This window comes from Martes martes (assembly GCF_963455335.1).
Source record: "Martes martes genome assembly, chromosome: 6".
Taxonomy (NCBI): domain Eukaryota; kingdom Metazoa; phylum Chordata; class Mammalia; order Carnivora; family Mustelidae; genus Martes; species Martes martes.
In genome coordinates, this window is record NC_137893.1 from 92,567,358 (window position 1) to 92,855,715 (window position 288,358).

Consider the following 288,358-nt stretch of genomic DNA (forward strand, 5'->3'; position numbering starts at 1 on the left):
AGTATTGCTTTCAGAATTAAGAATAGAACATTTCTGTTTCTTCAGGAAAATAGTTGGCAGTAAAGAGATACATCCCTGGATAAGAATCAAGAGCTTTTCTAAACATACAGCCAGACAACAATTGCTTATTTGGTTTTGTGACCAGGATCCACGGGTCTACCCTCAGCATTTGTCTCTCATCCGGCCAGACAGGGGACATGGACTTAGTAATCATGTGTGGTGATTGGGAAAAAGCTTTGGAACATGTTGTTTCCATTTGCTCAGCCATGTAACAGTCCAAATCCGAAGCAGATGGTTGGGTCTTCTCTAAAACATGTGGTCCTAGGACCGCGAAACCCCACCTGAGCCTCAGAAGCTGCCCTTCTTACAAGATCAAAATCTAAGCTGTTATAAGACCCATGAAATCAAATTCATCCTAGGCCTCTGATATGAGATAGTGGGGTCCTCAGTGTAGAAACAATGACAGTTAAAGTACATCTTTACAAAGCATTTGATACATGGGAAAACATTTCTCCAGATTTAAAATTCTCTTGACACAGTAAAAAAAGAGGCAGAACAAATCCCATATTATAAAAGAATGAACCAAAATATAGATTGAGTATTTTGCCCAACGTTGTCTTGTACATTCGTGGAAGAGGTGGGATGTAGACCCCAGAGTTCCTGATTTTTTAAGTCCGTCGTACAGAGATATAATTTACATACAATAATATCTACGAATTTTGAGCATACAATCCCTTGATTTTTGACAATTCATACAGTTACATAACCACCAACACAGGATACAGAATATTTTCAGTACCACACAAGTTTCTCTTTTTCCTTGGTAGCCAGTCTCCTTCTAGACTGGCCATGCTTTGCTCCCATGCATGGAGCTCCCCTTTCTCCCCAAAGCTCCCATGCTTTGCTCCCTGGCAACTGCCGAACTGGGCTCTATTACTAGAGTTGTGCCTTTTCTGGAATTTGATGTAAGTGGAATCATACAGCGTATGCTCTTGTATCTAACTTCAAGAGCTTACTTAGCCCAGCACTTTTGAGATTTCTCTATGTTGTTGTGTGTGTCAGTAGTCCAACCGTTTTTTATTGCTTAGTAGTAGTCCACGGTGACAGTATTTTATTTATTGTGCATTCTAATTTATTCTAGTAGAAGTCTATTGTGATCTATGAATATGTCACCATCTGTTCATCTGTTTACCTTTGATCCATCTTTACTTTGGGATCTACTAACATATTGGGGGATGTTTGACCTCCCTCCCCCATGATGTTCACCTCTGCATGGGGCAAGGAGAGTGCCTGTCTGGTTCATGGCTGTTTCCCTAGTGCATAACACAATGCCTGGCACAGAAGACATGCTCAATAAAAAATTTGTGGACAAATGCCTGGATGAACAAATGAATGAATGAACACAGTATGGAAATCCACCTAATCAACTGGGAAGGGAGATCGCTCTGGAAAAAGAACCACATTAAACTCATTTTGATATTTTTCAGGTTTTGGGTACCATATCCAACCTTTCTGAGTTCAGTCTTATAAAATGAGAACAATAATTTTTACCTTATGGGTTTGTTATGAGAATTTAATGAAATGGCTTACAGAAAGCATCTTATACAGGGCCTGCCATGTGATGAGTGCCTACCAGGTCATCTGGTTACTATCGTAATGATTGCTATTATTTACCTAAGAAGAAAAGGCATTCGAGGTAGGAAACTTTATAGGCAGTTAGCAAACTGCTCTTCCCAGAAATGCAACTGAAAGACCCAAGGGCTGTCTAGCGCTCTTCCCTTCCCGTTATGTAGAGTCACTTAGCCCATCCGTTCACAGGCGGTCAGTGACTGGCTTCCCTGCTTGAGCATCTGTGCAGAGCTGTCCTCCCGTGTGCTTTGCAAAGTGGTTGCCACGGTAGTCTTCCTGTTCTCACCATTGGTGACTAGAAGATGAATTTATGTTTTACAAATTTGATTTAGCACGTGACTGTGAGCAGACCTGCTGCTAATTCAAGAAGGCATCTCTGCTAGTCTACTTTGACTAATGACCCTTAGAATTTCCAATAACGCCCCAACACAGGCCCTCTTATTACCTTCCTCCTGTGCTGACTCAGACTCCTAATAAGGTGTCAGGCAATACAGCTGGCCCTGACCAGAGCTGCTGGCCACTTGCATGAAAGAATCTGCTGTCCCCAAAACAATTTTGTGGTTTTAAAGGGGAAATGGGATTATAATTCCCATTTGTTTTCTAAGAGGGTTAGCTTCCTTATTCTCTGGATCAAGTTACACGTGTGACTTCCCATCAGCTTGCTTCCATTAAATGACCTCAAAACTGAATGACTTCTCCCAGAACAAAGAAAAATACCCAAAAACAAGGCCCACGCATCCTTTCTCCAACATCATGTCTTTCTGAAGAATTTCATATGTTGGCGCTTGCCTCACTGCAGCCTGTAGCTTTGGCATCATTCTCCATGACGAACGCTGTCTCCCTCCTTAAAATGCTTTAGAGTCCAAAAATCCTCAGATGACCAGGAAGGTCTTTATCGCTAATAATTAAATGTCCCTTTTGCAATTTAAACTTGACTTCTTCATACCTTAACTTCGGGGCCAATAATGTTGAAATAAATTTCCAAGGCTAAATGGCGCCACTCTCGTCCAGGTTGCCACATCCGTAGACCCAGCTTCTGTGATCCGTAAGTGTCTCACTTGACCAGAAATGCAGTGTAGCCAGTTAGCCAATCCCCAAAGCCCAAGCCAGCTCTGGGCTCTATACTTACCTCCTTGTGCCTTGATCTTTCTAAATAAGGCCAGATAAGCCACCCCAGTTGATCATGCCCTGTTTCTGTGTTGCTGCTTCTAATGCTTTGTAAAACTTGTTCCTGCCCTCAAATCTGTTGGGAATAGCATTCCACTGCTTATGAGACACAGTGCTCCCCCAATCTGTGGACTGTTTTCCCTTGAATAAAAGATGTCAAATTTATTGCTCAATTGTTTTGGTTGTGGCATTTGACAGTAGAAAACAGTTGGACCTCTTTCTCTTTAGAATAGCATTTCCTTTCAAAGGAAAGCCCATTCCCAACTGTGGCTTCCCTTTACTCAACAGTTCCCATGTGTTTGGTCTTTCTCCCAGATGCCATCATCAAACTTAGGCAGTGATGACCCTTGTAATTAGCAGAGGTTATAGACTTTTTCTAAAATCAGGAGGCAATCCTGTAGCTCTCCACTGATTCTATTTCAATGGCAAGTACTCTACGAGGGCTCAGTAAGTGGGAAAAGGATTGGCAAACAATGAAGCAAGCCTCCTGTCTGATTCTTCCCTGCAGCGTGAAATATGGGTGACCATGTGCTCTTTAGGTCCTCTAAAGGAGGAAAAGCTGAAGCCAAACCCACTGAATGCCCACCTGGGCACGGAGAGGAGTTTATCAGGGATCTCGGTGCCCAGGACCGGAGGACGTCTCTGCTTGGCTCTCCAGGGAAGGCCGCTGGAATTGGTGTTGGTGCAGTGCAAACGGAGTTGCCTGCAAAGCCGAGTGGGTCTCCATTTCCCACGTAGGGTTCACCTTCATGCTTGTCAAAAAGTGAGTTTTCAAGCTACTCCCAGAGGGGATGTTCCTAGAGGTGTTTGAAGTGGATTTCTACACTGAAGATCTTTCTAATTCTTAATGTCTTACATATCCCCACTAGGAAATTGGAGGCTGCTACGATCTTTTGGTTTTCCTATAAAAAAGAAACAGGGGGTAAGCTAACTGCTAAGTGCCATCAGAGTGGAAGCATCTGGTTAACATCGACGTGCTAGAGCCCTGTTTATCACAGGGCATTCCAGAGATGGTCTGCGTGGGAATCATGAGGGTGTTTATTGAATATGCAGATTCCTGGCTCTCAGCCCTCACCTGAATTGGAATTTCCAAATTCCAGGCCCAGGAATCTGTGATTTAACGCACTTTCCAGGGGAGTTGGAAAGATGCTATAGCTTGAGAACTGTTTTCCTCTGGGCTGAGTCTTCTTAGTAAAGGGTGGAGATGGATGCTATGGAACGTGGGGCCTGCATGCTGAAGCTTGGTGGCAGAGGCCTCACCCTTGGGCTCCTGTGGCCCCTGTAGGCAGAGAAAGCTGCCTCTCAGGTGGTATTCTAGAAACGTTGCCAGGAGCTGTGTGGCTTTGGGCAGGTTTCTCAATCTTTCTGTGTCAGTTTTTTAACCTTTAAAACAGGCATAATAGTAGTGCCTGCTTCATAGAATTGTTGTGAGGACTAAATGTATAATACACTTTAAATCCTCCCAACAGTGTCCCGCCTACAGGAAGAACTATGTACATATCTGTTGCTGCTGCTCCTACGTCTGTTATTATTTTTATCCCAATCTCCACTGCCTAGGGTGTCCGTTCTCTAAAACCCAGGAATCATGGGTGATTTATGTGTTGGCCCTTTATCTGTTTTTATAAATAAAGTTTTATTGGAATGCAGCCATGCTCATTCCTTTATGTTATTATCTACGGCTGCTCTCTTGCTGCAACAGCAGAGTTAAATGGTTGCCACAAGGACCACATGACCTACAAAGTTTAAAATATTTAGTCTTTGACCCCCTTCAGAAAAAGCTTACCAACTCTTGCTCTAAACGCCTTTGAGGTCCTCTTAAATGTTGATCACCCAAAGGAACAGCAAAGACGGTTGCGTCAGAGGTTAACTGATAGTCTGATAGTCTGTTCAGGGCGAGCCCTGTGAGTGAAGCAGAAAGCAGCAAGTGGATGAAGTAGAGGGCAGAGGACATCCCTGAGAAGAGCCTGGAGGGATAGGACTTGGCCAGTCTCGAGGGGGTCCTGGCCTCAGCTTTTATGAGGCTGGAGCCTGCCTGACAACAAGAGAGGGCGTTCCTTTTCCCACCTGCCAATGGCTTCTCTCTTCCAATCTTCATACCACTTCCTCCACTGGTCAGTTTCTAAAACATCCTCACTGAGATCAAAGCAAACCACTACATGCAATAGCTTCAAAGAAAATGATATTTTACTGTATTTCATCCAGCATGATTAGTAAGTGCGCACCGTGTGCTAGACCCTGGGGCAGGTACAGAAAATAAAACCTGGCCCTTGCCCTGTGAAGTCCCTAATCTATCTTTGAACTGCAAAGCCATAAACTCTTCAAACCCAGGACTTAAGACTCCAGCCTCGCTCACTGAACACCCTGGGACGTAAAGTGCCTAGGATAGCAAATCATTGGTAACTAATTAACACCCAGAGTCAAGATCATAAATGAAAATCACCTGGGGCAGGTTATGTCTGTTGAAGACCTATGATCCCATTAGTGGACGTTTGGCTGGGTAAGAAGTGTGCTGGGCACAGTGTTCTTCTTGCCTGTCTTTTGCCAGAAGGCAGTGTGCATGGACAGAAAGAGCTATAGTTGCCCAAACCTTCCTCTGTCTCTTGCACCTGTGTTTTCCATAGGTTATCTCACTGAATCCTTATACTAATCCCATTAAATAGGCACCACTACCCAATTTACATGAGGAAAGCGGGTGCTCCAAACAGCCCATCTAGTCAGCGGCAGAAGTGGGATTTAAATTCCTGTCCATCTGACTCCAAAGCTGTTGCTGTAGTATATCAGTTAGGTAAGTCTGAGAAAGAAAGGAAAGACAAAAGCCTATCAGGGGGCAGGGAAAGGTGGAGAGAATTCAACAGCCCCGCGACTGCCTGTTTGAAGAACTAAAGTCTGAGATTAAGCAGGAAGGTACCAAGGCAAGAGTGTTGCCCTTTTCTTTAGAAAACAAAACAGCAAAGTCCTAAACCCCTACTTCCTGGCTCCAGAATGAACGATATCCATTCTTTCAATTACATTTAAGAACTAAAATTCTCCTGGGTGTTCCTCCCATATCCTTAGAGCCATTATTCTCATGAAGTTGATGTTCATCAAGTCCGTCCCCAACCATTTTTTAATCGTTAAGATTGCATTTGCTGACATAAGCCCTGTTAGCTGTTGGGCGAGTTCAGGTTCTTTTGATGAACACTGGTGGCTTCCCGTGGTTGGAGAGCTCGGGAGATGGCTCTCCACACCCTCTTACAACCTCACGGTCTGTGGCTAGAGTGGAAAGGAAGCCATGGCAGATCTCCTCAGCCCATTCGAGGTGAGCCTCTGGCTGTCACGCCTCCTGTTTTATAGCTCAGGAAGCCCCACGTTCTGCCTCGGGAGATGCTTTTCTGACAGAGAGTGCTCTTCTGACCACAGGACTGGCCCATCTGCCTACACAGTAGGTCTGAGGTGGAGATAGGCAGGGCCTGGACCTTGAAGATTGCCCTGATACCGCAGACTCTTATACCTCTTGTATGCAAGAGTAGGACGGTGTTTAAGTACACGCAGTATCGTGCTGGGCAGGTAGGGCCCATTGTGCACACCTCTCTCCAGCCCGCATTCAGTAACATGACAGTGGTAGCTTGAAATTGACCACGGTGGAGGCCTTTACACCCCGGAAATAAGCAAACACTACGTATAAGGGCTTGTTCCCTCTGAGAACTGGTTGTTGAACATTTCTCTATGCATGACTGAATATACCCCATTGTTTTCTTCCAGTATGAATATATTTTTCTAGTTCTTTACTATTACAAAAAAATACCACGATGAATATGTTATATGGTACTTTGTATACATATGTGTGTATGTCTTTAGGGTATATACCTGGAAGTTGACTTAACTTATAAACAATGCACATTTCAATTTACAGGATAGCATCAGATGGCTGGTCTACCAGCAGTATGTGAGACTTCCTGTTCCCTCACATTCTTGTTGACACTTGGTATGGCCAGCCTTCTTCATTTATGCCAATCTGAGCTTGAGGTAGCATTTCACTTGCATTTGAGCTGATATTTTTTTCTTTTTTATGTCCTTTGATAATTGCCTTAAAATATTCCCATAAAGTGTTTATTCATTCTTTATTGGACTTAACGACTTTATGGTTATTTTATAGATTATTTTTATATCTATCGTGAAGTGAATATTTTATCTGTTACAGAAATAGTTTTTGATGCTGTCAAGGAATGTTACTGCTGGTGTGCAGAAACGTTACTGATTTTTATATGCTCATCTCAGCATTAACCTTTTCAAACCTTTCCCAGGTCTGGGGAGCTTGAGATTTTATGTTAAACTTAGTATCTGTCCTTAAAAGGGTCAATGACATTTTCTTCAGTTACTTTTTTTAATGCCACGGTACATATGGGAGGGTCAAAGTTTCTAAGATGATAGCCAGGGCAAGGTCCAAAAAGTATTTATCACAAGGTGTCTTTGTCTTTGGTGAGTCTATTCACTCGCAACAATGGTTTGGATGAAATTCACTTGTGTTCTCCCTTTCATCTTGTTTTTTGCCCACATAGCAGCTGTATCAGTAAGTAGAGTTCTGCTTTTCTGGATGTTTAGAAATACTAATTCTAGTCTATGTTAAATATTTTCTGTATGTTCATTTTCTTTCAGATTAATCATCTCTCTAAAGAAAATGGTAAGAATCAATTGAAGTGCACAGAATGTTTTCTGAACTTTCTTTTGTTCATCAAGATTAATAATAATTTGTTTCCTACTTTTAACAGTACATGATGAAGAGTTTCATGAACAGAAGGATATTTCAGAAATCAACTTAGGTGGGTTGAATTTTTGCCTTACTAATGCTTTGAAATACTTTTAAATCTTGTGCTACAATTGCTGTAAAGCTCTTACCTTCAAGATAGAGTATTGGGTAACTTTAAGGGAGAAATATCTATTGGTACTTCATTCGAATTTGCAGAGTTTCTGAAAAATGGAAATGTGGAAAGAGAATGATGGTTAGACCAAATTTTCTAGAGGAACTAGTGAGTGTTCTGTAGATCTAGAAATGGATCACATGATTTTTGTTTATAAAAATGTTGATTTTCCTGTTTCTATTTTGAAAAAGAAAAGTGGATGATTATTTCACTTGCTACATATACACATGCATATGTATGTATGTATACATGTGTAGTATATGCTCGGGTTATATTTAGTGGGGGGAAGCCCTAGCCCCTCTACTGGTGCATCATATTCATTAACACCTGTTTGCTCAGGACTAAGGGAGGGTTGTAAAGGTGTTTCCATCTCAATGTCTTGTCTACAAACATTTTTCTTGAAGAATTCCATCGATCTGCTCCATTAATGAGAGGAGAGAGAAGCGGGGTTATCATCTCTTTTCTCTCTCATCCAGTTTCTACAATGAGGGAGAAGACTTTACATTCTGGGTATCTTTGGTGAGGATTAGCAAGCTGCAAACATAGTCATGATCTTAAACACTATATGGTCTACAAAAGCTTTATTATCAATTTTATGTTTATTTGTCAAATACTACCATAGAGTAAGGACTGTTTTCATTCTGTAGGAAGAGACAGGAATTTCCTTGTGGTTGAGGTGACCTGCCCAGATCTCAGATGGCAGTGATGGGGCTCACTCCGGGTCTTCTGATTCAACTCAGTGCTATTGAAGGACTACAAAACTGAAAAAATCCATACCTAAGGGTCGAATTTCTTTGACTTTGTCCCATTTACAGGGAAGGCAGGCTCCATGATACATAATTGGAAAAGCTTGAAATGGTTTTAAAGAAATAGTTTGGTAAGGTAAATGGGTGAATGGGCCCCAAGACGTCGGCCAGGCTCAAATGATCTGTTTTTAGTGTCAGGCAATCAAGGTATATACGGATTCGAGAGGATCTGCTGTAGTTTAAAACTGGGTTGGGACTAAAATGAGAGTTTACCTGATCTCATCCTTATTTGTCTAGACCAAATAATTTTTTTTTTTTTACCTTAGAGCCATTGTTAATGCTTCTTCTGAGTTGTGACTCCAATGAAGAAATCTTACTATGTGGGGTTTTTGTTTTTTTTTTTTTCTTTTTTAGGTCATTCCAACCCAGCTTCCACAATTGTTAGTGTTGGCCATACAGCCAGTTCCTGTATCATAAAAACTGTTCAGGGAAAATCAAAGAGAGGGAATTGTTACCTTTTCCCCTGTCTTCTCTCCATGCCTCACAACTTAGCCTCTAGCCAAGGACTGTTGCTTTCAGTCTTCATTTCAGTAAAAGCAATTCCCCCCTTCTAGATTCAGAGGCTCAGAACCTCTGAGTCTTATCTTCCTCTCAAGGTACACACCATCTATCAGCAAATGATATTAGATCTAACATCAAATTATATCATGGGTTGTGACTGCTCAGCACTTTCTCTTTTCCTATTCCTGTCCAAGCCACCTGGTCTGGCCACGTCTGGCAATCTTGTAACTGGTCTTGCCTTTCTGCCCTCACTCCACGCAGGCTATGGCTCAGAGTAGGCAGAGCTCTTCTTCTGATAGGATTCAGGCCATGTCACTTCTCTTATCCAATCTTCCAGTCTTCCAACACTGGCCAGTGTTGACTGACATCTCTTCCAGTGCAGAACAGAGGCCCTAGAACCTTAATTCCCAAGGTGTGTTCCACAGGTCAGTTTCACCTGTACCACCCAAGAGTTTCCTAGAAATACAGAATCTTTGGTCTCGTCTCAGCACCTTCATGTTGATGGACCCCAGCTGATTCCCTGTACATTAAAGTTTGAGATGAGCTGACCCCAGCCAGCCATCTGATCTCACTTCTTACTGCTCTCTCCCCTCTTTACTTGGGCTCTCCAGCCACCCTGATCTCCCAGCTGTTCCTCTACAAAGGAGGTTCTCAGTGTGTGCCTCTCCCCTCCCCACCGGAAGCATCAGCATCACCTGAGACTGAGAACTTGTTGGAAGTGAACATTCTTGGGCTCTGTCCCAGACTTGCTGACTTGAAAAACCCTGAAGGTGGGGATCAGCAGTCTGGGTTTAACAAGCTCTCAGGAGATTCTTGTGCTAAAGTTTGGAATGTTGCTCTAAGGCTTTCCTGCCTCATTTCTTTCTTCTTCTTCTTCTTTAGATTTTATTTATTTATTTATTTGAGGAAGGGAGAGAGAGAAAACACAAAGCAAGAGGGAGAGGGAGAAACAGACTCCCTGCTGAGCTGGATTCCAGGCCTCTGGGATCATGACCTGAGCCAAAGGCAATCACTTAAAGGAATGAGCCCCCAGGGGCCCCCTGCCTCATTTCTATTTGCTGTTGCCTTTGCCCTCCATACTCTTCCTTTATTCCCCACTCCATCAGATTTCTGCTTCAATGCCACCTTCCCCAGGGAACTTCCCTGACCACCCTTTATAAAATATCAAACTCCCTAACTCTCACCGCTTTTCTTCCCTACTGTTCTTTTTTAAATTATTCTTGCTTGTTACAATCTGCTACTTAAAATTTATTTATTTGTCTCTCCTTCCTCCCCAGTCAAGAATGTCACCTTGTGAAGGCTTTGTTTTATTCTCTGCTATATCCCTAGCATGTAGACCGAAGTCTAGCACACAGTAGGAGCTTAATAAGTATATGCTGCCTGAGCAAACTGGTTAGTGAATCTCCTGAGGCTTATTTTTTTTAAAATTTTATTCTTTAGAAAGAGAGTGCATATGTACTCTCGCACATGAACTGGGGGATGGGGTGGGCACAGGGAGAGAGAGCAAGGTCCAGGGACAGGGGTTCTATCCCACAATTCTGAGATCATGACCCGAGCCGAAATCAAGAGTGAGATGCCCAACTGGTTGAGCCACACAGGCACCCCTCCTGAGGCTTATTTTTAGTGGATATACGCTTCTTTGGGATGTGTTTCTCCTCCCACCAACTGCTGCACTCTCTTACCCCTCCATGACCCAATCTACACTGACCAACTTGGGGGCCAAGGTCTAAATGAGCTTGTTCACGTCACTGTAGAAGAGCCCAGCTCTCACCTCCATCCCTAAACCAGGCCTGTGTCAGAAAATGCATGTGTTTGTTCATGGCAAGCCTGAGCCTGAGTATGGATAGACTTGTATATATTACTCCTACTGAAAAGGCAATTCAAAACCTGGGTCCTAATCCCATGGGGCAGGGTATCAATGCTATTTGTTTTTGTTTAATTGTGCCATTTTCATGTACATAGGTGAGGTTTATGGAGCTTAAGAAATAAGGGCATGGGGAAAGGGATCATGATATCTTAGTCAGTCATTAGCAAGGGAAACCATGACTTCTCCTAATACCTAAAACCCCAATGATGTCATTTACCATGAACGAGCCATCATCTTGGCCAAACGGTACCTCTGTTACTATGTGAGGCCGTGGTGATAATTCTTTAGCTAGATTTCCCCGCTGTAAATCAGGTGCTGTTCTCAGAATTAAGTACAATCCCCTGACCTTGTTTGAAGTACTTTGTGATTTACAGGGAAGGCTGTTTGTCAAACATGAGGGATGTCATAAAAAGAGACATTCTTTTAAATGCTCATAAATTTTTCCCACAAGGATCTTCCCTTTTAAGAATTCTATTTGCTAAACGCTATGAGGCCAAAATCAAGGAATAGCAAAAAGGAGAAAGTTTATCATGCTAAGCTCCTGATAGCAGGTATCTGGAGATACAGTTTAAATGGATTCATCCATATTTGCCTGGTCTTTATTGCAAGGGCATTATCTTGAGCTTGGCTTTTAGAGGGTACCATTGTTTTTTCACAGGACAGAGCAAAACCAGCCCATTTACCTAGAGTCATGAAGAAGGATGGAATGATAGCAGAAAGGGCACTGGATAGGAGGTCAGGATTCTCAAGCCCACTCAAATGCTGATGACCCCGTGCATTACTTCTTGTCTCAAGACTCCCTTGTGTCCCCCTAAAGTACAAGAGGTTTGGAGTCGATGATCAAAAAGATCCCTCCTAACTCACTTCTTACTTTTAAGATTCTTGGACAAGGTTTCTTGTTCCAAAATGAAGACAGAGGATGTGAAAATACATGATATTGGTGGGCTATTTACATTTACTCAGAGGGAATTTTGCATTGTTGGGAAAAGACGTTGACCAAAGATTAACAATGCAAAGTTTACAATGGAAAATATTAATTTTATTATGAGAAATGCATTTAGTTAGTAACACTCATTCAAATATTTCTTTCTTTCTTTTTATTTATTTATTTTTTTTCCAATCTGTGTCTAGCTGCGGGCTTGGACCTCTTTCAAGGAGACATCCTCCTGCAGGTGAGTATCTGCCAAGGACACAACTAATATTCCTCAGGACTGGCTGTTTTTTATGACTGGGAGGCTCTGCTGTCTCCAGCCCTGGGCTAGACACTGTGGAGGACATGAAAGAATCTAATCTATCATCTGTACCCACAAGGGCTTCCACTTTGGTTGATGATGACAAAAACAGATGAAAAATTAGCAAACAGTACAAAGAATCTATAATTATCACATTACTTGTTCACCCAATTTTCCTAGTAAGTGAAGAATGAGAGAAGGAAATGCACCAATATGTTTGAAGTCGCAATCTCAGTTTTTGGAGATTGCGGATCTTTGAAGTTTTGTTTTTGATGATTTCTCTGAAGTTTCCAAATTGTCTGTGATGAACTTGTATTGTTGTACAATCAGAATACAAATGCTATTTGAATTGTATGATGGGTTGTTTGTGGTGTGAAAGTTTAGCGAAGACGGAAGCCAGAGGGCCTTGAGGACTCACCTTCCCAGTCATCTTTGTCTTTTTCCACAGAGCTCCAGAAATGGCCTGAGAGACCCTAGCACCAGGTGGAAGTTCCCCATTCCTTACATTCTGGCTGACAATCTGGGTAATATTAATTGTTTTAATTAGGAGTTTTGGGCTTTGCTCTTCTACCTCTGCGCTCCTCCAGTTCATAGGTTTCAGATTGGGAGTAACACCAATGCATATGGGGGTTTCCAAGCCCTGATAATTCTTTATCCCATGGGATGAAAGGCATGACCTTATATTGACCTAGTGCTACTTAACGAGTCTGAGATACAGTGTATCAGATAGTAATTTTAAAAGTTACAGAGTATCAAATAATAAGTTTAAAAGTACAGAACACATTAACGTGTGAATAAAACAAAAAACACTCCCAAAGAACAAAAATGCAATGAAATATAATTTGGCTTCACAACCATGACAAATTTATGCTTTAAGTAATAGTTTGGGTCAATCTACATAGATTTTCAGCATCCTGATTTCATCCCCTTTTGTTAGGAGACAAACATTCCACACTTTTGAGAACTAGAAAAGTCTATATTTCCCATGCTAGGAGTCCTTGTTCCTCAGTATTAATAATTTCAATTCTTTTCTCTCTCAAGATGAAGGACTGGTTAAGTCATAGTTCACTCATTGTTGGGAATAATACTCAGGAGAAATAAATGATTATTCAAAGCCACTTGTGGACACTGGCTGACCCCAAGCTGGTGACTGACAGCTGGGCAGCCAGATGAGGCAATGCCCGCGAGGCCCATCTCACACGGATGCAGGAGGATCAGAGGAGAGGGGAAGCTGGGACAAGCTCGCTCAATCTTAATGCACTGCGAGGCTACGCCCTCAGGAGACACAGCTCATGTTTCAATATTTTCCATCACTGTTAGTAGTGCTGATCCCTTTTCTGGAGGACAGCTAGATATATACAAATGTTGTTGTTCTCAGTGAATCTTTTGGAAATTTGAGGTTTTATTCCTACCCACCAGTGTTGCCCACACCCTTGCAAATTCACAGAGCACCCATATTCACTGGAATGTGATTTAAGAAACATCACCTTTTGCGAGGGTACTTTCCCCCACTCCAATTTTTCTTCCTGCCTGTTGCACCTACGCCAGCCCCCCTTCCATCAAGATAGAGGCACACCAGTATATGCCGGACATGTGCCTTCACCTAATTTTTGGTTGAAGCTTCACCAGGCCTCTGTGAGGCGTTAAGTCCGTGCCTCTCAGACTTTTGTGTGCATAAGGGTTCCCTGAGGATCTTCTGAAACTGCGGAGTAGATCAGGGTCGGGGTCTCGGATTCTGCACAATCCCCCAGGTGATGCTGATGCTTTCGGTCTGCTGGGCCCAGCTTGAGTAGCAGGTGTGTTAACCTGTAAGCTGGTGACTGATGAAGAGAGAAAGATGGAAGACAGGTGGCCTTAAATAAGGTAACAACAGTAAGGACGCAGTTGTGGTTCTCAGCACCATGTGAGAATCACCTTTAGTGTTAAAATAAGTGTAGACACCCGGGTCTATACCATTGCAGAAAGTAGACATTGCAGAGTTTCATATTTGTATACAATTTTTAAATTAAAATTAAACTTACCCAGAGTAAAATACACAACTCAGTGTAAAAGTCAATGGCTTTTGGTAAATGCACATACGTATGTGACCCAATCTCCCGTCACTCCAGAAATTTCCATGTGCTTATTTCCAGCCAATCTCTACCCCCACCCCAAGACACTACCGTTCTAATTTTTCTCCCTATCAATTAGTTTTACCTGATTTATAGATAAATAGAATCCTTCAGTGTTTACTCTTTTGTATCTGGATTCTTTTGCGTAACGTGTTTTTGATGTTTTTCCATATCATTGTAGACCAGTAGTTAATTCTTTTTTTTTTTTTTAACCACTCAGTAATAGGGCAATTGTTCATCCATTTTTCAGTTGATGGATATTGGGTTGTGCCAAGTTACATATATATGTGTGTGTGTGTATAATTATTTGTCTTGAGCAAATGTCTAGAAATAACATTGCTTGATTATACGGCAAGTATATGTTTAACCTTAGTAAAAAATGCCAAGCAGTTTTCCAAAGCGGCTATACCATTTTTCACTCTCACAATGTAGCTATGTCCCATTTGCCCCACATTTTCAGTAGCATTGGTGGAATTAATCTTTTTTAATTGTAGCCATTCTGGCGTTACAAAATGGAATTTCACTGTGATTTTAATTTCCATTTCCCTAATGACTAATGGTATTTCCCACATTTTCATGTGCTATTGGTCATTGGTGTGTGTTCTTTTACGGAATGTCTGTTCAACTCTTATCATGCTTTTTTTATTGTATTGTTTGTCTTTTCATTATTTGTAGAAGAACTTCATATACTATGGATGAAGTCATTTGTCAGAGATAGGTAGATAGATATCTTGAATATTTTCTCTCAGTCTGTGACTTCCCTTTTTGTTTGTTTGTTGTTTTGTTTTTTGTTTTTGTTTTTATTTTTTAGGCAGTGTATTTGTTTATTAATCTTTTCAAAGAAGTAACTTTTGACTTGTTAATTTTCCCTTTCTTCTCTGCTTTCTATTTGGTTGCTTTTTGTTTGTCTTTATTATTTCCTTTCTTCTACTTAATTCCAGTTTATTTTGCTCTTCTTTTTTGGATTAAAGGTGGAAATTTATATCATTGATTTTAAACTTTCATTTTTCTAATAAAATATGTTATAATATGGCATCTAAAGCTATAAATTTTATTTGAAGTTCTGCTTTAGCTGTTCTCCCTAAATTTTGATATGGTTGTATCTTTACTAAAGTTTAGATATGTTCTAATACCTATTGCACTTTTTTGAAATCCATGGGTCAATTACAAGTGTGTTTTTTAAATATACAAGTGTCTATAGCGCTTCTAGATATTGTATTATTGGTTTCTAGTTTAATTTTGTTGAGGTCAGAGAACATATTCTATAAGATTTTGGTCTTTTGAAATTTACTGAGACATATTTTGTGGCCTCTCTTTATGATTGATCCATGTATGCTGGAAAAGAACTTACATTTGGCTGGTGTGGGTGTGTTATTTTATCAAAGTCAAATAAGTCAAGGTGATTGTTTGTGTTGTTCAAATATTTTTATCTGCAAGGAGTTTTGGATCGTTTTATCTGCTACTGGGAGACAGTTGTTAATAACTATAATTGTGTGTTTATTTATTCTTTTAGCATTTTCATGAAACTGCTCTTTTGGGCAAGTACATTACTCTATCATCTTGCTAAATTGACCCATTGTTTAGGGAAATTTCTCTTTATGTCTGGTAATCCTCTTTATTTTGAAGTCTACTTTGTCTAATTTAAATATAGCTACACCAGTTTTTTTTTAAAACTTACTGTTTTCACTGTGTATCTTTTTTAGTTTTTTATTCCTAACCTATCATTGTCTTTATATTTAAAGTGTCTCTTTTTTAGGCAGTATGTATCTGGGTCCCACATTTTTTTTTTTTTAAGATTTTTTATTTATTTATTTGATAGACAGATCACAAGTAGTCAGAGAGGCAGGCACAGAGAGAGGAGGAAGCAGGCTCACCACTGAGCAGAGAGCTTGATGCGGGGCTTGATCCCAGGACCCTGGATCATGACCTGAGTGGAAGGCAGAGGCTTTAACCCAGTGAGCCACCCAGGCGCCCCTGGGTCCCACATTTTTATTCAGTGTATCAACTTCTGAATTTCAATTGAAACATTTGGTCTATTTACTTTTTTTCAGTTTTTTAATTTTAATTTTTTCTATTTATTTTTTAATATGAATTCAATTAATTAATATATAATGTACTATTTGTTTCAGGGGTACAGGTCTGTGATTCATCAGTCTTATATAATAGCCAGTGCTTATTACAGCACATACCCTCCCCAATGTCCATCACCCAGTTACCCCCCACCCCCCCGCCACTCCAGCAACCCTCAGTTTGTTTCCTAAGATTAAGAGTTTCTTATGGCTTGTCTCCCTCTCTGGTTTCGTCCTGTTTTACTTTTTCCTCTCTTCCCCTATTTATATTTAATGTAATAATTGATATAGTTTGATTTAGAACTATGAGTTATTATTTGCCTTCTATTTTTCTTTTATTTCTTCTTTTTCTGGCTTCTTTTGGTTAGATCCAACAATTTAATATTTCATTTGGTTCTTGTGGTGGCTTTTTAGCTCAATCCCTTTGTATTATTTTGAAAGGTTTTGCTGTAGGGATTACAATTGTAACCTTAAAATGTGACAGTGTACTTAGACTTAATATTATGCCATTTTGCATAAAATGTAAGCATTTTACACCACTATAATTCCATTTATACCCCTTTCTTTTGTACTATTGTTGGCTTATACTTTTCAACTATATATTTTATAAACCTCACAATAGAGTTATCATTTTTTTCTTTAATCAGTTGTCACTGAAAGTAATTAATGAAGAAAAGTAGTCTTTATATTTACTTTTATACTTGGAATTTCTGGTGTTGTTCACTCTTCCTGGAGATTTAAGTTTCTATGTGGTGTCATTTCTCTTTAGCCTAAAGAACTTCCTTTAGCAATATATTTTTTTTCTTTTTAAGTAGGCTACATAACCAGCATGGAGCCCAACATGGGGCTTGAACTCACAACCCTGAGATCAAGCCCTGAGCTAGATTAATAGTTGGATGCTTAACTGACTGAGCCACCCAGGTGCCCCTTCCTTTGGCACTTCTTATAGATCAAAACTGTTGGTGACAAATTCTCTTCTTTCTCCAAAATAACTTCCTTATTGCATTCATTTTGAAGGGCATTTTTTAAAAAACTGGAAACAGAATTTAAATTAACAGGTATTTTTCCCTTCTTTAAAGTTTGTAATTATTGTCTTTTTCTTTTCCACATTTTATTATGAAAAATTTTAAATATATAAAAAGCTGAAACAACTGTGCAGTGAACACTCGTGTACTCATCAACCTACATTATACAAACATCATTCTGCTACATTTGCTCTGTCTTATGGAACTATCCTGTCCATCCTTGTATCCTTCTATCAATACATTCTATTTCTGACATATTTCAAAGTAAATTTCATGGACCAGTATGCCTTACCCCAAACACTGCAGCATGTGTATCTTTAACTAAACTTTAATGTTTGTTTATAGTTCTTTTTAATGTAAAATATACATACAGTAAAATGCATGGAGTCTTAAGTGTACAGTTCAATGAGTTTTAAAATATTTATATACCTTATAATTTATACATTACACTTATACAATGTAAAAATATTCATACAAATTCTATTAAGATATGGAGCCCTTTTATTATCCCAGAAATTTCTCCTACCTACTTTCATAGTACTCTCACCCTTCCAGAAATAACTTTTTCATTGTTTTAATCATAGGTGCATTTTGCCTGTTCTAGAATCTCATACAAATAGAATCATATTTTATTCCTTTTTTGATTACTCAGTAAAATGTTTTCAAGATTCACCAGTGTTGTGGACATCAGTAATTTGTTCCTTCTTCTTATTGAGTGGCATTCCATTGCTTGAATACAGAATATCACAGCGTGTTCAACTGATCCCCTATTGATAGCCACCTGGGTTGATTCTGTGCTTGAGTTATTATGACTAAAGCTACTATGAACATTCCTGTACATTCCCATTTTGAATATATGTTTTTATGTCTCTGGTATAAACATCTAAAGTGAAATTGCTGGGTTATAATATAGAGGTAGGTTTAGTGTTAGATCTCTTTCAAAGTGCTTGTACCATTTTACAAACTTCCATGAACAATGAATGAAAGTTCATTTACTACACATCTTTGCCAGTATTCGTTGTTGTTAATCTTTTCAATTTTAGCCATGCTGGTGGACATGTAGTGGTATTTAATGGTTGTTTTAGTTTACTTATTGTTTCACTTTCTTTTTTGTTTGCTTATTGGTCGTTTGTAGGAAGACATTATATGTCTTCCTTTGTGAAATACCAGTTTAAATAGTTTGACCATTTAAAAAAATTGTGATTTGTCTATTTTCCTTTGAGTTGTAGTTCTTTATATATTCTAGACACAAGTCTTTTGTCAGATTTGTATTTTGCAAATATTTTGCCCCAGTTACATTGTCTCTGGTCTTTTTTCTTAAACTTTTGTGACAACTAGTCTGTCTTGGGTACAAATATTCATATTCTAGCTGCCACAAAGAATAGGTAAAATTTCATAAAAGTCTTTCAGTAGGCCTAATGCATACTCTTGTTGTTACCCGTGTTGTGTCCACAAGTCATTTACTGATCATTCCACTGATATTTATTTAACGACCTTAGTATAATCCTGTGACATCTGAACTGTGGAATCTCCAATTTGGTGGTTTATTAAATGAAATAAGGGCCAGGAAAACATAAAGTAAGTACTTGGTAAACTGCCAAGAATTATAAACTCTTTGAGAGAGTGCACAAAATCAAATATACAACAAATACAATTTAACTTTATATAACTGAGCTTAATTTTTAACTTAGAGCTCCACCTTCAGTGAGTTGAGGGGAGGGAAAAAAGCAAAACATAACCACATACTAAGTGAAACGTAATCTCTGTTCCTCTGGAGTATCTTTCCTCCCCACCCCATGCTTGTCTTGTGCAATGCCACGGCATGTGTATGTTAGGGGAAAGAAAAGACATTTGATCTTTGGTCACTGATCCTAACCTACAGATTACTGGAAAGCATCTACCGTTCCAGCCACTTCAGATCCATTAGGCTTCTGCTGCTTTGGATCCAAGACTGAGTCATAAAAATCTTTTCCAAGGTTGTTTTCTGGGCTACCTGTGTAGTCTTGCCATCTCCCCAGGGCTCTCGCAGGGCAACAGGGTGGCATACCATCTGTGCTCCATGTGCCTTCAGACCCCATACACCTCTCCAATCTCTGCTCTCTTCCTCCAGCAAGAGGGTGAATCTTTTTAGACTGGTATACACACCATTCTCACTGCTTTTCTCCAGGTGCTTTATTCACTCAGAAGACAGAAATGGCTTGCAGTCCCTTCTGTCTTCTGCTCTGTGGCTTAACTCTCCTGGGGCAGTGCCCTCAGGATCTCCCCTTGAGTTGGGAAGGGGAAGGGAGGAAATGAGGAAGTGAGTTCATAATTTTGTTCAGCTACACACACGAGTATATTCTTATTTTGTAGGTATATTACATCATGTATTTAAAGTTCATAAATAATGTTTATATATGTAAGTAGTTTTATAGTTTTAGTTTTCAAGGAATCTGCTTACTACCAAAAAATATATCATGGACCTCTGGATTTCATGTGCCGTCAAGATTTTCTCCAACTATGTTATGTATATTATCTAAGATCTAAGTAATGCTCGTTGATATTTTTACTGATTTCTGCAGGGCTGAATGCCAAAGGAGCCATTCTTTATGCCTTTGAAATGTTCCGCCTCAAGTCCTGTGTGGATTTCAAGCCCTACGAAGGAGAAAGCTCATACATCATATTTCAGAAGTTTGAAGGGTAAGAATGAAATTTTACAAAGTGTGTAGTCATACCTCTTTTTGTTTATAAAAGTGATACATGTCTTTCAAAAGAAGAAACTGGAAAGAAACTATAAGCAAAATCAAATCTTTCTCTGTGAGTTTTTAAAGTCTGTAATGTTTTTAATGATCTAGATGGAGAATGAGGTTTTTTTTGGATACCTCTGGGCCTAGGAAGATTCATTTTGATTTTTTTCCTGGGTTTAGGTCATGTTTTAAATTATAGTACTTTTTCTTCTAAGTCAGGTGTATTAAAGTATAAATTATACAGCCTTTTTTACAGTACTCATTTAAATTATGGTGTGTTGTTGGCTGGATCTCTTTGAAAAGCTCTAGATGTAGTGTGTAGTTATTTATTTCCCAGGAGAAATAAAAGGTATATCAAGAAAGAAGCTCTTTTTTTTTCCCCCCAGTGATATTTATGTCAACGAACCTGGGCTAGATGAGGTTGGGAAGCCAAGTGACCACCAGCTGTGACCACAAATGTGTGTGTCTTTAAGGCCTACCTGGAGACATTTCCTCCTGCTGCAGTTCCCCGCACTGCCTCTAGAAGTTGCCTGGATTTGGTTGTCTAGTTCTGTCCGCATTTTTGTTCATCATGGATGGATAACACAGAGGAAGAAGGAACTTAGCACATGATTTAGCCTCTTAAGAAAAAAAAAATGCCAAAAATAGTAGTAACAAAAGTTAAGTTGTGATGATTACTTAGATAAAGGTCAAGTACCTTTACTTACTTGAGTAATTGCTTTCTTGGCTCAGACTCTTATTACAAATGAAGTTTTTGTACAGCTACTAAGTGCCAGGAAGTGTACCCATCTCTGGATACAAAGAAGCAAGAGACAGTCTTAGACCTCACAAGGTTTAGAGTAGGCACTTGGGAGTGGTGGAGAAACAACGAGTAAATAGTTATACACACTGAAGGGAGTGCATGGGCTGTAAGAGGAAAGGGAAGGACAGAATGGGGGGTGGGAAGAGAGGGAGATAAGAGAGAAAGGGGAAGGAAGAAGGAGGAAGAAAAAGAGGAAGAGAGAGACAGAAGGGAAAAACAAACCTAAATGTGAATCTGGCTTACTTGGAGAACGCATTCAGTTCTGAGTGTGTAAGGGGCAGAGGGGTGAGCCACGGAACCAGGATGATAAAGAGGAGTCTGGTAAAAGACAAACCACGTGTGAGGGAATCCACTGTTTAGGGCATGACTCATTATATGTTCAGTTTTCCATTTTAGAAAGATTACTCTAGCAACAGTGGAAAAAGAATTGATGTATGGGCACGAGTGGTGGCAGGAGACCAATGATAGAATGTCCCAATTGTCCAGGGTAGAAAGAAAAGGCGACCCATACGAATGAAGAGGCAGTCGAAATGAAGAGGAGTGAATGGATTTCAGAACTATGAAAACGGGGAGGCTTCTCAAAAGCTGGGTGTCTGTCTACGTGAGGGGTTAAGAAGAAAGAGGAATCAAAGAAGTCTCTGATTTTTGATTCAATGATGGGCGAGTGGTAACTTTATTCACCGAGTTTGGGAATGTTGCCAGGAGAACCACTTTAGGAGTAAGATAGTGAATGTGTTTCTGGACATGTCCTGAGGTTCTTGCGTGTTACGTAAGCGAAGATAACCAGTAGTATTTGCACAGTTTCTTTTTATGTGAAGGAAAAACATGTAAGGTATACCTTGGGCCTTGCCAAGTGTACCGATTTAAGAGGTTCTCTATTTTTGACCTTTTCATCTTGTTCCTTGGCAACCTTTGTGCTTCTAGAAAGTACCAAAGCCTTTAACTATTTATTTAAGATTTCAGGAAAAAAACTCTTCATTTTCTTAACATTTTTATTTCCATTTTTAGCTACCACTTTTTCTTTTCTTTTCTTTTCTTTTTCTCTTAAAAATAAAATGAAACTAATGAGATCACTCTCTAAAAGTTCTCTTTTTGCTAGTAAAATTCTCAGGGCTTCTTTTTAGTTTGTAACTCAATCTGCAAGTACTTGATGAAGGGGTAGGTCGGCTTTGAGGGACGTTGGCTGGAAACCCTGAGTCTGGGAAATTCTGACTGCCCATGGCCAGGAGGTGTCTCTGTTACATTTAAGTTAGGAGAAGGGAAAGGGGAGGAAGATGGTCTGGGGCAATAAACTGCCCTAAACTGGCCCCAAACTCTTCTGGGCTAAGGTCGCCTGAAGTGCTAAGTTAACAGGGCTCTTTTAGAAAGACAAGGGAAAAGACTGAGAGCTGCAGAGTTGTGGCATTTTTGCAACTTACACGTTTCCTTTGGAGGAGGGATGCTTTTTAAAAAAAGATAGATAAAAGTGCTTCCTCTGGACTTGGGCTATCTCAGAGTCAACCGATTTGGTAATGAAATGCCTCTGTCAGAGAGGCAAATTGATGGCTGTGATGTTTGCTTAGCTCAGTGAAGTTACAAAAGATCATTGATTGTATTCTTAAAATTGGTGAATTTCATGGTATGTAAATTACCCCTTAAAATGTTGCCAGAAGATAATTAAGATCTGCCTTTGAGTAGAAGTCAGATCCACTAACATTTGAAGGCATATGATATTAGTAATCTCCGGGAAAACACAGGTAAGACAATGTGATTGTCACCAAAGAACTTGGAATCCATCAGTCACATTTAAAAGTGTGGGCAAATCTCTGATTCTGTTGAGCACTGGTTCAAGAACGGATCCTCTTTCACAACTTAAAGCAGATGAGGAAACAATTCGTGGGAAGCTTCAGATTTGTTTAATGGAGGAGGAAAGTCGGATTTATGAAAAAAGACAAAAAATAGTTGGGAAATAAAGGGGGCAAGAGGCTGCACTATGAGGAATTTGGAGAATCTGCCAGGAGTTCCTCAGTCTCCTGTCTTCTGTGGGAAGTGTTGGGTCCTTCTGGCTGGGAGCCTTTCAGAAATGATAGGCGGCCAGCTCCGTGCTTTCAGAATGCTGTGCATCGGCTAATAGCCAAAGAAATGGACTTGCTTCTTTAATGAGGTTCTTTTTCATGATCATAAAACTTACACCTGCTCACTGTAGGAAATTTGGAAATTCATTTCAGTATAAAGGAGAAAATTTAAATCAACCATAGCCACCACCCAGAGACAACTTAATATTGTGGTACAAAACAATATGTTATTCTGTAGAATGCCCTTTGGGCTTGTGAAGGTGAGAAAGAATGCCAATTTTTACATCTTTCTACTTGGTGCACTATTAGGATTGATTTGCCTCTGAGTATATTATTACTTCTATAATGGACCACCACTTTTTTTTTTTAAAGATTTTATTTATTTGTTTGACAGACAGAGATCACAAGTAGGCAGAGAGGCAGGCAGAGAGAGAGGAGGAAGCAGGCTCCCTGCTGAGCAGAGAGCGCGATGCGGGGGTCGATTGATTCCAGGATCCTGGGATCATGACCTGAGCCTAAGGCAGAGGCTTTAATTCGCTGAGCCACCCAGGCGCCCCATGGACCACCACTTTTTTTTTTTTTTTTTTTTTTTTTTTTTGGACCACCACTTTTAAAGCCTACTGATTATTCCCTTCAGGAAACGTTGTTCATTTAACCAGTCCCCTATTTTGAACTGTTAGCTCATGAGAATGCTATTGATAATTTCTTTTTCTAATCAAACCTAACTTCCTTCAAATTTGTGTTCTGGAACACTGTGAATTACATCCACTTGATAGTTCATTAGGAGAAAATTTCCCTCTTCTCTTCTTTAAAGGTGCTGGTCTGAGGTTGGTGATCATCACGTGGGACAGAACCTCTCCATTGGCCAGGGATGTGACTATAAGGCCATCATTGAGCATGAGATCCTCCATGCTTTGGGATTTTACCATGAGCAGTCAAGAACTGACCGAGATGACTATGTGAACATCTGGTGGGATGAAATTCTTCCAGGTGGGTAGAAACCCAAGGAACTTGGGGATGGGATTTGCTCTTATATTTATCACTTGCTGGGACCGACCCTGGGATGTCCGGGCAGCATCTGTGTGTGGATAGAAGCCTCAGCTGGGAACACAGAATAGGAAAAGGTATGATTTGTTGGCCTTTCCTGGGACCTGTGCTCATCTGATCATAACTGACCCCAGATAAAGGCCTTAGGGAATTGTATATGTTGGCTAACTCAATGTTAATTGGAAGTTATCAGAAGCCTTTGCTTTGTTTCAGTGTTTTTGTTGAAAATCTACCTAAAATGCTATTTTCCTGTCGTAGTCACCTGACATCCCCTGAAGATGTCATAATCATTTTTCTGGATGTGAGATCACATGTAGGCCTGGGAGTCTGCATGGAGTTTAGTTGAACCTATGATGACCCTGATATAAACTCAAGAAACTTTTCGGTGCTTTGACAAATCATTGACAGGTGTTTAAAAACAAAATAAAACGACAACAAAAATGAATTCTTTCATCTGAAATTGTCACCCCAATTGTGTTCATTCTGACTGATAGTCTGAGTTCTAGTTAATCAAAATTTGCTGGCCTTTCTTCCTCCTGTCCTCTTCCTTCCTCCTTTGTAAGTACCTTTATCCTTCTGCCTCCAGCCATATTATGCAAAGGACAGCACAGTCTTATTTTACTTATTGTTATGCAGGGGTGTTATTCTAATGATCTCTATGTTCTTTAGTTTCTTTAGACTTCCTTGGACACCACCTTTCCCAGTTGTTTGAGACAACTAAGTAGATAGTTTTTGAGTATACTAAAACATTTCTTTTTGAAAGATTTTACTGATTTATTGGAGAGAGAGAGAGAGAGGGAGAATGCATGAGCAGGGGGAGGCGCAGAGGGAGAAGCAGACTCCCGGGTATGCAGGGAGCCCAGTGCCTTGGGGCTGATCCCAGGACCCTGAGATCATGACCTGAGCCCAAGGCAGACATTAAACCAATTAAGCCACCCAGGTACCCCTGTTCCCCCCTTTTTAAAAAGTTTTTATTTAATATTTTCATAGGAGGGGAGAAAAAACAATTTTATTGAACAGTTTCCCAATGTGCTAGGAAAAAAAATCAATACTGTATTTCTGAAAACACCTAGTTTTTAATTAGGAATGAGTTGAGGAAGTGGAAAAACATTCTTTTTGGTAGCAATAGATGAATAAAACCTTGACGTATTAAAATGCCTCAACTATTACCATATGTGATTTTCACGAGGCGAGTGATTATCTGTTTTATTAAGATTCCAATTTCATATATGGGTTCATATATAACAACGCGTCTATAATAATTTTACTTTTAAGGACTTGTAAGATCTTGTCATACATTAAAATTAAATACAAATCCCCCAAGGACTTCTGCCAGAACTAGCTCATTTTGAAGTATGGTGGATCAAAATCACCTCAGGGGTTTCTTGATCTGGGTCCCTCGTATTCTGATATGTCTACGAATGTGAAGTGGTGGGGAAAGGAGGAAAGCTGTATCATTTGTAGAAACCTAATACAACCAGGATTGAACCTCCACCCCTGCACACACTTTCACCCATCCTACCACCCAACCACTGAGCTAGAGGTCAAGTAATATTCTTCTTACTTGAAATAATATATAAAATATAATGTAGTTGTCTCCTGGATGTAATTGTGTTATAACTGGGTCTGTGCAGGTGGAGAAGGAGAGTGGGGTCATTGGTGATAGGACCTAATATCCCCTTGCAAGACTCAGGGCACTATTAGATTTTGTCTCTATTTGCCTAGAGGCTTGGATTTCTTACCCTCCTGTACATAAACTTGGTTCTGCTGAGCATTAAGTAATGATGTAGAGAACATTCACACTTTTAAGCTTTGAAGAACACAATGATTAGTGCTTTTAGAATGATTTTCAGCCAAATGAGTTTCCCTTTCTCAGAGGGAACCAGCACATTTGCCCAGGTAATTTTCAGACTTGCTAAGTTCTTGGTTGAGAATGAGTTACTCAACATATATTGCTTATCTCTTACCTATATTTTCATCAGGTATAATTCCATATATCTAAATTTCCTGCTATTACTGGAGAACTTTTCTCCAATGACATGTCAGATTATTAAGATGGTAATCAAGGGCAGTATTATTGCTCAGGGTAACTTAAAACATTTACTGCATCTTGTCTTCTGTTGATGACCATATTACCCTTCAACCGAAGATGATACAGTGTCAGCAACGTAGTTCTCTCCCCAACTATGTCTCCATCTCTTAAGCCAGAATTGTGTTTTTTGGATCTGTTCTCTTCAACCAAAGAAAGACTTCAATTTCTAGGGTCCAGCAGGAGTACGCACACGACAGCCCATGGTCCATATTTGCTTGCTTTTTGTAAGTAAAGTTTCATGGGAGCACAGCCATGCTCATGTATTTACATATTTCCATGGCTGCTTTTGTGCTGCAGTGACAGAGTTGAGTAGCATGACAGAGACCACATGACTTGCAAAGTCAAAAATATTTTCCTTTATACAAAGGATTTGCCAACTGGCCTCCGGTTTATAATGTCACTTCCTCTTCAAGGCTCTCAGCTTCGAGTTCCCTGAAAACAGGACCTCGCCTGTTCTGTTGCTGCCAGGGGCCACCACCACTGAGCACAGCTCCCAGTACATAGACAGTAGGCACAGCAAAAAGGTGTTGCATAACATCTTAAAAAATTATTCAAAACATGTATTTGGTAAAGCTTTCGGATAAGAATCCTTGAATAATAAAGAATAAAAGGATCTATTCTAACCTGATGATTTTAGTGAAAGTTAAGGAAAAACTATCCAGTGAATTCGAATGTGCTGTTTTTAAGATTGCAGCAGGAGTCACAAGGAGAGCCCAGACAAAGCCCCAGTCCTCACACTGGTCGGATATTCTTTACGGTTCTATCCCTTAGGGTAGGACAACCTAAGACCAAATGGTTTTCCCTTCCCTGTTTGGGTCATTTATTTATTACAGTCCTGTGCCAACTTTGAATATGCTTTGATCCCTTTCAAGTGCGGTCTCCATGAAATCCCATGATTTAGGAGGATGAAGCACTGGTATTCTCATTTTACAGCTAAAGTGTTGATCAACAGGGTTCTTTGGCTTTTCCAAAAGCATTTAGAGACTCCCTGTCTAGCACCTGCTGGCCCACATTGTGTGGCTCATCTTCAGTCCTAAATGCACCTGTGTTGATGTCTTTCCATGGTGGTTACATGTTCTTCCCTTTAATTGTTACAAACAGCTGGATGGGAAGATAGAAAGGAAGACCATGAAGATGGGAAGTCATGATGGGGGAGTCAAAAGCATTCTCACTCGGTTTTCCTTTCACTCCCTAAGAAGGAAATTAAAAATCTGTGAACTCCCCATTAATGCAACTGAAACAGTAAAATCCTGATGGCTCATGGATTAAAAGAACATCGGACCGGTTTCTCATTTCAGCGTTCCACATGGCAGCATGGATTATCTTGGGCTGATCCCCTAAAAGTATTTTCCTTTTCTATTTTGAAAGGAAAGTCGGTTTTATTCTTCCTATTTTATTTTTCTCTCCATGAGGCTATTTCTGAAAAAGTGTGTGAGCCTCGATTGCCAAGATACCCCTTTCTTGACAGCTGTTTCCCTTTCCCTCTGCCCCTTGGATTTCCTTTTGTTAACCCATGGAAGAGCTGGCCAGGTACAGCTCTTGGTGGATGAGGTACTTGCCTGTTAGCAAGATGTATCAATCCTGAGTATTTTCCTGAATCCAGAAATTCCTCTTCCTCCTGTTGGGGATACATACCTCCACTTGGACATTTTCTCTTCTCTTCCTTAAAACCTTATACATATACATACACACACATTTATTCATTTATTTGTTTATTTGTAAAATGAATCTTTGATTTAAATATATACATATATTTGTGGTGGGTGGGAGGTTGGGTGATCCCGGTGGTGGGTGTTAGGGAGGGCACGTATTGCATGGAGCACTGGGTGTGGTGCATAAATAATGAATTCTGGAACACTGAAAAGAAATTTAAAAAATAAATAAAAATTTAAAAAATACATATATACATATATTTAATAATTTGTATGTAAAATTTATCTATTAATTATAACATGGCTTTTTATTTTTAATGCATTTTTTATTTTTATAAGTGTATATACTATTATAGAATTCAGTATCATCATATTATTTGTTACTATTAATAATGTGTGTTAATTTCATGTACCTCATGCTAATTATTAAACATGTTAAATATGTATATATATTTAAATCAACTATTCATTCTTTTTCTCTTCTTTTCTTTCTTCTTTTGGGTCACTGGGTCTCTGCTTAAAATCTAGTTAAAGAGGGCAGGACAGAAGAAACAATGTAACTGAAGGGGACCTGTGGCTTCTCTCTCTGTTAGGTTTTGAGCACAACTTTAACACCTATGATGACACCTTCATCACAGACCTCAATACGCCCTATGACTATGAATCTTTGATGCACTATGAGCCTTTCTCATTTAACAAGAACGACAGTGCTCCTACCATCACGGCCAAGATCCCTGAGTTCAACACCATCATTGGGCAGCGTCTGGATTTCAGTGCCACTGATTTAGAGAGGCTGAACCGAATGTACAATTGCAGTGAGTACCGCTGGGTCTGAAAAGTAGGTAAACAAACCTCAACAGAGTTTCTGCCCGGCCCTTCAGTTTCCCCTACATTTCCCTTCACTGTTCCTTCCTGTTCTAGTTAAGGATAATGGACAAACTACATAACCTTAGTTTATCTCTGGCGTAGAAAAAATTGTAACACCTGCCTTGTTACAGGAGGGTTATGAAAATCAATTATGTGTCATATTTTACAAAGTAAAATTCTTGGACCGATGATGTAAGAGGCTGTAATTGTCCAGCTTCTTCAGTGTCATTTTGAAGGGTATATCCTTGTGTAAAGCTCAGGATAGGGGATGGTCTTGAAAGTATCTTTTATCCTGAAAAGTTCTTTACCCAAGTTAGTTGTTCTAGAGTCATCTAGTGCTCAAAGATGGGTTGTTTTCTAAAATGACCCTTTAGTCTTCAGGACATATATATATATTTTTAAAGATTTTATTTATTTATTTGACAGGCAGAGATCACAAGTAGGCAGGGAGGCAGGCAGAGAGAGAGGAGGAAGCAGGCTCCCTGCAGAGCAGAGAGCCCCATGTGGGGCTCGATCCCAGGACCCTGAGATCATGACCTGAACCGAAGGCAGAGGCTTTAACCCACTGAGCCACCCAGGCACCCCAGGGACACATTTTTAAATTCTGTTCAGTATGCACGGACAGAAGACGTATTAAATACAAAGATCTACCAGGTACCTCCTTCTTGACCTAAAGGAGTTCTTGGTTGACATTTACAGCAAAGCACAACGACAGGCCTTTTTATCCTTTGACTCTGGGAGGTGGGTAGGGCTGCAGCTACGTTGGATGTTCTAAGATGTAATGGGTGACAGCAGGATTTGCATTAAGGAAAAGTCAAGAAAATGTGCAGTGTCTAAACAATGAGGTCTTTTTAGCTTAAGACATTAGGTCTGTGAAATAAGATGACTTAAATTTTTAACCAAGGGACAAAAATATCATTTGCAGCTACAACTCACACGCTTTTGGACCATTGTGATTTTGAGAAAGCAAACATCTGTGGGATGATTCAGGGTACCAGAGATGATGCTGACTGGGTCCATGAGGACGGCACTCAGTCTGGACAAGTGGATCACACCTTGGTGGGACGATGCAGAGGTGAGTGAAGGCAGAAATTAAGCACACTGAGGTGGTTCACCAGGTTCAATTAGGGAATGACAACAGGCAGGTTTTGCCTCAAATGCAATGTTAGTTATCAAACTTGGAAATCCAAGCAAGCACAAAGAACATTTCTCATATCTTAATTATCAACTCAATGAAAAGTATGCCGTTTCTGGGCATGCAAAAGAAAAATGCCTTTAAATGATGATAAAACTAATATAGATATATGGTTGATAAGACATGGTTTTGTAAATGGTAAGACATAGTTTGTAAAGGTAACGTCTCTAGAGCAGTACCCTACAATACAGTTATAAGGCAAGCCACATATGCAATGTGAAATCTCTAGGAGCCACATAAAAAAGAAACAAGAGAAATTCTTTTTAACCATACATTTTATTTAACCCAATATATTAGCATTCAAATATTAGCATTTTGACATGTAATTAATAGTAAAGTTATTAATGAGTTACTCCACATTTTTTATACTCGGTATTATAGCACATGTCCATTTGGACTGGCCACCATTCAAGGGCTCAGTGACCACATATGTTGGGTAGCCCCCTATTGGATGGCATGGCTTCAGATAGTTCTTATGAGTGGTTTGTGTAGTGGAAAGACCACAAAATCAGACCGACCTGGATTTGAAACCTGGCTCTAGCCCTTGCTAATTCTAACCACAGGTAGTTGTTTTTGTCAGTGTCCTTTTTTTAAGTCTTCACTTTTGTAAATCTCTCTAACTGGTCCAGGATATTGATACTTACCAGCAAAGATAGAAGGAGCTAACGTATAGAAAACCTCCAGCTGTAGACCAGCAGCTTCCCTCTCCATTTTTTCCCATCTTCCCTTTCTGTCTAGAGGTTCCATTTATTTTTTTATTTCTATATTAACTTCCTTTTATGTTGCGCCTGTCTCAGAAAGAATCTTGACCCTGTAGATCATAATCAGTTTTTAAAGATTAGGCTGTTACAAAATCCCTCAGTCTCAGCCGGTGTGAGTTAATCGGATTTCCTTCACAGAAGGGACCCAGCTGGTCACCCAGAAGCCAGGCCACTGGGGTCAGAGGTCACAAACAATGGCTGCTCTTCCTCCGATCATGGCAATGGGTGAAAGTCTATGCCACCCATCATCTTATCAAACACATAATCTCCAGTGTCCAAAGGGTGATCTCAGTCTGAAGTTCCCTCTAAATTTCCATCATAGTATCTCATCCAGTGTCTCCTGCGGACTTTTGCTAGGCTACTATACAATTTCCAGCTGAACAGAAGAATGACCGTCCTATGAGGGAAACGTGTTAGAACAGTGTTCCAGCACCTTGATAGGAAAGGAAAGGACCACACCCCAGCAGAAATATCTAGAAAAGTTTTACCAGGTGAACTTGGGCAGCCATTATGCTTCTTCCACAGGAAACATTTAATGGTGGTGTGTTCCCTCTGCTAGAGACCACTGGTAGTGTTGCGGTAGATGTAGAGACTCAAAGAGCATGAAGGATCCTTGGGATAGAAGCCACCTCCCATTTGAAACCAGGAGAGATGAATGGACACCTTCAAATTAGCGGCCCCAGGTGGGCAAGAATTCAGGTTTCCCAACACCCAAACCTGGGTTATTAGACTCTCATTTCCTATCCCTGAGTACACCCAGGTGGAATTCCTCAGAAAGGACCATCTGGGGACCTTCTTAGCCATGTGAGCTAATCCAAGCACTGGTTTTATTTAACCAAAGCACTCAGTAATTCACAATGCCGAGAGCTCAAACTAGTAAGCTCAAGTACCGAGAATAACATGCAAGAAAGTATAATTTTTCCTAATATAATATTAAAGCCATTAGATATTTTTAAAACTTTGTAGGGAGCCCATTCAAACAGTGATGCTTGTTGCCATCATGGAAGGTACAATGCCCCACATATGAGGCTGGACGAAGTGGAGAGCCATAGGGCCAAAATACCTAAAACTGTTCTAGGTGCTCACTTTGTTTTTACTTTATGAGATATTTTGAGTGGATACTTTGGTAAGAAGTTGAATTCTGGAGTACAATTTAAAGGACTTCTTTATATGCAAGAATCATTCTTTGTGCTTCCCTGCGATGTGCCGATTTTCCAAATGATGTATTCCTTTACCTGCCTGCCATTTTGCGGGAAGAGAGCTCTAAGATATAGGAGTTGAGCAGACCTCATGTTGGTTATAAACCCAGACACTTCTCACCCTCCTTTTCAGTGTTCTTTCAAAGCTTTCTTTATGTTCAGGACAAATCCTCAACTAGTCCCGTAATAAGCCTTGAATGCCCCTTCTCACCTCACGGTAAAGATAACTTTGCCGCTGATAACGCATCCAATTAAGGCTAGAAACAGGAGAGACAGAACCTTAGCATTGCAAATATTTCAATTCCAGTCCCTAAACATTGGAATCCCATTGTCTCTCTACAGCTAGGAAATCAGCTCTTTTTCTTGGAATGGGTCTCTAAACAAGAAAACAGATAAGGAAAATAGTATTCAATTCAAAGATGCTACATTCCATCAAGCTTTGCTTGAAGTCCATATCTCATTAAGTCAGAGGAGTACATTTCATGAGCTTGGGGACAAAGGCAATGGGGATCTGGGGCTTTCACCAGGGAGTCTGTCCATGGAGGGAGAAAGAAGACACACCACTTTCTTTTCATTTCTTTTAGTTTTCCCCAGAAGGGTTCTGGCTTTGTTGCCTGGGTAATGGCTGTTGTTCCCTGATTCACTTTACGGGAGCCCAGGGTGCCCCGGGGTGGGGGCCACTGGAGATGGCTCACTGGGCTGCTCCTCCCAACAGGCGCCGGCTACTTCATGCACTTCAGCACCAGCTCGGGGATGACAGAAGAGGCAGCCCTCCTAGAGTCCCGGATTCTCTACCCAAAGAGGAAGCAGCAGTGCCTGCAGTTTTTCTATAAAATGACGGGAAGCCCTTTGGATCGACTCGTCATCTGGGTCAAGAGGGATGACAGCACAGGCAATGTTCACAAGCTGGTGAAGTTGCAGACCTTCCAAGGTACCTGGAGACATTCATGCAGGGGCTGGTTTGGCTTACGTCTGGAATCCTGCTTTGTCTTCTCCTTCCCTTTCCCCTTCCTTGGCTCCCTTCCTCCCCTCTCTTTGTGCCTTCCTCTCCTCTTCCCCTCCCCTCCCCCTTTTTCCTCCCTTTTCTTCCAGCCCCCTCTTCCTTATCTAAGGGCCCACTATAATATCTGGTATGTTTTAAGCCCTCCATGAATATTTATAGCCCTCAGAAATCAGAAACCACGTTGAAAATTTAGGTGAGGCTGAAATATACTTTTGAAAGAGGCCAATCAGAATATAGAAATCCGGTTTTCACTGCAGCTCTGGAGACAGCCAGGGCAGAGAAAATGGGTGATTCGGGGGTAGAGCTGGAAATAAAAGGGAAGCGGGAGATGGTGCTGCTAGAGAGAGTGGTTTGGTAGTTGACAAGTGTTTCTGCACCTGTTTCATTTATTTATTTATTTATTTATTTATTACTTTTTATTACATTCAATTAGCCAACATCTAGTACCGTTATTTAATACACTGGACTAACGTGAAGCCTACTTGTGAAGTTGGAGGGAAACAGGATGTGTGTAAATATTAACTTAATTATATCGTTTCTATATTCCTAAGGATAATTTTAGGTATCTCTACAAGAGGGTCAGCATGAAAACCTTAAAATACTAAGGGAAATAGTTGGATTTGAGGTTAATCTGCGTGTAAATCAAGATCCAGGGTTATAAAGATTCCTTTTTACATTCTTTTGTGGTGGTGGGGTTCATTCGCAACCAGAAGAGACACACATTCATCTCCATTCAATGAAGAAGTTCTCCATTAAAATGAGTCCTGACAGACGAAGCATCATTTGAGTCCTTCCAGAAGAAGCTGCTGCTCTTGAAGCCGGGAAGCTTCCTTAGAGGTCACTCCTGAGAACAGGTGTCTGAATCACCTCTACCCAGGCCCTCCGTAGGCTACCTGGGAGTACAACAGATAATGGTTTGGAGGGTTCACTTTTCTGGCTGAAATGTACAGAGCATCTCTATCAAATGGAGGGATGACAGCTAGGTGCTCTTCAAGAGTTGGGAATTTGCTATATTACCAAGGATTGTGCTTTTTTAATGAGACAATGAATTAGAATCTCAGTAACCCTGATGGGATCTATTATGGCTCACTTCTATATAAAGCTGGCAATGTCAGCTTCATAAGCACAGAATCAACCAAGCAACCGTCTCACGTTTCACTTATTTCCTGACACTGCTCTGCTTTGAGTTCCATTGACTTCAAAGTGTGTCTCTGTTCAGAGTTTCCTAAGAGTGCCACAGGAGTGGATTTCTAAAGTAGCTCATTCTGATCCTGACTTGTAAATGAAGCTTTTCTAAAACATTAGTTGAATATCCTTTAATGTTTGTGTGGTATTCAACTTAAGATAGTTACAACTTTTTAAAATTTTAAATATATGGAAACTTTATTTCTTTATTTATACTTTTTCCAGGTCTTTATTTTATTTCTTTAAATTTTTTTTTAATTTTTTTTTAAGATTTTATTTATTTATTCGACAAAGAGAAATCACAAGTAGGCAGAGAGGCAGGCAGAGAGAGAGAGAGGAGGAAGCAGGCTCCCTGCTGAGAAGAGAGCCCGATGCGGGGCTCAATCCCAAGACCCTGAGATCATGACCTGAGCCGAAGGCAGAGGCTTTAACCCACTGAGCCACCCAGGCGCCCCTATTTCTTTAAATTTAAATTTTGTTAGTTACCTTGCGGTGCAATGTTGGTTTCAGGAGTAGAATTTAGGGATTCATCACTTACATACAATACCCAGTGCTCATCACAAGTGCTGTCCTTAACGTTCATCACCCTTCTAGCCCCTCCCCCGCCCACCTGCCTCTATCAACCCTCAGTTCGTTCTCTATCGTTAAGAGTCATTTATGGCTTGTTTTGAATAGCTCTTCACTTCAGCAAGTTATATTTTTTAACTGAAATACTTACATAAAAATGTGTCTACCTCTTTCCGTGTATATACACACATCAATGTTTATGTATGATCTTAAATGCAAAATGCTGGCATACAGATATGTGTATGTATGCACACATTTCTGCTTTTACTGAAGCTAGGATCCCCTTATAGGTGACAAATTGGAACAAACAAGGATGAGATTTGCGTCCCAAACAATCTTAGTACTACTTATCATCTGCCTGATTCAGCAGCTCTGTGGAAGCATGGAAAGGAAGCATTCTTAAAGACTTTACGGTTGAGTCTCTGCCTACATGGTAATGGGCCCTCGGGTCTTCCTTCTAGTACCATGTTCCCACATTTCAATCTTAAGGTGACAATCCATATGAAGATAGTTCAACCCTGTTGAGTAAACAGTGAAAATCTTGTATGTCTGTCCCTATTCCAGACATCCTACACCCATTACATCTCAGATCCGTGTGTCCTCCATGTGACTGCAGTCCTGTCCCCAGGAGATGGTATTTACATCTGTTTATTGGTTATAGATGTGGCCAGTGTGCCCTCCCAAGCCCTCTTCTCTGTGTGCAGGAAACCTAATCACACAGGCCATAACCAGCTCCACTCCAGAAGACAGAATGTTAGACCTGTCCCTTGAAGTCATCCTTAGAGAGAGTGACTGACAACAAAGGGAGATAAAGGCATTCTTCAGTCTGGTGAAAACAGAGCTCTGTATGTAGATTTCTGGTCATAACATACAGAAGGAGGAAAAGTACTTCCGAAGCCCTCTGGCCAATTGCATTTCAGACTAAACTTCTGTAACACTCATCTGTTTAAATTCCTCTGTTGAAATTCATTTTAGCCAACAGGATCCCCACTTGGGATTTAGCATTTTTCTTTCCCTTTCAGAGTCCAGGGCTAAGGCACACTCTGTCTGACTGCCAACGTAGGAGCAAATCCTTAACCAATTCTGAGTTGCTGTGTGGTCTGGAGGTTTCCTCTGCCCAGACCTTCAAGCTCCTTTCTGGTTTCTTATGCTGAGCAACAGGAACCCATGTTCGAGAACAGCCTTCTCAACTTCTTACCTCGGGTCTTTATTCAAAATTCTCACTTCTAGCTCAGTCTCAGGAGAAAACAACAACCAAAAAACAGTAGAACTAATTTTCACTAGAATGTGACTATCTGGATAGTGGCAACTTTTTTTGTATTATTATTATTTTTTAAAAGTATGGATCCCCTACTTGTTGGGATTTCAGATAAGACTAAGAGAAAAATTTGGATGTTAGTGGGTGAGTTGGTCTTGAGTAGGGGAGATCCAACTTGTCCTGTATGTGAATATTCACTCCAGAACATACCATATACTTCTCTGGCACCAAGTCATGGGTTGGACCATATGAAATCACCATTATTTGACTTTGAGCTTACAAAATGGCTATTTTAATGGTTCAGCTCATTACTTGGGTATTCAGTGCAAACATTAGGGGATGGGGTGCCTTTATACTATGGAGCCCAGGGGGAAACACTGAACCTCTGGAATTGAATGATAATGGAAAATAAATTTTGATTAAGATTTGAATATGAGGGGCGCCTGGGTGGCTCAGTCCTTGGGCGTTTGCCTTTGGCCCAATTCATGATCCCAGGGTCCCAGGATCGAGCCCCACATTGGGCTCCCGGCTCAATGGGAAGCCTGCTTTCCCTCTCCCACTTCCCCTGCTTGTGTTCCTGCTGCTCTTGCCGTCTCTCTGTCCGATAAATAAATAAAATCTTAAAAAAAGATTTAAATGTGAATATTAAAATAAACCATAGGGTATCTTTTTATAGTTATTTTCCCTCAGTAGATATGTGACTTTGGAAAAGTTCCTCAACCAGTTTATAACAGTACCTGTCTCATAGGGATATTGTGAGGATTAAATTAGATAATTCGTATAAAGCAGTTGGCATGCAGGGCGCCTGGGTGGCTCAGTCAGTAAGGTGTCTGACTCTTGATTTCAGCTTGGGTTATGATCTCATGGTCTTGCTCAGTGCAGAGTGTGTTTGTCCCTCTCCCTCTGCTGCCCCCGCCCCAGCTCTCTCTCTCACTCTCCTTCTCTCTCACACAAATAAATAAATAAAATCTTTAAAGCACTCGGCGTGCTCCAGGCTTATAGGCCACACTTAAATGTTGAACACAGTTGTCACCAACCTTCTCCTCTGTCCTCAGGAGATTTGGACCAAAATTGGAAAATTGCCCATGTGACGCTCAGAGAAGAAAAGAAGTTTCGCTACCTATTCCAGGGCACAAAAGGCGACCCCCAGAACTCGAATGGGGGAATTTACCTGGATGATGTCACTCTGACGGAAACCCCATGTCCTGCAGGCGTTTGGACCATACGGAATATCTCCCAGGTCCTTCAGAACACGGTTCCAGGGCAGAGGCTCCGGAGCCCTCGATTCTACAACTCAGAGGGATATGGTTTTGGGTTGACCTTATACCCCAATGGCAGACTCAACTCCAGTAGCCCTGGCTACTTAGGACTTACTTTTCACCTGTACAGTGGGGAGAATGATGCTATCCTGGAGTGGCCAGTGGAAAACAGACAGGCGATAATGACCATCCTCGACCAGGAACCTGATGCTAGAAATAGAATGTCCTCGAGCATGGTGTTCACTACCTCCAGGTCCCATACATCTTCAGGTAGGTGCTCTGAAATCTGCTGCTCAACCTGGAAGGGCCAGTGGATGTGATTCCCGTGTGGATACAAGAGATGAACATTCCTCTTGCATTTCCTCCTTGAGTACATCAGCAACATAGTCATGTTGGAATATTAAGTCACATTTTCAACGTTATCTTATCTCCCTTCTCTTTTCCAAATTCACTTATCAAGCATTTATTAAGGGCTTTCCCTCTGCCAAACTCAGTGCCAGTACCTAGAATATAAGCCAACAAGGCAGTTCCTGCTTCCTCGAATGCAGTCTACATGAGAAGACAGATACTGTTTGTCTGTTAGCAATTGCTCAGAATTTGCTAGCCTCCATGCAGAACTAATGCACTGACTCCTAAAATACCAGTGATCATCGACATGTTAATGGAATAAACTCATATCAAAAAGAAATGGGCGGGGAACCTGGGTGGCTCAGTGGGTTAAAGCCTCTGTTTTCGGCTCAGGTCATGATCCCAGCGTCCTGGGATCGAGTCCCGCATCGGACTCTCTGCTCAGCCGGGAGCCTGCTTCCTCCTCTCTCTCTGCCTGCCTCTCTGCCTACTTGTGATCTCTCTCTGTCAAATAAATAAATAAAAATAAAAAAAATAACATACCAAATGTTTAAAAAAAAAAGAAATGGGCAGGAGGGTATGTGCTATGATGAGTGCTGTGAAGTGTGTTAAGCCTGGTGATTCACAGACCCGTACTCCTGGGGCAAAGAATACATTATATGTTAGTAAAAATAGTTTTAAAAAATTAAAAAAAAAAGAAATGGGCAGATTTTTAAATTTTTCTCATGAAAAGTCTTAAGCCTTAAAAGGAAGAGGCTCTCATTGTCCCTTTGTCTTCACTGAGGAAGTGACTTGGTAGTGGACAATTCAACCCTTCAGAGCTCTGGTTCTCTGCCCTTCCCCCTTACCAATTCTGAGTTTTAATTGTCCTGGAAAATAGAAATCATCTGATATTTTTCCAACATATTTTTTTTAAACAAAGCTTTATCTACTCATTAAAGGGAAGTTGGAGAATGAAGTATAAAGAGATAATGTGATGTTATGTTACTTATAACTTTGCAGCAATAAATGGCTCCGTCATCTGGGACAGGCCATCCATTGTGGGAACCCATGATAAGGACTGTGATTGTTTCAGAAGCATCGACTGGGGCTGGAGTAATGTCATCTCCCACCAAATGCTAAAAAGGAAGAGTTTCCTTAAAAATGATGACCTTATACTTTTTGTGGACTTTGAAGGTACTTTTGCAGATCTTCCTGAATAACTAATCCTATGTTCTGGGACCTCTACTGATTTTGCACTGATTTTTGAGCATCTCATGGAGGGTGGGGAATTTTTTTTTTTTTTTTTTTTTTGAGGACCAGGTTTTTAAAAAAAAGATGACCTCTAGGAGAGCTATTGCTCAAGGACTCACATCTTTAACTATCCTTGGGAGAAACTAAAACTTTGGTGTCATCTTTTTGATAATTTATCAAATATGATAGTTTGCTGACTTCAGTTTAGTTTTGATCACTCTAGCTGTGCTAGCTTTGTGCTTCCTTTTTCAAGTTATAATAAATAAATATGTGAATGGATTACTTTGAAAATAAAAATAGCTAGCATGAGAATCAGCTGGATTCCAACCACCTTTCCATGTCACTGAAGGTGGCGTCCGTGAGGGATGGAGGTGGCCCAGGGAACTCTCTCCAGAAGAGAAAGTTAATCTAATCAGATGTTAATTGCCTTTCTTCCTCACCGCCCTTTGTCTATTTCCTCAAGATATCACCTACCTTAACCAGACTGAAGTCCCAACCCAAGGCACAAGGCTGACTCCCCAAGGCCTTGTTCTCCAGGACCAGGAGCAGCAGGCCTCAGAAGAATATTCAGGAAAGGTCTTGTTAGAGAATGCACCCCCCGGCGGCCTGGAGCAGGGGCAGCCTGGCCGACAGAAGCGATCCGTGGAGAACACAGGTCCTCTGGAAGACCACAACTGGCCACAGTACTTCAGAGATCCGTGTGACCCGAACCCTTGCCAAAATGAAGGCATCTGTGTGAACGTGAAGGGGATGGCGAGCTGCAGGTAGGCTCTGCGGCTGGTGGGGAGGTAGGGAGTGGGTCAGCAGCGGTGAGCCAAACATTTGCCTCGCCTGGGAAAAGACACTGTTCTCAGGTTAGGGCGATGACTACATCAGAGGGTCACTTTGACCCCACAAAGCTGTGCTCTGAATCAGCGGGCTTGTGCTGTCAGGGCATAGCCGGGGTCCTGCCAGGGCAGAGAGGTCCTAAATCTCCCAACACTTGGCTTTCATCCCTTGCCCACCTCTAGGACGTGGTCAACAACATCTTGAATATTGTTGGGATTTTGAACTCCCCTGCAGTGGTCACAAATGTTCCAGAGCTTTTAGCCCAGGAACGGCATGACCTGCCTCAGTGGGAATGAAGACCAAGCTTAAATCTTTACTGACTGCCGGTGTTACTGTTAATTGTGACTAATTATTATTTCTATCGTCTATTTGTTCTGTTGTACTATGATTATAGTTACGTTTTCAGTAATAGTAATACGAATATCTGATAGTTTTTGACAGCTTGCTATATAGGTCATGTGCTTTCCTGAGCAGTATACATGCATGATCCAAGTTATTCCTCATGACCAACCCGTGACATAAGGACTCTTGTTCTCCCCATTTGGCACATAAAGAAGTTGAAGCTTAGAGAGGCTAAATAATAAGACTAACATTTCCCAGATGGCAAATACCAGAGCTGAGAGTTGCATCCATGTCTGTCTGCACAGTTTGCTAGATTTAATATTTCTTTTTATAGTGTTTGTTGTTTGCATAAAATATTTCATAAAAGGATATACATGTTGAAAGCATCAGTTTCATGCGGCAAAATAACGGCAGAGGTAGCGACTGGCCTTCTTGGCTCAAAAGACCTAGGTTTCTTCAGAGTCCTTTTCGATCTCCACTTTGTTTCTTCTTTTTTAAGCTTTGTGTTGAAATGATTTTAGATTTACAGGTACATTTGCAAAAATACTGTGGACCTTCCCATTCACAAATGTTCACATCTTACACAATCGTAGCAAAATTAACAAAGCCGAGAAATGAGCATTAATGCAACTAAATGCAATTAATAATAGCATTTGCTAAACCACAGACTTCATTCAGATCTCTCCACTCTTTTCGCCAATGTCCTTTTTTTGTTCTGGGATCTAATTCAGGGCCCCTCATTATATTCGGTTTCACGTCTCCTTAACCTCCTTCACACTGGGACAACCCCTCAGTCTTCCCCCCTCTTTCACTACCTTGACACTTTCGAAGAGTCCTGCTCAGTTATTTTGTAAATTGCTCCTCCATTTGGGAGTGTCTGATGTTTTCTCATGGTTATATTGAGATCGTACATTTTTGGCAAGAAGAGCAAAGAAGAGGTACACCCTTTCTCGGTGGACCATATGAGGGGCACGTGATGTCCAAGGAATTATGAATGGTGATTGTAACCTTGATTCCCGGGCCACGGGGTGTCCGTTCCTCACTCTGCTGTTAAGACGTGTCTTGGGAGAGACATTCAGAGACCATGCAGGCATCCTGCTTTTTCTAGAATCCTCACCTGCTAATGTCATCGTCCATTGGCGGACCTGTTGCCACAATTGCCCTGAAATAGCCCAGTGGCGATTTCCCATCTCCCCCACTCCCTCCGTGTTCAGTAAGTGGAGTTCTGCTGCAAAGAATAAGGGTCCACTCCTCCCGATTCATTGATTCATGCAACTCTTTATCTATATCACGAAGGGCACATAAATGTTTACTTTCTTCCCTGGGCCATAGTTCCATAATGCCAGTCTTGCCTTTGTTGCTCATGGTGTCCCGGCCTTGAACTTTGGGGGCTCTTCCAGATTGGCTCCTGTGCCATCTCAGCACCTGCTCCTTGTTTTGTGAACAGTCTTACTTTCTGGCACCACAGGATACTCTAGGCTTATCTTTTATTTTCCATGTCCCAGGAATAAACCACTTTTCCAAAGAGTGCTGCTTTCTTTAATCGGAGAATGCCCTCGTCGTTTCTTGAGGGTTCCACAGCTGTGGGTCTGTGCCTCTCAGCTGATGGGGCCTTGAATACCAGATTTCCATATGTGTCCCAGCTGGCTTTACCCTCAGAGTAAGGAAGGCCGTGGTTCCCACTTGTGTATCACCCTCTACTCAGCCAAATCATCCCTTTTCCACAAACCTGCAACTTGCGGGATAAGTTCCTCTAAGGGAATCCTCGAGAATATCATTAAACTGTATTTTGGAGGGGACTAGGCCAGGGAAAAATTGAACAAACTTCTTGCTTTGAACTGATTTTTTAAAAAAGATTTTATTGATTCATTTGACAGAAAGAGAGAGAGAGAGAAAGAGGGCATGCACAAGCTGGGGCGGGGCAGCAGAGGGATAGGGAGAAGAAGACCCCCCACTGTGCAGGGGGCCCAATGCAGGAATTGATCCCAGGACCCTGGGATCATGACCTGAGCCGAACACAGACATTTAACTGACCAAGCCACCCAGGAGCCCCTATTACACACTGACTTTTAAGAAGCTGATGTCTAGGCTAGTGATGAGGGAGGTAAAATAGTGCCAGAATGAGTAAAAGGAGTAACTTTTTTACTTCTGTCACCTTCGGCTCTGTGGTTAGACTTTGTGATGAGAACGTTGTTTGAAGCAAAGGCTGCCATCGCCCCAGAAGCGAGGAAACATCACCCTCCATGCCTTGGGTCTGACACTGGGAGAGATCTGGTGATCTCTCCACCAGATGACATTAAAACACAAACAAGCAAACCCAAGGTATGGCCTCTGTGGGTCTGTGTACCAAACAGGGCAGGAGACAGTGTGCTCAGGATCTCACAGATTTCGGGGTGGCCTGGGAGATAGATGGCAGGATCCTCACCTTACAGCAACATTTTAATTGATACCATCTGGAAGTTCTCGAGCTCTGCCTGATGCTCAGGGTCAGACTCTTATGGAGAATTTCCCTTGTAACTTACAGTCTGAAGTGGTGGCGGCCATACATTCTTTAAATGCCCCCAAACCTTCCTCCTGAGCCTCGCACGTGATGACCAGGGCACCGGGTCCAGAGACAGGCTTCCAGGGATTAGACATCAAGTGTGAAGCACTGAGTAACCCTGTGACCTTGAGCACGTGATTTAACCTCTCTGCAAAATGAGGATATGAGAAGGGTAATAAGCACCCCCTCCTTGGGCTGTTGCAAGATTGAATTGACTCATAAAAAGCCTTTGGAATGGGGCCAGGCATATGGGGCCACTGACTTCGTGTCCCCTGACACTGTGGCAGTCGGTGCTGGCTGCTACAGAGCGCTCGAGGCTCGGGTGCATCCCACACTCCTCTTGTGTCCTGTCCCCCCAGGTGTGTCTCCAGTCATGCCTTCTTCTACACGGGGGAGCGCTGCCAGGCCATGCAAGTGCACGGCAGCGTCCTGGGCCTGCTGATCGGGGGCACGGCCGGCGTGATCTTCTTGACCTTCACCATCATCTCCATGCTTTCCCAAAAGGCAAGGCAGTGACCTGCCTGCTGACCTCGGCCAGATCACAGAAGCACCTTCTCTACTCAGACCTTCCTTTCTGGGCCTCAGTGCAGACTGGGGCGGTTTTCGTCAGTTCTGCTTTGAAAGGCCTCCAAGGACCTTGGCCTCCAGCCTCCTGTGTGATCATTCTGGTTATTCTGCCCACCCCACCACCCACCCATCCTCACATGGTTCTGTTACCCTGCTCTGTGCTCCGAATGTAGCTCATGTGGCCTGGGACAGTCCTCATTACACTTCATTGTCAATCCCTTGTTTAATCCACCGTCTTTCCCACATGGGCGGGCCTGAATTTACCATGTTCGCTCTAATGCCCCGATGTGTGCCTGCCTGGCTGGCCCATCGTGAGAACTCAAAAAAATGTGAATGAATGAACTGATAACGAATGCAGAACTAAGTTATAGAAACTCTCATTTCCACTGCAAATAAAATATATGTGATGAAACCTGCATGCTGTTTATATTAAAATCGAATAATTCTTTTGCGTCAGACACGATAGTACTCTTTTTTTTTTTTTTAAGATTTTATTTATTCATTTGACAGAGATCGTAAGTAGGCAGAGAGGCAGGCAGAGAGAGAGGAGGAAGCAGGCTCCCCGCTGAGCAGAGAGCCCCATGCGGGGCTTGATCCCAGGACCCTAGTATCATGACCTGAGCAGAAAGCAGAGGCTTTAACCCACTGAGCCACCCAGGTGCCACCATGATAGTATTCTTTAAGGGCTTATGTGTTAGAGGAAAGATTCCTTCTTACAGCAGCACTTTCAGACATTTGATCTCCTTCTTCTCTGATTCTAAAAATAGGTCTTCAAATATTTATAAATTCAATAAATATTTAGTCGATACCTTCTGTGTGTCCAGCATTGTGTGTGTGTGTGTGTGTGTGTGTAGAGGGAGAGCTGTCCAAAGCTCTTCGCCAGATCTTTTTAAGTCTAAAGCATATTTTACATACTATTCATGTAGAAAATTATTATATTAGCAAATTGACAGGAGCTAGTAGAAGAAAGTTTCAAAGAAGTAGCTTTAGACACACTTTCTTTCCACAGTTCCTAAGGAGATAAAACTATTTGGGGCAAGAAATTTCCAAGATAGATCAAGTCAAAGGAAATCTGGTCAGTACAAGCTCCACAGAGAGATGGCTCTGGATGTTTAATAAAAGAAAATGTTTCAGGGCGCCTGGGTGGCTCAGTGGGTTAAGCCTCTGCCTTCAGCTCAGGTCATGATCTCAGGGTCCTGGGATAAAGCCCCGCATCGGGCTCTCTGCTTGGCAGGGAGCCTGATTCCCCCTCCCCCTCTGCCTGCCTTTCTGCCTAGTTGTGATCTCTCTCTGTGTCAAATAAATAAAATCTTTAAAAAAATAAATAAAAGAATATGTTTCAAGGAGCCTGAGTAGCTCCAGCCTTAAGGGTACCAGCTTCCCAAGTACACACTTTATGGCCATTCTGGAAACAACATGATGGGTTAAGAAGACTCCATTGCATGTAAAGGTGTGAGGAGAGTTTGTAACAGGTGCAAACAGCACCCCTCGGGGCCCGACTCTCCAGCCTGAGGTCCCCGGTACCCCCTGGAGGGCTGGTTGAAGGCACCACCTGCTCCAATGGAAAATGGATCTGGAAGTCAAGTAGGCCAGACAGGCACATCCAACCAACTGAGCAATTTTAGTAAAATCACATAAGCTCTTGGTCATAGTCCTCTAATCTGTCAAATGGAAGTAATAGTTAGCCACCTCCTCCCACCCCACTTTAACACGTCCAGAGTTGCAGAGTAATAAAATGGGGTAGTGGGTAAGAACATATTTTAGAGCCAAATACATGCAAATGTTACTGTTCAATTTTCAGACTACACGAGACACTATCCAGGCCCCAGCCTAGACTTCTGTCTTCCAAGACCAAATTAAAAATAGACCGCTTTTTCTCCATGGGCCTCACAGCCTGTAAGCCCACACTGCCTTTCCAGCTAGGCCTGGAGAAGGTTGTGGCCTCCACAATTTCGCACTGTCTCACTTTAGAAGGGAACTCCAGGCTCCGGGCTGTAAATGCTATTGTTGTTTTCCTTCGTTTTATTAGAAAGAAATGTGCTCTGGGCTATGCCTGACTTAGATGTGATCTGGTTCAAAGGGAGAGGCCCCATTCCAAGCCAAAGACAACATTGCTTGTACACGTGAGTTCTGTCTGGAAGCAGCAGAAGCTCGAATATCAAGGGTAATCTAGGGTTTTGATCTAGTATTCTAAATTAAAACAGCACGTCAAAACAATGGTAAGAAGGTACCAGACTGAGGGTCAAATGTTTTGCTATTTCTCTGCAGGTTCTCAGATCCAGCAACACACCCACTACCCACATGCATCTCTGAATGATGACTGATGGGCATTTCTGTTGATCGACTGACTAAGAACCCATCACATCATAGATGGGACATTGCACTCAGCTTTTCTTTGAGCCTGAAGTTCTCAGTCATTCCAGGAGAATTAGCAGATACTTTTTTCTTTTGAGGTGTTGGGATGCTGATGGAAAAGTGGGCGTTCATGTTGGGAGAGAGACAGAGAAATACCCATTACATCATCTCTAGGCATTGTGGTATTTGAGATTTAGATGAGTGACGTGAAAAAGCAAGAAATTTTCTCTGCATCTGGGTGCTTGGTTCCTTGGTCAACATAGTGGGTCAACATAGTGGGAAGGAGTCAGAGTAGTTTGAAAGTCTGAAAAATGTCTCACATTCCCCCCCACCCCATCCTTCATCCTTCCCCCTTTCTTCTTCTGTCTTGTTTCCTTCTGTGAACTGGCCTGAGCCAATCTGGCCATTCTCTAATGTCAAGTTCTTTGGTACTATCTGGAGCCTGTGATAGTAGAAGTGGGTAGGACTCCTACCCCCCTACCCCAAAGGCCACAGTGAACATTAACATATTTATTATCTATCAAGCCCCACAAAAGCCACCAAACCTATTTTGTGAATGTGGGACCCTCTCTGCTCCATGATTTCGCTTTCTAACAAACATCTTGGATTAAATGTTCACTCTAGTCACGTGAAACCGAATAATCTGGCAACCAGGAAGAGACAATCGGCTACCCCAGGGTCTCTCATCCTGGACATGACTGACATTTTGAACGAGATTCCCTTTTTCATGATTGTTGTGCTGCACCCTGTGGGATGTTAGCAGCGTCCTGGCCTCTGCCCACGAGATGCCAGCAGTGCCACCTCCCTGATGACAAAAACTAAAAACGCCTCTAGATGTTGCCAAATGTCCCTGGGCGAGGGGAGTAAAGTCATCCTGGTTGAGAACCACCTGCCCAACTGGATCAGCCAATGGAACGTTCTAGCAAGTGAGGGAGGTGAGAACCAAATAGAGCTGTAATCCAAGATTCCACTCCAAAGTTAGTTCACTGGGCCTGCTGGCGTGTTGTACCTATAGCTGTTTGAGAATCCCAGGTTACTAACATAAAGATGGTTTCTAGCATCCTTTAAACTAATGAAAACCCTCTGCTGTGGTTTGGGATAGCAATATATACTTTTTAAGATTTTATTTATTTATTTGAGAGAGAGAGGATGAGAGAGAGTGAGAGCATGAGAGGAGAAGGCTCAGACGGAGAAGCAGACTCCCTGCAGAGCAGGGAACCCTGTGCGGGAGTCGATCCCAGGACTCCATGAACATGACCTGAGCCGAAGGATGTCGCTTAGCCAACTGAGCCACCCAAGCGTTCCCGGGATAGTAATGTTGAAAAGTTTTTGCTTTGGATATTTCTGCCGCACAGACTTTTGTTTAGGGTGCCTCAGTACTAAGGACCATGAGAATGTTGCTGAATCCTTCGACGAGCATCTAACCTCCTCCAGCTCTGCGTTACGGCGGACCTGGATACCATGTCCAGTGTAGTATGATACTGACGCGTCTCTGCAAGCAAATTACAGCCAGTCGAACACCTTCTCTTCTCCGGCTCTTCCTTCCTGATGAATTACGTCATTCATCTCAGGGCTTGAGGCAGACCTGGGGATCTGGAAGTTCTACTCGGATATTTGAGTAAAGTGAGCATATTCTAGAGAGAATGAGTGCTTCAGTCGGCTCCAATAGAAGGAGACTCTATTGTCCCCTTTTGGCTACCAGGGTAGTTTACTAAGACCAGTGAGTGGTTTGGGGGTGGGACATTGAATGTGATGGGAGGATCCTTTTTGCTTGGTTTTCTTTATTACAAATGTGATGTGACGTCTAATTGGCCACCTCCTCACATTTCCACGTATTTATGAATATGGCTAACATGGCTTTCCCATGTTATTTATATAAACATAATATTTTTTTACCAAGATCTTTAAGCAAAATTAGTTTTCAAAGACAGGTATTGTGTTTAGCTATGAGTACTTTGCAAAAGATCACAAACCCTAATGGGTGGGGGATGGGAGAAACTGGGACAGGATGGTAGCAATCTCTAATGAGTACTGATGCAGAAGCAATGACAGAAGACAGGGAAATACAAAGCAAAACCACAACGAGATAGCACCTCACACCTGTCAGAATGGCTAACATTAACAAGACAGGAAACGACAATTGCTGGCAAAGATGTGGAGAAATGGGAACCCTCTTACGCTGTTGGTGGGAATGCAAGCTGGTACAGCCACTCTGGAAAACAGTATGGAGGTTCCTCAAGATGTTAAAAATAGAGCTACCCTACCACCCAGCAATTGCACTCCCAGGTATTTATCCAAAGGAGACAAACATAGTGATTCAAAGGGCACGTGCACCCCAATGTTTACAGCAGCAATGTCCACAATAGCCAAACTATGGAAAGAGCCCAGACGTCCTGGATGAATGAATGGATAAAGAAGATGTGTTATAAAAAAAAAAAAAAAAAAAAAAGAAGATGTGTTATATACATACAATGGAGTACTACTCAGCCATCAAAAAGAACGAAATCTTACCATTTACGACAATGTGGTTGGAAATAGAGGGTATTATGCTAAGCAAAATAAGTCAGTCAGAGAAAGACAGATATTATATGATTTCATTCATATGTGGAATTTAAGAAACAAAACAGATGAACGTGGGGAAGGGAAGGAAAAATAAAATAAGATGAAATCAGAGAGGGAGGCAAACCGTAAGAGACTCTTTTTTGTTATTATTATTTATTATTCATTTTTTATTTATTTTTAAAAGATTTTCCTTGTCAGAGAGAGAGTGAGTGAGAGAGAGCACAAGCAGGTGGAGCAGCAGAGGGAGAGGGAGAAGCAGGCTTCCCACTGAGCAGGGAGCCTGATGCGGGTCTCAATTCCAGGACCTGGGGATCATGACCTGAGCAGAAGGCAGTTGCGTAAGGGACTGAGCCACCCAGGTGTCCCAAGAGACTCTTAATCATAGGAAATAAACTGAGGGTTGCTGGAGGGGAGGAAGGTGGGAGGATGGGGTAACCGGGTGATGAGCATTAAGGAGGGCACATGATGGCATAAGCAATCAGTGTTATATGCAACTGATGAATCACTGAAATCTACCTCTGAAATTAATAACATGCTCTCTTTTAATTGGTTTTAAATAAAAATAAAAATAAAAAACGAAATGACAGAAGAGATTTGACATGGATGAGGTAGCCCAACAGGGTTTCCGGGTATGTGTCTGTGTGTGTGCCTGTGTGTGTGCAGGCGCACGTATATGCATATTGGTGTATGTAAGAGATAGACCTAAAGGTCAGAAAGATAGTGAAGACACGGCCCACTTCTCTCCACCTTTCACAATTTGGCCTAGAGCTGGTTCTGCAGCCCCAACATGGACTGAGACATGGCCTCATGTGGGACACAGATTCCCTCCGGTCTAGACAGATTTATGTCAGTTTGACCCAAGCATGACTCAGCAGCTCAGTGGAAATCATCAGTAACATTTCAAGATTTCTGTCTGGTCAAGAGAGTTAAAGGAGAGTAGAAAAGTGGGCTCACCACTCTCTACTCCCTCAGCTGGCTGTCAGTCAGTGCTGGAGACGGCGCGATGCTCTGGCCTGTGCAGAAGGAAGCAAAACGCCCAGATAACTCTCTTAGCAGATCAGCTGCTCGGCCGTCTGCACTCACCACGGCCATCACCATGTAGCCAAGCTGTGTAGGACAAATGCCTCAATTTCTCACTTGTGCTTAAACACCATGTTAGACACGTACTTTGTTTCAGAGAACTCCTACTTTTCTCGTGCGTGTTTAAATGACGTCCAACACTGTGAGAATGCTTGGTAGACTTCCAGCAAGAGGAAAAGTACATCCACGTGCGATGGGAACCTCGGGAAAACTCATTTGAATGAAGATGAAGGATAAAAATGGCAGGTGCCCTCAGGCTGCTCCATTTGGGGGTCAAGTAGGCGGCAAATGTGAGATCTACTTTCACTAAAGCAACACGGTGGGAGTCCTTTCATGCTCCATCAGAGACTGAAGAGGGAAGGGGGCCAACCCCCAAGAGGGCCCAGAGGACCGGCCACTGTGTTCTGGGCTGCCCCTATGTGGCTTCATAAAGTGACACTAAGGGTGGAGACGGTTTACCTTCTCTACCCTTCCCATGGCTGTGTTCTCCCTCTCTCAGTCTGGGTACCCAGAACTGCTCCCCGCCCGAGCCATCGGAGGGTACCTGCATCAGACTGCATAAAGGGGGACAGAGTGAGGTGGGGACATGCCCATATTCCAGGTCAGACCTTCTGCACTCGGCACCTGGCTCTACCATTCCTGAGCTGCGTGACCCTGGGCAAGTTGTTAACTTCTCTGTGCTTGGTTTATTCATCTGTAAAATAAAAAAGAGCATCTTCTCAAGCCTGGGTTGATATAATCTCAAGACATAATCTTAAAGGAGATTATATGCATGAAGAGTTTAGGACAGGCATCAAATACATGGTAAACAGCTCAATAAATGTTGGCCTAGTGCCTTAGCGATCAGCCATTTTCACTGGAGGGTGAATTTTATTTCCTTTGCTGTGCACCTCTCTCCCAGAAGTTTTTGTGTGGTAAACCTCATCTCCCCTTGAGATTTGGTTTCCTGTTAGATGGATGTCCGATATAAGCTAGAAGGTGAGAGAGCTAATTTGGGGGGGGGGGTGGAGCAGTATGCCAAAGCATATGATATTCTCACATGTTCAGAAGCTGTGTGCCCATGACATAAGGCAGGTCAGCATGTCCCCCTGCTCCAAGGATCAGCCTTCTTGGCTGTGGGTACTGTTTACTTCTTCTGGGTCTCTCTGGATCACACTTTGGCTGGCAAAGCCAGCAGGTCCTCTTGAGTGTGTGTCCAGAACCTCGACTAGAAACTTCCCAGGTGGCCTCAGGGTGGGCTGGTGTATCAGACAGCCCTGGGGCAGCTGCGGGTCCAGCGTGGACTAAAAATGAAAACCCAGCTTGGCAGGAATAGTTTCCCGTGGATGAATTATAATAGGGAAGGGGCTCATCCTAGTTCATCCTTTTGAAGGTTCATTGACGGGGAAAATGTTTAAGGCCCTGGGACACATGGAAGGCACCCGTTTTGTTTCCTCAAACTACCTCCCTTCTGGAATGGGGAAACCAGGTGATGGCACGGGGCTGCCTTTAACTTTGCCTTTGGTTCCATAAATAAGATTTGGTCAGTAGGGAGGAAAGAAACAGAAGGGGGGAGCTATCCTGGCAAGTTTGTCTCAGAAAGGTACACCTGACTGCAAATCCATCACGGACGCTTGAACTCTGTGACTGCAATGTCTGCTCTCCCCGTACCTCCTCAAAGCTTTCTGGCTTCCTCGTCTCCTGCAAGGACCATAGCCTAAAACGTGTCAGGAGGTAGGGAGTGAGGGTGATCCTTGCATTCCTGGTGTCTGTCATCTAGCAGGCTTCCATCCCACCTTCGCACCAAATTACTTCCCCGCACGTCGCCCTCCAGGCACATCAGCGGCCTGAACGCTCCTGCCGTCTTGAAGGTGGGACGCGGAGGCGGCGCTCCCCGCGATGACCACAAGGAGGCGATCGAGCCTCAGGAGAAGCCGGCGGGCCGGGCGAGGAAAGCCCCGCGCGGGCCGCGGGCGGTCGCTCAGGAGCCCAGCTGGAGATGCCTGTCGGTTCCGCTTTGACTGGGACAGCTGCGAGAGAGCTCCTCGGGGCCTGGGAACAGCTCGCTGCTCCAGAAAAACAGTGAGTGGATGTGCGATTCTTCCCCGGTGATTCCAAATCGAACACCTCCTTCCACCGCACCCGGGGGCGGGCGAGGCCGGCCGGCAGGATGGAGGACACGAGACGGGACCAATTACCATCGCTTCCCCGGAGGCAGGGCCCACAGTCGCTCTTGTATCGCGCTGCGCTGCGAAGGAAGTGGGCTGCAACAGCCGTCTTCCCACGACTTGCCCAATCAGTTCCTGTTGCTTTTCATGCTGAGAAAAAGCCTCCCCCCCACCCCGCCCCCCAGGGCTCCTGGGTTGCTTCTGTTTTCGTTTGTAACAATCTCCAGCAATACCTCCTCCTTGGGACTTGGCTCTGCATGAAAGAAGGAAAACCGCGGGGTGTGAAGGGTTGCACGTCTCCCAGACCCACGGCCCATGTGTGCAGAGGGAACGCGGGGGACCTTGTGACTCCTCCCCTCAAAGTTTAAAGGGAATAGTTTAGGAAGGGGTGTCTAGAAAGCAGAAAGGTGGCTTCAGCTGAGTCGTCCCCCCCCCCCAAAGGAAAATGGTATTTGGAGAGAAAGAACAGGGGTCTGGCACAGGACGCGTCTCAGTGATTGTGCGCCTCGTCTCCCTTCTTGTACTATCAGCTCATAGTCACCGAGCCCAGCAAATTTAGGAAAAGTGGTTCCCTCTCTAGAATGTGCTAGAGGATAAACTTCAGTATCCATCTATCAGGACACAAGGATAGTGTGTGTGGGGTGGGGTGGGGGGAGGGCGGATGGAGCCCTAAGCCCTGAGGTTGGTAAATGGGAACTAATCGGGAGCTTTCCGGCTGCCGCACCCCTGCAGAATGACTGAAGGGAACGGAGAGAGGGGTGGGTACATGACAGGCCTGGCCCACGGGGCTGGGTCCACTCTCTCAAAGCCCACTGGCTTGGCACCTGCTGTCTTGAGGGGTACTTTCCCCTGAGTGTCCGCAGGGGCAGAGCTGTGTCCGGGTGTCACTGCGAAGAAAGGGACACCTGGAACTCTGCCACGCAGACCCATGTGATGCCAGGAAAGCCTTCCTCAGAGCAGGGCTCCCCTGGGAACGCTCTCATCACACTTGTGAAATTTTCCTGCTTCCCCAACTGTCATCCTCCAGGACCATCTGGTCTCCAGGCTGGAGCTCAAAGGGCCTAAGGTTTTGCAGCCGGAAGTTGACCTGCAGGGGCGCCCGTGTCCTCGAGGGCTTCTGAAGGCCCCTGGGGTTCTGGGACTGGTCTGGGTCTTCCTATACTCATGCGATGGCAGGGATCCCCTGTGGGGATCTGGGCCCTGTGCCTGAGGGGCTGAGTCGTGACCTGTGACCCAGATTCTGAGGGTTGGACTGTTGCAGGAAGCGCAGAGGGTCTGTGTGGAGGCCTGTCTGCGGATGTGCTTGGGGCCTGGTAAAAGAAGTCATGTTGTTACACACAAGATTGGCTTAAAGGACTTCTGCAGGGTCGGTAAGTTGTTTGGGACTGCTCCATTTCCTCATAGACGCCTGATGAACTGTGTCCTCGCTTTTCTGATCCAGGGTCCTCCTGATGACCACCTCGATGCCCAGGGCTTACAAGACCCCTGGAATCCCACTGGAGTCACCAGAGCTTAATGCCCCGCACGGCTCTCTGTGGTCAGCCTCTATCTGCCTTTCAAAGAGAGATCGGAAATAGTCTTTTGTTTGCATAATACGTGACAGTGTGAGAAACCCATTGATGTAAACTGTGCTTTTTGAGCCTGACAACGGCCTTGAGTGGGAATTTGAATGATCCCTGTTCTTTAGGTGAGCAAAGACCAGAGAGTGTAGGGAAAGGCTCAGGTGAGTGAGGAAACGTGTTTTTTTGTTCCAGGAGCCATGTTCTTCCTGCCATACTGCTCTGATGAGACTGTAAGCTCATTCTCCAAGAAAGAAGGCTGATGGCGATTCCAGACACTTCCTCCTTCCTCGAGATGTGGGACTGTGATTTCTGGGGCGCAAATGCCCCATGCTTGTCAGAAATCTCAGAGGAGAGTTTTGAACAGTGTGGCTTTCGGCCAGCTTGGGGGGTGTGGTGGCATTGACGGGGGTATTTGGGGCCTTATGGATTTCTACCCACAACTCCCTCCCCCCCCATCCCCCAGTATGTGTAGGGTCTCTGCACAGACCAGCTAGGATGGAGTGGTACAGGCCTTGTTTTAAATTCATTCTGCTGTCAGTACACAGAAGGCAGAATGGCAGAAGGCATTTCCCTCTGATTGTTACTTTAAAGCTCTGATGGGCAGCACCTGGGTGCCTCGGTCAGTTAAGCGTCTGCCTTCGGCTCAGGGCATAATCCCAGGATCCAGGGATCGAGTCCTGCATCCGGCTCCTTGCTCAGTGGGGAGCCTGCTTCTCCCTCTGCCTGCCGCTCCTCCTGTTCCTGCTCTCTCTCTCCAACAAAAAAATAAATACAATCTTTAAAGCTCTGTTGTGCAATGCAGTAGCCTTTAGATACCTGTGGCTATTGAACATTTGAAATGTGGCTGGACAATGGAGATGTCTGGTCAGTGTAAACTACACACTGGAATTCCAACCCTTAGTACAAAAAAAAAAATCGAAAGGAGTGTACAATGTCTCTTTAGCAAGCTTACATTAGTTACATCTGGAAATGATAATATTTTGGATATACTTGGTTACATAGAATTACTATTGCAATTGGTTTTACCAATTTACTTTTTTTTAATGTGGCTAACTCAAAATTTAAAAGCTTGTGACCCACGTTCTTGTTCCTCTAGACCATGCAGCTTCTACGGAGTCACTGAATAGTTCAAAGAAAGCTGCATTCATGTTACAGAAAGTATTCATGGGAAGCACGCTTTTCTTCCTGTTTATATGAAGAAAGTATAAACTTCATAAAGCCTGGTTAGGGGGAAGTCTTCAAAACACAAAAATAAACCTCTTCCTTCTGAATGATGTATATGTTATCTTACAAAGAAAAAAAAAAAACCAGCACAAAAGAGCAGAAAAGTCCAGACAAGGACTGGACCTGTGACCCAGGTGACATAGGAGGGGTGTGTGGGTCTGTTAGGGAGGAGTCTTCCCAGCACCGGGCATGACCTGTGGGCTGCCGGTGGCAGCATTTCATGGGAAGCCAGCATTTTGACTTTATTTTTAAGGAGGGGGAGGTCAGAGGTACAATGTGTAGAGGACTGGCTGGCACCTGTCTGCTTCAGTCTCTGATCGGTTGGCCTGAGCGTCCAGGGAACATCAGCTCCTGAACTGACTACACCTGCAGCCCAGACACACACCACGGCTGGGCAAGATCCTCGGCCCTGGCGTTGGGGGGCCTCTTTTAGCTGAACAAATTAGGTTTCTCCAAACAGTACCCTTTCCCTGAATACCCACAGAGCTGGATGCCATCCCCTCGGAAAGGTGACTTCTTTCCCATTTGCATAGTCAGTAGACAGACTCAAGGCTACAGTATTTGCATTACACGGGGTTTATTCATGGTACAGCCGGAGAGCCCCTTCTCCGTGTGATTAGTGCTGTGGATAAAGAAATGTTTACAGGTCACAAAGCCACACGAACATCTCAGACAGAATCTGCAGAGCAGCATTGTGTCCTTAATGTTGTTTGTTTAAACAATCTGATGAAATATCCTGTATAATCCTCTCCAATTCACTGTGGACAGGACCTGCAACCACGTCACTCCCAGGACTAGAATATATTATATGGCAAAGGTGAAGGAATCTGCTGATGTAATCAAGGCCCCTGAATCACCTGAATCACCCAGGGTGATTATCCTGGGTGGGTCTGACCTAATCAGTTGAGTCCTTTAAAAGGAGGTTTAGGATCGGAAACTGAAGAAGTCAGAGATTCAAAGAAGCACAGAATTTCTGCTGCTGAATCTAAAAAAGCAAAGGTCCACATTGTAGAGAAGGCCACATGGCAGGGGATGGCAGGGGATGGCCTCTAGATGCTGAGCGCCTCTGTCTTATACCTCCAAAGAATGGACTTCTGCCTGACAACCAATGAGCTTGGATGGGGAGCTCAGCTTTCAGATGAATCCACAGCTGCCAGCCTGAGTTCCACCTTGCCAGACCCTGAGCAGAGGACCCAAGTGAAGCCATGCCCAGACTTCTGACCCCCAGAAACCATGCAATCATAAATGGGTGCTATTTTAAGCCTCTAAGTTTTGTGGCAACATGTTACGCAGCAATAGAATATGAAAACAGGAAATATGGACCCACGTTGCAGAAAGAATCTGTGGCTAACAGAGCTCACAGGGCTCTGTTTTCAGCCGCCCATGAAAATTCCAACCAAGCCAACACACAAATGTTAGAACACATATCTGTTTATTTGTTTCCTGGGCAGTTAGGTCCGGAAAGTGTTGCTTCAAGGTCCCTCCTTTCAACCCACTGTAACCTTCCAGGCTTCACATGGTGCACGGGAGTGTGGATGGCGGGAGGAAAGATGTTGGCACTGTCAACCAAGTGAGCTCAGCTGGAAGCTTCTGGTTCCCCTGGCCTCCGCCACCCCCCACTATGCCTGGAGAACGGAAGCAGCCATTCACTGTTTAAAGAATGCTATTAAATGCTGGTTGGATTTCTGGTAGGGAAGCCTGAAACAGCAGCACTGGCCTAGTTACAAAAGAGCAGACAATTTATATAAAGAAAGCTTCATGAGATCTCACTAGATATTTTATTGTTATAAGCATGGACAGGACACATAGCTGTGTGCTGGCGTACTATGATGACATGATTTCATATCCCAGGTCACACTGTTAGAAATCTGTAGCCTCTCATTCCAAAGCTAACATCTGTCAAATGATGAGACACTATTTTCATAGACATTTTAAAAAAATACATAAGAAAGATAACATCCATTGTAAGCCCCTCCTTTATTTTGGGCACTCAGGGAAACAGACTTCCATTGGCTTGGGTCACGGCTCTCTTTGGGGTGCACAATTTCTGTCTGACATCACCTTCATGTGCCACAGATCAAATGCTTTCCATCTACACGGGATTTCTGGGACCATACTTGTTTCCTTTTGTCTTCTTCAATGGTTGTGACTTTCTTCTCCTCTCACCTCAGAATAACTCCCTCCCCTGCATTTACACTGACAGGTCGCTATGCTCTTTCTCATCCCCATGTCACTTTTTTTTTTTTTTTTTGACCTTCCAACACTGATCTTTCTGAAGTTCTCTACACAAATGACAAAAGACTAAAATTTCCCAGTGTTTCTTAATTTCTGGCCTTAGCAACTTATATCCTGAAAACCCCATGGGTCTTATTTATCTCTTTTTCCATCTATAAGAAATGGGGAGGAGGATGGCAGACATGACTCCTTCAAGACATGATGTGTTACAGTGGACTTAACAATATTCCCAGAGAATATTTCTGTAGCTCAGATTAGTTGCTCCTTTGTGAATGCTCTCACCTCACAACCTCTGAAGCATTAGCACAGACCCCTTTGCAAGAAACTGACTTGATAGAAGGCCCTTTAACGCAAGTTAAGTTTTGGCCACTGACAGGTCAGGCACATGGGAAAGCACTGAGCACTTCGAGAGCAGGGCAGACCATATATCTCACTTTGTACCAACATCAGAGCTCACATTCCTTCCTCCTCTTCCTCAGAAATCTGCTGCTAAAATCCTTGCAGTTATTGTTGATGGAGAACTTGTGAACACAGGACCAGGCAGGGCTCCTGCTTTCACGGACCTCACAGACTCACGGACGGCTCTTTTTACAATATTGAATTCTATTGTTTCTTTTAGGATATTCTTGGCAAACAGCAGTGGTTAAACTATATTGCAGTTGAGCAAGTACGTCTCTAAGTTTTTGTTTTCATAGGTTTTCTGGAATATCGATCTGGTGTGGTGGCTTGAAAGCTAAAAACCACATGCACATATGTGTGTGTGTGTGTGTGTGTGTGCACGCAGGTGTGTGTTGCGGGTAAGGAAACGTGCCCCAGTAAATGGACGTGGGCAAAGGGCCAAACCCACATCCTATGAATGCTGCGAAGGTTCCTGCCATTATAGAGGTTCCTTCACAACACAACGATTCCCAAAGGATCCCTGCTGTCGTGGCTGGAAGGTCAGTGCTTCTTGTCCCATTGTCATCTTGGAGCTCCTCCTGAAGGCTCCGCTTTCTTTGGCCGGTCATGTCACGATGGCCAGGCTCACACATTGTACTATATAACCTTGCCTCCGTTATCCTTGAGATCACTCCAGGAACCATAGCGGTCAAAGCCATTCTCTCTCGAACCTCTAATTCTCATCCCATTGATCCTCCAACCTAGCCTCTGGCTCTGTCACCTCGGTACTGATTTCTGCCCCAAGCTGACCATCCCTGGAGAATTTTATAGCTTCATCATTTCCTTTGTGACAATTTCCAGACAAACGTGGGAGTAGATGTCTACATCATTGGTGAATGTATAGAAACGAGCAGCTCATTTACTTGAAACACTATTAAGACTTCTATCTGCCCCACCTGCTTCTCCCCCTGAGGAAAAGAGAGGTAAAAGTGGAATTTAAAATAAAAAATAAAAAGAAGAAATGTTAAAGAGTTAAAATGTTACAAGAGAACTCTTTCAAAACTCAATGAATAAAAGGTTACTACATCGCAGCCTCTTCTGTCCACCTTCCGGATGGTTGGATCCCTGCTGGTTCTCAGTCCTTACGAAGACCACATGGCCCACAATCCCCGAGTAGCCCCATATTTTTATTCCGTTTCACTGTGTCTTTGGGATCAGACTTCAATTTGGAATGTATGGTTGCGTGGCTACAGCACATGCTTAACTTTAATATGGGTACAATTTTAATAAATATTTATATTTTTATGAAATGCACACACCACAAGCAACAGACACACATGCACGTAATTCACAGACAACCAAATCCTCAGGGAAAGCTCCACCATCTACTCATCAAGGTCAAGTGTCATTGGGAGCCTAGAGTAGCCAACTGTAACATTTCATTTCAGAGGATTTCTGAGTGGTTGGAATGAACACAAATTAGACAATACAAAACTCTTACCGTATATTGGTCTTGGAATTTAAGGACTGAAAGAGCTAATACATGGGGAACTAGACCACACACCAAGGGCCTCTAAATCCACAGTAGCAACAACATGATAAACAATGCCATAAGATTATGAAAATCTATCCTATGATGCACAGAGAAGTACCTGGTTAAAGCTGTTAAATGCAATATACAACAGTTGCGATCTGTTTCCAGTGCAATATATCACATTTAGATCACCATATGTCACATTTGGCAAGTGATGGATATAAAAATATATATATTTTTTGCCTTCAGAAAGTGGAACAAACCAAAAGGTAAGGCTTTTCTGATAAATGGTAGAAAATGTAACTAGCAGTTGGATCTGCTTGGATCTGGTGAAGTGTGGCTATCCCATTTCCTCTGCCTGCTCCCTGCCCTGAGCTCCAACCTTCATGTGCATCAGCATATGTCTGTGTGCATTTAACATCAGGAGAATTACATCTTCTTTCATGCATTTCTTGTAAATATTATTATCCACTTGCAAGCATGCTGATGTTACAATTTCCTCCCAATCTCTTCCCACTGCCTTTAAAAAAATTTTTTTCTCATGTAGCTAAGAAAATACCAAGAAAATACCAAACGTTCTCCATGATTTATTTCAGTTTCTGTTTTTGAGCCATTTTTGTATTCTCCATGTTGCAGTATCAGAATGATTAACATGGAAATTTTAAAAATGTGGTTCTTATTGTTTTTCTCTACTTTGTTCTTTTTTCCTGTGTCCTTCCTTCTTTCCTTCCTTCCTTCTGAGAGTTCACTGAAGTATTTCCTAGGTACTAGCCTTGTTTTTATTATTTGAATCAAAGCTTATTTTTGTGCCCAACGTGTGACAAGGAAAAATGTCTCTTTGAAATTCTATTTTACAATACAGACAGGGAAGTCGGGCCTCAGGGGTTTTGAATCTCACTTAAATACTGTACACATTTAGTATCACACAAGAGGTGGGGGTGGGGCAGCAAATAAACTTAACAATTACATTTAGTCTGTCTTTAGGAAAGAAAGCTTTTTCCTAATGAGAGAGTCTCTTCAGCATCTGCTCCAGAAAGCCTAGGGAGGAAACATTTTACCCACGGCTTTGAAAAGATTTTTTTTTTTTTTCTTTTTCTGAGCATATCCACTGTCCTTTAAAGAAGTCACACATGGGTCGATTTTCCTGTTCTTAGTTGAGCAAGGAGTAAGCACTGGATGTGTTTTCCAGGGATGAGCTGCTTGTCTCTGGGGTGGAAACATTGTATGTTCCTGAAAAACAGAGCAGCAGCTCAGGCTTAAGCGCAAGACTTCAGAATCACGGTGGCGTGTGCCTTTCCCAATGTGGCCCGAGGGGAGTTCTCCCTCGAGAGCCAGGTAGGCTCTGCCATACCTGGAAACAAACCCATGTCCACCCCCTTCCCAGGACCCAGAAGGGCCAGAGAACAAACAAAGCCGTCGTTCTCAAGCATGCATGGCAGCCGACAAGACAAGCACTAACTACTTCCCATCAAACCAGCAGCCAGGTTTCTACAGGACAGGGAGGATGTGAACATGGGCAGCCCTCCACATGCCACCACATGCACGGGCCTGGGGACATCGCGTGAGGGAAGCTCCCTGGTCCCCTTGGGTGGGCATGACTTGGGGAGGCTCCTGGGAGGGGTCCAAGGGCTGAGCTGGAAGGCGAGGGGAAGGGGAGGGGAGGAAAGGCAGAAAAGGAAAGAAAGTAGCAAATTAAAGGAGAAGAAAAAGCAGGACCGGGAAAGAAGTGGAGGTCGGGGCTGCTAACAAAAGTGCAGCAGGGTGGCAGGGGCAGCCATGGAGCAACCACACATGGGCTGGCATCAGCAGGAGGCAGGGACTGAGCATGGGCAAGTGGGGTCGGGGTGCTAGGTGAGGAAGGGACACCGTGCCCACCCTACCATCAGATTGGTGAGCTGCCACTGCTAACAAGGTTTCCATCACTGCCTGGGGGGCCCCTTGGGGCTGCTGACAACATAAACCAAAGTTACAGTGATTATGGGATCCTCAAGCAGGCCAACACGGAGCCGCATGAATGAACCTGGAGAGGACTTCCAATAGCAGTGATCGGGAATCTCAGGCCCTGGGACCTCAGGAACACAGCCTTAACTCCAACTTTGATCAGACTGATTCAGAAAAAAAGAACACTTTTTTTTTTTTTTTTTGCCTCAGATTGCGTAATTCTGATTCAGTAAACTCATTCTGTAGGGTTTTCACTTGGACGCAAATGGTCGGCATCTTCCAGTGACAGTGCCGGCCAAGTGCCATGGTGGTCCCGTACCCTTGAAGGTCGGATCATTTCACAGCAGGCCCAATCACAGACGTTCAACGTCAAAAGGAAAGCCCCTCCACTCTCATTAGTAATGCATCAAATCGAAGTCCCAAACACCAAGTCCTCTGGAGTTCTAACAACTGATAGGCATTCTCTGAATTTGATTTTTTTTAAAAGATTTTATTCATTTATTTGGCAGAGAGAGAAGGATCACAAGTAGGCAGAGAGGCAGACTGAGAGAGAGTGGGAAGCAGGCTCCCCGCTGAGCAGAGAGCCTGATGTGGGGCACAATCCCAGGACCCTAAAATCATGACCTTAGCTAAAGGCAGAGACTTACTAACTCACTGAGCCACCTGGGTGCCCCTGAATTTGATTTTACAGGAAAAGCCTTAGTCTGGAGTATTGACACATTTCTAGGTCCTGCCTTTATGAGACTGGTTCATTTTCAAGAAGCTGGAAGCAATTCTGGTACTTAGTTTCCTGGAGGTAAGGGAATGGTGGACAGAGGTTTCAACTTCCCAGCATAGCTGAGACCCATTGCTCAAAGTCATTAACATTATTGATTTTATACATCCAAGGTAGGGATTGAGCTGTGCATGTTCCTAATAGAATAGGAGTGACTATAACTTGGGTGATTCCTCCTACATTTATGCACAGTTTTGTAAACATCAATGTGTACAACAAGCACACTCCAAAAAAAAAAAAAAAAAGAAAGAGAGAAAGAAAGAAAAAGGAAAGGAAAATAAAAAGGGGGAAAGGAGCCCACAGCATGTGATCCTATAGTAGACCTTTTTAAATCTATTTTTTGCTACACCTGAGTCCATAAACAGGACCTTCCTATTTCTATTTAACATGAATAGCAAAGAGGGCGCCTGGGTGGCTCACTTGATTAAGCGTCTGCCTTTGGCTCGGGTCCTGATCCCAGGGTCCTGCATCCGGCTCCCTGCTCAGCGGGAAGCCTGTTTCTCCCTCTGCACCACCCCTCCCTGCCTTGCCTCCCCCTCTTCTTGTATACTCTCTTTCTTTTTCTCTGTGTCTCTTGCAAAAATAAATAAATAAAATCTTAAAAAAAAAAAAAGGCACGAATAGCAAAGAACTCCATGTTTGACAAGGCCAGCAATTTGCAGTTCTCATTTTTGTAGTTGATAGAGTTTTGACAGACAGCTCTCCACAGGCTTGTCAAGATTCTCCAAATTTTATCCTCAAGTTATTATTAGCTGCCCTCTGTACCAGCCTCCTGGTGGTTTGGGAAAATGTAAGCAAGTTCCTGTATTTAACCTCTGCCCCCAAATGAGGCTATTGTCGGTGATTGTCATAAAGTGGGGAGTGGGAAGGTAGGGGTGTGAGATTCCCCATCAGGGCAAATTTGTTTGAGTCAACCCAAAGTTAAGTAACTGCTCTAGGGAGTGACCTAGAGGTCACTACGTACCTGTTTTACCAAACAAATTGTTAAATCTTCTTGATATGGGAGAACTCATAGAAAATACTGGTGTCGATGAACCTAGGGATGTTGACTAAAAAAGAGAAGAAAGACAGTTACAAAACAAATGTTAAACCAAAGCTCTGTTTTATCTCTAGGATGTTTCATTTGCTGCCCACTAGTGGTCATTGTCTGCATCTCTTATTCCCATGAAAAAGCCTGGGCAAGCGTGAATTTCTACTTCAAACAAATCAAGCAGGAAAGCCACTTGGAAATACTGGACTCTCATCAGATTTAGGAAAATAACTTTCAAATGCATGTTTTGCTGTTTGATAGGGTTTGGTATCTTCTAACATGTGACGACAGTCAAATACGTTTGAGTGCAATGGTTACTTTCCAAAACGAATTACGGAAAATGTACTCGTCGTTATTCTTTACATTGTGTTCTCTAGTGCCTTAAATTTCCCCAGAAGATTTCTTATTTCTCAGTGAATTTTGATTTTCGACCTCCAATTGGTATTATCTGTGCTATCCGATTCCTACTAAAAGATGTGGGACAGCATCTTAATGGTAGTTCTGTGGCTGACTTTAATAGGCAGAATCAAGTCCAAAGCAAAAACAGTGAAATAATCTATGCTAAACCTGGGTGTGGAGAGAAATGTTTTCAAAAGTCTCTAAAAGGAAAGACTGACCTTTGAGTGCTGTGAAGACCATCTTGACAGTGAGAACTTCTTTAACAAGGCTTCCTGGACCTACCATTGTTTAAAAGAAGCCATCGTGAGTTCAATATGCCACAAGCACTTTGACTTTTCTAGAAGCATGAAACGGTTATAGTTCTTACCTTCTGATCCCAGAGGCATCCAAAGAGTAAAATGAATAATCCCTGGGAAAAAAAAAAAAAGAATTGGGAAAAAGGATATTTTAATCATAGTCTATTGCCCAGCAAAATAGGAAGTATTGTTAGCCCGGCATTGAATTTCTGCTACCTCTTTCCACAGCTGTATTTATGGAATGAATCCAGTGGATATTAATGTTAAAAGGGATGTAGTAGGTCCACACCAGGGGACCTTAAATGTTATCATGTGAGAGGGTTATTATTCTCTTTCCTTATCCCTGCCTCCTTGTGGACTGGAGGGCTTGCTGTTTGGGCAGCTGAATACACCTCTTCTATTTGCAGTAGTGTTTACGTCATTGTGATGCAGACCTGGGGCCTCAGGTGAAATAATCAGTCCCTTCTAGTCAGGCCATGCTGTACACTTCATTAGACATGAGCCTTATAGTTTGAAGCCAGACCTAGGAGCAGAGGTCTGCGGCTTTGGCAAGAGCATCTGGGACCATGTCTGTTTCGCCTCCTCGCCAGCTCAAGGGAGCCCATGCTTACCCGCCACCTGCTGGTTGAATCACAGTTAAGCATTCCTTCCTTGCTGCCTATACCTTTGCTAAAGCTCTTCTAACAAAGTGGCTTGTATATAGTTCGTTATGTACTGCAAGAGAGCAAAGGGTGTGTCTTTTTCATTTTAGTATAATAGAGCAGAACGTCTACCTTACATGGGGCATTCGGTCTCTCATTCTTCAGCAAATGTTTCTAGAGAACATACTATGTGGCACATGACATTCATTTTATTTGCCAGACGGTTATCGAGCACCTACACTGTACCACTAGGTAATATTAGGGATAAAGTGATAAGGAAGACAGATGCTATCCCTGACTTCACAAAGATAGTGCTCATTTAATGCTTGTGGAAATTAAGTGGAGAAATGACTTGGTTTAATAGTGGCATTTTCATTTAGGAGATAATAAGTGGCATCGTGATAATGTTGGGTAAATAGAAAAATCCTGTGTAGGGAAGGGACTTTCCTCCTACTTGTATTATTAGGGCTTTTCAAAGTAAGTCATGCATACAGCTAAATTATAATGCAGGTGATAAGAGGTATAAGGTTCCATGGGAGCAGAGGAATGGGTCCCTTCTATCTCCCTGGGTTCTTGTAATTCCCCCTCTTTAGGGCTAGGGCCTCCTCTGGACTAAAATCCTTCCCCATTCCTACCCCTGTTTGTGTTTCTATCATTAATTTGTCCCACCAGTTCAGATACTTCCTGAGAGCCCTGCCCTGCAGAACTTACCTGGAAGGCATTGAGGAGCGTAAATATAATATGGAACACAGCATTGCTTCCTTGGAACACAGTGGCAAGACCAAAACCCCAGGTGAGCCCCAAGAGTGGTGTGAGGACCCCGATGCTCTTGCTGATCTGAAACAGGCTACTCTTCTCCTGCTTGCTTGGCTTGTCTCCAATGGAAGGTCTCAGGATTTTGGAGATGACCACAACTGTGATGGTCATGTTCACTACCACAATGATCAGCGCTGGGATGACGAAGGCCAGCAGGGCCTTGGTATCCTCCCAGTTGAGCCAGCAGGCATTCTTCCTGGTGTAGACTTCTTGGGGCTGGGTGGCCCCCACCGTGATGACTGAGATGACAAGAGGGCAGCCATAGCCAAGAGAAAATGCAATAGTCTTCTGAATGGACTTGCTCGTGTCATGCAGGATGAAAACCAGGCGGTAGAAGAGCATGAGGCCCAGAGTCAGCATCCAGAAAAAGACACTGAGGTAGAAGAAGTGAATGAAGAAGGTGGCGGCCACACAGGCTGTGTTGTTGAGAGGATAAAAATGGTCGTGGATGGCAGCGGCCACAATGAACCAGATGTCGGCCACCAGAAGGGAGGCAGCAATGTTCACGATGCAGATGTGGCGCATATAGGATGTCCGATTCTTGGTCACTGATTTCCACACCACGGCTTCCACCACTAGACATGCTGCTAAGCTCAAGATGGAAAAGCACAACCCAATGTAGGAGATGATATCCAGTAGTATTTCCAGGAGGGAACCAGGGTATGGAGAGTCGGGGGACATTAGGATGGAGAATGACGTCAGGTGGTCACAGATGCAGGAGACACTGTCCCTGTCAACTCGGCTCACTTCACACCCACTACTATCCCACCCCCCTGTGTGGTTGGCGAGGCTGAAATTCCAGAAGACACATTGTGGTTTCCCACCTGAAGGGTTGATGTTCTTAAAAGTCATTGAAATTTGTAATGGCATGGTTATATTGTGGCTAACAGTGGTTGTCATCACTAAGCTGTTGGCAACATTCTTTCCTTGACTGTCCTGGGTGAGGATGGTTTTGAGAGTTGGGAAAGCCACAGTGACAATAGATGAACCCCACGGCAGGCTTCCCAGCTCACACTTTTCAATGGCCACGTTGCCCCAGAGGTCTGAGTCTGAGAAAACAAAGCTCTGTTTGTAGGGTTTTGGATGGCCAGGTTTTATTATCATGCTCCTCATCTGCACATTTGTTTGGTTGATGGACAAAAAAGTGCTATCTTCAGACCATAATGCTCGGGAAAATCTTTCTACTGAATCCAGAAGCTGTGAGCTCTGGTTGTTCAGTTGCTGTTGGGACACCTTCCAGGTACTCAACATGGGCTTGCTGAGGATGGTGTTAACCGTAGAGAGAATGTTCTGTAATTGAGATGACATGGGGTCAAACCAACCAAATTCTTTCAATCATGAAAGAGAAAAAATAACATCTCCCTGGAAGCTGGTTGTGTAGTAACAGGTAAGAGGAAAAGATAAGAGAAAAATGAGGCATCACAGGCAATGGGGCTCTGTGTCCCTCCTTCTTAAGGCAGGGAATTAGCAGACGATGCATCCCCAAGGCTGGGAGACCTCTTTAATCATTTACCAAGTACCACCCCCCATTACCCACTAAGGCCAATTCAGCAGACTGGTAGAGATATGTATTCACCGTTTTATATTATCTTAAATCTCAAGCCTGTAGAGAGTGATATTTTCTCAACAAGGGTGAAGTTGTTTCAAAAGACCCTCTCCAAAGCTGAATGTCAAACTGCTGGCAAAGACATCATTCTTTTTTTTTTTTTCTAAATATTTTTATTTTCCCTCCCATAAACTTGGGCTTGTCATTTTCCATTTGGGTTTTCCCTCAATATAATTTCTTTGCCCTCCTTTGCCTTGTTCTGTTCAATCTGAAACTATGAGCCTTGTAGTTTGTTGAATGTTGGTCCCCAAAAGAACATGTCCTAATACCCAGACCCTGTGGATGTGACATTATTTGGGGGAAAGGGTCTTTGTAGATGTGATTAAATTAAGGATCTTGAGAGGAAATCATCCCAGATTACCTAGGTGGGCTCTAATTCCAATGTCAAGAATTCTTATGAGGGACAGAAGAGGAGAAGATAAATGGAGACGAGGAGGTCCTGTGAAGACAGAGGATGGACTGAGGCAGCTACAAGCCAAAGAGTGCTGGAGCTATACAGAACTGGAAGAGACAGAGAAAGTCTTTCTTGGAGACTTGGGAAGGAACATGGCCTGGCAGGCACCTTGATTTCAGACTTCTAGCTTTGAGAACTATGACAGAATAAGTTCCTGTCATGGTAAGCCACCCAATGGGTGGCACTCCATTACCCTCGCCATAGGAGGACCACATAACCTCCTTGGACCCTTGCTCCCCAAGCTCTTGCCAGGTACCTCTGGCTGTGTTTGGCCACTGGGAAGCACTGGCAGGAGATGGGAAGGTGGGAGAAGGAAGAAGTTGAAATATATTTTCTTATGACCCACCCCAGTCACCCCCTCTCCCCTCTACACACATACTATCTTCTGTACATCTTTGGTGATAGTTCTGTTGCTCCCGCTAGTGATCCCTCCTCCAAGGTTTCGTTCTCCCTCCACTTTAGGAGCACTCTTTCCTCTCCTTTCCCCTTTAGGCCTCAGGGTAGTACTGGCTTTTATTTTATTTTATTTTTTAATCCCCAGATTGACCTCGTTAGTATCCTTTCGTTAAAGTCTCATCATTTGAACTCTTCATTTGAATTCTGGGTGACTCCTTTCAGAACCCTGACTGCCTCAAGTTCATGTTTAGTTCTAGACAACTGAGAATTCCACCTTGTACATATTCTGAAAACCTTTCCCTCCTGGTTTTCTTAGAAAGCAGATAAGTATCCATTCTATTTTAATGAGGAAACTAAGATGGAGATTCACTAAAGAAATCTTTTGATCTCGAAATGAATACTAGAAACACCCCCTGTGACCCTAAAAACCATAGCTGACAAAACACAAAGCATGCTCTGTGACCCTAAAATCCAGGGTATTGTTCAGGAGAAGACAAAGAAGGAGCTGTAATGGCGACGAGTTACGTTTCTTGACCAGAAGTCCCAAGGGGTGGAAAGAGGGGACCCAAAACCCCTGTAAGGTCTCAACCAACTCACCGTCATCATTTCTGAGTTTACTCGGGTTGGAACTGTTGAGAGCAGATCGAGGATGTTAATGATGGCTCCCAGGCTCCCAGGAAATGAGCTGACTTCGTGTTTCACCTTGCCTGTGCTGATAGAAAGATCCTTCAGGTATGTTGGGAGCTTCGTATCCTGACAGGGACTCTTGATCAAAGCCTAGTAAAACAAAAGCCAACACAAACAGACGCTCAAAAACCTTGCCAGTCAGTCCTGTCAACAAATCCTGCCGATCTTCCCATGATGAAAATCTCTTACATTCATGATTTCTTTTTTTTCTCCATTCCTATAAATATACCCTATAAAATAACTTATCTCTTAATCTGTGTGCTATTCAGAATAGAATAAGACCTCACACATAGAAGGGGAAGAGTAAAACACATGTCAACCTGATGACTACTAGTTAAAGAAAAAGGAAAGGGGATCTGATTCCTAGAGAGTAAGATTAAAATTGAGTAAAATTATCCCTGATGGTCTGTACAGAAGCACATTTGCTACTCTGCTTTTTCTTGTCACTTACTTTGCTCACCATTAGGGGGGTGACTCTCCATCCCAATTTTCCTGGGACAGTTCTGCTTTATGTCTGCTGACCCAGTGTAATTATTACTAGCACTCTCTTTTATTTTCAAAATGTGTCCTGGTTTGGATGGTAAATTATACGGTCACCCCCACTTCTGTTTCCTAATTACTTACCCAATTACTTCCTAAGCCCTTACTTACAATTAAAGGATGAATTCCAATTCAACCTCATCCATAAAGAACTTTGATGAGTATTCCAACCCAGGGGAGTTTCCTCCTCTGACTTCTTAAGTATTTGTTATTTTTTTAAAAAAGATTTATTTATTTATCTTAGAGAGAGAGAGAGCATGAGCGGGATTGGCAGAGGAAGAGGGAGAATCTCAAGCAGACTCCGTGCTCAGCATGGAGCCCAATGTGGGGCTCAATCTCATGACCCTGAGATCAGGGACTGAACCGAAACCAAGAGTCAGATGCTTAATGGACTACACCACCCAGATGCCCCTGTGCATGTTATTTAACATTCTTAACATATTTACCAAATAAAGTATTATTTAACCTACTTTTACATTTGTGACATTTCTACCAATGTCATCTTGTGTTTGACTTTCAGTATCTCTCCAATTAAATTATAAGCTCCTTAGCAATTTGAAACATGTTATATTCCATCCGATATGCTGTAATGCCTGATACAGTATAAGTCATAAATTGGCACATAGTAGGTATTTAATAAATATACGTTGAATGGATAGATCTGATAGGCTAACAGGCCAACCTTTCCATTGAAAATGTATCTAAGTATCTAGAATTGGGACCAGGACCCAACATTGAATTCAAATTAAATATTCCTATATTTCTCAATTAGGGAAATTCGTATCACTGGTGCATCCTCATCAAGGTCCAACTCAGAGGCCAAGTTCTTCAAGCAGAGCTTCCTGATTATCCTAAGCAAAATGAATGTGTATTGAACTACCCAACAGGATTACATCCTCTAGCAAATCGGAGACTGAATTCTGGTTTGGTGGCCTTACCCTGAGCGCAGCTGCCATAATGCTTCGCACCTAGCAGGTATTTTAATGAATTTAGTACAAGACAAGAGGAGAGACAGAAGATAATTAGATGAGACACAAATCAGTATCACTCCTTTTCCTTAATTCTTCTTCCAACAGTGAGAGCGTTTGGAACGGCTTGTCTAACAGTGTCATTAACTAGAACTCCACTAGTGGCCTTGTCAGTATTTATTTAGTGTGACTCATGGCATTTTAGAGGTCTCTACTCTTGACAACTTCAGTATGAGGTAACATTTATTTACTTTGATGAAAGGAGAAATTTTCACCTACCACGTGGCAGGAACCTCTCTTCTAGGTAAGAGAGGCAGGCTAGTTCCATCTTTCATAACTAAAGGTTACCTCTAAGGGTAGAAGAAATCTCAGATTTATAAAAGCAGAAAGCCCAAGCATTTTTTTTTACACCAATGAACCTTATTTTTTTAATGTATCTCCTCCTTCTGAAAAGATGAGAGCTACTTACTTGGTAAACAAGATTATTCAAAGGAGAGTGGTAAAAGAAGATAATTCCACCTGTACTTCAGAGGTAATAGAAACAAGGCACTGAGAAGTCAAGGTGAAGATACACAGCTGGTCCCAGAGCAGAATACATATTTTGGAGTCTCCATATTTGTATTTAAGAAAAACGTAAAGCATTTCTAGGATTGCCCCTTCTTTGGAAATAAACAAATAAAAGTAAATAAACAAAGTAAATAAAACAAAAGTAAACAAAACAAATAAAAGTAAAATAAACAAATAAAAGTAGCTTTGGGAGCAACACCAACCAGGCCAAGGCCCATTTGCTAAGAAATATGATAAGCTAGACTGATCTCCCCACCAAGAGCTCAAAGTCAAGGAGGTATAAAGATCACCTTGGCCAGCTGGAGCAGACTATGTATTGGGGCAGAGATGCAGTCATTTTTCTTCACCTCCCAGTGGGAGCCTACACATTTGTAAGTCACTGTCCCGCCAGTGGGACCCGCAGGGCTGCTGGGTACATCTGAGAACTGGCATAGTTTCTGGATGACTTTCCCAGGTTCCCCAACACCTATTGTGGGATCTCGGCACATGATCTTCTCTCCTGCATTGGAAACGGAAATAGAAAGGACAATTTGAAAGGAGGAAAAAGGATAGTCAAAAGAGGGTCAGGCCTAGCTAGAATGTTGCTGTTTGAATTCATTTTTCTCTTTAGTTTTCCGCAACCTTTTTGGAATTACCCACTTTCTTTACTTTGCTCCTGATTTTCCAAAGCCCCTTTTAGCGCTTTTGACAGAAATCTTTCACATGCATTTGCTTTTCCTAACAGAATTTATTTCCTGTATGCCTCGTCCCCGCCTCCAATCCCTGGGAATCTTCTCTCTGTTTTCTGTTAAATCTAAGCCACAGAAAAATCACGAGAGCTTAATGTGTGCTCATTCTGATAAGAGATAATCAGGTTACTAGGAATCTCAGGGACAATATGGCTTAATCCAAGGGATTCTCAACTCTGGCATATTCAAATCACCTGGGGAGCTAGGAAAATACCAATGTCCTGGTTCACTCAGCCCAAATAGATAAGAACCCCTTGGGGCTGAGATTTAAGCACTGGCTATTTTCTAACTTTCCCCGGTGATTCTAGCATGCAGCCAAGGTTGAGAAGCACTGCCTTAATTCACATATACAATTAATAGTGGGAATTCCAGGTACCCATGACCTGAATATTCTAAGCAATATTTGTAAACATTTGTTCCTTCTGGCTGCCCTTAGAGTTGAGTCTATTTCATGTCAACTCAAGACCAGATCGGAATGAGAAAATGACATTTGTTGCAGAATCTCTGATCTCCAAGGGTCTTTGATTCTCTGATGATAAGATCCCTTTCTCACCAACTTACAAATTTAACATCAACTGAGGTCTCAGTCATTGTATAAAATCTTGAAATATGTAAGTAATTTCTACTGGGAAAAGGAAGAGGAATCAGATCTGGTGTGAGGGAAGAGAAGAACAAAGATAAACAAATAAAACATGTCTGTGCCTGGGTGAAGATGGTGGCACGGGGGGCAGTGATGAAGGGGTCTTGGCTGCCCCTGGAAGAGGTGTGCTTGGTAGGGTCAGGGAACAGTGAGTCAGGGAGATAGAGAACTCTAAATTGCTCCCCACTTTGGTGTCCAGAGCTCAGTTACCAATACATGAGAATGACCACAGATCACTCAGTAAACCTAACATGCTTGGTGATAGAGTCACGAGTCTTTTGGATATCAGAGGTCCTGGTACAGACAAGATTTCTGGGGAAGAGGATTGTTTCTAGTGGAAGCCCAGGACCATCCTTCATTCACTTGCCTCTTTGCTGCTCCTGAGGAGAGTTCTTGGTCATGGGCTATTACAGAAATGGCCATAAACCATGACCTTCTACCTTGAAAATATTATGCGGTGGGGAGGATATAGGCTTGGTGATGAAGAAGGATGGGAAAGATGGTTGCCTATTTTTTAGATTGATATTTTCATGTAGCCCTGTCTAGTGGGGACACCCTTCCTTTGCTGAAACCTCAAAGGGGTCTCAGTCCCACAAAGACACTAGGCACTGCCCAGTCCAGTGCTTTGCCTCCCAGACTCCACTGAAATAGAGCTTCATACACAAGACTTTCTTGACCACTTCCTCCCGACTCTCACCAGCAGAATGAAACCTGGCAGCCTCTTTGGCCTCACCCATGATCTCTAGTTCAGCCCTTACCACATTAGATGCCATCACATCCATCTTTCCCCTACACCTGAGGCTAGTCCCCATGGCTTAGTTGTTGCTGTGGTTGTGGTTGTTTTTTCCAGACCCTCCACCCTTAGCCCAAGGCTTGCCACACGAAGGTGTACAGCATCCATTTATTGAATGGATGAATGAGGGAGCAAATGAATAAATGAATCCCTGCTCATGACTATCATATTTTTAAAAAATTTCAGATGCTCTTACCTGGAACCAGGTTAAGCTTCATAGCTGAGCTCTGGACTGAATTGTTAGCAGCATTGGTAAAGTGACAAAAAATGTCCAGCTTCTTTGGACACCAGGAAACTGAGCTTGCTGAGAAACTGTGTTTGTAACATACTTGCTTTCCATTAACTTCTTTTTCTGAGATAGAATTATTGGAAAAATCAAGTCACAAGATGAGTCTCCAAAGCACACATTTTGTTGAAATGATCCAATATGGATAATATGTCCAAACTTTTCCAAGGCATGTGCCACATTCATTTCTGATGTGGTTTTTAAAATGCCCCCAGCCTACAAGTAAGTCAGCCCACCCCTACATGGTGCTCCCCTAACTCCTACCTCCACCATTCATGACTCCAAATCTGTGCCCATACAGTTTGGACATCAGAATGCCTCTCAGCATCCCTCTCTTCCGCATCCCGTCATGCCCTGTGCATTTCTCCTGTCCTGCCTTTCCACGTTGGTTTAGCGTCCCTTCTTTATGGGTCTGTCTCCTCCTTTAGATTGATAAAGTCTTGGAGAGAAGGTACCTGGTCTTATTTATCACTGCATCTCCCAGTGCCTAGCTCAGGATTTGGCCCCTAGAGAGCACTGAATACATGCATGTTAAACACGGGATGGTGAAATGCTTCAGTATTCCAGTACCCGGAGGGAGTCTATAGCCTCCTATCACACACCTTCTCTAAATCCTCATCTCTACTGGGTCCTGCTTTTCTGAACTTCAGGGTTTTTTTGATCTGCAGTGTTCATTTTGGAAATTTAACGTTATATGGGTCGTCCTTTGGGACATGAACCCTTCCAGCTAGTTAGTAACACATGTGCCCCAACTCTCACGTCCCCTTTTCATTGCTTCCTATGGTGTTTTGCATTGAGCATGTCACCACGAATAGTTGTCCAAAGAATGAATGAGCTTGCAAATCCCTCATGAAGGTGTCTCTGTTGTGAGATTTGGGGTTGTGAGCTCATACTAGGTTCACCTTAATCTGTAGGAGCCCTGAGGTCTCTGGGTTGAGGGTACCTTCTACCTTAGAGGATTTGATTTGTGTGTGTGTGTGTGTGTGTGTGTGTGTGTGTGTGTGCCAGGTACCATTGGGTGCTACCCATGGACCACTTTACATTAATTACTCTGCAGCTTGAGAGCAGGACAGTCGTAATTCTCAGGGGAAACTGGTGCCCACCCGGAAATGAGGCCAACCTCTTAACTCTGGCGGACAAATTTTGTTTTTTTGCTTATCCTCTTCTGAGTGAACATGTCACCCTTTGAGAGTCTTGACACTGTGCTGGTGACACGGGGCCCCTTAGTCATTGCTTAGGGAGCAAAGCCTTTCTTCCATGCCCTTCAGAGCCTTCAAACCCACGGTTCTGGGGCACTTGAGTGGCTCAGTCGGTTAAACATCTGACTTTTGCTCAGGTCATGATCTCAGGGTCCTGGGATTGAGCCCCATGTCACGGTCCCTGCTCAACTGGGAGTCTGATTCTCCCTCTCCCTCGGACCCACCCCTGCTTGTGTGCTCTCTCTCTCTTTCAAATAAATAAATAAAATTTTTAGGAAAAACAACCCCAAGTTTCTGGGTTTCTCATACTGACTGATGCCCTCAGAGAAGCCACAGCAGAAGCTAAAGCATTTCTATTTTTCTTTTTCTCTCTGTTTTTGGCCCTTGGTTATTTCTCTCACTTTCTTAGATGCTCAGTTGTGCATCTGGAAGGATTTCTGTGGTGCTTTTGTAACACGCTGATGCATAGCATGGAGAGAGGGACCACCAGAATACTGGATATACTGAGGAAGGAGAAAGCCTGTGAAGGTGTCTTAACACTGTCTTCAACAGCTCCCACTAACACCCATGGGCTCCACCCTCACACACCCTCAAATTCTGCCAAAAACCAACAAGCCACGGGCCACACAGTGCAACAGAAGGTAGTAAAGTTCATGAGGTACCCTCTGTTACATTCTGCCTCTGAGGCAATCCTCATGTCTCTTTACCTCTATTTTCAGAGGAAATTTTGAGATCTCACAATGCAACAATTCATGTCTTACCTGCAAGAAAGGATAAGGAGTCCACCTGGAAAGTTACTTTGTAGTCTTTGTCTTCCTCAATGCAGCACCTGAAGTGACGGGAACCTTTGCACGGAACTGTAGCCTCCAGAGGGTCCACCATGATGTCCGGCTCTAGAGGCAGTGGGTGAACCATCACATCTTTTGTCGCGACACTGTACGATTTCTTGTATCTAAATATGCAGTGATAGGTTCCTGTGTGGAAGGAAGCAAAAATGAGATGGAATGTGATCACTGCTCCAAAAAAACATTGGCTGGGAAGGTTAAGATGAAGTTTAGTTTTTCCTGTCAAGCATGGGCAAGAGCACGTCACACCTTCCTAGACACTGGATGAGAAAATGTTTGATCAACTCTCCTCCTGGGTTCTCTATGTATTTGAAGGACTAATGCATTGCCTAAATAGTCATTTACTTTTAAATAAAATTAAGTGGCTTATCTAAAGTTATACAGCCTATTAGGTGTGGAATCGCATTTCTTTTTCTTTTTCTTTTTTAAAAAGATTTATTTATTTAAGTAATCTCTCTGTGCTCGCTTCGGCAGCACATATACTAAGTAATCTCTCCACCCTATGTGGAGCTTGAACTTGGGATCCGAGATCAATCATTGCATGCTCTACCAACTGAGCGAGCCAGATGCCCTTGGAATTCAAACCAAGCTCCCATTACCTACTCTAAGTCTCTTTCCTTAACTCAGGGAGAAGCATGGGAATTTGGGTGTGTGCAGGGCTGAGGAGTTCTTCAAAGACAGTTGTCAGCCAGCTAGAGCTCTGTGGTGGCATGGTGTCCCCTCGCCCCATCTGTGAGTGAGTAGGCATGCCAGCACCACAACACCATCAAAGTGTGTGGAAGGGATTAGGCTGAAATTCTTGAGGTAGCTTCCCCTGTGGACCCTGGAGTTAGACGTCTGATGTCTGACTCCCATCTAGGAAAGTCTGACGATGAGAGGTCTTTCTGGAGGACGGAGGGAAGGCTACAGCAAAAGTAGGCTGTGCAGCCTGTGCTTGGTGAGGCAGAGGGGGCTGAGCATGGTCCTCGGGTTGAGCTTCTAGAGAGGACCTTATCCCAGTGGCCTTTATACCAGGGTCCACCACAAGATGAGCCACGACCTGAACAGCCATCATGGGGACAGGGCAGGAAGATGGTACCAGCACCTACAGTTGAGTAAGACCCTTTTACTTTCTTAACATTCTTTCTCTTTGCCTCAACTCTGGTGGAACTAGAGCCATGACATAGCCGGAGGGAAAACAGGGAGAACAAGGACAGAGAACAAACCCCCTTCTGTTTCTGCTAGGAGGGAGGGAAATGTAAATTCGATATGAAATGAAAGTATAGTTAATTTAGATGAGAACGGGATTTTGACTGTCCCAAGTATGGGACGGTCAAATAGTTTATGTTCCCGGAAAAGCGATGCCTCCTCCTCAGTTATGACCCCTCAGGGGGAAGAGCAATTGGACAGCGTAGGTTAAGCTCAGCACGGGGAACACTACTCTGTCTCCTGACTGTATTCTACCACGGCCGGCCACACAGGGACCAGTTATTTCTACAATGATACCTAGGCCTTACACAAGCAAATAAAGACCTGGGACTTGTAGGACCTGGACTAATTACACTTATAACTAATGAAAGCCTTCAGACGGGAGTGGTCCAGGGTTGGCCAGACAGTCTCCATTTCACCCTGACTCTGCCATTTTCCAGATGTATAACCTCAAATATTTTACTTAGCCTCATGGGGCCTCAGTTTCTTCAACTGTAAAATGGGGATACTAATAACACTGTCCTCTAGGTTTACCGGGTTTTTAAAAATTTATTTTTATTATTTATTTTCAGAGAGAGAGAGAGCGCAGAAGCAGGGGGAAGGGCAGACAGAGGGAGAGGCAGGGTCCTCCACTAAGCAAGGACCCCCGATGTGGGACTAGATCCCAGGATCCTGGGAGAATGACCTGAGCCTGAGCCAAAGGCAGATGCTTAACCAACGGAGCCACCCAGGCATCCTCTAGGTTTATGTTGTAAATGAACTAATCCACTCAAACACTTAGCACGGCACCTATCGCATATGAAGGGCTCAATACATGTCAACTTTTATTGCAGCAATTATAGCAAATAATTTTTCCCCCTCGAAATCTCTGCATTTCTTTCCAACATGAATAACATGTAGGGATAAATACGAAATGCAAATGTTCCTTTCTTTGGAACCAGGCATATAAATCCTTGACCTAGATTTTTTTTTTAAATCATGATTGGGTGAAAAACTCCTAAAATTCTGGTAAAACCACTGTTAAAAACAATCCTCTTGGGACACCTGGGCGCCTCAGTCAGTTAAGCATCTGACTCCGTTTCGGCTCAGGTCGTGACGTTGAACCCGGCATGGGGCTCTGCACTCAGCAAGAAATCTGCTTGGGATTCTCTCTCCCTTTCCCCGCCCCTCCCGCTTGTACTCCCTCTCTCCCTAAAATAAACAAATACATCTTTAAACATAAGCAGCAAAACAATCCTCTTAATTTCATGGTGACAGCGCAGGCTCCTGAATTGGAGATCCCAGTTCCAGTCCCAACTCTACACCTTGAGAAATAGGAGCCCAGGTGCATGTGTTACTCTCTCTGAGCCTCTGTTTCCACATCTATACAATGGAGATTTGGGACATCTTCCCATACAGAGCTCTTCCATGGAGTGCAGTCGCGCAGACACGTCCCGGGACAGCCCCTCCAGGTCTGGTCCCTCTTTCAGGGTGTTCCCAGGGGCCCCAGGCAGCATGGCAACAGAAAGGGTCTGGGGTCTCGCACCCACCATTCCACTCCCGGGTTGCCGTCTTCACGGTCAGCACCGACTCTGCTCCAGCAGCCGACCTCCTGGCGGTATAAAACTTTTGGTATATTTTAATTCCAGCAGAAGTGTTCCAGTATACCTCATCATAGTTACTCACATCGCTGATGCACTTTATGGAAAAGTTTTGTCCCTCAGAAACAGAAATTGGGTCCGGGGTTATTGTTAGGTTGGCTGAAAGAACGCACACAGAACGGACAAAAGAAAAACCAACAACAAGCACAAGATTTAGTCTTTCTGGTGACATTGACACACGAGTGAAATTTAAGACAGAGGCAGAGAGCATGGGCCGTCCTGACTCCACTGGTGTCATTGTGGGATGGGTACCTTGCGGCTCCTGGGCTTTCTTTGTTTCTAGGCTGTTCCCGGTGGTGCTCTCAACTGTACTCATTTCCATCTCCTGCCTTGGGAGCTGGTGCACTTCCCTGTTGTGGCTGGAATTATCTCCTGATGATCGGCAGGGCAAAAGGTTGCAAACTTAGGGCTGTTGACATAACCCAAGCTCCCCTCAACCTTTTCCGTGCCCAGTGGCTCTGTTCTTGTAACAACGCCATTCTCTACCCTTTTAAAACATGTTTTAAATAACACCGTGTTGTATTTTAATTTCTCTTTCTGTATCTCTTCTTCATAAAAGTGTGAACCCCTCAAGAGCAGGCTCTCTTTTCTATGTCTTTGCAGTCCCCAGGGCTTACCACTGACCATAGTCCACATCCAACACTTACTAAGCCAAAGAGTGATTTCTGGAACAACATATGAGGTACAGGCATCCTAGAATGTATTGCCCAAATAATTATACCATGACCGTCTCAGGCAAACTGGGAGGGAGAGACACCTTAACTCTAAGTCTCTCTGCGTTTACTCCTCCTTATGAGAATATCCTCATAAATTCATGAGGAATTATTTCTCAAAAATTTTAACAAGACCCTTACAAAGGTAAGGGCTTATATGGACAGTCCACTTTTTTGGGCCTCTGCTTCTATCTTTCCACCCCTCTTTGAGCATGTCATTGACATTTCAAAATGCCGTTCACTTTTATCTCCTGGAGGTGAACGGTTTCACGCCTGGAACCCACTGATGCCGGCCAGCTTTTCCCACCAGTGTAAAATCTTGCCCTTTGTCACAATAAAAAGGAATCGGGCCTGCCCACAGTGCCCTTTAGAAGCTGGGATCCCAACGTTCAGATACAGTCCCCCAATCACTTAAGCGTGGATTGCTGTGTCCCTCCCATGGGCCTCACTGGCTGTCAGGATCTGGTGTGGAGATGCCTTTCTACGGCTCGGCGGCTTCTGAGAGTGAAAAGGGAGAGGCTCATGGAACCATGAATCTGGTTCTCTTGATTCTCAGAAAACATCCAAACTACCAGACCAGTGGTTTTCAGTGAAAGCTAAGTATGTTTCTGTGACAACCAAAATCCCACCTAATCAATACAACTCAGAGTCGAAACTTGAAGCGTCCACCTGCTCTCACTACAGAAAGCTGCAAATTGCTCAGAAGACCCACGAACTCTTCTATGGCACTAATGTTTTCAGATATGCGCCATCTTGATCTTTGTAAAAAACGCTAAGTCACGAGAATAGTGAGGGTGAACGAGGGTAATCAGTAGTGTTGGTATTAGTTCTTCCTCCAAATTGTTCAAAGTGATCTGATGATTGATCTACATGGTTCAGTTTTTGTAAAATGGGGAGAAAAACAAGCGTGACTGCCCCATTTTTGCAGACAGGGGTGAGGTTAGAATGTTTTATTACATGAGGAGAAGAAATGACACCTTTTTAAAAAGACGAACTCAGTTGAAAGCCTTTAGTCAAAGACTAAAAAACACTCAGGACAACTGTAAAATGATCATAAAGTCTCAAATTATTAAAGCTTCCTGCCAGGTTCTGTCTGGGATAGGTAGAGTGGGAGGGAGGGAGGACCGAGCGCGTCTTCGCCTGCTGGTGGTGGGCCATGAGCCTGGCTACTGGCCTACAAGGGAGGGAGGACGGGCTCACGGAAGGAAAAGGGAAAATCTGGGGCACCACCTTCGGCATGAACTCAACGACTTAAACAGAACTAATCTGAGTGTGAAACTCTCCTTTCCAGTCCCTTCCTGCCTTCTTAGTACCAGGCAGACCTTTCCTCCCCTGCAGCCCTGGGCTTCCCCCCATCCTTCTTTCTTCTAAAGACCTTATCTGAATTCAAATGGGAGAGAGGGACACCCCCCCTGTCTCCCGCTTGTGATTTACCCCAACCACACTCCGGCTAGCTCAGAGATATTCCCAGGGGGGAATATCTTGGCTGGAGGCGAAGGAGTCCTTACCCACGGAGATGAATGTCACTTCTATGTTCTTACTGCCTCTGGCTCCGTGGATGCTGACAAACTCGCACGCATAGATGACTGTCGTTCCAGCCGACCCGCTGGGACACTGAGTCCCATCCGCCCTGAAGGTGTATCTGCTGCAGCCGGACTCTAGGTCAGTTTCTGGGTTGCCTGCAGAGACAGAAGCAGTTCCTTCGCTGTCACACAGTGGGCTGACTCTTCCATTTAGGAGCAAAGAGGCCCAATCCGGGAAAAGGAATTATTATTTAAATCCAATTTCTTCTCTTTGGAGAGGGAGGACTGTATGGTGGTTAGGTCTGCAGACTTGGGACCAGGCAGTCTGGCTGCAGATTTCAAATTCCCACTTACTAGCAGGCTCTGGTTGAAAAAGTCACCCAACTGCTCTGTGCTTCAGTTTCTCCAGGTGGAAAATGGGGACAACAAATCATAGCTATGGCCTCGGATCGTAGTCAGGTCAAATGAGTTAAGATACAGAGACACTTAGAACAGCACCCGGTCAAGGCCTGCCCCTCACGAAGACCATTAGTGATGGTCACTGGGGTAGGAAAAATTAAAAATTAAGAGAGAGAGAGTGTGTGTCTTTTTCAACATATGAAAATCCATTCTGGAAACTTCCTTGGGCTTTATTTCCCCTAACTCCAAATATATACTATATACTATATATATAGTATATAGTATATATATAATATATATAATAATATATATAATAATAATAATATATATAATATATATATAATATAGTATATATACTATATACTATATATATAGTATATATATATACTATAACTTAAAATATACTTATAACCCCAGTGCGGCAATTCCTGCCCAGGGGTCCTATCCCCACTTTAATAAAATCACCTCTGAGCACCAAAAATGACTCAATTATTCTTTCTTGGTGGTTGGCTCATGGATGCCACTACAAACCACATCACCTGGAGCCCAAACCCAGAGATCCTGACATTGGCTGCTCTGGGGTAGATCCCTGATAGCTGGTCTGTCTAATAACCCCCTGGGGTGACCCTCACATGCAGTCAGGAAGGAAAACGCTGCCTTCCAGGGTGCTAGGGAACCACTTCCAGCTGTTTCTCTTCCTGGGCTCACCTCAGACCCTGAAGCCAGCCTGCCTCTAGAGGCGCTTCATCAAGGGACTCCAAAGCCACAGACTGATTTCTACTCAGGAAAGAAAAACAGCCCATCTCCCTTCTTTATAACTGACTGATGCCTTGTCTGGCTGCAAAAAAAACCCAAACCAAACCAAACCAGAGCCATCTGAGACGGACTGCAGGCACACAGGGTAACAGGGGCTTAAATATTTCAGCGGGGCAATCCGGAAGAAAAGACACAAGCAAGGGGACAGTGGAGTTTGAAGCTCTTCCCTCTCATGTCCCCCAAGGTCACAGCCAAGGTCACACCCTCTTGTAAATATTCAGTTGTTTTATGAATACTCCGCTGACCAGCCGCCACTGGAGTATGGTAGGCAGGGCCACGAAGAAGTTAATGAACTCTTTTGGAACTGCTCTAACTTGTGCGCAAGGAGGGAGTTAAGGCTCGGTTAGTTTTTATCATCACACCACATAACAGCTGCAGGGAGACTACAAACTCTGTTGCTGTTAATTTCCCCCAGTTTGTCCATCCATTTCCGTGCAGGTGAAGCTAGCTAGCACTACACCAGGCAGGCGAGATGCTGCACCAATAATAGTAACTGTTACCACTTCTACAGTTACTACTACTGATACTATTATTTCTGTACCATTACCATTTACATTATTAGTTGCTGCCCGATGAGTTGAAAAACTCCAGGAAGCGACCCCCCCCATTCAAAAAAGACCACCCTTTTCATGTGAGAAGTTCTGCCACTGCTGATTACCTTCCTTTTGCCCTATCCCTTGTATTTTGAAAATGAAATGCATCTGTTTTTGATATGAGGTAGATAATTCAGTTGCTCCTGCTTTGGAGTGAATTATTTTGCTACATTGTCTCCTATTGACCTGGAAGAATGGGTGCTAAAGAGCTCGTGGAATTTGGAGAGAGAGCGAGCGAGCGAGAGACAGACAGAGAGACAGAGAGCACGCGCTTCAGAGCGGAGGCTGTGAGGGGAGGAAGAAGGCAAGGTGCCGAGGGCAGAGGCTAAGTTCATCAAAGAATGGACAGTGCGGGTCCCCAGGTGGCCAGCCCCGTGGGCAGGAAATCCATTGTTCTGTCTCCCACACCGGGCATTAGGAATGTGTGAAACAGTGGTGACCACGGAGAGTCCCTGACCATTTGTACTGCAGACTTCCTGGTTCCTCTGCCAGAGGGCAAGACTTTCCACCTCTCGGGGCTGTTAAGTGTATGAAGTCAGTACCGAGGGAACTTTGCAAGGTCTTTCTCCCATCTGGCCGCTGCTCCAGGGTGCCTACAACCTCCTCTTCCTGAAAAATCAAGGAAGCAACTAAACATCTCCTGTGTCAACATTTTCAATGGTAACCAGATGCCTTTCCCCTTCATGGGGGATTTAAAGTAAAGTACAGAAGCAGCAGGTGAAATGTGCTTTGCAAATAGATGGGCTCAGGACGATTTACATGTAAATTAATCATTATTTTATTTTTTTAATAACAATATAGTCTGATAGCAAAGAGTCTGTACTGTAAAGCTTTACAGCACTGATGAATTTCATGAGTAAAGCCACATTTTACTTAAATGATTTTTTGTGTAAAGATGAACACATAAAGCTGTCATTTCTTAAGGGAAGGATTGGGTCTCGTTATGTGAAATCTCTAGACAAAAAAGTCTTCTGCTCTAGAGCAAACTCTTCCAGATCAGCCGACCCCAGCCCTGGCTCCTCAGGCATGGCTAACATACTTTTGCCAAGGCAAACACCGGTCTTGGGAAATCAGACCTGAGGTGAGTCTTTCTTTATCTTTCTTTTCCTTTCTGACAACCTTGGATAAGTCTGTGTCGCCCTCAATTTCCTTATCTGCAAACTGGAGGCAAAAAATACCAGCTTCAAACTTGCAATCAGGGTTAAATATGATCAAAAGTGATAACATATTTTTAAAACATTGACTAATCATAAACCGTTACACAAAACAGGGTCAGAGTTGCTCTTTTAATTTATTATTATTATCATTCATGAGTATAAACGGGAGGGTGGAGAACTTCCAGTAATATCTCAGATCTAAAAGGAAGCCAAGTAGGATCAGAAATTGACATGGAACAATTGAGAGACAAACAGGTCTATACAGGAGAAATGAAAAAAAAAAAAAAAAAAAACCCCAAACCACAAAGACACAGAGTTAGGTAATACAGAAAGATGTGGGACAGAGGCAGAGACATGAGAAGGACAGACACCACGAGAAGACACACAGAAAAGAGAAGTTCAGAACCAGACTCCAAAGCAAAGTCAATGACCTCATCCTTAGCTCTTTGCTGAAGATGAAGAGGGAGGGAAGGTGGGGAGCCAGCTCTTCTACAGGCAGGAGTTACTCTGGACCGAAGTCATCAGGTCTTCTCGGCCAGGATCTTGTCCACAACCCAAGCATGACCTCTGTATGCATATATTTTTGGAATGTTGTTCTAGAATAGCTAAGCTGGAGCTGGCATCAAGCCTAGATCCATTTTAATAGTCTGAAGTTTGGGAAAAAACAGTCATCTGACATTTCCTCTCCCACCCAGTGCATCTCCCACTTTTACTTGGCCAAGAGGCAAAAACGTATATGCAAAAGGGCATCTAACATTCTCACCTGGAATGTTTATTTTCCCCTCCTGCTTCCATTCTATCGCGCTCCAATTCACATTAATCTCACTGCAGCAGTTCAAAGATACAGGATTGTTGTCGCATGTCACCTTCATTTCTTCAGTTGCCACAATTCGGATGGGCGTGACATCTATTTTTTTTCTGGACTCATATTCAAAGATATCCAATGTCAGCTTGCAAATATATTCACCTGCATAGAATACACAAATGCATTTTTTTTTAAGATTTCTTTTTTTATTTGAGAGAGAGTGTGTGCAAGGAGAGGGAAACAGAATCCCCAGCGGACTCCTCACCGATGGCAGAGTCTGATGTAGGGCTCCATCTCAAGACCCTGAGATCATGACTGGAGCCAAAACTGAGAGTTGACCAGCTCCACCGACTGTGACACCCAGCTCCCTTACCATTGCATTTTTTATTATTACACATGTGGCGTTCCTTAGAAGAACGATGGTCTTATCTCATGTGTCGTGACAGTACTTCCTGAAGCATCGTTTTCAAAATCATCCAAGACTTGCTCTAGACAACTCTAAAGAAACATTCAGGAAGTGCAGAAGGTCAATGCAGATCATTTCTGATGTTACAGGTTAATGAGTAGAGAGATGTTCTAAGGAAGGAGCAGAAATCTCAGTCTTTGTTGATGAGATGAAAGGTGTGGGGATGGAAGAGGTAGAAAGGAAAAATTGGAAAGCCTCGGAGAATTAGAAGGTTGTGGATGATTTTGGCGTTCTGTTTCACTCTGTGGCAAAATCAGAATCCACAAAGATGTAACACGGCCCGCGGTCTGCAACCCAACTTCTCTGCCAGGGAAAAAGAGAGTCCCCTGCTGGTATCTGGGTTACAACAGGGTTATTAAATTCTGGAGTGTCAGGTTTAAAACTTCTGCTACTTGGGGTGTTGGGGATGGAGAGTGGGAGAAGGGAGGGATTACAATGGAATCCATGAAAACTGGGCAGAGGGTTAACAGTTACGTTCACTCCCCTGAGGCAGGGCATAGTTTCACAGGTGTACACATATGTCAAACATATTAAACTGAGCCCTTTAAATATGTACAGCTTATTATATGTCAATTCTATCCCAAAAAATCTGTTGAAAATATTTTGAAGATTAAAAACAAAAGTTGTATTTTTGTCTCCGTTTCCAACTCATAAGCCTTGGTAAATGCAGAAATCTGTTTTTGTCTTCAAGGATGTATTTTCTTACTTATATACTATGGGATTCATTTTTAATTTTGAAAAATTGAGACTGGTGACTTCTTTTCAAAGAGGAAAACACTGTGTGTATTTATATATATATACATATATTATATAAAACATATTTATTTATTTATATTTTATTTATTTTATATATATTTCATTTATTTTATTTTACTTATATATTTTAAAATAAATTTTTATAAATTTTAATAAAAATTTTATAAATTTTATTTCTTTCTATATATTATTTATTTATTTATCATTTTTATTTATTTTATATATATAAAAAGTAAAATTACGTACACACACACACTCACATATATTCCATGGCTTGCTTCTTTACAAGCCCTTTGCTCCTTTCTCCACACCGGTTCTTGGACAGAAACCCACCTGCATCGCCCTGAGTGATGTTGTAAATCGTGAGCCTCGATACAGAGGTCATGTTGTTGAGCACGGTGGTGTAAACCAAGAATCTGCTGCTATTCTGGATGTCAGAGTGCCTTTCAACATGGTGCCAGGACACGTTAGAGGACAAAACTTCGTTTTCACACACCAGATTTACCGTGTCTCCTTCAAAAATGATTTCTGGTATGACGGTGAACTTCGTTTCATCTGGGAACCCAAAGAAAAGGTATTAAGATCCCAAAGCAAATGGATGGAATTGAGACTGCTCCCCCGGACACCACCACTACATGGGGCCATGGTGCTTCTAGAAGGAAGCAACACGTCCTCCTCATTCCATCCCCCAACAGCTGGTCTCTGAAGCCCAAAGAGTTGCCACCTGCCAGATACTGGGGACAAGGTTTCAAGTTTGGAGTCTGTGCATACTTAATTGGCCTCATCGGTGGTGATGGGGATCCCAAAGCTATTCTTAATATTTCACATAGTCTGGTAGAAAATGCTCAGTTGCTTATAAAAAAGCCACACCAGCTCATTTAAACCTCAAGTTTCTTTGCTACTGACTCAATAATATCAACTGCCTCTTGCCAATAACAGGTATCTTATACTTCTGAAAGCTCTGTTGTATTGCTTTGATGAAGTATAAATGGGGAAAAATTATTTCTTGTAATAAAGTCTGTTAAGAATTTAGAATTTTTTAAAAGATTTCATACCCACGGTCCCTTAAGAAGGAGAACTTTATAGACACACAGGTCCAGAGTTGAATCCCGGTTCTGTGCCACATATAGCTGTGTGGCCCTAGGGAATTTACCCAGCCTCTCTGAGCCTCAGCTCATTGTCTGGAAAACAGGAGCTATAAGAGCTACGAAGGAGGTGATTTGGGGCAATAGCAGCGATTATTGTTTTCATAGTACAAATCTGGAGAACCATAGCATCAAGTCATTTCACAGATAGAAGTAAAACACATTTGCTACTTGTGTGGGTGTGGCTGTGTGTTTCTGGTTGTCCTTTGTTTACACAACATGTGCCTTTTCCCCCTTTAAGCTGTGCTTCTCATTCTACAACTTGCAGGAATTCCACGTGTTGAAGAGATCAGAGGTGCTGGATAAGGAAGCTCTATGAGGGCTTTATGCTCAGGCCAGTCCCTCTCCATACTGTCATCACGGGGGCACAATACCATAAAATTAATTTTGGGAGCTAGGATGTTCTAGTCAAAGTATCAAGGGATCTAAATATTTACCACGTTTTTTAGGCTCCTGAATAGAAGATTTTAAAATATCACACCCAACAGTTAAGAAACAAGGCCTCCTGGGAATAGTTAATGTAGCCACCAGACTCAGAAGTCATACAGACTTATGTTACTTCCTCTGAGTTCTTGGGCACATTATTCACCCTCCCTCCGCTTCTAGTTCCTCTCCTGTAAAGTGGAGATAACAGTACCCATCTCACGGGATATATGAGGACAGAATTTGTGTAACACGCCAGGCTAAACACAGAAAAGATACAATAACAATGTGTCTCTTTTCATCATCACTGGCTAACAATAATGCTTAGTAAGACTGCTGGTATCATGTGGTTATGTGGAATTGACCATGAATTTGTGGGCAGTGATTAAAGAAAGGGGCATTCTGGTTAAGAGTCCCTGCTACTTAATCCAACATTAATTATTCTGAGGATAAATATATGACCAAATAAATGGAGATATTCTGAATATTCTGTGCCCTTGGTATTTCATAAAGATTTGAAATAACTTTCTGATACCAAATCATGCATGCAGCTTTTTTTCTTTCTTATTCTCTTCCTCTCCTCTGCCCCCCAAATATAATTATAGTTAAAACAAAACAAAATCTGGTCTCTTGACCTTTTGGATATGTATACTCTAGGTAAATAGCACCGACGCTATGGAGAGCAGGTTGATGGGGGAGCTCTCCCGTGGAAATGCACGTGACCTACGTTCCTGTTTATCGTTCGGAAACTGTGCATATCACAGAGTATTTCTGTTTTCCCAAGGAGGGCAGAGATGGTTGCAGACGCCCTACAGAAGTGGTGCTGAGTGCCATTCACAATGACTTCATGGCTTTTGGGAAGAATAAGCCACAATCTCCAAAGCGCTTTGGGGAACCATACTGTCAGCACCATGTTTCTGACCGACAGTCAGCCACTGAATGGTAACACTGCTGGTTACTGACTCCTTTAAATGGTTGACTATCCTCAATACAAAGGAAATTTGAGGGGAGTAATCATAACTGAGGATTACCTAGGCTAGAGCCTGATGTTCACCTATGCCCTCAGAGCCACAAACTTAAGAAATTTTGAGAGATAAAACATGGGTTGGTTGGGGGTGGTGTTAGGGGTCAGGAGGGGGTGGCACTGCTGGGTGCCTTCCAAGGGAGCCCATACTTTTAGGCCACTTCCTTTAATTTTCCAGTTTCCACCTGTGTTGTTGCTGTCTTATGTATTCCGAACTTTCATTTTGCTTTTTTTCTTGTTTACGTTGTAACACCTTCTTACCATTATATATGTATCATTCGATATTTTGTTTTTAAAAATGATCTGGCATTCAACAATATCAGAAAACGTAAAGACAAAACTTATAAACCTATTGCGAGGATGGCTTAACCCCTGAGAAGGGGTCCCTTTCTCTCAGGTGTGCCTGCAACAGTCCTTTCAGAGCCCTCCCCGCTGGGAGACAGTGTCCCTCCCAAAAGGAATCACCTTGAGTCCAGAACCATGGACCGGAGTTAGTTAGGACTTCCGCCAGCAAATTCTTACCCTCCAATTCTCTGCCCAGCTGGCTCTCCTCTCTATTTCCCAAGGAACAATAGGTCCACCCACCTAATCACACAACAGAACACAACTCTGTACCCATTTGTAAACGGGGAAGAGCATCTAACACTCCAGGGTTTTATTCCTGCTCTATGTGATCCCGAGCCGGGGTTCTCAAACCTCCCTGGGCATCAGAATCACCTGAGGGCTTGTTGGAATGCCGATCGCCCTGGTGAGTCTGGGGTGCCCTGTATTTCTAACAAGTTCCCAGGTGGTGCTGATGTTGTTGGGTCTGGGGGCCGAGCTTCAAGAACTCCTGCTCCAAAATAACAGTATCGATTGTTCAATATCAATGCATTTCATGAATATCCCAACCCCCACTGTAATGTCAGTTTTGGGATGTTTGGGGTCTTCTAATTTTTTATTAAAAATCCATAAACCCAGATGGCTCTGTGACCCTCTTGTCAAATCTCTCTCCCCTGCAATACCCCCTCCCATCTGCAGTGACACTGGCCTGGTTGGGAGGCTCTGCACCGGCACCTCAGATGGGGGAAGGGGTGGGCACGTAAACCTAGTTCTAAGCATAATATAAACACCATTACTATATCTAAACAAAATCCACATATCGGGGAAATGTGGAGATGTCCTACTTACTGCTAGTAACTGCTTGAAAGGAGCTGTAGTCCATTTTGTAGGTCTGATTAAGGTTCTGCATTACTTGCTCATTTGCTTTATGCAGTAAGTCGGGTGATGGTGTTGTCGTCCGGACCTCATAGGTCACAACCACACTTCCGGGCCTGGATGGAGACCACTCGGTTCAGTAAGGCAGTAACTGACCTGGAAGAGTCTAGATGCTTATGGTTTATTTGCATTGCGTGGGAGAAACAAAATGGTAGGAACAGGCTGGGTACTTCTGTCTTCAAAGGTTCACTCAAATCAACTTGTCATTAAGTTCCAGTTGGAAGCCTGAGGCACACACTCAGGCTTCTCATATGTCTGCAGACAAGTGACATCAATGAATGAAACAGCCAGACAGGAAGGAACAAGCGGAGTGAATCATAGGACCTGGTCACGGCAGGGGGCAGGTACAACTCAGAGACCTGTCACATGGCCATGCTGCTCCCAGGGGTAGCATTATTTACCCTCTCTCCACTGAATGTCAGATACCAGATATGCTGAATGTCAAGTGAAGCCAAATTCCTGAATGCTTCTGTGAGCATTCTTTATTTTTAAAATTGGCAACTAACTTTTTGAAACCCCCTGCTAACCCACTCAGGGCTGCCACGGTGCCCAACTCCAGGAGGAAAGATTCACACAGCCGTGTGCAACTGTGTGCTCGTGGCTGGCGGATGACTTTTCTTGAATAAAGGCATCATGGGTGATATTATTTCATTGTTATATCTTGGAACTCGCCAGACTGCAAACTTATCCTGTATCTGTTTGCAAAATTCTTGCATGCACAGAATAAACACAAGGTTTTTGCTCACTTTCCACTTTCTAAGTAGGTACATCTCTAGGGAGCAAGTTTCTGTTCTCAGCATTGCCTCCCTCTTTAAGCCACAGCAACTCGACACTGTATTCCTCTCTACCAAAGTACTCCCGTTGTGTGCAGACATGATGCCCCCCAATGGGCTTTTTCTCCTTTGCTAATGTATTGGTCTCTGCCACTAGAAATGACCTGATTATAGCTTCTTACCTGAATCCTGTCACAGTCACCAATTTGAAGCCTGGTAAAATGCTGTAACCTTTCCAAAACTGGAAAACAAAGTAAGACAAGTGTCACCATATCAAGGTCCAGCGAGAGATAAGCCAAAGGATTTAAAGCCGAGTAAAAAGCACATATTCTTTATCACCCCGGGTAAACCTTTCTCCCGTCTATTTTAATAGTGCTGGGACAGGCAGATCGTTGAAGAAGTAATTCCTATCTGCCTATGTCAGGCTGGGTTCTCCAAGAACCAAGCACCAGTTACATGGGCAAAATTTTTACTCCGGGAAATGCCTAGCAAAGAAAATGGGGAGGTTTCTCTGAATGCCAACCCACAGGAGATTCATCTCCATTCAAGTCTCCTCTGCAGGTAGATGTAACACACAAAGCACTGTGGGTGCCAAGCACTGTGCCAGGTACGTGGATGGGTGGGATCGACGATGAATATACCATTCTCTCTTCCCTCCAACGCATGTAATTGAGTGTGCAGTGTGTGTGTGTGTGTGTGTGTGTGCGTGTGTGTATGGAAACTTTTCATGCTGTGCAGAAATATTACATGCCAGATATGCAAATCGGACGTCCAGGAGTTCTTCAGCATTTCAGCATGGCACCCATGGAAAATGAAAATAATTTCTGTGATATAGAAGGGTAAGCGGAGGTGCTCCTGGCTTGACACAGGGGCTTGGCTGCCCAGAGGACTAAGGGAAGTCATTATCTCACCCCACCTATAATAATTTTTAGCACTCCAACTGGGAAGCTCTACTCCAAATGAGTTAATTCAAGCAAAGCATTTAGGTTCAGATGAATTAATCCAATGTAAAGTATTTAGAATAGTGTTTGGCACACAGTTAGCACTCAGGGAATATTCGCTATATTTATATGAATAAATTTAAATCTGTCATAAGGGACAATGCCTTGGTACCTCTAAAATAGAATGGTTTGAAACCCCTGGTACCAGCCTTAGGTTGATCTGCCCGAAAGATGCTAGGGGCTTCATCTAGGCGGTGTGTGAAGACAAGCAGAAACGCACCATCAGGCACTGCTAGACCAGGTTCTAGGACCTCTGCTTAGGATTTGGTGAGCTGATGCCACCAGATCACCTCTGAATCAATCCTACCCTGGGAAAAAGTTCCACCTAGGTCAAGATGATGTCAAAGCATCATGAACACTATTTGATTTGAGCACTTCTTAATTCATCATCCCAGACTTGGAGGAATAATTCTGATCTCCACATTCATAAATTCTGACAGCTCTAAGCAAATTATCACTGTAAATGCAACAGATTCAGTTCAGCCTGAAGAACTTGTTGCTTAAGAGGTTCCCAGGGCCAAAACCTACCGCTGTTTCCAAGTCAGTCTTGTAGGACCTATAGAGAGCAGAGGAAGTATTCTTGAGGTCTTCTTGAAAGCCCACATTGAGTCTGACCGACATTCTCAGGGTAACATCTGCTGGAAAAAAACAAAAACAAAAACAAAAACAGGGCAATATTTTAAAATCTCATGTTAACAAGTGAATACACACAGGACAGAGAAACATTTGCTTGAGTTTCTATCAAATAGCCACTCAACAAAGAAACATTTAATGAACAGTTACTTACCTCCCTGGAGCTGGCAAAAAGGTCCCTTGGGAGGTAGTCCTTTAAGGCAACTGCACTGATGCCCTGCAGGGACGCTGTCATGCTCTTGACAAGTGAGGTTCTGGAGGCAACGTTCCTGAGGCCACCTGTAGCCCGTCTCACAGGAGCACCAGATTTCATTTCCAGTAGGTCTGCAGACTAGCATTATGCAGAACAGCGAGGAGAGAGAAGGTGGTCACTACCTTTACATTTATGGACTGTAAGTATTTATACCTGTAGAAAATCCTAACTTGACTGAATATGGCCCTCTGGGAAGTTCAATAGTATTATATGAGATTCACGTGATACCCATTATGCATCACCAAGCCGTCAGGCATGGCCACCTAAAGAGTGATGGCTTTGACTATCTCAGGGGATGCCTACAATGATACCATGATGAACAGATTCTTGGACATGAAGTGTGTGGGAGCCAGTTTCCAGCATCATCCCTTTCCACCCCTGTTTCTGAGTACTGACACCCTCTTGTAACTCCCTTTCATAGTGAACTAGGCTTGGTCTGTGCGACCAACAGGATATGGCAGAAATAATGATATATCGTCTCTGAGATTAGAATATAAAAGATACTGTGGCTTTCCTCTGTGATCTCTCTCTCTTTCTCTCCCTCTCTCCTTCTCTTTCTTTCATTGTTTGCTATGGGGGTAGCCAGCTGCCATTGGATGAGGACACGTCATGGAGAGGCTGACATGGTGAGGAACAAAAGCCTCCAGCCAACAGCTAGAGAGGAGCTGGGTCCTGCCAACAACCACAGGAGTGGGCTTCAAAGTGGATTTTCCAGCCCTGGTTGAGTCGTCAGAGGACTGCCCCTCTGGCTGACAGTTTGACTACAACCTCATAAGACCTGAGCTGGAGCTATCCAGGCAAGCTCTTCCCAAATCTGGCTCTTGGAAGCTATGGGATACAATACATGTTTGTTGCTTTAAGATGCTAAGTTTTGAGCTAATGTGTTAAGTGGCAACAGATAATGAACACCAAGTACAAATGCGATTGTGCCTTTTATATTTCTAATCCAGTGTGAACAACCAAAACGGTTTCTTTTTATCTTTTTCCTTTTTAAAAATTTTTATTTTATTTAATTTTTTTTCAGTGTTCCAAAATTCATTGTTTATGCACACACCCAGTGCTCCATGCAATACGGTTTCTAACCCCGGTGGGGACATTGGCAAATGCTCTGAAAACAGAATACTTTGAATTTATTTCTAAAATTCAATCAAAGCCATATCACTGAGAATTGTCTATTCTAAGAATCAGCTCCTAAAAAAAGGCACAGAGTGACTACCCAAAGGAGAGCCATCAGATCATTTTTCCTGAAATAGGACGGACACCCAAACTCCAAGGAATCTGTGAACACTGGTGTAGTTCTGTGCTTCAGCATTGGCGGGAAGGGGCATCCAAAGGGACCTATGAAGCAATCCCTAAGGTTCTGTTAGCATATATTAAGAATAAAAAATTGGAAAGCATAGATGATATTGATGGACTATTTGAAATATAAGAATTCCAAAAAAATTTTGAAAAACAAGAATTTTACGCTTGTTTCCATTTTAGAATCATAAAAATCCAACATCTGTTAGTGCTTACAAAACAGTAACTTTGTTTAGGACAAAGGGGAGTCCCCTATCGTAGCTTCCCAGGTGATGGTGCCTGAGAGGTAGGACACCCAGCGTAACCTCAAAAGGGAGACAGTGACCAGAATGTCCAATCCCATAGCCTGGGAGTTTCTATATTATGTCTTGCTTCCAATCCAGGAGTGTGCCTAGCTCCTATTTCCTGGCCTATGATGCCAGAATGAAGGGAACTTGCCACTTACTAATACATGGTCCTTGCTGTACCCATTGATTACCTAGAGGAATGGGGACCAGCAGTTTGTCAGGAAGGACCTGGCAGTATCTTGGGACATATTTTGTGACAAGTGATACACAAACCACCAAGCAAACATTTGGCCACCATTTGAAATAAGGAAACTGGCTGCCAGGTTTGCCAGTAGGGGCTTCATTCTGGAAGTCTGTGAAGTCATAAATCATACCTCAGGTCTTTTTGGGTCATCTCACTTGCCTACGAAGTACAATCTGCTCTAATAGTAAGGAGGGCAGACAGCCTTCCTCCCGGTATGTCTGACCCTCCGTTCTGAAAATATGGGTCTTTGACTCACCTGTTGTCACCTCAATGCTTAAAATGTTGGTGGCTTGGTCAGTGCTGTTCCCTTGAATTGGGAAACTGAGGCTGTGCAAGGAAGCTTTGATTGACTCCAGGAAGGAGGCATTTTCAAAACTGATCTCCACATCAACGGTGTACTCTTCAGCTGTTGGGCTGCTTGAGGCGACTGAAAGGAAAGCACAGGAAGTTGTGAGAGCTTCACAGGAAGCTGTGAGAGCTTCACAGGAAGTTGTGAGAGCTCAGCATGGGTGGCCAAGAGGGAGCATGGCAGACAGGTCAACATTTAAAGCCAGTAATGGGACTATGTGGATGCTGGACATGTCAGCCTTGAAGGATTTCTAATGAACCTTTCTAGAGAAAAAGAAGTTTGTCAATTTACACCACCAAATATCTCCTTCATGGTGTTCCCTCTCTATGGTTTTATATTTATGTACTTATTTATTTATTAAGATTTATTTATTTGAGAGAGAGAGAAAGTGGAGGTGGGGGAAGGTGGCAACGAGAAAGGGGGAGAGAGAGAGTCTTAAGCAGATTCTGAGCTGAGTGCAGAGCCGATTCAGGGCTCGATCTCACCACCCTTATCTCGGGAGCTGAGCTGAGACCAAGAGTCAGTTGCTTATTCCACTGCACCTCTCAGGTGCCCCATGACTTTACTATTTACTGGAGGAAGGCAATTGATTTGTCTGGTCTCAGTGTAGTGGTCTCTGGCCATTTGAGAAATTCACAGGCTAAGGTCAAAACTTGTCCTTCCTCTCCAATCTCTCACCCTCCTTGGTGTCCAAGGTCAAGGATTGCTCTGTTGAAACTTGACCGGAAATGGCCAGAATAGAAGGAGGCAGATCTAGCAGGGGAACCTAGGCAACAGTTTAGACAATAAAGCCATGGTCCTGACTCAGAAGAATGAGTCAGCATGTTTTCAACACCATTCATTTGACATGCATGCATTTTTGACACCTGGACTATGCATGGCTTGAAGACCTCTGGGAAGTCATCCGGTTAATTCCCTTTGCTCTTTGCCTATGCACACAGCCTGGGCTCTTACTTCTTACTGTGTATCTCTGGTGTCCAGAACACGATAGGCACTCAATGAAAGCAAAATTCACAAGTCAGAATGTAAAATAAAAGATATCTCCTGCTCTTCATGGCCTTTCCAAATTGTCTCCAGGCTGATTGACTGGTGTCCTAGACACATTTGATGTCCAACACATACCCACCCCAGGCAGGCCAGACAATATACATACCAGAATGTTCTTTCATAGTTTCCTGTATTACATCATGTCTGATTCACTAGGTGTAAGCTTCTCAAGGGCAGGAACTATTTCTTTCAGTTCTCCTGGCTTTACTCCATCTGGCATGGAGCTCACCACATAATAAATGTGTGCCCAATCCGTTCTTGCTAAAATTATGACCCTCTTGAGAGAGCCACACACTCACCTCTCTGTCCCTGCCAGAATCTTTGGCTCATTCTTGGCTGAAATACATAACAGGAGCAGAAGCCAAGAGCTAGTTTCATAGTTCATGATGAACCTTCAAAGTTTAGGAGAATTTTTTACACAGATGAATTGAGAAGACAAGTTGCGGCTTATTCTCTCTTGTCAAATAAGGAAAAGTTTAGTGAATACTTGCAAAACTATTACCTTAAATTTTAAGTAAAATCTGGAAGTATGATGTACATTTTGCCATAAATTGAAATTCTAGTTCTGTTTTCTAAAAGGGCAAAGAATTTTCCCACAATATTATGAGATTTATTTAAAATTTCCCTAGGAATATTGATGAGAAGCACTAAAATAGAGTAAGTTTGTTATGGGAAATGCCAATGAATAAATTTTTGTTGTAGAAAGCTCTTGTATCTGTTTACTTATAGGAATAAACTATGTCTTAGAGGTCGGTTTTATTCATCAATCTTTCTGAGAATTATTTCATTTTGACATGCATCATTCAACTTGCTGTAATTAACTCAAACTGTGAAAAAGCATGAGAGACTGTGGACTCTGAGAAACTAACTGAGGGTTTTGGAGGGGAGGGGGATGGGAGGGATGGGTGAGCCTGGTTGTGGGTATTATGGATGGCACGTATTGCATGGAGCACTGAGTATGGTACATAAACAATGAATTCTGGAACACTGAAAAAATAAAATTAAATTTAAAAAAATACAAAAATACACAAAAAATAAAAAAGTCTTTGCTAATTTTTTCAGAATAAAGAATATATCTTAAGGTATATTTCCTGCTCACAAAAATGTAATTATAAGTAGAACAAAGTGACTTTTAAAACCCAGTGCAGAAGCACAGTCTGTCATGATACCATGGCAATGTCTCAAATTTCCTGTTTTCTTTCTGATTCTTCAATGGTTCTGTGATGAAAACAAGCTTCTGGAAGAACCGTTAATCTTAATTTATGTGATCTTAACTCTAGACATGGTATGTTGCCTGCTGGGAATATGTGCGAGGAGGGCGGTGGCATATTTACAAGGTCTGCCTTGGAGCACATTCTTTTTCCTGAAAAGTAACGCAGCAGCAATGTTTACACCCTGCAGCAGATTCCGCTCCAAGAGTCTCTTTGCCCTAGGCAGGCTATCTCCCCCCAGGAATGTAAACAGGATATCCTAGACGGTAGGGCTTTTTGGAAGAGTGAAGTCAGTAACAATCCCACATCCCTCACTTCACCACCTGTGTGGTTGCATCCCAGGGTCTGACCCCAGCATGGCGTCAGCCCCTGCCCGAGCGCCATTCCTATGCTCATCCATGAGCCCGCCTCTTGGTATTCTTTTCAGACGTAATTGCAGAACAAACCTGTGCCTGGAAAGCCCATGGTGATTCACCCATGTCCTCATTCCCTACGGAACCCAAGGTGGTCCTTCCGGTGAGACCTTACAAGGAGCTTAGCCAAAAGCTTAACATACTAAGAGGACAGTTCCTGTGACTTGAGCAAATTCTCTTCTAGGGGATTTGTGCAATTGTAATGAAAGAACCAGCCTCCAAGAACCTCTTCCCCTTGGCTACCTTTTATGTTCTTCAACTTCTAAAGGAGTTTCAGAGAAATCTTCCACCTAAGCAACACTGCCCCCTAGAGACTGGTAAGGATGGTGACCTCCACTAGAGAAGGAACGTCTTCAGCATGAAAATACTTCTTCAAAACAGACTCCATGCCACCATAGTAACTCAGAAGGCTACAGGCTTGCCCTTGGAAGTCATCTATTTCAGTCATCGGCACACTTGACTGACGATTATGCACACCTAGGGAGTGCAACACACACGCATACTTTGGAACCTCAAGCCAGGTGAGCCAAGTAAAATCTTTATGAGGCCCAGAAATCTGTAAATTTTTTCCCCCAATTCCCACTGGAGATCCTGGTGATCAGACAGGTTTGGGATTTAATGTTTTAATCCAAACGAGGAAACCAAGAAGGTAAGGTAGTCCTGGAGAGTCAATATTAGCACCTAAACTTGTTTCTGTTGTGTGTGGGAGTGGGTGTGTGTTTTATTGTCTGTTCGTTTTGTTTTTACTTTTGCTTTGCTCCCCCCCCCCTTCCCTCCTGCTGCTGCTTCTGTGGGGAAAAACATGGTCTCCAAGCATATGTGTTCACCTCTTTCTTCTGTCATACCAGATGGATCAAAAGTACTCATAATAAAAGTAATAATCATAACAGCAGCTGCCATGTATTCACTGCCCAGTAGGTTGCAGGGTCATGAGGAGAGTATGTGTGCGCCCATTTTGCAGATGGTAAATCTGAGGTTTAATGTTATTCATGAAGCTCCATGAATAACAAACGTTAAAAACTGGGATTTGAAACCACATCTTTCTGACTCTAAAGTCCATTTTATTTCAACCATTCCCTGCCACAATTCCAATGGAAGAAGATAATGAATGTGATTGCTTTGTAAACCCCTTATAAACCTCTGTACTATAAAAAGAAAAAAAAAAGTAAGGCATTATTATTAAACGTGTCTTTAGAACTAGTGCACAATTCTCAAAGTGAATTTTAAATTAACAGCATATTCAAAGGCAAAACTATTCATAATAAATGGAAGAATTACCTAAAACTTTGTTCTATTTGTTTCAGCATCATAAATGTCTTAGAAATCCACACGGAGGAAGAAGGCAGTGTGACCCATTGCCATTGGCACTCATGAATTTTGACATGAAGTCTTGCTAGGTTTATGCACTTGTGCCTTAATTTATTGATATATTGAGTCATAGTAACTTTACTGTTTATTGAGTGCCTGCTTCCTAGGCACAGTGCCAGGCCCTGGGTGCATGGGGTAAATAAAAGAGGCAAAGCTCTCTTTCCATGGATCTTCTATCCTCACGCAGGAGGTAAAAGCACGTTGAAAATTCCGTGTCGGGCAGTTTGGAAGGGCATGGAGACAATAAAGCAGGGTAAGAAAACAGAATGGCAGACACAATGAGGGTAGAGTGGGATTTTTTGTAGAATGCTTAGCCAAGGGATGCCTGGGTGGCTCAGTCATTAAGCATCTGCCTTCCGCTCAGGTCCTGATCCCAGAGTGCTGGGATTCGAGTCCCGCCCAGGGCTCCCTGCTCTACAGGAAGCCTGCTTCTCCCTCTGCCTGCTGTTCCCGCTGCTTGTGTTCTCTCTCTCTCTCTGTTAAAAAAATAAATAAATAAAATTTAAAAAAAAAAAAAAAAGAATGGTGAGATAAGACCTTTCTAGAGCAGTAAATGCTGGCCAAAGACGCAGATGAAACGAGCTGCCTTGTGGCTGTTTGGGGACTACGCCCCCAGGAAGCGCAAGTAAGCACAAAAACCCCGAGACAGTGATTTCCACGGCTCATCTGAGGAGCAGCAAGCTGTCCTTCCCGATCCAAGTCATCTCCAGTGACACGGCCCCACAGGCAAGACACACGGAGCTGCCACCGGGCCTCTTGCCCCTGTAAGGTCGCATGGCCAGTGTCTGACTTTAAGGAAAGTAGCTCAGCTGCTCAGGTGTCAGCGTGACCCCCCTGGGAATGGGCCCAGAGGCACACTCCGCTCACAGCCCCCAGGTAGGCCCACAATTTGGCATTAAAAAAATGCCAAATCCCGCTGGTCTGGTGTCTCCCAAATCTGAGGACTTCAGAGCTGGGGAGAGTGATGTTCCGGGCCCTGCTCTGGGCTACTAAGGGACTCGGGGAGAACAGAGAATGGTTTTCCCACCTCTGGGTGAACCTGTCCTTCACAGGTCCTTCTGTGCTCCTCCTCCTGGAGCATCTGATTCCAGAGAGTTTAACATGTTTGCTTTTTCTCAGCCTCCTGTGGCCTGGTGCTGTTTGCCTGAGCTTTTCTGACCCACCGGTGCCCCCAAGTGAAGGTAGCACATTCCGGGTGTCATCGGTGTCACAAATGGAGCCTACTGGCAGGCTCAGAGACACAGACCAGCCAGGATTTCCCCTCTCCTTTCCCAGAAATCGCTGCCCGCCACACAGCACTTATCTTAAAGACACATTTCTGGAAAGTTGGCGCCAAACTGTGACAAGTAGTTCTGGGTCTTAATCACAGCTGTTTAAGCAAACAACCCTATTTTTGCCTGGCCACGCTAATGGGAATGACAGCTTCTCAGAAGCTGGAGCCTAAATCTATGTGTAAATTAATCTCCCACCTGCAAAAGAATGAAGGCTGCTGACTTCACACAAGAGAAACGAGGTTGATGCGATTTTTTCCTCTTGACCCAAAGGGACAATGCTCCTTTATCACTGAAGATCTGGCCCTGTTGTTCTCACCCTCAGTCTTATAGCGGATAAATATCAAAAGGTGCCTGTTCTTCTGCTTGTTTCTTAGTATGTTCTAGTAGGTAGCAATTTGGCAGGAACACCTGTATCCTATTGTACCGTTGTCAGGAGAGAGTCTGAGGATCACGTCCTCCCTTTAGGTTTTAGAAAGGTTTTTTGTTTTTGTTTTTGTTTTTTAATTTTATTTTTTATTTTTTATTATTTTTATTTTTTTTAAAGATTTTATTTATTTATTTGACAGACAGAGATCACAAGCAGGCAGAGAGGCAGGCAGAGAGAGGTGGGAGGGGGAAGCAGGCTCCCTGCCGAGCAGAGAGCCCGATGTGGGGCTCGATCCCAGGACCCCAAGATCATGACCTGAGCTGAAGGCAGAGGCTTTAACCCACTGAGCCACCCAGGCGCCCCTAGGTTTTAGAAAGGTTTGTTCATGCAAGGGAAAACTACCAGAACCCCAGGCTGGGGCTCGCTGGCAGGTGTCGATGTAGGAGAGCATGGGTGGCACAGTGTGTCATAGAACACCAGGACTGTAAAGTCTGGAGAAAGTAATCCACTCTCCCAGTTTGTCCTATACCCGAGTCATCAAAGTCAGTCCGATGTAAAATTCTTTTCCTACTGAGATGAAGACAGTGCTCCTTCCTCCTTCCCCTACAAAGCTGCTCTCAGAATCATGGCCTGGAATCTCGTGGGCAAGAACCAGAAACCCATGTTGAAAACTCTTAACTCTGCCCCTCGAGCATGGACTTTGGAGTTAGAGTGAGATGGGGTCAAGTATCTTCTTTCCTGGGTCATTAAACCTCTGTGAGCCACTCTTTGCCGCGTGGCAAACAGGGGTAATGTATTCTTTGCAGAATTGATGCTAGGAAGTTGGTATGGAGACCCCTAGCCCATCGTATGGCATACAGTAGCCAGTCTGAAACAGCAGGTAGAAATAAGAATATAAATTATAATAAATGTGATGGCCATATGACACACAGATGTCTGCTGGTAGGACAAGAAGAGCTAATGCTATTCTAGTCGGGTCTCGCCTTTGAGACAGTTAAACAGACAAACCACACTAATCAGAAATTAAAAGAAAGAAGCTTTCCCAACACCTGGAGGGTCAACCCTAAAACCGAACCCAGACACCAGGCCGAGGGCTTCTTAGTCTTGTCATCCTTCTCTGGGATAAGTGCACGAAATACCACATGCTATCCTAGGGAAGATGAAGCCCCCGCCCGCCCCCCCCACCCCCGCAAATGTGTTCCTTCACCTGGAAAACACACAGCATTTCTTGGACCCAGATGAAGAAGGGCCGGCACAGGCTGGGGCTGCCAGGTCCGCAGAAAGATCGAGATTCCCACCCCAGCAGCCAACCACCCAATTCTCTCACTAGGCGGGTGTGAGCATTAAGAACCTCCAGCATGAGGATAGGACATCCCTTCTCCCTTTCTCGAAAATGTGTCTGCTGTCAGCCATTCCTTTTGAAGGCAAAGAAGAACCCATGAGGGCTTTTCTGCCCAGGGCCCAAGAACATTCCCAATGAAGCTTGGAAACCTGGCATGGAAAACTTCACAAAGGGACCTAGAGAACACACTTGTGTTACTTACTGCTAACCAAGAAAAAACTTCTGCTCTCACTCCCCTAGGAAGAATACCCTTAAGACTCAATTGGGAGCGGACTGACAAACCTCCAAGATGAGATCTCCATTCCAACTCTGGGTTCTACCTTGTGTCTCCACATCCCCCACATGTCCAGGTCTGTGTGCTCCTGGAAAGTCACATGGATCACTGCTACCTGTCACCCCACGTCAAAGCTGTCTCCAAGTCCTTTTGATCCACTTGTCATAATATCCTTCACAAGCGTTCCCCTTTCTCCTTTCCTGTTTCCCTCGAGGGGCCAAGGATGGTCCATGCTGCTGAGCCTCCTTGCTGGGCTCCCGAGCGCTGACTTCTTCATGTAATTCATTCAGCCACAACCATCTGGCTACTTTTCACTTCAGATGGTTTCCATCAGTCCCTCCTCTGTGCCACCCTTTCAGCTGATCTAGAATATACCTCCTAGTGTCGTGGGGACATAACGGGATGCTGTGTCCCATTCTTATTTCCCTCTGCTCCCCTGAGGCCTCTCTGCTCTAACTGGCAGGTCCACCCTTCTTCTGGTCTCTGGCCTCTGGGTTTTTGTGCAGACTTCTCTTCCCCAACCGAGTTCTGAGATACTTTTCCAAAAACACTAACTTGTATCTCCTGGCATTCCTCCTCCTGCCTTCAGTGGTTATATGGGACTTCCTCTGTACCTGGGATATTTCAGGCTCCTTCAGATTCAAAATTATTTTTACAAATAAATCTGTTTCTAGTTTTTAAAAAATTTTTCTTTTATCTGATTATTTTTAAAAAGATTTTATTTATTTATTCATGAGAGATAGAGAGAGGGGCAGAGGGAGAAGCAGGCTCCCCATTGAGCAGAGAGCCTGACGCAGGACTCGATCCCAGGATCCCGGGACCATGACCTGAGCAGAAAGCAGGAACCCAACCATCTGAGCCACCCAGGAGCCCCTGTGTTTATATTTTTAAAAAATCCCCAAATCAAGCAAACCCCTAGATAACTCTAATAATATTTAAATAATATGTACATAATATTATCTAATATCACAACCCTGTAAAATAATCACTCATATATATTTGTATGCATATGTATGTCTGTGTTTCTGTGTGTAATATGTATATGATATATATGTAATACACGTATGTACCCATGTGTGTGTATCAAGGGACCCTGAATTTATATAGCTAACCAGAGTAACTTAGGAAGCAGTCTAAAGGGCTCTGAGCATAAATGGGAGTGTTGATCCTACTTTTCAGGATGATTTGACCCCAAACCCTAAGGACATTCCTTTTGAGGATCTTCTTTCTCTTGGAATCTTTGTTTGTCCCTTTCTGGCCTTAAGTCCCCAGAAGGGGAGGATGAGTTTATATGTGAAAGGGGATATCACCTGGAAAATCAGAGCTCGATCCTCTCGCCTCACTGAACTAATACAGCAAGCAGAACACAGACACCTCCGTAAGGCATCTGCTAACTGCAATCCTTCTGTTGGTTTCTTTCATGGTTTTCCGGGACAGCAGTGCTCTCTCTTTCAACTCCCATCCCAGCTCTGTGTGGTCTAACGCCTGGGTCTTTCCATGGCCATTTCTTTGGCGATTTTGTAAAAGTACCACAGCCAACTCATCTTCCGCAGACAATGCCTTGAGCCATTAACACTTCCATAATGACTCCGGAGGCCAAAGAGCACCGAGGATCATGTCAAATAAATGGAAAACAGGTTTTTATGGTAATTTATCATCATGATGATTGTTTTTAATGAAAGCACATCTGGAAAATTTTGGTATGTCAAAATCCTTAGACGTAGAAGTGGTTTCCTCCCCCAAAGGCTAACCTCTCACGATGTCACCACAGTCATAAATAGCTGGGCCTGGAAGGACAGGAAGACGTTCCTTTTACAACTATACAGTCACCAACTGTCCCTGAGGAAGCTGGCAGCCTGAGGCCCTCAAGAGCCTGGCAGAAGCCTGGGGCTAGAACTCATCCACAAACAGTCTGATCTTAAAAAGAAAAGTCTTTCAGAATACAGAACGGGGACATCTCTAGCTCTGTTGCTGTCACAGGCTGCAAGGGGGACTCAGGGACTGGAGTCCACGTCCTGTTGCTTGTTTAAAGCACGGAAAGTGTGGTCTGTGTGCTTCAGATTGCTTTGGGGAAGGAGGGGAGTGGGAAAGCAAAGGTGTGTGGCTATAACACAGAGGTAAAGCAGAAAGAAAGAAAGGCAAAAGAAGAAAAAATGAAGGTGTGACCTTCCGGTGAACATTTTGAGACCTCAATAAAATATGATTAAATTGTCATTTCAAGCAATGGAGCAAAGTTGGAGCTGGCTGCTGTTCTGGAAGGCTCTAAGGAACACCTTTGTCCTGGCCTCAGGGTAAGCCCACTCTCTTTGGCAGCTTCTTGACTCTTGTGGACCACAAGACTGAACAGACCAAGCCACAGCACACCTGGACTTGAATCAGTCATAACCCTAAAAGTTAAGAAGTTCTACCTTCTCCAGAGTTGGTACAGACATTAAGACAGTGGACTTTTAGCGATAGGAACGTGTCCTCAACTCACAAAGGGGCAGCTGTGACAAGGACACCCACTCTCTTCATTTGTTAACTCAGTTACTGAGAAACTGGGCTCAATGCCAGGTTACAGAGATGAAGAGGGCTCAAGAGAATGCCTGTCTCCTGGGAATGACACACAGGAAGTAAAAGAATTACAATGCCCTGGGACAGATCTTGTGCTCTGGGAATGTAACAAGGGCGGTGGGAACCCAGAGAAACAGCCCCTCCCTGTCTGGGGCATCAATGGAAAGTCTTACATGGCAGGACACCGTGTGAATGGAGACTCAGGTTGGAGTCCCCCAGACAACAAAGTAGGGTGGCTGGTGGAGCAGTGACCATGTGAAAGGAAACAGAAGGAGAACAAGTGGGAAGGACACGTGATGTCTGGCAAGGCTCACAGGTGATTGGATTTTCTCTCCAAGGCAGTTGGGAGCTCATGAAAGATTTTGTGCAGGAAAATAGTGGAATCTGATCGGAGCTTTTGAAAGGTTACCGTGAGGAAGCTGGGAGCTAAGGAGAGAGCCATTGGAAACAGACTCTTCAGGATTTCAGGAGACCAGTGAGGGAGGAAGTGAGGGTCTTATAATGTGTTGCTAAGATCCACTGAATGTCATTAGGTAGAGTAGGGAATGGAGTTTTCTTCTAATTACTTCTAGAAATTGAACCATGATGCACTTGCAGACTGAATTATGTGGACGACAGGGTTGGGAAAGTTACAGTAAATGTCATTTGATCGGACTTACTAGAAGAAACTACCAAGCAAAGAGGTTACATACCTGCTCGTCTGTGCCTTAGTGATTCCTTCCCTGCTGGTTCATGTTCATGGAGAATCTGAAAGAACGTTTTAGGAAACCGTCAGTTAGTGTCAGAGATGTCTTTTCTCCATGGCCTTCGGCTCACATGGCCTGAAATGTCAGAGCTGAGCTGAGGGCTGAGGATCCCAGTGAGAAGCTTGTGTCCTGTGAATGGCAGGTGTTCTGTAATGTGAGCTGGCATTCATTTTAGAGACCGCTCTCCAGACACAAGAGACAAACCCCCAATCACCATATCTGAGACCTTGAGGAACTTCTTTCTGAGCCTCAGTTTTCTTTTCAGTAAAACAGAATAATAAAATTAGTGCACTCATAGAGCACTTATGAGAATTAAGTGAACTGCCATGTGACACCTAGTTAGCCCCTAATAAAGTTGAATTGTATCATATAATATAATAGTTAAGAGCAAGGACTCTGCAGACTTTGATTTCACAACCTAGCTGTGCCATAAAATGGCTGTGTGACAGTGGGCAAGTTATTTAACCTCTCTGTGCCTCAGCACTCATCTACAATATAGGGATAGGAATAGTCTACCTCACGAGGTTGTCATAAGGATCAAATGATTAACAAATGTAAAGCACTGAGAATATTCTGGTGACCTCCTAAGTGTTATTCTGGAACTACGCATCACACTCTTCTAGGGGCACCATTCACATGGTGCCCTTCATGCACACTGCCATTTACTTCGTCTCTATGAAGCTCTCTCCTGGCATCATGCAGATTCTTTGTTTAAGAACTGACTTTGACTGGCTTTGCTACTGGGATCCCTGCCAATTCTGCAGCAGGTAACCGCACCTTGATGCGACCTAGGCTTCCTAGCTCATCCCTGCTAGGATGTGCTTTCTCCCATCCAAGTACTAACCAGGCCCGACCCTGCTTAGCTTCCGAGATCAGACGAGATCGGGCGCGTTCAGGGTGTAGGATGTGCTTTCTAATACAAACTCCCTTCAAGGCTCAATAGAAGAGCCAGATAGCCCCCACCCTTTGGGGTGTGTCCTTTACCTCGAACTCCACATACCTATGAACACCCCCCAGGGGCAGAGCTCGTTCTACCATCTGTGATGTCTACCATTAGTTCCTAGTTGTCTCTCATCATAATGACAATGAAAATAATAATTCTTTTTTAAAAAGATTTTACTTGTTTATTTGAGAGAGAGAGAGAGAGCACAAACAGTGGGAGCAGCAGAGGGAGAGGGAGAAACAGACTCCCTGCTGAGCAGGAAGCCTGACTTGGGGCTTGATACCAGGGTATCATGACCTGAGCTGAAGGTAGACGCTTAACTGACTGAGCCACCCAAGGGCCCCCAAAATAATAATTTTTGAGATGTATCCAACACCCCTGTGCCAGGCACTGTTAAGTTGGGGTGTGCTAAGCTATTTAATCCTCATGACAATCTAAGACACTGATACTATTATTATCCACATACACAAATGAGAAAGCACAGTGACAGAGGTCAAATGAGTTGCCTAAGCTCACACAGACTTTAAGGGCAGAACCAGGACTCAAACTCACCTGGTCTGGCTCCAGAGTCTACATTTGTCCATACAGGCAATGAATGATCTTATCAGGAGACACCCCAGGAAACTGTGGGTCTGTCTCAGAACCCCGGTGTCCCTTATCCAGCACCCTTTCTCTTTCTCTGTTGCCTCCTCCTATCCCCTCCTGCTTTTCAATGACAGTATTAACATCCATGAGGATCTGTAGAGGGGCCATATACCGGACAGTTCACAAATGGGCTTGAAGCAACAAAGAGAGGAATGATGCATGATGATTGGAATTTACAAAGACCAGTTGCTATCTCGTTTGCAATGGGTTTATTTTAGCAATATTTAAATGCATAGGAACCAAGAGGGAGCAAAATCAATGCATAGGGCTGGTTCCTGTCCAGCTTCCCCTGGAGCCTGCTTTGGCTCTGCGCCCAGACAGAAGGAAAGGATCTTCCGCTGCATTCCTGTGTCCATCCTTCCTGGGGCCTGGGGACAAGGAGGAGGGAGCCACCAGGATGACCTCTCAGTGCACTCTTCATGGGCTGTGGTTTGAGGGACTCAGCCCAGGAGAAGGTGACCACTGGCGGTCACCTTTGGGAAGCTCGCCAATGTCTTGATTTCATCTTCTCCAATCTCTGGGGGGCTAAATAATTGAGTTTAAAAAAAAAATCAAGGTGCAGTCCTTTCCCTGGTACACAGCATTTCAATCTGCAACCATGAGGATCCCTTCCTTCCGCTCCCCAATCCAGTTTAGCAGGGCTGGGGTATGGGGACAAAAGCTGCCTTTTGAACATGAGGCCATCTTTCGAGAAATGTTACTTTTTTGCTTTTCTCCACATTCTGACGGTGATTAACTGGAAGCATCAAGGGACATCTCTGCAAAGTGGGCTCCTGCAGCTTCATCACCTATGGCCTCTTTTGTCCCGTGAGGAGGCACAACTTCTTGTGAGAATAACCTACTTGCTTATTTTAAGCCCTGCAGTCTTTGGGGAAAATGGAGGAAAAAACTAAAAATGATCAAGTGTCTGAGGAGTCCCTTAGTGATGGTGATGATGGTGCATACCCTTGGCCCTTCCAGATTTGAGAAGGTACAAAGAGAGGGGCTGCCAGTCATGGGGCCTGGATTTCAACAAAGGTAAATGTTACAGTCCCACCCGCTCCGGAATCCCAGCACCTCCTCTCCTTCATAGCTGGAAAAGTCATCCACTTTCTCTAAGGCTCAGTGTCTTACATTTTGGCAGGTTCTGTTCTGAGGCACACCAAATGCTTGGACAGTTTCTGGCAGTGGCGTGTGCCCAGCCTGCTTGAGGCTCACCAGGGGCCATCCTTGCCCTCCTAAATCCTCATGTGACCCCAGTTCAGGGACGTCTGTGACTCTGGCACTTGTCTTTTTTCTTAAACATTGGGTGCTGAGGAGAACTCTCCAGGGAGCATAGATCTTGCCAGATGAAGTATTTACTTCAGACAAGAAAACAGAACGTCCAGGGGGCCTCCCTCTGCTTGTCCACGTAGAGGTACCCGGATGAGTAGCTGAGGACAATGGCCACCTCTGTGCAAAGGGGATTTCCTTATGGCCAAGTCTCAGCCGGAAGACACAAGGTCACCAATTCCAGGAAATGCCCCACCTTCTGGACATGATGACTTTCAAATAATTGTGTATGGGGAGAGAGAGGGGCCTGAAACGGGCGTGGACAATCTGTCGGGAATGAGAGGTGGCACTTTATGGGTAGAAAACATTATCCCAGGGAACAGGATGGCAAACAAGGTCTCCGGAGGTGGCCAGATCTCAGTCCTCCTCACCAAGTCCCTGTCACTCACTCCTCTTTTTCTTGGAATCCCCCGTCTACCATCTTTGCCTCGGGTTAGATAATTGTCTCAGCCAAGCTCTCGGCAGGATGTCTCCTCATGGAGACGTACTAACACGGGTTGGTTTGTACTAGCATAGTAGAAGTGACCCCCAAGTTTGAAGTTCTTGCTCTGCTCCAGTCACTGTACCCAGGCATACATTTGTGTATGAGAACGTCTAATCCTCATGACAAGCCAGTGAAGAGATACTATTTACTCTCACAGTGTGCAGAGGAGGCAGGTTCAGGGAGATGAAGAAACTGGATGAAGAAATTTCCAAAGCTGACAGAGCCGGGCTTCAGACTCAGCTGTGATACCGAGGTGGAGGGCCCACAGCTGCTCAAAGGGCCATAATGGGAGCAGAATCAAGGGCAACCTGTCGGAAAGGCCACATCCAGGCCCCACCCCAGACTTCCTGAGTTGAATTCTGCATCTTAATACGGTGCGCGGATGGGTTAACGCACACACTGGAGTTGGAGAAACTACATTATCGCACTTTTTTTTTCTTTCAAAGATTTTATTTACTTATTTGACAGAGAGAGAGAGAGAGATCACAAGAAGGCAGAGAGGCAGGCAGAGGGGGAGGGGGAAGCAGGCCCCCCGCTGAGCAGGGAGCCTGATGTGGGGCTCGATCCCAGGACCCTGAGATCATGACCTGAGCCGAAGGCAGAGGCTTAACCCACTGAGCCACTCAGGCGCCCCCATTATCGCACTTTCAAAGCCCGTCACCCCCTATTTGCGAGCACAAACCCAGAACCCCCTCATCATTCAGAATAGCCTAGAAAGCAACCCAAGTGTCCATGAATGGATAATGGGTAAACAGAATGTGGGATATACGTACAATGGGTCATTATTCAGACTTAAGAAAGGAAGGAAATTCTCACGCCTATTACCACAGAGGTAAATTTTTAGGACATTCTGCTAAGTGAAATCAGTTAGTCACGTAAGGGCAAATACTGTAGATTCCACTCACACGAGGGATTTAAAGTACTCGAAGTCATAGAGAGGAAGTACAATAGCAGTTGCTAGGAGCTGGGGGGAGGGGAAATGGGAAGTTGTTGTTTAATAGGTAGTGATTTTCAGGATTTTTAAAAAAGATTTTCTTTATTTATTTGAGAGAGAGAGATAGCGACAGAGACAGCAAGAAAGAGCACAAGCAAGGAGGAGAGGGAGAAGCAGGTTCCCCGCTGAGCAGAGAGCCCAATGCGGGGCTCAATCTCAGGACCCTGAGATCATGACCTGAGCTGAAGGCAGATGCTCAACCGATTGAGCCACCCAGACGCCCCTGATTTTCAGTTTTGCAGGGTGAAAAAGTTCTGCAAATGGGTTGCATGGGAATGTGGATCTATTTAAGACTATTGAACTATACACTTAAAGGCAGTTAGGATGGTAAATTGTGTGCACATTTACCACAAACATGTTTTTAAAGCTCATAACTACATGTTGCATTTAAAATGGTAGAAGGTCAGCCTTGGGAACTGAGTGGCAGCTTAGGGGAGGATAAGCTGATGAGGGAGGTTGGAGTTCATCTCTCCAATGAGGGGGTCTTTGGCCTTTGGGTTGTACAAAGATATTATATCTCAAAGGCAGATCTAGAGAGGAAAAGTGGGACCCTTTGGAGTGGCAGTGGGAGTTTCCCGGAAGATGGAGTCTGAACTCCACCAGCAGTTTTGGGGGTCACTGGCTTATCCCCTGACCAGCCTCTGCCCCCAGAGCAGATAGGGCCATCGCAGTGAGGACCAACCTGGCATAGCGGTAGGGCACAGCTGCGGCCATGAATACTAGGAAAGTCTGGAACAGAGGTACAGCTGACCCCACTGCTGAGATCACCTCATGCTTGGGCTTTCCCCCCACAGACCTGAGTAACTAGAGCTCTACACTGACTCTGTGGGTTCACAGGACGTGTAAGGGTTTCTCTCCTATTTATCTGAGCCAGCTGCCGCATACAGTCACACAAGGGGAAGCCCACACAGGAGTCTGGGAGGAGAGACACACCGTATCTAGCTCCCAAGTCATGAGAGCAATAATGAAAAAGACGAAGAAAACCGAGGTCAAATGAAAGACATGAAAGCAGGAAAGAGGAAGGATGTATAGAAAGTTAAAAAAGAAAATCTTGAAAGTAAGATCAAGCATCTTATATATGGCATGCGATGTGAATAAATTCGTGCTCCCCTAATCAAAGTTAGATTTACTCAGGTTGGGTTTAGAAGAAAAAAAACTTCAAGCATATGTTGTTTATAAGAGAACCATTAACACAAAGTGCTACGTTAAAGGCTAAACAAAGAACAAAGATCAGGCAAACATAAATACAAAAACAGGATTGGGGGTGTCTAAGTGGCTTAGTCCATTGAGCGTCGGACTCTTGGTTTTGGCTCAGGTCATGATGTCGGTCAGGGTCATGAGATCGAGCTCTGAGTAGGGACTGAGGGCAGAGTCTGCTTGAGGCTCTCTCTCCTTCTCCCTCTATTCCTCCTCTGCTTATACTCTCTCGAAATAAATAGAGAGAGAGACACAGAGAGAGAGAGAGAGATAAATACCTTACCAAAAAAAAACAAAACAAAACAAAACCACAACCAGGATTGGTCATTGGAATAGATGACAAAGAATTAAAATTAAAAAGTACAAAGCAAAGCAAAAAGCAACATTCTATAATGCCAAAAAGTACCAGTGAAGCTCTAATAATAGTGACAGACTGAGTAAAATAGCACTTAGATATCTTTTCTAAAAATCAATGGCAAAAGATGACATTACAGTGGGACAAATAAATAAAAAAAGCAAAAAACTTATGTGCCAGGCCCTGTTCTAAGGCGTCTCACAAATATTAACAGATCTAATTCTCCTAGCAATCAGGAAATCAGTACTATTATCATCACTCTACAGGTGAAGAAGCAGAGACACAGAATTCCATCAGTTTCTCAAAATTTCATCACATGACCTGTCTCTGGGACCTGAGGTGGCCTCAGAAAGGAATAAGTAATAATTCCTATAAGGAGTAAAGGGGTATTTATCACCCTCTTTCATTAAGCTAATCTCCCATGGACTTCCCAAAGCCCAAACAAAACCACCTGGATAATGTCAGCAAAAAGTTAAATGACACCCATGGCCCCATCATCTCTATCGGTTTGTGATTGTGACACACACACACACACACACACACCCCTTCTGAAATGTGTTCTAGTCTGATGCTCAAGTTTAAATGAATCCTTTGAACACGTGCGTCCTGCGCAGCCTTCAAATCTGTCTTAGCGTCATTGTCGTCAGTTTCAGAATGGACTTTAGGCTTAAAGGCGGCCATTTAGTTGAGGAGGAAGCTGGGGGACATTCCCTTGAGCACCACTGATGTCAGAGTGTGCTAAGTGGTAGCCCAGTAGACACACTGACATCCATTTATGTTCACCCCTCCCCCCACAGTTGCAACATTTCCTCAAAGGCCCTAAAAAAAATTTTTTTTTAAAGCAATTTCCATCTGCGACATTCCTAGGAAATCAGAAAAATTTGACAAGGAAAAATAGAGCAGACATGGGTGTACTCACCGAGGGATGAACAATAGACTCTAAATTCAAGTTCAGCGTAGCTTGGGAAAAATAAATCACAATAATCATGAAGCACAGTGTGGTTCTCCTTGGGGATTTCATTTCTTTAGGATTGAGTTGCTTTGCCTGAAATGTAAATATGAGAGTTTAGAGATAGAAGAATTTGTTTATCAAGCAGAGGGAGAACAAGCAAACCCCGTTTCGAAGGTCACATGACGAAAAGAGGAGAATGGAAGGAACATGACGGTATCAACTGGAGAAAACCGTCTCTGCTCCAGACCCGGGGCTGAGGAAATGGTCGGGTCTGGAAGGATGGGGGTTGGGGACGGCCGTGTACCGAGGACAAAGGTAGCAGATGTTTGGGTACTTTTCCTATGTACATAGAGAAGGAGAGAGGGAACAAAAGAGAAAGGAGAAAGACGGGAGGGGGCAGAGCAGGAAAAAAAGACTACTGAGCAAGAAATACTTCAAACGTCGTGATCCAGTACACACAGAAACTGGACAAAAGGACTCAGAGTACAATACTTACCTTTGCTACATGCCTCACACTCTGATATTTTCAATTCGATCCTATCTTATCTTACCCTATTTTTCCTTCAAATTCTGATAGCAACCCACTAAAACTGACCTCATGATGCATATTAATACACTATGACTCATTAGTATGAAAAATCCTGGACTTCATCAGAAAAATATAAGTTGTATTTTATAGTCTTTTATAGTAATATAGTACACAACATAGAATATTCATATCACATGTCCCATCTTATGCACTGATTTTTGATAGCTACTTCTGTATAATGCTGGTGATTAAGATGACGTTTTTTGGTGACAAGATTGATCATTACTGCATTTATAAAGTTGAGTATCGGGGGCGCCTGGGTGGCTCAGTCGTTAAGCATCTGCCTTTAGCTCAGGTCATGATCCCAGGGTCCTGGGATCGAGCCCCGTGTCGGGCTCCCTGCTCAGCAGGAAGCCTGCTTCTCCCTCTCCCACTCCCCCTGCTTGTGTTCCCTCTCTTTGCTGTGTCTCTCTCTGTCAAGTAAATAAATAAAATCTTAAAAAAAAAAATGTCGAGTATCAGGTTGCATCATTCCTACCCTCGCGGGTCTAGGGACCCAGACAATCTACTTCGTCCAGATTCCTTTCCTCGTTGACTTTTTTAATAGCCATGTTCTTTTGTGAAAATAGCAGGAGATCAAGAGACAGAAGATACAGATTAAGATCTAAGATCACCATGAACTGCATATCCTTGGGTAAGTCACTTATCTTCACTGAGCCCAATATTCCTCATCTATGAAACGGGGATAGTTCTACCTCCTCTTATTTTCTCACAGACTTTCCTGAGGCTCAAATGATTGAAGACCGTCCAGGGCCACAGGGGTGCAAAGCTGCAGTGGTTTCACGCTGGTCATTGGTAGAGTCCAGAGGGCAGCCATCAGGAAGGGCAAGCCTTGGCCCAGGCATTGCAGCGAGTGCCGGGGACAGTGGCCAGGATAACGCACAGATGGGAGCCGAGACTTACATGCCAGGGAGAATTGCGTTTCAATCACCGGCTGCTGGCTGCCTCCTTTTCCTCTTCCCCAGTGGAAAAGAGGGAAGCATAAGGCCCTGGAAAACTGACCCAGTCTGCAGATCTGGCAGTCAAAATACATTTTTAAAATTCTGCAACTCAATGGCTTTTGGGAAAATGCTTTGCAATTTAGGTTACGAGAATAGATGAATCTCAACCAGATGCATCTGCTGTAGGGTTCTTTGTTAGAAGGAAACAGGCTTTTGTGGGTATTGAGCAGACCCAGCCTGGTGATAACAACTGCTCCTGGGATGAATTGGGTACTTAGGAGGCAATTTAACCTTTTCAGGCCCCACCTTAGTGCGCTCAACTAGCTGCTTCCAGATAGAGGCAGTTCATTGAGGGGATGAGATACAGTAACTGAAGGGTTAATGAGCCTCCCTTGACCTCTGACAGTCAGGGAGGGACCCAGGTATTAGATGAACTAGAGCTAACTCTATATCCTCTCCACCATTTCCCAGTGGTGGCCTTGGGGTCAGAATTAGCAGGAATTATAATGTCCCCAGATGGCCACGTCTAATCCTTCTGTATAGGCCCCTGACTAATACTGCCCACTGTCCCCATGTCCGCACAGCTTCCTTAGGGACAGGTTTTGATGAAATTAACACTCGTCTCTCTGTTGACCTATTTAGTGACAACAAACTCACAAGTCAATAGAGATGTAGCACAAGTCAATAGAGATCCCACTATGGGGAAGGGAATGTTCTCTGGATGTAGGAGAAGGAGAATAGGGATTGCTTCCACAGTAAGGGTGAGGGGTGAGTTCTCTGTGTGTAGAAGAATGTCACCATGTTGATGGAAAGGTAATATTAAAAATATCTTGACAATCAGTTTGCTTGGTCATACCACTGGCCTGGCCAATCAGAACAGTGATACCAGCTGAAGATCAGCTCAGTTCTTGGGGTTCCTAGGTTTTGGGAGATATCTGAAGACAAACTTTCCTTACCTATATCAACAATCTTTCATTAACCCTCAGCTCACAGCTGTTCTCATCCATGAGGAGCCAATGGACAGTTTAACTTGGCTAACGGTGAAAAAAAAAAGATCCCAATTCACCCAATTAAAAGCAGGGAGTAGAACTCCAGATTCAAGGCATATATCTTCAGTAGGGTCCCTTTAATTGTAAATCCTCTCGAAGTTCCTATTCATGCTACATTCCTGGATTAAATGGCAGACAACCTCCGAGAAACGAGAAACGCAGAGACAAACAGGCAGAGAAGAAAGAAAATGATCTGACGTTGTTCTCAATTTCCTTCTCTTTTTAAATTGTAAATCCTAGATAGTCTCTACTAAAACTCACCAACATGAATGAGCCAGCTGTGTCTTAGAAAAAGCTGGGAACTATGATCTCATGCTCAGTACAAACCCCGGGGTGATGAGCAACTTCCCATCTTCTCTGGCCCTATTTTCCTGTCTGCGAAGTTAGAAGACAGGGAGAGGCAAATCAAATGTCCTGACGTCATGTGCCAGGAATAAGTCCTCAGGATTCCCAGCAGCACCGCATTTGTAGGGTGGGGGTTCAGCTTCCTTGAAGACATTCTCTTGTGGAGTGATTACGCCTCAGGAACCGCCATTGTGAAAATGACCTGAAACAGACCAGGGAACTGTTCTCCCAGTACCTAAGGGTGGTACCTAAGGGTACCACCAGTGCTCCAAATCAACTGCTCTCCTGGAAACCCTTCATCAGCCCTGACCTGCCCAGACTTTATTGGCAAGGAAGCAGGGGTGGGGGTGGGGGTGCTGAGTGGTGAAGAGGAGCAAATGAGCTCACATGCCTTTGCAAGGTTAGAAGCGTGTTCACACAACGGCCACATCTGGAGGTCTGGTGCCCCAATGTCATCATCAAGTTGTGACTTCCAGCTCCATCTAAGTAGGGCGATAATGGGACTCATTCTGGAAATGACTTATTTCCTAAGCTCTACATAGCTCTGCCTTTTCATGCCCTCTGATATCCTTAGCCCCTCTTGCCTGGGAACCTTAGCCTGGATAGTCTCCTGGCTCCTCCTGGGGAGGAGGAAGGAGAGGTGACAATGTAAATCCACACTTGCTCAGTCTCTGAGCAGGTGCCTCCTCCTGCCTCCAGCCCAGGGCTCTGCTCCCCACTTCAGCCTGGTGCTCAATCCCTCCCTTTAGCATTGCCTAGGGGAAAAAGTTCTCTGGGGTATTTGTGCCTCATCTCCTCCAGTGGTTCTTAGCCCTGGCTGCATTCCAGAACCATCACCTGGGGAGTTTCTTGTTTTTCTTTTTCCATTTGCTTGGTTCTTGTTTTAAAATCACCCTAGACCCATTGAACTAAAACGTCTGGGGGATGGGAGCCAAAATTCTGTATCCAGCCAAGCTGTTTCTGGTGCATAGGGAGGTCTGAGGTCTGCAGATCTGTATCCTCAGCAATCTAATGCAGCAGTCTACATTCCCCTGCATTCTAGTACCTTCCATCACCTTCCTATAGCTCTCTCTACTAAAGAAAGCATATAGAAACAGAAGCTTGAGGGTATTTATTTAGGAAGCAATCAGTCAATGGTGGATGAATGAATGGATTAATGGAAGCGTGGGCTATGAGGTGATCTTCTTAATAATATTTTGTTTGCTTGTTTGTTTTGAGAGAGAGCTCGAGTGAGGAGGAGCAGAGGGAGAACAAAGGAGTATCTTAAGCAGGCTCCACACTCTGCACAGGATCCCACGTGGGGCTCAATCTCAGGACCCTGAGATCATGACCTGAACCAAACTCAAAATGCTTAAGAGACTGAGCCCCCCAGGTGCTCCCTACTCAATAGTTTCTGATACAATCCAATAGTGGAGGCTATTACTTGAGATTGTATTTTATGTCTCATCTAGTATCAAATATGTTGTACACTTAGGCGTTGACAAATACAGAGTGTTTTCTGCAGCCCCCCAATTGTGCTCTGCCATCACAAACTGAAACGAGTCATGGTCCTTGCCCCCAACAAGCTCTCAATCTCATCGGGAAGGTGCCAAACATAGACTGAAAAACATCAATGTAAAAACCACTATGTACTGAGTATGGGCTGTATACCAGGCCGAGTTCTCAGTGCAGTCAATGGGTTAACTCGCTTCGTCTGCCTCTCACAATGATCCCGTGATGTAGATATTTTTATCCTAATTCATAGATGAGAAAACGAGGGCCCAGTGGATTTCACCCAGGACACGGAGCTAGTAAGGAACAGAGCCAGATCCGTCCCCAGGTTGTCTCCCAAGTGAGCCACAGTATGCAAGGGATAAGCATAGCTAGAGCCGAGGACGGAGGGAAAGCGGGGTGAGTTTGGGAATGCCCAGGGTCCGTGGCCAGACTCTGAAGGATGGGTGATGCTTTCATGTGTAATGGAGAAAGGAAAGAGAACCTCAAGCGTAGGACAACAGCATCAGCAGAGGGAACAAAAATAGCCCAAAGGGTGAGGTTTAGCAGTCCCCTGTGTGCCTCCTGGGAGTTCCCTCGAGCAGCCTGCCCAACCACGGTGATGGTGACGTAGGCTCAGCCATGGTCCCCAGGAGGGCATTGTTCTCCCAAACAATGACTGGCCCCAAAGAAGGCAGGGTTATTTCTGCTGTGACTTGGAAAGAGAATTTGGTGGCATCAGGGCTTGGGTGATTCCCTCCTTCCTGTAGGAGACTGGAGTGGAAAGAGGACCAACTTCGAAGAGAAACAGGCTTGTGTTCTGATTCGAGCTCCAGCCCTAACGATGGGTGAGACACTTCACCCCACGGAGCCCCAGTCTGCTGGCAGGAATGACAAGGATTGTAGCATTTGCACCGCAGCATCGCTGTGGACATTGGGGATCCTGCCCGTGAAGGACAAAAAGGCCTGGTCATCGTTGCAATTGGTTGTGGGCTGAGCTGTGTCCCTCCAAAATTGCTATGCTGAAGTCTAACCCCCAGTACCTCAGAATGTGACCTGATTTGAAGATAGGGGCTTTAAAAAGGTAATTAAGTTAAAATGGGGTCATTACAGGGGTCCCTCATCTCGTATGACCCTTGACCTTATAAGAAGAGGAGACTAGCACGCAGACACAGAGGAAGGTGCCTGGGAAGATCCCAGAGGGTGAGGACAACCTACCAGCCCAGGAGGGAGGCCTCTGAAGAGATCACCCCTGCTGACCTGTTGGTCTCCGAGTTTAAGCTCCAGGTCTGTGAGGAAATAGATTTCTGTTGTTTATACCTTCTAGTCTATGGGACTTTGCTATGGCGGCCCTGGAAATCTAATCAGAATTCAATAAACATGAGAGTCCCCTATTTTTTATTTAGAAAGGTGAGTGTGACCCTCTGGTCTGCTGCTCAACATTTATTGAGCGCTTATTCTGAGTATGTTTTTATGAAAACTGAAAACTGAATTATTGGTGTATCCGGACAGAGCATAAACACACACTGTCCAAAATGGAAGACAAATTAGAGTTCATCTCTATTTCCAGCACTGCTCCCAGCCTCCCACACCCCTTAGTTTTTCAGACGAGGAAGCTGAGGCCTCGCAAGGGCTGTCAGCCTCAAAGTCAGGACTCAGGAGGTCAGCTGAGCATTCTTAAAATTCTAGACAATAATAGTGTCCTAGAGTCGAGCAAGCCATTTCTGATACGATTATGGATTATGACAACTACTGAATTGTCATCAAAGATGATGCTGAGAAGTACTTAAGTCCTTATAACTTATGAGGTGCTCCCTCTGTCCCAAGCATGATGCTGAGCTCCCTCCAAGGATCACGTCACGTAACCCTCTCAATGATCCTGTGGTACCACTCAATCCTCTACACTTTTCAGAGGTAGACATGGAAAGTTAAAAGGAAGAGTAACTCACCAAGGCCACACAGTTGACACACATTTTGTAGTGACAAAATCATAAGCTAAGCAGTCCATCCCACTAGGTCACCCTTTGGGTTGCAAGGCCTTCCTGGTGGGTTATCAAGAGGAATAAATGGAAAACTTTCTCTGTATGGACACTGGATCAGGCAACTGGAACTACGAGTTCTAGCCTCACTCTGCCACTAACCAGTTGTGTGATGTGGGGCAGGTCCCTTCATCTTTCAGGGTCTCAACTGCGTTATCAGCTAAGACAGAGAGTTGACAGTACCGTGGTATGGGAGTTGGCCTCTGAGGTCCCATTACTGTTTAAAGAGTATAAAATTTCTCATGTTTATTTCAAAAGCAAGGTAACCTCACTTAGACTTCTGAGCCTAAACATAACTCTCTCTTGGATTTATCCCACTCACCGCTGACTTAAGATACAGTTCAGGTCTTCACTGCCCCTCACCTGCACCACTGCAATGGCTTCTGTTCTTTCCCTCCTGCCCCGTTGTCTACATGGATACAGGATTAATCTTCCGAAGTGCCCTTCTCGCATATTCCCTGTTCAACTCCCCAGAAGCAATTGCCTTCGTTGATACTCAAGGCCTTCCAGGACCTGGATTTTATATTCCAGAGCAGCCATAGTTAATAAGCATTGATCAGATTTTCACCACTGAAGGGGGCTGATTTTTCATAATTGAAAATAGTGTAAGGGATTTCCAGTGTCCTTACATAAGTGGAAATGCAAAAATGGATCTTTGAGAATTAACCCTGGCAGTGGGGAGGGGCAGGTCTTTTTGTCAAACTACTTTTCAGTGTTTGGCAAAACCAAAATAATCCTGCCATTTACTTGGTTTGGTAATTTCCATCTTTCTCTGCCTCTGAGACTCAGGAAAATCACTGCATATTCAAATTCTATCCTTCTGGCTGGAGGTTCCTTGATCTGTTCAGCTATAAATAGTCTCTACTTCCTCCTAACACCTGCTCTTAATCTAGGCCCTAAACTTCCTCCTTGTATTCTATTTATTGTTCTAAGTATATCATGGAGCAATTCTATTTATTCCCTTACTCATGTGTCCTTTTCTGTATTCATTCACTGCACAAACATTGATTAAGCCCTGCTAAGTGCAGGCACTCTGCTAGGTGCAGAAGAAGCAACAGAAAACAAGAGACTGTTCCTCCGTGGAGCTAGGAGACTAATGGAAGAGATGAGCATCATTTTAGAAGCAGTGACACAATTCATTGTTTCACTATGACTGTGAAAGTGTGACCAAGGAGAGCAATCAGAACACTAGTCCATTGTTGAGAACCTATTATGTGCCAGGCACCAAGGTAAGCATTGACTATATTAAATCTTTTTATTCTCACAGCAATTCCAGTGCAAGGGGCTTAGTATGATAGCTAATGAACAGTATGATATGAAATGAACTGTGCCACAGAATGGTTAAGTATTTTGCCCTAAATCACACAGCTAGTAAGTGGCAGAGCCAGAACGTGAACCAGAGAAATGTTACTGCAAAGCCCCTTTTAACCACCATGCTCAAATGTCTAATGAAGCTTGTTAACATAGGGACTTGACCTAGTTCTGGGGATCTGTGGTCAGCATCCTGGAGAAAGTATTTAATGGGGTTGAAATCTGAATTGTGAGTTGGAATTAGCTGAAAACAAAAGAGAGGTCAGAAGGAGAGGAGGATGAGGGTTCCAGGCAGAAGGAAGATCTTGTGCAAAGGCCCTGAGGTAGAAAAATGCATGGTACATTCAAGGAGCTGCGAATGGGCCAGAGTGTCTGGAATACCAGAAGGAAGTAGGGCATGGTTATGGGAGGGCTTCTGAGGTGAGCAGAACCCAGGGAAGGCAGGGTAATTGCGACCACAAGAGTAGTAAGATTGATTAGGAAGACCATAGAGGGAGTAGAAATGACAGCCTAGGACTGAGGCCCACAGAATTCCAACAACCAGAGGTCTTGTCAAAGAAGATGACTGAGCCAAGATGTTTGGGAATGAGAGACCAGAAGGCAGGAAGGAACCAGGACTAGAAGAGAGTCTGGAACCAGGGAGGGTCAGGTTTTAAGAAGCAGAGTGTGGTCAATTACATCCATTGGTACTGAAAGGAACATACAAAGGGGGATATGATTGCCTATTGGATTTGGACACATGATGTCTTCTCAGCAAGGGGGCTCTTCTTGGAGTGAGTGGGGGCAGTGGTTCAGTGAGTGGGAGATGAGGGCATAGAGTCGGTGAGTGTATAGACCTTAAGAAATTTGGTTGCAAGGTGGAAGAGAGAGTGGAGATTTTTCCCATACGAAACCAGCTTGGCTCTCCCGTCACACACAGTAGTGATGTTATAGTTGTGACTTTCTTTTTAAGAAAGGAGCTAATTGTATTGCACGCGAGGACTCTACCAAGGGGAGTCATGCCTCCTACTAACACATGGCCTGTGACTGGCTAAGTAGACAAGCTACTGTCCCCTTGGAAAGAAGCCCCTGGTGTGTCTCCCTCTTCCCTGCTTTGCACATTCTGGGGTACAGACTACATGGTCACGTAGCTATTCTTTTAAACATGTACTTCTGATCAAAATAGTAGGTGAGAGGCTGAAATTACATATAAACATACATCATTCTATGACTGGAGGATAATTCAAAGCAGATTCCTTTTGTTGGTACGTGCAAAATGGTAATACCAAATTTCAGAGGAATCGCAAATTTTTCTGGAATTATCGCTCTTGGCTCATCCCATGAGGCACAGGGTACCATCAGTAACCTCTGTCCCAAACTGCAGAAATTCAGATTAAAACTCCTCAAGTATAACTTTAAGAGCTGCCCTTGCAGATCTGTATTTTCAACTGCAGAGGCGATAAGACTTATCTTTGCTGACATTATTTAATTAGATGATTCATCCCTCGCACATGCAGAACGAGAAGCTAAATATTTATTTAACACGAACACGAACCACAATGCCAATTAAAGGACTGCCTTGAAACCTTTTTTTCTATTTAATTTTCCCTTGCCTTGAACTAAGGTCCCGCAGCAGCATTGTGTTGGGGCGGCTCAGGACTCTCAGATTACAGAGGAACATTTGTTTGTACACAATGGGGTCAAGTTTTCCAAAACACACTGCACATGTGTGCCGCGTTGATAACCTTTTATACTTCTTCCCTTGTTGTAAATCCCTGGAGGGTTTTAACCTTTAAGCAAGAGATTGCCATCTTGATGAAAACATGAAGTTCCTAACTCGGCTCTTATCTCATCTATCTTGCTACTTTCATTTGCCATGTGGAGGGGTTTCCCTAAGCCCTGGGAAAACAATGCCAGGGGTGCATTCCAGGGGCAAGGGAGGGTAGCCCTGTGGTTGGCTGTTGCGCTGGATAGAGCATCAGAGGGCTTGGGTATGGGTGCAAGCCTTCTAGTTCTGTGGTTCTACCCTTCAGCAAGCTGATGCAAAAGAATACTGGAGTATTACTCATAATAATAATGGACCAATTGGAGAAGTCTCTGGTCACTCTGCAGGAGCAGAGGCTTGGAGGCCATCATTCTGGAGAGTGGGGAGATCCGTGGGAGGGTCTGAGGGCTGGGTGGCTGAGATGGATGTGAGCGGGAACCACACTGGACATTCCAGGGGCTCAAGGCAGCCATTTACAACATAACTTAAAATATTTCAACATCTTAAGAATTGGCAGGACCACCTTAGCTCTCTGTGTCTCCTGCTTTCAAGAGCCCTTACTCCCTCTGTCTCCTGAGACAAAGCATTGCTGTCCTTGGCCAGTGATTTCATTTCTCTGAAATTTTCATTTCCCTCTCTAGGGATTCAGTTAGACTTCAAGAATAAAGTATGTGTATGATTCAAGATGAAAAAACTATTATTTTTTTCTGCAAAAATACAGTACCCTGAGAAATCATGAACATTCCAAGATTCCTCTAATCTGGACAGTGAGATGTTCATCAATGCCATTCTTCATGAGTCCCTGTCCTCCTTGGGTTCTTGGTTTCTGAAGTCACTTAGCGCCTCTTCCTTTGCAGCACCTCCCCCCACCCCACCCCAGTCTCTTATCGCTCCAGCTTTTGCTCCCTTCTCTCCTCTGTCCTCCCTTCCCTCCTCCTCCCCATCTGCAACTGCTCCACCGTTAATCTGTCAAAAACTGTCCTGGGTCCTTGGTTCAACCCCCCTTGACACCCTCTCTCTTAGGGAGCTTGCCCACTTCTGTAGTCTTAGTTATCAAGTTATGTGAGAATTCCCAAAGCTTTATGTCCACCTGATCTCTTTGCTACTTATCTCCCCAACTGTACTATCCACACCTGGGTCAAAATTCAGCTTACCCAAGATTGAATGTCATTCTTCTTTCCCACTGCTACCTCCTAACCTATCTCTTCGAAGATTTGCCAATGGCTGGACTCACTCTCTGGGTTCCCAGATGCACCACGCCACAGGTAGTGAGCAGGAGAGGAAGCAGCAACCCAACCAGCCCCTGGGTCCTGTCCCTGCCTCTGCTGTAGCCTGCTGTCCCCTGGCCATCACCCTGGTTTGGACATGATCACCCCACACCTGGCTGATTGCAGCCATCTCCTGGATGGGCTTCCTCACTCCTTCCTCCACCTGCTCAATAACCCAACACACCATCAACAGATTCATTTGCATAGAACCCTATTTTCCATAGATTGCTGTCTACCGCATTCAAATTCTTCAAACTTTCTCAAGTGACTGAGGAATATTCGGGCTCCTTTACCTGGTGAGCATGATCACCACAACCCCAATGTGAACCCAGCTCGGCCACATTTTTCTTCCACCACACTTGGATACAGAGCAGATAGACCACTCACAAGCTTTCATTGTGCCTTCTTTTGCAAAAGGCGTCATAAATATTAGCCATAAATGTTGGCCAAATGGATTGCTGCCTCTCAGCTCCTTCTCAAACCATCCTTGGCCACTGAAATGTCCCATTCCTCCTTTCTGAGCTTTACTCCTTCCAGGTCAAGCTATTTTCTTAGTAACAGCGACAGTTGCTGTCATTTATCAAGCTCTTGCTACATGCCAGGCATTAGACTAAGCACTCTGTAAACACTTGGCTCTTTTAATCCTCAAATCCTATATTGGTAAAACTACCGTGGTCCCCACTTTACAGGTGAAGGAACTGAGGCATGAGTAAATTAAATAACACACCCCAGATCACACGGTAAAATAGGTAATTCTGTTGCCAAATCTGAACTCTTCATCTTTAGAGCACACTGACACTGTTCTCGTCTCCTCCAGAGATGCGTCTTTCTCCTGACTGCCCTGCAAGTCTCTGCCGTGCAGGTTCTTCTGCAGTGCTCTTGTGAGTGTCATAGCACAACATCGTCATTACGCATGACTCTTAAGTCAGACTGTCTGAGCTGCAGTCTCGACCACACTAGTTGCTGCTTTTGCGTGTCTCGGGCAACTTACTTACAACCGCCTGTCCCTTCATCAATAAGATTGCTACTATAATAGCACCTGCTGTATAGGTTATTGAACAACTAACTAACTGAGTTAACAGTCTTTGTAAAGCACCGAGCAGCATGGCACATAGTAAGTGCTCAGCAAATATTACCAGTTATTATTAAAATTCCCAATGCCTGTGTGTTGCCTCCTGTTATGAGCATGAGTTAACTGGGGCACCTGGGTGGCTCAGTTGGTTAAGTGTCTGCCTTTGGCTCGGATCATGAACCCAGGGTCCTGGGATGGAGCCCTACATCGGGCTCTCTGTTTACCAGGCGAGTCCGAACCTCGGTCTTTTCCCCCAACTCATGCTTTCTCTCTCTCTCTCTTAAGTAAATAAAATCTTAAAAAACAAACAAACAAACAACAACCAAAAATAAATGCGTGTACGTTAACTAAAGGAAAGGATTCTCTACCTCGGTAATTCCCTAGCACTTAGCAAGTCTACCCAGCACAAATGTTTCCTCCAAACTCCGCCTCTGAAGTTTTCACTTAGGGAATGATTTTTAGGAAATAGGCAAGATGTCAGTTATCGAACCTTCGGGACTGGAATCATGCAATGTGAGTTGAAACGCTGAGGGGGTAAATAGCTTGTGAATTCATAGTGTACCTACAGCCCATGCAGATATTTTGGTCAACAAGCCTTCCTGCAGCATCTACTATGTGCCAAAACTCACAGGCACCGGGGACATGGACTTAAGCTGAGAGAGCCCTTCCCCCCGCTCTCTACACGGGACACAAACATGACAGCGAGGACCCACACTAGCTTGAACTATATTGAGAGATGTTGGTGGGGAGGGGAGAGGATTCTAGGGGCATGTTTTATGATTTAAAAACAACCTTGATTTATTGTCTATCCATATGTAGATCAGTCCAGAAAGTGGCGGATCACACAAAAGATAATTAGTATTTCAGTCTTTCTTCTCTTTCTGGGGATTGGGACACCCATGTTAAAGTCACATGGAATAAAATGGATGGCCCCATAATCATTTGGCACTAGACGAGCACATCCTGTTTACCTAGAACATTTAATCTGGGTTTCGAAAAATCTGCAAGGGCCAGTCTATTTGCAGTGAAGTCAGGGGTGTGGCATCGCCCTTGTTGGGGAGCTGGAAAACTCTGCATTCTCATGTGTGAGTGTGAGATGGGTCTGCTTCTGTGGTAGGCAGCAGCAGCCAGAATCCTAATACACATTGCTCACATGCTCACAGCTGCTGGCACTCCTGGCCCCAGCTTCTCGGGCACAAGAAGAAGGATTGCTTCTGCTTCCCCAATTAGCCATTTTATCTCTTACATCTAGCTATATAAGAGAATTACTTCAGAGATTAAAAAATATATACAATGCCCAGAGATTCTGATTTCATTGTTCCAGGGATGTGCCTAGGCATTTTTCTCTTCTTGTTAATTTCTGGGGTGATACTAATGGACAGCAGGTGTTGGAATCTGCAAAAATCTAGTCCAGGCAATAGTTTGATCTATCTACAGAATTCCAGCAAACCTGGGAATCCATGTTGCTCCAGAGCTGACAAGGATCCAGCCAATCAGTTAATTCTCTATTAAACATGCTTCCCATCCTCACATTACTGCCCCAAAATGGGGTTGGAAAGCCAGAGACCTGAATTTTTTTCTTATCTTGGTGCCCCCAAAAGATCCATTGTGTGATGCTGGGCAAACCACTCGATCTCTGAACCTTTCATTTTTGTGTTCCGTAAAACGAGATAGGACATCTGCTTTTCCTGTGGTGGAGTGAAAGAAGGGGCCGGTGTCTGCCGGGGCTAGTGCCCTGCTATACAGTGAAGAGGTTAATTAGATTAGCCAGACCTGGGAGAGAGATCCAGGCTGGCAAATTTAACAGGACGCTTAAGAAGCACTACAGAATGTCCAAATTCGGCAGGGCCAAGTGGCCTTCTTGTTTGGGTAGGAGAAACCTTGAGAAGGCCAAGAAATTACCAAAAAACAACTGAAAGTATTTTATAATTACTCTTGGATTTGACAGTGCCTATATGTAACTTCTTTCCAAACCTTCTCTCTCCATGACCCATACCAACTTGTTCATAGTGATTTTTAATTCTTCACTTGTCTCATAACATTGTATGGAGGAAAAAAAAATGAAAGGTCCCTTTTTTACAGAAGGCTAGAAGAGGTAGAAAATGAACTTATCTGTTAAAAAAAAAAAAGTTATCATCCATTAAATAAAAAGGGAAATCTCTCCCACTCTATCCTATCTTCCCTGGATGAACCACTTAATCTAAGTAGCTTCTAGTTAGCTACCTAGCTATCCATTCATCCATCTATCTAATTCACTTTCCTCTCCTTTCTTATCCTCTCTTCTCCTCTCCTCTCCTCTCCTCCCCTTCCCTTCCTTTCCTTTCTTTTTCGTCTTTCATTTCCAAAACAAGGCTGCCCCTTTGATGGCCTTCAAGAGAGGGCCAAACCTCCAGTTTAATCCATGGGGAACTATTATTAATATTACATGCTGAGGCCAAAATCAACACAAAAGTAATAATGATAAAAATGAGTAAAACTCTTTCAGACTTGTCTAAGTGCTGAAAGTGCTGTTTGCACCCTCCCTTTGTCATTTTATCTTTGAGTGAGAGAAGGTGCTGTTAAAGAAAGGTAAATGAATCTGACAGTGGGAATTTATTGTACTCGGTGCCCTGGCTTGTCCTGAGAGCTGAGAAGACAGAAATAACTGGGAAGATGCACGACACACTATTGATGGGGTAACTGAGGGGAGGTGAAGGAAAGAGTGGGTACTGGAGAACATGAGACATTGTTACAGCAGGAATATATTCATGTGCTACTGGTACAATCCAAACATGAAAGACCAAAAACCCGAGCCCTTCATGAAAGGAAAAACTGAGTGCCAGTGAAGTGGCATGGGCTGGCTTTCTACAAAGCATAAGAAAACATGGTTTAAGCAAGCCACACTTCAGAGAGACTCTCCTCCTTCTAGAACGCTCAAGACAAGTCTGCACATCTCCCAAAGCCAGCACTCTTCTTATCTTCCTTCCTAGCACTGACCGTAAACTCTTCCCCTCCGTCATGGGTGAGAAGGGACTGCTGAACACTTTGGAGATCACCCCTTGTCCCGGTGACTGCCTGGGAGCTGACAGAGTTCACGGTGTAGCCCCTTGCTTTGTCAGCACAAGCACAACATGGCTGCCTGGCCATGGACACACTCGTGGCAGCGTTCACGAATGCTCTGGTCTTTATGGTATTTTCTGGCTCAGGGATGGGAAAACTCATTAAACAAAAAACAAAAACAAAAACAAAAAACAAAAAAAGGAAAGAAAGAGGAAAAGAAAAGAAAAGAAGGAAAGAAAGTAAGAAAGAAAAGGGAAGAGAAAGAAAGCTCTTTATTACAGAGGAAACCCTTAAAAGATGCCAGCTGGTTACGTGATACCCAGTTTTCCTAAACACAGTCTCATCAATTTGGCCAACAGCCTGCAAACACTCTTGACCAAATATGCTTTACGCAGGCAACATCCATGTCACAGCCACACAGAAGGAAATCAGGCAAAGAGGATCAGAACTGGGCGACGTCTTAAAAGAAGTGTGGAAGTGACTGAGGTGCCCCTGAGGTCTTGCTACAGAGGGAGGTGAACCACAGCAGAAGACATGTTACCTGTCCGCCACCGCAGTCCCCAGGCTGGCTTCTGCTCTGATCAGACGCCTAAAACCATCCAGGTTTCCCCTATGAGGCCATCTGCCCCACGGTCTCCAAGAAAACCTATACCCGGTGAAGGCAAAGCCGAGCAGGATTCATTGTGAGGGCTCAGGCAGGACTGGCAGCTCCGTGCCTAGCTCAGCCTCACCGCTCTCCCGCGCCTCCCCTGCCGTGGTCCTCCGAGCCTCACAGCGCCATCCGTGAGAGGCTTGCTGCTGTTTGAAAAACAAGAAGTGATTTCCTGGTCCTCTTCCCCGGATGGCGTGTGCGATTTCCCTTACGCCCATGGGAAGTCCTTCAGATCCTTCTTATCTGGAAACCTCTCCACTGAGTGGCCAGACTTGTTTGGCCAATGCCCCTGGTCCTTGCTTTCCTTTCACCAAAGAAAAAATGAGGAAAATGAAACCAAAGCAAACCCCAAATGAGTTAGGGCTAAGGGGGTGGTGTAGGATGCCTTGTTTAGACCTTCAGAAGATGTTCACTAAGTTGGATTGTGTTTTCAGAGTGGGAGGAAAACAATGATGAGTCCTTGTTTCTGGCAGTGTCAAGAAGTCAGAAAATTAAAAAAAAAAAAAAAAAAAAAAAAGAATCCCCAGCAGAGTACAAGAGTACAAGAAGACCTAAAACTGTCATTAGTCCTAGCCTTTAGAGAGAGCTGCCCTTCAAATATGCCACATGAAGGGGATGGTTGGTTCTCTCAGATTTCTGGGAAAACTCTAGGGATATTTATGCCTCAAACGCTATGATGCTTAAAACATCATCTTAACAACAACACTAATATTTCAAGGTAAGAAGAAACATGGAAAAGGGCCAGTTGGCAGACTGCAATCAGGTAGATGGGTTTAAAGATGAATTGTAATCAGAGTTTTTGAGCTGGCGGTGACTTACCCATCCTCATTTTACATGTCAGGAAACTTGGATCCAAGGAAAAACGGTGATTGCCCCAGGTCAGAACACAGATGAGAAGGAATAGAGTATCATTCACTCCTTCTTACACGTTAGTGTGGGCAACGGTCAGTTTCCTACTCCGGACCCTGGCCCCACGGGGAAGTTGACGAATCTGCCTTGCAAGTAAGGGGTTCAGGTGGGTCTGATGCGGGCAGTCCCCAGACTGTGTTTAGAGAAACCCCTGAAACGTCAGAGCAAGGACTCCAGTGTCAGACTACAGGGATTCAAACTGTAGCCCCACAGGTTTCTATTTATGCGGCCTTTAACACATTACAACGCTTCCCTGAGACTTGGTTTATTTTGTGTGAGAGTGGATAACAGTCCTGCTGAGTTTACAGGTTCCACTGCGATCCTGGCAGAGAGGAGGAGCTTGAGAACTCTTTGGGACTCTCTGGGGACCTGGGCTCTAATCCTACAAGCTCATACTCTTGTCCTGTTTCACACCACCTCTCTCTCCTTTTAGTCCACATTTCCATTTGGTCAAAGCTCTCACCCTTAGGCATGTTGACAACTGCCAGTGGTACTCAGGCTTGAGACGGAAGTTAAGAATTTTGACAAAAAAGAGGATGACCCTTCACAATGTCATTCGAACTTCTGGGGCTGATTCTCAACTGCACTCTCTAGTTCATTCCATGTCCTGGTTAGGACTTGGTTGGACGGTTAGGCAGTCAGGGCCAGGGTCCCCAGCAAGAAAATACAGAGCCAGGACAGCTAAGATCAAACAGCACTGACAACCTGTTTGCAGCTCAGACAGGAGCGCACTAGCATTCTGCTTTGCAGCCTTTGCAGAAATGACTTCTGCAAAATGGCCTAAAATAAGACAGTTAACCACAAGGCATTGGTCAATATCATGGGCCTGGGGCAGTTAAGACCTAAGCCACCAGCTGTCAGCAAAAAAGACCATCAGCATGTTGACAGGAACCTAACAGTTAAACAGATACGTGGCCAAAGCCCTGACTGGCACGACTCAGCATGTCTGATTGCTTAAGACAGTTCTGCAAAAGAGCTCATAAAAACCCGTAAACCTAGAAACTCCAGGGGCAACCCTCTGGGGCCCCCCTTCCTCCCAGGAGCTTTGTGCTCTTACTCAATGAACTCTGCTTTGCTGCCCACCACTCTTCGTCTGGTCTGCCTCTTCTTTCTTCACAGTGGCATGACCAAGAACCGTGGGCACTGAAGGCAGAGAAATCCTACAATATCATCACCAGGAGATGTGGTATTTGCCCACCCCGCTGACTCCCCACTTCCTCCTTGTTGCCTGCCCAAAGTCTGGCTGGGGAATCCACGGGAGGCAGCCTGCTCCCTAGGGTCTGAGGGCGTCGTGATTGTTCTAAAACACACTGATCTCCTTCTCCTTGCCGGGCAGTGGCCTGTGCTTGGACGTGAGGCCGACTGTGGTTGCTCATTACCTCCGGATTTACCTTTCAGGGCACAGTAAAAGTCCTTATTATGTAATCCAGTTCCAGTTGGGGTTTCTGTTATTTGTAGCTAAAAGCTAAAAATAGTAACGTGGTGAATCACAATGAAGAATTAATCTTTTGAGTCTATATAAAATACTACTCTTGGCCTAAAAAAAATATGCGGAAGAGCATTAAAACACATACACACAGAGCCAGATGGCTTAAATCACATTCTAAAATACTCCAAAATAATTTCCCATCCTAGATGTTGGAGATATTAACGTATTTTTCTATAGGAAATGGACAAAGATACTCCAGATTCTTTTTTACATTAAAAATCTACAATATTGGGGCACTTGGGTGGCTCAGTGGGTCAAAGCCTCTGCCTTTGGCTCAGGTCATGATCCCAGGGCCCTGGGATCGAGCCCCGCATCGGGCTCTCTGCTCAGCTAGGAGCCTGCTTCCCCCTCTCTCTCTGCCTGCCTCTCTGCCTACTTGTGATCTCTGTCTATCAAAATAAAATAAAATATTAAAAAAAAATCTGCAATATTGGGGTGCCTGGGTGGCTCAGTTGGTTAAGCGACTGCCTTCAGGTCAGGTCATGATCCTGGAGTCCTGGGATAGAGTCCCACAACGGGATCCCTGCTCGGCAGGGAGTCTGCTTCCCCCTCTGAGCCTCTCCCCTCTCATGCTCTCTCTCTCAAGTAAATAAATAAGATCTTTTTTAAAAAATCTACAGTATTAAGGGCTCCTGGGTGGCTCAGTGAGTTAAGCCTCTGCCCTAGGCTCAGGTCATGGTCTCAGGGTCCTGGGATCGAGCCCTGCACTGGGCTCTCTGCTCAGCAGGGAGCCTGCTTCCCCCTCTCTCTCTGCCTGCCTCTCTGCCTACTTGTGATCTCTCTCTGTCTGTCAAATAAATAAACAAATAAAATCTTTTTAAAAAAATCTACAATATTAAATATAAATAATGGAAAAGCACCCAAGTCTTGAAAACCTTGAGGAGCCTGGGGTTGAGAGTATGGACCCCGGATCTGCCCACCATTAGCTCCGGGGAACTTCAACTGGTTACTTAATCTTTCTGTGCCTCAGTTTCCTCATTAGAAGTAGAATTAGAGTAAGAATAGTACCTACCCTCAGGATCCCTGTGAAGATTAAAATGCTTGTAACAGTGCCTGGCGCCTAGGGAGCAGGTGTAAGTGTTGGTTATTGTTACCTCCGTGGAAAGGAAATTTTTGCGGTAATAATATGGCTGCCTGTATGGATTTGACTGTGTCTTCGCCTTTGCTTTCTGCCAGGTTTGCCTCTAGTTCAGCAGAGATTGGCCCTTTGAAGATGCCTGTGAAATATGTCTTGTCTTTGGCATGAGATTGGTTCCTTTGGGGGTAACTTGCGTGGATTAGGATAAATGTAGGTAAATCACACCGGCTGTGTGGGGGAGGAATGAAGAAAAACCAGGAGGTCACCGGACATTAATGTGGTAGTGAAGGACACTGAAAGGATTTTGGCGGAAGACCTCTTTGGAAAAGTAATTGTAGGATAGAACTAAATGCCCCATGGCCAGTTAGAAGGCACCGGAGGAGAAAGAGAAATGCTCAGACCTTCGTACTTAAAAAAGAGTAACAACGTCAGGGAGCTTGAGATCCAAGTCTTTTTGTTCCTCTTTTTGTAAATACCAAGGTCTTGCCTGAAGAAACACCCCAGGTCAGAGTGAGCTCCAGGACTCACTGCTCTGAGATTTCCTGCTTGGGTTGGGCTGCGGGTGGGCTGTGGGCGCAGCTGGCTCTCGGACAGGGAACGGGGCGTTGTCAAGGCGGCTGTCCCTTCGCTTCCCTGAAGAGCAATTCCTCTCTCACCCACAGTCCCGCTTGTTGCTAGGAACACTCTGTGCTGGTCCCACTCACTTTACAATGAAGACAAAGACAAATAAAAAATGGAACCACCATATGGTCTCAGCTGCAACCCAGAATTAGCTGCTGATGGGGAGACTTTGCCCTGTCATGGCTAAGGCGTTCAGTGGCTGTGTCAGAGGCCCTTCTCCTGAATTCTAAGATGTTGGAGTCAGCGGCACATCAGACCCAAGCTTCTTCGACCAGACTGTGGTGGTGCCTTCAGAGGAACTAATGCACCGGTCATGTTATATGTGTTTGTAGGCGCGACCTATCTCTTAGGACTTGAGGATATCCCCTCATTCCATACAGAGCTGTTTTCTCAGGCAGAAATGTGGGCACCAAATCAACATGTATTTCCAGCATGCTCCAGGCTGCTTCACTGCCCAGCCCTTCCCTCTTGCTCACCTTGGTAACTTTTAGTCTCCTTTTAAGTTATAGGTGTTATTTCTTCCAAGGACCCTCCTATCCCTTCCAGTCTGGGGCAAGCGTTCCTTCTCCCTGGACCCATAATTCCAGGTCCATGTCTTTTTTGCAGTTACCACACTGCATCCAAATGATTATTTTAATGCATTGACTGTAAGCACCTTGAGGGCAGGGACTAGTCTTATTTATTGTATGCTCAGCAACTAGTATCCTGCTGACATATAGTAGGTGATCAATAAAAGCAAAAAGAAAATGAAAGTGCTCCATCTCATCTATTGCTGGTTCCCTCTCTTAATATTGGTGTGTCCGATGGCTCAGTCTTTGCAACTCTTCTTTGTTGATACTAATTTCCCAGGTGAGCTCCAGCATGGTTTCAATCTTTGTGCTGATAACTTCCAAATGTACGTCTCTATCATGGACCTCTCTCCTGAATTCCTGACCCATATCCAACTGCCTACTTGATATCTACCTGCTTAGATATTCAGTAAGATCTCAAATTGAATGTGACCAAAACTAAGGTCCTGATCTGCCCTCCCAAACTCACTCTTCTAACCGTCTCTCCCATCTTAGTCAAAGGCATGGCCATCCTTTCAGGTTGCCCAGACCACAGCTCTGAGGGTTATCCTTGAGCTCTCCCTGTCATCAAATCCCATCATCTCTACCTTCTAAATATGTGCATGACTAGGCATTTCTTTCCCCTTCCATTACCATCATTCTCATCAAGCCATCATTATCCCTTGGCTGCATTATTATTATGGCCTCTAATTGGTCTCTGTGCAAGACCAGAGTTAGAATGGTCTTCATAAAAGGTACACTGTGTGAGGTTCACCTATACTCACCTCACACAGTCCAAGTCCAAGGCCCTTCAGTGGCCTGCAACATCTGCCCCCAACCCCGTGCCTCTGCTCCTCCCACCGTTTCTTCCCTTGATTCCTCTCCTACTTCTGTCCCCTCACTCACAACTCTCCAGCCATGCTGGCCTCCTTGTGAGCACAGCTCCAACTCAGAGTCTTTGCACTTGCTGTGCCCTCTACTTGGAACGCTCTTTGCCCAGATATCCTTGCAACTCCCACCCTCACCTCGTTCTCACCTTTGTCCAAACAACGCTTTCTTACTGAGGCCTTTGCTAACCGCCCTATTTCACATTTCCCAATCCTTCTTCCCTATTTCTTCCCATATCGCATATGACCTCTTGTACCCTATAATGTACTTATTTGTTTTGTTTATTGTCTGTTTCCACCTTCCATCTATTTCACTAGCATGGAAGCTCCTGGAGGGCAGAGACGCCTAGTTTGTTCACTAAACAACAGTATTTGAAAGCGTAACATACAAAGTTGTGTATGTTACAGCGTTAGCACATACACAGCAGAATTATATACAAGAGTGTGCAACGGTTCAACTTGCAAAACCCTCCCACCTCCACCTCTTGGCAGGATAAGCCCTGTTTTTTTTTTTTTTAATCTACAACCAGATGTTGGTAACCCCTTTGACCCCCTGCGGCCCAGGGTCAGCTCTCTTTTGGTGTTTCTATATCAAGGCCAGGAAAATTCTCCTCTGGCACTGACCTGTCCCTTATGCAAGGAAGGAACCAACAAATAATCGGGCAGTTTTATAGTATACAAATGGTCTTATTCTTATCTTTTGTGTGTATATCTTGGCAGAGTCTCTGATAATTGGAGTTGGTCATATTTGCACTCAGCTAGAGCCTCTCAGGTTTAATCTGCACTTTACTGTTCCTGAGCCCATTCCACCAACAGACAGACAAACAGAGTTATTACAGCTTCTCTGTGCATATATCTTCCAGAGAGTTATATGACTTTGCTATGGAAGATTCCAAAGCTTCCATCTTTTGAACCAATTAGATACAGTTGACAGCCTCATTGTACCTGCCTTCTTAGGCTCCCAGAGATGGCTCTGGCTTCTCTCAGAAATCCAAAGCACACCCCATATGGAACCCTGTTTTGGACTCCACATCCAGCATTACCTCTCCTACATTTTCCCAGAAGAAGGAAGGACAGCACATGGGGAAGTGGAGGCAGATTCAGGACCTGGCTCCATAGAGGTGTCATCAACAGCTCTCTTTTGACCTTTATTGACCTTTCCTTGGGGAGGGTTGACATCAATGGCCTGGGAGTCATCCTCAGCCTTCAGGTTTGCCTTCAGTTCACACAGGTGACACGCTATTCATATGACAGGAAGTGCCTGCTGATGCCCCCAGTATGACCTACGACACCCACACATCCAGCTATGATGGACAGGAGGTCAGTCATTGATTGACTAAATTCATCATGGATTCCTCCTCCTTCAGTCCTCCCCCCACTGCCCACCACTTCTGTCGGCATCATGGTGAAGAGCAGGCTATTTGAGGACATGTGTATTCCTTCCTATCTTGGTCTTGGCAGAAATCTATTTAGAAGGAAGCTGTATTTCCTCTATAGTGCTCATCTTCTTCTGTCCATGCACACTGGGCGCTCGCTCCCATTGTAACCTCTGCTTCTTTCTTGTGTCTCTGATCTGCATCAGCAGATTTCAGGTACCTCAGGTAGCAGAGAATGTCCTCTGCAAACATGTGACAGCCCCGAGTTTGGACTTGCAAAACCCTGTCCCTGTAAGGGCAAATCCCATCCAGATGCCATCACTCTCTACTGTTTTCAGGGCCACAGCACTTCCTCTGAATTTGACTGGTGAATAGCCATGATGCCAAAACCACTAGAGAAATATGAGTGGAGGAGTCATACGTGCCAGGAGAAAAGTAAGAATCAAAGAATGTTATACTGCGGGGGCCCACTGATCATTCATCCCAACTATCTAGTGGCAGAGGAACATTGGGAGGTGACCAAGGTCACAACACCCATCAGTGTCAGAGCCAGAACTGGAATTTAGACCTTCTATCTTCCCATGCAGGACTTCCACCAACCTGTCCTGGGGCGTATCCTCACCCCACCCCCACTGGATACTGTGCAGATCCTTCTCCTCCTACTTCTAAATTGGGACAATTGTGTTGTACAGGTAGGGTGTTAGTGGTGATTTCTGAGTAGAGAAAGAGATGATATTATACCTGAGTTAAACTTGTAGACTTTTCTTTATCATGCTCAGTTCACAACTTAATTAGTTTGAAATGATGCCCTAAATCATAAAGTAGACCAATTTTTCCAATACCTATACTCTTTCATGGGAGAAAATTAAGCAATTCTTTCTAACATGTTGGAATGTAGATGAACCGAAAGTACAGTCAATGGCACCATGATGGTCTAGATACACACCATCAGGGGAATCCAGTACTTCCAAAAGCAAAGTCCCAGCATGGTTTTGCTAATACTGTGCACAATAATGTCCCCCCGCATGATGTCCTGTCTGTTAATAGAGTTACAGGAGTCCCCCTACTTGGACGGGAAGGAACTCCACCATCTTGGCCTAAGAGTGGAAGTAATTTCTGAAATAGAGCTGGAAATCCCTGGCACATAACCGGTGCTCAGTAAAATTGCCAAGAGCTGCAATATGGAGGTACCACTAATAGGACAATACCAGCTCTGGTCAGCCATAGGCCACTTTGTGGTAACATTCGCCGCCCACACAAGTGTACATCTCACCTGGTCCAGAGTCACCACGCCTGGCTCTACATCACATCTAACAATTATGTCCCTGGACTAACACTTCTCCGAAATCTTCAAAAGAATAATGCATTCTTTTTAAATGCCTTTTCAAGAATACATAATATGCCAGGCACAATGACAGTGTTCGCTAGAGAAAGAAATCAGAAAGACTGGCTGACGCCTATGTCTATGAAGAACAACAAAGCCTCTGACATTCAGCCCTGCTGAGGAGAAGCACAAAATTGGGGGCAGCAGTGGTGAGAATGGGAAATAAAGCACAAATGAAAATTAATCAAAACTTCTTAAGTTCAACTCCCTGGGGAAAGGAAGAATGTGCCTTTGAAAAGCACAGAGATGTGGAATGCTGAGAAAACATCAGAACTCATGACTGAGCTTTGGGGAACCCAAATACTCCACACTTAGCAATGTCTTGTTAGACCAAGGACACCACATTTTAAATGACCTGTAGTGAATTACCTTTTTTTTTTTTTTTAGCTTTTATTTATTTATTTGAAAGAGAGAGAGAGCATAATCAAGGGGAGGAGCTGAGGGAGAGGGAGACAAACAGACACAGTGCTGAGCAGGGAGCCCAACATGGGGCTCGATCCTAGGACCTTGAGCTCATGACCTGAGCTGAAATCAAGAGTCAGATGCCTAACCAACTATGCCACCCACACGCCCCTGTAGTAAATTACTTTTAAAGAAAATGTTAAGGGCCCATAATTCCCAGATAGTGCATATTACTCAGGAAAATGGCTCCTGTTCAAAGAACTTGTTTGTTTTAATGTTGGGGAAAAGCCTTAGTTGTTCACTTTGAGTGGCTTATGTGTAGATTTATCAACTTCCTGTATCCTCAAATCTAAGCCGTGGATACGGCACTGCTTTGGCACCCTGTTTACTCACCGATCTGTTCCCATTCCCCACACCGTTATGGCAAACTCAGAGTCTGTCCAAGCTTCTAGTCGGCCTGGTAGATGAGTTGGGTGAACCCAAAGGCAGGGTGCCCTGGAGTCTAGCCTGTACTTTTTGAGTTTTTCAGGAAGAGATGGGTAAGAGATTAGGGGAAAGGTGCTCATGGGTTGCTGCTGCCTTTTGAAATGGCCTACTGTCGGGCACACAGTCACCCTGTTCCATGGAAGTTGCCCATCCCCCCCACAACTCCAGTGGCCCATCCCAGACAACTAGGGGTCCAAGTTTCCAAGTTCAAAACCTCTCCTAGCTACTTTGCCTTCTACAAATTAAAGTCTGCCTCTAGGGACCACTCAATTATTTTTAGACCTGATACATAGCACACAGAACACAGCTACATATCAACAATTACATGATTATTCCAGGCCCACACCCCTTAAATTTGCCTTATTTGACCTGGAACATTAACAGAGGGAGAAACCACGTATTATTTTTAGTCTTTTCCTGAATTGCTCTAATGCTATTCAACTTTCCATTTTCATCCAGGCCATCAAGATCTGGCCTTTGTGCTTTACGGGACAGTATGTGTACACACTTCAGGTGTTCTTCTGTCTGGGGCTGTTTATTTGAACCTGCTGAGCTCTTGCTAAATATGGGCACTCTTATGAATGACCTCTGGCCCACAGATCACTTGCTAGTCAGTTAGAAATGCTTCCATATTGTCCCTTCACAAGTTCTAGAGTCACCTTCTACATCAGGTGCCTGCCCAGGGATTATTTATGTGCACTAACAGGAATAATATTTGAGTAGAGATCTATGTTGAAAATGAAAATTTCCAGGAACCAAGAAAAGAGAGAATTGGATCCCTAAACCTGCTAAATAACACACACACACACACTCTCTCTCTGTCTCTCCCCTACTTCTCTGCTTTGCAAAAGCAGAATGAAGAAGGTGTCAGTCAGTGCCCGGAATTCTGGACCATGGAGGCATCTAGCATAGTTGACATCTCCACCAGATCTCTTACTAACCCCTCCCTCTTGTGTATGAGAACGTTATTTTCAGTAATAATCCTTACTTTCTTGATGAAATTATTCAGATTTAGAATGGCTAAAAAAGAAATCATTTCACTCTAAAACATTAAAATTCAATAAAACATGTAAGGGGGAGGTAAGTTTTGTACCTGCCAAATGAAAAGAGTGTAATTTGTGGGTTGTATTCTACTTCATGGTTTTAATCTTATTTATTTATTTATTTTTTAAAAAAATTTTAAGATATATTTACTAGAGAGAGAGAGAGCACGTGAGCGCGAGCACCTAGGTAGGGAGAGGGAGCTAATCCCATGTAGACTGCTCGCTGAGCACAGAGCTCAACATGGGACTCAGTCCCAGGACCCTGAGATCATGACCTGAGTTGAAATGAAGAGTTGGAGCTTAAAGAATAACAGAGTTGAATCAGCTTCTGTTCCGCTTCTTGGTCTATACAACCACCGTACTAACCTTGTTTATTTATTTCTTATTTTTTAAAAAAACTTACTCTAATTTATCTTTTTTTAAGGATTTTATTTATTTGACAGACAGAGATCACAAGTAGACAGAGAGGCAGGCAGAAGGAAAGGAGGAAGCAGGTTCCCCGCTGAACAGAGAGCCCTACGCGAGGCTAGATCCCAGGACCCTGGGATCATGACCCAAGCCGAAGTCAGAGGCTTTAACCCACTAAGCCACCCAAGTGCCCTTAGCAGATTAACTTCTATGTAGGATACAATCTTTATTTAAAAATAAGGAATGAAAGTCTGATCATCAGGAGCATATATTACTGAAATTCACCAGTGATGGCAGCCCTTGTCTAGAAGTTAGACCAAGAAAAGATTTTCGAGGAAGAGTATTTTGTCACTGACAGCATTTGGAATTGCTACCGTGCAATGATAATATTTTAAAAGGCTTTTAGTTGGTTTTATTATCGATTTTAAATTCTCTACAGATTGCACACCACCTTATTGCCTGCAGCTAGGGGATCCTCTCCCCACATGCCACCCTCGGGGGCCCCCAGTTCCAGGGGGTCTCTTGCAAGCTCCTCACACAAGCCTGGGAGAACTTGGGGTCTGAGGGTCGCTCCTCCTCTCTTCATTCACGAGCCTCATCTGTTTAACCTGGGAGCAGTCCTTTTAGGGATACAGACCCAAAGGGGGTGGAGGAAGCCACTAGCAAAGAAAAGTGGGGGAGAGCTGGAGAAGGAAGCCCATGTGAATCCCAGGACTCACTAAGGCATTTCCCATCTCCTCCAGGGGAAGCTGACCTCGCCTTTCCCCTTCCCCGAGGTCCTCACCTGCTGCTCACTTCAGCTCCATCTGGAGGCTGCTCCCCGGCCAGAGGAAGGAAGAGCCACACACTCCTCTTTCTCAGCACAGTTCTGAGCACCACCCCCCTCCCCAGACCACCTGAAAAAAAAGGGCGGTGTGCTACTCTGACCAGGGGTCAGAAGGGAAACCAGCTTCAACCTCACTTGACTTGAAGGAAGGAAGCAGGAAGCCCTGCTTGGGGCCAGGGGTGAAGTCGTCCTCCAGAGCCGGCCGTCCTATTACCTCCTGACCCCCTCTCTAATCAAGAACACGCAGGAATGGCTCCAGCACAGAAAGCTGAGCCTCTGCCCTCCTTCTACTTTCCACTTTTGAGATTAAAGACTGCATCTTGCACAAGAAATGATCCTTCTGGTTACTACTGTTTATACCCTGTCAGGCAATGAGGGTCAAGCCTTGAGCGAGCCCTGCAACTCTGTGAGGGAGGAGCAATTGTTGTCCCATGTTACAGACTAGAAACTCCATCTCATGTGGTTCATATACACAATGGAATATTACTCAGCCACGAAAAAGGATGAACACTTGCCATTTACATCGACATGGATGGAACTGGAAGCGATTATGCTGAGCCAAATAAGCCAAGCAGAAAAAGACAATTAGCACATGCTTTCACTCATATGTGGGATATTAAGAAACAGTGCAGAGGATCATAGGGGAAGGGAGGAAAAACTGAATGGGAAGAAATCAGAGAGAGAGAGAGAAACCATAAGAGACTCTTAACCATAGGAATCAAACAAAAGGGGGTTGGAGGGATGGTGTAACTGAGTGATGGTATTAAGTGATGTAATGAGCACTGGGTATTTACGCAACTGGTAAATTCTTGAACACTACATCTGACACTAATGATGTACTGTAAGTTGGCTAATTGAATTTATATTTTAAAAAAGAGGGGGGAGAACAAAACTCTGTCTTGGAGTTGATTTGGGGAGGACGGAACACAGAACTGCCTCATGTCTGAGGCCCCGTGTGGCCTCACGGGGTGAGGCCTGCCTGGGTTGGGGTTGGCTGGGGCTGAACCCCACCCAGGACTCCAGCGTCTGTGGATCCCAGAGCATCACCTTCAGATCATGGTTGTTGTGCTGCTGGATGGACAGCACTGGGGGCCATCTCTCCTTTGTCAAACCTGGCTGCACGGCAAGCAAGATTTTAGAAATGTATAAAGTGAACTTCCAAATAACTTCTTAGTATAATATGCGTGCAATCAGATGCCAAGTATCCTCTCGTTCTTTTCTTCCAGGTTTGCCTGTCCTTCAAAATATCCCTTCCCATGAAAGCACTATGAGCAAGGATGGATTTAAATATGGTGATAGCGATGGTGCGTGGATTCGCCTCACACACTCCATGTTACTCAGATCCTCTATGCGCATGCTGCTTCTTCTGAACCCATGCATCATTCATTCATTCAGCAAATACTGATGAAAACCAATGCTCTAGAGTCACCCGCTAGAGATAAGCAGTAACTAAAACAGGGATCCTGTAGGAGCTTATGATCTAGTTGGCCAAGAGTGTTGTCAAGCTTCCAGGTCCCCCCTCCTCCCTTCTCTCCCCTGCTCTGTGCCCAGGAGGCCAACCTCACATCCTACAGTGCCTTGTCATCTTGGAGGGCAATGGGAAGAATGGGAAGGGGAGAGATCCCAGCAGGAGACTGCAGGATGGAAAGAAAGGGGAGCCAGGTACTTGCTCCCTACTTTCCTTGCCAGGCTGCGGTCCTCCACCCTCTGCCTAATTCTGGGGAACTCCTTCTACCTCAACCACAGGTTTTGCCAGGCTTCTCCAACACCCCAGCATCAACCTCCTTGCCTCTCTGTGCCCTGTGGGGGGCAACCACGGGCTTCATGATGCCTGCTCATGCTCTGTTGACTTAACTGACTACGGTTTTCCAGTTGGCCTTTGACACCGCCATTTCTTTTCTGCCAGTAATATAGATAATAAACATAAGTTATATATCAGATGTGCAAAAATGCTGTGTAGCAACATAAAGCAGAGTAAGGGCAATAAGGTATGCATGTATGTGTATGTGTGTGTGTGAACTTTTTCTACCTGTAAGGGTGGAAGTCTTGTTTTCATGCATGTTGACTGGCCAAGGTCCATCTGTCTGGGTTGAGTGCAGGCAGGGGTTGGGACCGAGGTAGCACAAAGGAAATGGGAAGGCACTGGCTCCCCCAACGGCTTGGGGGGGCTCAGAGCAACTGAGCAGACAACCACACCGATAAATCTGGGGGACTTCAACTAAAATCCCTATGTAGAAATTAAATAAATGAGGAGAAAGAGCACATCAGTACAAATTTATTGCTTCTTGGGCTCAGTGAAAGTCATTTCTGCTTATTTCCTTTTTACACAATTACTGTTAATTTCAATTATTTTTAGTAACTTCCCTTCGAATTCATCGTTTCAAAACTCAAAGGTGACTTTCATTAAATGTTGAATTTTGTTGGGAGGATATGGAAGGCAGAGTTAATTTATTTCATCGATAAACTAAGGAGCAAAATTGGGTAGGATCGAAAAAAATCCTAAAATGTACATTTAGCCCATTTCTTCTATCTGCAACAGAGACTGTTAATGGAATTGAATCTGCTTTGGATGGATGAGGATGTCCAGATGCTCCCAGATATCCAGAATGGTGTTTGCATTTTAATACTATAGATAGAGGAATTTAAGCTACTGGATGGGTCATCAAACCCTCACAGAGACTTGGTTTTTTGTGACTTGTATTTTTCTGCTCCTGGACTCTCACTTGGATCCATCACTCGTGTTAATCATTGTTAATCTGGCCACTTACGATTTTTCACATCTACCTTTTTCTTCTAAATCTTTGGTGTGGAAAATTTAGTTTGTGACTATGACATTTAAAAAGATAGGTTTTTCGGGACGCCTGGGTGGCTCAGTTGGTTAAGCGGCTGCCTTCGGCTCAGGTCATGATCCCGGCGTCCTGGGATCGAGTCCCACATCGGGCTCCTCGCTTGGTGGGGAGCCTGCTTCTCCCTCTGCCTCTGCCTACCACTCTGTCTGCCTGTGCTCGCTCGCTCTCTCTCTCTCTAACAAATAAATAAATTAAAAAAAAAAAAAAGATAGGTTTTTCGGTTTGGTTTGGTTTGGTTTGGTAAGCGAAGAGAAACATGAAACTTCCAAGATCCTTTCTTCTCCATCCATACTTTCACTCGTCCCTTGTCTGGGGTGACTTTGCGTTTCCCGGCCTCTTCCTGCTTTATCTATCAAGGAGGAAATAACAACCATCGGGATATATGTTGCCCTTAGCCAGCTGGCCACACTCGAAGACACCAATCGCCTATTTCCACACCCACAGCCCACTCTGTAAAGACTCAGAATCACACTGTTTTAAAAGGTAGAGAAACACGCTCAAAAGCTGAGGCTTTAAAGGCCTCCAAACGGGCAAACCCTTCACCTGAAGTGTTTGCTCTGGGCAACAAGTGACTTCCTGCTTTGCAGACAGAAGTTTCAAAGGTTGATTTTTGAAATTCCACAGAAACCTACAAGTCACCATATTTTGAGCACTTACCGATCAAAATCAACCAGAATTTTCGGAATATTTGGATTAAATTTTCTTCAACTACAGAAATATTCAGAAGTTAAAGAAACATTAGAGAAAAGAAGGTAAGAGATTTAGTCATTCTTCCTTGCAGGAATTTTCAAATGTTAATACAGCTCAAGAATCACACAAAACAGGGATGCCTGGCTGGCTCAGTCGGTTAAGTGTCTTCCTTCAGCTCACATCTCAATCCCAAGGTCCTGGAATCAAGTCCTGCTTTGGGCTCCTTGTTTAGTGGAAAGCCTGCTTCTCCCTCTGCCTACCGTTCCCCTGCTTGTGCTCTCTCTCTCTGACAAATAAATGAATAAAATCTTTAAACAAAACAAAACCTTTCCTTTAAAAAAAAAAATCACACAAAACAGATGAACATAGAGGAAGGGAAGGAAAAATAAAATAAGATGAAAACAGAGAAAGGCAAACCATTAAGAGACTCTTAATTTTAGAGAAGGAACTGAGGGTTGCTGGAGGGGTGGGGATGGGGGGACGGGGGAACTGGGTGATGGATGTTAGGGTGGGTACATGATGTAATGAGCACTGCGTGTTATATGCAACTAATGAATCATTAAACTCTACCCCGAAACTAATGAAACACTATATGTTAACTAAATTGAATTGAATTAAAAAAAAAATCACACAAGTAAGTAATTAAGCCTAAGTTCTTGACTATATGATTGGAGATTCTGCTCTACAGGACCACAGACCAGTAACACGAACACCACCTGGGAATTTGTTAGAAATGCCACTTCTTGAGACCACCCAGACCTCCAGATTCCAAAAATCCTGGGGAGTAGGCCCAGTGATCAGCGTTAAAACAAGATCTCCAAGGTGATTCTGAGGTACACAAAAGTTTAATAAGCACTGAGATAGAACATGATTTTTTTTTTTTTTTTGAGAAAAATACTGTTGCCTGGTCCCCAGGCTGAGGCCTGTTGAATCAAAAGTTCCACGTTTGTTTAGAGAAACATTGACAGATAGGGGAGCTGCTGGCTTAGTTCATGGAAAGTCTTTCCTTTTCTCCAAATGACAAATTGCCTTCAGCTAAAACCCTTAACCGTAGGGCTTCTGCTTCCCTATCCAGCTTCACGTCCCTCTGCCACTTTGTCCTCATCTTCTTCTCTCCCCTTGAAGCCCCTCAGTGTCCTGCAACCACTGTGTTCTCCAGCCTCTGCCCAGAACGGCCTCCTTCCTCCATGTTCACTCATCTAACTCCCATTGTCCTTCAAGGTCCGAGTCAAGGTCATTCCCTGCAAGAGGCTGTCTCTGACTTCCTCTAGTTGTGTGTACAAGTCTGTCCCTCACAGCCCTCTGTCAAAGCCCTTACTGAACTGTGCTGGAATGGTCTATTTGTGATCTCTGTTTTCCTCACTCTCACCCCCAAGGCAGGACCCTATCTGTCTACTGTGGAATGTGGAATGCCTGGCACCTAGCATAGCATTGGGCACAGAGTAGGCCAGTGCTCAGTGTTGATGAGTGCACGATCGGAGGGGCTCTAAGAGCTCAAGAGCATGGGATCTGGCACCAGAGTACCTGGGTTCAAGTTCGAGTTCCACCACTTACTAGCTATGTAAATTCGGGTAAATTATGTAATCTCTCTGTTCCTCAGTTGCCAGGGTCGATGATACTTTTGTTTTTATTATTAATCGCTGCCTCTGGGGGAGAACCAACTCCATCACAGGGTCTGGGCTGAGCACTTTTAAAGAAATGGTTCATGCACGATGTCATTTAATTTTCACAACACTCAATGAACTCCTTAGCTATTCCCATCTGAGAGAGGGAGGCTTAGAACAGTCCATCAATTTGTCAAGCCTCGTTTAAAAACTATACAGATTTAGGGGCGGCTGGGTGGCTCAGTGGGTTAAAGCCTCTGCCTTCAGATTGGGTCATGATCCCAGGGTCCTGGGATCTAGCCCCACCTCGGGCTCTCTGCTCATTGGGGAGCCTGCTTCCCCCTCTCTCTCTGCCTGCCTCTCTGCCTACTTGTGATCTCTTTCTCTGTCAAATAAATGAATAAAATCTTAAAAAAAAAAAAAACCCTATACAGATTTGAGGGCAAACAAATGGAAGAATTTGAGGCAGGATCTGAACCCCAAACCCTGCTCCTGTCCCTGCACTCTATTGTGCCCTAAACAAGCTGCCAAGACGTAAACACACCAAAAGTTAAACACGTGATGGTGTGAGCGATGGTACAAAGCCGTGTAGGATTCTCCTCCAAATTTGTGGCTCAGAGAAGGGTTACAACTTCGACAGGAAGACGGTCCCTGCACAGACGAGCCCAGATGACAAAACTATTAACCCACCAGAGGAATGCAGGGAGGGGCCCCCTATGCCATCAGCGTCAACGCTTTTCTCAACACAAGCTGGCAGATACTTTCTAAATATTGTGACTTATGCACAGCTCAGTGTGCATCAGACCTTGGAAGCATCATCTCACGTGCTGTTTGAAAAGCCCATACTCTCATGGCTCACCTCCCCTTCCAATTTCCCTCAACTCCCTTCTCCTCTCCATGAGAGACTATGGACTCTGAAAAACAACCTGAGGGTTTTGAAGGGGCGGGGGGGGGGAGTGGGAGGTTGGGGGAACCAGGTGGTGGGTACTAGGGAGGGCACGGATTGCATGGAGCACTGGGTGTGGTGAAAGAACAATGAATACTGTTACACTGAAAAGAAATAAAACATTAAAAAAGAAAAAAAAAGAAAAGCCCATACTCTGCAGACTGTCCCCTTCCCAGCCCCCATTCCCACCTGCCTGCATGCACAGGTGGGAATAGGTCTGGGCAGAGCCCAGCAATTTGCACTTTGATCCGTGCTCCATTCCGTTTGTCTGAGGGTGATGGCTAGTTCTCTCGTGCTAATATTTTACACACATTATCACAAAAACCCAATACAGAGATTTTAAAGGGTTGAGATTCTTCAAAATAGAGAACTGTTCACCTATTCTCTCCTCCTGGCCCCAGGGAGGTTGCAGAGCTGGGCGAGCCTCAGGCTCTCTCCTTGAAGCGCTGACGTGCCCTGCAAGCTCCCGGAAGACAGCAGATCAGCTGGATTCTGCACTGACTTGGCTCATTCTCATTCTCCCGGGGCCTCCCCAGTCCTACTGCAGACAATTGTGCAAATCGATCTCTGGCTCCTGCAGGTGCAGTTTACATAACACCCGCTTCCCAGGGAAGTGGCAGCGACCTTGGCAAACTCTTGGTCCTGCTCTGACACGGCCACCCCACTTCAGGTGCATGAAAATACACTGTCATTCATGACACATTCGGAAACTCTCCCCTAGGGGAAATTTAAATTCAACATGAAGTCCGAGTTGTCGTTTAAACAGGGATTGAAACCTCAAATAAGAAGTGTTAAGAATTGTGATTTCAGTTTTGGGAAAAAGTGAGGTATTGTTAGTATCTTAAATGTGTGTAGCTTAGCTTTAAAAATTACATTAAAAACAGGGGTGCCTGGGTGGCTCAGTCGGTTGGATATCTGACTCTTGATTTCAGCTCAGGTCATGATCTCAGGGTCCTGGGATTGAGCCCCTCCTTGGGTTCCATGCTCAAACGGGAGCCTGCCGGAGATTCTCTCTCTTCCTCTCCCTTGCCCCCTCCCGTCCTCTCTCACTCTCAAATAACTAAATAAATCTTCTAAAAAATTATATTAAAATCAAAGCTTCTGGGGGCACCTGGGTGGCTCAGCGGGTTAAGCCTCTGCCTTCGGCTCGGGTTATGATCTTGGGGTCCTGAGATCGAGCCCCGCATTGGGCTCTCTGCTCAGCAGGCAGCCTGCTTCTCCCTCTCTCTCTCTGCCCGCTGCTCTGCCTACTTGTGATCTCTATCAAATAAATAAACAAACAAACAAATAAATAAATAAATCTTTTTAAAATATCAAACCTTCTTAATACAGCCACCGTGAAATAGTACAGGTGTTATTCAAGCTCAGGGATCAGCTTATACCAAAATGTCCGTGAAAGCACACTTCTACTTTCCCGATTTTCTATCAACCATTGATTGAAAACCTGCTGTGCCAGGTACCATGCCAGGGGCCAGGAATAAAAAGATGAATAAGATGGCATCCCTGCCTCCTGGGAGAACATGCAGGAGAACAATCGCTGTGAATACAAATACACAAGGCCTCTAGCAGAGGCTTGGGGAAGTGCCGTGTGAACAGCTGGAAGAGAGGAGAGTTCCGCACATGGAGGGGGGCCCTCAAAAGCAAGTCGCTGGGTAACATTTAAAATGGGCTCTGGAGGGCCCATGTTTAGTTGACAGAGAAAGGAGAAAAGAGGACTTTAGACAGAGGAACAGTGTGTGGCAGGGAGGTGGTGCAGGTGGAGAAGAGAAGGTGGTCCAGATCACAGCCATCGATCGGGAAGGGGAGGGCACAGCAGGAGGGAAGGACCTACAAAGAAAACGGGGAAGGCTCAGCGAGAGAAGTAGGAGGGAGACTGTGGGGTCCCAGCAAGCAGGGACCAGACTGGGGGAGGCCGTAATCAACAACAGGTGTCCTGGGCAAGGAAATGCGACGGGTTCAGGGACATGGAGGTTAGAGAGAATCTGGGCAAGTGCATTCTGCAGCATGGACCGCGGAGCGAGGGGGTGGGGGTGGGGGGTGGGGCAGAACCTTGTGGTTTGCAGGCTGAGTGCTTGGTGATGACATGAAGATGGACACATCCAAAATTCTTCAAAAATGTATTTGGCAAAAGAAAAGGACGATGCAGAAGCAGTGTGGGGCTCTGGAAGATTTGCGGTTCCTATCGTTTTGAAATGAGAAGGACCTGAGTAGAATTCGAGGATAATTGGAAAGAACCGATCAGAGAGGAGAGTAGTGAGGCTACTGGGGGTGGTGGCGGGGAGGGGAGCAGAGCTCTGGATGTGGGAAAGGTCATCTCTTGAGACAGGAAAGGAGGAGGAAGAGACGGGTGTTGAAGCTGATCCTTTCGTGGAGTTGGTGTGAGAAAGCAAGCGAGTTACTTCCTCTGGGAAGGCAAAGCTATCTCTTGGGAGTGATATGTGCGTGCGTGCGTGTGTGTGTGTGTGTGTGTGTGTATGTGCATAAATGCACGTATGTGTGTCTATGTGTACTCATGCACTCAGTCATGCTGGTGTTTGGAGATTTGTGAGCAAAGGAGACACTGAAAATGTCTCTGGGGATATTTAGAATCTCAGCTGGGTGAGGGTTCATGTATCTCTTCTGATAGTCCCAAACTTAGACTCTACAGTTATCTGGCTTCTTTGCCTCTTCACTTATAACACATGAGTGTGGGTCTGTATATATCTGTAAAATTTACATATTTTTGACATTTCTTGCAGGCAGAACGTCTGCTTCCCCTTGGTGCCCAGTAGAATTTAGGTCTTAGCGTAAGGCCAATTAACCACTGGGTTGATTGGAAGATCTTCAACTCGTGGTGTCCCACGTTAGGCAGTAAGTGGATCCCCAAAGAGAACAGCAACTGTCATTCTAGAAGAGTCGTGCTCCAGAGACAGGGAACTAGAACTAGATCAGCCTTTTTCATAGAGAAGCATATATGGTAAAGAAAGTAGAAATTTTCCCTGGTCTAAACCATGATTGGGTGCATGTTATGATACTGAAAGGGAGCCACGGACAGGAGAAAGGGTTAAGTCAGGATCTCTAGTAATGCTTCCACTTGTTCTCTGAGGATTAACAAAGAGAGGAAGCAGGGCCTTTGTCGAAGGAAATTCCCAGGCCCCACTTCGGACATTCGGACATTCGGACATTCGCAACCTGCCCTGTGAACCCCTGAGGGGTGTCTGATAATAAACACTTGCAAACAAAACAACCCATAAAGGCGTTTTTTAACAACATTCTTGCATTTTCTTCAAAGGGCTACAACACCTTTTCCTGCATCTGCAGACCTGAAGGGGTTTGGATATCCACCTACTAACAGAGCCCAAAATCCCAGCTCAGGGCTGCCCTATGTAAGTGCGGTCCCCTTGCCCTTCAGGCCTTTGATGTGCCAGGGCCCCATCCTCACACAGGCTGCCGGAATGCAGGTCGAAGACCCTACACAGAGTGGGTAGGGGCCGCTACATGCTGACCTGAGACCTACCCCTTCATCTTCCACAGTGACCCCCAGATAAAACCCTGAGTGTGGCGACCTTGAATCTAATGCAGTGACCTTCCCCAGCAGTAGGGACAGCTTGACAATGCCTGACAGCTCAACTAGCAAAGTCTGCCAATGAAGTCACAGATTAGGTTTCTTTCTTTATAGTGGCAAATAATAATAATAATAATAATAACAATAACAATAACAATAATAGAAGATCAAACAAACAAAAACAAAAAAGCAACCCTAGAAACAGCAACAACCAAATCCCCCCCCCCCATAGCCTTGATGGTCAAGATTTTGACAGTAATTTCTTGTAAGGTGCACCAAGCATATTAGGCCCCAAATGTAAAACTTTTAGCAGAAGTCTAGTTTGAGTTAGTTGATTTGTAATATTGTACCTTATTTCTCCCCAAAACTAATAGGACATGAGGTTTGTCACACTCATTTTATAGATAGATAAATTAAGGAACAGAAACTGGCTTAAGATAGCCGTAAAGATCAGGGTGATTCAGATCACTGTCTGATACCTGCTCTCCGTGTGTGTGTGTGTGTGTGTGTGTGTGTGTGTGTGGCTGTATGTATGTGGCACGGATGCTTTTGTACTACAATATGCTTGACAACCCCTTTATTAATAGCGGTCAAATGCAGGACCTTTGAATGACATCCCTGTTTCTGGGCTAGACCAGAATCCACTTCACGGCCTGGGTGAGGATTAGATCCTTGGCTGTTGATAGAAAGCTGAGCCTTTATTTTTGAAATGGCCTCACGGGTCTCTGGGATATTTTTAGATGAAATAATCATACATGTCTACTCATTTGCATCTGCCCAGAGCTGGCGGGCGACCTCCATGTTGACCCCGGCACTAAGGACCATGTAGACTGAGGGAATGACAGGTTCCAGATCTCTCGCTGGGCGGGGTTACCATGAGCCTTCCACTCAGGCCTCCTGCCCTTTGTACTGTAACAATGCACGGAAACACAGCCTTGTTAGAGGAAATTCCCAGGGCCATAGTTTGGACATTAGACAGTTGCTTTGCTGTGCTGGCCAGGCTGATGTGCATCTAAAAATAAACACACTGGTCTGCATGGGTGTCTATGGTTTTGCCATGCACAGTTCTTTATATTTCAAAGGGATTTTTTTAAACTTTGTTTTCAAGAGAGCAAGCCTAGGTAAACCTGGAGAATAAAATATATCACGATTTCGATTAGCTTTCACAAAACAGAGCATTTGCTGATACCCATTTCTGTGGCGAGGACAACTGCTCTTTTGCTCTGGGATCCTAAAACAAGATTGAAGAGAGCCTGGCATAGTGACTTGCTCCCCAAGCGACTGCAGAAGATGCAAGGTTTCAAAAACACTTGATCAGTCAGTTCTTTGGAGTCCACGAAGCTAAAGTACTAGCAAAGAAGCCTGGGGTAGCTCAGCAATAGAGGATGCACCTGGTACCCACCTGAGCTAAACTCCAGACTCTAAGTCTCCAGGTCCTTAACTGGCAGAGAGGCTGTGATCAACGTGGCTCATTCAGCAGAAAAGAAAGGTGGATGGGAACGATGACTGAAGACCTCAACTTAGAGCAGGCAGATGGCCCGGCTCTCCTCTCCCCACAAGAGTCATGTATCCTGCTCGTGGTCCCTGCCATTTAGAGGAGAGTAGCACCATTTATTTTGCACTTTTAAAAATTAGGTTTCTGGGGCACCTGTGTAGCTCAGTCAATTAAGCATCCACCTTCGGCTCAGGTCATGATCCCAGGGTCCTGGGATCAAGCCCAGTGTCGGGGTCCTTGTTCAGCGGGAAGCCTGCTTCTCCCCCTCCCACTCCCCCGTCTTGTGTTCCCTCTCTCACTCTCTATCTCTCTCTCTGTCAAATAAATAAATAAAATATTAAGAAAAAGAAGACATAAAAATTAGATTTCTGAACAGCTAAGAATACATCTCCATAGAGTAGCGCTTCTGTTTCTTGGATATGGCAGAGATCAGAGACAAAGCTCTGAGTTTGCTGTTGCTTGCCTGAACCTAGTTTGGTAGAAAATGTACCAAAATATGTCAATTTTCCATCAAATAAAAATGTGTTTGCGGCACAAGGAGGAACCCACAATCTAGTTAAAGAGTAACCCAAGAAGAGTGGTTTGGGGTAAACTTTTCCCACTCCATTGTTCTCATTTCTTTTTTGCTTTTCCTGGAAGTCCATTGTAGCTCTATTGTTGTGGCAAAGACCCTATTTAGAAACGATCATTTCAGATATGTTGGGTGAGCTAGTAAAAATGCAGCTACGATCACTCTACAGCCTGATGAATTTTTTTTTAATTTTTAATTTTTAATTTTTTTGGTAACCCTCCTTTGGTGGTTTGGGTTGGGAACCTGACATCACAAGAGTCCTGGTAGCTTTGAGCGGGAAGGACCTAGAGGTCATCACCTGGACCCCACCCAGTGCGGGCATCCCTTCGGGAACACCCCGGCCATGGGCTAACAGGGTGCTGGCACACTGCCTGGGACAGGGCGTTCACCACGCCGCAAGGCAGCTCACCCGGTTTTAGACAGTCCTGACGGTGGGTAAATACTTCCACACATTGAACTAAAACCTGTTACCCTATAATTTTCACTCATCAATCTTCTGTTGACTTCTTTTCCCACATGGAGCAATCTTTAAATATTTGAAGGCAACCTCTACGTGCTATGAGACCAACTTTTTACTTCGAATACCACCTCGTTCCTTCAAAGAGTCTGCAAATGACAATTTCCTCATTTTTACCATGTTGGCCAGCCTCCTGTTTTAAGATCTGATGCGTGTCTTGAGGCAACACATTAGGTACTGAAACTGATTGATCTCTACGACCTTGTGTGCGAAAGATTATCCGCTTTTCCAAAAATGAAACTAAGACTTGGCAAGATGTGGTCACTTACGAAAGGAAGTGACAGAAGGGGGATTCAAAACCAGGTCTGCCTCTTTCCAGCCCACCCATGCCTCTGATTTAAAAAGAAGCGTTGACCAGGTATGGCCAAGGTTGATCTCCGGTACATTGTGAGATTAGTGGGAGGGCATTAGAAACCTCTTATGCAGGCTGACCATCCTTTTGTTGCTACAACTTGTGCTTACTAATAGAGATTAATGTTAACTTGAACAGCTAGGAAATGACCAGCAGAAAACACTTTGGCTGCTGAAAGGCGAAAAAAGACAAGGCGGGTGTGCAGGAAGGTGGAGGCAAAGAGATGCACGAGTAACAGGAAGCAAGAAGGAATCCAGGAGGTCTAGGGGCATTTCCTTTAGAAGCTCCAGATGATGAGGGAGCAACACAAGTGGACTCGAAGACTGAAAGAGTCATTATCTGGTTTGCCCAAGCAGTTTGCTATAGACTAAGCTGCTGGTTGTGTCTGGATAACAAAGACAGGGTGACCATGTGCCCCATGGGAGCACCAAGCATGGGGACAACGTATACTATGTCCTGCCCAACCTTGGGTTCTAGGTGACATCTGCTTAAGACACAAATCTTTAGGTGGAAAAAGAAAAAATAAATCTTTGTAGCTCTGCCACAGTGAGGGTCAGGGACTGGCTAGATGTCTTGAAGCTTTTAGATTCATCCTGGACTACTTGGTAGAGCTATATTCTTCCCTTCTGGCTGCTTTCCAAAGACAGAGATTGCCTGAGGATGACACTGTCTCCTTCCTTAGCTGCCCTACTTCAGCCAGCTCTGTACCCAACAGCTAATGTCAAGTGGGTTTCTTCAAGCTGCAGGGCACTGCTCCTTAGGAAACACTGCCACACTGTGCTTGCTGGCTGAGCATACAGCAGAGCAATGCCACGACTCCCTTAAGATCTCTTCTTTGCCCGCTTGACTCAGAGTACTACAGAGCGTTGGCTTTCAATAATCATGCAGGAGGAGAGAAGGTGAGCACAGAGACTCCCTGGACATCATCTTCTCCATATGCCATTAAAGGCAAGAGGTTCTCTTCTTATGGTTCTGTATCTTGTTCACCACTAGAGAAAAATCGAAGTTCAGAGAATGGATGTGGCCCCACCCTAATTCACATGGCAAGTGAGTTCCAGGTTCAGGACTGAACCAGGGCCCCAAAACACAACCCAGCTTTCTTTCTGCTAAATCCCGCTGCCTTCCAGTGCCTAATGCCTTTCCCTGGATGTGCCAATATGGATTAGAGATCAGACTTCAGCTTTCCTTAACGTCTTTTAGGGAGAAGTGGGGTAGAGGATGATCAAGAATGTGCTCTCTGTAAGGGGAGCTGCATGGAAGCAGTAGTCACATCTGTGTCGTTTGCCGTCATACCCCAAGCACACAGCACAGTGTCCAGTAGGTGTCAGGTGCTCGGTGTATAGATGCTGAAAAATGAGTAAGTCTCTGACGTAGAGTGGTGGACAACAGGGGGACTGGTAGAGAAATACCTAATGGCAGAGGCTATCCATAGAGACATAGAGAAATAGATTCTGGGGATGCTTGGTGGCTCAGTTGGTTAAGCATCCAACTCTGATTTTGGCTCAGGTCATGATGTCAGGGTCATGAGATCACGGCCCACGTTGGGCTCCATGCTGAGCGTGGAGTCTGCTTAAGATTTTCTCTCTCCCTCTCCCTCTGCCCCCTCCACCTCCACTCACATGTGTTCTCTTTCTCTCTAGAAAAAATAGATTCTGAAAGGTATGGCACACAGTGGGTACTCAAAATACTTGGTGAAAAACATCCAACAAAGTGTCATAAAAGACAGCATGGGAAAATATTATGGGGATTGGCAATCTCCTTGGAAAACTTCAAACTATAGATCTCAATCTGGTAATTAATTTGGGCTCTTCAGTCAGTATGTCCATTCATTTGTTCATTCATTTCTTCATGAATTCAGTAAACACTTGACATTGCTTCAAGAGCTCTAGATTCAAAAATAAAAGCCCATAACTCTCACAGACAAAAATAAGCATAGCAGTCATAATATAGCATGCTATGGGCTATGACAGAAGCATTTCACCAAGTGCTGTAAAGCATGGACTGGAGAGACACTTGGTCTGAGGTAGACTGGGCCAGGGGATGGAGGGGTAACTAGCAGGCTGCAGATAAAGATGAATGGTGACCTCCTGGACAGGGAGAACAGCACACAGAGGTGTAGGTAGGCATTAGAGCTCTCACATCCTGGGGAAAGAGAAGGTGTTCAGTATGGTGGGAACGACAGGTGGTGAGAGGTAAGGCTGGATGAGATGAAAATGAACAAACTTAGAAGGTCTTGTCTGCTTTCCTTAAGCTGGAGTTTCTCAAGCTTTAATGTGCATATCAATCTCCCAGGGACCTGGTTAAAATACAGATTCATTAAGTCTGGGGAGGGAATGGAGAATTTGCATCCCTAACAAGCTCCAAGTGATGAGTGATGCATCTGCTCTCAGAACGGTCTACCCTTTAGGTAGCAAGGATGTAAGCAGTGGGGTGAAGAGGAAATATTTCACTGAGGAGAATGACATTATCAGAATTGCATTTCCCCAGAACCATGTAGTAGGATATGGAGGATGGAATGGAGAGAGACTGTGCTAAGGTAGAATTCATAAGTGGTAAGAAATCATGAGCATCTGAACTGAATAAGCTTGGGAAGAATAGCCAATGTTCAATAAATGACTATAAATTGGCTAATATTCTGTGATGCCACCATAAGATATTTCTTCCAGAAGAAGGCACAGTTGTGAAGACAAAAATGAAACAACGGAAACATGAAAGGCAAAAAAATAATTCAGAGGAATACGTCCTGTTATTTGAATAAAGCTTGACCCCTCTCCAGGTCTCGGTTGATGCATCATCTTGACTCTCAGTAGCGACCAAGGAAAGCCACCAGCCAAGGGGTGAACACCATCCCGGCAACCAGTTATCACAGCAGGATAAATAAAATCAGCCTCCCAGCCAACACTTGATAGACATTGTCACTACTCACTTCTGATTTCAGGAAAAAGCAGAGAGAGCAATGGTTTCATATTTTCAAACATGAAAAATTAACATGGAAGTCCTCCAGATCCTGAACAGAATGCCTGTTTGTTTACTTACAACTTACAGGTACTCTAAATTAGAAACACCTGTTTCAGGTGCCTCGGTGGCTCAGTTGGTTAAGCGTCTGCCTTCGGCTCAGGCCATGATCCCAGGGTCCTGGGATCGAGTCCCACGTCCTGCTCCTTGCTCAGCGGGGAATCTGCTTCTCCCTCTACCCCTCCCCGCTGTTGATGATCGATCTCTCTCTCCCTCTCTCATGCTCTCTCTCTCTCAAATAAATAAATAAAATCTTAAAATAAAAAAACACCTATTTCTATTCCTGTGAGAAATCCTTTGTGAACTCTGGTACATTTTCAACTCCAAAAAAACCTAAAATTAAATAAAAATAAAAAAATAAAAACAAAAAAAGAAGCTTATCTTTGAAAGAAATTTTTAAAAAAATCACGGTAAGGGTCTGTTTTGAAAAGAAAAGGCAAGCGGTAAGCTTTTTCCCCTTATGTAGAAGCCCAAAACATGCAACTTCTGATGAGATTTGCCCTCCGAAGAAAATAAGAATCACCTTCATGTTTTACGTACCATGCTAGTTAGTCTTCTTTATCCAAAGACGTCCAAATTCAAAAAACCCAAATGTCACCTCCCTGCTCACAATTTTTTCTCACAGTCCAGGTATCAGTACATCTCAACAAGACACACATGTTGAAACCCCGCAGCCAACTGGAGAAGCCATATGGACACACACATGTACTTCAGAGCAGCTCGATCCACAGCAAGGCAAAACAAAATAATTCAGGGACCTACCTTTCTCTTCTGTGGTTTGCAGCCTCCTAAAATTTGACCCAGTCCTGGAGATCTTCCCAAGAACCTCTTAGGTGAGGTGAAACTCAAGGGCCTCCCATTCAGTCACACAGCCACAGGAGGGTGGGGACCAGACTTCAGAGCCTCAGGGCTCACACAGACCTCGGGAGCAGAGGTGAACTGCCTTCTGTTCTCTGCGGCAGGAAAAAGCTGGAAGACACAGTGTGGCTGGAGGTGGGGGCGGAGGCTGGGGGAGGGGAAGTAATAAGGGAACTGTAATAAATAAGAGATCCTCTCCACATGATTTCCTGTATTTGGTGCCTGTTGCCTTTTTCCGGGCTCCCTAGAGGAAATAAGAAATTTAAACTTGTCCTTTGGCCACTGGAAAAGACAAGAATAAACACGCTAAGACCCATGAAAATCCAAATGAGCGGAGCAGCAGGCAGGGAGCTGATGGGCCAGCGAGCTTTTACCTTTCCCCAAGTGCTTTCTTTCTGAAATTTCTCCAAGTGTTTAACTCCGCAAAAGTCGAGAATGCCCTTGTCCTCGCCCACTGGGCTGAAGCATTTTCTGGCCACAGTCCAGATGCTGTGTTACAGAGCCACTGAAGGGAGGAAGGTTGGAGCAGGCCCGAAGAGTCCGTTTGCCATCAGAAGGAAAGATCCTGGTGACCTTCTGTGCCTCATCTTGGGACAACTGGTGGAGTTCTCTGGCCATTTGGCCTTAGGGTTTAAAGAATGATCTGAAGGCTACCATCCACAGATTGCTGGGAGCAGAACCCTCTCCATCATTTGTGGGGCTCAGTGCAAAAAATGAAAATGCAAGGCCACTCACCCGCAAATTAAGGATTTCAGGTTGGTGACAGCAGAACATGAAATCCAGTCTGAGGACCCTTTTGATACGGCCTCTATGAAACTCCACATCTTGCATACCCAGGAGGCTCTAGGAAGAAGGCTGGAACTATGGGTGCATGGTCCAGCTGAGTTACCAAGAGGCTGGGACCATCGACATTTTGTCCAGAGAAGTGACCGTCAGCCCTCAAATGCAGTGCACCAAAGGCTGGTGTGAGGGAGGGGTGGAAAATGCTGGGTGGGGGGTGTGAGCAGGCACGACCACAAACATCACACCAGTGGTGTTCTTGCAGAATTTGGCTCGCCTCCTATCTGTTCTCCTCCCTGCAGTCAGAACAATTTCTCTCAAATGCAATCCTCACGATTGCATCGGATTTTAAGCACATGCTTAAAATCCCTCTGTGGCCTAGAATCCAAGGCCAAGTCCTTCTGCAAGGCTTCCAGCCCCTTCAGCACCTGGCGCTGGCCAACCTCTCCTGCCTCACCTCAAAGTCCACCACCACCCTTGCCCCCTTCTCATCTCCTCCTCCCCCACCTTTCCCCACTGCTGGGAAGCGTTCTATGAAGAACGCCATCCCCTCGACCCTCAGTCTTTCAAATCTCTCATCCTTCCGGTAACATTTTTTTCTGATTCCCAGCTCCCCCCTTGCTTTTCTCCCTCAGCAAACCATGCTTCTCTCAAACTGATGAAGATCCACCCACTGTCTCTGGCCCAAAGCTAAGCTGTAAACTCTGCAAAGCCATGGACTGTGTCTGTTTCATCCTGGACCCAGGGCCCAGGAGGGTGGGCATTGTGCGAGTTTAGTGTTAGCAGGAGATAGCTGGCTCCCTTTAGGCAAAGGGAAAAACAGAGGACTCAGAGGAAAATAGAAGATCATCATCAGGGTTTTATAGTTAAAACCCCGGCAGAATGGAGCAGTGTCACAGGTGATATCATAGTGCTCTTGCTCAGGCTTCATTAAAATGCCCGTTTGTCATGCGCCGTCCCTCCCCGTTCTCACCGGGCTATACTGCAGGGAGGAAATGACCTCTACTCTGAAAAATGAAGCTTTTGACTGGCCAGCCAGGAGGAGCAAAGTTGGTTAGGATGAAGGAAAATGGGAAGATGCTGCAGGTGAGGAGAGGGAGAGAAGATGATGCGGGTGGGCGAAGGGAGAGGAGGGAGGGGACAGGAGGGGAACGTGGGAGCAAGAAAGGGAGGCAAGTAAGGACGGGTGAGGTGACAACAGGGATCCAGCAGAGGCTGGAAAACAGATGTGGGGGGGGGGGGACAGCAGGAAAAATAACAGGGTGGGCCAGCAGTTCACCCAGAAGCAGAGCACCCAAGGCAGGCTCCACACTACCTTCCCGATGCCCGTGACTTTCTCAGCTCCCTCATCGATCAAACTGTGTTTTCTTTTTTTTTTTTTTTAAAGATTTTATTTATTTATTTGACAGACAGAGATCACAAGTAGGCAGAGAGGCAGACAGAGAGAGAGAGGAAGGGAAGCAGGCTCCCCACTGAGCAGAAAGCCCGATGCGGGGCTCGATCCCAGGACCCCGGGATCATGACCTGAGTCGAAGGCAGAGGATTTAACCCACTGAGCCACCCAGGCGCCCCCAAACTGTGTTTTCTAAACATCAAAAGGTGTAAGGGGGGCAAGGGACATGCCACAGGGTTGCTATTATGACACAAATCAAGTTCTGAGGTTTGTTTGGATTTGGAAACATTTTTAGTCATGGTTTTGAACACTTGTATGAGAATGCTACTACTAGAATGGCCGAGTGTGTACTCTGGTTGCTTCTTGTGGTTCCTCTGAACCAACAAGTCATTTCATGCATGTCTAAGGGCTGCATTTGTCTGAGAAGCCCCTGTTGATCTCCTCTGATTAAAGTGCAAACTATGGTAACAGATCCATAATCTAACGTCTATAAAAATAATCTAAATATGCTGGATCTTGAATATCTAGTTTGGGGCAATTAATTGAAATTTAATACACATCTATCTATAAGAAAGGAAAGATTTATCGGACCAATAGTTTGAATTTTTTCACAACCCCTCAATTTTGTTTCTAACTGATGAGTGTTACTTCCATTAAAAACAGAATTATCAGGACATCTGGGGGGTTCAGTCAGGTAAGCATCCAGTTCCTGGTTTAGGCTCAGGTCATGATCTCAGGGTTCTGGGATCGAGCCCTGAGCCAGGCTCCACACTCAGCAGGGAGTCTGCTTGGGACTCTCCCCCTCCCTCTGTCCCTTTCTCCTGCCCCTCCCCCTGTGTGTGCACGCTCTCAAATACACAAATAAATAAAATCTTTGGGGCAAAAAAAGAAATATCAAGAAAATAGAGACTTCATTTAAAGTGGGAAAAGATGATTGTCACAGAATGTCAAGTGCCATCTACCAGATCCTCTGGGAGGAAGTGAATCTGTAAGAGTCTATACCTTTCATTATTTTTGCTCAGCTACTTTATAATTCTGAAAGATACAGATACATAGTAATGCAAATGATTCTCAGTCAGAGAAATGAAAATTAATTTTCTCTAATAAAGACCGCTGATTTCCACCCCGTAGAAATGATTATCCCAGGTATCACATTTTAGCACTCTATAGGATATTATTTTTGTATTTATTAGAAAATTCAGTTTAGCATTCCTGATGGCCTATGTTGTAAGTATAGCTACTTTTGAGATTTTTCTTTGATCCACTTTTAACATCTTACCATCCCTTCATCAATTAATGAGTTAAAAAAAATCTTTGCCTCAGGTTCATTTTATATTGTATGAGAGTGATGAGTTCACCTTTTGGAAAATGATTTTTTAACAGGAATCAGGTGACAATCAGTGAATATAGTAAGTTGTATTGGGCATTTGCAGTGGCAGAATTCTGTTTCCTTCAATATTTTGCTTAGTTGTATATATTCCCTGCGATGTAAAATATAAACAGGGAATAAATGAAGCATGTTGACTGTCAAAGTAAATAACAGAACTGCCTCAGCAGAACAATTAGGAGAGTACAGCATCTCAGCGAGGGCAGAAGTATAGGAAAAGCCCCAAGTGTGACTTTACGAAGCCATAGCTGGACACAGGTTCACCAGGCAGAGTAAAAGTGCCAAAGTCTGGACTCTGGGAAACTAGTACTTTGCAGGTGAGAAGACCTTCATAAGCAAAAGGCATATATTTCAGGTATTTGATAGTTCTTTAAAACAGTATTTTCAGGGGGCGCCTGGGTTGCTCAGGCAGTTAAATGTCTGCCTTCAGCTCAGGTCATGATCCCAGGGTCCTGGGATTGGGCCCCGTGTGAGACTCCATCCAGAAATATCTCACTATCAATCAGCTATAGCAAACCCTTCAACAAAGGGGTCAGTGGCACTTGGTCAGGAAGAGACCAGAAAGTATCAATATATTTGTGCAATCTGGTTTCTCTTTAACTTTAATATTTGTTATATTTCTTAACTGCTGTAAATTGCCATATAGATTTGTAATATCAAAGGCATAAAATAATTTATCTTTAAGGGATGGTCTGGTCAATTCAGTCTGCTGCTTAAATTTCTTGATGTCAGATAAGGAAGGAAACATTAAGGCTTTTTGGGTTTTTACTTTCTAAATGAAAGTTATCAGTTCCATTATTTGAAGGGGAAAAAATAACAGTCCTAAAAGCCCAGTGTGGAAGTATGGATCTTTTCCTGAGAAGAATGATGCTTGAGGAGGAATCATGAGAAGTATTAACAGTCATGGCAAGTAACAGGACAAATGTGATCTGTTAGATGCTCAGAGATCACTTATTGCAAATATGCAGCTCTTTCTGCAGGAGTTCTAAGTGCCTTTGGAAGGGAGAATCAGTCCTGACAGCTTTGACTCCAACTACTTCAGAGGTGAGGCTAGTCTTGTTCCATTAGCTGTCGCTCGCTTTGTCAACTACCAACATCACATTCGTCATTGAAGATGGAGTGCTAAGAGGCAACTAGTAAGGAGTTCTGTGACCTCCGGTATTTCACGGAGAGATAACCACAATGGATTGGTGTATTCCATTATATCAAACCTGTCAAAGAGGGAACATATGCAAGAAACATAGTAGGTTTGTCCTGGGGAAAAAAAGAAAGCTCACCTTAAGTAAGACTACTATCGTAAGAAAAACATCAAGTCCAAGTGTTCAGGGAAACTAGGAATTCTCATATACTCCGGAGTGTTTTGTGGAGAATTAGGAACTCTCACGATGCTGAGTGTTACTCGGTAAATCACTTTGGAGAACAATTTGGCAGTATCCAGGAGGGTTCAAAATTCTGCTCACTATATGCATTCTAGAAAAATCCTTGCCTGTATATACAAGCAGAAAACATGAGCATATCCAATTACGTCACTCTTTATTATTAAGAGTTAGAATCCATAGAAACAGATATATGTAATCAGTCGGAGAAATGGATTTTAAAAATCAGTATTATTATAGAAATAGTGCCCTAGATCTATATGTATCAACACGAATGAATAAATATTTTTAGAAGTGGGAAAAAAATCCAGAGTGCAAAAAGGCAGCTGCAGAAACATATGTACAAATGATAAATAATGAAAGAATACACAATGTAGTCCAGGAAAAGGAAGGTATGGACTAGGACTAAGAAGCAAATAAACAAGATTTCTCATGTTATTTTATCTTCAGTATAATAAAAGAAACAATGGCAAAGTATCAGTGCTTTGATTCTATATGGCATGTAATACAGATGATCGTTTTTCTCTATAGTTTGTCAAAGTCATTAAAATATTATTTTTAAAAAGTCATAGATTAAACACGTTCTTTTCACATCCTCCACCTGCAACTGAGGTAGGGGAAAAAAGTTATTAGTGAAAGAACTCTAGGGGAAATCATAATTATCTTTAGTCTTTAATGAAATGACACTGCCTGGACTGCCTGGGTGGCTGAGTCCTTAAGCCTCTGCCTTCTGCTCAGGTCTGATCTCAGGTCCTGGGTTGTTCTGCTCCTCTCTGCCCCTCCCCTGCTTGTGTGCACTCTCTCTCTCTCTCATTAATAAATAAATAAAATCTATTTTTTTTTTCAAAAACTGGCATTGCTATACCTGGATCAAGGTCAGATTTGCTTACTTCTCCCAAGTGAAATGAAACCTTGTCTTCTCCCGGGTCCGTTCAGGGGCGGTGTATTCCAGGGTTCTGCGTGTTGACTGACAGGTCAGCATCCTCCACTGCGCATGCTCTTCCATATGAGTGAAAGCGTGGAGCCTCAATGAATTTACCTAAAAACTTCCCCTAAACAACTGGCTTGCAAAATGTGTGCATCTTAGGAAGTCTGAAAAAGAAATTATTTTATTTGGATGATGTAAAGCAGACCTTGTTTTAAAAAGTTAAACTGAGGCATTCTGCAGGTGACTACGAATCCTATTTGGTTTGGTTGGTTTGGTTGGGGGAATTTTAGCAACAAACCAATGTGAGTTGAGAATACATGGAGGAATTTGTTTTTGTTTTTGTTTTTGTTTTTCCTAGTTATAGAGATAGTGGAGACAACTATGGCTTTGTGGAAATGTCCTAAATTTCTCTATCCTTGGAGTTTCCTTTGAGGTAAGGGGTGGTCCTTGTTTCAGACTCACTCCCAACCTTGCCATCCAACATCTCCGATAAAAGTGAATAAACAAACAGAGATCAGGTCTCTTTAAAGATGAGGGAAATCACCTGGCGGGCCAGGAGACGACTGTGATGACGTCACAGCCTCTGGCGATGACACAGGCCTTCCCGGATCTGCACACTGAGGCTGGTTTCCCCACAGCCCTGGCTTGGGTTAAAGGCCTCCTCTTTTCTCAAGATCCCTTTCTTCTCTCTCTGGGTGTCCTCCTGGTCACCATGCCTGCCCCCCAGGCACAAATCCTTCCCTCCCGCTATTATCCCTTTACTCCTGCCATGCTCTTCCATCACTGTTGCTCCTCCACTGTGCTTTGAAGGCTGGCACTTGGTTCACACTCTTCACTCTACAAGCTGTCCCTGTGATTTCTGCACGCTCACGTTCAAGACCCCGGCCTCTCCTTTCCTGGGAGCTTCTGCACAGGAAACGCCAATGACGTTCACTGCTCCTAAGGAACTATCCTGTGTTTCCGTAAGAGCTGCCACCCTCTGTTGCTGACATCTGGAACTGCTCTGATTTCAAAACATGATTCTAAGTCTGAATTTGGGGGGGCGCGGGAAGGGTGACACGATGACACACCTTTTTACCTCCTCTTCCTCACTCCACTGGGTGTCTGCCTCTGTTCTTCTACTCCCCCCCCCCCATCCTTAGCCTCCACCTGTTTCAAATTACTCTTACTTTCCTATCAAACTTAGATGCCATGGATAACTATTTACTTATTTATTTATTTATTTATTCATTCATTCATTCATTCATTTGTTCATTCATTCATTCATTCAAGAGACAGAGAGCCGGGGAAAGGGGCAGAGGGAGAAGGAGAGAGAGAATCTTAATTGAGTAGCCTCCTTGCCCAGGGCAGAGCCCAGTGCGGGGCTTGATCTCAGGACCCTGAGATCTTCATCCTAAGGCTAAATCAAAAGTAGGATGCTTAACCTACTGAGCCCCCCAGGCGCCCCCCCTTTTAAAATTTTTATTTTCCTCTTTCTTTCTTTTTTTTGAGGAGGGATAGAGAGAGGGTGGGAGAGAGGCCATAGATAGCTATTTAAATGCTTTCTTTGCCTACTTTCCATCATATTTGTCTTTTGTGACATTCCATTGTGCACTGGGATGGGTGGACTGACACAGCCATCTTCTCTGCTCTCTCTGGGACTGACTATGGGCCACAGCTGGATCCTCGGAGCTGCTTGGCAAAGATTTGCAAGACTCAGCCTACTTGTGCTCTTAAGGTGTGTCCTGCCTCATACCCTCTTCCAGCACGTGTAGTCTCTTGCTTTGTACTTACTCCTTAATCCTTGTGCCTGAAAATACATCCATATTTCTTACTCCACAAACACTTTAGCAACAAACCTTACCTTAGCTCTGCCTACTCTTGAATCACCATCCTATCTTTCCCCTTCCATTTCCACCCAAACTTATGACCAAACTAACAGATAATCACCCAGCCTCTTCTTCCTCTCTGTGAAACTCTAAAAGCCATCTCTCTCTCTAAAGCACCCTCTTGAAAGTCACCAATGTCTTTAGGCTAATGAGGGCTTTTCTCGTGTCTCATCTTTTTCATCTTAAAACTTTTAACATATTGACCAATTCTTTCTTGAAACTCCTCTCTCTTCTTCCCTTGCCTCTGTACCACCTGAATGCTGTATCCTTGGACCTCCCATGCCCTCCCTCCTGGTCTGGCCTTTCCTCATTCCTCTTTAATTAAGGGTCTTTCCCCCCAAGTATCTCACACCCTGTGTTCTGTGCATACACACCACCATTCTTCCAAATCTTTAGGTTCAAATCCAGGGTATGATAATTAGCTTTTCTTCTACCTTCTATTTCTTAGCTCCCATCCTTTCCCTGAACCTGTCAGTCTCCAGAACCTGCTGATTATTACTTTGACACATCTTTCTCATATGCCTCTTTCTTTGCATGCCCACTGCCATCTCTCCATGCTTGTATTTACCTTTTCCAGCCTGAGCTACTGAAAAATTATCCTCAGTCTTTCCTTCCTTGGATTCCTTCCTCCCAGGTTCATTCCCTTAAAGCAATGATTTTGATATTCCATTCTTCCCATAACACCTGTAGGCACACAGCATATACACACGGCCTTCCAAGACGCTTTACTCTGTAGACTGCCATTCTAAACACTCCCTGTCTATGCACATTCTGCCTTTCCAGTGTAACTTCTACTTTTCTCTTAAGTGTTGGCTCCAGACCCCTTTGTCTCTCCTTTCTGCAGAGATCTGGGCTTCCAGCTGAAGCCATCTCTTAGTCTCAAACAAGTCCACAAGCCCATCATGATGTCTAGCCCCCTCACAAAACTTTCTCTGATAAGTGAGGCCAGAAGTAATCTTTCCCGTCACTAAAATCCTGGAACACATATTGTCTGTGTCATTGTAATAGCTCTTCCTTGTCTTATATAATATCCATTTATGATTTCATAAAGGAGCTGTTCAAATAATAGAAATAATAATACCAAAACCTCATTGAGTGTTTCCTATATGCTAAATGAACATATTATCATATTGCCAGATTAACCCATTTCATTCTCCCAAGAAACAGTTCTGTGGGATGATTTCAGCTCTTTCCATGTGATAGCAAAAGAACGGCTGGGCTTTCTTTCCCACGTCACGTGGGAAATCCACCAAAGCCCAGCTTATTCCTTTGGGATCTTCAAGGAAGACGTGTGGGAGGGACAGTTGAGTTCTTCTGAGCCATCCTGGCTGGAGGCTGAGTTGGAAACCACACCAAATGATTTGCTGCCAAGACATTGCTCTTGGTTCTTGCCTTTGAACCCCATGTCCTTCATTTCCCAAAACCCCATCAGCATAAGACTTTGGGTCAGATTTTTTGAAGATCTGAGGAAAGGGAAAGGGTTAGTGCATCAAAGCCCAGAAACCAACTTACATTGATGACTGGAGGCAGGGTCCTAAAGTCCCTCTGCCACCACCCCACAGGGAATTTTTCTAGCCGATGTTCTCCCGAAGCCTCTATCTACATCGTGTGCTCAGACTCTTCTTCCGTTCCGGAGCCTCCTGGCAGCTCCCTCTTCTCCTTCCCCTGGGTCCTCTCCTCTCACTGCTGTGAAAATTTCTCATTCGTCTTGCTCCATGTTGCAGAACAGCTTATCTCTCTTCTTAGTTTTGCACCCCCTCATCCACATGCCTGGGGGGGTTCAGCTTTCACTTCCAAACTGACCTAAGGAAGATATCTTCTAAGATAGCGTCCATCTTGGGGAGCCTCGATGGTGCAATCAGTCAAGCATCTGACTCTTGATTTTGAGTCAGATGGTGATCTCAGGGTCCTGAGATAGAGCCCCACGACGGGATCCTTGCCCAGTTCCTCTCCCTCTGCCCCTTCACCCTTCAAATAAATAAATAAATCTTTTAAAAAATAAAATAAAATAGCATCGGTCTTTATGCCGCTCCCTTAGAAGGCTACAATACTTTTATTGATTTAAATGGCAACATTTTCTTTTCTTCCTCACCTGTGCCTAGCTTATCTTCCTAGTATATGCATGGCTTACCTTTTATACTATACTGTAAGCATCTTGACTGTATCTTTCACCAGCTTCATATCCTTCATTGTGTCACATAGTTATTGAAGAAATATATAAGACAGAGAATGATAGAAGGCATAAGGACAGAGGGCCTTTGAAGATGGATAAAGAGAAGGAAGGATTGATTTCTATTGAAGATTAGAAAAACGTAGAGGCCTCTTTTTCATGGTTGCAGATAACCCAAAGCTGGAAAATAGAATAGGGCACAGAATTCAGTGAGGTCTTGAAAGTTCCTTGTGATTTCCGGAATGCATTGCCTCTTTACTTGGCCTAGATTACAAAATGTATTCTCTGAGTACTGAATGTTTTAGAAAACGACATGAGGTATTCTTCCTCAGTACCCCCCCCCTTTTTTTCCTGGAATGAGAAATGTAGGAAAAATAAGCCACCACCAAGGTCCCCCTGGACTGAACCCTCGCGTCAGGGTGTGGGCAGCAATTGGTTGAACCACTTCCTTTGGTTTATCATTGTTGACATGGCCCTAAAGCTAACATTCAAATCATTCCCAGGGGAATGACTCCCATTCTCCCTGCCTCAATAAACTGTCATTTCTTTCCACAGAAACAATAAATTCCCCAGCTATTAGTTCTTCAAATCAACTGGAATTTATTTAAAAAAAAATGTTCTTTATTCCTCTCTGAGAATCACAAAGAATATGCATTTAACAGGCTTTGTTCCTAATCATCCCCAGCTACATTATGGGAGAAAAATCTGTCAACACCATCAAAGACTGGACAGTCCGATTCCAGTCTCCATGTCAGGTTTTGTTCCCAGCACTGAAGACTCAAGGGGCTCGCAGTTGAAGCAATTAAATCATTTCATAACCATTTAAGTTTAGAAACACCTGAACTTTAGAACGTTGACCTCATTGAGAGTCTGAATACAACTTTCACGTACTCTGGAAAGAATTACTATTTGCTATTAACTCAATTGTCCTCCCCATTGTCCCTTATCAGATGAAAATAGGATAGAAATGTAGGTAAGACAGTTCAGAAGTCAAAAAAGTGTTCTGTTCCAAACACAGTCATTTATTTGGATATGCAGAATGTATTTTTAAGAAAAAACAAATTCCTAAAATAACAACAACAATAATGGCTGTCATTGTTGAATATTTATCACGTACCAGAGGTAATGCTAGGTTGAATGATATTTCACTTAATTCCAATAACGACTCTGAAAGGTGGGTATGAAGACTTCCATCTTTGATAGGAAACTAAAGCTCAGAGAGGTTATGTAACTTACTCATAGTCACTCAGCTGTGCTTTAAAAATGTAGTTTATTTTTTGACTCTCATAGTAAGTATTGAATAAATAAATTAAGGAATGAATGACTAGGTATGTGAACCAGTGGCTTCCTGAAATGACCCACACTACCTATGTAATTGTTCTTATGCAAAGAAAAATAAGCACAAAAAATAATTATAGTATTAATAATAAAATTGTGCAGAAAATCAGTAATTTGGGATAAAACAGATTTTTACATTGAAGTCTGGTGTTTGAGAGGAACTGGTACGAATAAAGGAGGGGGAGATGAACTGTTTGAGGAGATAATTCTAGTTACTTTAAATTTTACTTGGAAAGTTTGGCTTTATGTTTCCTTGCTACTAGTATTCCTCTTCATTACTTTTATTTTTACCATCATGACAAATTTTCTTTCAGGTGTCACAATGAATAAAATAAAACATCCCTAATTACAGGTGGCAGAAACTCAAGGGTGGTGACTCCACATTTTATATCTTATGATACCTTGTCATTATTAGAGACTCTGCATCAAATCCTGATAGGAACAAAACTCTCAGCTATCCCACTTCCCCCAGCCCTCTACATCCAGTAGTGACATTGATATGTTCATAAATACTCATCTTTAGTAATCTTTCATTTGAAGTGTATAAAAATTTCCAAAAATGGGGCACCTGGGTGGCTCAGTGGGTTAAAGCCTCTGCCTTCGGCTCAGGTCATGATCCCAGGGTCCTGGGATCAAGCCCTGCATGGGGCTCTCTGCTCAGCAGGGAGCCTGTTTCCTTCCTCTCTCTCTGCCCGCCTCTCTGCCTACTTGTGATCTCTGCCTGTCAAATAATAAATAAAATCTTTAAAAAAAATTTCCAAAAATATTATATAGCTATATTTGCTGTAGCTCAGAAAAATAGACAAATACATTCATTAGTAGTTGAAATGATAATTCTATTATTTAAAAAGTATGACAGAACTAATTTTTTAAAAAATGTATTATTCTGACTGAAAGGCAAGAAAAATTTCCTTTAAGTTATCAAGAATTGCACTGATGATTTCTTAGGTATACGTGGATTTGGAGGAGATATTAATTCTTTAATGTTACTGATTATGCTTATCTGACCTACTCTTTTTTAAAAATTGTGTTATGTTATCACCATACATCGTTAGTTTTTGATGTAGAGTTCCAAGATTCATTGTTTATGTAAAACACCCAGTGCTCCATGCAATACATGCTCTCCTTAACCCCCATCACCAAGCTCACCTATCCCCCTACCCCCCTCCCTTCCAAAACCCTCAGTTTGTTTCTCAGAGTCCACAGTCTCTCATGCTTCCTCTCCCCCTCCAATTTCCCCCAATTCACTTTTCCTTTCCTTCTCCTAATGTCCTCCATATTATTCCTTATGTTTCACAAGTAAGTGAAACCATATGATAATTGACTCTCTCTGCTTGACTTATTTCACTCAGCATAATCTACTCCAGTCCCATCCATGCTGATACAAAAGTTGGGTATTCATCCTTTCTGATGGAGGCATAATACTCCATGGTATATACGGACCACATCTTCCTTATCCATTCATCCGTTGAAAGGCATTTTGGGTCTTTCTACATTTGGTGACTGTGGCCATTGCTGCTATGAACATTGGGGTACAGATGGCCCTTCTTTTCACTACATCTGTATCTTTGGGGTAAATACCCAGTAGTGCAATTGCCGGTTTCTTCAATCCCTTCACCATACCTCTCAAGGAGCCCACGAAGAATCAAGACTCGGGAGCTGGAGGCACTGCACTGGGGAGGGCAGGCGCAGACTGACAGTTTGATAAAAAGAACAAAATAGGAACCATGAGGTCGTAGGTCTGGCGAGTAGGCCCAACAAGCATTCAAAAACTGATGAGGAGGATAGAGGTTGATGAGTGGTCAAAGGTCTGGCCAAGTTCCAGTTCTGGCTAGTTCCAAGAGAGTCACCTGAATTCAGAGAGCATGTGGGCAAGACAGTGAACAGGCCTGCAGCCCCATCCACCGGAGTCCTGCACACCTGGGGAAGGTTGGCCTTGGAGCTTCAACAGCCTTTACTTGTCTCCCGCAGTTCCAATGCAGGTGGTCTGAGGGTCCTCAGCTCGAGGCTGTTGACGTCAAAAGAAGGAGAAGGACCAATTCTTCAAGTGTCTTTGCAAAAGAATTGGTACAGAGGAAAGCAAAATAGTATTAGAAGCTGAATAGTAATGAATGAACAGGAAGAGCCTAACTGTTCATACCTAGTTTACAAGTGAGCAATGAAATTAGCTTTCAAGATGATCTGCTGCCCACTCAGCACTCACCTCTGAGGAGCCTTAGCTCTGGAGCGTTGGCTCCTGGGCTCACCCGAGTTCTGGAGAGAGCTAGACGGGGTGGAGGTCAGAGAGGTGCTTAAAATATGTAGATTTTCAATGCAATGGTCAAAATCCAACTGGCAGGCAAGAAAGACCAGAAGAGTGTAGAGATGATTAAAAAAGAGGAAAAGGAGCTATTTCAGGTCAAATTTGGAGAAGCCATTTTGGGGAGAAGGGCCAAGTGCTTGCAAGGCTGAGCAAGAGGACACATGGAGTGCTACATCCTCTAGGTTTCAATATCTAAAAATTATAAATTAAGCTCACTGTATCAGTCAGGACCTCAACAGCAAAAGAGAAGCAGATGGAGACATGTATTAAAAAATTTACTGCAAAATTTGGTTTATGCAATTGTGGAAACTGGCTAGGGTAAGTCCGAGATCTGTAGGGCAGGTGGTCAGAAAGAAGAGGTAAAACTCTGCCCCTGCAGTCCCCAGGCAGAATGTTTTCTTCCCCAGGCAGAATTTCTTCTTCCTCAGGAAACCCCAATTCTGTTCTAAAGGACTTTCAGCTGATAAAATCAGGCCCACCTAGGTTATCAAGGATAATCTCCTGTACTTACAATCAACAGATTAGAGGTATAAATCATATCTACAAAATACCTTCAGGGAAACACTTAGATTACTGTTGGATTGAATAATGCTTTTGCTCTGTGTGGGAGGTAATGCTAGAATTATAACAAAATGTCTTAAAGAAATTTTTAGATTGGGAAATGACCATGAACTTTACATGTCTTTTTCAAATATTATGATATAATCATGTAGAAGAAATTAGCGTTATCACAGAAAATACTGTAATACAGTTTAATTTTATCATATAAATTTTGTATCACATATTGCAATTTTAACCATCTCACAAACCCAAATTTATATCCATATGATATTTTTACATTTCATTTTCTTTCGAGTGTTTCAAAGCTGACATAGTGTAAAGAAAACTAAAAATAGCCCGATGTTGCTACATTTGTTCAAATCTCTCTTTGGTAGGGAGCATACCTTGATCCATAATGACAAGAAAATCATCCTTACAGGGCTTTCTTTCAGAATTATTTGTGCATAAATGTTTATATTCATGTACACATTTTTGTTTTCTTGTTTAATTAACATATTTTACTGAAGGTCACTTTGCTGTACAGGTCACATGCAGTTTCTTTTGATTCACAGAAACACTTTTTCTTTTTTTTTTTTTTTTTAAGATTTTATTTATTTATTTGACAGAGAGAGAGATCACAAGTAGGCAGAGAGGCAGGCAGAGAGAGAAGGGGAAGCAGGCTCCCCACTGAACAGAGAGCCTGATGCGGGGCTCGATCCCAGGACCCTGGGATCATGACCTGAGCCAAAGGCAGAGGCTTTAACCCACTGAGCCACCCAGGCACCCCAGAAACACTTTTTCTTTAAAACTTCTAAAAAACACCTGTGACCCTTTTGTAAGTGAAATGGTGCAACTCTGATCTTCTCTTTCATATGTTCATACCGAGACAACAAAGTTCATTCCAAATAATAAAATAACGGGTGCAGCTCATATTCAAAATCACCTGTATTTTCTGCTGAAGACCATGTTTGCAGTTTATTTGAAGTTATCTTGTTGTTTCGCTTCCCTACCATCTGATATACCATCTGATATACCATCACTACCCTAGCCATCTGATATTTTTCCCAAATAAAATCTTCCTGTTCAACAGCGTTCAGTCAGCATTGCCATGATGTGTCTAAGGACGGGTGCATGGCCAAATTTGACATTGGTTTCTTTCCATTTTCCATCTTTTGGAAATGGATATGGACAATAGTGTATGTAATTTTTTTGTTATTCCATAGAATGCCAATTTTATCCAGAAGTTAATGCTTCATCTTCTGGTTACAAACTCAAACTACATTGAATACTTGATGATATGTTTTTCTTTACCTGAATATAATTCTCAACAAACTTTTTTTTGCAGGGGGAAGGGCAGAGGGAGAGGGAGAGAGCATACCAGCAGGCTCCAGGCCCAGCATGGAGCCTGATGTGGGACTCGATGCCACAACTCCGAGTTAATGACTTGGGACAAAATCAAGGATGGCTGCTCACCTCACTGAGCCACCCAAGTGCCCCTCAACAAACTTCTAAATCAATACCTAAAACTGAAATGGGTTCTTTCAGCTTTTTTATAAAAGCCAGAACTCTCACTTACAACAAAAGATGTAAAAACACTTATAAATTTTGACTTCTTTCTTTTTTCATCCAGTGGTCTTTCATAAATTACATGATAAATGTAGGGATACAAGAAGACCCCTGTCATTATATAATCTAGTTGACCTGAAGTATGCATACTTTAAAATTTTATGTATTAAAAATTCCTATTTTATTATTCATGATTAGCAATCCCTTTTAAAATTTTCCATTCTATGGTTAAAGAAGATGTGGTATATACCTACAATGGAATACTCTGCAGCCATTAAAAATGAAATCTTGCCATGCAATGAGGTGGATGGAACTAGAGGGTATTATGTAAGGGAAATAAGTCAATTAAAGAAAGAAAATTATCATATGATCTCACCGATATAAGGAATTCGAGGAGGGTAGATTTGGGAAAAGGGAGGAAAAATGAAGCAAGATGGGACTGGGGAGGGAGACAATCCATAAGACTCTTAATCTCAGGAAACAAACTGAGGGTTGCTGGAAGGGGTAGGGGAAAGAGGGATGGGGTGGCTGGGTGATGGACATTGGGGAGTGTATGTGCTATGGTGAGTTCTGTGAATTGTGCAAGACTGATTTCACAGACCTGTACCTCTGAAACAAATAATACATTATATATTAATATATAGCCAAGCAGGGACAAAATAAAAAAAAATAAATAAATTTAAAAAACAAAATTTTCCATTCTAGATAGTGATCATTTGTTTAATTATTTTTTATCTGGGTTTTTATCTGTTTGTCCAGTTTAGCATCAAATTTCAAAATCATTCCTGCTTAACCTAAAAGTTTTCCAGTGTTTTCTGTAAATATTATTCTATTATTGCCACAAAAAAAATCATTATGCTTGGGTGAATATTGGATACACCATTTTTTTTTTAGTAATATCACCTAATGCCTAATGGTCTATTTCAGTGATTAAATATTAGCAATTTTTTTCCATTTATTCAGACTTTCAAAATTTTTTTTTAGTTCTGATTATGATTTGCTTTCAAGGGGGAGGGTTGCATTGTTTATGTTCTTTTTTTGAGAGCTTAAGAATTTCCAGTCACAGATATCTTCATTGGCCAAAGATGACCTTGAAAATGTATTGCACAACATGCACCAGTAGCATCAAAACACTCTGGTTTTAAACTTACATTATAAAAACCAATTAGAGGAACAACTGGGTGGCTCAGTCAGCTAAGCATTTGACTCTTGATTTCCGCTCAGGTCATGACCTCAGGATCCTGAGATTGAGTCCCATGCTGGACTCAATGCTCAGCCCAGCTTTTGTCTCTTTTGTCCCTTTTCCCACCTTCCTCCATGTCCCTCCCCCAGTATGTTCTCTCTCAAATAAATAAATAAAATCTTAAAAAAAACAAACCAACCAATTAGATAGCTAGAAGGCTATGTCAGTATTATTGGTTTTATTAAAATACCCAGAAAATTTCATGCAAAGATACCTATAAATTTAAAAAAATGTGTTTAAAGATTTTACTTATTTGTCAAAAAGAGAGAGAGAGAGTGCACAAGCAGGCAGAGGGGGAGAGAGAAGCAGGCTCTCTGCCGAGCAAGGAGCCTGATGCGGGACTTGAACCCAGGACGCTGGGATCATGACTTGAGCTGAAGGCAGTGGCTTAACCGACTGAGCCACCCATGGGTCCCTATAAATTAAAATTTTAAAGGACATCTCTCATTGAATGCATTAGCATCCATTCCAATATGTACATCTGAAAAATAAATATGTTTTGAAGACAAAAGCCACTTTATCATACCACTTAAGTTATCAAACAGGACTAAGGCAAAAGTTACAAGCTTTTGCAGTGGTAGTTCTATTTCTTTGCAGAGACAAAATGTCCTCCTTTAAAATTATTTTGCCTACAATGCTAACATTTCAGCCTACTCTGCATGTGTTAATGAAGCCAATCTCCTCTGAGGTTAGCCCTTCTGCTAACAGCGTGGCTATTCCTCCAGTCCCTGGGCTGGATGTGTGGAGCTGTCTCTAACACAGTCTTCTCTTTCACCTCATAATGGATGTCAGTTTCCAAGTCCTGACAGTCTTACCTCAGGAATGTCCTTCTACTATCTATCCCCTGTTTCCTGGTCTTTACGAACTCTTCTCCTGTTTGAGCCATCATTACTTCCCAAATTGGGTACACTTCTCCCAGGCTCTCTCCTGTTCAAGTCAAACCATGCACTGGTACCACACTCATTCTTCAAAATCTCAGCCTGATTTTCATTTGTGGGTATCCTATACATTTTCTAAAATCAAGTTCAGTTGTTTCTTCTTCCATGAAGCTTTAGTTGATCCTTTCAACCAGAGGATGACTCCCTCTTGAATCCCCTAATCTCCTCTGGGAAGGACATTTTTTTCTTGCTTTGTTGTTGTCTCATTACTTCTTTTATTCCCCTTACTAAACTATAACTTCTTGTGGTCAAATTCATGGTCTTCCTATTCTTTATTTCCCCTGTATCCTTGACATGGTACCTAATATACCAACAGCATCATTAAATATTTGCTAAATTATACAGAGATTTATAGAAGCTTCCTCTTCTAAAGGAGCCCATTTAAAAAAAAATAAAGGAGCCCATTTTAATATCTATTCAGATTAAATTTTTATGCAAAATTTTTCTTTGTCTGGAATATCCAGAAATTTGTGGTCTAATAGAACTTCTCCTAAGGAATTAAAGACAATCTCTCTTTACAGCTCCCCATTATATGAGTATCCTTCAAATTCCAGATCTGTGAACAAACTTTCTAGCCTAATGCATTAGTGTAGTTGTAAGCTGTAAGCAGAAATGACTTAGAGCTGTCTTTCCTTCAGCATTACAAAAAGGGAAGAGAAGTGGAGATGAAATATTACTGATTTACCTTAATAGGGTTCCTCAGTCCTCCAAATATGAAGGCAAGATAACAGATATACCTTATAATTCTATCTCATTTAAGAGATCCCAATATTTGCAAATGATATATCAGATAAAGGGTTAGGATCCAAAATATATAAAGAACTTAAAAATCTTAACACCCAAAGAAACAAATAATTCATTTAAAAAATGGACAGAAGACATGAACAGACATTTCTCCAAAGAAGACATCCGTTTGGCTAACAGACACATAAAAAAATGTTCATAATCACTTAGAATCATCAAAAGTACAATGAATTATCATTTTACACCTGTCAGAATGGCTTAAATCAACAACACAAGAAACAACAGGTGTTGCCATGGATATGGAGAAAAAGGAGCACTCATGGTGGTGTTGGCGGGGATGCAAACTCGTGCAGCCACTATAGAAAACAATGTGAAGGGTTCTCAAAAAGGTAAAAATAAAGCAGCCCTACACTCCAGCAATCACACTACTGGGTATTTACCTAAAGAATACAGAAAAACAAACTGATTTAAAGGGATATGTGTACCCCTACGTTTATAGCAGAATTATTTACAATAGTCAAGATATGGAAGGGGACAGACAGACACACACACACACACACACACACACACACTCACACACACACACGGAATATTATTCAGCCATAAAAAAGAATGAAATCTTGCCATTTGCAATGACATAGATGGAGCTAAAGAGTATTATGCTAAGTGAAATAAGTCAGAGAAAGACAAATACTGATTTCATTCACATGAGCAATTTAGGAAACAAAAAAAAGAGAGAGAGAAAAGGAAGAAAAAAGAGAAACCAGAAAACAGACTCTTAACTACAGAGAACAAACAGAGGGTTACCAGAGTTGGGGGTGGGTTGGCAGATGGGTGAAATAGATGGTGCGGATTAAGGAGTGCACTTGACACGATGGGCCAGGGATGATGTACGGAAGTGTTGAATCACTATATTGTACACCTGAAACTAATACAACATTATATGTTACCAACTGGACTTAAAATAAAAACTTAAAAAAAGAGATCCCAAAATATTTCCATATACAGATGATGCTCAGAGCATCTGTAAGTTAATCAAGCAGGTATTAATAAGCTAATTTTCAAAGAGTGAAATAAATTTGTAAATGGAAAATGAGAATTCCATCCACCCACCCACTAAACCAGCATTTTTAAAAATTTCCTGCACTCTGCATACTACTGTTTAAGTTTAAATAATACACTAAAATTTCCTCAGACTATACTAAAATTTTTCCCAAGATTTCTTCTGTTAACACAAGAAAATAGGATCTTGGATTGAAAAAGCTGTTAGATAATATCTAGCCTTGAAGTAATGTATGGGTCACATCTTTAGCATACCAAGTCTACCCAATTCGTCAGTTGGTAGCAGTTGCCTATAGCATTTAACTGAGAAAGACTGTATTACAAAGTCAAGGCAACATGGTTTGTAAAGAGATCAGTGATGTATTAACTGTATCTGCCAAGGACATAGGAGGAGAAAGGACAGCATGTGTGCAGTATGTTTGATGAGATTAATCTAGTTCAACTCTCTTGTTGTACAGGTAGGAAGACCGGACCTCAGAAAGTTGGAATGACTGGTTTTAAGATACATTGCTCCCTGAGGACAGAAGCCGGACTAGAATCCAGAATTTTGAATGTACAGAGAAGTTTCATGTCTACTCCCGTTCCATGTCTATATTCACGTACATAGTTATGCCTGTTACTACTGATTACTAGCATCTCTAGCTTAAGGAGACTGATCCGAAAGAGCACACACAAGGGTAATAATCTAATTGCGGATTCAGGAAAAGATTTCAGTTTTTCATGGGCTTGAAAACACCTGCAGAAAAAGGAATGGCTACGGCTTTTCAAGGGTAGGAGATTGTGGAGTATATTTGTTTTCAAAACTTCTGTTTGAAAAATCTCAACCGGAACTCTAACATCAAACTAGAGAAAACCTCCCTAAGGATGTTTGTTCCTGTTTGTTTAAATGAGAATATTCTAAGATATTTTGGCTACCTGGTCTGCTTGTTTTCATGCTGAGGGACATTCTGTCCTCTAGAAGGAGAAAAGAAAGAACAGAGCCTGAGCCTGGGAAAAGTGGAAGTAATCTTTTTCCCTAAAACTAATTGTCTTGCAAAGCCATAAATATGACATATTGTTAATGGAGGATAATTAATTCATTCCTCATAAATACCATCCTTGTTCCACCAATGTGACTATTTTCTCCAATGTTCTCATTTGCCCCCAAAGTACAGACACCTCCTGATAAAATGTGAATCACCTGACCAAACTGAGAAGTCCCTGCGTCAAGAAGGTAAACATTTTGAGATTTACTAGGGCAATTCACATTGAAGGCAAGTGATACCTTTATTTCAACACTTTGCTCCTACCCGTCTGAAACATGAAGGCAAATATTTACCCAAGCCATCAGGAAATATAGCTGTGACCAACACAAAATCGATTTTCCACATACATATCAGTCTCAGAAAAGTAAGTTTTGAAAGAGAAGATCCACAGATACATTGGGGACTTTGTAAAAATTTGGAAAAGAAAGCGATTTTCACTTAGCTAACATTCTTAGTTTGAGGGAAGAGGCCGTGAGACAGCACGATCTGTAATGTTAAATATAAAATGAACAATCTTAACTGTCTGGAGTCAGTTATTATCTGTGTGAGTTACACATGACCCTATCACACAGTTCTGACACAACACAAAATATTTACAGAAATAACAGTACAACACACCTGTAAAAAACAATGGAACGAAGCAAGAACATTACAACCTTGAACTGTTCTTCAATCCTTGACCACATTGGGGACTTCCAGGAAGACCCAGAGCTCACTTGGAGCACTTGGGGTTTACACCGTGCCAGGCTTTGTACATTTATCTCCAGGGCCCTTCTTTGAACTAAAGAGAGGGGGACAGATGTGAGAAAAATTTGGGTGGCGAGAAGGATTTGGTAGTAGACTGGTGGGCAGAGAGTGTGGTAAGGAAGTGGAAGGTGCTGAAGACCAGGCCCCAGGTGGCTAGAGGGACTGAGGAGACCAATGATGGAGACATTTCCCTAGAAGGAGAATAGGAAAGGAAGATGTAGTTTGGTGTTTGAGATCAGGAAAGAATCACAGATTCCTCCCTAAGCTATGGCAGTAGAAGCCATTCATGTAGAGTCTGGATCTAAGGAGACACCTCAGCCCTCCCAGTCAGACTGTGGGAGGTTCCCTACACCTCAGATTCCATCGGCACCACTTTTGTCCCCTCAACCCAGTCTCATGGGGATCTGTAGCACATCTAACTATTAAAGTTAGGTTGATTCAAATATTCACCATCCACAGAGGAATTTAAAAAAGAGAAATAATTTAAATAGTTGAGGGGATTCTAACTGCCACCCCGCTCAATTGACAGAGACCTCCTAATAAAACAGAAGGGCACAGGAGCCCCCAGATCTGAGCAGGAGTGGCTTCCTCTACCGCACACTCCTGTCCCCCTCCTGCTCCACAAAGGACCTCACACAAATGGGTATGAATATCCAGGTTAACACATCTAGACTCCAAGCACACGTGCTTGGTCACCTTGTGGGGTTAGGGATCTGCACACCAGTGGTACAATGCATTCTGGGGACAGAGGCTACACAAGCCCAGAAAACCAGGCTGAGGTCTTTGGCAGGGAGTTCCAGGGTCCTGGATTGCTTTGGTGAAGTCTAGAGAGTATGGGTCATGGGCTCGGGATAGGCTTGTCCCTTTGGCCCTATAAGGAGAGGTATGGTTGGAGGATGACGTCTCTCTTCACTGCCTCACACTGGCACAACACTTTAAGGAGTCTGAAAAACTCTCAATTTGAACCTGTCCATGCAGGCCACTTTTTTTTTTTTTTTTTTTTTTAAGAGAGAGAGAGAGAGAGAGACAGACAGAGTGTGTGAGCAGGGTGGAGGAGGGGCAGAAGGAGAGGAAGAGAGAGAATCCCAAGCAAACTCCATACCAGGTGTGGAACCCAACACAGGGTTTGATCTCAAGACCCTGAGATCATGATCTGAGCCAAAATCAAGAGTCAAGAGTGGGACAGTTAATCCACTGAGCCACCCAGGCGCCCTCCCTCCTTCTATGCCATTATTAGGAAAGTCATCTGGTCAAAGAAGAAAGATGAAGTACATTTTATTTGACAGTTTATTTGCTTGATTTATAACTTCAAAAAATATAGGGGCATATGTTCTGTGAGCGTCTATTTATATTCTTGTCCCAGTTGTCACAAAAAGCAAGGAGAGGGTCTGGAGAAGGAAGATTTGAACTGGTCACTTCCTCTGGTTGCTCAGTGCCCATGTTCCTCGGACAGTGAGTGTGACTCTTGCCACACTGTGTGTGTTTTTAGGGTTAAGAGATACATATTACTCGTATCACATAGTCCCTGAATGCAAGTCAGCTACTGCTCCCAATACCAGGTAGGACACAGCCATCATTTCTACTCTGAGAAATCACGGGCCATGTTGGACTCACTGTGACACTGTGTTATGTTTGTCCCAGTCTGACCTGTCTGTCGATATGGGCTTTTACATAGCTGTCTATGTCTCATGAAGGTATTTTTCAAAGTTAATTTTGACGATATTTAAATTTTACTCTATTCACATGTACATGCTGACTGAATGAACGTCAGGCATTTTGCTGAGGGTAGTAGCAGTTTGACTAGTCATTGGAGGATGAAGGGAAAAACTGTAAGTAAGATGAATTGGGGATGGTTTTAACTGGAAGAAATATAAAAAATGGGTGGGATAATTTAGATATTTTATTCTTTTCCCAGCCCGAAGACAACTGAGAATGACCAAGGCAACCGTCAACCCTCTCACTTACCCACTTCAAAATTGATGAATCGATGGGGAAGAAAAGCAGGTGCTTTGTGGCTAGGATGAATAATTTTATTTATAAAGAGGGGGAAGAAAATATAATAAAAACCCAAGTTCTAAAATCCTGTTATGAGGATTGGTTCCTCTGTTGTTCCATAAAAAGTCACAAAAGAGCCTTTGCACTAACCTTAAGCCCAGCACTACAGCTTCTGTGCCTTGAAATTCAGGAGAAGGCCATGCCGCTTTCTGATGAAACTGGTTCATCCTGACACTTTGAAGCAAGGCCCCCTGGGAACAAGCTGTTGAAGAGAAAGATAGTGTTACTGAATCTGTAAGGGCTGACTTTCACGGACTGGGAAAAGCAGCATTGCTTTAAGAAGGACAACACGGCCAATAATTGAGTTCTTCTAAGGAGGTTTGAAAAGATAGGGTGGTAAACACTCAGAGAGAACTAGGCTTTTAAAGAAGTAGGTGTCCGTGGCTGAAAACATAAAGGCTGGTTTTTTGTTTTTTGTTTTTGTTTTTTTTCCTGTCTGAAAGATGGTTCTGATGCTTTTATTTCAGAAGAAATATCAGCTATTGTTTGGGAGCTGTTGATTATCTGGTTCAAGAGGTATAGAGAATACAAAGTTAGCAGGAAATGAGACCACAAAAAAAAATGTTTAAAGAGAGGAATGTGCATCATGATAGTGAGCAAAATTCAGAGGTGGAATAAACCAGGGCTGTTAAGAGTGAGAAATATATGGACAAAGTACGGGGCAGGGGGAAGCTTAAAGATTCCCAAGTTTAGGTTTGATAATTGCTTATTAAGGCTACTAAGCATATTTCTTTGAAAATCAGATTTTTCTCCCAAGTTAAAATTTGAATATAACATCAAGATAGAATCCATTATTCAAGAACAGTTATTGTGTACAGCGCCTTCAGTTTTGTAAGAGGTAAGAGACATGTAAGGCACAGGTCCTGACTTTGGAAGGTGGTTTTTTTTTTTTCCCCCTAGGAAAAATGAAAAACTAGACCTTGGACTGAATCATGTACACAGTAGGGAGAGGGCTGCCCATCGGGTTAGCCAACCTCTACCATTTACTGCACGTATAATATTGGGGAAGTTTCTAAGCTGCTCTGTGCCTCAGCTTCCTCATCCATAAAATGGGGATAAGTGCTACAAACCTCTCAATGGAATTGTTGCGAAGATTAAATGAGTTAATATATGTAAAAGTACTTATATCAGTTTCTAGCACGTAGTAGGTGCTCAATACTTTTGACTGTAATTATCATGATAGTTATCATTTACTTTTTAAAAAGATTTTATTTATTTATTTATTTGAGAAAGAGAGAGAGTGAATGGGAGGAAGAAGGAGAGAGGATCTGAAGCAGACTCCACACTAAGCATAGAGCCTGACTCGGGGCTTGATCCTATAACCCTGAGATCATGACCTGAGCCAAAATCAAGAGTCAGACACTTAACCAATTGAGCCACCCAGGTGCCCCTACTTACTTTTCAAATAGACTTAGAGACATCACACTTCATTTTTGTAAAATGAAGTGTGCAATAGCATGTTTTTGGATATAAAATGAAGAACAATGCTTTATATATTCTTTTAATATAAATGACTACAATTAGAATGGTTATAGTATATTGCAAAGCAGACACTGGTAGGCACTTCATGTATACCATATTTTCTTACTTAATGCTCATTACCACTTTTCAAGATGGGTGTGGATATGTGCATTTTCAGTGAGGCTCTAAAAAATTGAACACTTGCCCAAAGTCAGTCTCCCATCCCTATAAGTGATGCAGCCGGCATTTAGACATGCTGTCGCTCTTATGCAAATTGGGAACCTCAAGGCTGTATCACTTTCTTATACAAAGCAGTCCTATTCTGCACACAGTCCTTACACCCGTCACTTCTCAAACCCTTTGAAATATATTCAGAAAGCAAGAGAGAGCTGAGCCTGAAAACAAAGGAGGAGACAAAGCTTTCCCTTGAGATGGAGGTCTAGGGTTAAGGAGCTCGAATTCGTGAGAAGAGAATATTCTCTCTGGTTACTTAGGAGCACAAAGTAGGAGCACTTTAAACTTGACCTGGGTTCCAAATGTGGTTCTGGCTGTCTCTTCCTGGCTCTCAGGGTTCCACATTCCCGGAAAAGCACAGTCTGCTGATGACATTTTTATTTCTAGCCTATGAAGTGAGGAAGTATTTAATAAGTCACTCATCTGGAGAGCTCAATTGAATGAGTTTTTTCTCCCCATAATGCTAACAGTGCAAAAAAAAAAAAAGGTCTGTCGGTCCAAATGAAGCATTGTGATGACATACATTTTCTCCTAGCAAGTTTTTCTGGAAACATTTTCTTTTGTCGAAACTAGCGCTACTCACACTAGTCTCGGGAACTCCTGACATTAAAAATTAGAGCCTTTGTTTGTGCTGATGTTCTTGTACTCTTAATGTTTATCAATATTAACCATATTAGGAATTAAATCAGAAATGTAAAAAATATTTGGCAATTCATCTTGTTTTATTTTTTCATTTTATTTTTGTATTTTATTTTTTTAATTCCAGTATAATTAATGTGCAGTATTATCTTAGTTCCAGGTGTACAATATACTGATTCCACAGTTCTCTACATTACTCAGGGCTCATCATGATAAGTGTGCTCTTAATCTCCTTCACCTGTTCCACCCATCCCCAACCCACCTTCCCTCTGATAACCACAAGTTTATTCTCTGTATTTACAAATCTGTTTTTTATTTCTTTTTTCTTTGTTCATTTGTTTAGTTTGTTAAATTCCACATATGGGTGAAATCATACAGGATTTGTCTTTCTCTGACTGACTTACTTCACTTAACATCATACTCTCTAGATACATCTGTGTTGCAAATAGAAAGATTTCATTCTCTTTTGTGGCTAAGTAATATTCCATTATATGTAATCCTGTGTGTGTGTGTGTGTGTATGCCACATATTCTTTATCCATTCATCCATGGGTGAACACTTGGGCTACTTCCATAATTTGGCTATTGTAAACAATGTCGCAATAAACATAGGGATGCATATACCTTTTTGAGTAAGCAAATACCCAGCAGGAGCATTACTGGATCATATGGTAACTGTATTTTTAATTTTGTGAGGAACCTCCAAACCGTATTCCACAGTAGCTTCACTAGTGTGCATGAGGGTTCCTTTTCTCCTTTTCCTTGTCAATACTTGTTTGATAGGTATGAGGTGATATCTCACTAAGGTTTTTATTTGCATTTCCCTGATGAAGGGTGATGTCTATTATGTCTAATATGTCTATTGGTCATCTGTTTGTCTTCCTTGGAAAAATATCTGTTCATGTCTTCTGCTTTGGATTGTAAATTGGATTATTTTTTGATATGAAGTTATATAAGTTCTTTATATACTTTGGATACTGATCCCTTATTGGGTATGTCATTTGCAAATATCTTCTCCCATTCAATAGATGGTTTTCTAGTTTTGTTGATTATTTTATTTGCTGTGCAGAAGATTTTTATTTTGATACAGTCCCAATGTTTCACTTTTGCTTTTGTTTCCCTTGCCTGGGGAGGCATATCTAGAAAAATGTTGCTACATTCAATGTTAGAGAAATTACTGTCTGTGCTCTCTTCTGGGATTTTTATGGCTTCAAGTAGTACATTTAGGTCTTTAATCTATTTTAAGTTTACTTTTGTGTATGATTTAAAGAGAGTGGTCCAATTTCATTCTTTTGCATGTAGCTGTCCAGTTTTTCCCAACATCACTTGTTGACGAGACTGTCTTTTTCCTACTGCATATTCTTGCCTCCTTTGTTGTACACTAGTTAGCCATATAATCATGGGTTTATTTCTGGGCTTTCATTCTGTTCCATTGATCTATGTGTCTGTTTTTGTGTCAGTATCATACGGTTTTGAATACTACAGTTTTGTAGCATATCTTGAAATCTAGGATTGTGATACCTCCAGTTTTTTCTTCATTTTTGGAAAATAATTTAAAATGGCAATAATCAATTCATCAAATGTTGACAAAAACATTTTTATGAAAAATAATTATGTTTTCCAAAACAAGAACAAATTGAGTGACAAGAGTGGCATTGATTTACATTTTTGCAAACCTCTTTGTGTTTAACGGAAGAAAGCTGGATCCTCATACTTATTTCTGTATTCAACCTGTGGTTTATATCACGTGTCATGCAGCCTTTGGAAAGCCTCGTTGTTGAATACAAGAAAATGAGAGTAAAAAAGGCAAATTATATTTTAATGCTATGTTGATAATAGGTTTGACCTTAAGGACTTCGCAGAAACTCTAATCACTGGACCATGCTTGAAAGCCTGGCCTAATGATCTGAGAAAGTAGACTAGAGAAACACAGAGTGAAAGTCGTTCAGACATGAAGAGATAAGAGAGGGAGGACACTATTAAAATAATCTCTTCAGTAAATTTTGAAGTGTTAGTGTGAGCAAAGAGAACCGTTTAGTTAAGATGCTATTTGTTTCTTCAGGTGGTGACACCAACTTTGAGGTGTTTTTAAGCAATTAGCCACTGTTGACAGCTTTTCCGTTCCTCTTTGGGAAATCACCTGGCAATAGGAGCCAGGCCCTGGTGCATCACTGGCATAGCCCAGTGCAAAGTGAAAATGCGGGCTCCTGGTTCAAAGAATTTTAAGACAGTGATAGCAGAACATTAATCCATTCGTGGGCCCTTCAAAATGTAGGACTCCATGCAACTCACAGTTCACACACCAGTGAAGCTGGCCCTGATGGGAGTACCTAGGGAGGAGAACTGTTTCCTGGGCTACATTGGTAGTGAACGGGGGATTATCCTTAGAAATGAGTGAGATCACAGGGAAGCCACACATCTTTTCCCATCACTTTCTAGACCCATTGAGCATTTTCTCTTAAATTTAGTAATTTCCATCTATCTTCTCAAATTGTCTAGAAAAGAATCTTTGGAAATCTCACAATATTTGAACACCATACTTTTGGAAAGTAAGTATATCCTCCCTGATCCTAGGTTTACAATTTGGATAATGATGTCCATCCATCCATCTATCCATCCACCCACCTGTCCATCCATTAATTTCATGACATAACATTTATCAAGTACCTGCTATGTGTGAGAGTCTATCCTGGGAGCTGGGGAACTAGTTGGAAGCTTTCATTAAAAGTGTTAGTATAGGGCATCTGGGTGGCTCAGTTGGTTAAGCATCTGACCCTTGATTTTTGGCTCAGGTCATGATCTCAGGGTTGTGAGATCAAGTCCTGTGTTGAGCTCCATGCTCAGTGGGGAGTCAGCTTGAGATTTTCTCTCTCCCTCTCCATCAAAATAAATAAATAAATAAATATTTTAAAATTCTCTCTTTCTCCCTCTGCACCGCCACCACCCCTTGCCCTTGGTCACTCTCTTTATATCTCTAAATAAACAACAAAAAAAGTGTTAATACATTCTCATGGGAAAGCTTAGATTTTCTTACAATTAATTTTCAAAAGAAAGACTGGCATTGTTTCAAATTGTGCATAAGGACTATAAGACTTTTGAGGTCTTAGTAGTTACCCTTATATTAAGTATCAAATACTTCAGAAGGCTCTGGGGTGCCTGAGTGGCTCAGTCAATTGAGCGTCCAACTCTTGATTTTGACTCAGGTCATGATGTCAGGGTCTGGGATCAAACTCCGTGTTGGGCTCCGTGCTCAGTGAGGCGTCTGCTTGAGATTCTGAGACAGATTCTCTGTCTCTGTCTCCCTCTCCCTCTGCTCCCCCCCTGCACTCGCTCACATTTTCTCTCTCTCTCTCTCTCTAAAATAAACAAACAAATAAATAAAATCTTTAAAGGCTAGGCTCTAGAGTCTACCCATATGATGTATAATCTGCTTGCTATCGACTTCCTCTGGTTGTTCTGGAATAATCAACTTTTTAAAACTTAACCTTTTATAGGGGTTTCAGCTCCCTCAAATCCTTTGTGCAATGAGGTTCCATGGCAGCTAGGTTCTTGGAAGGCCTGTCATCATGGAGTCACCTTCTTAATCCTTTTCCTCAAATACTCACCTGTCCAGGCTTTCATTTGTGCAGCTGAGATCATTCCCTCACTGACTTTCAAAACAATCTTATGCCTCCATGCATTTGTCTTTTCTCTTTCCCCCTTCTCATGCTACACATTCAAATGCTTCCACTTTTTCAAGTTTGATGCCCAGGTATTTTATTTCATTAATTCTACTTTTATGAATCTAAGGAAAGGAAAAGGTGAAAGATACAAACATATGTGCATACTATATATTACTATATTGTTTACATTACAAAAGTTGAAACAATTTGCTTTATTTTCCTAATTCTAAGAGCTGTACTTTTTTCACTTCTCTAATACATATTAAAAATGATACATACCTAATGTAATTTTTCCTTTATTCTACAAAATGCTCTTTTAAAACCATCTTTCATTTAAAAATCATGGACAACTTAAAGGGAATTAAGAATGCTCCTGTGGAATTAGGGAGCACAGTCCACAAAATCACCCTCATTTCTGATGCCAACTGCAAAGTCTGGGGATTCTTAAGGCCACCTTCAAGTTTGATAATTCAAAACTAGGATTCACAGAATTTACCAAAAACTGTTATACTTATGGTAATGGTTTATTATAATGAAAGAGTATAGGTGAAAGTCAGCCAAGAGAAGATATGCCTAGGGCAGAGTTCCAGAAAATTCCAAATGTGGAGCTTCTATTTGTCTCCTTCCAGTAGAATCATGGTCAGTGTGAAATCCCCTGGCAACAACATGTGACAATATGACAAAGTATTGCGAACTAGAGAAGGCCAACTGATTCTTGGATGTCCGGAGTTTTTATTGGGGCTTAGGCACGAATACATGATTGATTGCCTGTGTGACAGTGTGGCATGTCCCACTTCATGTTCAGCCCCTCCAGAGGGAAAACCGAGGCCACATGGCCCTAAAACCTCCGTCATAAATCACATTGTTAGACTGTGCAGTGTGGCACAAATCCCTAAGGTAAACAAAGACACCCTTATCAGGCAGGACATTCCAGAGGCCAAAAGAATATTTCCCAGTAGCCAAAGTAAAGGCCAAACCTCTTTTGGGGTAAGATTAATTCTTTACTCCAGAGCCCTGCAAATGAGGAGTTGGTTAAATTATTAAATCCAGCACAACAACGTGATGGGAGAGCATGCAGCTCATTAAAATTACATTTTGAAAGTTATGACATGGGGAAATTTGCAGAGCATAGTCTTGTGTATGTCTTCTAAATTGTGGGTATGGGTACATGTGTCTGTGTAATGTCTTTTAGCTCAACTGTGATATATTTACATTCTTCTGCATTAATGATTTTTTTTCGGTCACCCACCTTCAGTTTCCAAGAAACGTACATTTTATTCTCCCATTCAAGTTTTGCATTTCCTTACAGGAAAACAGAGATGTGTCCTTCCTTCCTATTACCTTTACCCCCATACCCGGCCTTGTGTCAATGTTTAAAGTCAAAGGATGGAAATTTACCTTGGAAAGTCACTCGTACGGAGAAGAGAGTTTCTTGGTAAGAATTCTGTTTCTCTACCTATTAAATTTAATCTTTCATTCCTTCATTCACAGAACAAATCTAATAGAATTTGTTAGGACCCGGGGCTTACAGATGAGTGAGCCATATATACAACCTACATCCAATGGGCTGGGAATCTGGTGCCCAAAAGAAACATATAAAGGAGAAGCTACTGCATAATGACAAAGGTGTCTTCTCACCCTACAAAAAACCAATTGCTCTAGCATGTTCCAATCCAGAAACTCAGAAAATCGGTGCGAGGTTATCTAGCTGAGCCACGAGGTAAGGCGTTTACAATAGAACCGTCCTTCTTCTATGGATCCTATCCTGTAGCTTCCAAGCCACACCCGGATCCCAGGATGTACTAGTAGGACGGGCGCTCAAGCGTCTGTTATCCTATGGACACAGAATCTGAATCCGACTTCTATTTACTTTGGAGTTTGACCACATGATCTCCTTTCAATCCTCATGTTCAAAAGGCACATTACATTGCTATCCAAGACATGAGGAAGGCAGGACAGACATCTTCAGGAGACACTTAACTGATGGCAGCGTTTCCATATTTCATCCTCAGTGATTTCATGGTACTTTACCCTTATTTCTGGCTTTGAGGTTTGTTTTGGAGGAAAACAAGCAAAACACAATAATGACAAAATAGAACAAAATAACAATACATGTTTCTTTTCATCGACCAAAGTGACTGACTGAAGGAGTAAATGATAAATATTCTTTAATAAATACAAGTATAACACAGAGATGCAAAGTGGAAAACACTGTAACATCAGAAAAAAGACTATAGAAATAATCAGCATATCCTATTTGAGGAAATAAAATACCACTCCCCTCCTCCTCCTACACAGACTCTGCCTCAACCCCCAATATGATTTGGTTCTAGGACCCTTCAAAGTTGTCTGTGGCAACATTCCTAATGACTGTCACAGTTGCTGTGTATAGTATCTAAGTCAGTTGTTTCCATGCAGTATTGGGGGTTTTCTCAAGCACTCCAAAAGTCAACATTGTTATTGCTAAATTCAAAAACAAGTTCCACCTTTCTGCTCCATTCAAAGCCCAGGGGCTTTGAGATCCCTACTACAAGCCAGGCAGTGTACACACAAGTGCACACAAACACAGGTCCACACACCAACCAACCACCAAGAGGGAAATGCTTTTCATTTTGGCTTGTCCAGAGGGCTTGGCAAACAGTGGAGAGAATCATGATGGGAAAATAACCCAAAAGCTGCTTGAAGCCTTCATCTGTTTTAAAAGGAAAACAGAGAGGTGTGAGGGGCTCTGGATCATGGTGTGTTAAGGTGGATACAGAGTCACATTAAATGAAAGGACCTCACTTTCCTCATCTTCTTGACCATATTTTTTTCTGCCACACACAGAGCTACTTTTTTCCTATACCAGATTTACAAATAAACAATAGAGAAAGAAAAATCATTTTGATCAGAGTGGTGCCCATTTTTCAAGTTGCACAAAGAGGGAAATATCTGTGAATGACTAATTACTTAGGACCAGCTCACAGGTTAATTGGTCAGTGTTGAGAAAATACATGACCGTCTTCTAGTGGATTCTTGTCTACATTTCCAACATCTAATGATCAACTGAATCATTTTTTAGCTTTTATCCAATGGCCTGGTTTTCCGGTAGACAATTTTAGCATAATATAAAAGTTGACCAAAATAGGGCTAAAGCTAGCCTTTCCTCTTATCAGCTAAGTGTAATGCACACCACACCCACTCATGAAGGTACACTCGCACATGTACATACACACACACAACTGATAACCAGAACCAAGAATTACACACTGGATTATTTTTAATTTCAAAGTCATTGAATCGTTCCTTGGCCTTTCTTGACTCATTTTGGAAAATACGAACTCCTCAAGGGCATACATTGTGTTGTCAATTTCCTTCCTAGCCCCCACAGCACCACATCATTTGGGACATAACAGGAACTCAGACTATGTTAAACGGATATATATGCAAATGATTCAGAACATAACTCAATTATTAAAAGATTTTAATGAGCAAATGAAAAGGTGTATTTCAAGTGTATAGAATTCATATGCAAATCTCATACAAAGAGCTAGCCACCATCAAAGAATAAAGCACAGTCCTTGCTGTGAAGGAGTGAGTCATCTAGCTGGTGAAACGACATTAAAGGAGACGAAGAACAGCAAATGATAGGAAAGGGATGCAGTAAATATCCCCCCGGAACATCTTGGTGGCTACTTGAGTGTTACAAGGTTTCAGAGGAGAGGGGAACCGACAGAGGCAGGAGCAGAAGGAATATCTTCACACCGGATGTGGGTGCCATGTGTACCCTGAAGAGCCAGGGAGATTTGCTACGGTGGAAGAGAGTGGGTGGGCTTTTTAGGTGGGTGAAATTACATGGTGAGTGGTTATGTTATTTATTGATGGGGACTACGTATTCCAAATCCATACAAATAACACCTTGCAAGATGGTAGAGGTTAGGAGACAGCAAGAAATAAACCAGGCAAGCTGCAAAGCTGGAGGCTTGTGATGGGCTGACAGTCAGTGGAAATGCAGGAAGGGTGAGCAACACATAGATGTCATATGGACGGGAGCCTCACCTGCCTCGTTCATCTTGCTCACTACTGGATCCCTAATACCTACCACAGAGCTTGACCCATTCTATGAGCCCAGCAGATTTTTGTGGAGTAGGTGAATGAATGAATCTTGGAAAGGCTCAAAGTGAGTCTCAGGTTTGTGTACTTCCAAGCAGAATCATGTTTAGAAACCTGCAGAGTGAGTGTTATGTTTGTTTTCCTGAATGGATTAGTCTCAGTCGTGTTTGCTGAAAACACAGACCACTTCTCCATTAGAGTAAAGGTGAAAAAAAAAAAACAAAAACCCTCAAAGAGTGTTCTTTCTCTTCCCTTCAGAAGTACATGAAGGTAAATGTCCTTTGCTAAGCTGACCTACTCCCCACTCAGGCCCAGAAGAATGAAGTTTGATTGTTCATTCCAAAGTTCTCATGACTACCAGTGTTAATAAAGGTCACAAAAGTGTTCAGCCCTTTACAAACGAGCCGGTTATTTATTTTTCCTGTGTCACGTGTTCACTCTGAGGATTGAGAATATGCAGTAGAGTTTGTCGTGTATAATGGCTTCAAATCTAGTCAAATCCCCGAATTTAGCTGCAACTAAATGCAAAGGATCTGTCCCAAGATTTACAGGATATATTCAGGAGGAAATGCCCCCAAAAAACATGAAATGAGTTTGATGTGTCAATTCATAAGATGAAAATAAAAAGGAGACCATGTTTTATTCCTTATCCTAAAACTAAGGGTAACTGTGATATTTGCGTCTTCTGAAAATGACGCTGTCCTCATCTTCTCGTGCTCTCCACTTCTTCCACCCAGACCTTTAACTTCTGACACATAGAAGGAAATAAAGAGATTCTCCCAATTACAGACCTCTTTCTTCTTGTGTGTTCTCACAAGCCCTTCAGGAAACGCTCATGCCCTCCATACAGTAACTTTCGATATCTGCGCTTTGTTTTTCTTCTAGGAATGCAAAACCCTTTGTGATTTCTCCACAACATACTCTCAGCCGCAGTAAGAATATAAATCATTGTCCTCTGTCTTTTTGCTTTTTTTCTCCCGCTCATGCCTTCACGCTTTCCAACACCCAAGGAAGGATTTTTATTTATGTGTTTGTTTTTCCTTTGTTTGCTGGCAGGTCGCCCCTGTGCCCGGGATCTGGGGAAAAGGGCAGAGAATGAACATGGAGTATTTCTGAGGCTTGGGTGACCCACATTTTGACTCCTCCCCTGGGGCAAGAAGAACCACGTTACCTTCCCATTCAGGATATTCAGCCTAGAAGCCTGGTTGCCTTTGAGTGTGCCCTCACGCTCCTCAGAGGACATTCAGTCTTCTTGATATTCTCGTCTGTCCATGGACTGTGGAAGGTAAGGTTGGGGAAGCAAAGATTGGAGCCTGTGCTATCTGGCGTGGGTACACATCCCGTGAAGGATATAGGTAGACCCAGCAGAAGACCATCAACTATGAATTCTGTGGTCAGTGTTTTAGTGGTTAAAATGATGATATTTCTGACTAGGGCTAAATCAACAGTTGACAGAAAGACATTAACCAAAGGAGAATAATGCGATAACTATCATAAGGCATTTCGGTAATCTCTCTCTTACCAGCGTTTTAGCAATTCTCTGATGTTGAGTGGTTTGGGAGCAGAAAGAAAAACAGTTTTGGAGCAAGAGTTTCTGAGTTTAAAACTCCCTGTTGTTACTTTTTAGGTAAACTCTGTCTCTGTTCCCTCATCTATAGAACTGAGAGGATAATTATAAGGAGAATTAAGTGGCATTCTCTGTGTAAAGTCATGTAAATGGGACTCAGAAGATTTGTAATAGAATGCTTACTGAGTCTAAGTGGTGCTGATCTTTAATAAGTCGACTTGAGTGGACTCTTTCTGGACAAGATAGAGATGATCACCATGAACATTCAGTCATTGGTAGCACAAGGAAAATATACCTGTACATAGGCACATGTCCAACCAGGAGGCACAGCTATGTCTTAGAATGGTGTGTGTGTGTGTGTGTGTGTGTGTGTGTGTGTGTGTGTGTGTGTGATGCCTTATTCTGGTCTCCTTGTTACTCCTCCTCCTCCTGGAAATGTCATAAGATAACTGAGCCACGTATACTGTACATTAGTTCATCAAGAAGAAGCGTTTGCAAAGAAAATGTTGGGATGCAGTAATGAAGTCTGACCTCTTGGTGGTGGAAGTTGCTGGCTCCTGCCAAGGTGCGGAGGATGTCAGGTCTTGATCAAAGCTGCTCATTGCCTACATCTATGTTCACTATGTATTTTTGCTTGTGAACTGGTTTATCAGCTGCACTGGAGGGGGAATCCCAGAGTTAATACATGGAATGGGGACTTCATTGCACTGCTGGGCCTGGCCTGGAGATGGGAGGAGGTAGATTGTGTGTGTCTGTGTGTGTGTGAGGCGGTGGGGAGTTAACACTTCTGTTGGAGTTAGCTTCAAGGTCAGCATCCCAATCTTCTGAATATCTGCTATGACGACAAAATCAGCGGCTTTGAGAGGGTCGTGGAGGTTTTGAGAAAATAAAATTCATCCAGACCACTTTTATGGATATAAGCAGCCATGTAAAATAAGGCAGTCTTTATTTTGAAAATCAGGTGTAACTCCAAAGATCTAAACTTACAAGATCTATTCCCTCTGTATTTCATATCTATTTCAATCTCATAGAAAATTTGTAGACTTCCTTTATGTGAATTTTTGAAATAAACATCAAATGTAAGCTTACAAGGGAGAATACATACAGTGGGCCCCCTCTGTGGGCAAGGATAGTCTTTAAAAATACATCCCAAATGTTTAACAATGATTATTTCTTGGAAAGCTGGGGTATTTTGTTGGGGGGGGGGCAAGCGTATAATAAGGAAAGGATTTTTTACTTTCTATCTTATATACTTTTTATATTTATAATAAAATAAAAGCTAAAAGTAAGAGGAGCTAACATATACTGAACCATACTATGTTCCAGGAATTTTGCTACATGCACTATTTTATTTAATTCTTTTAATTACCCTGTGAGCGGGTACCATCACTGCCTCAATTTTACCATCGAGGAAAATGAGGCCTTGCAGGAGCTGAATCGCTTGCCAGGCATGCGTGGCTGAGTAGAAGAGAGTGAGTGCAAATGTCGAGTTCAGAGTCTGTCCTTCCAGCCACCATACTAAATGTCCTTAACTGAGCAAATAAATACAAGTTAAAATTCCTTTCTGAGGAACAGAGAGTCAGTCTCGCTACCTCATAGTCACACCTCCAGTCCTTCTCATGCTCATACTTGGAATGTAAAGTTTGGTTTATCTCAACACTCAATCAAATGTGTATTACTGCAGTACAAAACCCTTCCCAGCACCCGCCATGCCAGGGTAAGGACAATGCGTACCTGTTGGGGGTGGGGATAGAAAACAAGAGAGCCCAGAAAAAGATATCTGAGGCTGCTGGTTGGTCTTCCTTAACGTAGAAAACAAAAGGCAGAGAGAGAGATGAACTAGAAAGATCTTGTAATTTAGGAAACTGAGAGCACTGCACATTTGGAATCCTAACTAGAAGTTATAGTAATGCCCTTTGATACACTTTTGAAGTCTATTTTATATTAACAAAATAAAATCATTCGAACTTTCTTCTGGTTTGTAACTCTTCAGTAATCTTCTTTCTTTTTTTTTTTTTTTTTAAGATTTTATTTATTTATTTGACAGAGATCACAAGCAGGCAGAGAGGAAGGCAGAGAGGCAGGCTGAGAGAGAGAGGGAAGCAGGCCTCCTGCCGAGCAGAGAGCTCGATGCGATGCGGGGCTTGATCCCAAGACCCTGAGATCATGACCTGAGTCAAAGGCAGAGGCCCAACCCGCTGAGCCACCCAGGCACCCCAGTAATCTTCTTTCTAAAAGCTTTCTTTTGCCTGGGGATTTTTTTCTTTTGACAAATCAAGAGTCATTAAATTTTTCTATAGGATAACGAATAAGAAAAAGAAATATACATAATGGGTCCCTCTCCTTCATGGCCTCCTCTGGTCTTTCCTTTCCTTTTATTTCTTTATTTTTTTAAGACTTTATTTATCTGACACAGAGAGAGAGAGAGCACAAGCAGGGGGAGCAGCAAACAGAGAGAGAGGGAGAAGCAAACTCCCTGCTGAGCAAGGAGCCTGACACAGGGCCCAATCCCAGGATCCCGAGATCATGACCTGAGCCGAAGGCAAACACTTAACTGACTGAGCACCCGGGCGCCCTCCCCAAACAAGTATTTTCTAAGCCATCCAGATAGAATGTCCCAATATAAATATTTTGCTTGATTAAATCCCTGGCACACTGACCTTCATACTCTTAAAATTTGGGGAAGGAAGGAAAAAGAAAATTTAACACCTATAGTACATAGGCACCAAACAAGCTGCTTTACAGACTTGATCTGAGCCTTCCGGTGACCCCTGGATCTTTCCCATTTTACAAAGAAAGAAAGATAAGGTGGCCTGTCCTAAGGTTGGGGGTACCCTTTCTCACAAGCTCCTGGTCATGCTGGTGCTGCTGGTTGGGAACACACTTGGAGAATCATCACTCTGGTCTGAGAGAGAGCAGGGCTTGGGCATTTCATGTCGTGGCAGACTTCGACATGTAAACAACTGTCAAGGTAAATTCTGGAAATGATTCCGTAAATGTGACTTTGTTTTTATTCCTTTTCAAAATCGATGGGGAGGGAGGTCATATAACAATCCTCACAATCAGGTGAGGCAGAGGACAGGTGGAACTAGCTCCTGGACCCAGGCAGCTTCAGGAAAACAAACCTACATTATCGCCAGGGCCAGCAAAGCTCTCATGCCTCTAAGAGTTGTACTTGGCGGTGCCCAGCAGCACATTGTCATGGAATTCACAGCTGCCCTGCTCCTGCCCAGTTGGGGAACATGGCTGACATCTAAGAACCAGGAAATCTTATCCACAAAGGCAATGTGTCCCTTGGCAACACATCACACTGGGGCGCTCCTCTGCTCTGGTTTCAAGCATCAGGTCAGAATTCCAAAGGGGTGTTGCCTCCCATCTGGTTGGCATAAATGTAGCTGTTGGCAATGCTTTATCTATGATTCCTACCCAGCAAGATAAGGTCCTGCCAAACCCACTTGGGCTGGTACTCTTTGGTGATAAATTTCTCTTCATGCAGCATGTGACCTAGAGGAGACACAGAATCAGAGAAAGGCAGGACTGGCTGGGTTCTCAGAGCTTATCTAATGAATGCAGCTCTGTAGTTTTACTGAAAGGGAACTGAAGCTCAGAGAAATGCCCTAGGCAACAGAAGACTTGGCCTCAGGAAGTCTCCTTCCCAAAGACAACCCTCTACATCCGCCCAAGGACGCCATCAAGGAAACGTACCTAGCATGGTTGGTTGGGATCAAGCCAGGTGAAATGCAGACCCACTCTGGGGAAACTCATTGTCATCTATGAACAGGGCACTCTTCCCCCATCACTTATGGTTTGGGTTATTTCTCAAGCCCCAGCCTTTCCCCCCAACCTCAATGAATCTGGAATAAAGTGTCTGGAAAAGTAACATCACGGTATCTTGGTACCATGGTACTCTTTTATTTATTTTTTCTAACTTTTTTAGATATTTTATTTATTCATTTGAGAGAGAGAGAGAGAGCACAAGCAGAGGGAGAGGCAGAGGGAGAGGGAGAAGCAGACTCTCCACTGAGCAGGGAGCCTGATGCGGGACTTGATCCCAGGATCCTGGGATCATGGCCTGAGCCGACAACAGACACTTAACCGTCTGAACCACTCAGGTGTCCCAGCCATGGTACACTTTAAAAAGACAGCCTCGGGGGCCCAATAATGATCCCAAAGGGGTAAATCTCTGTTCGTAAAACATCAGGCGCCGTTGTTCCTTGTGTGGATGGAGGCCGGGAGACTTTCCAACTGAGGGAAGTGAGGCAGAGTAGGGCACCTTGGAGCAGATTCTCCTCCCTCTGTGTTGGTTCTCACCACAGGCAGGTTACCCAAACCCTGAGCCCCCACTTTCTTCTAAAGAGGGGAAAATGATGTACAATTTGCTGTGTTGTTTTGAGGAACAAAGGAGGTCATCTATGCTGAGTCTAGCGCAGAAACTAGAATATAGAAGGCTCATTAGTATCTGCTTCCTCTTCCACCCTTTCTTCATATCACACTGATTGCTAAGGTGAGCGCTGGTGCTAAAGTGAGGGCTGAGGAGTGCCCTGCAAGCCCCCTGATCCTTCCTGAGGAAGCTGTGAGGGCTGAGTAAATCCCCGCTCTAAATACAGCCAGTTCGATGTTTGTTCGTGTTGTTTTGTTCCCTCTGCCCCTAAGACGTCGGGTACAAAATGGAATCTGTAAAGAATGATAGCTCAGTCATGGAGGGTGTCGCTCATCTCTGACAAAACTATAAGATTTGCTAAGCGACTTCCTCCCGAAGGAAGAGGTGAATCCAAAAACCCCAGAACATTCTCAATCTATTTTGTACCACGTGCTTGAATTAACTCTGAATTTGCCCAAAGCACCCAAGGATATCCCGTTGATGTGGCCCAAATTTAAATAAAACACTGCCTTTCTGGCCGGTGGGAGTCACAGGCCGACCATGGCTAATTTTTGCTTGGCTTAGAAACAGGCAGCCTTCACTCCCCACCAGCACCCTTGGGCATAAACCCAGGAAACAGAGCTATTATGTTCTTAGCTCGCTAATCTCTTTTACTGTACAAAACACAGCAGAAACACTGCAAATTGTTCCTAATTAGAGTAGTTGGATTAAAATGCCTTTTATTCCCCCAGATTCCAGAGTGCATGTCTGCCATATGGACGCTTTGAGCAATTTGTCCAGGATTATTTCTTGGTCAGAGTCCGCCCCCTGAAGTTTGATAAAGGTAAGTACAGCACAGCCCGCTACCTTCTCAATAAAAGACGAACTACGGGATCACTTGAAAGGACACAGATTTAGGAATCTTGCCAAAATCTGCATCAGTCTGAGAGACCTTCTAGGTGCTTCCTCAGCCCCTTTATTTGTCCTGAAAGAGACAGAGCAACTTGGAGAAAATTAATCTTTACAAAATTGCTAGTTACAGATCTGGAAGAGCTAATCCAGTGTAAGGCCAGGCAAAGTCTAAACACGATTCCATTCTATATATTCAGTGTGAAACCTTCCAACAGTGGGATTTCTTATTCTGCATGCCTGTTATATTCTTATATCTTGACACAAGATGGGAATGAGCAAGTCGAGGTCTTTATCTTCCTTGACTCTTGCATCCTTGAAATCTCCCTCAAATTGTTTTTCTTAGCTTCCGGGATGCCCCGTTCTCCTGATTTCCTTCCTACTTCACAAGCTGCTCCTTCTCATTCACCTTTCCTGGATTTTCCTCCTCTCTTTACGTCTAGATGATGATGCCCAGGCTCAGTTCTTGAACCTCCTCACTTCTGCCCTGTACTCACTAGGTGATTTCATTGGGTCCCATAGCTTTAAGCACCATCTTTAGCCCAATAGACTAGTGTACCCAGCGGCCAACTTGACATCTCAAATTGGAGGTCCTGTAGGCATCTCAAAGACCTGAAGCAGCTGGCCAGCATGAGCTTGGACAGCCCTGGGGCCTCTGAGTTCAAGGAAATGAATCAAAGGGACTTTCAACGTTAAGATATCCCATGCCCTCTCCAATTTAGACACACACACACACACACACACCCCACATTTATTTATATTTAATCATGGCTACATGGATATGGTTTCAGGACTCAAAAAACTATAGTTTCCTGCTTCTCTGGGAAAATCTGTTAATTATTTTAGCTTATTCTTGTGATAGTTATTTCCATATTTCTAAGTTTCATGATTATAGTGTTACATCTTGGTTTCTCAATTTTATTGATTTCCAAAGAAAGAAGATTTAGATCTCTTCTGAGATCTAAAGAAAGAAAGAAGAAAGAAGATTTAGATCTCTTCTGCCATCCTCCCAGCTAGACATCCTATTCTCTACATTTCCAAATTATTATATTGTTATTATGTTGGTTAAAACAAAATCACTTTGCATGATTGATATTCTGTATATTCTATTCATAGCTGAGCTAGATTGTATGTTTAATTATTTTTTTCTGCACATTTTGATTCTGTAAGATGTAACACTTTTTTTTTTTCCATTTGTTTGGATTTCTGTGTTCTCTTCAAAAATTCATCCCAACACACCTCCAGGTACGTGAATCTCTTCTAAATAACACCTGGATCTATTAGGTGTCCTATTATTTTCATCTTCTTGAGTGATCTTCCTGCAGACCCAACCTGGATCTGCCCCAGGCGCTTGTCCAGGTAGCAAGTCATTTTATCCACACCCTGGAGGCTCTCTGCTCTCTCTTCTAACACATCTTTGCATCTTTCATTTCTGCAATCCCAATCTTTTTCTTTCTGGGTTCATTGCCATATTTGGTATAGTCTATTTCCCAACAGCTTTTGGGAAAGGAAGAATTGCAGGAAAATTTAGGGAGAATTTCTGTGTCTGAAGAGATCTTATTTCTTCCTTGCACTTAATTGCTTTTGGGTTGCAATAATTTTTTCTCAATATTTTGAAACCATTCTCCATTGTTATTTAGCTCGCAATAGAACTGCAAAGAGTTCGATAATATTCTGATTTTGATCTTTCACACAAAACCTTTTTTTTTTTCCTATGAAAATGTTTGGATCTTCTTTTTCTCTTCTGTGACCTGAAATTTCACAATGGTGTTGTCTTAATTGGTTCAGGCTGATATAACCAAACACTGTAGACTGAGTGCCTCATAAACAATATTTATTTCCCATAGTTATGAAGGCTTTAAGTCCAGGATCAGGATGCCAGTATTGTCAGGTCTGGCAAAGGCCCTCTTCTGAGATGCAGACTGCCAACTTTGGGCTTTGTCCACATTTAATGGAAGGGGCTAGGGATCTCTGTTGAGTCTTTCATAAGAGCACTAGTCCCAGGGCACCTGGGTGGCTCAGTTGGTTAAGCGTCTGCCTTCAGCTCAGGTCATGATCCCAGGGTTCTGGGATTAAGCCCCGTGTCAGGCTCCCTGCTCAGTGGGAAGTCTGCTTCTCCCTCTCTCTCTACCCCTCCCCTTGCTTGTGCGCGCTCTCTCTCTCTCTCTCTCTCTCAAGTAAATAAGATATTTTTAAAAAAGAGTGCTAATCCCACTTCAAAGTTTCCACCATAATGACCCAAATCCTTCCCAAAGGCCCCACTTCCTACTACTATCAGCTGGGGGGTTAGGTATTAACACATGAATTTGGAGGGACACAAACATAACTGGGTCTATTTTCACCTATCACCTCCTTGAGTGTGGCCAGGACCTGTGACTTACTTTGAGCAATAGAATGCAGTAAAAGTATGTGCTGTCACTCCCTTGATTAACTCGTGCCATATTCTGTTTTAAAAGCAGACAGGAGTAAGAGACTCTTCTTGCAGGCGTAAGGGTATAAGTAGCCAGGTGGGAAAATCCCATGTGGCAGGGAAGTAGAGAGGACCTCTAGGGTCTCGGGGTGTCCTCTGGGCAACAGTCAGCAAAAATTCAAGGTTCTCAACCCCACAACTACAAGGAAATGAATTCTGTCAACAACTTGATGGAGCTGGAGTTCCCCAGTCAAGCCTCCAGCTGAAAATGCAGCCCTGATTACAGTCCTGTGAGACCCTGAGCAAAGGACCCAGTTAGCTGCTCCTGGACTCCTGGTCCATTGAACCTGTGAGATAATAAACATGTGTTGTTTCAAGCTCGTAAGTTTGCAGAATTTTTAAATTCCACAATAGCAACGATTGCAATGTCTTACTCTTTTGGACTCTTTTATTGTTTTTAGTAGCATTTGGGGAAGGAGCTGAGGTGAATATTGTGTGTAATCAATGGGTTAGAGAAACACGACATATGATGTGATCAAACACACTTTTTTAAAAAAAATCATCCTTATAAAATTAATTGAGTGGGTAAAGCATTTGCTTCCCACCAGGTACGTTCCAGTTATCACTCCAACGTGTTCCACCCAGCGCAGCACTGTGGTCACTTTCAATAGCTAACATGCTCTCAGTTTGGTGATGAGGATGTCCAATCTCATATAATAGTAGTAAGTACAAATAATGTTGTGTTAAATTTCTCTTCTCCCCCAACAGAGCCCTGCTTTGGGTTGGCTATTTGCACTGGCACAGCTTTGCTGATGGACATTTTTGCTTAGATTTTCTTAGGCTCCTTCTACCCCATCTTGGGCACTGAGGTTTCTGACCTCCTTTCTCTCAAGTTCAGGAAAGAGAGGTTTGTATTACAAGACTGGGTTGCCTTCACACAGTGTCAGGTTTCTCTGGATAATAAGGGAAGGTGCATTTGGGAGCTCTTCAGAAATTCCAGATCCCTGACCTCTCTCACATCTAATTCCTTCAACTCATGCAAATTCATCTGTATTCTATGTGCTCACTTGGGACTCCTTCCTCGTCCCCTAATCTGGCTTCATCTCTACCTTCTTGCTGCTCCACCACTTTGGGTGGCCCTATGTCACACAGTACTCAAGACAAACCCATATTGTCTCCCTCTTACTTGCTGGTCTCACCATGCATCACGTGTGTGGGAAGCACACAGACCTGCTTCACTTGTCAAACCCTAAGCGTGGAGGCTGGTCTCAATGCAGAGACCATTCAGGATCCCACTGCTAGAGCTGCAGCCACAGTTGCAGGCAAGCATCAGAACCCTCCTTCCCTCCTCCCAGTCAGCCATGTGATCTAAGGGAAGGCAGAGAAATCTTTCATTAAGTTTGTCAAGGGACAAGCATCTCTTCTCTCACCTTTTGGAGTAGATGAGGAGGTTCGTGGAGCAGCTTTCTCCAAGGAAATTCTAAAAAAAAAAAATTTCTTTTGATTTGTTCATCTCTGTAGAGTATGAAACCATCTACTGGTTCCCCCATCATTTCCTTTGACTATCTCATTTTAGCATTTCACGTGTGCTGCATCTTGGTGCCACGGGGAACCTTACATTTTCGCTTGCTGTATGTATGCCTATTTCATCCACCACCATCAACTAGAAATCCCCCCTTGCTCTCTATTTGAGTATTATGAAGGCTACTCATGTTGGGAGACTAACAGATACTTCAGATCTTTATAACTCTTAAAATGACCCATTCAGAAATCTGTTCTCTGCCCTACTTGAACATGCCTACTGAATGTTCAATGTGTCCATGGGATTGAATTCAGATGCACTGCCCTGAGTAGAACATGTTTTGATAAAGAGCCTGGCCTGAGTACCAAATGTTTGGCACAAATTCACATACTCTGTTGTCGTCCTCCAACAGTGACTCCAAATGGGCACCATGAAAATGCATTTACATCTCCTCTCTTGTCAGGAGGAGAAGAGTGAAAGAATGTGGGGCAGGGACTGTCCAGTCTGGAGTTTGACCTTTATGGGTTTGCTCTTGACTAAGTGCTGGCACTCACATCTGACCTCTCTAGCCTGAAAGACAGAACTGCTGCCTGTGGATATACCCAGGCAAACTGAGGCGGACATGGGGAGGAAGCTACCCTGAGTCACTCTGACACCATGAACATCAGGAGCCTTAGAGACATCTAGGATCAGAACTCTTGGCAGGGACATTGGAATGTCCATGAGAGAGAGAGTTGTGGGGCTGAGGTTTCACCAAAAAGATTCTGTAAGCAGCAACTGTGAATGTATGAGAGGCAGAACAAGAAAGGGAGGCAAAGGTGGGTGGACCTAGTCAGGGTTACCACAAATGACCGTGCAGATTATGGCCTAAACCACTTACAGTAGCACCATTAATAGTGCAGGCAGGAGAGGGGCACCTTCTTCACTACACAGCCTGTGAAGCCATGTGTGGTGAAACTGTGAAGCTGTCCTTCAACATTCCCTTGGAGACTTCAAGAAATGACGAGGAGGACATGTTGAAAAATCCTAATTTCAATTAAACAGACAAATAAGAACTCTAGATATTGTTATGGACCAAACCGAGTTTCCACAAAGTTCATAAGTTGAAGCCCTAATCTCCAATGTGCCTGTATTAGGAGACAAGGCAATTTAGGAGGCATTTAAGGTTCAACGAGGTGATCAGGGTGGGGTCCTCATCTGATAGGGTTGGTGCTCTTATAAGAAGAGACACCAGAAACCTCTATTTACATGAGGACAGAGACCATGTGATGACCCACCAAGAAGGTGGCAGTCTATGAGGAAGAGGGGTCTCATCAGAAAATAACCCTAAAGACAGCTTGATCTTGGATGTCCTAACCTCCAGAACTGTGAGAAAAAGAATTTCTGTTGACTAAACCACCCAGTTGGTGGTATTTTGTTATGGCAGTCTGAGTTAATATACTACTGTAGAGAGCCATTAAAAGTGGACATGACGGGGCACCTGGGTGGCTCAGTTGGTTAAGTGACTCCCTCCAGCTCAGGTCATGATCCCGGAGTCCGGGGATCGAGTCCCGCATCAGGCTCCCAGCTCCATGGGGAGTCTGCTTCTCCCTCTGACCTTCTCCCCTCTCATGCTCTCTCACTCTGTCTCTCAAATAAATAAATAAAATCTTAAAAAAAAATTGGACATGACTTCATCTTGTAATCACGGGCTGCTGAGACTCAGGCCATCAGGCCATTTTACACATAAAATAGTAACTAGATGATGCAAGACCACTAGAGGATTCTACAGACCAAAGAGTGTAGGATCCTAATTACAAGTACATAAACAATGCCATTTCCTTCTAGACTGACTTATACAACCTGCTTCCCATTATAATTCAACATCCACGGCTACTGTGCTGGCACTGCCCGTTCACCATCCACGTTGCCCTGCTCACAGTCTTTAACCTCTTCGTGGCTTCTTTTTCTGCAGCTGTCAAACAGGGACACTCATGTTCCCTATTCACAAACTTATTATAAAGATTAAGTGAATTACTATAGGCAAGGCACTTAGAATAGTGGACACTTGCTTGAAACACTACCTGTGCAGATTTCTAGGATTTTTAAGATTTCTGGAAACAGGATTGAATTAAAAGGCTCCATTCTTCTGGGTCCAGCAATCAGGGTTGAAACTCATGTGAGCCCAAGGGGTGAAAGTGTGGAAAGGAAATGTTTTGTGTAGTGTCTTTCTACCTGCTGTTCTATATTTCATCCAACAGTGGCATTGGCTATAGATTCAAGGAATCCCCAAAATACAAGGAAAACCAGGATGTGTTAGGGTAGCTCCGTAGACAACCAAAATCTCCTTCAATTTTCCTCTCACACAGAGAGAATTATGGCAGTAATGAATCTAATATCTGACCTTATAAATTTTGTTAGTGTTGCAAGTGATTTCCAAAAGCTGTTATGGGCTATAGAACTGGACTAGGAACCCCAGGTCTTAAAAGTCCCAGGACCCCTTTACTGGCTTCCCAATCTTCACATGTCACTCCGTCTGTCTGAACATCTGTTTCCTCCTCCCTGCTCTAGATCAGCCTGGACACTTCACTTCACTGGACTGGGGACCAGATGAAAGCAGACTGAAAAAGGTTGTATTACCTATGAAATATTACTGTACTTCCAACTAACACCAACAAAGCCATCTGAAATGGAATTTCTCATTTGATTTCGGATTAAATTTCAAAATTAAGTAACTAAATCTAAAAGGCAAAAATAAGCATATAATTCAACTGAAAAATTGGGGAGGTAAATCCCTTTTCTCTAGGAAATTTGCACCAATGACTTCTTGATAGAAAATGCACGTGGTCCATCAGTTTATCCAAGGTGGTTTCAAAAAGTTTTCTTACTCCAATTCAGATAACTGGAAAGGTCACTTGAATAATGCTATTTTATAAGAAAGGAAATCATAGTTTGTAGCAGTGAAAAGTTGGTACCACTGACGTGATTTCCAATAAAACCTACTTTTCTACATTTATGATGCAATTCCTTTGAATCAAACCACATGGAAATAAATCGTTCCATTTAACTGAAGATACAAAGAGCAGTGATGAAGCTGCTGAAAGCTTCTTATTTTATTCCAGACTCCTAAACCAAAAAATTCCATTTAAGATTGAGCTAATTTTTTCACTGACATTTAGCTCTAAATGTCAAGTTGCACCAAAAAATTTTTCTTGAGTTTATGGTTCGCAGCCTTATTCAGTTGATAAAAACTGAGTTAGCATGATGTCGTTTGAGGATTCTCCAGCATGAGAAAGTGCATAAATGCCTGTGAGAGGAAAAAGAGGATAAAAGTTATGTTTCTATGTCGGAGTCAAGCATGAGACCAAAATGAAAATAAGCCTATGCAATTCCCTGCAACTCTGGCCAGTTCCAGGAAGATGGCAGGAAAGCTACAGAAGGCAATTGGTTGACAGGCAGTATTTCATTAATGCCAAAGAGACCTGCATTTGTCAGACATTCTCATCTGAGAAGAGAAGCATCACATCTTTCAGATGCTGTGGAAAATGAGATAAAGTAGATGTGAGATCATAAAATGTTATTGCTAGAAGGAAACTTCATGATCTCTTCGTTTTTCATTTTACTGATGAGGGACACGCATCCAAAAGGTTAAGAGGTTTGTAAAAAGCACTCAGACTGGTTGGTGACAGTGATAATGGGACCCAAGGCTTCTGGGTGAGCATGTTGAACATTTTGGGAGGGAAGTGCTGTTTCAAGTTCAGAACCTTGAACTTTATTTTGGAAGTCAAATAATTTTGCAATCTAAAATGAATGGCCCATTTCCCTGCTTTAATAAAGATATTAACATAACTTAACAGGAAATGGAACTCAGGCACTAAAAGATGACTTCAGCTTGACTTGTCATGCAGTGACTTTTCCTTACCCCCGTGCTCCATTCTTCTCCTCCAGGCATAGGGCAACAATCTGCAATGCTTACATACATAACAGTTTTCCAGGAGCTGAATATCATTGATTTTAGCAATATCCAATATGTGAGCATAAAAGCAATGCATGTCCCAGGTGGAGGGGATAGTGCTTTCTCACCCATAGCAGGTGATGGCTTCACCTTGGTGGTGACATTTTAGGGAGGAGAGTACATCTGATGGAGCACAAACACATAGCCCATGCCCACTGCTCAGCAGGTGGCACAAGAAGGGTCACTCTCCAGTGACACAATTGGTATTTGACCACACTCCTGCACCCCATGACCTCGACGATCAATGTCACCGATTTATAGAATGTCTAAGTGACGAAATGGCTGTCATTTGTGATGAAATTAAAAGGGATGATAGTGGTCTCCATGAGCATCAACTTCCCCACCATGTTCTGTCAGCCCTGAGCACCATCCAGATGAGCTCCGGAAACGTGACCAGCAGATACACTTGCACTTCTCACATGAGGTTCTTAAAAGTAGCCCTTCAGGGGTGCCTGAGTGGCTCAGTTGATTAAGTGTCTGCCTTCAGCTCAGGTTATGATCCCAGAGTCCTGGGGTTGAGCCCCATACTGGGCTCCCTGCTCAGCGAGGAGTCTGCTTCTCCCTCTCCTTCTGCCCCTACCTCCCCCCATTGTTCTCTCTCTCGTACACTCTCTCTCAAATAATAAAAAATAAATAAAACTAAATTTAAAAGTAGCCCTTCAGTTTTCCTCCTATGATATATTCACACTCTTCTATTTTTTGTTAACCTTTGGCTTACTGTTAACTCACCTTTGTGCTGCAATGGGTTGAAAGTTTTTGGGAATTTGGGTTTGGCAGACACATCTGATGAGTCTTGCTGCATCAAAGAAAAAGAAGTCATTTGTGCATTAATAGTATTCTTTGAGTCACGGTCTGCATTTCCTGACATCTTAATGTCATTAGCAATTCTTTACTTCACTTATGTGGTGCCCTGTTCTCTTTTCAAGAAATTAGAGTACTCCTTTCTTACCCTTTCTCTGGCTTTAATCTATTTAAAATGCCTAAGAACATATTTCTAAATGAATCTTTTGTTCCTGTTTATTCTCACAACTTTTAACAACAAACTAGGAAATAGTTTTAAGGAAGGCATTATCTTTTTTGCACGTCCATGCTTAAATTTCTTTGGTTCACACATTTATCTCTAGAAGAGGAACCCATGGAGAAAAAACAATAGTTTATAAAAATGGTCTCAAATAAAACTTTGCCTTATTCTCACTCATCTTAGCATTCAAATCCCTTTGTGAATAATCTTTTAGTAACTGGAGCAGAGGCTAAATGGAGTTCAAAGTTTTGAAAACTGAATTTTCTAATGGAAATAAAATATTTGAATAAAAAACATACTTTTGGGGAAAGGTAGAAGTTTAAGATACATTGTGTCTTCATCTATTTGATAATTGATTTATTCATTAATTTAACGTCTCCTATTGAGTACCACCATGTGCTAGACACTAGGAATATTGGAAAGAATGAACTTCCATTTCCTGCCACAGTCCATGTCATAAGGAAGCTAAATCAAGATGGGAGAAATAAGTTCTTGTTATATGCAGTGGACAGCCTGATGATAGCTCCTGATTTTCACTGAAATATATAAATGGCTACCCCACATTGAGCCCTAGGGGTGGTGGGGGGAATTACCATAGAGATAGGAATGAGAAATGTCTAAAAATTCCAAAGCAAAATCATTGATTTTCTAGAAGTCTGGACTCAGTAAACATATAACACTATAGTCCTAAAGACAAATTCTATAGTCATCATCATTGCATTTAAAACCGAATCTCATCCCATTTGGAGAGAAGAATCTTAGATTACAACACACCCAGGGACTCTACACAGTCTGGGGAAAAGCAGCCTCTTCAGACATGGGGCTAAGCTGTTGGTCAAATAACAGGACCTGAGTCACTGGAACCATTAATAAATAAACCTCTTCTCTCTGGAGAGAGAATCTGTAGGGGCCACCAGTGTCTGTCTTTCGGTGAAGAGTCAGAGAGAACTTAGCCAGGGACAATGGAAGGGCTAGGAAGGGGCCCGGAGCCCTCAACAGGGAGAGGATTTTGAGAGAAACCACACTGTGGGTCCACACAGTGTCATGGCGCCTTAAGGGATGGTCCTTATGGAGAACATCATTGGCTTCTTTCATTCCTTTCAGCCAACAACTCAAATTTTCACTGCTTTTAAGACCCCTGTTTTACCATCCATTTCCCATCTCTTAGTGCATAGCCTTTTCTCCTCTACTTCAAAAACAAAACAAAACAAAACAAAAATGTGTCCAGGTCTGAATTCTCTCACACCATGACCCAATCTGCCCATGTTGCTCCATCTGCATCAGACTGAAGCTTCCTGTGTCCGGGGAAGAGGCTGATCCCTCCATCTTCAGTCCGCTCACTTCATCTGCCTTTCCAGGAATCCTCTTCCTTCAGCCACCCCCCACCCCCAGTTGTCTTCAGACTCTCTAAGACTCTCTTTGCTGGCTCATCCCTCCCACCATATGGACTTTCTCACATCCTCGTGACTCAGCTCTGCCGTCGCTGCTGGTCCCGAGTCTGTGTCTGGTTTCCACCCTCATTCTCTTTGCTCTCACGAGTCTCTTGACAGGAACATTCCTACTGAGGTATCTTTTCTTCACCTTCTCTCTCCTCAATTGCTATAATCTAGGTTCCTGTTTTACACTCAAACTCCCTCAGAAAATTACAAACACCCATCTTCTCTCCTGCCAAATATGCATTTATTTAACCCAAATGAGCCACCTAACCTGAAAACAAAGTCCCACTTTTATCATCTGATTTAAAAATGACATGGGGAAGGGAGTACAAATCCAGAAGATGCAAAGGAACGTGTCAACACTTGACATTAGAAACGGGGAGAAAAACACTGCTGGGCGTCCTTACTTTTGTTCTCATTTTAATTTACTTTGGGGTGTTTTTCTTTCTTTGGTTTTCAAAGGAGAAAAATGCTCACTTCCTGGCAGGGCGGGGGGTGTCCTGTCTCACCATCAAGGACAGGTTTTTCTATACTGCAGACACATAGACTGTAGCTCCCTTCTTTTCTTTACTAGTTTCATATTCTTTGTTCAAGAGATTTTAGTTCTTCAAGACATAAATTCAAAATCACCAAGTCAGAACCTCTGCTTTGAGTTAACGAGTCCAACAATTAATGTCCACAGTCGGAAAAAAACCCAAAACCAAATGGTACCATGTGACTTCCCTAAGATCACTCAGCCAATCAGTGACTGAGTCAGAAATAACACGGCAGGTCTACTGGCGAGGGGGTCCCTACTCCCTAATTCACAGCACAGCCCCATATGAGGAAAGGCAGACCCTGGAAAAATTTTTAAGGTCAAAGGTTAATTTCCTCACTTTTTAAAAATTATTATTTCAAAAGATTATCGTGCCTCTTGTAAAAATCTCTAAACACCCACGTAGCTTTTCAGGCACTTAAGTCAGCTGATGTTTTTATCAGACACAGAAATCTCTGCCTTAGAGCTCCTTCTGAAAGGCCTTCAATGTTTTGCCGAAGGGCAGAAGACTAAATCAACTTCAAAAATACAAAATCTGAACGTGAGGGCTTCTGTTGTTAACTCTACTCTCCTTCTATGGACTGCACTTTCATGGCAAAGAACAAACCAGGAATCCTCTGCCTCCATCCAAATGTCTCAGTTGGTAGATTTAAGTGCTCAAGTCGCAAGGGTCCGAGTCAGTTACACCAGCTGAAGAGGGAAAACTCAAGAGAACGTCTCACAGGTTAGAAGTCGACCAGGAGTCCAGGCTCCTGGGTAGCTCAGTTGCTTGAGCGACTGCCTTCAGCTCAGGTCATGATCCTGGAGTCCCAGGATTGAGTCCCACATTAGGGGGTGGGGGTGAAGGGGTCCCCTACTCAACAGGGGGTCTGCTTCTCCCTCTGACCTTCCCTGTCTCATGCTCACTCTCTCTTATTCTCTCTCTCTCAAATAAATAAATAAAATCTTAAGAAAAAAAAAAGTTGACCAAGATTTCACACTTTCCTTTTATAAAGGCAAAATGATCTATAGGAGGTCCCAAAAGTCAGCCAGAGAAAAGGGTCTCACTGACTCTAGATGTCGGAAGGCAAGTCTGACTAAAGAAGATGACACCGTCCAAAGGTATTTGCCCACCACAGCACCCACAGACCTCAGTGCCTGAGCATCTTTGTACTTTTCCATGGCTTCTTGTTCACTCATTCCCTTGTTCATTTTCTCACTCATTCAACATTATGAGTAGTGACCCTGTGCTGGGCACCATGCCAGGGAGCAGAAATAAAATGGCGACAGAGGCTCAGGGGGATGACACAAAAGTGGGCTCGCCATGCGACTGCACACAGAGAAAAGTGTGAAACCGGAACTTTATGCGTTGGACCTGTGGCGGCAGGAGATAATTACCTTGGATGCTTGCTTCCAAGAGCTTAAAGGAGACAATTTGCTGAACAGCAATTGTCGCAGCTAGAAGGCAACAAAGAAATATTGAGAAGAGGCACATACACAATGATAATAGACAAATGCAGAACAAAATTGCAGACTGGAACTGTTACTTAATAGAGGAATTTCCTGGAAGCCCTTAATAGACCATCAGCATGGCTATCTGATGAAAAGATTTCTTTTATTTGTTTGTTTTACCTATAAACAGACCTAGGATTAAACAAAGGACAACAGTACCAAAAGCGGTAATAATTCAGATTCTAGACAATAGTAATTGGGGGGCGCCTGGGTGGCTCAGTGGGTTAAAGCCTCTGCCTTCGGCTCAGGTCATGATCCCAGGGTCCTGGGATCGAGCCCCGCGTCGGGCTCTCTGCTTAGCGGGGAGCCTGCTTCCTCCTCCCTCTCTCTCTTCCTGCCTCTCCGCCTACTTGTGATCTCTGTCTGTCAAATAAATAAATAAAATCTTTAAATAAATAAATAAAATCTTTAATAGTAATTGGCAATAATTGCTAAATTAAAATTTATCTCTGAAGTAAAGAGTTTCCTAACCATGTGAATGGAGCCATTGAGAGAATTATTTAGTCCAACCAAGAACAGCAAATTGCTCCTTTGTAAACAGGGATTTTGTGTACGTGCTAAAATCGTGCTAATTATAAAATCTTCTTATCTTCTTATTAAAAACAAAGTCTCTGTCGCTTAGCTTACTTTCTCTCTTTGCCTCTCTCAATAGAGTTGCTCAACCCTGAGGAAAAATAATGAAACAAGTTTATATAGACTTTTTTTCCCATCATTTTTTCCCTACATTGGCCATCCTTCATTAGAGATTTTATTTAATGTTAAAAGTTATTTATATTTACCATATTAAACTCTAGGAATGTAGAAATAGATACATCCTTCAGCATATTCTATGTAAATGCTACATTTAATAAAGGAGGAGAAGGGAATCACCCCTCCAGGATGTACTTTTTGCTCTTTGATGATTGCCAAACCATAGATTAAAGTAGCAAAATGAAAAGTAAGAACAATTTCCCTTTTTTTCTATAATGTTCACATTATACGTTGTGATTGGTTCTATATTGTTTTTTTATCAGCACATTCTATATGTGGTGATTAGTTCTATGGAGTTTTCTTATCAACAGTGAGTGTTTTCACTGAGTCTGACTTTTATAAAATTATAGAATTTGATGACAAGAGTACTCATGGTCTCACCTCTTATATGTGAATAAGAGCCTAGAACTGAAGGGGAAGGCCTGGATGCCTGCATTAGAATAAAGAGATGAAGAGAGAAATGAATACACCCACCTTACTGTCCAAGAGCATTCCAAAACATAAGATGAAAAAACCCTTAAAAAAAAAAAGAAAGAAATCACCTGTGTGGTCTTTTCTCCGCCAGAGAAGAAAACACGGCTGTGTAATTCTACTCTATCACCCAACATTGTTTTCTTGCCGGTCTCTCTCCTAGTCTGTGGACTCCTCAAAGGCAAGGACACTGGCTGATTCCACCATGCCTGGTATAACACAAAGCACTCAAAAAAAAAAAAAATGTTTTTCTTGAAGGTACAAACAAATAAATGAGTGAATAAGGTTTTAAATGTATGTGGAACATTCTTTTCCCTTTTGTGTCATCCTAAACACCAAACAAATATATTCTATAGCTTAGTCTTCCTTTAGAGTGGGCATTAAATCAACATTGACGGAGTGCACGTGAATCTGTGACAACAGCAGGCACTGAGGTCCAACCCTAAGCAGAGGGTTGTTCTATTTGCACCCTTGCTATCAAGTCCAGTCCTTGCGGAACCCTTGGCTGAGGATTTCTTGGACTGTGAGATCCTTCTCCCAGTCAGAGCACCCCCAGTGGGTGCCTGTTCCCACAGCATCTCACCGTGGAGCTGCTCTCGGCAGAAGCTCCCTACACCTGCCATCATTAGGCATACACTCTCAAGGTTCGCCATTTGCACTTACCAATGAAACGTTCACTGGTGTGCTAAAGTAGGTGGAGAACCAGTTGCTTTTAGAAGACGGATTAGCACTTCCTACATGCCAGGCACAGTGCTGAGAGCTAAATTATGTCATGTAATTTACTTTATGATATATGTAATAATATTATCCCTCTCTAACAGACGAGAGAACTGAAAGAGAGATTAAATAATTTATTAGAGGTCACAGTTGATAACGTGCCATATTTGAGCCCAGACCTATTTAACCCCACAGCTCAAACCTTTAACCACCCCTTCTCTGAAACATTGTGCAGAGGTGACCAGCAAACACTCATTGAACCAAGATCAAAGGCTCTCTTCCAGACTCACAGAAACCAAAAGATTACTTTGTCCGCCTACTCTCTGAACACTCTTCGATTGTGAAATGTAAAACCCATGCTCTTCCACAGGTGTAGGCAAAATTCTGCAAAGAGCCAGATAGGACGTGTTTTAGGCTTCACAGGAGGTACAGTTGCAACTGTTCAACTTTGCCAAGGTAAAGAAAGCAGCCGCAGACCATATCTACACAAATGGGCATGGCGGTGCTCCAATAAAACTTTATTGACAAAAACAGCGCTGGTTACAGTTTGCCAGCTCCTGCTCTGTTGTGCTCTGGAGACATCCTGTGCACCATTCAGAGTCAACAAGTGCTTCTGAGTCCTTTCCCTTTCCCTGTGTGCTTTTGCAGAGGTCTGCCCAGGAAAAAGAGGGCTGGGCTGGCAGCAAAGGGGGTTAACATTAAGTTTATAAACTCAAATGTCTAAAATCCTGGGATGGATTCCTGAAGAAGTCTAATACTCTGCTTCAGTAATACCTGCTGGAAAATACAGATTCTGTTATTTGTTTGTTTCTTTTGTATTCACTGCTGCCTGGCAGTGTTGCTCACAGACCTGCTGCAGGCAGTGGGAGATGAGTTAGCATCCAGAGTGGTGTTACCAACCTCAGTTCTCTATAATTACCCCCAGTCACCTGATGATATAAGAAGTTAGTCTTAAAGAAGAAGAAGAAGAAGAAGAAGAAGAAGAAGAAGAAGAAGAAGAAGAAGTTGTTATTCTTATTGTTCTCACCTGGAATGCATTGAGTAATGCAAAAATAACATGCCAAGCCAGATTCCTGTTGTCTACTATTGTTCCTATGCCAAAGCCCCAGGTGAGCCCCAGCAGAGGGGTCAGGATGAGAAGGCTCTTCCCCATGCGGACAATAGTGGCCTTGTTCTCCTGACCGGGTCTTTCTCCAACAGTGGGCCTCCAGAGCTTCCTGAGAACCAATAGCACCACCACCAAATTCACAGCCACAACAGTCAATGCAGGAACAGCAAATGCCAAGAGGGGTTTGCTCCTATCAGACCAGTTAAGCCAACACACGTCTTTCCTTGTGTAGCCATTGCTTGGCTGCGTGACCGCGATCGTGATGGCACATATGATGAGAGGGCACCCGTAGCCCAGGCAGAAGCCGATGGCCATCATTGAAGGCATGGCCATGTGATGGAACACGAGGAGGATCCGATAGGCCAGCAGAATGCCGAGTGTGAGCATCCAAAAGAACAAGGAGAGGTAGAAAAAGTGCATGAAGAACACGGCAGCTATACAGACTCCGGAAAGGTTTATGGGGGAGTCTCTAGTGGCAGCGACAAAGAACCAAACATCAGCAATCAGGAGGCACAGGGCTATGTTCACCATGCAAACATGACGTGTGTAGGAGGTCTGGTTTTTCTTGACCTGCTTCCAAAACAGAGCTTCAATGATCAGGCATAAGGTGAGACTTCCGATGGAGATGCCCAGTCCCACAAAGGTGATCCATTTCACCACGGGGATGATGGCAGGGGGGACAAAAGGGGACATCAGTACCGAGAAGGAGGTCAGGTGTGTACATCGGCACATCACCATGTCTAGAGTTTCGTTCACCAGGTGGCAGCCTGCATTGTTCCATTGCAAAAGACTGAAATCCCAAAACACACAATGAGGCTGGCTCAGATTCGACTCTATCTTGGAAAAAATCAGGAAAACCTCATTTATGGAATAGTTTTGAATAATTGTGGATATCACGGGGCCATTGACCTGAGCATTTCCATTTTTGGTAACAGATAGGATAGTCCCCAGGGTCAACGAGGCCATGCTGATGATGGTTTCTGGAAGGGACCACTGGAATTGGTCTGACTCAATTAACACACGGCCTCTGATGGGAATGGAGGTATTTGGAGGGAACATTTCAGTCTGATAGTTGTAACCCATCTTGAGTTGGCTTTGGGACACTGGAATCCCTTTCCAGTTAATGAATTCCCGCGAAAAATTCAGAGGCAGAGCTGTTGGAGGTACAAGGCTACTGATGTTTTCCAGTGTCTTCAGTAACCGCGAGCTGGCATGCTGTTCTTCCTGTAGTAACACTGTCCAGTTGGTTACTGATGATGAATTCAGGATGTGGTCAGCTATACTGATGACATCCTGAAATATAAGGATGAAAGTCAGTTTGTGTTTTGAATAAGCAGCTCAGAGGACTAGGAGGGGATAGTCATTAGTATTAAGGATAGCACAACTGCCCAGAGAGTTGGCCCAGTTGAAGACCACAGCAAATGTATCAGTGAAAATCAGTTTAGTCACTCTGTGCAGTGAAAGTTTTGGGTTAAGAAACTTGGGTCATCAAAATCATATAAGTTCCAGAGTGATCTCCCCAGGACATTTGTATGCACACTGGGGTTCCAGCAAGGCTGAGAAAGAATCCTGTGTTGTGCGCTGTATCAGGCCACTTCCTTCCACAGGGATGACAAACATGGCTGCCTTACTGCTCAGGCTGAGGCTCAGAGAGTGAGACATTAAATGAACTCCTTTCCAACATTATGTTTGTTTTGCTAACATCAGAAGTTCTAAATTCATGTCATGGACATCCAAGTTGTAATTCACATGAATTTATGAATTAATAGAAGAGAATATAAAGCAAAAGAGAATATAAAGCAAAAATCCTCAAACACTGGATGAGTGACTAAGAAGCATTGAACTGTTGTGGGTTTTAAGGGTCAGTCTCAGTTGAAGAGATTCCTTTTCCAAACAAGTCCTTGAAAGCTGCCGCTTTCCCCAGCAGGACCCTGCCTCTGGCTTATGGCTCTGGTTCCCAGGCATTCTTCCTCAGAGTCATCATCACTCTGACAGAGTCTTACCCTAAATGAGCCCTCTGCGGCTTCTGGCCCCGAGTCCCACAGCATGCTTCTTTTACTGCCCTCTAACCTCTGCCTTCTTTTGGTTTCTGTTTGCCTGCTCTGTTTGTGCCCTTCATTTTATTTTTAGACTTTCTGTGTCATTTTGTTTTAGTTGGTCTCTTGTAAACAACACAAAGTCAGGCTTAAAAAAAAAAAAAACACTTGATCATCTTCTCTTTGGTTCACAGAGTTTTAACTTATTTATATTTAATGTCATCTCTGACATAATGTCACCTTATATAGCTAAAGCATAATCGTGTGATATGTAACCATACAATTCTATAATACAATTTTTCAAAAATATAATATACTTTAACATATAAAATGCACACATCCAAAATGTTTGGAATGACATTCATTTAACAATATTTATTGAGTACCCGCTATGTACTACTTTTCATTTTCTAGGCACTGGAGGTGATACCTAAAATGCAAGCAGTGGCTATTCTAGGGTGACCAGAGTACATACCCTTTTTTTTTTTTTTTCTATTTGCATTTCTTAGTAAGCAAGTTTTATTTGCATAAAATTTAAGCTAATTTTTAAATACCAGACTAAATCATGAATACCCCAGTCAAAAGAGGGAGTTCTTAAAATACTACTGAAGTCAGAGCTCTTAGCCATGAGAAAGAAAACTGCAAAGACATTAAACAGTGGGCATGTGTCATACATTGTCATATGGTGTCATACGGTGTCACACAGTGCACACGGTGCAGATTCTCACCCCTTCCTCTAAGCCTGCCTAGAGATAGCCCCCTCTTGCTTTGAACTCACATAATTGATCCCAAGAGTTTTTGGTACACTGTGGAGGACACAATAAGGCTCATACAACAACTGACCCATGACCCTTGCTTCTTTTCCATTAGTGAGATTTCAGCTCGGGCTTTTGTCATTCCTCCTGAAAGACTGAGCCTCTAAAGCAAGTCCTATAAACACAGGCAGACAGACCATACCTCCATTGTTGAACTGGACACTTGGAAATGGCTTGCCAGTGACAGAGACAAGACGTTGTCCAGAATTGACACCACTGAAGCCAGATTGCCAGCTGTGATTGATGGGTTTTGCCGAATCACAACAGAAAGATTTCGCACCAAGGATGACACGGCTGTCTCGGTAGCATTGCCTGTGATCACACTGAAATTCTAGGAATAAAAATGGTTAAGTTCTAGAGAACAATGGAATGTTTGTGTTTCATATAAATTATTATCCTAATTATACAGAAATATATATTCAGTGAGATTCAGTGACGTTCCAAACAGTGCTCAGCTAGGAAGTGGAAAGTTAGTGTCTCCTGGTACTAAATTCTGTTTTATCAACTATGCTATGCTGAGAAATCCTTGTAGGATGAGAAGGTAGAGGGACATGCATGGAAATCTGACTACACTTTGTCATTGGCTTGGAGCTTTGCTTCTTCCCTGAGGCGCCTCTCTGTTTCCACTACACTGAGTTATCTTGGAAGGCAGCCAAAAAAGGGACAGTCTTTTCCATTCAAAACAAGTCAACCCAGGAACCAGATCCCATCTGGTTTTTTGTTTTTTGTTTTTGGGGGGTTTTGTTTGTTTGTTTTTGAGAAAGAGAGTGTGTGAGCATGAGTGGGACAGGGAGGGGCAGAGAGAGAGGGAGAGAGAGGGTCTAAAGCAGGCTCCAGGCTCAGTGCAGAGCCTGACAGGAGCTTAGACTCACGCCCCTGAGATCATGACCTGAACCAAAATCAAGAGTTGAACACTTAACTAACTGAGCCAAACAGGCAACCCTCATCTGTATTTCTTTTTGCTCTTCTCAGCTGACAGTAGTGTTCTCTGCTTTGAGCTGGGACTTGCCTGCCTTCACACCCTGGGTTGGACCAGTCCCAGCTATGGTCCATGTCCGGAACTGCGGCAAAGAAAGCAAGAACAAGGATAGACTCCAGAAGCCATCTGGTCCAATCTCCCCCACCCAGTTTACAGAGGAAAAACCTCAGAATGAAGCAGTAAACATTCTATAGTCCCTTGGGAAATACCATTCTGAGTTTCATCTTCAATAGTAGGGTCCCTGGCTGTGAGAGGAGTTCTGCTCAATATGGACATCTATTTGCAAAATGGTCTCAGAATCCCTCTTTTCCATGACTTGAATTCCTCACCATTTCCTTCCTTCCTTATATCCGCCTTGCCTTAAGAACTTGAACCTTCCTAAGAAAAACGTCACGTGGACTGGAAATCAAGTGACCATGTTTCTAGTTCAACACTATTGCTACCAGAGGGGCCATCAGCCGCTTAGTCTTTCATTTCCTGATCTATAAAAACAGGTTGATAAGCCAGATGACCCTTAAAATCCATCGTAGTTCTGTCATTGTATTTGGTGCACCTCTGTCTGAGCCACTCCCCGCCCAGATTTCTGACATATGTACATCCTCACTCATACTGAGCTGACTCACACCTCTACTTAGATCTTTGTTTTCCAGGCTTTCTCGACTTCTAAGACCAGCTTAGTTGCTGTCTTACCATCTATCATAGATGTCTTCGGTGCTGATTCATTCCTCTATAGCTCCCTCCCCAATGGAACCATCAACTCTGACTTTTTCTGTCTCTCTTGGCTTCTACCTAGACCCTGCTACTCATGCCAACAGTGCCTATGTTTACCAGGTCTGATAGCAGCCTTGACTTCTGTGCACTGACCAATGAGACAAATTGATATATTATTCTCCACCTAGCCATGCTCACTGGGAGACGCCCATGGTGAAACTCAAAACACAAGACACAGATGCTTTACCTTCTTCAGTTCTTCCAGCTGAGAATGCACACACGTCTCCCTGAGGATCTGCCACCCAGAAGGCTGGCACTTGGCTGTAATGTTCCCAGTGTAGCCACTGCTACAGGGAAGGATATACTGGTCATTCATGGACCCAAATCCAAAGACAAGGCTGTTACACTGGGCTGGGAGGAAAAATGGAAACAAAAAGGAAAAATGTGTCAATAACCTGGCACTTTGTACAAAGCATATGGCAGTGCTGTAGAATTCATGTTTCTAGAGACAAAAGCCATGCAAAATTCAGGAGTAGAAATTGGTCCTTGATGCTCAGCTTCATCCCTCTCAGCATCCATTCTCCTTTCTGATGCCCTCCCCAAGGCCGGCTGCTTGCCCTCCAGTTGTCTGAACTGAGCCAACAGTCTTGCTTTTAGTGAGCCATAAACTAATAAGCACGAGGTGAAAAAAAGACAGGGTATGATCACTCTTGGGAAAGAGCTTCATTCTGTAAGGAAATGTCACAAAATCAGAAAATCTGCAAGAAGCTATGGAACAAAGCAGTAATGATATGGTTACAAATTGGACAGTTGCCATTTTAGAGTGACATACCCAACTTTTTGCCCTTTGTTAAAGCTTTTCACGTTGTGACCAGCCACTAGTTACGCTCGCAGCTGGCCCTCAGTAGTATATTCTGACCATGATCGGGACCAGGAGAAGGAAACTGTGCAGGGAAGATCCTCCAGGGTTCTGAGGTTTGCTTGTTTTTCCCAGTACTGTGTTCTAAGTGCCTAGACAGTTTGTAAATACTGTTGTATAAATGTTACTGAAAGGGGTTCATATCCAGGTGGAAGAGGCTTAAGATTGAATATAAAAAAGAAAGAGGGAAAAATCTGAAGAAAAGTAGTAGACTGTCATGTCTGTCTGTGGAGTGTGTGTGTGTGTGTGTGTGTGTGTGTGTGTTTGTTAAAGATCTAGACAAATGCATTCTTTCTTTGGTTCCTTGGATTATGATTTAGGAATATGTCAGTCCCAGGGCTCTTGGAGCATGTGTCGCAGTAGACTATTGCTGATTGATTTCCATCAGGGCCTGCAGAGAGCTCAGTGCTCCACAGTGTTACCCCGGGAGCTGGAGACATTGCTGGTCAGCAAGGATCTGAAATCGGAGATGGAAATGGTGTTTCATCATGGTGGGGGGAGGGGCGGAGAAAATCACTGCCTGTGTCTCCCAAAAGTCAGTCTTAGAACAATTCTGTATCACAAACATTTCCAGTCCACTTCCTGAAGACACAAATGAGCTACTAAGTAGAGGACTCCCGTAACCTACGCAGGGGATGGGAATTCAGAATTACCTTTTCCAAATACTCTGAAAGAGCTATCTTCAAGCAGGAACAGCTTGTGAAGGCCTGCCTTCACCTTCTCGGCCACCTGTTCAATGGCTGACAGCAGCTCAGATGTGCTGCTGGAACCCACGACTTCAAACCCGGCAATGATGCTTCCATCATTGGAATGACTGTGTGAAAAGAAAAATAAGATTCATTCAGTCAGTCACTCAGGGCCTGCTGTGTGTATGCGTGTCACTGGGGCCATAGGAAGACATCAAACTGGTATTGTCCTTGTCTTCATAGAGCTTTCATTCTAGCGGAGAAGACAAGGCAAATAAGAAACCAGTAACTATCATATGTAAGTAATTATATAATTGTATATTAAATATCTATATATACATATAGATATGTTTAGTTAAGTATTATGAGAGACAGATGTGGTGATAAGAATAGAGTAGCAGGTGGAGATGGGGCCCACTTTTTTTTTTTTAAGATTTATTTATTTATTTATTTATTTGAGAGAGAAAGAAAGAGAGAGCATGTACATGCATGAGTGGGAGGGGGGTAGTGGGAGAGAATCTCTGGCAGACTCCCAGCTGAGTGCGGAAACTGAGGTGGGGCTCGATCTCGAGATGCATGAGCTCATCACCTGAGCCGATAGCAAGAGTATGATGCGCAACCAACTGAGAAACCCAGGTGTCCTGATGAAGCCCACTTTGAATAAAGCTGGTCAAATGGTGAAAGCTGAGGTCTAAATGATGCGAAGAAAAGGATACAAAGAACATCAATGTAGTGTGCCAGCGTGTGTGAAGGTCCTGAGGCAGGAAAATGCCTATGAGTTAGACAAATTTGAAGACGAGCTGCCGGGTCAAGAACCAGAGTTTCTCAATGCAGAAGGGCTTCAGTGTGGATTTGAATTTTCCTAGGGGGAATAAATTGAGTTAAATAAAATCAGTTTTAGTTAGAAGACAAAAAATGATCAATTAATTTTAGCATAACTAAGTTTCAGTAAGCAGGAGAGAAATGGTAGGAGATGATATTAGGTAAGTGGCCAGGAGGTAGATCAGGTAAGGCCTTAGAGTTTGAATTTTATTTTTATTAAAAGGTTTCTTTCTTTAGTAAAAGTCAGTGGCACGCTCATGTTTACTGGTTAAGAGCATCACTCTGGCTGCTGCATAGAATGGGCTGAAGGGGGCAAGCAGGGAAATAGGAGTACCCATCAGGAAAAAGGTGATGGTGGCTTGAATTTGGGGGCAGTGCCCGTGGGGAGAAGTGGTCAAGTTGTACTTGAAGACTGAGCCACAGGAATTGTGAAGGATGCTGGGAATGGAGAAAGGACCAGTCAAGAAAAGACTGAAAGGGATAGAAAAACAAACTGCAGTGTATTCATACAAAGGAATAGCACTGGGCAATAAAAAGGAAGGAACACCTGCCCTCTCCCCAGGGGCACCTGGGTGGCTCAGGTGGTTGAGTGTTGACCCTTGGTTTCAGCTCAGGTCGTGATCTCCAGATTATGAGATTGAGTCCCAAGATGGGCTCCCCATTCACTGTGCAGTCTGCTTAAGGCTCTCTCTCCCTCTCCCGGCACCCCTCTCCCCCTGCCCCCTGCTCTCTCTCCCTCTCCCTCCCTAAAATAAATAAATCTTAAAAAACAACTGTAGCAAAAGGAAAGAACCCCTGACACTCAGAAAAACAAGGATGACTCTCAGAGACATGCTGAGGGAAAGAAGCCAGACACACACAAAAACTACACACTGGGCGATTCCATTTATATGAAGTTCTAGATAGACAAAACTAACCTACGATGATACAAATAAGAGCAGTGGTGATTTCTGGTGGGAGGTAGGCGTGGGCATAGAATTGGCTGGAGAGGAGCACAAGGGAACTTTTGGGGTGATGAAAATGTTCTGTATCCTTAAAAGGTGGCTAGTAAAAGCATTTGTCAAAGCTTATGAAACTGTATGCATAAGGCTTGAGCTAATGCTGTTTGTCAATTATACCTCAATAAAAAATGATTACAGAGGATGACTCCAGGTTTGAGTGTGTACAACTGGAAGACTGGTGTCGCTATAACTGGGATGGACAAAGCAGTGGGAGAAGTAGCTTGATGGTTTTGAGGGGGGGAAAAAAGGTTTTGAGGAGAAAAGTGGGATGACCTCTGTTTTGGACACATTATGTTTGACATGCCTACTAAAAAATCCGGTGGAGATGTTAGATGTTAGATAAAATCCGATGGAGATATTTGGGTCAGAGAAGCAAACTGAGACACTAAGAGACTAAGATTTACTTTAAATCATAAACATAAAGAGTAAAACCTAAATAATTGCATTTCATAGACTTATGCCTACTTTATAAATTTTATTTACAAGTATTGGAGCCAGCTTGTAAGATATAGGGAATGAAATATGTGTGAGAAATATAAGGAGAAAGACAGGGCCAATGTAAAGAAAAATACGAATATTGAATAAAAAATTACTGTGATTGAGTTTCAAGTTTGTCTATGCATTCAGTGACTGTAAGGTCAGAAAGGAAAATATAATTCATTAAATAATTATATATATAAAATATAATTCATTAAATAAACCAAGAGAACTTGGTATAAGAAAAAAAGCAGCAATGTCTTTCCTAGCATTGAAATGTAAAGAAAATTATACACATGGGCCTTTATATAAGAACATGAGATAACTGGAAGGATAATATCCAGGACAGTATATTTATAGCAATGCTGCTGAAAATTTCCTATAGCTGTTCTGTAAGTTAACTGTGAAAAAATACATATACACAAGAAGTCAAGTTCTCTGACCTCTAAGCCACTTCCTCTATCAAGCAGACTATTCATAGTACTCAATGCACACATGGCTAACTAACCAAATAACTTTTGGAATGAAAGCGTAAACAAAAGGATAATTTACTAAATATCTCTTTATTTGCTGTAGACAATGCCTACTGGGTTTTGAGCTATGGTGCATACATGATATCTATACAAAAATATGATAGTTTACCCCAGGCTTCCCTCATGGCTCCCAATTATAAAAATCTGTATCTATGTATCATACCCCTCATTGCTTGTGCACAGAGAAGAACCACCCCTCTGCACCCACAGCCCTCCCCTCCAGCCCTCATCCATTCCCATATATGCATACCATGATCTGCTTCATCCCAAATTTTGCAACTATGGGGTTGCAGTTCCAGTCCCTGATATATACTTTGGAGATTGCCATTCAGTATTTAAATTTCCTCTTCTGACTTTAAGAAGCATCACAGACTTTGTCAATTTTAGCAAGAATCCTACTAGAAAGACCTGTTCTTCCCTGTTTTTTTGGTTTTTTGTTTTTTGTTTGTCAAGGTCATTTGGGAACAGCACTGGCATTCTGTAGGATGGCTGCTCAATTCTGGAGATGCCTTTCTCTTTTTTTAAGATTCATTTGTTTATTTGAGAGAGAGAGAGAGTGCACAAGGAGAAGGGCAGAAGGAGAGGGAGAGAGAATATCAAGCAGACTCCCTGCTGAGCACAGAGCCCAACACAGGGCTCCATTTCAGGACCCTGACATCATGACCTGAGCTGAAATCAAGAAGCAGGTGTTCAACTGATTAAGCCACTCAGGCACCCCTCTGGGGATGTCCTTCTTTTTTTTTTTTTTTTAAGATTTTATTTATTTAGGGGCGCCTGGGTGGCTCAGTGGGTTAAAGCCGCTGCCTTCGGCTCAGGTCATGATCCCAGCATCCTGGGATCGAGCCCCGCATGGGGCTCTCTGCTCACAGGGAGTCTGCTTCCTCCCTTCTCTCTCTGCCTGCCTCTCTGCCTACTTGTGATCTGTCTGTCAAATAAATAAATAAAATCTTTAAAAAAAAAAAAGATTTTATTTACTTATTTGACAGACAGAGATCACAAGTAGGCAGAGAGGCAGGCAGAGAGAGAGAGAGGGAAGCAGGCTCCCTGCTGAGCAGAGAGCCCGATGTGGGGCTCGATCCCAGAACCCTGGGATCATGACCTGAGCCGAAGGCAGAGGCTTTAACCCACTGAGCCACCCAGGCGCCCCTGGGGATGTCCTTCTAAGGCCCTTGTGTTACTTACCGAAATTGGGTGACACGAACTGACTCAAAATCTTGAATTCTTTTGAATGTTTCTTTAAGCTTATAAAGAGAAAAATGGACAATATGTTGATTTTTGTCCCCATACAAGGAAGATGTTTTAGCAAAAAAATTGATGCAGACAATAAATAAACCAACAGAACCACTGAAGAAAGGAAAGAGATACCACAGGAGGTGAAGGCATATTATACAAATAGAGTTCAAATGACAGTTGACAATTATACACACACACACACACACACACACACACACACAGAGACATACGTCATTTATTTTTGAGTTGGCTAATAAAGACAGAAGAACCAATTGCTTAGAATAAGGGATTGGGTGCCAGATAATATAAATTTCTCCAAAATCTGTTTTCTCCTTCAAAAAAATAAGCCCTACATTTCCATTTGAATTTAAACTGAATATCTGGAAAGTATTTGTGTATATCTTCAGTGAAAATGACACCTGAGTCAGCATTCCAGACAGATGGACACTAATTTAGTTTTTCTGTGACTTCATTACATAGTCTGGAATTTTGCTCAATAACTCTGTTGAGCCCCTAATAAGCGAGGCTGCTTTATGGAACAAATCCAAAATGCTGACAATTGAGCCTAGAGCATGAAAAATTTCCTTTTGACAAATAAAAAACAGAAAATAACCAAGAAGTCTTGCTAGAATATGACTCACATAAATGAGCAAAAGTGAACACAAGAGAAATGGAAAGAAGTCAATGGCTAAAACTCTCCCAGAAAGAAAATGTTCAACATACGTCAGTTGTGGGCAATGTGATTAACTGCTCTGTAATAACTCATTGAACGTGAATAATTAAGAATATGTATTAAATAAACATGCTGAATTGAAAACATCTGAACTCATGTTTAGCCAACAATTTCCTATGTAGAAAGTAGAAAGCGCTTACTTGAATTTCAATTCCAGTGGCATATTTGGAGTACGAAGGAGAAGATGAATTCAAAAGGTCTTTGGCAAATCTTTCATTAATTTTGAAAGTGCCCCAAACCTCTATGGGAAATAAAAAAGGTTTACAGATATAAAAATTAGTCATTTGAATTTATTACAGCATAAAATTACAGAAGTACATTTGAAGCCCATCTATCCAACAGCAGTATTTCAATTTCTTCTTGTAATGAATGTTCACCTAAAATAGTACAGGAAGTATACACAAAACTAGACTTTTAAGTTGTGGATTTGGAATATAATGAGAAGGTGCTGGTGATCGAGGCAACCTTTTAAGTAGGTAAATGTGTGGCTAACCACATGTGGTTAAGAAAGGCAGTTACTTAACACTGAAATGTGTGCTCATCTAGGCATTGAGCTCACACACGGTCCCTATGAAAAATTTAAAAATAAAAGAAAAAAAAAACAATTAAACACTATTTGCTAACTCCAATATACCCCCTGCTTTCCCATTGCTGGTGTTTTTCTGTGCCGGGACAGATTGTAGCTCATTTTCATATGGACAAACCCTGTTTATCCTGCATTCAGGATCTAGGCAAATGGACCTCCTCTGCAAGACTTCTCCTGCTCCCAAATGCAAAGATTCTTTCCCACCTCTAAATTGCTACAGTACTCTTTTCATATCCTCTTTACAACCCCTTGTACCGACATATCTGTTTGTGAGTATTTCTCGTGTTTATAAGAACCCACTCCACTTTGGGGAGACACTTGTGAGTGTCATCCCCGTCTCATCCATCTTTTTATCTCTTCAAGGTGCATCAGACACAGATCACCTTTCAAAAGGTAGGCTTTCATTCAAATTTATTGAAGAATTTACACTCTCTTCTTTCTTAAATTACAGCCTATCCTCCCCAACTGGGCTGCTAATTCAGCAAGAGAGAGAAAAGAGCTTCATTGTGTCCTCCCATAATTGGCCCCAGATCTGGGTGTAAAGATGGTGTTTAATAAATAGGTGTGGCCTTCATGGATTGCCATGGTCCTGGGAAGGGGAGCCAGGAATGCCCAGGAAAGCTGAGTTATTTCACATTCTTCCTCTCTTTGCACAGCTCTACCAAAATTCAGGGTTTCAAGAGAACTGATGTAGTCGTTGAGGCAACTTCCTGAAGTCCTTCAAGCCCTGGAGCCCATGTCATTTGGCTCACTTCTTCATCCACGGAACATAAACCGAAGGAGACGTAGCTCTCTCAGCTTCCACTGGTTTCCTAAGCTAGACCTTTACCTTCCATTCTGTTTTGGTAACGCATTCAGTACACATACTTGTTGGCCATCTAGAACATATATTTCAGTATAATAACTATGTGCTCCTCTCTGCTCTCACACCTCTAGACTTCCTTTTTCTAGAAATCGATGTTGGCAAAAGCAGTGGAACGAAGGCAGGGAAAAAAATTGTATTTATTCAAGCAGGTCCCCTACTTGAGATTTCTGTGAATCCCCCTCCATCTCAAGAAAACCATAGAATTGCAGAGCTGAGCTGGATGAAGGTTGAAGTGATGCCCAAACGTCAATTCGCATTTCTGAATTTTCTATACTTGTGAACTTCTTGCTGTGTCCAGCTAAGCCTAGTGGGGTATATTGTTATTGCCCTTTGATGACCCTGCAAACACTAGCTCTGCTCAGAGAGACAAAGAGTTAACACGTGGGTGAGAAGCTAGAGTTCCCTCCCTGTGGCATGTTGGGCTCGAGAACCCCCCCTCCCTCCCCCACACCAGAGCTCTCCTTCTGGCACCCTTCCATCCTTACTTGTTCTTTCACAGAAATTGACGCTGTGGGTGAGGTTGTTGAGATGACAGTGACAGCTCTGGAGCCCCCCAGCCGTGTGAAGGTAGCATTTCTGGGGATCAAGGCATGAGGGAGGAAACCAGGTGTAGCCATCCTCACAGGCACACTGCAAAACCCCATTGTGGTTGCCACAGTCTGCACAAAAGAAATGGAGCTTGGTCTCACAGGATCTTGTTTATGAACCGACCCACGCTGAGTTCTCATCCTTGGCTCTGACTTAGAATTTGAACCAAGTGTGTCTCACCAAGAGCTAGAAGGATAAAACTAGTTTGGCAGTATGTTTAAGGTAAGGATATGTCCAACCCAATAGATTCTGAGCCTGATACCAGACACCTAGCAAACGTAAAATCAAGTGGCTGGGTCTAGCGTCCAAAAGAAGGATGGATGACCAGTAGATAGTCCTTGGAATGGGAAAGAGAAGCAGAAGAAGGTGTGCTAACCTGAAAGTTATTTAAGAGAGTTCTAGAAAATATTTTCCCACTACTTTATTGGAGGCTCCTCCTACCCACCTATCACCATTCTCAGGTAGATCCCATAAGCAAGATGGCAAAACTGAGGAGATGATGAAAAATTCCATCAGTCAAATCTGTACGCTCATTCCCTACGGAATGACCTAAAACACCCATCAAAAGGCATTCCTTTATAATAGACAAAAACATTGGGACAAAGCCATCAGACATCTTTGCAAAAATATGCATTGTGATATATAGTGAATGATTCTCAAGCTTTGTCATGTGTCAGAATCACCTGGAGGGTTTCATCCCAAAGTTTCTAATTCACTAAGTCTGGGATGGGGCTAAGGATTTGTATTTCCATTAAGGTCCCTGATACTGCTGCTGTTAATTGGGGCACCACACATTGAGAACTACTACTTTAGACAAATCTTTTAATGTCTCTGAAACCCAGCGTTCTGATTATTAGTGCTGTTTGTCAATTACTTTTTTTTTTTTTTTTTTTTAAAGATTTTATTTATTTATTTGACAGACAGAGATCACAAGTAGGCAGAGAGCAGGCAGAGAGAGAGGAGGAAGCAGGCTCCCTGCTGAGCAGAGAGCCCGATGCGGGACTCGATCCCAGGACCCTGGGATCATGACCTGAGCCGAAAGCAGAGGCTTTAACCCACTGAGCCACCCAGGTTCCCTGTCAATTACTTTTTGCTCTTTTCTGGGCACACAGTAGGATTACACATCCTGGCCCCCTGATGTTGAAGGGGGACATGAAACCAACATGGGTCAATAAGTTGTGAGCGGAATTAACGTACGTCACTTCTGAGTTAGAGAATTCAACTGCTAGTGTGAAACCCTTGAGTATGCTATTCCTTCTTGGTTCTAACTGGATATATTTGAGATAACATGTGATTCATTAGCCTGGATTCCCAAGTGACCACACCAACACAACCCCACTGCCAAAGTTTAATAGAGATATAGCGTGAAGAAGAAATAAAACATGTGTTCTTTCAAGTCACAGATATTCTGAGGATGCTTGTCTCTATAGCATAACCTAACCTATCCTGACTGCTACCCACCTTCCCCCTTCCACTCCCAGCCCCAGAGGGCAGATTTACATGTAGTGGCCTTTGCTCTAATAATCTTCATTGGTTTCTGTAACCATAATGATGGAGGCTTCAGAAGCTTCAGAAAATTCTTCACGTCTCTCTTCTCCTTGGAATCTCTATAGGCCACCTGAAGCAGCAGCTCATATTCCTGGACTGGGCCTAAAGAGAGGAAGATAGTCAGGAGCCTCCTTTTTCAGTGTGGAAGAGAAATACTGCCAAGGAAGCCACCAGGAAGTGTTCATCACATGTCATCTGGGGGTCATGGGCTTTGCCATGGTGCTTGTTACTGACTTCTGCTCCTCCAGTCATCTGGAGGAACACGTGCAGATAGCCCCATATGTGTCTGATCTATGTTTATTCTCCCAATTTGCCAGGCCAGGGGCTCCCACTCTCCCTGACCCATCCTGGCATCAATCACCCTCCTGACCTTACACAGCTCCTCAGGATGTATCCAAGGTCAAGATTCAGGCATCAAGAACCAAGGGAGAAGAGGTGAGAAAATCCTAGTCACTCTTCCCTCTTGCTCTCCCAGCTCCAGCCTCCTTGAAGAATGTTTAAAAAAACAAAACAAAACAAAACAAAACAAAACAAAACAAAAAAAAACAAACCTCCAGTCTCACAATTTCCTCTCCAAAGAGCCACTTTTTTCTACTGTAAAGAGGTTTCTGTAATTAGCCAACTTTGAATGCCTTTCATGAAATGCAAAAGCAAAACCAAACCAAACCTTACTTGAGACTTTATGCACCCTCATCTCAGTCTTATCACTCCCGAACAGTACCTTTTGTTTCCCTAAGGAGAGGCTGTTATGTGTTCTAGGCTCAGGAGACTATGAATTCTAGTAGTATTCTCCCTCCCAGAACTCATTTAGGCACATTTGCATGAAACACAGTGTGAGATTTCATGGCATTTCCAGATCATCCCAAACACATCTATGCACTCCAGATTAGGAATGTAAGGACTTCAGAGAAAAAGAGGGAAAAGGTGAACATCCTTTTATCCTGGGTCTCCTTTGACTGCCACTGGTGGTGAAATCTCTTAGAAGTCTCAGACTTCTCAAGACATCCAAGCTTTCTGCAGGGACAAATGAGATGGGGAGCTTCTCAGAGACCATCCCTTTTCTCAGGGACCCAGGGAGCCAGGCAGAAGGGAAATTTATAGGGAAGGAAATCAGTGGATCAATCCCTAGACTTTTTAGAAGGCACTCAAGAGGGCCGCAGGAAGTTGGTTGAGTCTGACATGTCTCATAACATGGACAAGAGCTTCCTGTCTGCCACAACTTCCACCACCTCACTTTATGGGGTCTCAGCCCCCCTCTCACTCTCCCCTCTCCTTGCAGGCTGGAACCTGTCCCAGGTCTTGGGAGCCACACCAAGTAGAGAAAGCTAATGGGACTCCTGCTTCCACTGCCCAAGCAGGTAAGAAGTGGGGGAATGGTCAGTGTCAGAGGCGCATGACCCTGGTCCTGGAGCCAGACTGACTAGAATTGAATCATCTCATTCCTCCAATTCCCTAGCTCTGTGTCTTAATTTCACCATCTGTAAAATAAAAATGACCACTGTGCCTAAATCAGACGGTCATTGTAAGGACTTAATCCATCTAATGCACTTAAAATAGTGCCTGGTACCTAGGAAGAGCTCACTAAATGCCAACTGTATTTTTACTGTCAGGGAAAATGTTTTCATGGCATTCCAAGTTGAATTTTTATTTCATTTTCTGGAGGACTGCAGCCTTGTGTGGTGGTAAGTTCAATGACACTATTAGCACACTGTTGTATGACAGATCCCTGCCCTGGAGAAAGGCTTTTATGGACTGACCCAGGAATCTAACAACCATCTGTCTGCATCATTCTTTCCATGAAGACATACATTCAGTGTCTGAAACATCAGAACAACAAATTAAATTAGGAACACAACCTATTAGTACACTGAGGGTTGTACCCACTAATTACATGGTTAGGATTGAGAAAAGGAAGGAAAGGAAGGGTATGGAATAGCTACTTGCCGGGTATAGAGCAGGATACCATGCCTTATGTATTATTTAATCTTCACAAATATTTTGCTAGTAGGGATTGCTGTTATTCTCATTTCCCAGATTTGAGGTGTTTCATAGTGTGTTAAAGATCATACGACCAGGGCACCTGGGTGGCTCAGTGGGTTAAGCCTCTGCTTTCAGCTCAGGTCATGATCTCAGGGTCCTGGGATCGAGCCCCGCATCGGGCTCTCTGCTCAGCAGAGAGCCTGCTTCCCCCTCTCTCTCTGTCTGCCTCTCTGCCTACTTGTGATCTCTCTCTCCCTCTGTCAAATAATTAAATAAAATTAAAAAAATTATACAACCAGTCAGAAACACCACTGAGGTTGAAACCCTGGTCCCTTGGCACCAGGGTCTGCTGTACCACACTCTCTAAGGGAGGCTCACCTGGATGCTTTTTCTTATTAACAATGAGTCGTCTTCTTGTGTTGATGTCTTCATTTCTCTGTTTAAAAGAAAAGAGTAATTATGGTAGGGCTTCCTAAGGCCTTGTTGGATCTCCCGGATGAATTGAAATTATGGATCTAAAATCCAAGGTAGGGATGATGGAGAGGTGGCTAGGAAAGGCCTCCCTGAGGCAACTTTTGAGCACAATGCTCAAGGAGATGGGGAATTGAGGATCCCTAGAAAAAGAACTTTCCTGGAAGAGGCAACAGCAATGGCCCTGGGGTAAGAATATGCCTGGCATGTGAAGACTGAGTGAGGAGGTCAGAGTAGTTCAGTGGAGTGGGTAAGAGGAAAGGGGCAGGAAGTGAGGTCAGAGAGTATCTCCAAGAAGGTAGGCTGTGTAGATCTTTATAGGGCAATGGTTTAGCTTTTATTTGAATGAGATAGGAACCCACCAGAAAGTTCTGAACACAGGTGAGAGTGCTCTACTTTACTTTTTGGAAGGCTCAATCCTGTAGCCATGTTAAGAATAGACAAGCACAGAAGCAATGAGAGCATCTCAGGAGTTATTGAAAAACACAGGTGAGAGATACTGAAAGTGTGGATCAAGGTGGTAGTCATAGAGGGAGTGAGAAATGTTTGAAATATGGGTGTATTTTAAAGATAAAGCAAAGCAAAACCAAACAAGAGCCAATGGTTTAGATATGGATTATGGAAAGAGTCAAACATGAAAACCAGTTTTTTTGCCCAACCATCCAGAAGGACAATGATACCACTTGCTGAGATGGGAAAGGAGAAGCAGGTTTGGTGGAGAAAAAAAAAAAATCAAGAATTTAATTTTGGACATCTTCAATTAAGGGGCCTACTGGACACCCAATTAGAGACACCACAGAGATAGTAGATACATGGGTGTAGAGTTCAGGGGAGAAGGTCGAGATGCAGATGTAAATTTGGGAGTGATCAGGGTATAGAGAACATTAAAACCATGATCCTAGGTGAAAGTGTCAAGAAGGTGAGTGTAGTTAGGAAAGAGAGTCCAAGGATTGGCCGTGCCAATCTCTATGTCTTTCCTCAGTCAAATAAATGACAGGAAGAAATGTGCTGAGCTAGTGGAACTCTCCAAGATGGCTCAGTCTGAGTGCCTTATTTTGCAGTTATGTCCTCTAAATTCTGAGAGATAAAACTGCTTATCCAAGGTTACACACAGCTAATGTAGATCACGTTGAGACAAGAACCCAGACTTCTGATGCCAAGTCTATTAAATTATGTAGTTCCAGTGGCCTAGAGCGTGTTGGGTTTTCAAAGTACAGAGGGGGAGAAGAGAGGTGGTAGAGAGGGAAAACAGGGCATATGCCAACTCACCCCCAGGAAGCCATCTTGGCCTTCAATGAGGGTGAAGAAAGAGATGAACCAGAGCACGTGGACTTGCATCTTCAGTTGGCCTCCCTCCTCTCCTGGACTCAACATAAACCACCAGGGCCACAGTCTGTGGCTACACAACGGATGTACCATGCAAGGCTGAGGCACAAAAACAAGTAATTCAAGCCAAAATTTAAAAATGTGCAGTGGTAAGGCCTAACTGAGTGTATCAGAAGCCCTGAGTGGTTGATCATTTTTCTACTTCAAGTATGTAGCCTGAGAGACCATTACTTTCACTCCAGTAGCAGAAGTAGTAAATTTCCATCTTTACAAACTGCCTAGAAAATTGCTCAAGAGCTCTCTTCTCGAAGATCACATTTGACTAAACACAGGCTATTTTAAAATCATAACTTGCTTAACTTTGCAACCAAATGCATTTGACATCCAGCCTTTTTATATTTCAAGGTTTTCCTTTCATCTCAGGAAAAACAAGTATTAAAATAACCAAAGATCCTTAGAACCATGAATATAAGGATAGAATCAGGGTGCTTAAGCATAAAAATAATAATGAACAAATCCAGCAAATTTCTTTTTTTATAGTTGATGTAATTGTCAACAAATTATCCTTGTTTATGCTTCTATCAGAATAATTTGAACAAAATTCAACACATGGTTATGGTCACAAAATTAACCGCATATACCCAGGTTATTTGGTGTCAACAAAAAATAAAAATCACGGTAAGTTAGAACTGTTCTGTCCAATATGCTAGCCTATAGTTACATATGGCAATCTAAATTTTAATTTTAATTACAACAAAATGAAATGAAATTTCTCAGTCACACTGTCCACATTTCAAGTGCTCAATAGCCACATGTAGCTAGTGGCTACCAAAATCAGGCAGTGTAGACACATAACACTTCCACTATTTTTTTAAGATTTTTTTTTATTTTTAAATTTTTAAATATTTTATATTTTTATTATTTTTATTTTTTTAAGATAAATTATTTAGAGAGAGAGAAAGACATGTACAGGGGGAGGGGCAAAGGGAGGGGCAGAGGGAGAGGAGAGAATATCAAGCAGACTCAACACTGAGTGGAGACCTGGACACAGGGATTGATCCCACGACCCTGAGATCATGACTTGAGCTGAAATCAAGAGGTCAACTGACTGAACCACCCAGGCGCCCCAGAACACTTCCATTATTGCCAAAAGTTGTATTAGTCATGGAATAGTATTTAGCCTTAAAATGGAAGGAAATCCTGTCACATGATACAACATGGATAAACCTCAAGGGCATTGGATTTAAAAAAGAAACCAATCGGAAAAAGACAAATCCTGTATGATTCCACTTCTATGAAGTATCTAAAGAAGTCAAGCTCATAGAAATAGAAAGTAGAATGGTTGTTGCCAAGGGCTTGGAGGAGGGGAAAACAGGGACTTGTTATTTAATGTTATCAGTTGAAAAAGTTCCAGAGATATCATGCCCAAAATGAATATACTTCACACTACTGACACTGCACACTTAAAAATGGTTAAGATGGTACATTTGTATTATGTGGCATTTTAATACCATTTTTGAAAAGTGGTACTGGACAGCACTGACAGAAATGAAGGAATGCATCCGTATGGCCTCTCCATGTTCTTTTACATCTCCATGGGAAACAATGAAAACCTCTAATTTCCAAACTCACTAACCCACCACTAGAATAAGTGTCCTTGATTAGCAGCACAGAAAATGCAAAGGTGGACACTCCATTCCAGCCTTTCCCTTGTTTCTCAGGTATACCTTAACCCTCATAAAACCCTGCCATGCCTGACAGCACTACCCCACACTTTGCTCTCTGCTCTAAAGAAAATAAAAAAGATGATAGAGACAGGATAAAGAGTATCACAGACATGGCATACATGTCAGCAGAGACCCTTTCCAGGGCTTTCTAGGGAAGCATAAAAAGTAAGCAATGAAACACATACAACTTTTGTGTTTCCCATCTCCCCTTAGGTGACCACTGCTCTCTGTTCTGAGACAGAGGTTTGGGTACAGTAACTTCTAGATCACTAATTCATTCTTCTGCTTTGTTTACCCTAGCTGTTAGAGTATCTAAATTAGATTGGATCTCACTGATAGCATTTTTAAGTTCTGCCAGATAAGTTCTCTCTTCTGCCCTTAGAGAATCTATTTTGCCATTAGTGGTTTTCTCCAACCTAGCCATTGTCTGCATAACTGTTACCCTGAAATCATTCTATTGAGGGATGATTCTGCAGGCAGATATCAGAAGATAAATGGAAGGGGTAGGGATCCTCTGGAATCTTGCGCCAGAGCGCAAAATCTTTTCACACAGGAGACCACTTGCAGACTTTAGGGCAGCCCCCCAGACTGAAACCTAGAGCTGTGGGGGCACACTTGTGAACTGGGGGTGGCTGGCAGTTTTAGAAGCACAAAGGGCAGAGACATATCTGAACCTGGAAATGAAGGCTAGGAGTGTGGCTGTAGGGCACACAACCCAGGACGCTGTGGTTTTTAGCAGTACAGACAAAAATGAAGTCAGTGTGGCCTACAGTGCTTACTGAAGAACAGGCTTACTGTTACAGTGCTTACTGAAGAACAGGCTGCAATCTCTCAGTAACTTCTGCTCTGACTCTGGGAAGACAGTCAGAAAGCCACCAAAGAAAGCCACCAGAGAACAAAAGCCCTCCCGCAAACCAGTTTTCACTGAGCCCATCCCCCCACCCCAAAAGGGGGCTGGTCAACTCTGCCCAAATAGCATTGCCTGAGTAATAGCGCGGCAGGCCCCTCCCCCAGAAGACAAGCTAGAAGAACAAGAAGAACAACCCTAAGGTCCCTTTAAAACAACTACATCTTGCTTGGTTTGTGGTCAATAATTTGGACTCTATACATTCCCTCAACCACCCCTCAACAGAATGACTAAGAAGAGGAACCCTCAACACAGGAAAAATTCAGAGACTCTGACTTCTGTCACAGAACTAATGGATATGGATATAAGCAAGATTGTGGAAATAGACTTCAGGTAACAGTTATGCAGATAATGGCTAGGTTGGAGAAAACCACTAATGGCAAAATAGATTCTCTAAGGGCAGAAATGAGAGCTTATCTGGCAGAACTTAAAAATGCTATCAATGAGGGGCACCTGGGTGTCTCAGGTGGTTAAAGCCTCTGCCTTCAGCTCAGGTCATGATCCCAGGGTCCTGGGATCGAGCCCCACAGAGCTCTCTGCTCAGTGGGGAGCCTGCTTCTCCCTCTCTCTCTGCCTGCCTCTCTGCCTACTTGTGATCTCTGTTAAGTAAATAAATAAAAAATCTTTTAAAAAATGCTATCAATGAGATCCAATCTAGGTACTCTAAAAATTAGGGTAAATGAAGCAGAAGAATGAATTAGTGATATAGAAGAGAAACTGATAGAAAAGAAGGAACAAAACAAACAGAAAGGAAAGGAAAGAAAAGGAACAGGAGGAAGCCTGCAACAAACAGCTTAGAATTCATGAAAACAGAATTAGAGAAATAAATGACGCTATGAAATGTTCCAGTGTCAGAATTATTGGGATCCCTGAAGGGGTGGAGAGAGAGAGAGGACTAGTAGATATATTTGAGTAAATCTGAGCTGAAAACTTCCCTAATCTGGGGAATGAAACAAGCATCCATGTCGTAGAGGCAGAGAGAACCCCTCCCAAGATCAAAGAGAATAAACCAAAGCCCCAACATATACTAGTAAAACTCACAAATCTTAAAACCAAGGAAACCATCTTAAGGGCAGTTGGGGGAAGAGATTCCTATGTACAGAGGGAGGAACATCAGAATAATGTCTGTCCATAGAGACCTGGCAGGCCAGAAAGGACTGGCAAGACATATTCAGGGTATTAAACTTGAAGAACATGCAGCCATGAATACTTTGTCTGACAAGGCTGTCATTTAGAATGGATAAAGAGATAAAGAGCTTCCAAGACTGGCAAAAACTTAAAGAATATATGACCACTAAGTCAGCCCCCCAAGAAATATTAAGGGAGGTTCTATAAAAGGAGAAAGCCCCCAAGAGTGATATAGAACAGAAATTTACAGAGACAATCTATAGAAACAAGGACCTCACAGGCAACATGATGACCATAAAATCATATCTTTCAATAATCACTCTCAACATGAATAGCCTAAGTGCTCCCATAAAACGTCACAGGGTTGCAGATCAGATAAAAAGACAGGACCCATCCATATTCTGTCTACAAGAGACTCATTTTGAACCTAAAGATACACCCAGATTGAAATTGAAGGGATGGAGAACTATCTTTCATGCCAACGGACCTCAAAAGAAAGCTGCAGTAGCAATTTGCATATCAAATAAATTAGATTTTAAGCTAAAGACTGTAGTTAGATATACAGAAGGACACTATATCATTCTTAAAAGTTCTATCCAACAACTAGATCCAAGAATTGTAAATATCTATGTCCCCAGCATGGGAGCAGCCAACCACATAAGCCAAATGTTAACCAAAATAAAGAAACATATTGATAATAATACATTAATTGTAGGAGACCTTAACACTCTATTCTCAGCAACAGACAGATCATCTAAGCAGAAAATCAACAAAGAAACAAGAACTTTGAGTGACACACTGGACCAGATGGACCTCATATATATATATATACAGAGCATTCCACCCTAAAACAATGGAATACTCATTTTTCTTGAACACACATGGAACTTTCTCCTCAATAGTCCACATCTGGGTCACAAATCAGTCTCAACCCATACCAAAATACTGAGATTATTCCCTACATATCCTCAGACCACAGTGTTTTGAAACTGGAACTCAAGAAGAGTTTTTGTTTTTGTTTTATTTTGTTTTGTTTTTCGAAACAAGAAAAAGTTTCGAAGAAATTCAAACACTTGGAAGCTAAAGACCATCCTGCTCAAGAATGTTTGGGTTAACCAGGTAATCAAAGAAGAACTTAAACAATTCATGGAAACCAATGAAAATGAAAACACATCAGTCCAAAACCTATTGGATATGGCAAAGGCGGTCCAAAGGGAGAAATACATGGTCATCTAAGCCTCATTCAAAAAAACAGAAAAATCCCAAATACACAAACTATTTTTATACCTTCAAGAACTAGAGAATCAACAACAAATTAAGCCTAACTCATGCACAAGAAGGGAAATAATTAAGATTAGAGCAGTGATCAATGAATTAGAAACCAGACATACAGTAGAACACATCAACGAAACTAGAAGCTCCTTCTTTGAAAGAATTAATAAGATCAATAAACTATTGTGAGACTTACCCAAAAGAAAAGAGAAAGGACCCACATTAATAAAATTATGAATGAAAAGGGAGATATCATGACTAACACTAATTACCAGAAATTATTGTCAATAGCTATTGCCAATAAGTTAAGCAACCTAGAAGAAACAGACGCATTCCTGGAAACCTATAAACTACCAAGACTGAAACAGGAAGACATTGACAACCTGAATAGACCAATAACCAGTAATGAGATAGAAACAGTGATCAAAAACCTCTCAAAAACAGAATCCAGGACCTAATGGATTTCCTGGGTAATTCTACCAAACATTCATAAGAGAAATAATACCTATTCTCCTCAAGCTGTTTCAAAAAATCGAAACAGAAGCAAAACTTCCAGACTATGAGGCTAGCATTACCTTGATCCCAAAACTAGGCAAAAACCCCATCAAAAATGAGAATTTCAGACCACTATCCCTGATGAACATGGATGCCAAAATTCCCAACAAGATCCTAGCTAATAGGATCCAACAGTACACTAAAAGGATTATCCACCACAACCAGGTGGGATTTATTCCTAGGATGCAACGGTGGTTCAACATTTGCAAATCAATCAATGTGATAGAACACATAAGTAAGAGAAGAGACAAGAACCGCATGGTTCTCTCAATTGATGCAGAAAAAGCATTTGACAAAATACAGACTCTTTTACTGATTAAAACTCTTCAGAGTATAGGGATAGAGGGAACATTCTTCAATTTCATAAAATCCATCTATGAAAAACCCACAGCAAATATCATTCTCAATGGGGAAAAGCTGAGAGCATTTCCCTTAAGATCAGGAACACGACAAGGATGCCCACCCTCACCACTATTGTTCAACATAGTACTAGAAGTCCCAGCAACAGCAATCAGTCAACAAAAAGAAATAAAATGTATTCAAATTGGCAAAGAAGTCAAACTCTCTCTGTTCACAGATGACATGATCCTTTATGTGGAAAACCCAAAAGCCTCCACACCCAAAGTGCTAGAACTCATACAGCAATTCAGTAATGTGGCAGGATATAAAATCAATACACAGAAATCAGTTGCTTTCTTATATACTAACAATGTAACTATAGAAAGAAAAATCAGAGAATTGATTCCACTTACAATAACACCAAAAGCCATAAGATATCTTGAAATAAACCTAACCAAAGAGGTAAAGGATCTAAACTCTAGAACTACAGAACACTCATGAAAGAAATCAAAGAAGACACAAAAAGATGGGAAAACCTTCAATGCTCTTGGACTGGAAGAATAAACATTGTTAAAATGTCTATACTGCCCAGAGCAATCTATACTTTCAATGCCATCCCAATCAAAATACCATCAGCATTTTTCAAAGTTTTGGAACAAACAATTCTAAAATTTGTATGGAACCAGAAAAGATCCCAAATCACCAAGGAAATGTTGAAAAAGAAAACAAAGCTGGGGTATCATGTTACCTGATTTCAAGCTATATTACAAAGCTGCAATCACCAAGACAACATGGTATGGGCACAAAAACAGACACATAGACCTATGGAACAGAATAGAGAACCCAGATATGGACCCTCAACTCTATGGTCAGATAATCTTTGACAAAGCAGGAAAAAAAATCCAGTGGAAAAAAGACAATCTCTTTAATAAATGGTACTGGGAAAATTGGACAGCTATACACAGAAGAATGAAACTGGACCATACACAAAGATAAACTCTAAATGGATGAAAGACCTCAATGTGAGACAGGAATCCATCAAAAACCTAGAGGAGAACATAGGCAATAACCTCTTCGACATCGGTCACAGCAACTTCTTTCAAGACATGTCTCCAAAGGCAAGGGAAACAAAAGCAAAAATGAACTTAAAGTTCATTTAAAATGAACTTAAATAAAATTAACTTAAATGAACTTAAAGTTAAAAAGCTTCTGCACAGCAAAGGAAACAGTCAATAAAACAAAGAGGCAACCCACGGAATGGGAGAAGATATTTACAAATGACACTATAGACAAAGGGCTGATATTCAAGATCTATAAAGAACTTCTCAAACTCAACACCCAAAAAACAAAAAATCAAGTCAAAAAATGGGCAAAAGACATGAACAGACACTTCTCCAAAGAAGACATACAAATGGCTAACAGACACATGAGAAAATGTTCATCATCATTATCCATCAGGGAAATTAAAATCAAAACCATATTGAGATACCACCTTACACCAGTTAGAATGGCAAAAATTGACAAGGCAAGAAACAACAAATGTTGGAGAGGATGTGAAGAAAGGGGAACCCTCTTGCACTGTTGGTGGGGATGCAAGTTGGTGCAGCCACTTTAGAAAACAGTGTGAAGGTGCCTCAAAAAATTAAAAATAGAGCTTCCCTATGACCCAGCACTTGTACTACTAGATATTTACTACAGAGATACAGATGTAGTGAGGAAAAGGGTCATTTGTACCCCAGTGTTCATAGCATCAATGTCCACAATAGCCAAACTGTGGTAGGAGCCAAGATGCCCTTCAGCAAATGAATTTTATGAAATTTATGAATGGATTTTATGAAATTGAAGAATGTTCCCTTCTTATCCATTCATCTTATCCATAAGAAGAATGGATAATATATGATCCATATGTACAATGGAATATTACTCAGCCATCAGAAAGGATGAATACCCAGCTTTTGCATCAACATAGATGGGACTGGAGAGATTATGCTGAGTGAAATAAGTCAAGCAGAGAAAATCAATTACCATATGGTTTCACTTATTTGTGTAATGAATAGCACAGAAGACATTAGGTGAAGGAAGGGAAAAATGAAAGGGGGGTAATCAGAAGGGGAGAGGAACCATGAGAGATTACAGACTCTGAGAAACAACCTGAGGGTTTTACAGGGAGAGGAGTGGGGTGATGTATTAGCCTGGTGATGTGTATTAAGGAGGGCACAGATTGTATGGAGCACTGGGTGTTATATGCAAACAATGAATCATGGAACGCTACATCAAAAATTAATGATGTATTATACAGTGACTAACGTAGATAATAAAAATAAATAAATTTAGGGGCACCTGTGTGGCTCAGTGGGTTAAGCCTCTGCCTTCAGCTCAGGTCATGATCTCAGGGTCCTGGGATCTAGCCCTGCATCAGGCTCTCTGCTCACTGGGAAGCCTGCTTCCCTTCCTCTTTCTGCCTGCTACTCTGCCTACTTGTGATCTCTCTTCCTGTGTCAAATAAATAAATAAATGAATGAAATCTTTTAAAAATTAATTAATTAATTAATTTTAAAAAATCATTCTCACTTTTTCTCTACTTCCAGGGAAAACGTTTTAATATCAGTTCCTGACACTGAGCACTGTTTAGACTGTGGTCGTTAGTGCTGGAGCCCACCCATGCATGTGGGTGTGACCTATCGTCTCCTCATGCCAGGGCCTGCTTCCACATGGGAGGCCTGGCCCTTTTACGGTTCTTTCTCTCAATCATTTCTCTCAATCTCTCTCTCCCTCTGAAAAATCTTCTTTCTCCCTCATGTTGTCTAGGCTTGAGACAGTAAACCCAACTCAAGGAGGCCTGGATGACAGCCTGGGCATTGTGAGGAAACTCTCTCTCATACTCTTGGTTTGTTTATCCCCTCTGCCTCCCATGTGGAGGGTGTATTCTGGGCTGTCTCCTTGGATTTGCTAGAAATGACAAATTGTTACTTACAGTCAGGATTTCAGACCAGTGATGCCCAGTCACTGCTCTATAGGCCAATCATGAATAGCCGAACTATAAGAAAGGAGGAGGAGGATGGGGGGTGGGGAGAGTGTGGGGAAGAAAGAGGAGGGAGAGAAAAGAAAATATTTGGAAGCTCATTAGAAAATACAGGTGCCCCCACCCACCCTAAACCCTACTAAACCTTAGACAGGCCAGGCCCAGCCATGTGTGTAATTAAAGCGACCGAGGGATGCTGACCTCTAGGCACGTTTAAGAATTGTTATTCTAGACTGGTTTTGGGATAGGAAACAGGAGTTCAGCTCTGAGGCCAAGCCTGTGATTTGGATTCTACTCTGGCGTTTGGAACCAAAGCTCAAACTAACCAAAATGTTTTCTTTGCTTCCTTGGTACATACACCTCCTTCTGGGGTAAGGTGGGAAGACTCAATTTCAGGTAAACGACTAATTTTTTTTAGTGTTCAGTATGTGCCACACAATATTTGAGACAATATTCATTGTTCAGAATTATTTGTCATATTTCTAAAGTTCAAATTTAACTTGTAAACGGGCATCCTCTATTTGACAACTAGTCAAAGGTGGGAAAATAGTGTTTCAAGACAAATGGGACCCAAGCACTGTGGCTGGATTGCCCAGGGCTCAGGTACCAGCTTTGACATTGATCAAGTGGGTGTCCCCTGACATTTTCTCAGGCTTCCCATACCTCAGTTTACTAATCTGTCTTATGGAGGAAATGGTATTAATTCAGAGATTTGAATGCATTATTGCATGTAAAATACCTAAAACAATGTCCGGCAGATGGTAAGCCTCAATTATGGCTAGCGATTCATATTAGCATTACTAAATTCATACTAGCAATTACTAAATTTTAAATTCATCACCATTATTTATAATTACTTGTTGAATTGTGCAGAATTTGACTTCAGTTGTGAATCAAATTAACTCACCAAATAAAAGGTGCTTCCAGGTCAATGGCCATCACGATATAAATGGAAGGATGGACCCCAGCTTCAAGGTAATAAAAATATATTGTGACAGTAACTGAATTATCTGACTCAAAAGAGAGTCCTGGACAGTGTGGATGTCAAGAAATACGTGTGTGTGTGTGTGTGTGTGTGTGTGTGTCTAGGGTAATCTTAAATCCCACCTAACTTTGACTTTACTAGAGGCAATCCTCATGGTATTTTCAGCACTTCCCTTCCAAGCTGAAAGTGTCCTGATTATTAAAAACCTTCTCAGAATCTGTGTGCCCCTGCCACAGACGAGAAGCTGTTGTTGACATCAGAGTACCTGTGTTTATATCACTCACCCTGCAGCAGCTGGGGGCCTATGATGCCTGACCCACAGCTGTGTTGGCACCAGCTGCAGTGGGAAGGCTTGGCCACAGTAGAACCCCCCTCACTTCCTTGAATTCATTCAAGTGAATTCATTCTTGATAATCCCTGTCCTTCAGTTTGCAGAGAACAATCATTAGGATTTGCTACTACGCCTCTAGAGAAGGGTGTCCATTGTCTCTCCATTCTTCCAGTTACGTATTTATGGGCTCCAAATATTATTTATTCATGTCAACAGTTGTCACCTTATCAACAGTGGTGCTGAGTTGGAACTGCTCACACCTACACTTCCCAGCATTTGTAACAACATTCTAATCTTAGACCCTGTTGCACACTTGGGCCGCTTTCCTGGCACTAATATTTATGGGACTGTTTCTTCCTCTATAAATAGAATTCCCAGTAGAGTTGTCTCCCTCCTCTCTGTCTTGGACTTACAGGGGCATAACACACACACATGTGCGAGCGTCTGCATGCACACAGTAATGGAAACAGCAGATCTCCAATTAGGATCTGAAGGACATCATGACTCAAATAGACCCGATCGTTCTTACCAGCAGAGGACCTGTAAAAGCTTGGTTTTATTTCACGTTTTATTTTATAATGTTTCGGTAACACTTTCATTGGGTTCTGTCTTTGTGGAGGAATCCTTGGGCCTTTTGCCTTTGAGACACGTTTCTTTATGCTCCTTTAAGTGGACAGATCTAGTAGAAGTCAGGTGAAAAGGTAGGTGGAGACAGAAAAGACAACCAATTCACATCTGGAAAAATATTGGGAGGTTTGGTGAATCTTCAGCTAGACACCCTTCTTCTGGAAGAACTACAATTTAGTTACCTAAAATCTGTGAGTATCTATATAAATATGTGTGTATAGTACAATTTTAAGCACGTATTTTGTATTTTAGCATGTTTTTAGTGTTCTTCTGTTGTAGCAATGTAATGGAAAAGAGCTAGATGAATTAGAACCTAACCCCAGGTTTGTCTCCTATCTGTCAGAACTTATTAAAGTTAAAGGAAAAAAAAATGTTGGACTCAGTTTCCTCTTCTATAAGATAAGCAATAGTATAAGCTGAGCTCAGATCCACTCACATTCAGATTCTATAGTTATATGCCTATATCCCAGTTCCTCTTCAGGTATTATTTATTTAATTATTCTTTTCTTTAGTGTCTGTCAGCCATCAACTCTAAGCTGGGAAAGAGTAACATGTTTTCCTGGGGTTTATAACTGTTTCCTCCTCAAACTGGTTATTATAATTCTGCAATATCTGTTGAGATGGGCTGAGTACCTACTAAGAATAAAGTCCTTGAGAAGAGAGGTGTTTTTAAAAATCTTAGAATCCTAAGGCTGGAAGAGACAAAAGGAATGACCTAGGTTGTCATTCCTCCCCCAGGATGCTAAATTCTAATTTTACCAATCTGCTAAACTCTAATTTGTTCAACCGCTGGATATTGAGAGCCTCCAATTTCACAGGTACTGTGCCAGACATGGGGGAGTTCACAGCCCGGGCAGTTCACACACGCTAGCTTGGCCCATTAAGGGAAACTCCAAAAGCTGTTCTCCAGACTCACTTCTGAAGACAACCGCTGGGTGGCTGGGGTCTCTTTGTTCCCTATTTTATTTTTAAAAGATTTTATTTATTTCATAAAGACAGAGAGAGAGAGAGATCACAAGTAGGCAGGCAGAGAGAGAGAGGAGGAAGCAGGCTCCCCGCTGAGCAGAGAGCCCGATGCCGGGCTCGATCCCAGGACCCTGAGATCATGACCTGAGCCGAAGGCAGAGGCTTAACCCACTGAGCCACCCAGGCACCCCGTTCCCTATTTTAAACCCTGCAGTATTTCCTTGAATGGATCTCTCTTCAGAGTCATTGGGTGACCCTACCTCTTCACTGCATTCCCTTCGATCCCCAAATTGAAAAACATTTTTTACAAGTCTGTGTGTCCTTTCCCACTCATGGGAACTTTGGCTGCAGAACTTTCTCATATTGCTGGTGCTGTCAGCCTGGCATGGCTGTGTGCTCCCCACTAACAAAGGTTCTGTACTTTATATCTCAGCAAAGATACAGGATGATCTATTGTTCTTAGCTCATCACCCAACACTTTTCCCCATGCACTGGTAGAGTTCGTTTCCCACAGACAAGTCCAGCACAGTCCCGTTGTAAGAGCCTGACAGCCAGCCTCAAGGGTTGGCTCTTTTGCAACCCCTTGTAACTGAAGATCTTCCCCTATCATTCATGGTTCAGTAGAGCCAACATTAGTACCAAGCTCTTAAAGGACGATTAATGGCATTCCAGAGAAGGAGCCAGTTGTTTCTTCCAGCCAAGCCTTCTGCTCAGCAGTGGGGACCCAGCCTTCCAGGAATCCCCAGGTCAGGTTTCTTTCCCATCTTCCCCACATGACTCTGCTTACTTAGAGCAGGTAAAAACCCATGGAATTTGAACTTCCTCTTAGATTGTTCCCTTGAAAAATTACTTGAATAGCACTTGAGGGAGGTGATGGTTACATAATAAGAAACAAGAAAAATTCTTTGTAATTCACTAAATGTTCGCATATGTATCCATTTGGTTGTTTTGGCAATCTTGTAAATAAAGTGCGGATTATTTCCATCTCACGCTTGCCGAAAATGAGAAGGGTAGACTTTAAATTCTAAATAAAAAGAATTTATCAACTATTTCTTTAAATTTCTCTCCCCAAAGAATCTAATATTTCTCTTGGACTCTGAGCCGGTACCTTTTGTTGCTTGGGATATGATTTGAGTAAGGTCCTGATGGTTCATCTAATGTCCATCTGAGTTCCTTACAAAACTTCTTTGTTCAGGAAAAAGAAGACTATACATTTCAAATCCATACTCCTAGCAAATGTGAGTGTCGCCAGTGTCTAAGGATGAAAATACACTTTATCAGGCCTATTGGAGAGAACCAGAGAACAGGGTTTGTGGCATCTTCTATGTGAATTCTCAGATTGAAGATGCTACAGGCTCTTCTTGGGTACCTTTCTAAACAAGAGTAAAACTGATATCCAACTTTCATTCATGGCTTAGACCGATAAATCTCAACTATTTCAAGTATACTAAAAGACATTCATTCTTTGTTTCCCTATGCCCATTATCAGTATTTTCATCATAGCTTCCTAATGAATAAAAGCAAGTTTCCCAGTCATATTCTCCAAATTATTCTACTAGACAAAGAACCAGTTTCCTGACATTCCCCTATTCTGCAAATATTCTGTCAGTCCATACTCCAAAGCCTCCCAGGCCCCACACTACATCCAGGTAGAGAGCACACGCATTATGGTGGCAAATTTGTTATTCGGACTCCTACAACCTGCCCTCAAATGTTCCTCCTGTTAAGCTTCTTCTTGTGGGTCCTTAATTCTGGACAACCTGGGATTTTTCCAGGTTTGAGTAAAGTGCTGCTTCAAAAGGTCTACACATTTTAAAATTTTGATCAGCATGGCCAAAAGGCCCTCCTCATTTGTACCCGTCTACACACTCCAGGGAGGCGTAGAAATGCCAGTGTCATCACACTGTCCCCAGTACCTTTTTTTTCATGTTTGCCGACAAAAAGGCAAACTTTTTGTCTAATTGTTTTAATTTCCATGTCTCTGATTATCCCGAAGAGTATGCCTCCTTTTTTTTTCAGGTGTTTATTAGTCATCTGTATTTTTTTTTTTCTGGCTTGACTTTTTAAGTCACTGTTCTAAGTTTTTCTATTGGAATGTTTACCTTTTCTTAAGAACTGCTTCTTTGGGAAAAAAAAAAAAAAAAAGAACTGCTTCTTTGGAACTTCTATGTAACATGGATATTAGCTCTTTGTCACTTCCGTTATAAATTCTGTTAAAATTTTTGTAACTTTCTGTGTTCTGCACAAGAGCTCATGAAATCACATCCGTTACTCCTTTCCATTATGTATTTTAAACTAGGGATCATGCTCAAAAATCTTTTTTATAAAAGGACTGTAAAAATATACGTATATTTTCTTCTAAACCTTCTTTAATTTTAAAATACATTTAAACTTTTAATCCTCCTGGAGTTACTTTAGGTTTTGGTATGAAATAAGTGTTTATTTTGATTTTCCTCCAAATGAACAACCAATTATCCCAACTACGTTTCTTGACTAAACCATTCTTTAACAAGACAACTTGATAATTCTTTATCAGTTTTAAAGGCCACCTCCATTGTATAATAAAGTTCTGACTTCAATATGTATAAATTCTACCGCTGTGTCTTTTCTTCTCCTATTTACTTAATTGGTACCTTTGTCAACAACATTGTACAGTGTTATATGCTTAAGAAATATATCATTAAGTTTCTTATGAGAAACAATTAGCCTGATTCTCTAAGACTTTAAGCACAGGGAAGTCTTCAAGCAAAACTGAGCAAAACTACAAAAACAAGTATGCAGGGTTTTCATGGAAAATATAATCTGCTTAATACAAAGTCTCTTTACCCAAAATTTTGCAGGTGTGGATCTGTTCCATTGTGACAAGTTACCTAATACCGCTAATTTATAGTAAATGCCTGCTTATCCCTAAACAATAAAGGAACTTCTACAATCAGCTTTTCTAAATTTTATCTTACAATAAAAAAGCAAACAAGGAAATTATCTTGGACTTTAAAGTCTTCATTTTAAAGGGCTTTATTTAAAACAAAATGAAAAACTAGCGTTTCCAAGGTTTGTGGGCCTCAGAGATCGAAAATGGACATTAGCACTGAGGATCTGGAGACCTCACGGCGGCCTGAGAAGCCCCATCAACAAAATTTAAGTGTGCACAGTTTGAGGGCTACATACCTCACCACCGTTCTCCTCTTTACATACCATTTATCCAACCAACTGTGCATGGGGAATTTACTACAACTTTCCCACTTATTAATTCTTATGGACTTAATAGTGGCACTTTCCCACTTACTAATTCTTATGGATTTTCCTTCTCAACATCGCAGAATTCCAGGTTTCCACGTGCCATCAGAACAGGAGCCTCTGAGACTCTCTGTGGCTTGCTGCGGAGGGGTGTGGGAGGAAACCTTCCCTTCCCCATGGGTTTGGACACTGTGGTTGTAGATTTCAGCAAGGCTGGAACCAGCGGGGCATGTGAGAGATGATGTGTCAGTCCGTGATGCTATAGACCTTTTGCACTATCCTCCCAAGTTTCTAGATTATTTTCACAACTATTAAGACCAGGTTTCTAGCTCCTCTCGGGCTGGACATGGTTACCTTGACATCCTGTGAGCACTTCCCTGCTCACACACAACTCAAACTCCGTGATGTTTGGGAACAGGGTTTCCCCTTTTCTGGAGCTATGGGTATTTCCTGCCAAAGAACTTTAGAAAGAGAACAAGGTAGAATATTGTTAAAGTTGCAAATACATGCTTAGATTGGGTGGAACATGGTTCCATAAGGAGTGGCATTCAGCAAAACTGAGAATTCAGTGAACCTGTCCCAAGGATGCCACGGGTCCATCTTCTGAGCTCTTCACCCTCGTGACACACCCCTATCACTGGTGACACCCTTCAATAACCTGGACCCTCTTGCTGCTTCCAGCTTGCCCTCACTCCCAACCAAAGTACTAAAATTAGTCACTTATACCCTAGTTTAAATGAATGTGCTCATTTATTTTTTTCTAGGAGAACCGTTGCATTCCTTTAACTGTGGAATGAATGACATCAGAGGGCGTATGGATGCAAGTCTGGTGTTCCCCTTACCTTCAGCACAACAAGAGATAAATCCTATAATGGGAACCCTATCCCTACTTGAGAAAGAAATTAAAGAAATTTACTCTCTTTTTAGAGAAGTAGGACATGCACACCTATGAGGCATGTCAACAACAATTCCCATCAATGTGTGACTGTGCACAAAATAGAAGGGTCTGCAAGTCAGCCAGAGAAGGCTCGATATGCATACACGCATTTCAAATCTTAATTTAGATCTTACTTTAAATCTCGATGCTTATTGCCACCATTCTACAAATGAAGTAAGCAGGGCACAGAAAGCTAAAAAATGTGCTCAAAGTTGTAATACTTGCTAATAGTTGAATAAAGTGTTATTTCTGTAGCCATTTTTGTAAGACTGTTTTGAATTTTGGTTATGATTGGATAATTAGCAGTGGTTCTATTATAGGGAAAAAACATAAAAGGCTGTGCTAATATTTGAATAAATTATAAAATGTTTATCTATTTTTATTATTTCTTTTCTATCTGTAATTCCCCACCTATGTGTGTTATTATCAGGATTCATTAAATGGATATCATTGTGGAAAAGCCACAGGCATCATTTCTCCGCATCTCTTCCACTTTGATCTTCTTTCTGTACTTTCTTCAGTAATTTCCCAACATCTAGGATATTGGGTTTACACAAATGGATTTTTCTTTAAAAAAGGAAAGAAGAGGAAAAGGAAAAGTTGCCAATTTTCAAGGCCTGTCAGAAAATACAGTGTATCACTTTGTATTTATTATGGGGAAGGAATGGAAAAATGATTATAAGGGCCAATTTGGGGATTTCTCTGAGTCCAGGGTAGGAGCTAAGTTGGGAATACCTCTCAAACTTAAACTGGTTCAGGCAAAGCTTTATGAATTCATCTAAACTGAAAATAAACTGAATCTGTTCCAGCATATTTTTATTTTAAGAGTTTGCTAAAGCTAATGTATTACTGACCAGCAGCAGTCGTGAAATTGATGTTTTTAACAAGTATCCTTGGTGGTTCCTTCTTTATTCCAGTGGATCTACCTCACACACCTGAGGAACAGGAGGTCCTGGGTTCTAATGCATAGTGGAAACTGTGTGCTTTGAGTCAGAAAACCTGCAGTCTGAGAACCAGCAAATCACCTCAGCTAATACAGTCACCAAGAGGATGAACTCTTTTGTCTCTCTTCTCATTGCTTTGACCGTTCCCTATTCCTTTATTTAACCTTCTTCAGGAAATGGGATCTTGAAATCAGAGTTCTACCTGGGGCAGGGAGGGGACTATCTCAAATTAACAGATAATACTGGTGATAGTCAAACACATTCTAAGGAATCAAATCACAGCTGTCGGGCTTACCTGGTGATTCCTCTCTTCACAGCCTCTGGAAGTCCTTCCACCACTGTACTTGGGGTTCAATCACTTCTTAATGCTGTTTGGAAAGACATCGCTAATTAACATCTGAACAGCTGCTCCTGGGCTCTCCCGCAGATCCACTGACACCTAAGCCACTCTCCGTTCCTGTGGCTGCCCTTGAAGGCAGACAAGCCTAGGACACACCCCCTTCCAGAAGGAAAAGAGAAATACCTTTCTGCTGACTCTCCCTCCCACGTGGAGTCAATACCAGGCCGGTAAGAGGAAGGAGCTCTGAGCCCAAGACCTAATGATTCTTGCCGCTGACACAAACAGATTTCTGAAACCACAAAAGGAAAATGGGAGAAAAATGCTCTAGGGGAATGCGGAACACTTCTGTCCTAAATCTGTCTGCTGCAAAATGCTGCTCTGTCAAGCTTTCGGGTCCAGCCTCAGGACACCCCCCGCCCCCCTCCCCCACCCCCGTCACCTGCATAAAGCGGAAGAAATGTGACCTTCGTGTATCATTCCAGTTGGGGGAGGTGGGCAATACCAGTGGAGTGAAAGGAGAGGTCTATATTATTTTTCCTTTTCTGACTTTGGCTCTCAAAGCTGAAGAACCCCAACTTGGTTCTTTCCCAAAGGAAGCTCAGACCCCCTGGTGGGATAACATGGAATGGGGACTGTGGAAACAGAGTAACAGTGTAGATGCTGAAGGTGAATGCTTTCTGTATATTCTTTGTCCTTAGAAAACTTAGAACTAAATCTTTTTAACTTTTCAATAAATGTTTCTTTCCTACCTAAGTACCCATCTGGTATGAAAACTAACACTGTCTGTATTACAAATGACTTGAAGTGGCCTTAAGCCACTCCCTGTGTTGCAAATGACTTGGGATGGCTGCAATGCCAGTGCACTAAAAAAAAACTATATTAGAATAGAAACAGGGAGGGCACTTGGGGGCTCAGTCCTTTAAGAGCCTGCCTTAGGCTCAGGTCAAGATCCCAGAGTACTGGGATCTAGTCCCCCACCCACCCCCTGCTCATTCAGGATCCTGCTTCTCCCTTTGTCTCTATCCCTCCTCCCGCTTTTCTCTCTCTCTCTCTCTCTCTCTCTCCTTCTCTCACTGTGTCAAATAAATAAATAAAATCCTTGAAAAAAAGAATAGAAATAAGGAAACACAAACTACAAAATTTCTATATAAACTACACAAACTATTAAAAGGAGTCTATAAAAGTAGAGCGTCAATTAAGAAAAAGAACGCAAATAAAAACCTATGAGGTATCTACACTATTTTATAAATGTGAAACTTCCCTTCAGGGGCAGAGCTTCCTAGCATTCAAAGAAAAGGGGAAGCTAATCAGGTATATTGTTCTTATCACAAAAGAGGAAACATTCATCTTCTTAGGAAAGAGAAAATGATCTTCGGAACACTAAACTCAAGTAGAAATCTTTTATAGAGTGAACAATACTCCAAATAAGATTGGAGCCCATAATTTCATGTTGAAGACCTTTTGTGCTAAGAGGGCCCAAACACAACGTGACCCTCTTGTTCCTAGCACCAGCTGAGCCACTTGGTTTTTAGCACAGTTTTTCATGCTCACGTGGTAATCTGGTCAGGGAAAAGCTATCAAGAGAACAAGGCCTACATGACCATCCCTAACTGTTCAAAGGCATCAACCAGCCTTTGTCTCTCACCAACCTGGGGAGAATAGAGCTGATCTCATAATTTAATCAAGTTAATTCCTTTCTCCTCTGTGCTCTTTCTGCAGGATTTTGCCTCTTTCCTGATCCACCAGTTGTAAGTGGAGACCCAACACGGAGAATGGAGAGCTTCCAGAAGAACTTCACTCAGTTGATCCAATGTCTGAAGCCCTAGGATTAGATGCTATCTTTTCAGGTCAATGCTGGCCTTTTCCTATTATCTATATTAAAGCGTAAGTGCCTGCAGGAGCACAGAAGTCACTGATACCTTAGTGGGAATGTGTTTATAAAATGGGACTAATAATCTACCAATGACTTAGAGAGGAAAGTGGCTGTAGAACTGGACAGGGATAAAGAGAAGGAGTAAGGCAGACAAAATGGCTAGTCTCTGTGGAGTCTGAAGTGGGGAAACCTTGAACCTCACGTTGTTACTGACCACCAGTTCATTGTATTCTAAAGCCCAGTAACTTCCTAAGGGCTGGTCTATGGCCTGAGGAAACAAAGGGATCCCTACAGTGTCTTATTAGACCAAAAACATTTTAGCAGATAGTAGAAAATTAGGCAACTAATAGACATTAATAATTTCTTGAGCACATTAGTTTGGGGGGAAAATCTGAATCCAGAGAAATGAATATATTTAATTGCATGTTGATTTATTTAATGGAAGAAGATCGTAGTGTATGCCCAATGTTTAAATTGTTTCACAAATAGGGTGTGCTTTTGAATTACTGATGACTCACCAGTAAGCCACTTACCCCTTCTAGTTTCCTCCTAATGATCTACTACCATATGAGATGCTGAATTCCTCAATACTTCCTGGTCAGGTTATGGGGCTCTCCCGTCCCTGCAGAAGACAGAGGCCAAAAGAAAGCAGCATGGATTTTGAGCACTGTGGCGGCATGGTGACATATCACTGTTCTGCGCCCAAGAAGAGCTGACCTTCCGTAACGGCAGAGTTGAGGAAGGCCTGCTCCTCTGCTATATTCTAAGAAATCTCACACACACTCACCCGTGAAGTAGGAACAAGGTATTAACCTGAGCACACAAAGGCAGCTAAATAAATGTGTTCTGGTCCATCTGGTCTATTTTACATCTCTTCCCTGGTAATCTTGACCACAGAGCTTCCTGGACTAGGCAGGGCCTGGCATCCTGTAGATGCCCAAGAGAACAAGGAGGAAAACCCGAGGCTGCGGGAGCATGTTAAGACCTGCCATGTCATCTGTTTGTTTCTGTTGGTTTCCTGAACAGTCCAACAGCTTGGTTTCCCAGCAAAAGAGAAGAGTTACAGGAATAAACAGCAACAAACCTGAGACCCTGAAAAAAGGAACCGGCAAACAGAATCATGGTATTAGAACTCATTTCCTAAATTTCATCTCATCTTACCACTGGGTGGAGGTGCTATCTGAATGAGGTCAGCAGGTGAACCTGGAGAGGATTCTGGACGACCGTGTGTATCTGATGAAGTTCTAGAACCTAGGTCAGGTTCGGTGGGGTGAGGTTCGGAGCCGACGGCTGAGAAAGAATTCTTAAGACGTCTCTGGTGCAAAAAGGTGGTTTATTAAAGCACGGGGACAGGACCCGCGGGCAGGCAGAGATGCAGCTGCCCCGAGTTGTGAGGGATGGCAGGTTATGTACCCTGCGGTTGGGGGAAGGTGAGGGAAAGGGAGGTTTGAACAGAGTTTTCATATGTTAAAGGAGGCCTCCAAGGTGCAGGGATACCGGAGGCTTGATCAATGTTGTCTTTTGGCAAGCCATTAACATCAAGATAGGTGGGAGATTCCTGGTGGAATGTCACAATCCTGCTATCAAGCGTCTTTGTTAGTGAGATTTAGGTATAGAAGAAACTTAACTTCACTTACATTTCCTTCTACCCCAGCCTCCTTCAGTTTTGTTTATGGAGGGGAGGGTGACATTAAGGCTTGAGGAACTGAGTTATTTGCCTCTGGAAATTGTGCTATTGATAATGTAACTTCTTTGTTCGTAGATCTCTAGGACATTTGTAAACCAAGGGAGACTCCTGTCTTGCGGGATTGTGATCTCAGCAAGTTAACTATTTGTTTCTCGTTTTGGCAGTCAGGGGTACCTGAGGAATGTCACATACATCACCGAGGGGAGCGGATGGAGAGGGGGTGCAAGGTGCCAGCTTTTGCTTTGTCCTCAGCCAGCCTCCCACTCCCTCATCATATCCATCAGAGATTCTAGGCATTCTGTGCCCTTGGTCTCAGAGAAGATCTTGTTGTGGAAAATCTGAAGCGACTGAGGAAACTCAAGCGGCACCCAGGAAAGCAGGGAAAATTTAGCTTTATTATCGCCAGAGGGCTCAGCGGGGATCCCTTCCCAAAGGCTGAGCACCCGACAGGGTTAGGAGTGAGTTTTTATAGTTACGGGTGATGGGGGATGGTAACGGGGCGTTTTCATGGTCTCTCAAGGCCAAATGGCCCCTTCCTGTGGCAGTATAATCTTTGCGGAGGGGTCTCAGGAGAGTGCTACATCACCCCAGGGGACTATTTCTTTTTCTTTTCTTATTCAAATAGGACAGGCTTCTGGTCCTTTTCTTCTGCCTCAGCAGGAGCAATGACTTGTTATCTTATCTTAACCAAATGGGACAGCTATTCGCTCTTTTACTGGCCTTAGCAGGAGCAAAGGGGAGCCAGGGATGGAAAGGAGCAGGAGCCAGCAGTCTATCCCTCTATCTGCCTCAGTCTAATCCGGGGCTGCAGACACAATTGGTCACCTTGAATGATACGGTGACACAAGGGTGAGACAGGCCCTGAGCTGTTTCAGGTGGTTTCATTCCCGATTATGAAATGATTCAGTGCAGTAAGAAGTATCTGAGGGGTGCCGGTTCCGATTCCAAGAATCGGTTCTGATTCCAAGAATCGGCATCCGATTCTTGATTTCTGCTCAGGTCAGGATCTCAGGGTCAGGAGATCAAGCCCCACATCAGGCTCCGTGCTCAGTGCCAAGTCTGCTTGTCCCTCTCCTTCAGCTCTCCCCCACCCCCCTGCTCTTGCTCACATTCACTCTCTGTCTCAAATATGTAATTAAATAGATAAAAATCTTTAAAAAAAAATTAGGGACCCCTGAGTGGCTCAGTCGGTTAAGTGTCTGTCTTTAGCTCAGGGGTCCCTGGGATCAAGCCCAGCATTGGGCTCCCTGTTCCTCAGAGAACCTGCTTCTCCCTCTCCCTCTGCTCCTCCCTCCACCTGTGCTCGCTCTCTCTCTGGTGCTCCCTCTCAAATAAATAAATAAAATCTTAAAAAATATATTTCAGGTATGGGGCGCCCGGGTGGCTCAGTCTGTTAAGCATCCAGCTCCTGATTTTGGCTCAGGTCATGATCTCAGTGTTGTGAAGTCAAGTTCTGCATTGGGCTCCAAACTGGGTGCGGATCCTGCTTAAGAGTCTCTCTCCCTCTCCCTCTGCTCCTTCCCCCACTCATTCTTGCTCTCTCTTTCTCTAAAAGAGAGAGAGCGAGAGAGAAAGAAAGAAAGAGAGAGAGAGAAAGAAAAGAAAGGAAAGGAAAATATTCCAGTTATGTATTTTTTTAAACCCTGAAAGGAAGAGTAGAAAGAAGAAGGGCTGAGTATAAAATGTAACTAGAAAGTTTTCTTAAATAATATGATAAGATTATATCGTAATAGATTTAGATTTTTTTTTTTAAAGATTTTATTTATTTATTTGACAGAGAGAGACACAGGCAGAGAAGGAACACACCAGAAGGAGTGGGAGAGGAGGAAGCAGGTCCCCTGTGGAGAAGGGAGCCCAATGTGGGGCTCGATTCCAGGACCCCGGGATCATGACCTGAGCTGAAGGCAGATGCTTAATGACTGAGCCACCCAGGAACCCCAAGATATAGTCTTTTAACACTCAGAACTAGGACTAAAATAAAAAGAGGTGAACAGGGAATTATTAAGCTATTTGAGGATAAAGCTTAGTCGAAGGCACTTATGAGAAACTGTTTGCGGGAGGTGGTATTTAATAATAATTGTAATGCTACTTAGCCTTAAAATAAAGTACATTCAAATAAACAGAGGGAGAATTCACAAAACTGTAGGAAAACTTTTCCCATTGGTATCAGAGACGAGTGTAACAATCTATAGACATGAACTCTGGCCTAGACAGAAAACCAGAGAAGAGTTCAATGATCAAGCCCCTAGTAACAGCTCTCATTTACTAAGCACTTACTATGTTCCAAGAACTGTTCTGAATAGTGTCTGTGTGCTTTTATACTCCCAGCAACCTGTGAGGCATTACGACGATCATCCCATTTCACAGGTGAGGAAATGAAGGTATAAGAGAGGCTAAGCAAATGATGGGCCAGAGTACCAAGCCAGCCCACCTTCAAAGTCTGTCATCTGTTAACCTGTACTCTGCTACTTCTCAAATACAGATGAGAAATACAAACAGGAGTATCCAACCCATGCAAAATAACCAAAGAAAAGGCAAAAGTGACATTATGTCTTAGGTGCTAATAAGACGGGCATTCTTATCTGAGCCTTGCATAGTAAATTGCAGAGCCACCAAATCCCTAGAGATTATACCTTTCCATTTCGTCCAACAAGGAAGTTTCCAGTGTCAATAAAATTCAAGGCCTGGCAAATTTAGCAGCACCAGGCAAAATTCCAGCATTGCCTTTCATCAGTTCAGAGCGTAGGGTATCTGAATGCCAGAGGTAACACGAGAAAGCTATGGACTATGAAAGCAATGAATTTTGCTTTTTTTTTTTTTTTCTTCCGTCTACCTGTCTTTAAGACGAGAATTACACAGCATCAAGCATCCTCCTGTCTAAGCTGGGGGTACCCTCCTGGGGCGGCAAGGAAAGCAACTCTGCAGCCAGGTGAGGTGGGAAAATGCGCATGCGCGTCAGGGCAGCCTCAGTGGAGCTCAATCTGACACAGTGTAGAAGAATCCTGCTTTTACAATGCAAGTTCTAGAACCCCAGACCCTTAACAGTAAGACACACTTCTCTGTTGGCCGATAGCAGCAGAGAAAAGGAATCCGAAGGAGGCTCCAGAAGACCAGTGCAGGGTCTGCGGGATTAGAGGCTGAAACCCAACAGGTTGTCACTCAGTCCTCCAGAGGAGAATTCCCGTGCGTGAGAAGCTCTCCCAGAACAAAATAAATCTGACCCTGTGCCTGGGCATTTTTGCTTTGACATTGTGGCTGTGCTCAACTTCCTCCTGAGGACAAACATCTGAAGATGTGGCCTGAGATTAAGACATTCTTTTCTGCGTAAGTGTTTCTGTTTAGCAAACCGCCAATTGACCCCAGGGCTTCAGAACGTGCTTTAGGCAAAGGGAGACACCTAGTGGCCAAGACTCGCATCCATGGACGAGGCCACCTGTTCACAAAATCGCAGTAGGGTACAGAGGTTTAGTTGCCATGAGGGTGAACTAGGTGAGAAGGGAGGGAAAAGAAGGAATGGTCTGAATCAGGTAACCTCTGAGACCCTGAGCCACTTTGTTTAGAAGCTTGGCAGGGAGTCCGCGTGCAGTGGAGTTCAATTTCTCCATTTATTCATTCAACAAACAGCCCGTGTTAAATATCAACTAGGTACAAGACACTCCTAGGCCATGGGGACCTCAAAATCTGTATATAGTGCCTTCAAGGATCTTGTAGCTTACTAGAAAGACTAGGCTAGAAAAAAAATCAGTTAAAATATATGTGATAAGAGCTGACCACTCTATGTTGTCGTGGCCCATAGAAAAGGCACTTAAATGTATCCCCAAGGGTGAGAATCTCTAAACCACAGGTCTCAAACTGGCACCCTGTGGGTCCCATCTGGCCTGCAGATGTGTTTTGCTTGGCCCATGCAGTGTTTTTAAAACTCTGAATTGGTTGCTAACATTTAAACATCAGGGGATTTCACATGAAAATCCAGATTTCAGCTTCTTTTGAAAAATTAGAAGATCTGACAACATTGTTTCCATATTCCTCTAGGGTGATATTTAACTGGAGCTGTTGAAGCTGCAGTAGGGGCTCTTTACTTCCCTGTTCCTTTTTCCCTAACAGCAAAGAATTTACTTATTTCAGTGAAATTTTAGTAGATTTCATATAAACAGGGTGCAAAAGTCAGAATTACAAGAATATATTCATTGGAAAATTAGTTTCCACTATGCCTTGCTGCACCACCACCAAATCATCACCTACAAATGATGAGGGAGCGGGAGGCTGGCTGAGGACAAAGCAAAAGCTGGCACCTTGCACCCCCTCTCCATCCACTCCCCTCGGTGATGTGTGTGGCATTCCTCAGGTACCCCTGACGGCCAAAACAAATAGATAACTTGCTGAGATCACAATCCCGAAAGACAGGAGTCTCCCTTGGTTTAACAAAGAAGTTACATTATCAATAGCACAATTTCCAGAGGCAAATGACTCAGTTCCTCAAGCCTTAATGTCACCCTCCCCTCCATAAACAAAACTGAAGGAGGCTGGGGTAGAAGGAAAGTTTCTTCTATACCTAAATCTCACTAACAAAGACGCTTGATAGCAGGATTGTGACATTCCACCAGGAATCTCCCAACTATCTTGATGTTAACGGCTTGCCAAAAGACAACATTGATCAAGCCTCCGGTATCCCTGCACCTTGGAGGCCTCTTTTAGCATATGAAAGCTCCATTGAAACCTCCCTTTCCCTCACCTTCCCCCAACCGCAGGGTACATAACCTGCCATCCCTCACAACCCGGGGCAGCAGCTCTTCCTGCCCACGGGTCCTGTCCCCGTGCTTTAATAAACCACCATTTTGCACCAAAGATGTCTCAAGAATTCTTTCTTGGTCATCGGCTCCGGACCTCAGCCCACCGAACCTCACCCAGGTTCTAGAACTTCATCACAAAGACCCTCACTATTATTACCAGTTAGAGATTGAATGTATCCCTCCTTTACCCCTTACGCCAAAATTAATTTTATCTGTATTACAAATTTTAAAGATTTTATTTATTTATTTGTCAGAGAGAGAGAGAGAGAGAGAGTGAGCGAGCACAGGCAGGCAGAGTGGCAGGCAGAGGCAGAGGGAGAAGCAGGCTTCCCGAACAAGGAGCCCGATGTGGGACTCGATCCCAGGAAACTGGGATCATGACCTGAGCCAAAGGCAGCTGCTTAACCAACTGAGCCACCCAGGCGTCCCTGTATTACAAATTTTAAAACAAAATACGAAGCTACAAATACTAGAAGAAAAAAGTTGTTTCCACTGTATACTTTAAATAATATGTTCATTAATGAAAAAGACCTTTTGTAAAGAAAGACCATCACTCAGATATCACACACAGGTTGGTATTTGACTACCTAAAAAGGAGGGAAAATTCTTCATGGCAAAACATACAATGAACAGCATCCAAATATAAGTAAGTAACAGGAAAAAATATTTTTGATTTATATCATAAATGACTCTTTTCTTGAGTATATCATTAGTTCTTATAAATCAGTAAGAGAGAGAACGCAACCAGAGAATCAAATGGACAAACAGGAATAAACCAAAAAAGGATACAAATAGTTCTAAGATATATAAAAATCATGAAAAGTTAGTTTTTACCCCTCAGTTGAGAAAAAAATAAAAAGAATTGATAATATTTTTGTAGGTAGGGGGAAACAGAGAGTCTCCTATACAGCTAGTGGGTGTATAATCTAGTAATTATTTTTTTTAAAGATTTTATTTATTTATTTGACAGACCGAGATCACAAGTAGGCAGAGAGGCAGACAGAGAGAGGGAGAAGCAGGCTCCCTGCTGAGCAGAGAGCCCGATGCGGGGCTCGATCCCAGGACCCTGGGATCATGACCTGAGCCGAAGGCAGAGGCTTTAACCCACTGAGCCACCCAGGTGCCCCTATAATCTAGTAATTCTGTATCAAATTTTAAAATGCACATAACCTTTGACCAAGCCATTCTACAGGCATCCATCCTCCTATTGCACTTCCCTTCGTTGTGCTCCACAGATAATGTGTTTTACAAGTGGAAGGTTTGGGGCAACTCTGAATCAAGGAATCAAGGAAATCTATCCGTGCCAATTTTTCCAGCAACATTTGCTCATTTCTTGTCTCTGTGTCACATTTTGGTAATTCTCACAGTATTTTAGACTTTTTCATTGTATTTGTTATGGTGGTGTGTGATCAGTAATTACAACTGGCTGAAAACTCAGATGGTGGTTAGCAATTTTTAGCAATAAAGTACTTTTAATTAAGGTATGTACCTTGTATTTTTAGACATAATGTTATTGCATGCTCAGTAGACTGTAGTGTAAACATAAATTTACATACACTGCAAAACCAAAATTTTCATTTCATTTCATTTGACTTGCTTTATTGCTCTATTCACCTTATTGTGGTGGGAAGGAACCAAACTGTCAGTGTCTCCAACGTATGCCTGTCTTTCTAGAAATATAACCTACAAATATGCTTACTGGTGTGCCAAGTTATACAAATATATTTTTCAAGTACAATATCTATACAAATATAACCAGGGAAGAATTATTTGCAATTTGTGAAAATTGTATAAAAGTCCATCAATAGGGGGGCCTGGATGGCTCAGTGGATTAAGCCTCTCTCTTCTGCTCAGCGTCCTGGGATACAGCCCCGTGCGAGCTGTCTCCTTGGCGGGAAGCCTGCTTCCCCCTCTCTCTCTGCCTGCCTCTCTGCCTCCTTGTGACCCCTCTCTCGCTCTCTCTAATAAATAAATAAATAAAATCTTAAAAAAAAAAAAAGTCCATCAATAGATGTGGTGGATATTTGCTTAAAATATGCTATATGTCCAAAATGTAAAATTTTTTCTTTGTTTTAAGCAAGTGAAATCCTGAAATTGTTACTACAGTGTAAAGTAGCTTAAATTAATACAGAAAGAGGTACTAAGAGTGGGACAAAGTCTTTCTTAAGAGAAATCCTGTAAAAAGTCTGTAGAAAGTCTGTAGCATTTACTTCCAGTCTGGCAGATGGGAAACAAGGTAACTTACTGGAAAAGAACAGAGGTGGTAGATGGGATACAGTGAAACATTTGTGTGAAGTTGGATGGCAGATAAGGTGGTAACTAAGCTTGTGTCTTTAGGCAAAGAAGCTAGAATCCCTTTTAGTATAACAGAGGCTCTCCTGACAGTACAACTCTCTTAAAAACATAGTTGGCTTTTAATCTGTTTTATTCCAGTTAGCTCTATGTGCCTCTGATACTGTGACTAATAAGAAACATGTATTTGGTCTTTGTCCCTGTTTCTGGCACAGAGCTCCTAAAACCCTTTAAATTTCCTAAGTAATGAAGGCAGTAAAACTGTCTTATGTTAAGGAGATAATTTTTGTTTAGCACCCAAGGATGGGAGCACTGGGTGCCAGGAGAACCCACTGAGTGATTGAAAAGATTAGAAGGTTTTACCCCACCCCTCCTTGAAGGGATAAGGTGCAGGAGGTTGAATCAGTGGCCAATGGCAATGATTTTATCAATCATGCCTGTGTAATGAAACCTACATAAAAATCCAAAAAGACAGGTTTCAGAGAGCTTCCAGGTTGGCAAACATGTGGCGATTTGGGGACAGTGGCACACCAGGAGAGGGCTCCAGCTCTCTCCCCGACCTTGCTTTATGCGTCGGTTCCAGCTGGCAGTTCTTGAGTAATATCCTTTTATAATAAATTGGTGATCTAGTTAATAAAATGTTTCTCTGAGTTCTAAGAGCCACTCTAGCAAATTGCACAACCCCAAGAAGGTTGTGATGGGAACCTCTGATTTATCGCCAGTCTTTTATAAGTACAGGTAACAACCTGGAGTTACAACTGGCATCTGAAGTGAAGGGTGTGGGGGCAGTCTAGCCCTTAACCTATGGAATCTGATGCTGTCTCCAGATAGACAATATCAGAATTGAGTTAAATTGTAGGTCACCCAGCTGGTGTCCAAGAACTGCTTGGACATGTGGGGGAAACCCACCCCCCCCCACATGCATTGGAACTGGATACAGAACTCTTAGTGCCAATAGCTATGCCCCCCATTCTTCTCCAGACAGATACCTTGAGTGACTCAGCCTCCATGGGGACAGCCACACCTTTGGTCTCTTTTCCCTGAGCAATTTTTGTAACTGAAAGGATTTACTTAAAACTTTAATTAGTTGTTTAAGCAACCAGGTTTGATGGCCATATCCTGACTCGCTCCTTGTCAGGAGGTTTAGCTGTAATTGGTCCTAATCACTAAAAGTCCATCTCAGTTGTATATTTTACTAGTTAGAGGTGGGAATTAGTTGCACCTTCTGTCTGGAATGTTTGTTCTTATTTTTTCTCCATTTTACTCCTGCTTGAGAACCCCCTCATTGTTTTCTTGGACTATGTAGTCTAAGCGGGCCAGTAGCAGCTAAATCATGCTAATAACTTTTTGCTTTTTCAGTTATCTAGCTACTTGTTCCAACACCGCTGGTTTGAAAAATCCATCTTTTCCTCATTGTCCTGAGATGTCAGTTTCATTAAATATGAAATTCTTATGTGTCTCAGGTCTATTTATGGAGTTTGTTGTCCTTTTCATTCATCTGTGTTTACTCAAGAGCAAGTTCAACATTCCTGTAGCTTCATGATACATTTTTGTATCCAATATAATAGTTCTCCCTTATCATTCTTCCTTTTCAAATTTTTTTCTTTGTACTGTTTAATAATTTTTATAGAAATTTTGGAATAATTTTCCATTTAGGCTTTAAAATCAGCTTGTGGGTCCCTCCCTTCAACAGATACTACCTCCTTCAAAATCTATTTATTTTAAAGATTTTGCATATTTATTTATTTGAGAGAGATTGATCATGAGCAGGGGGAGGGGCAGAGGGAGAGGGAGATGCAGACTCCCTTCTCAGCAGGGAGCCCGATGCAGCGCTCTATTCCAGGACCCTGAGATCCTGACCTGAGCCAAAGGCAGACGCTTAACTGACTGAGATACCCAGGTGCCCCCAAAATCTATTAATATATTTATTGAGATCATGTTAAGTGTATAGGTAAACTTGAGCATAATTAATATCTTTTGAATGTCGAGCTCCCATAATTAAGAATATTGCTTGATTTTCTGCTTGTTCAAATAAAATAGTAAGGAATGATTCCAACAAATACACAAGATCAATATGAAGAAACTTTCCAAATTTACTAAAGAACACAAGAGAACATTTTTTAGCTACATCCAAGGCTTGTGAGCTACGTGCGTATGCTCACATGTATCATTAAAATACAAAACAAAATTAACCTGATGTTGAGAAATAGTTTCACTCAGGATAATGTTCCATTGCCAGTTTACTATGAAATTGCAAAGAGGAGCTACTAGGAGAAACGGGTGAAAAAAAAAAAAAGATACACCTTTAGAAAGAAATTTCTTTCATAAAGAAAGGGTGGCTGGGAAGAGGAAAGAAGACAGGGTGACCAAAAAAATCCACTCACTTTTGCTGCTCTGGGTATTTATGGTTGTTGCTGCTCCTTCTTTATGCCCTTGGGATGTGACGTGCATTTGCAGACAGCTTCTATTTTTCTGTACACAGATGAAAGGTAAGCATGGTCAAAGCGGGCTTAATTATCATTCTCTCTTTGTTACCCCCTGTTTTGCTCCTCTCCCTTCCATCTCTTCCTCATGTCGGCAGTCCCTCTGCCTCTCAAGGCATGGTGGGGGAGGGTACTACAGATGATGAAGAAGAAATCCAAAACCTTTCTTTTGAGATATGTGTTTGGTGCCCAGGCAAGCATTGGTACTGATTAGTGACAACCTCTCTTAAAAGACTTCTTTTAACTTGACTTAACTCTAATTTTCAGACCTCAAAGCAGACTCTTATGTGGCGAATTCTCAAATTTAATGCTTCTTTCACGTACTCTCTAAGCCTTTATTCATAAACTTGATCAAACACATTCTCACACTCACGCTTTGCAAGCTGGAGACCTGATTTATAATTTGTCATATAAAAAACTTTTTAACAAAAACTTTTAAAGAAAAATCCATATAAATCCTCAAATAAAGGTTTGTAGGGGGTAGTATAAATTTATCTTTATAAACCTATATTCTTTTTCCTAGTTCCCTCTCGTAATAGCAGCTCACAGTTAGGCAGCAGGCCAGAGTTTGGGATGCAGTTACTTAAAGTGGGAAAGCAAATTTAAAAGGCTCATCAAATGCCTGAACAGAATAAATAAAAACAAAATCATGTTTAATTTACCTAGTGTATTATTAGTCGGGGGTCTCCACAGAAATAGGACCAATAGGCTATCTGTATATACCTACATAGATCAAAAGAGATTTACTGTAAGGGATTGGCTTACATGATTATGGAGGCTAAGAAGTCCAAGTTCTGCCATGGGCAGGCTGGAAACTCAAGAAAGCTGATGTGCAGTTTCAGTCCAAAACCAAAGCCCTAAGAACCAGGAGAGCCAATGGTGTGGGTCCAAGTGTGAAAGCTAACAAATTCAAGATCCAAGATCCAGGAAGAATCTAAGTCTGTGGGCTGGGAAAAACCAATATCCCTACTCAATCAAGTGGCAACATTCTCTCTCTTCACAGGGAAGCCAGTATTTTTTTTCTAGTCAGGCCTTCAACTGATTAGATAAGGGCTACTCTCATGATGGAAGGCAATTTGCTCTATTCATTCTATCAGTTCAAATGTTAATCTCATCCAAAAACACCCTCATCCTCACTACAAGCTAACTACCCATAGACATAGGTGGTCCAACCCATGTTGTTCTGGATTTTTCACGCTACTCTTATTGGTCTCTACATGATTTCCACCGCATTCTTTAAAAGTTATAATATTGTACCTTTTTGTTGAGACTCATATACTTAGCCAACCACAAATAGATAAAAATCACTGAGATATTGGGCATTACGCAAAAGCCATCAGTACATCAAGAGCTGCCATCCTTTGTCAAGGGTGTGGAAACTTTCTGGCACTTCATTGAGATCACCTTAGCCACCCTGATCCCACAGATAACTCCTTTGACCTTGACAGATGTCAGGTAATTGGATACACTATACATGAAGAGCCCTATATTAAATCCAAATGTCCCCAACAACTGACTAGCTAGAACAACATCTGGAGTCTTCAGGTTCATTCAACAAACATCAAACCTGTGTTTACCATGACCCAATACTTCAAGAGGTCTCCAAGGGCAACATCTTTTCAGAGTGAATACTTGGGAAGGGGGAATACACTGAGAATTATTAATGTCAGTCCTTCCCTACATTAAAGCACTTTAAAGTATTGGCTTGCCTACTAGATAAAAGAAACAAAATCTAAGGGGAAGAAAAGAAGCTTTTTTTCTGAGAGTAGACTATTTCAGGTCTTTCATAAAGTGGTGTAATGATTCACAGAACAGGTTTCTATATTAAGAAACAAGGAAAACTGCTAATCAGAGAAAATGTGAGGCTCCACCTTAATGGTGTGGGAGGGGGAGCAGTGAATTTCATTCAGGCACAACAATACCTATGCAATTCCCCCCACTGACTCATGCAACCTGTTGAAACAGCTTCTCCCTATGGTTGTCCCACAGCAAACAGACCACAGTGCTTCCTCCAGCCACCCACCCACTGTGCCACCTACTTCTTCCTAGGAGACACAAATAGCCTTTGATGGAAAAAAACCAAAGCAATCCTGCTTATTTTACCTCCTAATTTCATGTTTATGGGACACACTAGTTCCAGGAAATACTTTGCATGTATTTTCTCAATTAAATTTCACAACAACCGGGGCACCTGGGTGGCTCAGTGGGTTAAAGCCTCTGCCTTCAGCTCAGGTCATGATCCCAGGGTCCTGGGATCGAGGCCCGTATCAGGCTCTCTGCTCAGCAGGAAGCCTGCTTCCATTCCTCTCTATCTGCCTGCCTCTCTGCCTACTTGTGATCTCTGTCTGTCAAATAAATAAAAATCTTTAAAAAAAAAAATTCACAACAACCACCTGTGATGTGTTCTACTTTTTTCTTATATTTTATAATGATGAAACTAAGACTTTGAAAGGTTAGCCAGCTCATTCAAAGTCACAGAATTGGTGGACCCTGGAAAGTAGGTCTGTCTACCTTGGGTTTCTGAGCTTTTCCTTATTTATCTTTAAATCATGCCTTAATGCTTCTCTGGCCAAATTTAGAAATCATGAGACTTTAAGTATATGGTTTAAAGCAAACTTTACCAGTCTGGGGATATTTCAAAGGATAAAGTTTTACCATCTTTGCAATGCATAAATGTTTCTGGACCTACTGGTTAAAAGAAATGCCACTTCAGAGATTTTCTCTGGGTCCCAGAACATGAATTCAAATGACCACTTTAAACTCTTAAAAGGAGTTTGACCATTTGAAGGGACAATAGGAGCCTTGAGCCTAGATGTTTTGTAACTTTACTCAAACTCTTTTGGCTGATGAAGCCAGCATTACCTTGATGCCAAAACCAGACAAAGACCCCACCAAAAAGGAGAATTACAGAACAATATCCTTGATGAACACAGATGCAAAAATTCTCACCAAAATACTAGCCAATAGGATCCAATAGTACATTAAAAGGATTATTCACCACGACAAAGTGGGATTTATTCCTGGGCTGCAAGGTTGGTTCAACATCCACAAATCAATCAATGTGATACAATACAGTAATAAAAGAAAGAACAAGAACCATATGATACTCTCAATAGATGCTGAAAAAGCATTTGACAAAGTACAGCATCCTTTCTTTATCAAAACTCTTCAAAGTATAGGGATAGAGGGTACATACCTCAATATCATCAAAGCCATCTATGAAAAACCCACAGCGAATATCATTCTCGATGGGGGAAAAACTGAGAACTTTTCCACTATGATCAGGAACACTGCAGGCATGTCCATTCACCACTGCTATTCAACATAGTACTAGAAGTCCTAGCCTCAGCAATCAGACAACAAAAGGAAATAAAAGGCATCCAAATCAGCAAAGAAGAAGTCCAATTCTCCCTCTTTGCAGAAGATATGATACTTAATGTGGAAAACCCAAAAGACTCCACTCCAAAACTGCTAGAACTCACATAGGAATCAGTAAAGTGTCAGGATATAAAATCAATGCACAGAAATCAGTTGCATTTCTATACACCAACAGCAAGACAGAAGAAAGAGAAATTAAGGAGTCAATCCCATTTACAATTGCACCCAAAACCATAAGATACCTAGGAATAAACCTAACCAAAGGGGCAAAGAATCTATACTCAGAAAACTATAAAGGGGGTGCCTGGGTGGCTCAGGTGTTAAGCATCTGCCTTTGGCTCGGGTCATGATCCCAGGGTCCTGGGATTGAGTCCCATGTTGGGCTATCTGCTCAGCAGGAAGCCTGCTTCTCCCTCTGCCTGCCTCTCCTACTTGTGATCTCTCTCTCTCTATCAAATAAATTTTAAAAATCTTTTAAAAAACCATGAGAATACATATATCTCTTTAAAAAAAAAAAGAAAACTATAAAGTACTCATGAAAGAAATTGAGGAAGACACAAAGAAATGGAAAAATGTTCCATGCTCATGGATTGGAAGAACAAATATTGTGAAAATGTATATGCTATCTAAAGCACTCTACACATTTAATGCAATCCATATCATACTATCATCAATTTTTTTCAAAGAAATGGAACAGATAATCCTAAAATTTATATGGAACCAGAAAAGACCCCAAATAGCCAGAGGAATGTTGAAAAAGAAAGTCAAAGTTGGTGGCATCACAATTCCAGACTTCAAGCTCTATTACAAAGCTGTCATCATCAAGACAGTATGGTACTGGCACAGAAACAGACACACAGATTGATGGAACAGAATAGAGAGCCCAGAAATAGACCCTCAATTCTATGGCCAACTAATCTTCAACAAAGCAGGAAAGAATGTCCAGTGGAAAAAAAAAAAAACAACAACAGTCTCTTCAACACATGGTGTTGGGAAAATTGGACAGCCACATGCAGAAGAATGCAACTGGACCATTTCCTTACACCACACACAAAAATTGACTCAATGTATGGATGAAAGACCTCAGTGTAAGACAGGAATCCATCAAAATCCTGGAGGAGAACACAAGCAGCAACCTCTTCCTAGAAACATCACCAAAGGCAAGGGAAGCAAGGGCAAAAATGAACTCTTGGGACTTCATCAAGATCAAAAGCTTTTGCATAGCAAAGGAAACAGTCAACAAAACCAAAAGACAACTGACAGAATGGGAGAAAATATTCACAAATGACAACAGATAAAAGGCTAGCATCCAAAATCTATAAAGAACTTATCAAACTCAACACCCAAAGAACAAATAATGCAATCAAGAAACGGGCAGAGGACATGAACAGACATTTCTACAAAGAAGACATCCAGATGGCCAACAGACATGAAAAAGTGCTCAACATCACTCGGCATCAGGGAAATACAAATCAAAACCACAATGAGATACCAACTCACACCAGCCAGAATGCCTAAAATTAACAAGTCAGGAAAAGACAGATGTTAGAGAAGATGCAGAGAAAGGGGAGCCCTCCTACACTGCTGGTGGGAATACAAGCTGGGTGCAGTCACTCTGGAAAACAGCATGGAGTTTCCTCAAAAAGTTGAAGATAGAGCTACCCTACAACCCAGCATTCACACTACTGGGTATTTACCCTAAACATACAAATGTAGTGATGCAAAGGGGCACATGCACCCAAATGTTTATAGCAGCAATGTCCACAATAGCCAAACTATGGAAAGAACCTAGATGTCCATGAACTGATGAGTGGATAAAGAAGATGTGGGGCATATATATATATATATATATATATATATATATATATATATAATGGAATAGTATGCAGCCATCAAAAGAAATGAAGTCTTGCCATTTGCAACAATGTGGATGGAACATATGCTGAGCAAAATAAGTCAATCAGAGAAAGACAATTGTCATATGATCTCCCTGATATGAGGAATTTGAGAGGCAGAGCAGGGGGTTTGGGAAGTAGGGAAGGAAAAAATGAAACAAATGGGACTGGGATGGAGACAAACCATAAGAGACTCTTAATCTCACAAAACAAGCAGGACTGCTGAGGAAAGGGGTGGTGTGGTTGGGTTATGGACATTGGGGAGGGTATGTGATATGGTGAGTGCTGTGAAGTGTGTAAGCCTGATGATTCACAGACCTGTACCCCTGGGGCAAATAATACATTATATATTAATAAAAATAGTTTTTGAAAAAAAACGCTTTTGGATGAAGTTTTTTTTCTTTTTACTTTTCTCCAGATTTATTGACAAATATCATTGTGTCAGATTAAAATGTACAGTGTGATGACTTGATATATATGTCTATTGTGAAATGATCACCACAAAATAATTTGATTTAACTAACTCAACTTGAGAACTTTTTGAGAGGACTGAGGGAACTGGAGAGAGTTTCTTTAATTCCTGAGGAACTTAATGGAGCTACATACTAGCAATTCCTGCCCTCAGGGGACATACAAATTAATAAAGGACATGGACAAATAAACAATAATAGTGTAACCACCACACACATCATAATAGGAATTTGGGTGTAATAGGGCTGATGGGTGATGAGCAGACTCATCCAGGTCATTTCATTAACTCACAATGAGCTCACCCTAGATCATACAAACTGAATTTGGGGGATCTCATTTGTGTTGTTACAGCTGGGTTTTCTATAACATTAGTATAATATCTAAGTGTTAGATCAGCAGGTGCCCAAAGAAGTACCAAGCACCCAACCCATGTCTGAGCACAGAAAATATATGTAGATTTCACCCATTCTGCCAATCAAATCCTCTCCCTATTTCTTCCCAGAACTCTCTCTTGTCTCTCCTATTCCACCATGAGAAGCAGATAGTGCAGGGGTTAAGAATAGGGGCTCAAGGGGACAACTACGGGTTTTGAAGCCAATACCACTTCAGTGGCTAACAATGCTAAATAAGGCTTACACCCTAAACTCATCTATAAAACTACCTCAATTCATGCCTCCCTGAGGGCTGCTGTGCAGATTAAATGGGACAATGTATGTAGAGTGCTTTGCTAACAACTAGCATAGAATAAATGCTTTAAAAAAAATGTGGCTTCCTCAAGCGAATGTCCATTTCCTCCTTCTCCATCTCATCAAGTCCTACAGAGAATTAAATCTCTTTTCCACTGCTACTTTCTCCCTGGCTATTCTGGCTCTTAATGGGAATGACTTCCCTTAAATAATCAACACCACACACTTAGGCCTTGGATAATAGGCTTATTAGATTCTGGCAATTCCCACAAAGGAGTTGGGATGCATAAAGGGCAAGCAGAGAAGCATTATTTCCAGAGTGCTGCTCATGCTGGTTCAGGTTGGCCAGGTTGCCAGAGTGTTCCCAAGAGGGGACCAGTGGGGACAAAAGACTGCATTTCTACCTTACCTTCAATCTACTTGTTAGTCATATATCCCAAGGTAAGGCTTACCTATAAAATGAACAGGATCCCATTTCCCCTAGCTGAAATCAGAAAGCTGAACCATATCCTAATTGTAAGACCTCTTTCACCTCTGATCTGAGATTGTCCTGGCACATGTGCACTGGATCTGGGAGGGTACATCAACCCAAAGCCAGGTGACCTGTACCTCTGGCCTCTCTAGAGGCCTCCATACCCTCTGAGTGAACAGGACATGTTGTTCTTAATTCCCTCCACTCCCTCCAAAATCTGGAATCTCTCTTCAGTCAGGCCATGAGCCAACAGCTACTAGAACCCAGGCTGCCAGCAGGGCAGTGCCCAGGGCTCACTGATGTAAACACTGATGAGAAATGATTGAAGTTTGGCTCTGCTTGTCCCTTTCTGTGCTATCTTCAGCCAAAGGCCTGCAGGCTTTCATCTGCTGAGCTGGGCAGTATTAAACAACAACATTATTCTTCCTTCCTGCCCCAACGGCCACCCCTCCTTCTGGCTGCTGTCTCAAAGGAAATAACCAGCAAGGACTGGACAGTCCCTACCATTTAGATCTCTTGTAAATGGGGAGGATTCTGGAGAGACAGCCAGCTTCTCTAATTCTCTACTTTCTTTAATACTGATCTGGTGACTAATCTCAAGGAAGAATGACAAACAGAAGAGGGGACTGGGGACTTCTTTTGGCTGGAGAAGGAGGTGATTTATGATTGAAAACTTCTGATCCAATCTGTAACCAGGCAAGACCTGTCTGCCTTTAGATCTTCCTTAGACATTGCAGGAGAAGGTCCCTGGTGAGAGTGGCCAGGATCCCAATGCCAATGCTGTACCTCACACACACAGTGGGCAGGCAGCTGTCTGTGGAGGCCATTGTCAGAGCACCACATACATCTATGTAGATTGTGTCTTCCCAAGGGCACCTGGCACAGTCAGGGCTGAAACAGCCTGGTCTTCACTTGCCAAATCATGTGCTCCATCTGCCCAGACAGGCTGCCTTTTCTGATTGTCACACAGACTCTGTAAAGGCTAGCGTTGTTCTTATGTCCACTCAGTGTGTCTGTGCCTCTTATCAGCCAGGCTGGGTAGATGTGTGGATAGAAGATCCATAGCATCTTATCAGCTGGCTGTTCTCTCACCTCCCTACCTCCCTATACTATGACTTTCTTCTCCCTCTCCTTCTCCTCCTCCCCATCCCACTCTCTCCTCCTCCTTCTTCCTTTTCTTCTTCTTCTTCCTTTTCTTCCTCCTCCCCCTCCTCCTCCTCTTCCTTCTTCTTTTCCTCTTCTTCTTCCTTTCTTCTTCTCATTCTCCTCTCCTCCCCCCTCTTCCTCCTCCTCCTCCTCCTCCTCCTCTCCTTTTCCTCTTTCTCCTTCTCCCCCTTCTTCTTCTTCTTCCTCCTCTTCTTCTTCCTCCATTCCCTCCCTCTTCTCCGGTCATTTTCCTTTTCATCTTCCCCATCCCTTCCTTTTTACTCTCTCCAGTTCTCCTTCTCCTTGTTACCAATCTATTGTCACGTGCTGAATGACCAGATCCTTTCTAAATACTCAGAAACACTCTGGAAGGAGGGGGGCAGTTATGACTGAAACAGAGCCACAGGAATGAAAGTCTTTGTATTCAGAACACAACCTTGTTTCTTTTTAATTTATGGCCTTGGGCTTAATCACAGATCATTCTGGAAGATGGCAAAAAATATCAGGAGGGTAGATTTAAGAAAGTTGACCAGAAGGAACTTAAGGGGGTTATTTAGCTCTGCCCTACAGAAATCGGCAGACACAAATGGTGAGAGCTAGTATACCTGAGTTCTATTTTCCTTTCTAGTTGTGCTATGGTAAGCAGAATAATGACCCCTTTCACTCTGGACATATCCATGCCCTAATCCCCAGAACCTGTGAATATACTACCTTAAGTGACCAAAGAAACTCTGCAAACATAACTTTGCAGTTTACCTTAAAATAGGGAAATCATCCTGGATTATGAAGGTGGGTCCAATCAAGTCACATAAACCCTTAAAAGCAGAGAATTTTCTCCAGCTAGAAGCAGAAGAGATATGTAACAGAAGAGAAAGCAAGACAGATGCAGCAGAAGAGTGAGAGGGAGAGATTTGAAGGGCAAGAGGGACTGAGACAACACTGCTAAATCTGAGATGTGGGGACTCAAATGCAAGGACTATAGGGGGCCTCTAGGAGATGGTGGAAAGCATGAGAAGGGATTGGGCAGCCATTAGGAACAAAGACCATCCCCTGGCTGACAGCCAGCAAGGAAATGTAAACCTCAGTCCTACAACCACAAGGAACTCGATTCTGCCAACAACCTAAATGAGTTTGGAAGTGAATTCTCCAAAAGCCTCCATTAAGGAATATGGCCCTGTCAACACCTTATATTTAACCCAATAAGACCCATATCAGACTTTAATCTACAGAATTGTGAGATAATAAATGAGTGTTAAATCATTAGATCTGTGATAATTTGTTTTAGCAGCAATAGAAACAACTGCCAAAGACCTTTGAGAAAGTCAAATAATCTCCATCATTTCAATTTTTCCTTCTAGAAAATAGTATTCTGGTTATTATTGCTGTTCATCCAATTACCCCAAAACTTCAAGGCATTAAAAAAAAAAACAATCAATTATTTTACTCATGCATTTGTGAGCAAGTATTTCAGAAATACTGCAGCTGAGTAATTCTGAGTAATTTCTCAGTCACTTACAATTAGAAATTATTATCTAGGGCTGAAAGTTCTATCAGAAGGCTTGTCTGGACTGGATAGCCAAAAATGCTGACTTCCCTAGCTCACATTTAATACTGGCTGTTGTCTGGGAGCCTGGCTATGATGGTTGACTGGAGTGTCTACTTGAGGCTTCCTTGTATTGTGGACTCAGAGTAGATGGAGCAAGCATCCTAAGATAGACAGGCAGAAGATCCACAGCCTTTTCAGATTTTGCCTCAAAGGTCATGTGTCTTAGTCAGCTTGGGCTTCAATTAAAAAAGTACCATAGACTTGATGGCTTAAACACAGAAGTTTATTTCTTAGAGATCTATAATCTGGGAAGTCCAAGATCAAGGTGTTGCCCAATCTGGTTCTTGGTGAGAACACACTTCCTGGTTTGCAGATGGACACTTTTTTTTTTTCCCACTGTATCCTCATATGGTAGAAAGAGAGAGGAAGCAAGCATCTCCAGTCTCTCTTCCAGTGGAGCTCATGAGAGCTCCACCTTCATGACCTAATTACCTCTAAAGGCTCCATCTTCAAATACCATCTCATTGGGGGTTAGGGATTTAACATATGGATGGGGAGGGATACAACATTCAGTCTCTAGCATTACACAGCTAAAAATTCTGGATGATATACATAACACAAACATAAGTAGGCCCTGACAGGTGAAGAGAAGAAGGCAGACACACTAGGGACCTCTGGACCCAAAACATGACATGTTGGTAAGTCTCCTGTGCTTTCTTTTTGTTTCATATATCCCAGACATGGAGCTAAAGAAGCTGACAATCCAGGAATGCTAACAGATGCAATCACAAAAAGCCCCAAGGAAAGCCCCAGGAAAAGGGCAAACTAGCAAGGCAGAAAACCTTTAAACAATAATCATTCTGTTGCAGGCAAATACAACAGAAAATCTGGTCTTACCTCAAATCCATGTCAGCAAAGGCAGAATGGGGAGCCTAGTCTTCCACTGTCACCAGGCTGTAATGAGGCACCGAAGACCTCCTGTCAAGGTAGTGTCAGAGAAAGCTGACAGTAGGGAACTGGAACATTCCTGCCAGGTAGTATAAGTCCTGTTCCCTCTCCCACTAGTGTCAGTAGAGACACATAGGTAGTGTGGCAGTAATGAGGCATTGCTTACCTTCTCTTGTAGGGGGGTGTCAGAGGTGCCCCACTGTAATGAGACCACCCCCCTCCATGGTGTCAGTAGAGGCCACATTGGAAGCAGGAACAAGGCAATGGAGGTTTCAGTGGTAGCTTAATGTGGAGCCAGAATAACAGGAACCCCTTACTTGAGTGTCAGCAAAAACCAAGTGGGGAACCTGGACTTCTACTCCTCCGGGGCAATAATGACGAGCTCTTCTTTTCTGCTAGAACGGTGTCAGAAAAGAGCAGTTAAAACAAAAGTTTTAAATAAGTTCTGTTGTCTCTTAATGTAATGCTCAAAATGTCCAGGTTTCAGCAGTAAATTATTTGTCATACCAGGAACTGGGAAGATCACAAAGTAAATTAAAAAAAAAAAATCAGAAGATGCCAACATTGAGATGATAGAGATGTTAGAATTATCTGACAAATATTTCAAAGCAGCTCTAATAACAATGTTTCTGTGAGCAATTATAAGCGTGCTTAAAATAAATGAGAAAGGAAATCTCAGTAAAATACTAGAAGATATAAAGAAGAAGCAAATGGAAATCTTAGAATGGAAAAGTGAAATAACCAAAATAAAAACCCAATGTATAAGATAAATAATTACTATAGATAGTAATGTACTACATGAGGACTACAGCTAACACTACTATATGAAAAACAGGAAAAGTTGTTAAGAAAATAAACCCTAAGAGTTCTCATCATGAGTAAAAATTTTTTCCCTTTTTCCTCTTTTTTCTTTTTATTGTACCTATATAAGAAAGTGGATGCTAACTGAATTTTTTGAGGTTATTATTTCACAATACATGTAAATTGAACTATCATGCTATATGCCTTAAACTTATACAGTCATGTATGTCCATTATTTCTTAATAAGACTGGGGGGAAAAAAACTCCAAGTATGAGTTCAACAGTAAAATAGAAGGCACAGAGGAAAGAATCAATGAATTTGAAAATAGAACAATAGAAATTACCTAATCTGAACAGCAGAGAGAAAATTGACTGGAAAAACAATGAACAGAGCTTCAGGGACCTGTGGGATTATAACAAAAGATTTAATACTCACTGGAGTCATTGAAGTCCCAGAATGAGAGGAGAAAGCAGGCAGGACTGAAAAAGTACTTAAAATAATTAATGACAGAAACCTTTCCAAATTTGACAAATGACATAAATTTATAATTTAAAGAAGTTGAGGGGCACCTGGGTAGCTCAGTTGGTTAAATGTTTGCCTTCAGCTCAGTCATGATCCCAGGGTCGAGGGATAGAGCTGAGCCCCACATCTGGCTCCCTGCTAGGTGGAAAGCCTGTTTCTTCCTCACCCACTCCCCCTGCTTGTGTTCCCTCTGTTGCTGTGTCTTTCTCTGTCAAATAAATAAAATCTTAAAAAAAAAAAAAAAAAAAAGAAGTTGAGCAAATCTTAAACAGGATAAGTCCAGAGAAGTCCACACCAAGGCACATCAAATTCAAATATCTGAAAACTAAAGACATAGGAAAAAACTTAAAAGCAGTTAGAGAAAAATATTTTACCTGTAGTGAAAAACAATTTAATGACAATTGACTTCTCATCAGAGACTATGAAACTAGGAGACATTTTTTAAGTATTGAAAGAAAAGAATTCTATATCCAAGAAAATTATCCTTCAAGAATGAAGAGTAAATCAAGACATTCTCAGATGAAAGAAAACTAAGAAAATTTATCAATAGCAGTCTACCCTAAAAGAATGGCTAAAAGAAATTCTCTAAATAGAAAGAAAACCATCGAAGAAGGAACTTTGGAGCATTAAAAGGGAAGAAAGAATATGGTAAGCAAAAATATGCATAAATACAAGAGACTTTTCTTCTTTTGAGTTTTCTAAACTGTATTTTAATGTTGAAACAAAAATTATACTTTTATTTAATGCATTTCTAAATGTATATAGAGGAAATATTTGAGACAATTATAAATGGCAGTGGGTAAAGAGACATAAAAAGCAGTAGATCCACACTTAACTCTAACTGGTGAAATAATTACAACAGTAGATATGTTGTGTATATATACACCTAACACAATCACTAAAAAAGCTCTACAAAGAAACACCATAAAAAATTAAAAATAGAATTATAAAAATATTCAAGTAACACAAAGGAAGACAGGAAAAAAGAAAACAGAGAAATGATAAGGCAGAGAAAAAACAGAAAACCAAAAATAAAATGGTAGGTTTGAACCCTAACATATCAATATATTAACTTAAATAAAAAATGGTCTGAAAACAGCAAATAGAAAAACAGAGACTGGTAGAATGTAGTAACAATCGTGACCCAACTATGTGCTATCTATAAGAAACTGACTTCACAATGTAATCGTACAGGCAGGTTGAAAGTAAAAGAATGTATATTATAGAAATATTAAGCCAAAAAAGCAGGAGTTTCTATATTAATATTAGATAAAGTAAAATTCAGAGAAAATAAATTATCAGGGGCAGAGAAGAGCATTACAAGATGATAAAAGTCTAATCCACCCAGAAAACAGCAATCTTAAATGCATAAGGACCAAAGAACAGAACTGCAAAGTAGGTGAAGCAAGAACTAAAGGGAGAAATGGATGAATCCACAATTAGTTGGAGATTTCAACATCCTTTACTTAGCAACTGATAAGACAACTGGATGAAAAACAACAAGGATATAGAACTCAACACTATCAACCGACGGGATGTTTTCAAAATTTATAGAGCACTCCATTCCACAACAGTAAGACATATATTTTTTAGGTGCCCATAGAGCATACACAAAAGTAACCCATACCCTGAACAATAGGGCCAGTCCCAAAAAATTCAGAATAATGGAAATCATACAGAAAATGGTCTCCAACCACAGTGTAATCAAACTAGAAACGAATAACAGAAAAATTACAAGAAAATCTCCAAACTTCTGGTAACCTAACAATATGTCTTGAAACAATCCATGGTTCAAAGAGGGAGTTATTAAGGGAATAAAAGAATACATTAAACTGAACGAAAAGAATGCACTAAACTGAATAACATGTCAAAACTTGTGGGACAGAGTGATGGCAGTGTGGAGAATTTTAGAGCAGTAAATGCATACCTCAGAAGAGTGGAAAAATCCCAAATGGATATTCTAAGCTCCCATCTCAAAAATCTAGGAAAAGAAAAGCAAAACAAACCAAAGCAATTGTAAGGAGGGAAATAATAAAGATAAGAGCATAAGTCAATGGAACTAGAAACAGAAAAATAATAATGTCAATGAAATAAAAATCTGATTCTCTGATAAGATTTAGAAAACAAACACACCTGCAGGAAGACTGATTTAAAAAATAAAAGAAGACACAAATTACCAGGAAATCACCACAAATTACTAGGAATGAAGCAGGGGATATCATTGCAGATATTAAAAGAATAATAAGAGTAATAAAAGAATAATGATATAACACTACAAACAACACTATACACATAAAGTTGACAACTTAGAAGAAATGAACCGTTTCTCAAAAATCATCACTACTCACCCAGTTTGAAACAGACAATTTAAATAACTATTAAGGAATTTGGAAAAAACTATAAACTATCCCCCACTACCACCAAAAAATGTCTCCAGATCTAAATGATTTCACTGGAGAATTCTGCTAAATATTTAAAGAAGAATTAAGATAAATTCTACACAGTCTCTTCCAAGAAATGGAAGAGGAGTGAACACTTCTCAATTTGTTTAATAGAGATAGCATTACACAAATACCACAACCAGACAAACACAGAATTTTTAAAAAAAAGTATAGACCAGTATCCCTGATGAATATAGACAAAAATCCTTAACAAAATATTAGCAAATAAAATTTAACAGTATATAAAATGAATTATATACCATGATCAAGTAAAGCTTATACCAACAATGCAAGACTAGTTCAATATTGAAAAATCAATGTAACCTACTATATTAACAAGTGAACAAAGAAAAATCAAATGGTCATATCAATGGATGCAGAAAAACATTAAAATTCAACATCTATTCATGATAAAAAAAAAAACTCTTAGAAAATTAGAAATAAAGAGGAATTTCCTCAATTTGGTAAAGAACATCTACAAAATGCCTACAGCTAACATTAGGCTTAATAGGGAAAAACTGTGCTTTCATCCTAAGATCAGAAACAGGACAAGGATATCCACTCTCATCACTCTTGCTAGCATGATGCTGGAAGTTCTAGCCAATGCAAAAAGACAATAAAGGAAATAAAAGGTATACAGACCAGAAATTAAGAAATAAAGCTGTCCCTATTTGTAGATAATATGATTGCCTACATAGAAAAGTCCAAGGAAACTAAAATACACACAAGCACACACATACACACAAAGACACACAAATTTGCAAATCTGCAGAATCCCCAAGTAAAATCAACTGTATTTCTATATACTAGCAATCCCATTCTTGGGCATTTGTGTAAACATGTGTTCACGCAAAAAGCTGTATATTAATGTTCACAGCAGCTTTATTCATAAGAGCCCCAGACTGGAAACATCTCAGATGTCCTTCAACAGCTGAATAGTTAAACCAACTGTGTCGCATGTTACCATGAAATACTTCTCAGCAAAGAAATGAGCCAGACTGTTAATACCTGCAACATCCTCTGAGTGAATTTCCAGAGAATTATGCTGAGAAAAAAAAAAAAAAAGCAATCCTAAAAGATTATATATCATATAATTCTATTTATGTAACATCCTTGAAACGTCACAATTATAGAAATGGAGAACAGATGAGTGGTTTTCAGGGCTTAAGAAGGGCGTGTGGATGGGAAGGAAATAGATGTGACTATAAAAGGCAACATTAGTGATCTTTGTGGTGATAAAAATGTCCTGTATCTTGACTGTATCAATGTCAATATCTGTATTGAACTGTGATACTGAACTGCAGTTTTGCAATTTGTTTACAGTTTTCATTAGGAGTAACAGTATACTGGAACTCTGTACCGTTTCCTGTAACCATACGTGATTCTACAATTATATCAAAATTAAAAGGTCAATTTAAAAAAATCAAATATACACATCATGCAGCAATGCAAAGTAAATAGAGAATCCACTAAGTTGGGAAGAAAGCAAACAACAAATCAAAGTCACGCAAACTGACTTCTCCCGAGTTCTGTGGGTTCCAAATGAGTCATAACACCATTCTACATTCAGGTGCAGGGGAATTAGACTCCACCTACTGATGAGGGCATAACAAGATCACATTATACAAAGACACGTGGAATGGGAGGCCATCTTTGGAAAACACGATCCAATAGTGCTCTTTACCACCATTTCCTCTGGAAAAGGGCCCGAGAATAAATGAGTGAATCCTTTTGCCCTATTTTTATTATATCCCTTCTCTTTCAAAACTATTCTCCAGCTCCCTTTACTTACATCTCTGCCTTCTTGGACTGTTTTTCTTTTTTTTTTTTTAAGTTTTTTTTTTTTAATATTTTATTTATTTGCCAGAGAGAGAGAGGGGGGGAGAGAGAGCGAGCGAGCACAGGCAGACAGAGTGGCAGGCAGAGGCAGAGGGAGAAGCAGGCTCCCTGCTGAGCAAGGAGCCCGATGTGGGACTCGATCCCAGGACGCTGGGATCATGACCTGAGCCGAAGGCAGCCGCTTAACCAACTGAGCCACCCAGGCGTTCCCTTGGACTGTTTTTCAAAAACTTCCTGATGTTGAGATGGTTGGCTGGAATATTCTGAATGTTACTTCTGGGATGTAAGAACATATACAAATAGGTACTAATGATAGGTCTAAGTTTGCTCAAAAAGTTTTTTTTTCTGAAAAGGTAAACTGTGTTTTGTAAATCAAGTTATCTCTTAAAGTCCTTTAGGAGACTGTATTATTGAAAAGATTTTATAATCAACTTTAAAAAATGCTTTCATACATCTTCCCTGAATTTATGTGTTAAATTGCCCTGAATTCATCAATTTTACAAAAAAGCAAACTATATCCTTTATGTGTTTGGCAAAAATTTGCCACTACTTCCTTTAGGATAAGGGACCATGTGATTCCTGTTTCCAACCCTAAGGGTCCCTCCACCTTTGTGTTCTCCATAATAATATGAATTGTTTTTCCAATGGCAATGAAGAATTTGGGCAAATCCATCCCAAGTTCTTCCCTGAGTTTTTCTGCTGGGTTTACCATAATCTGGGGTGGTGGTGACCCTTTCATATTCTATCAGCTGTTGAATAAATAAGTAAGATCCTAAATAAAGTGAAGGAAGAAAGTATGTTCTGCTTAAGTCATGCAATTTTTTCAATCTACAAGATAAACCAAAGTTCTAAATATGATCTGTTGCTTAAAAGAAAGTATAGCTGAATCTCTACCAATGATTTCATGAATGAGAAAGTTTCCTGCCTCTCCAATACCTGTAATTAAAGATTAGGTTTTAATTGCAATTATCCTTAGGAGATAAACTCACTAGTTTGAATTCACACTAATGAATGACTACTCACGGCTCATGGATTATTTTCTGAGATATTTTGGAATTGGGCTCTAATATGTAGATGGCATGGGGAGAGATTAAGTGATAGACTAGGTGAAGGGCTATTGTGATCCAAAAGAGAAAAGTACATCACACAGAGGGTTAAGAACTATTGCAAGGGGCAGCTACAGACATACACAGAAACATCACAATTTTCCCTTTAATTGGTTCTAGGTGTCATAACATGGGGACAGGAGCACATGACTCATCAATTTACTGGGCCTATTTCTTTCTTTGAAATTTTTCACTTCTACTATATACAGACTCTTTAGGTTGGCAGCTAAATATTTGTAGACACAGAACATTTGAGCTGGAAAGCACTTACGAGATAAGCATGTCCTATGCCATCTGACTCTGGAAATCCTCCATTTCACACAGACAACAGTTGAAAACATTAGGAAAGCTTCCCAAAAGAACAAACTCAGGGGTCACATTGGTTTTCCTAAAGGTAGTTGAAAGGTTCTCCTGTGAAAGGGGTATTAGGTTTGTTCTCTCTAAACTTAGAAGACCAGAGTGCAAAAGCTTACCAGAGGTCAGAGCATCCCAATGGTAGGAAGCAGTTCTGTTACTATATGTGCTCGCCTATGGGCAGAGCAGCACTTAGCCTGGATGCTCTCCATGGATTTCAGCTCTCAAAGAGTTGAAGGATTTGATAACTTGGGGTTTCCTTTGTATCCAGGGATTCTAGAGCTGTGTTATCCAATAGGACAGCCTCCAGCTACAGAGCACTTGAAATGTGGCTAGTCCAGAAAGTAAAATACACACCAGATTTCAAAACCTTGATACTAAATAATTATAAAATATCTCATGCTTTTTATATTGATTATGTGTTGAATTGAAATGACAGTATTTTAAATCAATGGGGCTAAAGTATGTTATTAAAATTAAGTTTACCTCTTTCTTTTTATTCTTTGACTCCTAGAAAGTTTTAAATTACATATGTAACTATGGGGCTAACATTATATTTCTACTAGAAGCATTGTTCTAGCTAACTTGAAGGGTTTTCCCAACTCAAGACCTCCTACTTTCCTAAAATTGCATATCTTCATCCATGACCCTTTCCCACCTGATGCCTTGAAATTTACCTAAGACCCATCTTTGGGGTAAAAACACTGGCACAGTATGACATGGTTTCAAGAACACACTTACTTTGAATTTTCAATATGAATGGGAAAGACAGAGATTCTCTAATCCTCCTCCAATTACTTATTAACTCAGATTAGTTTATAAGATTGGAAGATTGGCATCTGATCTTGAAAACAGCATCTGGCTCCAGTAGAATTTCAGAGGTGATGCATTTGAGAGAATGAAACAAACTGACACCTATGTAGTCAGGGAGAATGAAAACTAGTGATGTAAGAATCACGGCATGGAGCACTGAGTGTGGTGCAAAAACAATGAATACTGTTACGCTGAAAAGAAATAAAAAATTAAAAAAAAGAAAAAAAGAATCACGGCAGAATGATACAACCGCGTCTTTATGCTGAATGGTTGTAGAAGGATGAAAGTTTCAAGGAGGAGGAGGAAGACTCAGGATGTCTGGCTGGTACTAGAGGCCAGTGGTTAGCAAGGATTCTCAGACAAGCATAGGGGCTTGTCTGTTAACAAAGATGTCTAACCACTGTTAGCAAAGATGTCTGTACAAAGACACCACCAAAACCCTTTGATAAAGATCCACTGCTGGGCAGGAATCCTTCCACTAAATGGTATATGTAGAGTCTCAGTTTCTTCTTTTATAAATGAACCCAGAGGTTGTAAAGATTAAATGAAATGATAGGTAGAAGGTGATGACTACAGAGTAAATGCTCAGTAAATCATAGTAGGTATGATGTGTCTTTCCTCTGCCACCTGTAAGCAAATATTCTACATAGTAGACCCAAGGATGTTCCTCACAGCGATCAGTGAGTGAACTTGTGCTTGCAGAAAGTAAATAGCACTGTCCACATTCAAATTAGTTGTGTTGCTAGTACAGAAGAGTCAAATACAAATCCATTTGCAAAACTTTGAAATTCAAATTGCTAAAGTGTTCTCTAACCAAAAACTCATTTTATTTTTAAAATATTTAAGGACAGTAAAGGCACTTTCCCCGATAGAGCTGTTTTAATTTTGACTGGTAAAAGGTCATGTTTTGCTACCTAACACTCAGTAAACACTTCAGAAATGCTAACCAAGAGAAAATCCATATTCTTGATTGTTAAAGTTATTGGGTAAACCAAAAGGCTTTATTTCCTTTCTCATTACAGATCTTTCCTCCAGGGAGAAACTCCTCAGTTGTTAATACTCAAGATTTGTAGGTTACACTTTTCCAACTAGAAATAGTAAGAGTTCATTCATTCATTCATTCATTCAAAGAAACATTATTCAGTTCTGGCACTGTAGTAAGTGCCAAAGCAAGGTTGGTAATAAAGGGCTAGAGAGTCCATGGATGAAAAATGTACAGAGCGCCATAAGACTCAGAGGAAGAACTATTGTACCTGGAGGTAGGAGATGGGTATGGAGTTAGGAAAAGCCTCCTAGTATTCAGAGGTGGAATAGCCCTGGAATGGGGTCTTGAAACAGCTGTGTAGATAATGTGGCACTGAAGTGGGCTGATGGGAGAGGGAATGGACAAGTAAGGAAATGAGTAAGGAAAGTCCGAGAAGAAATAGCATTGGACAAGTTGAAAAGAGAGTGTAGGTATAGCGCGTGTCTGTGGGGGGAGTGGAAAACAAGAGGCATAGGTGAGAGGCAAACCTGCAGAAACCTAGGGTTATGTGGTATCTGGCTTTATTGGGCCCACTAAGGATTATAGACCTCATCCTCCAAGCAATAGGGATCTATTGAAGGAAGTTCCCTTCAGCTGCTTTGTGGGAGATAAACTCCAGAGCAAATAACTGAAGTCAAGAGCATTTTGAAAATCCAGGGAAGTCGGGAGCTGGGACAAGGGAGAGCAACGGACACATGTCACAAATGCTGAGGAGATCCAGTCTACAAGACAGGTAACTGGTTGGTTAACCTATAAGAGTGAAAGAAAGAGAAGAAGCTAGGGTGAGCTCTCCCACACACAGGATTCTAACTTGAGTAAATAGGTGGATGGGTACTATCATTTCCTGGGTGGGGGATAGAGAAATTAGAACTGGCTTTATAGGAAAGATAAGTGCAATTTTGGCTATGGTGAGTTTGAGCTGTCATCTAGGGGAGTGACATCTAGGGGAAGAGATCATGAAGGAAGCAGTTGGAACACAGGGGGAAAGTCTGGTATAAATATGTCAGGGGATATAAATATGGGGGTATTCAGTACACAGGGAGAAGGTGGAACCATGGACATGGAAGAAATTACCAGAAAAGATTAAGAAGGGGCAAAACCCAGGGACCATAAGGGACATCAGCTTTTGAGGGTGGAGGTGGAGGAGAATTGTCAGAGTGACAGAAGAATTGGAAGGTGCTGATGTCATGGATAACGAGAGCAGAATCTTAGGAAAAGAGTGATTAATGGAGACAAGTTGTTATATAAAAGTCAAAAAAGGTGAGGTTAAAAGAGTCCTTAACCTCCAGCAATTTGACAGGGTCGAGTGCTCTATACCAGACCATTTTATTGGAATTTTGGGCTGGGCCAGGGAAAGTTGTCATAGGGGAGGTTGGGGGTTTAAAGTGGAAACCACAGTCATGAAAAGTATAGTAGCTAAATGTAGTTAGAAGTACAAATGTCAAATATATAGGATCCTTTGTAGGATCTTATCTAGGGAAGGGAAGAGAAAGGGAAGGATTGGAGTAAGAAGGGGAGAAAGACACAGGTTAAGATAAGAGAGGCCTGAGCATTTTCATGGGTCACAGGAATGGACCAGTTCATAGAGAAAAGGATAGGACAATACAGAGCAGAAATAACTTGGAACAAGCTCCTGGAGGAGACCGTTTGGATGAAGAGCACAAGAGGAGGGATCAGCAGTACACTGGGAAAAGGCTGCCTTTGTCTGAAACGGGAGGAAGCAAGAGAGCATGCAGTGGGGGACAGCCTGAACCTTCTCTCACAGGTCAGGGACCAGTAAGTCTGCTGGCTTCAGAGAGAGAGAGAAAGGCTTCAGAGGGTGAGGAAGGTTTAGGAGGGCAGATGTGGAAGTGACAAATGACCACTGTCATGATTGGAATTAAACCCTCTAAATAAATAAGAGCATTCTGTGAGACATGAAAAAGGAATTTGTTTAGGCCCACCTGGGGTTGGTTTTCCTCTGAAGAGATAACCAACTTATTTTGAATTTCTTTGCCCTTTATTTTTCGCACGTCTATGTTCATTTTAATTAAATCGGCCTTTATTCTTGTGGATAAGCAAGTAATACTCTGGGGTGAAACGTGTCACAGCATGCAAAAAAGTTACACTCATTTCTCCCTGTGGATCAAGTAAGCAGCCACCAAGGGCTCATCATCACTCTGTCTGTTCAAGGGACACAACCGTTCTTATGGTGGAGCATTATAGTTAAGTCTGGTTTGGCAATCCCCAGAGGTTGTCAAGGATCCTTATGAAAGGAGCAAGCCTCCTGGTACCGAGGGAAACAGGTCTGCCCTGTGTAACGGTATTGTGGTGGAAAAGCTCCGACAAAAAAGGGCACAACATCTTCTTTGGAGACCAGATCAAGGAGCCAAGCAAGATGTTATCTGAGCTTGTCGGTCTCAGAAAAAAAGATTGTCTTGGAACAATTTGGGCAAGAAGACAATAGAATTCTTTATTTCTTGGCACAGGAATGAATGAATCTTTATCCCAAATGCAAAGCAGGCTTTAATCCAAGGACAATAAATGGTGAGACCAGCATTCCAGGAACAATCATGGGCTTTCTCTGTGTGCTCACAGTGAAAACAGTCCCACAGGGCTTCAAAGAGACATGTGGACTTCTTTTTCTCCTCTTAAGTAAACAAAATTAACAGAGAACAAGCACTTCCTACAGCTGTGGATGCCCAGAATTTCTTCCTACCCTATCCCAACTATAGCTCCAACCTAAAAAGTTTCATCTTTTCTGACTTAAAGCAATGCGTCCATGTAATGACCTTGAGGTTGAACATGAAGCTGTCTGGGCACCCTCATTTGAAGAACAAGGTTGAAATATTCTCCAAAACGTAAGGAACTTTCCTAACCCCCTGTACCTCACTGCCTTTTTCCTATTCTTTCAAAATAAATATATATGTCTTTGAATAAATCCAAATATTGATCATGTATGCTTATAAAATAGATAAACTTGGGGAGGGTCAGATAGTTTTCAATGAAAAAGTGTGCATTGAGATACTTTGAATTGTAAGCTCTTTGATGAATTTTAAAAATTAGTTTTTACTTATAGAAGTAAGTGAATTTGGTCTTCTGGTACAAAGGGACATTCCAGTATTCCTTTAGCTCAGCTTCCAACTCCTGAAGGAGAGTTTCATTTAATTTTATGCTAAAATCTAGCCTGGAGAAAGCTGGTGCTGGTCAGGATGGGACCTGGAGTCAGCGCCCGTTTGTTTTCTATTTCCTGTCAGGCTGGCAGAGTGCCATCCCCATAAAAAGTCTTGTCTTTGTAGAAGCCGGCAAGGCTCTCTGTAGAGTCACCTCTTGCCACTTCTCAGAAATCACTCCTGAGTCAGGGATTTGCAAATAAAGATTGTTCCACATCACATGATCCCCTCCTCCCACAAACTTCCCTCTCTGAATCTCATGGTTTACATTTTCTCACAAGGTCAAGTCAAGGACATCTGGTCACATGCAGAGTTATGGAAATAAGAGGACACATAGGGCTGGCCATGCAACAAATTCAGAGATTAAATATTTCTCTGATTCCATGTAGGATGTTACACGGGACTAATTCCCTTTGACAGAGAGCTGCCTTTTCCCAGAGCAAGACCAAAGTGGGACCCATCCTTTAGGGCAGACAATTCCAATTCAGTTTTATGAAATCTCTGCCCTGGACTTACCATTTGCTAAACAAAAAGGTCAAAAAAGAAACTGAAAAACAGGTCTGGGCCTGAGGAGTCTTACAATCCTGACAAAAAGACAGGAAACACACACACCCATGAAATAGTTTGTTGATTCATTTACTCAATGAACAGACTTTTACTAAGAATCTACTTTGTGGGGGTGCCTGGGTGGCTCGGTGGGTTAAGCCTCTGCCTTCAGCTCAGGTCATGATCCCAGGGTCCTGGGATTGAGCCCCACATCAAGTTCTCTGCTCAGTGGGGAGCCTGCTTCCTCCTCTCTCTCTGCCTTCCTCTGCCTACTTGTGACCTCTCTCTGTCAAATAAATAAATAAAATCTTAAAAAAAAAAAAAAGAATCTACTTTGTGCCAAGCACTGTATAAGATACTAGAAAAAGAACAAATAAATAAGTCTTGATCCTGTCCTTAAAAAGCTTACAGTCTAGGGGTGCCTGGGTGCCTCAGTTGGTTAAGCATCAGACTCTTGATTTTGGTTCAGGTCATGATCTCAGGGTCATGAGAACAAGCCCCATGTTGGGCTCCATGCTCAGTCTGTTTGAGCTTCTTTTCCTCTCTCTCTGCATGTCTCCCACTTCTCTTTCTCTAATAAATAAATAAATCTTCAAACAAACAAACAAACAAACAAAAATCTTGTAGCCTAGCAAATGGAAACAGGTCCGTTAGTAAACATAGCCTCTATTAAAAAGGAATGTGTCAAGGCCTGTGGTCGCTGGAAATTGTTAGGGACCAAAATGACTTGGACATCCAGCAAAACTGCAGGAGGTCATTACAGCAGAGATGAGCAAGTACAACAGAAACCAGGGCAAACTACAAAAAAGATAAAGTTCAATGTAACTATTTAAGGTTGGTGGCCATTCCAGGAAGAAAGACCATCTGAGATCATGAGGAAGCCAGTTCCCAGGACAGGGTGGAGATAGTCACAGCTGGAGTGAATTACTATGCACACTTGCAGTTCTTTAACACAATGAAACATCCAGCCCCACACTGAAGCAATTGGCCACAAGGAGGTTATCAGTGAAATGATGATTAAAATATAATGTAAACATATATAACTCATCAAGCTCTGCCATTTTTTTGCTGTTCAACTTTGGATCAGTTATTTAAACTCTCTGAGGCTCAGTGACCTCATTTGAAATGATAGTAATAACTAGATAGGATTGCTGTGAGGACTAATTGAGTTATGCGTGAACTATGTTAGAATCGTACCTGATATATGGTATGTGCTTAATAAATAGATATGATTATTAAATACAGAACAAGCACTGGAGGAATATGATAATAATGGCTAGCTTTTATTTAGTTCTTAACTATTTGCCAGGGAAGGTACTACAATACTCTGCAAGTTATTAGATAATTTCATGTACACCAAAATATTAACAAAGGTACCTCTAGGCAGTGGAGGCACCAAGAGATGGCTTAGAAAGATTTCTCCAGGGGCGCCTGGATGGCTCAGTGAGTTAAAGCCTCTGCCTTTGGCTCGGGTCATGATCCCAGGGTCCTGGGATTGAGGCCCACATCAGGCTCTCTGCTCCGTGGGGAGTCTGCTTCCCTTCCTCTCTCTCTGCCTGCCTCTCTGCCTACTTGTGATCTCTGTCTGTCAAATAAATAAATAAAATCTTAAAAAAAAATAAAAGAAAGATTTCTCCCCTACACGTACTAAAACTTCCATTAGTGCCTGTTTCAAGTCAGGAACTTTAATGCAGAGCTTGAGACAAGGATTATAGCCATGCAATACATTGAAGGAGCTCTTAGGAGGAAGAAAGAGAAGAGGACAGGGCAGGGAAAGGAGTTAGACAAGGATGTGGCTTCACTGCAGATCTAACTTTAGTCTCACCCCACAGGAAGCACTGGAGTGTGAATTGTACCATAGAGTCAATTCTGCCTTATGGCAAGGGGACCACCTTTTTTACTTATTAGTCATTGGCTGCAGGCTGGCCCCGGGATGAAGGTGCTGGACATAACCTCCCTTGTGACCCCAGCCAGGACAGGACAGTTCTCTGGAAAAACTGTTAGCAGTCCACACTCACAGCAGCTGCAGGATAGATACATTGGCTAGGTAAAAGGGATCTAAGACCTGTGTAGCAAACCACCCCAAACTTAGTTACTGAAAACAATAGCAATCATTTATTTCTTTTAAATCTATAATTTGATCAAGGTTTTTCTGGGAAAGTTTGTGTGCTCCATGCTATCATCTGGGGTAGCTTAAAAACTGGGGGTGACTTGCCTGAGGATGGAATCAGCTGAAGAGACTCATGCTGACTCAATTTAAAGAAAATGTTTCACAAATGAAACTTTAACACACCTCCCTAGTTGTCAAGTTCCAACCAATCCATCATTTTTAAGCTCCTCCAACACAAAAATTCTGATGCCACTACTATTCTGAGTGATGGAGTTATGATGCACTATTATCATTTTTTTTAAAGATTTTATTTATTCATTTGACAGAGATCACAAGTAGGCAGAGAGGCAGGCAGAGAGAGAGGAGAAAGCAGGTTCCCTGCTGAGCAGAGAGCCCAATGTGGGGCTCGATCCCAGGATCCTGGGATCACGACCTGAGCCGAAGGCAGAGGCTTTAACCCACTGAGGCACCCAGGTGACCCTGCACTATTATTTTTTAATAATAATAATAAATATGCATTCTTAGAGATAGATGTTATGTTATACAAAGTACATAGATTTAGAAAAAGTTATAAAAATAATGCACTGACGGGATGTGGTATTGGTAAAGTATTGGTAAACCTTCCAGCTGAATCAGAATTGTAGCAAATTAAAAGATTGTTGTACCCACTGCCTGTCAGAAATAAAATTCCCTTCATTGGGAGACAATTATCTTTAATTTTTTACTATTTTTTTGTTTGATTAGAAATTAATTCGTATTATGTCAGTCAATATTGATTGCCTATACAAAAGTCTCCATCTTCTCCTTTTAGCCTACTTTTTTTAATTGAAAGTATTTTTTTTAAGATTTTATTTATTTGACAGAGAGAGATCACAAGTAAGCAGAGAGAGAGAGAGAGAGAGAGAGAGAGGGAAGCAGGCTCCCTGCTGAGCCGAGAGCCTGATGCGGTACTCGATCCCAGGACCCTGAGATCGTGACCTGAGCCAAAGGTAGTGGCTTCACCCACTGAGCCACCCAGGTGCCCCTATTGAAAGTATTTTTAAGTTGAGACTACATTCAAAAAATTAAAAATCAACAGAGTATAAAAGTATGTGCAATGAAAAGTCTTCTTTCCACCCCTGTCATCGGCTCAGTTCCCACCACTTTTCTTAGCATGTCTTTCCAGATTTTGTTGCATATCAACCAAATAATATAAAAATAGGTTCTCCTTTTTGTCTCCCTTTCACACAAACAGTAGGTTATTTTTTACACTCTAGCATACACAGCTTACTTGGTTCCTTATATCTTGGAGATCTCTTCACATGAGTTCACAGGCCTGGGTATATCTGTGATATGTATAAACATACTAGATTGTCCACTATAGAATCTTGCCAACAGAAAATATTTTCAAACTTGTATTTTTACAGAACTGATTGGTGAAAAATGGTATCATTATGTAATTTGAAATTATATTTAACTTACCCAGAGTGATGATAAGCATTATTTTACATGTTTAAGAGTCCTTTGCATTCCCTATTTTCTGAACTACCCATTCTTCTCCTTTACTCATAATTCTATTGGACTGTTGTTCTTCTTTTTGTTAGTTTCTAGGAGCCCTTTATATGTTAATGAAATTAGCACTTTGTCAAAGATACAAATCCTATCCTGCTTCTAAACACCAACATCCTTTACTAGAGAAAGCATCATTTACTATAGAAAACTGGGAACATAGAAAAAGAAAAAATAATCAGCATAATCCCACACAAGAGATCTCAGAGTTGAATTAAACACGAAACTTTTCTTCACCTATTTCTTTAAGGAGATGACAGTTGCAGGGGGAAAAAAAGGAAGGGAATATTTAGTGAGCACATGCTAACAAATGCTACTAATAGCATTTTATTCATGTAATCCCATGTATAGTGTTCACAAGAGCCATATTTGCACTTTATTTCCATTGTATAGCTAAGGAATTTGAAGCTCAGACAAAAACCAAAAACCAAAAAACAAAAACCAGACGAAGATCACACAGCTAGTAAGAGGTAGAACTGGGTTTCCAACTTGGATCTGTCAGACCCTGGGGCTCCTTCCCCTTCTATAGTCCCTGTTGCTTCCTTGCCACCTGTGTTTTACAAGTAGGCTGTTACATCCTTGAAGATCCATAACAATGGAATAACAGCCAACATAATGAAGAGGATAACAATCTTAAGAAAATGACAAAGACCTCGTTGTTTTGAATACCACGAGAATTCATTCACTTTCAGTTCTGGAACATTCAGAGGTCTGGAACTGTCACATTCATCAGGAAGTAAGGCCCAGCTGGCTGCTGCTGGCTCCTGGCCATGTGTAGACAACCTCTGGTCATTTGTCAATGTTCCCAGGGGTGCCTGCTTCAAGTTAAAATCCTGGCAGTGTGCCTTCCTCCACTGTATAATTGCACTGGCCATGGCGAGGTTGACTAAATCCTCTTGATGCTTCCGCTAATTCTATGGGCCCTGCAGGCTAGAGGAGCCCAGAAACAGAACAGGGCACACCCAAAAGTGCAATCCAAAGGCTGGAGGCTCCTCTGGTTCCTTAACATGGGTAAACATTTCACTGTCAAATTGTCAACATGCAAATACAGGCAGAGCTTTCTTCGGGGTTAGAATAGAATATTAGAACTAGAATTGACACCAATGTTTTCCTAATACAGTGTTTCACACAATGCCTGGGAGGCCCTGAGATGGTGGAAGAGGTTTCCATAAAGGCCCCTGTGGGAGATCAGGAAAAGCTGAGCAGGTGAGAGTCTTGGTTTCACACCCTAAGTTCAATCAGATCAGTTCTACTTCTGCCTGTAACTGCCCGTAATATTTATTTGGAGAAAGGGCTCCCAGCTGAAACAAGCGTGAGAACCACTTCATTTTACTGGTGTAGAAGCTGAGGCTCAGGAAGGGTTTGATGCAGCCAGTCACCTGAGAAGTTAGTGGCCGAACTAGGCTTAGGGGCTGACTCCTCAGCCAGAGCTCTTTCCACTATCTGGGCTCCATTATCACACAGAGTTCTCCTGTTTGTTTGTGCTGTGTCCTCATTCTTAAGAATTTTCAGCCAGCTATTCTCCAGACCCTAAGTTGTAAATTGGCTCACCCTGAATTCTCCAAAGCCCCTCTGTGAAGCAAGTTTTCAGTTAAAATGTTCTAGGCTATTCCCTACTCCATGGCATTCACATCACATCCTGCCCCCTGTTGGTAACAGAAACAAAGGAAAGATGTGCACACCTATATACACTTACCAAAATATCCTCCCAGACTCTGAGTCTAGTGGAAACATTGGTGAAAGCTCTCCAATTAAAAAAGATGATCTGTACATAAAGTCATGTGAAGCCCAATCTGCTGGCCCACCATTATCAACCGCCATATACCCACCAGGGTGATTCAATAGCACAAAGACCCAGGACCCCAGGCCTAATCCGAAACAGCATCCCTATAGCACAGTGACTCAGGGTTGTCAAAAAAGCAAATAGCAGCAACTTGTTTTCCTGTAAAATTCTGAGATTTTGTTGATCATGGATTTTTTTCTCTCTCTCTTTTTTCTAATTATGGTCAGTTAGCCAACACATCATTAGTTTTTGGTGTAGTGTTCAACAAATCATTAGTTGCGTATAATACCCAGTGCTCATCACAACACATGCCCTCCTTAATGCCTATCACCCAGCTACCCCATCCCCCCATTCCCCTCCCTTATGTAACCTTCAGTTTATTCCCGGAGTCCAGAGTCTCTCATGGTTTGTCTCCTTCTCGGATTTCTTCCCATTCAGTTTTCCCTCCCTTCCCCTATGTCCTTCACGCTATTCTTTATGTTCCACATATGAGTGAAACCATATGATAATTGATTTTCTCTGCTTGACTTATTTCATTTTAGCTATAATCCCCTCCAGTTCCATCCATGTTGATGCAAAAGCTGGGTATTCATCCTTTCTGACGGCTGAGTAATATTCCATTGTATATATGGACCACATCTTCTTTATCCATTTGTCTGTTGAAGGGCATCTCCCTCTTCCACAGTTTGGCTTTTGTGGACATTGCTGCTATGAACACTGGGATGCAGGTGCCCTTTCTTTTCACTAATCTGTTTTTTTTTTTATGAAACTTGATTGTATATTGTGTTACAATTTGCATTTTTGATTAAAATAATTCTTGGTTATTTGATTCTTGATTCTTGAGTTTTTTTGGCACTCCCTCAAACTGTATGCCTCACTCACCTGACCTTATCCCAGGACTCCTGCTCACTTGCACAGTCTCAACAGCATCTCCCACCCAGCACTTCCAGACTCTTGTCATTTAGAGAACCCAACTATATAAAAGTTCACATAGCCAGACCATATTTTATCTCTTGTGTCCTCCTGGAAAATCCGAAGTCCTATGTTGTTATTTTTTTTTAGTAGAAACTTCCAGAATAGTGTGTTGTGTGTGTGTGTGTGTGTGTGTGTGTGTGTGTGTGTTTGTGTGTTTAAACACTGAAGTATAGTTGACATAATATTATATTAGTTTCAGGTGTACAACATAGGGGTTCAACAGTTATAGATATTACCAAATGCTTGTCATTATCAATGTAGCCACCATACATTGTAAAAATATTATGGACTATATTCCCTTATGCTCTGCCTTCCATCTCCGTGATTTATTTACTTTATAACTGGAAGTGCTTCTTAATTCCCTTCACCTGTTCCACTCATCCCTTCATTGCCCATCCAGTCTGGCAAACACCAGCTTATTCTTTACCCACATTCTTATTTTACTATTTATCTCAGCCTCTTCACCCACTCCCACCAGCTCCAATAAGGAGTTCTCTCTCAAATCATAATTCTTTTTTTAAAAGATTTGTTTATTTTGGAGAAAGAGAGAGTGTGTGAGCAGGAGAAGAGGGAGAAAATCCAAGGAGACTCCCCACTGAGCATGGAGTCCACTGAGGAAGTTGACCTCAAGACCCTGAGATCATGACTTGAGCTAAAACCGAGAGTCACTCAACTGCCTGAGCCACCCAGACACCCCTCAAATCATAATTCTTTTTGTAAAGAGTTATATTCTCACACTATCTCCTCTTATGGGTGCTGAATCAGAACCAAGGCAAGACTTGTTTACCTTTAGGACTGAGTCAGATGTATACACCCTAGAGAAGTATATGAAGGAGTTTCCGATATGTTCACACATGATTTGAAGTTCCCAGTTTAATTTGTATCCCCAAACATCTTCAGGCATTAAGATGACTTGTTTAGACAAAAATAATGTGGAATTTGGGGCTGGCTTAGTATGGACTTCCCAGGCACCTTCATTCCCTCACAGCTATTGATTTTGAAAGGACCAATGTTGACTTGGAAATCGTATGCTAATTGAGTATGTGGTCTGGATAAG

At 42.6% G+C, this 288,358-nt stretch overlaps 3 protein-coding genes across 6 annotated transcripts; 1 reads left to right on the top strand and 2 right to left on the bottom strand.

Annotated features, from left to right (window-relative positions):
- Window positions 1-7,276: 7,276 nt before the first annotated feature.
- MEP1A (meprin A subunit alpha) lies at window positions 7,277-42,781 on the top strand (the record flags this gene model as incomplete). Its single annotated transcript, XM_080806613.1, has 14 exons — window positions 7,277-7,345; window positions 7,432-7,456; window positions 7,545-7,595; window positions 12,000-12,040; window positions 12,549-12,624; window positions 19,867-19,984; window positions 23,702-23,877; window positions 28,272-28,493; window positions 29,471-29,620; window positions 32,416-32,631; window positions 36,769-37,242; window positions 38,323-38,496; window positions 39,017-39,317; window positions 42,625-42,781. 14 exons carry the CDS (start codon window positions 7,277-7,279, stop codon window positions 42,779-42,781), a joined length of 2,250 nt encoding a protein of 749 aa, XP_080662739.1.
- A 13,232-nt stretch (window positions 42,782-56,013) lies between these two features.
- On the bottom strand, window positions 56,014-153,250 carry ADGRF5 (adhesion G protein-coupled receptor F5). 4 transcript variants are annotated; one of them, XM_080806025.1, is made up of 22 exons: window positions 125,145-125,407; window positions 109,704-109,829; window positions 102,802-102,856; window positions 92,168-92,338; window positions 89,983-90,159; window positions 89,724-89,833; window positions 88,377-88,435; window positions 87,335-87,477; window positions 83,906-84,127; window positions 82,309-82,512; window positions 78,566-78,736; window positions 76,597-76,716; window positions 76,234-76,443; window positions 73,433-73,645; window positions 71,383-71,538; window positions 69,316-69,524; window positions 66,861-67,040; window positions 63,703-65,097; window positions 62,422-62,463; window positions 62,273-62,332; window positions 61,590-61,674; window positions 56,014-59,139 (listed from the first exon to the last, which is right to left on the bottom strand). In XM_080806025.1, the coding sequence occupies exons 2-22, from the start codon at window positions 109,803-109,805 to the stop codon at window positions 59,060-59,062; spliced, it is 4,164 nt and encodes a 1,387-aa protein (XP_080662151.1). In that variant the 5' UTR covers window positions 109,806-109,829; window positions 125,145-125,407; the 3' UTR covers window positions 56,014-59,059. The 4 variants fall into 4 exon arrangements, with proteins under 4 accessions (XP_080662151.1, XP_080662154.1, XP_080662152.1 ...); XM_080806028.1 differs by lacking the exons at window positions 76,597-76,716; window positions 125,145-125,407 and adding an exon at window positions 153,058-153,250 and having other exon boundaries at window positions 89,724-89,830; XM_080806026.1 differs by lacking the exon at window positions 76,597-76,716.
- Window positions 153,251-191,678: 38,428 nt separating this feature from the next.
- On the bottom strand, window positions 191,679-227,395 carry ADGRF1 (adhesion G protein-coupled receptor F1; the record flags this gene model as incomplete). Its single annotated transcript, XM_080805916.1, has 14 exons — window positions 191,679-191,773; window positions 202,194-202,260; window positions 205,834-205,893; window positions 207,172-207,213; window positions 208,913-210,286; window positions 211,987-212,175; window positions 213,782-213,945; window positions 215,107-215,267; window positions 219,155-219,213; window positions 220,079-220,179; window positions 221,875-222,048; window positions 223,478-223,627; window positions 225,884-225,941; window positions 227,246-227,395. 14 exons carry the CDS (start codon window positions 227,393-227,395, stop codon window positions 191,679-191,681), a joined length of 2,844 nt encoding a protein of 947 aa, XP_080662042.1.
- Window positions 227,396-288,358: the final 60,963 nt, after the last annotated feature.

Coding starts and splice junctions, on each gene's coding strand:
- ADGRF5 (XM_080806025.1), bottom strand. CDS start 109,805: ATGAAATCCCCAAGGAGAACCACACTGTGCTTCATGATTATTGTGATT. Junction 92,339..102,801: donor ACTAAGGCACAGACGAGCAG/GTATGTAACCTC, acceptor CTTTCCTTTCAG/TCGCCTCAAGCAGCCCAACA. Junction 59,140..61,589: donor CAATTTGTTTGGTAAAACAG/GTACGTAGTGAC, acceptor TCTGTTTTTCAG/GAACATACAATGTTTCCACC.